A 288,358-nucleotide genomic window follows, 5' to 3' on the forward strand; every position below is an offset into this window, starting at 1 on the left:
CTAAGGGCAAAAACCTTTCATTCCACCCAAAGATTTTGGTGAGCATTCAATTATTAATTCTATCTTAACTTTCATAGACATTGATAAATGACTCCAACAAGCATTTGCTATTAATAAGTTGTGATGATTGGCACCAATAAGCATATAAGTTGGTAGACATAAAATGTTGACAAGTGGTTCAATATTTTTTAGATTTATCTCTGTCCCAGACACAAGTAAATATGCTTTTATGGATTGCAGAGGTCTCTCTCAACAAGCCCAGATATTGTCAGTCAAGATGCAGGCAGGCCTGGACTTTGGTCTTCTTGAAAAATTCAAAAATATGTAAAAGCATAAACTTAAGTTCTCACCTTTCTTTGCTTTGTATAGACAGACACATGCCACTTTGCTCCACATTATCCAAATGGCAATTGCCAGATGATGTATTTTTAACATGGACACAACTTGGCACTGGACTTTTCCACCTCTCCTGTTTCTAATCATCCACTGCCTGGGCATGTCAGGGTCAGGCTTAAAGACTTGCTAGAACTGGATTCAAGATTTACGAGAACGAGATGTAACCAGGCCTCTCCCAGAGGTTTGGGACGAACAGCTGGAGTCTGGCCCTTTGCATCATGACAAGGACTATTAAAAACTAAAGTCACTTATTTTGTAAAAGATGAGTGTAGAAAAGCAAAAAGTAATCCAAAGGAAAATCAAAGGAATCCTCACAGGGGCACCTTTAAAGCAAAAGTTGTAATGGCCCTGGCACCCTCCTCTACTCAAAGTTTAAACTCTGTAAACAAGAAGCAAAAAGTATTCAGTCTGAACTATGGATTTTCCCCCTTGACCCATTCCTGAATGGAGTTGAATCATTCCTGCTCACACCAGTGAGGGGCTGTTTTGTTCTCTAGGCCCCACCCTGTGCTGATGTAATGCACCCGGCTGTGTTTTCCTGATGAGTAGGCTAGGGAGGGTCCTCCCCAGGAGGAGGGAGGCTGTTGCCCTGGCGCTCCTGGAATAACAGGGAAAGGGGAGCCTGAAGCTCACAGACCTGCAGTGGAAGGAGCATGCTTCCGCTGACTACTGGAAAGTTCACCTTGTCCTTCCTTCTCTTAACTCACACCCCAACTGTCCTCTATCCCCACCCACCCTCTCCAAAATCCTTCACTGCCAGAGACCCATCACTCAGTCCCAGGGAGTTCTGGGTTCTATTGAACTGGTTTCTCTCATTCTATGTAGAACTAGAGGCTAACACCCAGCTTCATAGAGCACTCAGGCCCTCAGGGTTTAGATACACAGCAAAAGGAACAGGAAGCAGCTCCAGTACCTGAAATCGACACGCCCTCAGCCCCTCCCCCCCTTCCTAACCCCCCACCACCAATCTCTGACCTTCTCTCCCACTCCGGACAGCCCTGCTGTCTTCTGGGAAAGACTGAACTTTTAACAGCTGATTTACTTGTAATGTTCACATTTTTCAACATGTCACAAAGACCAGAAAAGTTGTAAATAAACTTTAAAAATATAAGGGCTGGAGAGATCATACAGAGATTACAGTGCTTGCTCTGCAAACCACCACCCCAGGTCTGAATCCCACATATGCCCATCCCAATACCGCCAGGGGTCACTCCTGAGCACAGACCCAGAAAGAGCCAAAATTAGCCACTGAGTACCACCAGGTGTGCCCCAAGCCCCACAATCAAAGCTAAATAAATCTATGTCTTCAATTCTTGCACTCCCACCACCCCCACATAATTCCTATCACTCTCAATGTTCCTCTTTAAAAGCCTTAACTTTTCCTGTTATGTTTACTACTACTTGAGAATCAGTAAACAATTAGGGTTTATTTAAAAATACATAAACTATTAGCATGTGATTTCTTAAACTTTCCAAGATACTTCATAAAATTAATAACAAGTTTAATATTTTAAGTGTTTTTATAAACATTCATATAAGAATGATAACCAAGCTCATTGAGGTTTCTTGGGAGTTCAGGATGCTGCTCTGTCTAATGTTCATTGATTTAAAGAAGGCCTTTGATTCTGTTGAGACAGGAGCAGTCATTGAAGCCCTCGCCAGTTAGGGCATTCAAACTCAATACATCAGGATACTCCATGAGCTGTATTATGGATTCACTACCAGGATCTCACTATTCTACAAAGAAGTGATCATCCACATCAAGAGAGGGGTTCGGCAGGGTGATACCATTTCACGAAAACTCTTCAGTGCCACCCTCAAAAATGTCATGCAATGACTGGAATGGGAAGGAACAGGAGTGAAGATAGGTGGTCGGCAACTACACCACCTCCGCTTTGCTGATGACATTGTTCTAATAACACCAAACATTAGCCAAGCAGCACAAATGCTGGCTAACTTTGACCATGAGTGTGGAAAGGCCGGACTACAGCGGAATCTCACAAAAAAAAAAATGTTTATGAGAAACAGTCTCGTTCCTGACGTGCCATTCGCTCTCAATGGAACGAACATCTCTGAATGCAACAGTTATGTGTACCTAGGTCAAGAAGTCAACATGACAAATGACCTGGCACCTGAATTGTACAGGAGGAAGAGAGTGACTTGGAACGCCCTCAAGAGCACCTAAGAAATAATGAAGAGGACAAAGAACCTCTGGCTCCGGGCACATTTCTTTGATTCCACTGTTCTTCCTGCATTAACATATGCCTCAGAGACCTGGGCCCTATGATGGCAGGATAAGAATGCTATTCGGGTCTCCCAAAGAGGAATGGAAAGAGCTATGCTTGGAGTATCACGTTTCACTCAAATGAGAGAAAGAATCCAGAGTTCCGACCTCTGTCAATGGTCAAGAATCAGGGACGCTATTTCGTTTGCCAAAGCATCGAAAATCAGATGGGCTGGACACTTAATGAGATTTGGAGACGACTGCTGGACTAGAGCTGTTACCTACTGGATTCCACAGTACATCAAAAGATTGCGTGGCCACCCACTTACAAGATTGTCACACTTCATCAAGACCCTGAATGGTTTGAGGTTCTTTGTGTTCTTAGAATGAGCAGACGCCATTAGGTCACACTAGCATGCAACAGGGATGAATGGAGATGTTACTGGAGCCTGCTCAAGCAAATCAATGACTAACAGGATGTCAAGTGATCAAGTGATCATAGAAGAACTATGTTAGTGAAGATTTTGTTAAACATTACATATTGCTAATAGATGGAAATTGTATATAATCCTTTAAAAATATGAAGTAAATTTACATTACTAAGAATATCTTTTTCTATATGAAATTTAACTGTATCCAGTGATAGTCAATTATTTCATCTTGTTCTCCTTTCGGTCTTTGACTTTAAAAATTTCCCCTGGAAAAGAGAGCTAAAGATGGAAGATGGAAGAAAGCAATGTTCTTTTAAGGATAATACCTGAATATATTGGGAAAAATAATTTTCTAGGATTGTGATTTCAGGCAAGTCCCCTAACTTTTTTGAACCTATGTTTTCAAAAAATTATGCTTATGGTTTACTTCTGACTCTATCTCAGGTATCACTTCTGGCAAAGCTCAGGGAACCACATGGGGTGCTAGAAATCCAGCCTGAGTCAGTTGCATGCAAGGCAAACATAACTATCCTTTATCTCTAGCCTATTTTCTTGTTTCTAAAATGTCAACAATTCTATTATCTCTTTTAAAAATTTTTTTCTATTGAATCACCATGAGATACACAGTTTTAAAGTTGCTTATGATTGAGTTTCAATCATGCAGTGTTCCAACACCCATCCCTTCACCAGTGCACATTTCCTGCCACCAATGTGCAGTTACCCTCCCACCCCCTCAGGTGAGAGGGAAGGTGGCAGCCACATTCCTTCTCTCTCTCTCTCTCTCTCTCTCTCTCTCTCTCCCCCTCCCTCCCTCCCTCTGTCTCTCTCCTCTCTCTCTCTCTCTCTCTCTCGCTCTCTCTTTGATTTTTAACTTAACTTCCCGTTAGTCATCGATTTGCTCGAGCGGGCACCAGTAACGTCTCCATTTGTCCCTGTAGGTGAATGAGATCAGTTGTAGTTACTGGTTTTGGCATATTGAATACACAACGGATAGCTTGCCAGGCTCTTCCGTGCAGGCGGAATACTCTCGGTAGCTTGCCAGTCTTTCCGAGAGGGAGGATTTTTCCTTTAGGCACTGTTTTTTGCACTACTGTTACTGAAAGGGTATCATGCATAACATTTTACAACCTTTCAGGACTTCGTGTCCAGAGTGATCATTTCCAACTATCATTGTCATATCGGTCCTTTCTCTGTTCTAACTGCACTCCTCCTCCCCCTTTGTGGCAAGTTTTCTGTCATGTGTCAGTCTTCCTGGACTTTGTTTCTACTGTTTTTGTGATAATACCTCTTCTATGATTATTGTGAGCAATAATTGAGTTATTTCGTGAAAGCAGTATAAATATTAATCATTTATTATTATATTTCTGAAAGTATTGGAGAATCTTAATTGCTTATAATTAAATTTGTAATATACCATGATTCTCATAGTATATGAATATGAATACATACATGAATAATTCACATATCTGTAGCTGATCTTCAATTCAAAGGCATAAGAAACTCTGATGTGGAAATTATAATAGGGAGTAGCACTGTAGCACTGTCCTCCCATTGTTCATCAATTTGTTCAAGCGGGCCCAGTAATGTCTCCATTGGTGAGACTTGTTACTGTGTTTGGCATATCGAAGACATCATGGGTAGCTTGCCAGGCTTTCCGAGAGGGGCGGAGGAATCCAACCCAGCTCAACCAGGCCAGCCGCCAGCCACATGCAAGGCAAACACACTACCACTGTGCTATCACATGACCACCCAATAGGGAGTAAAAATGTAATAATTCTGGAGTAAATATCATCAATATTATCTTTAGACTTATTTTATCACTATTTGTATATATGTGAAGATATTTTGGGACTTCAAAATTCTTGATTTAGCTCCCAGTTATGGGCAATGAAGACTATCCATATTAAAATGCATTATTTGAATAAATCTTAGAAGAGAGCCACAAGCTGCAGAGATGCTTTTGGATCCCAAAATCATCTACAGTTGTATCACCCTATTTAAATTTTAGAATCCCTGGAGCTTTCATACTGTACTCCACTCATGTACCAATAGTTGCACACCACATTTGAGTGGGGTTAAGATAGAAGGCAATCGATCTAGATCCAAAAATAAATAAGTATTAACACACAAAACTCAACATGTAACAACATGTTAGCAATCTCTTATACAAGGGCTTAATGACTGTAGGGTGAGATGCACAATCTTCCCATATTTTCCTCTAAGGAATCATTTTTTATTCCTTTTTTGGATTATTTTAACGCATTATTCATAACAAGCCATATAAATTAAATTATTTAGTACATCCTTTGGGGGCAGGTATGGGTGGTAGTGAGAAAATTTGAAATAATGGTGATGGGAAGGTGTTATGGTGATGGGATTGAATGTAATAAATTATTTGAATGTCATAAATCATTGTGAACAACTTTATAAAAGTAAAATAAAATTGGGGAAAATGCACAAATAAAGTTATTTAAAAAACTGGAAAAATGCATTATTTGAGTAGAAGCATGTGCAAGTAACAACTGCAAAAGTTCTTCCAGATGCAATTGAACCTTTTGGTTGTTGTGGTTACTGTTTGGGGGGCCACACCCAAGTACCAGGACCACACCTATTGTTGACAATGTGGTGCTGGGGATGAATGCAAGGCCTTATCCATGCAAGACATCTTCGTCCACTTGAACTATATCTGTAGGCCCTCAATTAAGCCTTTAAAACACAAAAATAGAAGAATCACAAATAATGAAAATAAACATCAATTTTCTATTCTTGTACCACCAACTAAATTAAATTTCAACTTAAAATTTTCTGTGTATGGGGCTGGAGAGGTAGCACAGCGGGTGTTTGCCTTGCACATGGTCAACCCGGGTTTGGTTCCCAGCATCCCATATGGTCCCCTGAGCACCACCAGGAGTAACTCCTGAGTGCAGAACCAGGAGTAACCCCTGTGCATCGCTGGGTATGACCCAAAAAGAAAAAAAAATTTTCTGTGTGTTTTTCCTCATACCCAAATGGCATTTTCAATGTATTTACTTTACAACATGGGTTGTTTTCCCTTTTTCCCCAAAAGTTTATTGAAAAGTAATTATTAAAAGATGAGATAGAGACAGAGTAATGTTATTTTATAGTAGTGGAGTGGATGAGGATTATAGAACAGAATTCAATTCAAGCTGTCCGTGCACTGTACATCTAGACAATTCGATTTTTCCTCTCCTTCAATGGTCCCAATTTCAAAGTAGGAGAAAACATATCTACACATATAAGATACAGGAAGAAGAGGTGTGATACACTGAAGATTTAGGGGCTAATGAGGAGCTTTGTAACAAAGTATGATTTTATCTTAGAATTAAAAAATTTCATAAATAAGATGCATTGTCTTTTTGTTTAAAATGTTCAGATTTGTTCATTTTGTACCAACATTTGCTTCATCTTATACTTTTTTTTTGAAGTAAAAAGAGCAGATTTTATTTGGAAGTTCTTGAGGAAAGGGAAGGAGGGAAATAAAGAGAGTAATGCACTCAAGGGGGAATGCAGACTTCTCCAAAGGCAGTGAGTTAGTGGCCCCAATACACATCTTGAGATCAAGAGGGGAGATGAGGAAGTAGATGCAAGAGATATATGGGCTGAGGCACTACATACATGTGTTTGGCCATGGGACACAAGCAGCACATGAGTTCCAGCAGCATATGCACCTATCTTACTCTTTCAAAGTGACAGAAAAAGTATAAAAACACTTGAAAAAAAGTTAAAAATTTACCTAATAAACCTTGTTTTAAAAAATGTTTGCTGTCTATCCTTAGGCTTAGAGAAAATGATTTCAAAATTCCCTAATTCGAAGTTTACATTTCATTTGATGTTTGACAGATAAAAAAAATGACAAAAACCTCTGAAACTCAGTTTCCTCATCTGTAATACAGAAATCATAATAGCCACTATATAGTATCACTGAAGTGATTAAATGTAATCTATCTATTCAAAGTCCTAAGCAGTGGACCTGACACAACAAATATATAATCTCCTGCTCCTATTCCTCTGCTATCATCTATCATAAAAGCCTGACTACATCATGTCTCTACTTAAAATATACAAATAGGTTTCCATTACGCTACACTACCTTACATGAGGTTTTGAATACTTACAATAATATTCAAGTGTCCTAAGAATTTCCAATCATGCCAGATGATACTATGTTCTCCTAACAGATATGTTTTTTGCTTTAGAACTCTGACAGAATATATAAAACACTAACTCAAGAAGATGTATTTGCAGCAGTATTTACAATTGCTGAGGTATAAAATCCAACCCAAGATGAGTAGAAAAAGATGTGATATGTATATATACCATGTAATATTACTAAATTATAAAAAAATGAAATATTTCCAGTTGTGAAAACATGAATGAAACATAAAGGGGTAATGCTAAGTAAATTAAGTGCAAAGAAGAAAGACAAAGACTGAATAGTTTTACTCATATGTATAAGAAATGGAAATAAACCAAAATAATAGCCTAGATCAATCGGAAACCATCCAGCGAGGGTTGGTCTTAGAGAATGGAATAAACAAACACATAAGGAGACAAGCAAACACAAATGGGGTATCCTTGTTTTAGGACTGCCTGGGAAATCAAGGGAGAGTTCACAGACTGGCCATTTATTCAAGACAATATTGCTCCCCCACTCTAGTTTCCAGCAAGTGAGTTATTGTTTGAGTTGACAGGGACATTAAGAACAGTTAGTATAAACTCATGAGAATTTAATGGGTACATTAAGAGAAGAGACTGGGGTAATTCACATCAGCAATCAGCAGGTACTCTAAAATATAAAGATATGACAGTTCCCTATTCTATTTTTGCCTACATCTAGAACTCTCTATATCTAGAAGATGTGTTTTATTCTGTTATTTCCTGGGTGCATTTTTTCTGAGATTTATATTGTAAGATCTATGTTATTTAGCCCAATACTGACATTAGGATTGGGATTTTGTTATGGTAGTGATTTTCCAGAAAGACCAAACCAAAACAAATTCTTGATTCTGCAGAACTGGGATGTTATCTGAGGGATGTGGTGTAGAGAGTCCAGAAGTCCATGGGGAAGAGTTACTGGTGCTTTGGGGATGAAATGGTGTGATAATATACATGTAAACGTGGGCAAACCTTTTCTACTAAAACATGTACTAAATATGCTGATTTTGCCTTTTCAGTTGTATGCATGGGGTGAAGAATTGTCCAGTTCTTCATAGTTTCTCCTGTTCAATAAAGGACTTAACTGTACTTCGCCAAATCATATCCTTTGTTTTACCTCTGAAAACTAAAAATTTGAATTTTCTAAGTGTCAACATAGAAGTCATTGAACATTAAAAAATAAATAAAAGAATGCACTCTTCACAATAAAAAAAAAACTTGGATGACATTAGCAAGTCACAACACAAAGGCTCTTGCTGCTATTTTGGTCTGTTTCATTGTTTCTCTTTGCCTACATCTCTGGCCAAGTTCTACTAGATGAACCAAATGTACTTAGGCTAAAGAGAGGAAAAGCTGCAAGTACTTAATGAAAGTTACTCAGAGAAACAGTAAGAGAAGGTGATAAGAGGACAAACTTATGTCAGGAACTCATACTATCTTTTGGTGTGGAGATGTTTTCAATGCCTTTTCAGTGTTTCCTCTGACATCAACTCTGGTGTCAGGGTAAGCATCTATCTTAGCACAGCAGATAGACTTTTCTAGTGTAGTTCTCTTATCCCACTTGTTAGAGCCCTGTACAACTTGACATAAAGAAGCACCAAAGAAAGTCTTTCTTATCTTTGACTTTCACGAATACAGAATGATCACCGAGTCATCATGGAGCACAATTTCTAAGCATAATTTCCCCCTCTTTATGGAGGAGGAAACCTTGCAGTATATTCTGTTGAAATAATTATCTCCGGCATATCCTAGGGTTTTTTTTCAGGGTCTCTCATTATGAAGGTTTTGCCCATTCACATGTGAACTGTAAACAGACTGACAGATGGAATTCTTTTGTATAAACAATTTCAGATACACTACTCCTCTGTGGCTGTGTCAGTTGTTTACAGTATCAAAAAGCCGCAGATACGCCTAAAAGTAAGGAAAGTCCATATTTCTGCCAAACATTTGCACGACATCCATCCATAGTTTGTACCCGGGTGCTCAAAGTGTTGCTGATGAAACACAGTTTCCCAAGTGTTTTTATGAGCATTGTGTCAACAAGATTCCCCAGGAATTTTTTTCAGAGCACTGACCCCAACACATAGCCAAAGTAACCCGTTTCTTTGGGAAGACACCAAAGAGATGGCAAGACCAACGGGAAGCAAGTTGAGAAACAAAGTGAACTAGATGAAATACAACAATTTACAAGCAGATGTTCTTCTCCGTTCACACATGTATGCATTCATTCTTAGCACACATTTTCCAGGGCAATGGATGCATTGCTCTTCTTTCCTGCAACCCTTTTTCAGCAATCACCAGAGACTTTAATATCATTTTAGATTTCCATAAATCATGCCCTTCAGTCATTTAAATACCTTACTTTTTAATCTCCTAACACAAACTTTATTCGTGGCGACTGGATCTCTTTGGAATAACTATTTTTGTTTGTTTTTCTTCTATGACCCACCCTCCTCTCCAAAGCTTGGCTTTTGTGAAGAAATGTTTAATTTCATAAATTCTACCTAATTTTCTTGAAATAGGTAGAATTAAGATTGTTCTGATCTATCTTTAAGAACCCTTTTACAGCTTCATTGAGATAAAATATATGCAATATAAATGCTTTCTAATATGCCATGACTTTACTGTAATCTTAGACTTATGCATTATCAACACAGCACAATATTTCAAAACATTCTTCATTTCCTAAATGAGACCTTGTATTCATTAACAGTTACTTCGATTTCTCACTCCACTACCAAAAGCTTCAGAACCTAGGCAATCATCTACTTTCTTTTTCTACAGATTTCCCTACTCTGAGAAGGTATTTTGTCAATTTATAGGATGTGGTATTTTGTGATCTATTTATTCCAGTTAATATAATTCTTGACATTCATTCATATTCTAACATGTGTTGGAATTTATTTCCTTTCTATTGTCAAATAATATTCCGTTTTATGGACATGTCATATTTTATTTATTCCTCTTTCAGCTGATGGATATTTGAGTTTTTTCCACTTTGGGTTGCTTTGAATAGTGCTGCTATAAACATTTTTGTATAAGTTTTTGTGTGGACATATGTTTTCATTTTGTCGGTACAGTTAGGAATAGAATTACTGGGTAGTGTAGTAATTCTAAGATTAATCTTTTAAGGAACTGCCAAAATTTCTAAATTGACTACACCATCTCATGTTCCCACTAACAATACATAAGAATTACAATTTCTCTGCATGCTGGCCAATGTATGCTATTATCTGAGTTTTTCTTATAGTCATTCTAGTGGGTATAAAGTGCATCTCAGTGCAGTTTCGATTTTTGTGTATGTATTATATACAAAGTCCTTTATAGTATCTATAATATGCAAATATTTTCTCACATCTTATGTTGTCTTTTTATTTTCTTGATGACACCATCTTCAACAGAAAAATCTTTTTTTAGTTTGACGGGATCTAATCACCCTTTTCCCTTTTAATTTGCTTTCTAGTGTCAGATAGAAGGTTCTACTAATAAAGATCCTAAAGGATTACTCCTATGTTTTACTCTAATAGCCTTTTAGCTTTAGTTTTACATTTATGTCTATGATACCTTCTGTATTAATTTTGGACAATAGTGTAAGAAAGGAGCACAACTTCATTCTTTTGCATGTAATTATTTAGTTTCCCCAGAAAAGTGAGATTATTCTTTGTCCTACTGAATAATCTTTGCCACTCTTACTAAAAACCATAAACATAAGTGTTTAGTTCTGGAATTTCTACTTTACTACATTAATCTATGTTAATCCTATGTTAATGCTATGTCATTGCCTTAATTCCTGTCACTTTGGAAGAAGTAAATGTATAATTATTTATTTTGGCTATTCAATTTTAGCGGTATTCTATTTAGATATTTTAATTTTAGCTAGGGCTGGAGCGATAGCACAGCGTAGGGTGTTTGCCTTGCGTGCAGTGAGCCTGGCCGCGCTGGGTTCGATTCCTTGATTCTCTAGGAGAGCCCGCAAGCTATCGAGAATATCTCGTCCCTACGGCAAAGCCTGGCAAGCTACCCATGACGTATTCAATATGCCAAAACACAGTAAAAACAAGTCTCAAAATGGAGATGTTACTGGGCTTGCTTGAGCAAATCGATGAACGAGAGGACAGTGACAGTGACAGTGAATTTTAGCTAGCTTGCTATTTATTTAGCTATTTTCATTTTATGTATTTGTATGTCTTTTATTATCATATATGAATTTTAGATTCAGTCTGTCAATTCCTGCACAACAATAAGCTGGATTTTTATAGCAATGAGTTGATCCTGGGATTTGGTTTGATTCAGAATTTCCATCTAATATTCTTACTTATTTAGAACTTTATTTATTTAGAAATACTCTGATTTTGTTTCATAAAGTTTGATATTTATTATAATATAAATTTTAATTTCTGTTGGGACTTGAGCAATAGCACAGTGGATAGGGCGTTTACCTTGCACACGGCTGACCTGGTTCGATTCCCAGCATCCCATGTGGTCCTCTGAGCATTGCCAGAAGTAATTCCTGAGTGCATGATCCAGGAGTAACCCCTGTGCATCGCTGGGTGTGACCCAAGAAGCAAAAATAATAATAATAATAATAACTTCTGTTATATTTCTAATTTAATATTTAATGCTCTTATAAATCAGTTTAATTTATTTATCTATTTTAAACTGATTTATAAGAGCATTAAACAATAAATAAAATTGGGATGGAGCGATAGCACAGTGGGTAGGGTGTTTGCCTTGCAGGCAGCCAATATGGCTGACTTGAGTTCGATTCCTCTGCCCTTCTTGGAGAGCCCAGCAAGCTACTGAGAGTATCTCACCAGCACGGCAAAGCCTGGCAAGCTACCCGTGACATATTCAATATGCCAAACACAGTAACAACAAAGTCTCCAATGGAGACGTTACTGGGCCTGCCCGAGAAAAATCAGTGAACAAGGGGAGTATAGTGATAGTGATCCAGCTCTTATAAATGGAATTTTTCAAGTATTATTTTTGAAATTTTTATTGCTAGTGTGTTGAAACTCAACTGATTTTTTGAATCATAATTGTTTTACATAAATTTATTGAGCTTATTTTGTGGGTCTTTTTGTTCACTTATGTATTTGATTCTTTAGAATTAGCTACATGAAAATTAGCGCTCTCTGCAAATACAGATAGTTCTATTTCTTCCTTTCTAATTTGCATTGTCTTTTTACTTCATTTCTTCCTCCCCTCCTCCTTCCCTTCCTTCCTTTCTCCTTCCCTCTTTCTTTCTTTCTTTCTTTCTTTCTTTCTTTCTTTCTCTTTCTTTCTCTCTTTCTTTCTCTTTCTTTCTTTCTTTCTTTCTTTCTTTCTTTCTTTCTTTCTTTCTTTCTTTCTCTTTATGAGATCTTCCAGTACATTACAAATGTAGTATCAAGAACATAGATTCTTAAATATTCTGTTAGGAGAGTTATATAATGCTTTTTTTTAGATTAAATCACCATGAGATACAGTTACAAAGTGTTCATGTTACAGTTTCAGTCATACAATGATCAAACACTCATCCCTCCACCAGTGCACTTTTCCACCAGCAATAATCCCAGTATCCCCTGGCCCCCAACAATCCCAACCCTCTTTCTGTCTCTATGGCAGACAATTTTTCCATATTCTCTCTCTACTTTTGGTCATTAATTATGGTTTGCAATAGAGATACTGAGAGGCTATCACATTTGGTCCTTTGTCTACTTTCAGCACACATCTCCCATCCCAAACAATCCTCCAATGATCATTGACTTAGTGATCCCTTCTCTACTCCAGCTGTCTTCTCCCCCAGCTCATGAGATAGGCTTCCAACAATGAAGCAATAATTTCTGCTGTCTGCTGTCTCTACTGTCCTTGAGTGTCAGTATCATGTTATTTTATATTCCACAAATGAGTCAATTATTCCATGTCTGTCTCTCTCTTTCTGACTTTTCACTTAGCATGATACACTCCATGACCATCTACTTATAAGCAAATTTCATGACTTCATCTTTTCTAACAGCTGCATAGCACTCCATTGTGTAGCTATACCAAGGTTTCTTAAACCAGTCACCTGTTTTTAAGAGGCAAAGAAAGTTTCCCGATATTTTATGTGTTTTTATCAGGGCTAGGACAAAGGAGACATTACTGGGGCCTGCTCGAGGCAATCAATGAATAACAGGATGGTCGTGATCGTGATCGTTTATCATGAAATAGTATTGCAAAAATTTCAACTGATTTTATTGATTTAATATAAGTAATATATTCATATATTATTATAATATATTAATTAATAATATGTCCCTTGATCTATTTTCATATACTAGAGTTGAATCTGAGTGGGTTGGACTACCTTCTGAGTTTGAGATTTACTCCTAGCTCTGTGCTCAGGAATCATTCTAGGCAGTGATCAGGGGACAATAATATGTGGTGCTGTAGGTCAAACTGAGGTCAGTCACATGCAAGGCAAGTACCTTAACCTTGTATTATCTCTCTGACTTTTGAAATACTGTTTAACTTAAAGTTGTAAAGAGACACTGAGATTTCATGACTTGCAGTTTGCAGTTTGCATGTATATAACAGCCTGTAGGTATGATCTTTTTAACATGAAATAATTTCTGAACAGTGAACTTAGTAAACCAAATTCCCATAGCAACAGTCAAAAAATCATTTGCACAAGTCATTTGCACAAAATAACTAGGAAAACTTTGAGTATGACAGGTGAGCGATAATTGAATATTGGCCTAATTTCAGACTGTGTATATGCAAAATATACATTATAAATAAGAGAAACTAAGAATGGCAGATTGAAAATGGAAATAGCCTAATAAACAAAACATACAAATTTCCAAAGAATAAAATATTAAAAAGGTAAAGGTAAAGGTAAAGGCCCTCCCGTTGATCGTCGATTTGCTCGAGCGGGCCCAGTAACGTCTCCATTGGAGACTTTGTTGTTACTGTGTTTGGCATATCGAATACTCTCGGTAGCTTGCCGGGCTCTCCGAAAAATATTAAAAAGTACTTTAAAATTCAATTCCAAGTTACTTGTATGGCCATGGGAGCTTAAAATTACTCTGTCACACATTAATGTGGAAGACAGAAACTATAGACAAAGAGAAACTGAGATTCAACAAAGATATGACTTTATCAAATTCAGACTGTTTGACTCCTGTTTATTTTCCTGGAGCGATAGCACAGCGGTAGGGCGTTCGCCTTACAAGCGGCCAACATGGCCGACCCGAGTTCGATTCCTCCGCCCCTCTCGGAGAGCCTGGCAAGCTCCCCGTGACGTATTCGATATGCCAAACACAGTAACAACAAAGTCTCAATGGAGACGTTACTGGGCCCGCTCGAGCAAATCGACAATCAACGGGAGGGCCTTATCCAGGCCACCTCACTTTTATAATGGTACTCAAATGTGTCTTCTCAGACTTCATAGTTTTTAAATCATTGTCCCATACATTATCCTGCTTTACACAGTTGCCTTTGCATAGTGCTACCTGCCTCACATGTCATAAAGAACAGAGGCTGAGTGAACTCTTGCCTCTTCAAGGATAACAATGGCAGAATTTGGTTTCAACCTTTTTTAAGAATTTTGTTCCATCTTTTACATGTAGGTCAAAATAACAGAAACTTAAATTTTAGAATGTAATTCACTAAAATAAAATGTAAATTACTACAGAGGGATAATCTATTAAGCAAAGATCTACATAAATCTTGATTGCTTGTAGACAGAACTACATATTACTAATATGAATATAAAGCAGTGTTTTCAATCTGATGCTAAATATAATGTAAGTATTCCCATACATTCGTTTTATTTTAATTGAATCACCCGAAGATACAGAGTTATAAAATTGTTCATGGTCGGGTTTCAGTCATACAGTGTCCCAAGACCCATTCTTTCACCAGTGCACATTTCCCACCACCAATGTCTGTTTCCCTCCTGCCACCCTCCACCCACCCCAGCCTGTCTCTATGGCAGGCACTTTCCTTCTCTCTCTTTCTCTCTCTTTCTCTCTTTCTCTCTCTCTCTCTCTCTCTCTCTCTCTCTCTCTCTCTCTCTCTCTTCTCTCTCTCTTCTCCTTCTCTCACTCTTACTCTCACTCTCACTCTTTTGCTCTCTCTCTCACTCTATCTCCTTTTGGCCATTATGGTTTGAGATACAGATACATGCTTATTCCTTTATGTATTTTTAGCACGCAGTTCTTATCCAGAGTAATCATTTCCAACTATCTTTGCCATAGTGGTCCCTTCTCTATCCAACTGCCTTCTCCCCAAGCACTGGAAGCAGGGTTCCAACAATGGACCAATCCTTCTGACCCTCATTTCCACTGTCCTTGGATATTAGTCTCATATTACATACATTCATTTTGAAGGAAAACAGAGAGAAAGCTTTTGGTAGACTAATTCCGTATAAATGAAATTTATCCATATCTATCAAAAAATGTATGCCTAGGTTACCACAGTTGATGGTCTATTCTATATTCATCAATTAGACTGACTGTGGGAGTTAAACTATAGAAATATAGGATAGGAATTCACTATCATTACAGGTTAGATAAGAATATAAGGTTGAGCAACAGTCATCTTAGACTCTTTGGAGAAAGATTACAGTTGAATGAGTAGATAAAAAGAAGTTTGTTATTGAAGGAACTGAGAATTGGGCTAAACTGGGAGGTGTGTTGGGTGGGGGTATGTGTCTCCAAAAAAGTGAATTCACTGCTTGGCTTTCATGATTTACTTGATAAATATAAATAGCTGCATCAAATCCCTCTGCCCCGCCCACACACACAGATACAGATGAATTTGAAATGATACCACGTCTTTAAGATGATTTAATAACAAAGAGGTATGAGATATAAAGTAGTGTTTTTGATAGGTGAAATGTTGATATTTTTAATGCCATCTTTACACTTTTCTATTTTTACAAAAATTTAGAAAGGGAAATCTAAGTGGGAAAAGTTGGGAGGGGGATAAAAATGTGTATGAAACTGATTCTTGAAAAAGTTGTGTATTCCAAACTTAAAGATATGGGAGTATTGAGACTCTAGCTAAAATAAACATCTTCCTGTTCAAATCCCACTTTAAAAGTTATGAACTCCTCTTGATATTGTCAACAACTCCAAAATGCATTCATAAAAACTTATGAACAAACTCAAACTATGCAACCTTCAGCCACCTCCCTCCACCTTATTTTTCTCTTCTTTTAGTAACCTGAGCTTTAATCAAAATAACCCTGTAGATATTTGAAAGCAAGTTTAAAAACTGAAACATGAGACAGGTGAATAAAATGTAGACTATGGGAACCATAAAACTATGAAGAAAACAAAAAAAAATATCAATTCAGAAAACTCGTGGGCATGTGCACACTTCTGTCAAGAGAAAAAAGGAACTGTGCCTGTTAGGAGCAGAGGAAAAGGTTTAAGGAAGGTCAGGAAGCTTCAAGAAAATGGATACATTTTCCTGCTCTTTGAATGGAGAAAAAGTCTTGTGAGAAAATGCTGCTGGTTAAATTTCAGGGATGATTTGTAACACCATTTTAGTTAACAGCACTTTAAATAACTTAAAATTGGTGTGCTTTTGGCACTGATAAACCCAAATTTATTAAGCCCCTCCAAAGTGTATTCTCAGCACAAATTTTCCAAACAGCTCCTTATTCCTATATGCGTATTTCAGGGTATACTTTTAATGCCATGAGAAATGCTCAAAACTTTAAATTATTTCTCTGCTAAAACATTGGTTTGAAGTAACATTTCTTGGCATGTTTGAGGATTATTTTTCTTTGATAATTATAATTCCTACAACACAGTTTGAATTATTGGGTGTGTGTGACAAAGATTAGCTAGACAACAGGATTTAGCATCCTTGCTCTAAGATATACAAATATTGGTAAAGCCTATGAGGTAACCCAGTTTATTCTGCAAGCTTTGTTATTCATCTATTTTTCTGTCCTTTCTACAAAAGGAAGAACAATTTTATTTCAGTTTAAAGCCATGATCTGGCAGCTATTTTCAAGTCTACGTGTACTATGTAAGTCTTTCATTTGATTTACAGGATCTTTTCATGATGCTACATTAATTTTGGAGTACTTAATGTAAGTGCATTTGAAAGTCAAACCACTGTATGCTAAAATATAAGAACTAGGACAAAAACCTTCAACAAAGTGGATGCCTCATCAAAATTCTAGTTGAAAACAAAACTAATACTCCCTTCCCACAAAAGTATTTATGTGATCAAAAATACAAAAGATAAGCTTCAGCTTGAGGTAATGGAAATTGGACTATATGTATATAATATATTTATTATATATATTGTGGAAGTATTAGAATTATTGCAAATTTAGAACGGCTCTGTCCAAAATGGTGGTGATTAGTCACACATTAAAAGTGAAAATAGGACTGGTGCTAGTACAATAAAGAAACTAAGTAACTTCTTTTGTTTGGTTTGGTTTTTAGGGCCGGACCTGACAGTTTTCAGAAATTACTCCTGGCTCTATGTTCAAGAATCACTTTTGGTGGTTCTAGTGGAAATATATGAGATGCAGGGGATCAAACCCAGGTTGGATGGGTGCAAGGCAAGAGCTCTATCCTCTGTACTATCTTTCAAGCCCCCTAAATAACTGAATTTTATATTTCTTTCATCTCAGTTGATTAAAATTTATTTTTAAACCTAAACATTTGCTATCAGAGAACTTCTAAGCATGTTTGAGATGCTTGGTATGTAAATCTAATTTTTTCAATATAGCTCATATTTTGTTTCTTTTGGACAGTGCTAATTTAAGAAGCAGTATATTCTCAGGCACAAATGAAGTCTCACAACTATATAAAGGGCTAGAGAAGTAGTAAAGCAGATAGGGTACTTACCTGTATATTGCTGATCCGAGTTTGATCCTCCACACCTCATTTGGTCCCCTGAACCCGTGAGGAGTGATCCCTAAAAGGAAAAAGTCTTCAGCACTGCCATCTGTGGTCCAAAAAACAACTAAGAATGATCTCACTAATTTTCAGGACACAAAAATTATAGAATAATACCCAAAGACTGGGTTGGAGCCATAGCACAGTGGGCAGGGCATTTGCCCTGCATGCGGACGACCTGATTGACCTAGGTTCGATTCCTCCACCCCTCTCAGAGAGCCCAGCAAACTACCAAGAGTATCTCATCCGCATGGCAAAGCCTGGCAAGTTACCCGTGACATATCTGATATGCCAAACGCAGTAACAAGTGTCACAATGGAGACGTTACTGGGCCCACTTGAGCAAATTGATGAACAATGGGAGGACAGTGACAGTTTCCCGAAGACAATAGAAATGAGAGCCAGAAGAAAGGCTTTTTCATGGTAAGAAGCTTGCCACAGAGGCTGGTGGTGGGGGGTAGTTAATGCAGTTAGGAGAGAAAAGAGACCACTATGACAATGATAATTGGAAATGATCACTCTGAAAAAAAAAACCTGCATGCTGAAAGGAGGTAAAGTGATATGCATGATATTCTTTCAGTAACAGTACTGCAAAATTCAGCATCTAAAAGGAAAAATGACAAGACAGAGAGAAAGAGAGAGAGAGTAAAAAAGTGTCATAGAGGCAAGCTGGGGGCAAAGGCGGGGGCGAGATGGGAAGAAAACTGGGACATTGGTGGTGGGAAATGTACACTGATAAAGACACAGGTTCTGGAACATTGTATGACTGCAACTCAATCATGAAAAACTTTGAACTGTGTGTCTATCCTGATTCAATTTTTAAAAAATAATTTTCTATGTAGGGACAGGGAGATAGTATAGGGTTAGGGAGCATGCATTTTATGGAATACACCCATGCACCCAATCCCTGTTCTATACCTTGCTCCTCATGCACTATCTCCCCAACCCCTAGCACAGGTTATTGCATTCCAAGTATTTCCCAGCATCACAGGGCCTGAGCAGCACTGCATCATCAGGCCCTCACATAAAACCACTAACTTGGCTGATGCATTTCCAAGAGTGCATCTCCACACCTCTAGTCCCCTCAAAAGAAAAAGAACACAGTCAGGCTTTTTAAAGCTAAAGGCAACCCTTATTAAGAGTCACCCTGACTAATTTACATAATTTTAGTGAGACCATACTGGAGAGGCTCCATTCAGGCTTTAGGAACTCACAGTGAGAAAGGTACCTGCTGTGTAGAGTTCAGTTAGTGAAAATGACTAACTGAATGGCCAGAGGGGTTGACTTCTGTGAAGGGAAAATAAAAGGATGAAATCCAAGGAAGGACTACAGATGATATAATCATCTACAAAGGGCAGAGGGGAATTACTCAGCCTGACAAAAGAAGTTGTAACTAGAAGTAATAGGATAAAGGTCAGAAAGAAATGTTAGGCTTGAGACAGTAAGTTGAGAAGGAAAGAAACACTAGAAAGGACTCAGGGGTTGCGACGTGTGACCCAGGCTCAACAAAAGAATGGAGGACTTGACCTATAGGTCTTTCCAGCTCTGGTTTCTTGACTGTGTATTAATTTGCCAATGGAAGCAGGTGTAGCAAGCCAAGGAGAACAAATTGAATGGCAATTGCAAACTGCAGAATACTGAAGTGGGAAGTGCCTGAACCACTGCTCATCTGACTTCCTGAAAGCATCACACGGTGATGTCAATGCTATCTCTTCTTAGGAAACACTACAGGGTTCCCCTGTTTATTCAGTGTGTCAGCACAAAAACTGCCTTGAAGAGTATGTCTCCAGACAGAACTTTTGACTGATTTTGGGGTTTCATATTTGGTACACCTGTTTGTAACTGATTGTTCATTTCCTACCATATTTCCTTTGTGAAGTAGAAGTAAAAAGAATTGAGGCTGAATCCAAAGATTGAAAACACATTGACATTCACACACACAAGCATCCAACCTTTCTTTCTCAGCTATGTGCAGGAGAAAGACTTCCTCACAATGGCCAACATGAGAAAAGTGTACAAAACAAGAAAAATGGTTAACATGTAAATAGGTTTTATACTTTGATTCTGGACATAGTATGGGAACATATAGTTTGAAGAGGCACAAAATTACACACCTAAAACATAAGCAATCTTACAAACTGTTGCCTGAATTAAATGTAGGGCTGGGCAGATAGTTAAAAGGCTAGGGTGCATGCCTTGTATGTGATAAGACTCATGTTCAATTCCCAGCACCACATTGCCTGCCAAGCACTGCTAGGGGTAGTCCCAGTTTCCCTGAGAACCACTGGAAGGCTCCCAGAGCTACTGGACCTGAGCACTAAACTTCCATCCCCCCTACAGTCAGGTCAAGTATCACCCGAAGTGGTCCACGTGTTTCTCCTTAGCACTGCTTGGGAGTCCCATTCTCTTCCCACACCACCCCACCAACACCCCAAAGTAAATAATTCTCATTAATCTGCAAATATCTCTCCAACAGTCTTCTTGATAATATCACCTTTGCTCCAATAAAAGGTTAGAGAAAAAAATCAGTGGTAAGTAAATTAACATTTAAGATGGCAGCTCGCCACAGAAATGACTCTGTACTCCTTGCTGAGCTGATTTCACGGAACCTCGGAGCAAGCGTTCTCTTTCTGCCTACTCCAAATGAACCCCAGTGGCCACAAACCTCCAGATGAAAAACCCAGGTACGTGGAAACAGTGATTGAAAATTCCAGGCCACATGGACGTGGGTACGGGCCGTCCCTTCCCATCTCCCCACCCATCCAGTGTCCTAGCTGTTATGGGTATCCAGGAGCATGTGGTCGCTTTTGCAGCCATGCACCCTCCTATACTATCCATAACAAGCAATACAAAATAAATTATTTAGTATCTGCAGGCTTTAGTGGTTGTGAGAAAATTCAAAATAATGTTGGAGGGAAAGTGCAATGATGGAGGGATTAGTGTTGAAATATTGAATGTAATAAATTACTGTGAACAACTTTATGAAAATAGAATTTTAAAAAAAGTAAATTAACATTGACTTTAAGTCATTCAAGTACATTACATTAATTCAAGCACATTATATTCTAAAGAAATTCTTCATGATCAGCATAGGTTTTTGGATTATGAAGACATCATATCCCTGTTTCCTCACTTTATTTTACTTCCTTGCTATTAACAGAAAAATTAATTATAGAAAAGAATGATACAGCAATCACATATACTAACTGGCTATTATGCTCGATTCTGGTAATTTATTACATGTAAACTGCAGGTAAGTGAGTGCTCATTTTCAAAATTCAGAACAGATGTTATTTTTTAAATAGTTTTCTAATTAAGAGCATGAATTTTAGAATCATAAGGTCAGGGTTTAAATTCAGGTTCTCTCCCTTATGAGGTATATGACTTTGGAGGTGATTTTTTTCCTGACTTCCACTCTGAGTCTCAGCTTTGTCATCATTAAACAGGGCTACTATATATCACTCTCATCAGGTTATTTAGATAAGTTTATGAGAATATAAAATTCACATGGACAAGATATTCTCTATTGTAATTGTCTATGTTGGTGTTATGTCTGTTATTATTAATATTGTAGTTATCACCAACATAGCACAATAGTTCTTGGAGAAACATGAACAATTAAGACAAGTGAAAGCAAAAATCTAAAGCAACCCAGTACTCCATGTTAGAGTAGCAGGTTGCCTTATGTGCCGAATACACACTAGAAAGTAGACTCCACTCTTTATTCAGGGAAATGGCTCTTGGATGTTAAGATCAAATGGCTTGGATGAGTGTATTTGAAATAGCCATTGCATAACTCTGTTAAGGCTAAACTGGGATAAATTATTAGCATGGTCCTGGAACTGTGCTTCATTGTGCAATCAAGAAATTCTGTATGGTTTTACTTTTCATTTGTAAAAAAAAAAAATCAAAAACTAGAACCAGAAAACATTTGGAATTTTTTTTAGTCCATAGCCAGATCTTACAACATCAGTGATTTAAACCAGGCATAGAATATGAACTCAACTAGGCCTCTAATATTTCTGCATTACTTGGTTACAGTGAACAATGCAGTCACCGGCTGTTGTTGAAACTCTGCAGCATACAAAGGCTAAAGGGCTCTGCTAGACAACTGGAATCTCACTTTCACAGAGTTACTCTCCTGGCATGCTGGAATAACTTACTACTACAATGCTTGAGTCTTCTACACCATAAGTAAGAAATAAAAATATTCAATTTAATAAGCTCAGAGACTAAAATCAAAGCCACATTTTGCTGCCAGGGAAACTAACAATGATGTGAAGCAAGGAGAAACAAATCTATATTTACCCTGGTTTAAATTTTCGAGAGAAAGATAGTAGAAAAAATAATTATGTATGCAACTCCAATTGAAGATGAGCTGTGACCTCCTTTCCAAAATTCTTCAAGAAGCTCACAGTATTCCATACGTCCCTTATGAAGTGATTTTCTAAATAGCTACAATCCTACCAGCCCTGCCTCCTGAAAGAGGAAGTTGTTTATTTGCATCTTCTATGCTGTCTATTTGAAAGAACCATTAAGTAAAGCTGCATAGCTGCAAACAAGTACCTGAAAAGAATGGGATCAAGGCAGTGGTACAAAGCTTTGTCCCAGCAATCTGAATGCAGGTGTGAGAGACACAAACCAGGTGGCTAAAAGGCTTCTTTGTTTGAAGCTGTCAGTAGGAGGACCTGATTAATCTCATGCCCCATCCCTAAACTGCCTTTTAACTATGTCAAGACATCGCCTCACATCAGGAAGTCTACAATGACATGGCTATGTGCTAAGCTCAGTTAATGTGGCCCTAGGTTTAAACACTTCAGGTTGAAAGTGGATAATTGGTGGTAGTGGATTTTAAAAGCTCACACAGGTGCCTTTGAAAAGAGGTCAAAAGTCAAGTGCATCTCTCCCAAGAGTACTGGGGAGCCCTTCCTAAGGAGATCAAAATTCTTTTACACAAACCCCCAGGGTCTTGTAAGAACTGGTATTAATTTAGTTCTGTATGTTCCAAATAATGGAAAAACGATACCACATGTGTATATTACCAGTAACCTGGGCATATTTGTTCCAGAGAGGTAGATGTTAGATAGATTTTCACCTGGCACTTCTGGATTGCTAATGAAGTAATCCACTTTCTACCAGGGCAAAACTGGGAGTTCAGGTCAGGGTAATGAACCTTGAAAGAAGAAAAAAGCCTGAGGCAAAAAAATAGTATAAACATAGGAATGTGTTGTCATATACTAAATGTATTTGTAAAACCAAAGCTATGGGGTTTTAACTATAACTCATAAAAATATGGTTGTATATATTCTGACTTCAAAAAATGTGTCGTTAAGCATTTTTCTCATTATTTAATATATTTCAAAGCTTCATCATCATAACGTACATTATGTGTTTTGAAAAGTACACAGACATTTGAACTATTAATTCATACATTTAAAATGTCATTCTAAAAATGTTTACTAGTCCCAATTTGGAGATCTTCCACAATTCGTCTTTCTTTCCTCCACTTTTTAGACATGTTTACTCAATGTGTCTACTATTTATTGTACTTAATGTTTGCTATTTATTAAAATGCCTTTACTTGATGTTTAAAACAAGGACACATAATTAAGAAATTCTGGTTTTGCATTATTTCACATTTAAATATTTTTATGGTCTGTGTCTGCTTATAAAAATCTATGATAGATAGCAATTTTTTAAATCTTGTACATATCATTTATAATCGTTCTTAAAAATATACAAATGATATTTGTGTGTTTGCAAGGATGAGAAAATCAAACCTTGGTGCACAGGTAGTTGTAATATTCAATAAGGCAAAACTTCAATGGCAAATAGTATAATGGTTCCTCAAAAACAAAAAAATTAAAGTAGCATTATCATATAATCTGATAATTCCACTCTGTGCATCTTCCCAAAGAACTGAAATCAGAGACTTAAACAGTATTTGTGTACCCAGGCAGAGAGAAAAATATTACTCACAGTAGTCAAAAATTAAAACAGGGGCTGGAGCCATAGCACAGCAGGTAGGTGCCTTACATGCCTTACATGCCGCCGACCCAGGTTCTATTCCCAGCATCCCATATGGTCCCTTGAACACCTCCAGGAGTAATTCTGAGTGAAGATCCAGGAGTAACCCCTGTGCGTCGCTAGGTATGACCCTCCCCCCAACCAAAAAAAGAAAAAATAATAAAATAAAATAAAACAAATCGCACACTCATCAACAAAATATGAATGGATCAATAAAAGGTGATTTGTATGTGTGTATGCATAAGCACCACACAGTGAAATATTATTCAGCCTTAAAACGAAAGATAATTCTGACACCTGCTACAACATGAATAAACACTGAAGATATGCTAATGAAACATATTAGACAAGCAAGGAATGATTTCACTTTACATGTGACATGTTGGGCATTCAAATTCATGGAGAGAAAAGTAGAGTGATGGCTTCCAGGGATTGAGTCTGGGCAAGAGGCTGGGGAAATGGAGGTCACTGTTTAATGGACAGAGTGTCAATGGAGGGAGATGAAAATGTCTGGAGATGGATGAGAGCAGTGGTTGCACAACCATAGGAATGTCCTGTATGCCAGTGAACTGCCTGCCTACAAATGATTAAAATGCCAAAGATAATGCTATGCATATTTTGCCACAATAAAATGTTTAATTGAAAAAACCCATTTTCATTACGTCAGTGCTCTGGAGTTATTGTGGATTGGGTGCACTTGTTTGATGAATACACTTAACAAGTCTGATGCACTGTTACTGATCAAAAAAAATGTGTTTCTCTTAAGATCTTAAAGATTCCAACTGGCTTGAGAAAACAGATAAAAACAAGGGTGTAGCTGACATTTTTAAATTGGTACACAAATTCTTGGACCCATTTACTCTATACTTATAATTAGGAAAGAATGTCACTAAAATCTTTAATGAAAATCACAGGTTTGTCATAGTAGTTTCACCACAGAATCATGGTTTCACTCAAGAAATGGGGAAAGAAGAGAGAAAAGCATGTTTCAGAAATAACACTTTAATTCTGATTTAATGTTACGCACACATGTTCATGGTATGTAACAAAATAAAGCGTAAAAAGTAATATGACATTTGATGAACTGGTGTTAAACTGAACGTGTTAATTGCAGAGAGGAAAGACTTGCCAAGGCATGTCAGGAACAGAGCTTCCAATTTGAACTCAGAAAACAAAGGAAATGGCTCTATGATCTAAGTAACTGCTTTAACATTTACACAAATCCAAGAAATTCCAAGCTCAAATCCCAGGAACATAAGTGTATTTATTCTACTTAAAGTGTTAACAGAGGACAGTTCAATTAACAGCATGTTACATTTTTGAGAAGACCTCAAACTCTCTTAACTTGCCAATAATAGTTTAAAGACTCCGCACTGTTTTAAAGTCTGAGAAAGAGTTTATTCTCTACCAGAAAGGAGCTTGCACTTGAAGAGCTTGCTAAAAATCCTGGTTAACCAAGAAGCTATAAAACCCCAATTTCTCATTATTACTCACTTATCTTTCACTATTGAAAGATCACAGGGACTCACTTGATCACTTATATTTAGCAGAGTCATCTGGTAGATCTTCACCAATAAGAAGAAAGTTTTAGAACCAAATCCTCTCAGTGTCCAGTTTCCCAGCCAATTCTCATTGATCACTAAAAAAGATAAAAATAAGGAACATTCACAAAAATGATGACAACCATAAAGACTAGTTTTCAAAAAGAGAAGTGATCACTCTCATTATTACTATTTATAACAACATGCACACAATCTCAATAAATCAAGTACCACAAGGGTTTAGTTTTTTTAGTAAAAATAAAACTTGGGTCATACTTTCATTATCGTTATTAAATATAATAGGTAAGTTTCTGACTGAGATACCAACAATTGTGTTTTCCTGGTTATGATATTGGAGGCAGAAAAATCTCTTATTCATGATTTAGAGACTGTGCATGCCTTGTATGAAGTTAAATTCTCAACTCATAGCACAGTGCTTTAACAAGTTAAGGACTTAAAACATGAAATGGTTATCATTTGGCTAAAGTCATGCTAAGTGTTTTAAATGAAATAATTCATTTAGTCCTCATAATTTCCCTATTAAGTGGTCTTACTATTATTCCCATTTTATAGTTCAGGAAACCAAGGCTTCAACTTAAAGTATATGGGTAGCAGTCAACTTGCAAAGCTTATACGGTACCATTATATTAAATTTTTTTTAAATGTAGGAATACTGCTATTTATTCAACCACTGATTAGGCTGATTGAATTGTGCATGAACTCCACCTTACATTTTTTTCCCATTTTTTATAATTTTATTTATTGAATCACCTTGAGAGCAGTTACAAAGCTTTTGGGTTTAAGTCTCAGTCATACAATGAAACACCCGTACCTCCACCAGTGCCCATTCTCCACCACCAAAATCCCCAGTATACTCCCATCCCACACCCTCCTCCTACCTGTAGGGCAGATGATTTCCAAATTATTCTATACTTTGATATAGCACTGGAGCGATAGCACAGCGGTAGGGTGTTTGCCTTGCACGCAGCCAACATGGCCGACCCGAGTTCGATTCCTCCGCCCCTCTCAGAGAGCCCGGCAAGCTGCCGAGAGTATCTCACCCGCACGGCAGGGCCTGGCAAGCTCCCTGTGACGTATTCGATATGCCAGACACAGTAACAACAAAATCTCCAATGGAGACGTTACTGGGCCCGCTCGAGCAAATCAACGGGAGGGCCTTTACCTTTACCTTACCTCTATACTTGGATTACATTCAACATTTTGACACCACATTCACCATTATTATTTGGGATTTTACCCCAACACTCAGATCTGCCAAAAAGGCAACAGTAGACAATTTGTTTTCTATTGCTGTGTATGAATAACATATGATTTTGTGTGGCTGCGCGATTTTGAAATTCCAAAATTTTAACAATTAAATCTGGAGGAATTTCTTGCCAAAACCTGCTGGGTTTCGAGACTTGTTCCTGAGTCTCTGGGATCATGGCCATTAAGCAGCTTGATCAGGAGCCAAAGAGGCTGTTCGTGGGTGGCAACTCAGGGTCTCGTTGGGGTGGGGAGGAAAGGGCCGGTTCCACCCCCATCCCATGAAGCTCCACGTGTTTCGTCACTGCAGGCCCAAACCTGACTATCCAGTGGACTCTGGCGGATGGCAGCCACCTAGCCGCCAAGGGGGAGTAGGCGGAGGGACAACACCCTTTCCCCCCTGGGGTGGCCTGACAACAGTAACATACTGTGTGGTCCAGACACCTTTCTGCCAAAAGCCGCTGGGTTTCAAGATTTATTTCTGAGTCTCTGGGATCATGGCCATTAAGCAGCTTGATAAAGAGCCAGAGAGGCCATTTGTGGGCGGCAACTTGGGGTCTCGTTGGGATGGGGAGGAAAGGGCCAGCACCACCACCATCCTGTGAGGCCACATGTGTCTCGTCACTGAGGGCCCAAACCTGACTGGCCTCTAGAGGATGGTAGCCACCGGGCAGCCAGGGGGAACAGGCCAAGGCACGAAACCTATTTCCACCCGGAGTGGCCCAGCACCGGTAACCTACTGCAGGGACCAAACACATTTCTGCCAAAAGCCGTTGGGTTTCGAGATTTGTTTCTGAGTCTCTGGGATCATGGCTGTTAAGTAGCTTGATAAGAAGCCAGAGAGGCCATTCGTAGGTGGCGACTTGGGGTCTCATTGGGACTGGGAGGAAAGGGCCAGCTCCACCCCCATCCCATGAGGCCCTGCTTGTCTCGTCACTGCGGGCCCAAACCTGACTGTCCAGTGACCTCTGAAGGATGACGGCCACCAGGCCACCAGGCCACCAGGGGGAACAGATCAAGGCACGAAACCTATTCCCACCTGGGATGACCCAGCGCTGGTAGCCTACTGCAGAAACCAGACGCATTTCTGCCAAAAGCCGTTGGGTTTCGAGATTTGTTTCTGAGTCTCTGGGATCATAGCCATTAAGCAGTTCAATCAGGAACCAGAGAGGCCATGCCTCCAATTATATAGCTGAGCTGGAGGTGGTTTGTGAGTGTGGCTCCCACATACCTAACTTTTGGCCATTTACTTTCTTGGTAAACTTTTCCCCAAGTTTTTGGGGTCTGGCCAAAGGCACAGCACCAATTTGGGGGTATCTGGAAGTATGAAGGCACCATGAGGCTGTTGATACACTCACCTCACATCAGATTGACCTGATGGCAGCACCATACCCCCACGATTATACTAAAATTTTAAACTAAAATTTATGGTGAAAAAAATTCTCCCCTTCCTTCCATAAAAGTAGTTTAATGTATAATATTTTTCAACAAAATAGTTTATTTCTATCAGAAGTCATCATCAGTTCTAAGCACAAAAATAGAGTGACTGGGGAGAATATGATTTTCCTACTGTGTCTGTCATATCAATTTTTGAAATCACTTCCATAAAACCACCAAATATTAAAAAGAAAAGCATAAAGTACCATCTATTCCTTCTTTTTAAAAACTATGACAGTACTTATTCTTTATTATTCAGTACCATAACTATGCCATTATTATATAAAGAAAGAAAACCTCTTAGATTTCAATTAGTTCTTAAAACACCATTGGCAACGAATGATTGGCTTTTTTATATACCATCAGTGATACAATGGACTATTTTATGTGAAACAGATTAAGGTAGACATTGTCTGACTTTTTATGAGAAACAGCCTCGTTCCTGACGCCCCATTCGCTCTCAACGGAACGACCATCTCCGAATGCAACAGCTATGTGTACCTAGGTCGAGAGGTCAACATGACAAATGACCTGGCACCCGAGCTGCGCAGGAGGAAGAGAGCGGCTTGGAACGCCTTCAAGAACGTCGAAGCAATAGCTAAGAGGACGAAGAACCTCCGGCTCTGGCCACATCTCTTTGATTCCACTGTTCTTCCTGCATTAACATATGCCTCAGAGACCTGGGCCCTATGCAAACAAGATGAGAACGCTATTCAGGTCTCCCAAAGAAGAATAGAAAGAGCTATGCTTGGAATATCATGTTTCACTCAAATGAGAGAAAGAATCCGGAGTTCTGACATCTGTCGACGATCAAGAATCAGGGACGCTGTCTCATTTGCCAAGGTGTCGAAAATCAGATGGGCTGGTCACGTAATGAGATTTAAAGACGACCGTTGGACTAGAGCTGTTACTGACTGGATTCCACGGGATATCAAGAGACCGCGTGGCCGCCCACCTACCAGATGGTCAGACTTCTTCGTCAAGATCATGAACGATCGGTTTGAGGCCCTTCATGTTCCCGGAGCGAACAGATGCCATTGTGCTACACTAGCACGCGACAGGGACAAATGGAGACGTTACTGGCACCCGCTCGAGCAAATCGCCGACTAACGGGAAGTTAAGTGATTAAGTGATTAAGTGATTGTCTGACTTGAATAGAAAACAAATGATTGATCAAATCAGTCCATACCTGTAATACATAGATGTTTTAAAACTTTATTCTATTTCCATGTAACTAGTATAAAACAAAACAAAATTAATATAGATACTTTACACACTTTATCACACGAACTTGGGGGATTATCACATGCATGTTACTCTTAGAGCACATCTCAATTTGGACCACGCACATTAATGTGTTTTAAGGCTCCTTATTGCCTACTGCACATTCACAGGATATTTTCCAGTGTCTTCTTCTCATGAATGTTCTTCTAAAAAAATTATATTTATTGGGATTTTTAATGGATAATACTGTTAATGGTAACTGTTTCTCACGTACATAATTTTAACACTACATCTATACCAGTATTCTTACCCTTTTTATACCATTTTTAGGTGTCTAGAACATTACCTGGCAGGGGTAAGGAGTATAAGAGTGTTGGAGTTATACAAATATAATATTTTTTAACATTTATCTGATCATATTTTTTCCCTTTTAGTTTTTTTTGTTTGGGGTCACACCTGATAGTGATGAAGACTGATACCTGGCTCCATGCTCTGGGATCACTCCCTGTGGGGCTCAGGGGACTATATAAGGTGGTGAGGATGGAATATAGGTTGGAATATAGCTTGCAAGGCAAGCTCCCTACCTGTTTTTTGTACAATCACCCTGACCTAGGCAGCTTTTAAAGGGATTATATTAGGCCCTCATTATCTGGGAACTATATCTATTAGTGTAGCCTACTCTTATATGAACCATTTCTATGTATCACATTGTTAAGTCATAATAAAATGAATATTAACTAAAGTCCCTGATTCATTAACATTTTTTATTTATTTAATTAGTTAATTATGATTTTAGGCAATACCTGATGGTGGTCAGGGTTTTCTCCTGGTAGGGCTCAGGGGTGATGCCAGGGACTGAACTGGGGTCAACTAACTGCTCACAAGGCAAATGACATAACCACTGTATCATCTCTCTTGCCCCCTGATTTTACTTTTATTAAACTAAATTTTATCTGTTTGTTGAGAAAGTGAGATTACTTTTCATTTTAATCCTGCTTTAGATATGAATTTACAATATACAGAGTAAAGTCATCTCATAGGGTTTCTCGCTTGCACAGACCCTTTCTATGACCCTGGGAGGTATCCTAACAGTGTGACATAAACTGTTGTATAATCAACACAAGACATTTTAAGTGCAACCTGTTTTTTTAGAAGGGTGGGGAGGACTGGGACCACACCTAATTGTACTCAAGGCCTACTCCTGGCTGAGCTCAGAAATCACTCTTAGCGATACTCAGGGAATCATATGTGGTGCCAGGGATTTAATAGTGATCGGTCACATCAAGGAAAGGCTTTAACCTCTAAACAATCTTTCTAACTTTGTAACTAGTTCTTGATTTTTCCACTTCATCTTTCACTCTGTCATACATATCCTGTGGCGCTCGGTACAGAGGTAAGTGAAAATGGATAAAAAGCAAGATGTGAAATAGAAAGAGTCAAAAGTTAACCTGTGAAAAAAATTCCAAATCTCACAACTCAACTCTGAATGAAATCAATTGAAGTTTGGGGGCAGAGAGATAGTAGGGTAGGGCATTTGCATTGCATGTTGCTGATGGAGGTTCGATCCTGGCTTGGTCTGCCAAGCACCAACACAAGTAATTTCTGAGCTGAGAACCAGGAGTAATGTGTGTCACCCCCCCTGAAAAAAAAAAAGATGAAAAGAAATTTAGTGATGTTCTTTCACATTTGACAACAGTTCTACACATTTGCATAAATTTCAGTTAACCATACTAGAGACAAGAAAATCATATTTACATTCTCTTGCAAAAAACACTACAAAACTATTCTCGCATGGAAAGAAAATCATGGAATAAGTGGCCAACACTTAGAGGGAAGGGATATTGTTGAGATTGTGTCCAAAAATTATCCTTCTAAATGATTATGCATTTTCTTATATACTGAAATATTTTATAATTGTGATTTTTTATTTTTCTAAATAAAATAGATAATAGACTTACAGACAAGTATTGACAAACGTTATAGTTATCAAGCCTTACCAAAATTCTGTACTAGGCAATATATATTTGCTAATAGTTAAAAAAAAAGAATGGAATAATTTCTGTAAGTCATGCTACAATGACTTCATTTTTCATTTTTATTTCTAGTGCCAGCTTGTATATTTACCTACCTCTATAGTGATATTAACAAGTGATACTAAATTTGACCAAAATTCCTATGATGCTCATAACTGCATGTGACAAATGTGTGGCATAGTACAATTATTTTCTGGTTATATTTATGTGGGACTCCAGAAGTGATGTTGCCTCAGCTTGAAATTAGCAGCAAAGTATTTAAACAAAATAAAAATTTAAAGAAGCGGTCATTGAAGCCCTAGCCAATCAGGGCATTCAAACTCAATACATCAAGATCCTCCATGAGCTGTATTACAGATTCACTACCAGGATCTCACCATTCTACAAAGAAGTAATCATTGATGTCAAGAAAGGGGTTCGGCAGGGTGATACCATTTCACCGAAACTCTTCAGTGCCACCCTGGAGAACATCATGTGACAACTGGAATGGGAAGGAATGGGAGTGAAGATAGATGGTCGGCAAATACACCACCTCCGCTTTGCTGATGACATTGTTTTAATAACACCAAACACTAGCCAAGTGACACAAATGCTGGCTGACTTTGACCGTGAGTGTGGAAAGGTCGGACTACAGCTGAATCTTACGAAGACAATGTTTATGAGAAACAGCCTCATTCCTGATGCCCCATTCGCTCGCAACGGAACCACCATCTCCAAATGCAACAGTTATGTGTACCTAGGCCGAGAAGTCAACATGACAAATGACCTGGCACCCGAGCTGTGCAGGAGGAAGAGAGCAGCTTGGAACGCCTTCAAGAACGTGGAAGAAATAGCTAAGAGGACGAAGAACCTCCAGCTCCGGGCACATCTCTTTGATTCCACTGTTCTTCCTGCATTAACATACGCCTCAGAGACCTGGACCCTACGTAAACAGGATGAGAACGCTATTCAGGTCTCCCAAAGAGGAATTGACAGAGCTATGCTTGGAATATCACGTTTCACTCAAATGAGAGAAAGAATTCGAAGTTCCGACCTCCTTCAACGATCAAGAATCAGGGACGCTGTCTCATTGACCAAGGCATCAAAAATCAGATAGGCTGGTCACGTAATGAGATTTAAAGATGACCGCTGGACTAGAGCTGTTACCGACTAGATTCCACGGGATGTCAAAAGACCGCGTGGCCGCCCACCTACCAGATGGTCAGACTTCTTCATTAAGATCATGAACGATCGGTTTGACGCTCTTCCTGTTCCTAGAGTGAACAGACGCCATTGGGCTACACTAGCACGCGACAGGGACAAATGGAGACGTTACTGGCGCCCACCCCCCCGAGCAAATCGCCGATTAATGGGAGGTCAAGTGATCAAGTGATCAAGTGAAAAATGTTTTTAGCTTATGGACCTTATTCACCCACTATGTGTGTTGAGGACAGGACTAAGAGACTAATGACTAAGTGAAACATTATTGCAGATACACTATCAGTTACAAATACATAAGTGAAAAATAACAATTTTTTTCTTAGCACAGGATGGAAGGGAACCCTCCAAGTGGTACTCAGGATATCTGGTATCTCCACCATGGTTCTTGGCCAACCATGTCAATGGTTGAATGTGAGGGTCCAAGTACATGAATCTGTTCAGGCTCTGCAGAGGATTACCCAGAATACAGCAGTTCTAGAGGCGTTTGGTGTTGTATCTGGTGATGCTCATGAATCAATATGATGCTGGGAAACAACTCTGGTGTCTAGCATGCACTCTGACCACTGTACTATATCCTGACCCCAAAAGGCTGATATACTCTGAGCATATTTTTATTAACTTGATAGTCTTTAGTACTATTTGGCTTAATTGTTGTTAAAGATAGGTTTATATTTTTATCTACTTCATAAAATCTTCAAATAAAAATGTACTGATTGATAAATATAACAAAATTTCAGCAACTAGAAAAATATGGCTTATGGAATTGTTTAAATTTCTAAATTTTAGGGCCAGAGAGATGGTATAGTGGGTAGGGTGCTTGCCTTGCACATGAACAAAATGGATTCAATCCCCCATACCCTATATGGTCCCTTGATCCCCATTAACAATGATCTTTGATCACAGATCCAGGAGCAAGCCCTGAGCACTGCTGGGTATAGTACAAAAACCAGAAAAGAATGCATAAATTTCAAAGTCAGGGCTAATTCATAAAGACATCATTTAAGGGCAAGTTTAAAAATAATGCAAACATTAAATTTCTTTAACATAAAAAGTCAATAATATGTAAACTAAGTTGTTTGACTAACTTTGATAAAGGAAGAAATTTTAGATTAAAATTACTTTTGAGTACTTTATTCAATAGTCATTTTATGATGGAAACTGTTAACGATAAAATGAATTACTGGTTTTAAAAGGGGAGTTTATTGCATATTAAGATGTACTTTGCAGATAGCAGATTTTTAAAAACTTAATGTATGATATCAGGATCTGATAGTTAATGGTAAACAATTTTTATCACATACGAATCAGTATAAAATTGCTTCATACAGTAAGCTAAAAGAAATCACATTATTTTAAAGTTGTATTTTTTATCCACATGATATTTATCAATTAACATGAATACTGTGGTACAGGGGCTGGAGTGATAGCACAGCGGGTAGGGCATTTGTCTTGCACGCGACCGATGTGACCCCAAACTGACTGACCTGAGTTCAATTCCTCCGCCCCTCTCCTAGAACCCAGCAAGATACCTGGAGTATCTCACCCACACGGCAAAGCCTGGCAAGCTACCCGTGATGTATTCGATAGGCCAAACACACTAATAAGTCTCACAATGGAGACGTGACTGGGCCTGCTCAAGTAAATCTATGCACAAAGGCGAGGACAGTGCTACAGTGCTACTGTGGTACAGAGCCAAAAGGTAGTATAGCACTTAAGATACTTGTGCTGCACATGGCTCATCTCTGTTCCACCACTGACACCACCTATGGTCTCCTGAGTGCAGAGTCAGAAATGAGTCCTGAACATTAGGGGTGTAGCCAAAAAAAAAAAAAAAAAAAAAAACAGATTCAGGTGTACTATATTCTGGAGTTACCCATATCCTAGCGTACTGTGAATAACTTTTCTTCCTTCACTTTATGGTTTCTCTCTGGTTCCCTCTGGACTTATCTGTCTCTGCCTGCATATCTCTCTCTCTCTCTCTCTCTCTCTCTCTCTCTCTCTCTCTCTCTCTCTCCCTCTCATCCCCCCCCCATTTTCTCTGTCTCTCTGTCTCTCATATTTTCTAAGTGAAACTAAGTGAAACTATTTACTGCACTAAAAAAATAAAGAAAACCTCAAAATTTGTAAGGAAAACTTAACATGATCTAAATTCAATTTTAAATATTTGGAGCAGTTGGAGCTAGAGTGATAGTGCAGAAGGTAGGGCGTTTGCCTTGCATGCAGCCCACCTGGGTTCGATTCCCAGCATCCCATATGGTTCCCTGAGCACTGCCAGAAGTAAAGTAATTCCTGAGTGCAGAGTCAGGACTAAACCCTGTGCATCACCGGGGTGTGACCCAAAAAGTAAAATAAATAAATAAATAAATAAATAACTATTTAAAGCTGCAAAAAAGTACTAAGTCAGAAATTTTTCACTGTATCACTGTCATCCTGTTGTTCATTGATTGCCTTGAACAGGCCCCAGAAACGTCTCCTTCGTTCTAGCCCTGAGATTTTAAAAAGTTCCACATTCAAGGCTCTTTCAAGGTCAGGAGAATGAGACCCATCATTGTTACTGGTTTCTGGCATATTGAATACGCCATGGGGAGTTTGCCAGACTCTGCCGTGTGGGCAGGATATTTTTGGTAGCCTGCCAGGTTCTCCAGAGTAAGAACTAGATAATAAGCTTCCGGGACCTGGGTTTTATAGTCTCTGGGTCTTAGCCATTGATGAGATTACACACGGCACCAGTGGCAGTTGGTGGGTGTAACACTGGAAGATGGAGGATCTGGGTGGAGGAGACTCCAGTCCCAATCCAAGCAGGCTTGGAGATCTACGCTCTGGGTCCCACACACCTGGGTTCCTCTGCGGGTTCCTTCATGTGTAAGACTCATCCGAACGTGTGGAGAGTGGTCTTAAGCATGGCTGTGGCTGGAACCGGAGGTCTTCAGCTGCCGGGGCTCTGCTCAGGGTGGGGAGGGAAACTTAACCCACCCTCCTTCAAGGGGCCCCAGTGAGGACAGCCAGACGCGGAGGCAGGAGACTCTGTGCTGTTCTCTTTTGGGAGCAGGGTATTATAGTCTCTGGGTCTTGGCCATTGATGGGATTACACGGCGCAGGGGGCAGTTGGTGGCTGTAACGCCTACACACTAGAAGATGGGGGATCTGGGTGGAGGAGGCCCCAGTCCCAATCCAAGCAGGCTTGGAGATCTATGCTCCAGGTCCTGCACACCTGGGTTCCTCTGCCAGTTCCTTCATGCGTGAGGCTTGTCCAAACATGTGGAGAGTGGTCTTAAACATGGCTGTGGCTGGAAACAGAGGTCTACAACTGCCGGGGCTCTGCTCGAGGCGGGGAGAGAAACTCAACCCACCCTCCTCCAAGGGGCCCCGGTGAGGACAGCCAGGCGTGGAAGCAGGAGACATGGGGATTTAACCCTAGCCATATATGAGTAGGGCAAGTGACCTGTTCTCTGTACCTTTGCTCTGGCCCCAGGCATTACTGCTTTCTTATGTGAAAACTGGGGCTGGAGTAATAGCACAGAAAATTTTAAATGCAATAAAATATTTGGAGTGCTGTCAATTTACAGAAAAAATTATATATAGTGACTCCATCTGCAAACTTTCTTCCTGGTGTGAATTTACACATTTGCTCACTGTATAAAAAGAGGGTCATGTTCAGAGAAAGCGAATAAATGTTTTCAACCGCAAGGGGTTCTTCCAATCAATGATACTCCCAAGGGCCTGGGCACAAGGCAAGGCTGCCACAGGACAGCAGGGTGAGGGCATCGACTGGAAAGAGTCCATCTGCTCACCAGCCTCTTCTTTGATCTGGCTATTTCTGGTGATAATTATGTTTTTTGTTTCACTTCTTCACATATTTGATTTTTTATTGTTTTGGTTCAGTAAATGACTTCATAAAATAAAATTGAGGTCTGGTGGGGAGGATTTAGGAGAACGTCAGGATGCATGCAGGGCTTGGGTTTGATCTCTGTCACCACGGAACTCCAAGAACAGCCAGGTATATCCCTGGGGAGCTCAGGTCAGGCTCAGAGGCCACATCAGCATCCCAACCTCAGCCCTCACATTGAACCTCTGCTTGGATTTCTCCAATGGCTGAGCATCACTGTCAATGAGCCTTGAATTACCAATGCAACACCTGGGAGGGTCCCAAAATAAAATAAGATCAAAATGTACAAAGCACCAACTAGACAGGCAGTTCTCAAACCCCACATGCATATTCTCAATACTAGGGAGAATTTTTATTAAACTGATGACTATACCCCATCAGAATCTCTAATGTTGGTTCCCAGCGTTGTAAAAAACCACCAGATGATTCAAACATCAATGCAGGATGGAGAAGCAGGCAACAGAATTTTGGCTGAGACTGAGGAGGTGATACAGGAATGGTGAGCAGCAGGAAAGGATATCACTTAAAGTGCAACTATAAAGGTTTGCCTGCAAACCCCAGTGACTCAGAAGAGAGTCTCAAACTCAACTCTAGAGGATCTTTCACAAACAAGAGAGAGTACAAGGACAGAAGAGAGAGAGTTGGTGCGATAGAACACAGCATGCGAGTCCGTATTGTTGCATATTTTAATATTTCAAGAGAACTCAGGTAAATGTTGATGTGTATGTGTGGTATTTTAAACAATAGCAAAAATTGTTTACAACAGTTGAAAAAATCTAGAAAACATAACTCGCAGTGCTCGAGAACTTTTCCATGTATAACTCAAAATCAGCTCTAAGTGCTAGAGATGGAAGACCCCTGGGGAATGCCCTGGGGGCAAGGGAGGTGGGTACAAGGTCCTGATCTTCTTGCCTGATTTACCAGCCCTGCACCCAGGACAAAAAAAAAGAACAAATTAGACACTGAATATATATATGTAAATACATATATATACAAGAGAAGTAAATATCTTTTGCAGATTCATTTATCACTTAAAAATATTACCTCACAAATCAAAAGATTCCTAGAAACGAATGAAAATGAGAACACGAGTTACCAAAACTTATGGGACACAGCAAAGGCTGTGTTAAGAGGAAAGTTTATAGCTCTACAAGCATTCCTCAGGAAGGAGGAGCGAGCACACATAAGTAACCTAACCTCACAGCTTAAGAGCTTGGAGAAGGACCAAAAAAAGGAGCACAACCCGAACAGGAGAAAGGAAATAATAAAACTCAGAGCAGAGATTAACGAGATGGAAACCCAAAAAACAATCCGAAAGATCAATGAAACCAAGAGCTGGTTCTTTGAGAAAATTAACAAGATCGATAAGCCTCTAGCAAAACTCACAAAGAAAGGGAGAGAGAAAACCCTAATAAACCGAATCAGAAATGAAAAGGGGGTCATTACAACAGAAACCACAGAAATTCAGAGGATCCTCAGGGAGTACTTTGAGAAGCTTTATGCCACGGAACATCAAAACCTCGAGGAAATGGATAAATTCCTAGACTCCTACAGACTCCCAAGGTTGAACCAAGAAGACCTGGAATACCTGAACAGACCTATCACCATCAAGGAAATTGAAATGGTAATAAAAAGTCTCCCCAAGCACAAAAGTCCTGGCCCGGATGGATTCACTAGTGAATTCTTCCAAATCTTTAAAGAGGATTTACTCCCAATACTCTTTAAGCTTTTCCACGAAATTGAAATATCAAAAACACTTCCAAACAGTTTCTACGAAGCAAATATCACACTGATACCAAAAGCAGACAGAGATACCACAAAGAAAGAGAATTACAGGCCGATATCCCTGATGAACACAGATGCAAAGATCCTCAACAAACTACTAGCAAATAGAATCCAACTACTCATCAAAAAGATCATACACCATGACCAAGTAGGATTCATCCCAGGGATGCAAGGATGGTTCAACATTCGGAAATCAATCAACATAATCCACCATATCAACAAAAGAAAAGATAAAAAGCATATGATCATATCAATAGATGCAGAGAAAGCATTTGATAAGATCCAGCACCCCTTTATGATGAAAACCCTAGCCAAAATGGGTATAGAGGGGACCTTCCTCAACATAATTAAAGCCATCTACCACAAGCCTACAGCAAGCATCATCCTCAATGGGGAAAAACTGAGAGCCTTCCCTCTAAGATCAGGGACGAGACAGGGATGCCCACTCTCTCCACTGCTGTTCAATATAGTACTGGAAGTACTTGCAATAGCGATTAGGCAGGAAAAAGATATTAAGGGCATTCAGGTAGGAAAGGAAGAAATCAAGCTCTCACTATTCGCAGATGATATGATACTCTACTTAGAGAACCCAATAACTTCCACCAAAAAACTCCTAGAAACCATAGACTCGTATAGTAAAGTTGCAGGTTATAAAATCAATACCCAAAAGTCCATGGCTTTCCTATACGCAAACAGTGAGAGAGAAGAAAGCAACATGAAAAAAACAATCCCATTCACAATTGTGCCCCAGAAAATCAAGTACCTAGGAATCAGCTTAACTAAGGAAGTAAAGGACCTGTACAAAGAAAACTACAAAACGCTACTTCAGGAAATAAAAGAGGACATGAGGAAATGGAAAGATATCCCCTGCTCATGGGTCGGGAGACTTAACATTGTCAAAATGGCAATACTACCGAAAGCATTGTATAAATTCAATGCAATCCCTATAAGGATACCCATGACATTCTTCAAAGAAATGGAGCAAACACTCTTGAAATTTATATGGAACAATAAGCCCCCACGAATAGCGAAAGCAATTCTTGGGAAAAAGAAAATGGGAGGAATCAACCTCCCGAACTTCAAACTGTACTACAAAGCAGTAATAATTAAAACAGCATGGTACTGGAACAAAGGCAGAACTGCAGACCAATGGAACAGGGTTGAATACACTGACATCTCTCCTCAATCATATGCTCATCTAATCTTTGATAAAGGTGCAAGAAATGTGAAGTGGAGTAAGGAAAGCCTCTTTAATAAATTGTGTTGGCATCACTGGACGGCTACATGCAAAAAAATAGGCTCAGAACTCTGCCTAACACCATGTACAAAAGTAAGATCAAAATGGATTAAAGACCTCAACATCAGACCAGAAACCATAAGGTACATTGAAGATAAAGTTGGCAAAACCCTCCATGACATTGAAGCTAATGGTATCTTCAAAGATGCCACGCCACTGGCCGAGCAAGTGAAAACAGAGATAGATAAATGGGACTATCTTAAACTAAGAAGCTTCTGCACCTCCAAAGAAACAGTGACCAAAATACAAAGACAGTCTACAGAATGGGAAAGGATATTCACCGAATACACATCTGACAAGGGGTTGATATCCAGGATATACAAAATACTGGTTAAACTCCACAAGAAGAAAACATCCAACCCCATCCAAAAATGGGGCAATGAAATGAACAGAAACTTTCTCAAAGAAGAAATCCGAATGGCAAAAAAGCACATGAGAAAATGCTCTACATCATTAATCATCAGGGAGATGCAGATCAAAACCACAATGAGATACCATCTCACACCTCAGAGACTGGCCCACATTCAAAAGAACAAAAGCAACCGATGCTGGCGTGGATGTGGCGAGAAAGGGACACTCCTTCACTGTTGGTGGGAATGTCCACTGGTTCAGCCCTTCTGGAAAACAGTATGGACGATTCTCAAAAAATTAGAAATTGAGCTCCCATTTGACCCAGCAATACCACTCTTGGGAATATATCCCAGAGAGGCAAAAATGTATAGTCGAAGTGACATCTGCACTTGTTTGTTCATTGCAGCCCTCTTTACAATAGCCAGAAACTGGAAGAAACCTGAATGCCCAAGAACAGATGACTGGTTAAAGAAACTTTGGTACATCTACACAATGGAGTACTATGTAGCTCTTAGAAAAGATGAAGTCATGAAATTTACATACAAGTGGTACAATATGGAAAGTATCATGCTAAGCGAAATGAGTCAGAAAGAGAGGGATAGACATAGAAAGATTGCATTCATCTGGGGGATATAAAGTAACAAAGTATGAGATTAATACCCAAGAATAGCTGAGATCAGCACCAGGAGGATTACTCCATAACTGAGAGGCCAGCCGGGTATCCTAGAGGAAAGGGCTATTCAGATAGAGAAGGGAGCACCAAATAAAGGATGTTTGGAGGATCCTCCCAGGAGGGGAGATGCATGTCGAAAGTAGACTATGGACTGAACATGTTTGCCACTCAATGCCTCTTTTGCAGACCACAACACCCAAAAGGAGAGAGAGAACACAGGGGATTGCCCTGCCACAGAGACGGGGGGATGGGGGGATGGGGGTGGGAGGGATATTATCCATGGTGGTGGAAAATGGGCACTGGTGGAGGGATGGGTATCTGATCATTGTATAATTGAAACCAAAGCACAAAAAATTGTAAATCTACAACTTTAAAAAAAATAAAATAAAATAAAGGGAAAAAAAAAAATATTACCTCACACTTCTATGAAAAGAGAAAATGAGTACTAACTTAAAAACCACATTAAAGTAATTTTGAGAGACGTGAGATCATAAAATTCTGTTCTAAAATGTACTCATCCATGGAACGCATATATCACAAAGGATATTTGTCCAGACTTGCCAAAGAAGACTGCTTATATGAAAGGTGCAGACTATTCTCTATTTTCTGTGATTATTATATTCAACATTTTTGTTATTTGGACATCTTAAATAAATGAACAGGTGAGTTCTAAGAAAGTAACCTGCCTATGAATCACAATAGGATTTTTGTTTGGATCTTTATACCATTAGCAATTAGCAATAAATACTATATAAATAATAAACTAAATATTATTTATCCCCGCCAGGTTGTTTTCACTCAGGGCATCCCAGAGTGGGACGGATGAGAGCCCTCCCTGCCCCAAGGCACCCAGCCACGGCAGGGCAGCCGACCTCCACTACCCAACCACCTCCGCACTCTAGGCCGCTTTCTGGATGCTTGGGAGGAGCTTCACGCATGAATGAAGTCCCACGGAACCCAGGTAATGCAGAACTATGTGACCTTGGAATCTGGACTCATTGGGACCTGGGAACAGAGATCCTCTGTCTGATTCCCCCAGTCTCCAGTGATCCAGGGGTCACACCCATAAACCACACCCTGCCGGCACCAGATAATCTTCTCATCCACCACGCTCCAGAACTCTTGGCTGCTCCTCCAAGATGGGAGTATAAAATGAGGCCCCCATGGTCATGCCACAGGCTGTTTTCACTCGGGGTTCCCCAGAGTGGGGCGAGTGAGAACCCTTCTCGTCTCAAGGGACCCAGCCCCTGCCAACCTCCACTACCCAACCACGGCCACACTCCAGGCCCCTTTCCATACTGTGCAGCCACTTCGTGGCCACGCGACACATTATAGGACACTTACCAACCATTTTCCATAATTGCCACACCATATTTGATACGGTTCAGACATAGTCAACAAATCATTGAGAGAAATATATAAATATATGCATATGCCTCTCAGAGAGCCCGGCAGGCTACTGAGAGTATCCTGACCGCTTGCAGAGTGATATGCCAAAACCAGTAACAAAAACAGGTCTCATTCCCCTGACCCTGAAAGAGCCTCCAATCGTTGGGAAAAGATGAATAAGAAGAGGCTGCTAAAATCTCAGGGCTGGGAGGAATAGAGATGTTACTGGCTTCCGCTCGAGTAAATGAATAGACAATGGGATGACAGTGATACAGTGAAATATTTATAAAGGTGGTCAGTGGTGAAAATGACCTCCTAGGAGCCACCACATCTAAACACTATCAGTTAGCTAATAGGGAGTATTAAAAGCAAGTATGAGATGCATAGCAAGCAGGGTGCTTGCTTTGCATGTAGGCAACCTGCATTCAATCCCTGGCATAACATATGGTCCCCCAACCCCAACCAAGAGGAATCCCTAGGTACAGAGCCAGGAGCAAGCCCTGGGCATCACCCAGTGTGACTACCCTCCCCCCCCAAAAAAATCATGGAAACTTAGACATTAAAAAGCAAGGAATTATACACAAATACAAGCCCCAAGACACCAAGAAGATACCTTTTAAAATCAGTATATTACCAAATTGCAGGTCATGGTTCATTAGTTAGTGATAATGTCAATACAAGGGGTTGCTGCTGACTTTTTTAATTTAAAAGAAAAAAGCAGATCAGAAATTATTGGAATCAAATGAACATAGTGAGGGTAAGAGTTATATTTAGCAAACACAGTGTTTTCATTTTTCATACATACACAGGCATTTATGTATTGATTATTATATGTGTTTCTTGCTATGGGTCACAATAAAAATAATTAGTTTAAATATTTTTTTGAGCTAATATTAAAGATCACTTTTCTTTCTACCCACTGATAGAAGGTCGGAGCTCATTCGGAAGACCCAGCCAGTCAGATAAGAACATAAATCTTATTATCTAAAGGGTCTTGAAAAGGTGCAAAGTATAGGATCCAGTTACCAGTGAATACCTCCAGGGAACATGGAAGATTATACAAAAGGAGAGGATTATTTTGTGTTTTATATACAATATGCTGTTACACTTTGACTATAAAAACCAGATCCCGGAAGAGAAGAGTGCAGTCTTCTGCCCCCGCGCCTGACTGTCCTCGCTTGCCAGGACCCCTTGGAGGGGAGTGGGTTGAGCTTTCCTCCCTGCCCCGACCAGGGCTCCAGCAGCCAAAGACCTCCAGGACCAGCCACCACCATGCTGAGACCACTCTCCGCACACATGAAGGTACTGGCAGAGGGACAAAGTCACGCGGGTTCCGGGGCCGAGATCTCCAAGCCTACTTGGATTTGGGCCGAGTAGATCCTCCAAATTCCAGTAGGCAGGGGTCACACCCACCAACTGGCCCCCTGGCACCATGTAATCCCATCAGCGGCCAAGACTCAGAGACTATAAAAATCAGATCCCGGACATCTTATTATGACATCTTATTATCTCATTCCTACTTTGGACAAACTGGCAGGTTACCGAATGTAGCCTGCCCACAGGGCAGAGTCTGGCAAACTCCCCTTGGCGTACCCAATATGCCAAATACCAGTAACAATGATGGGTCTCATTCTCCTAAAGAGCCTTGAATATAATCTCAGGGCTAGGATGAAGGAGACGTTACTGGGGCCTGCTCGAGGCAATCGACGAATAACAGGATGATATGTGATTTGTTTGTGATTTGACGCTGTTACACATTTATGAGTTGTAGTTTTCAAAAGTAAAGGAAAGGTGAATGTGTTAGAGCCCTAATTAGTGAAAATTGAGTTAATTGATACGAAGCAGGTCAACATCTTTCAACTACAAACCAGTGAGAAAGGAAAGTGAAGAAAGTCATGTTCCGACAATGGAAATTAGGTAGTAAATTGGCAGTAATGTGAGCAACAGAAGTCAATCTAATGGAGCCTATTGATCGTATCCCTTCTAATTTATAAATAAGGTACCTATGATTTGAGGCAGCTAGAAGACATGGCAAAAAAAATTCTAAAAGGAAAAAATATCTTAGAAGAAAAATGTGCTGAAAAGGAGATTTGAAAGTGGGAGGAAAGTGAAACTCTGGAAAATATATCACTCATGAAAAATAAGCCTCTGGCCTGCTCTTCAAGCCCATGTTCTCCCTTGAATATGTATCTCACTTGCTTGCCTGTCTCTTTTTCCACTCTGGAGAGGCCCATGTTCTTTCTTAAACACAAACTTCCTCTCATTCTCTCCTCTCCTATCTTTCTGAGTAAGTTTCAATCAAAACTTGTTGCACAGAAGAAGAAGAAGAAGAAGAAGAAGAAGAAGAAGAAGAAGAAGAAGAAGAAGAAGAAGAAGAAGGAGGAGGAGGAGGAGGAGGAGGAGGAGGAGGAGGAGGAGGAGGAGGAGGAGGAGGAGGAGGAGGGGGAGGGGGAGGGGGAGGGGGAGGGGGAGGGGGAGGGGGAGGGGGAGGGGGAGGGGGGAGGGGGAGGGGGAGGGGGAGGGGGAGGGGGAGGGGGAGGGGGAGGGGAGAGGGAAGGGAGGGGGAAGGGAAGGAGAAGGATGGATAAAGGGAGAAGGGAAGGAGGGGAAGGGGAAGGAGGAGAAGGAGGAAGCAAAAGAAGCCTCTAAGGAATGTTTACCTAATGACCAGAGAGCCCTGAACCATTAGGAAACTATGGAGACAGGAAGAAATGAGCTGCTCTTAGACCACCAGAATGATTAGGACCTCCTGTAGCCTCCTCTCTGCTCTGCATATTTCCTTCACACTGGGCTGAGGCAGCATCCTTCAGCACAGAACCCAAATTACTGCATTCAAGAATCTTACCAGGTTCATGGTCAGGCCTCTGGAGAGCTCTGGGAGCACTTGGATTTTACTTCTCTTTCTCTCCATTCTTCATAATTTTATGGTTTGAGCAACATCATTTCATCTAACAGACTTATCGACAGATAATTTCTTGTTTCCCCCAATTTTATTTTAATAAAACACTGTGAATTCCAGTGTTAATCAGGATTTTTGACATACAATGTTCCATTGCCCATCTCATAGTCAATGTTAACATCCCTCCACCGGTGTTCCCAGGTTCTGTCTTCTTCTCTCCCTCCCCCAGGTCTACCCTGCCATTTTGACAAGCACCTTTTAAGTTTGGGAAAAACTACTAAAGGTTGGGTCTCGTAACTTTAGTATAACAGATATTTTCACATTTCCAATTAGATTTTGTTGAAGAAGCAGTTTCGGTCATATAAACCACATATCACTGTATAGCTTTTGCTAACTGACCAGCTCTTATGCTTCATGTTAGTAGCATTAACTTCACATTACTTTGCTTTGTCCTGCTATCTCCAACAGGTTGTATGACTATTGTTGCAAAAGTGGTCATTCTATTTTATGCCCACTATCTTGGAGATGATGGCAAATGGTTTCTTTATATTGCCAATAACTATACTTGAATGGCAACTATATAACCTGAATAAAGCGAAATGAAACTAAGGGTTAGGATGCCATGATGTTCTAAGCAGCATTTTCAAAGGAAGCAGGCTTCTGAGCCCTGATTTCTAATAAAAATGTGCATAGTGCAAGACCCTGAGTAAATGCACCATTACCCACTTGAATAAACCAGGTCTTTGTAATTTTTTTTGCCAAAGTTAGAAAATATATTTGACAGTGACAAGAAATAAATTACTTTCATAACTAAATATAAGACCATGTCATCATCAGATTACTCTATATAAAGAATTACACATAAATAACACATATTTTGTTTTAGTTGAAGTTTTAATACTAAACAGAGGTGAGTAAAGAAAGCACTGAGTACTTATTTAATGTTTATTATATGCATTTTATGTCTATTCAGCATGTGCTTCATAAACTAAATAAGCAAGAGAATAATGAGCGAACTCATTAGATAAGATAGACAAAAGGTCTTTTACACTTGTCAGTGGATGTTGATCACCACAGAACTTCTAAGTCATTAAAGCAAACACTAAACCTATTTCTGAAATCTTACACTTACAAGTTTTCGCTTTTTAGGATTTCCTCAATTCTGGTTATCAAGAAAGCTGTGAAATACCTTGACCTCAGTTTTTATGGAAGTTAACTTATGGCAGTTAACATACATGAATTCTCTCCTGTCCTATTGTCAGGACTTGCTGCACTGTTCAATATTGAAAGTTTTACTCTTCTAAGTACCTCTTAATCATATTGATGATGACCTATTTTTAGTAGCTGTGAAATCTATTTTTATATTTTCTCTTGTTCTCTACTATTTTATTAAAAATGAAAGGCAATGTATTCCTTTTTAAGTAGCATACAACACATCCCCATACCCAAACATAATTCTTTTCCTTTTTCTGCCTACCTTTTCTTCTTTCACAACAGTTTGATTTAAAACCAAACACCCAGATTAAAGTCAGACTCTAAATGTTAAACGCAATTTTACAGAGACAAGTGTCTATGAAAGAAATTTTATGGGAACAAATGATCAATTGCTATTTTAAAAGCAACTCCTACACAGAGACTGGGTAAATTGTCAAAGGGTGCATTGTATTTCCCACACAAAGACCAATGGCTAAGAATGTTTAAGAGGTAGCCTAATTATTTTAGATGCCTGAGTTTCATATCTTAGAATTTCTTTGTTTTAGTAAAATTGAATGATATTGGCAATAGTAGTTTCAGATTAATTTCTTTTATTCAGATTCTCTCAATGTTTATTCAGACTATCAAACATTTACATTAACTTTATCTGATTAATTATGAAATAAATAGTTTCTAAATAATTTACTGAGCAACAGTAGTATCTTTTTCCATTATGGAAGAAAATTTTCAGTATTTATGAGAAATAAACAAAAGACCCACGCCTTCTAGAACAATTTTACACTCTTGAAACTAATTGAATACCTCATTTTTTGGAACTAATGGTGGTAGATGCTCTGTGACTAAAATTATTTTCTAATCACTGGATTCCTAGCTAGACCAATAGTAATATTAACAATAACTAATACAATGCTAGTTATAGACACACCTCTTCTTTGAATAACTTCATTTGGAATGAAGTAAATAACACTATATATGTGTACATATGCATTTATATATGTAATACTGTATACATATACATATACATTTACTTATATACTTAGGTTTCTTGTTAGGACAGAAGCTACTCTCACAAAACTATTTTTTACTACATAATATAGGATTAAGTACTAAATAAAATGACCCTAACTCTTCTGAAATGGTGGGCATAGCCTTACCAGCATGAGTGCTCTTTTGTGTTTGAATATCACAGTAAGGAGGAAAGAAAACAAGCCAGGAGACAGAAGTGCTTAGTTATTGTAGAATGATGAGTCATTTCTCAAGGAACTACTGTCTGTATCAAATAAATGAACTATAGAAATGGAATATGAAGAGATCTTCCCTGATATCTAATTATTATTATTAATACAAAGAAATAAAGTTATGTTTACTTCTAAGCACTCTTAGTAAGAAGAAAATAAATCTGTCTTCATTTAGAGCATTTACTCCATGCCCCTTGGTCAAAGAATATATGAGATGAATAAACAAAAACAAAAGGGCGAAAACTAAGGTATTATGTGCAGCTGTAATGCCCCAAATAAAGTACCCTGAGTCCTGTCCAATTATAATGTCTTCCTGATTAAAAAAAATTAAGAAAGAAAGAAAGAAAGAAAGAAAGAAAGAAAGAAAGAAAGAAAGACCTTATTCCCTTATTCTTTGCAAGAGAATTACATATGACAATCAAATGAGAGCACTATTTCTTCCCAACATGCCCAAACAATCACCAACCTTGATCCCTTTGATCATTCTTATCCCTTCAATAGCAAGCTTTATTTGAGAACCCAATCTTTCTAAATTTTAGTATTCCTTTACGTGCAACTACCCTTTGTTCCTTAAAAATTTTATTCTTGAATCCTTTATTTTCTTGTCACATTGTAAAGCTTAATAACATATAAATAAAGATGGAAAGTACATATACTTCGCAAACAAATATGACCTCCCTCAGTGTTCTCCATCAGCATGTTCAAAGACCATATGCTTCCAACTGGGCAAACAGAGAGGGTTCCAAGAAAACAGCTCAGCAAAATGAAAGGACAAGTGTTACTCAATGAAAATCAACTCTTCAGGGAAAGAACATCTTAAAGATAGTTCGGATTCTGTCCAGGAAGTTGAAGCAAATAAAAAGAAATTTGATCTAGTTTGTATTTCATTGAGTCTGTATTTTTACTTGCTTTTCTAACACACTACAGAACTCATCTGGAAAGGTACAAGACACACTTCTAAGAACTACATCTAAATAAGTGGTACAGAAGGTAGACCCAAGTTGGAACTTTAAGAATTCATTTTCAAATCTAAAACATTTCAAATCAACAAGGACAAAGTATTACTTGACTTAATGAGGTCAATAGAATATTTTTTCCAGTATCAGAGATTGCTGAATCTGCCCATATTCTAAGGACTTTTAGAACATAGCACAGCGGTAGGGCGTTTGCCTTGCACGCAGCCAACATGGCCAACCCGAGTTCAATTCCTCCGCCCCTCTCGGAGAGCGCGGGAAGCTACCGAGAGTATCTCGCCCTCACGGCAGAGCCTGGCAAGCTCCCCGTGACGTATTCGATATGCCAAACACAGTAACAACAAAGTCTCCAATGGAGATGTTACTGGGCCCGCTCGAGCAAGTCGATGATCAACGGGAGGGCCTTTACTTTACTTTAAGCAATTTTTTCAGGACCCAGAAATCAAGATGGTGTCCTTCTCAGACATGGATATGTGCTTTCTGGACAAGTAAACGTTTTTGTGTAGTTGGAAAGTAATACATTCTTCAAAAGAATCAAGATCACAAATTTAATGTGCAGTTAATAATAAAGGTCAAGTTCTTTTTATAGCTATATGTTTTTAAAATAAATCTTATAAAACTTTTACATTTATAACTTGGACTGGAGTGATAGCACAGCAGGTAAGGCGTTTGCCTTGCACGCAGTCAACATGGCCGACCTGAGTTCGATTCCTCCGCCCCTCTCGGAGAGCCCGGCAAGCTACCAAGAGTATCTCGCCCACACGGCAAAGCCTGGCAAGCTACCTGTGACGTATTTGATATGCCAAACACAGTAACAACAAAGTCTCACGATGGAGACGTTACTGGGCCCGCTCGAGAAAATCGATGAACGATGGGAGGACAGTGATCTTCTGATTTATAACTTATGTAGCACTGTCCTCCTGTCATTCAACGATTTACAAGAGTGGGCATCAGTAGCGTCTCACAACAAATTGTGAGACTTGTTGTTACTGTTTTTGGCATATCGAATACATCACGGGTAGTTTGCCAGGCTTTGCCATGCAGACGAGATACTCTCAGTAGCTTGCTGGGCTCTCGAAGAGGGGCAGAGGAATTGAACCAGGTCAGCCGCATGCAAGGCAAACACCCTACCCACTGTGCTATTGCTCCAGCCCACTTATAACTTATATATAAAATAAATAAAATACAACAATCTGCAATACTGCTTGGTCACTCCATTTTAATTGAATCATTTTGTATAAATAAAATAGTCCTTTATATCTCTAGTTCTGGAAATTGAATGATAGACTGAATTTTTTAATTGGAGGTAAGTGGGAACATAAGGATGAAAGTTGCTCTTGAAAGCAATAATGGATTGAAATATTTCAAAACTCTTTTTCCAGTCCCATCTTTCTCTATACTAGTTATTCCTTCCCTTGTTGTATGTTACCGATCTCTCTTTGAAAATTTCATCTTTCAGTTCAATAACTCCTTAACTCCTTCCAACTCCATCTCTAATCATCTTGTCTTACACATAATTAGCCCAACAAAAACCAAAAGTAAGATTTAGAAAATTCACACATTGCTTACATTTACAAAGTTTTACTACATATATTGTACTTATTTATTTAACTATTAAAATCCAGGACCAGAGATGTGACTCAGTGGCAGAAAACCAACCTTCACAAGTATTTGGCCCAAGACTTGACCTGGCACTACAGAAACGCAAAAAAGCACAAATAAATAGTGGATTCTATGAGCCATAGAGTCGTTTGGGGAGTTAATGTTTTTTGTTTTTGTAATCATTGTTTTGGTTTCAGGGGGTCACACATGGTAGTGGTCAGTAGTTACTCTTGACTCAGTGCTCAGGGGTTAATCCTGGTGGTTCTTGGGGTACCACATGTGGTAACAAGTGATAAGATTATATTGTAGACAACCATAGAATATTTTCACACTACCATACTGTCATATACCCAAGAATATAATTTACGCTTGCTTAAAAGTCAATTTGTATCTGTTATGTACACATTTTATGTAAAGCAGTGCCTAAAGACCAGAACTAAATGCTTAAGGAACCATATAAGGTCTTATAATCATTTTGTTGTTTTTGTTCAAACTAAAACTATTTAGCTTTAACTAGTATAACACATTTTGAAGGGAAGAGAAATATTTCTTACACAAAGATAAAAAGGACTAAGGGATTACAGAGTTATTCTGAAGAACAAATTAATAATAACAGTCATATAATCTAAACCACACTAATGATAGGTTGGACTTTTTATAGCACTTAATACTTTTCAAAGATCTTTCACCTACATCATCCCAGTTGATTGAAAAGGATGCGTAATTTTTCTCCCACACTAAGGACTATCCTATAAAAAATCTATTTAAAAATAATTCCTTTAGATTTTCTACGTATCTTAATGGAGATAAAAGATACAATCTAATGTGACATAAAGGAAAACCTCAAACTGTGAAAACTGCCTGATACTAAGACAGATGCCAAGAAATTTAGTCTAATTTCCTGAAGGCATTTTGGAATGTGACATATACTTTATTTCCTGGACTGGTTTAGGTGCAAGTCTATCAACGGAATGAGTTGACTATGCTAGCAAGTAAATATATGTCATTAGTATTCTATATTATTAATGTAGAGTAGCAACTCTCTCACCACTCAGAGGCCATTAATCTTACTCTGAAGCAGAATCGCAGTGTCCTGAACTAATGGTTCCATCCAGTGGTTGGCATGAGAATCATTATCAGACAACACAGTTTCTCCATTACTAGGTTTCTTTATACGTAGGATGATGCCTGTGTGTATTATCCTCTTCCCTCATCCCGTTTTTCTCCTTAGAGTTAGTATTCATTCTAATTTTATCTCTTGGTGTTTATGGAATGTTCTACTTCCTCTTGTACAGGAGCCTTTTATATCTATTCATCCTCTTGCATCTGAGTTCAATGTTGCCAATTTATAAAGAGAAAAGAAAACACTTCAGAATCTTGGTTTATCAACTTCGAGCACACTTTAGTTTATCCATGTCCCTTAGAAATGATGATTATAATATTCTAAGTATAGTTTTGCCAGAGCAAAGTACTCAGGAATGCCACTCTCTCAGGCTAGTAACAAGAGTCTAAAAAGATACTATGTTGGCAGCAACACCTTTCAGTTGTCACACTTTCTATGACAAAACCTCTTAATCTTCTAAATTATACAAATTAAGGGTTCAGTGCTAAGTCTTTGAAAGAACTCAAAATTCACTTTATAATCTCCATGCTTCCATTTATGTCCTTATTTTCACCTAATCAAATCTAATAGGCTTCAAGCACCAACACTAAAACTTAACACCACTATATGCTTGCTGACATTTTATAGTTTCTGTATTATTTAATTAGTGTTTTTACAACAGTAGTCTTTCTGGCATTTGTTTATGGTAATTTAGTTTTTAGCTGCATTTCAACTTAAATAGATTGGTATACACATATGTAGTGTGTTATATACATATGTGTGATAAACACGGAGTTCCATAAACACATCTTAAAATTTTATTTCTTTGGGAAATGTATTCCATCCTACTAACAATAAACTCAAAATGATTTTTGAACACACAACTTTATTTTTGAATTGATAATTTACTGCAGGCTTAAATGGACTGAAATATATTTATTTTCACAGCACTTGCATTTTAATTAGACTCACAACATGATGTCAATCTTAACTCAATTGTTTTGCCTCTACTCTCCATCCAAAATGATTTCCCTTGGTATTAACTAACATTTGCATTTATGTAAATTTAAATAATTTGCAGACAAGTACATTTTACAAATGATGTTTCATTATCCCCTTCCCAGTTTGGTGGTACACAGATAAGTTGTGTAATTGGGGTTTTCATAGTACAGCTAGTTAAAGTTCATTGGCTCATCACTAGGTTCTGTAAATTATCTCTTCTCATATATCCTCGTAGCTCTCACATCTACCTACTTCTTTTCTGTTCCTGTTACCATTACCCCACTGGAGGTCATCACTATCTCTCAAACGAGCTAGATAAACGAAATGAAGCAAAAAGAAATATCTTCAACAAACAGTGTTGGAAAAACTGCATGGCCACACATTTAAAAAAATATGAACTGTATTCACATTATTTACTTAAAGATGTGGACATTAGACTATAATCCATAAATTACATTGAAGAAAATGTCATCAGAACTTACCAGGAAATTAACCACAAAAGAATCTTCAATGGGATGACCACAGTGGTAAAGACAACAAAAACAAAAATAAATGGTACATCAAATCTAAAAGCCTCTGCACAGCAAAATAAACTCAAGCTATAATAAAACGATACCGTACTGAATGGGAGAAAACATTTATAAACAATGCATCAGATAAAGGATTGCTACCCAATATCTATAAAGCACTCAAAAAACTCAACAACAAAAAGTCAAATGACCTTATTCACAAGTGGAAGATATGAACTTTTTTTTCCAAAAAAAAGACATCTAGCATTCATGTGGAAAAGTGTTCATCATACTCATGATTAGGTAAATACAAATTAAAACAACAATGAGATATCATCAAGTGATATCTTGATGATATCAACAAGTGAGAATGGCACTTATCAAAAATTCTGAAACAGCCAGTGTTGGCTGGGTTGTGATAAGAGAGGAACCCTCATTATTGTGGGTGGGAATGTCATCTGGTTCAGCCTCTATGGGAAACTACATATAGAGCTTTCCAAAACACAGGAATAGAACTACCATATGATCATGATCTAGATATATCACTTCTTGGTATATATATATCCCCCAAAAATAAACATAATTCAAAAGGATATCTGCACCCCTAATTTTATCACAGCACTTATTATGGTAGTCAAGTTATGGAAACAACCCAAGTGACAAAATGGATGAATGGATGAAAAAGTTGCACATATACACAATGGAATACTATGGAGCTTCATCAAGGAAAAATTATGCCATTTGCAGCAACATAGATCAAACTAGAAGAGTATATCATGCTGGGTAAATTCAATCAGAAGGAAGTAGATAGATACAAAATTATCTCTCATAATTGAGACTTATAGAAACACAGAGAGTAGCAACAAAGGAGCGAAGGTAAAATAATGGGAGAACAGATCAACACAACTGAGTTGGTGAGGAGATGCGGATTTAAAGGAGGGAGCATTGGGGTACTTGGGGAAGGGAGGTAGGTATACTGTGAAGGGTGTGGTTTTGGAATTCTGTGCATGAGAAACCATTGCCAACAGTGCTGTAAACCACAGGATTTTGATCAATAAAAACTTAACAAATAATAGTTATTACCCAACATCACAAAATAAATATAATTGCTTTACCTTAATAAAAATTTCTTCCAATAGGGGCTGGAGTGATAGGGCGTTTGCCTTGCACGTAGTCGACCTGGGTTGGATTCCCAGCATCCTGTACGATCCCCCAAGCACCACCAGGAGTAATTCCTGAGTGCAAAGTAACCCCTGTGAATCACCAGGTATGACCCAAAAATCCAAAAAAAAATATCTTTTTTTGCCAATATATTCTTTCATTGTAGAGAAAGTGATCATTCCACATAAACTGAAGTATAGCAAATTCACTTTAAATTCTTGTGTATTTGCATTACATTCAGAATTATAGGACATTGCTCCTTATAGGTTTCAAAGGTAAAGAATAAATTGTGTACTTTCAAATTCCTGTAAAGTTCCTTGAGTGTTAGGAGATACAATATACATAATTCTATGTATATTTTCCTATTGAGTAGGAATTTACATAAATATTTATCTGAATATATATATATATAGCAATGTGTCACAACTATGAAAAATGCACAAAGCACAATTTTATAGTATATTTTAATTCATTGTTTTGGTTTATGGGCAAAGTTTACTTCTTAATGACAGGGACCTTAGTCAATGCCACCAAAAGTATACCAGTATTAGAATGTTTAATAAATTTTAATAAACAATAATTATTGTTTATTGCACATCTACCACATTCAAAAACTGTTCCAGGCAATGGGTTATATCAATGGTGGTATATATGGGGTTATATTCAGGAGGTTATATCAAAGATCAAAGATGACTGAATAGACTAAATAAGCGCCCTCATAAAGTATACATTGATCGACAAACAAATACATAGAAAGTCTAAATACTATTGGGAAAAAAGCAGATAAAGGGAATGGAGAGAGATGTTGAGGGCAAACAAAACTAGTGACAAGTCAGTAATTTTCAACAAAATGTTGAGGAGAAGCCTAGGGAGGTGCCCTTTGAACCAAGTCCTGAAGAAGGTGAGAAAATGAGTCAAGTCTGGAGAAGTGTGGTCCCAAAGAGAAGGAAGAGCCTCTGGGGGGTTGAATGACAAAGAACTGATAACTGCTAGGAAGGGGTAAGAGATCAGAGAGGTGGCAGGGAGCCAACTGTGTGGAGCCTTTTAGGTTTCCGCTCTTTGAGTGATGTGGGAAGCCACTTGAAGGTTTCATGCAGTTGTGTCATGGTCTGACTATGCACCTCAAAAGGACATCCAAGACTGTCACTATCTTTTGTTTTTTGCATTAACTTTCTATTACCCCTTGCTTGCACTGCAATAACTTGCATTTATTTCCCTGATTGCTCTTTTTCTTTCACATCCCTTCCTCAGGTACTTTGTATTCTGTTTGTCACTCAGTTCCATAACTTGCATAACTTGCTCTCGTACCTGCTCTTACGGTACAAGTGTTCCTCATCCAGAATGTCCTCCTTAATTATTCAACCCTGGGCTGGCAGAACCTTGTTCAGAGTCTCTGAGTGTTGACTGCAGAAACCACCTACACCCAGCTATAGATAGCACAACTACTCAGAGCCATTCCCAAATCTTTGTTATAAATGCGGCATGACACCAACATTGATATACTTAAAGCACCCAGTAAACATTTGTTAAACAAAAGCATAAATGACAGTGATCCAATAGAGAAGTGGGGAGGAAAACCTCTCATGTGAAGCTTTATTGATTATCTAGGATCTCTCTATATCGTTCTGGTATCCTTTTTGAAGAATTGTGTTTTCCGATATTTATTTTATAGTCACTCAGGTTTAATTCTGACTCCATTTGCCTGGACTTTAAACATATTGTGTGTTAAAAGAATAATAAAAAAAAGCTATGACATCTCTCCTTTGTCAAACTTAAAGCAAACTCAGAGGTAAAAGATGAGCTATTCTAATCCTATTGTTGGAGGGATACTGGGATCCATGGTGGTGGGAAATGGGCACTGGTGGAGGAATGGGTATTTGATCATTGTATAATTGAAACCCAAGCACAAAAATTTGTAAGTCTACAACTGTATCTCATGGTGTCTCACTAATAAAAATTTTTAAAAAATAAAATAAATAAAATGTAAATTTGAAAGTTTAAAAAAAATTTAAGCTATTATAAAATGTGTGAAAATTTTAAGTTATTATAAAAAGTGTGATGCTATTTCTAAATTATACTAAAATACGCAGCCCCAAATAAAACTTATTTTGGAGGGGAATATATGTTGGGGCCACAACTAGCAGTGTTCAGGTTTTACTCCTGGTTCTATGCTCAGGAAGCACTTAATGGTGATGATTCAGGAACCAAATGTGGTGCCATTGATTGAACCCGGGTCTGCCCCTTACAAAACAAGCACCTGATCCATTAAATTATCTCTCTGACCACACAACTTACTTTTGTATGGTTTTGTTTTTTCAAAATATGCCTCAAAACAACTTATGTTTCCAGGCATATTTTGAAATCTGCATTATAAGATGTGAAGATGGAAATCAGAGATCACCAGGCATGGTTTTTAGTTTCCTGTCTGGCAATATTCTACTCCTGCAGGTTACCTGTGCTCACAGTAATTTCTTTCACAGATGTCATTTGCGCTTTCTAAGTGGGAAAGAAAGAGGAACAGAGTGTGAGAAAGCAAGAGTATTTGGTGAGATATAACCTCATCTTAACGCTAACATGCAAGGGTGGCTACAAAATCCTTCATCATTTTTGGAGGGGAAGGCGGTTCTTTCTCCCTGCAGGAGAACGTTGTTTGGTGTCAGTTTCAAAAGGCATGCTCTGCCTTTCAACATACATTGGAGGCTCCCCTCTTATAAAAAGGTAAGATAATGTGCTCTATAAGTAAGAAGTCAAGTGCCCACTGCCTTTTGAAACTGCCTGATGAGAATTAACGGCCTTTGCCATCCTCTTTTAAACAACGTTGGCCAGGTTTTCTATAAGCACCTCGTTTATCTTGAGACTCTTTCATCTATTATCTGACTGGAAGCGTGTTCATAGTTCATCAGCTGAATTCACTCTGACAGAGAAGGCTCATGACGAGTAGCCAACAGCCTAATGTCAGATCTGTGAATGTCTCCGGAATTAAGGTGATGGGAAAAGGGTAACCTTCTGCTACTCCTAACAGCATTTACTGAACAACAAAAATAGAGTCTTAAATCATTCTCCGTTTACAAAAAGAAGGTTCCCCCTTGCTAATATTAGAGTTCAATGCTCAGATCAAAAAGCACCACTGCGGCGCTCTTCTGAATTCATGCTTGTGTGGGACTCAAGGAGAACCGAGTAAGAGTCTCCAAATGTTTTTAATTTGACCTCTAACTGATCCATTCACAGAAATTTTAACAATTACAAGTTTCTAAACAAAGTTTTTAGGTTAGTCACCTGGGCCCCAGAGGTTTATAATTGTCCCTTCTCTTCTTCCTGAAGAACTGAAAATAAAAATACCTGTGCTGTAAACATTAAATTCTTTTTAAACAGCTCCAGTTTGGTTTAAAATAACCTGAACCTGAATGTGCGTGATGCTTAAACCAAAGACTTCTGTTTACAATAACTTATAAGAATCATATTTCAAAACAAACTCAGAGCTGGCAATGCACATTCATAAATATTTTGAGTAACTGAAGTAGACTTTTGAGAAACCTTGCCACCACAAATTCAATGTTTATATTCTCTGTGGATAGAACAGGAGCTTTTGGAAATTACCATTTTAACTAAATTGGCAGGGAGGTGCCTGTTGTTCTAAATCCATCATTACCCACCCAGCATGGCCCACGTCTGCTTAGCTGACAAGTAAATCAACTCATTGGTATGTGTTTAACTTTCTTAATCGCCTGATGATTATTCAGAAACATGAAAAGGAGAACTTTTCAGTCCCCAAGGTAAAAGTATTCTATAAACAATAGCTTTCAATTGCTCAACACTTGGTCAACACTTTTGCTCTAACCCTGAGAATGCGAGCTCCATGAAGATGGAAAGAACAGAGTGGGCATTCCTCTAGTAAGTCAAATAAAAGAGCAGTTTGTAGTTTTTATGAAACATTTGTTTCAGTCTTCAAAGTCCTTTTTGTCAGAGCAATTGCCAAGAGCCATGGGAACTGAGATTAAATCAATATCTGGATATTATAGCCTCCATATACGGTCACAATTTTTCAGTCACTTTGAATTTTTTTATATAGAAACAGCAAAATCAAAGGTTACCCTTTCTTGACTGGTCACTGTTTCACTCTCGAGCACTTGAATGATAATACAGAAGTTGGCACTTCTCTTTAGCATGAGAGCAGATGGTCCAACAGAAGAATCTGTGGCTAGATGGCTTTCAGGTTAAGATTTTGTCAAAGATAGGTTTTCCTCTTATGAATTGTTAGTGAAAACGCAAGAATGTTAAGATACAGTGACAACAGTGATGATTCTCCAGATGTACACAAGAGAAAAGAAAATCACCTATTCAAATATGCCAGCAAACTGGATGTTTGGGCATGATTATTATTTTAGTCTCTGAAACAAAAGTGGACTCTGACAGAACATGGAACATCAATTTGAAAAGAGAATCCAGCCCCTTCACTTTCACCCCCTACAGTTACAGAAATGTATCTTCCACCAAAAGACCCTAGAAATCCATAGAAATAACTATACTAAATAACTATACTACTATATTCCTATTTTATATATACAACTGGAGCTGAAGCGATAGCACAGAGGGTAGGGCGTTTGCCTTGCACGTGGCCGACCTGACCGACCTGAGTTTGATTCCTCTGCCCCTTTCAGAGAGCCTGGCAAGCTACCGAGAGTATCTTGCCCACACGGCAAAGCCTGGCAAGCTACCTGTGACGTTTTCGATATGCCAAACACAGTAACAACAAGTCTCACAATGGAGACGTTACTGGGCCTGCTCAAGCAAATTGACAAACAACAGGACAGTGCTACAGTGCTACAATAGCACAGCGGTAGGGCGTTCGCCTTACAAGCGGCCAACATGGCCGACCTGAGTTCGATTCCTCCGCCCCTCTCGGAGAGCCCGGCAAGCTACCGAGAGTATTCGATATGCCAGACACAGTAACAACAAAGTCTCCAATGGAGACGTTACTGGGCCCGCTCGAGCAATATATATATATATATATATATTTTATTAATAACATACAAATAATAATTGTTATTATAGAATAATTATATAACTGTATATTATATTAATAATATATTACTATACAAAACTAATGTTGCTATAGGGATCATACATTCTCCCCACTTTAGTGTCTCCATAGCCTTTGAAGAAGCTTCCAGCACAAGTGCTCTTCCCCAGATTTCTGTAACTCCAGCCAAGCCAATCCAAATCTTCCACCAACTACCAGATCTTTTCACTTGGACAATTGACAATAATCATACCACCAAATGTAGAAATAAATTCATTTATGCACACATCACTCTTTCCTTCCAGCCCTCAAAAATACCACAGTGTACAATAATGAAATATCACCTCACTCTTGTTGAATAGTAATATCTATTAGCAAAAGTATATAGAAGGATCAGGGATGTGGATCAAAGGTAGAGCACTTGACTTGCATGCCTGAGACCAAGGGTTTGATTCTTGACATTGTATGGTCAACTAAGCATCATCAGGAATGATCCCACAAAGAAAAACAACAAAAACATAAGAAATAACAAGCAACAGTAAGGATGTGCCAAAAAAGGATCATGAATTGTTGGCAGTAATATAATCTGCATGACCACGGTGAAAAACAATTAAAAAGTTTAAAAATGCTTTAATACTATAGGATTTTAGAATTTTTATTTATTATTCTTCTAGGTACTTATCTGAAGAAAATTAAAATACTAACTGAAAGGATGATGTCTGCTTCCTCATGTTTGTTGCATTGTTTACAGAAGCCAACACATAGAAGCACCCTAAGTACCCATCAATGAATGACTGGTCAAAGACAACTGTATTATCTATACATGTAAAAATAATATATTATATTGGATAAAATATTAATTAATTATTTTTAAAAAGAAACCCTGCCAAAGAAAGATAAATGCTATATGATCTCTCTTATATGTCAAAGTCAAAAAATAACAACACCTTTATAAAAACAGGGAACAGATTGTTGATTGTCAGAGGCAAGGAATGAGTGAAACAGTTGAGGAAGTATCAAAAGGTACAAACTTCCAGCAAAAATAAATAAATAAATGATGACTATAGTTAATAACACTATACAGCATATTTGAAAGTCACTAAGAGAAAAAAATCTTAAAAGTTCTCAACCCAAGAAAAAATAATTGTGTAACTGTGATTGATGTTAGACATTAACTAAACTTATTGTGATTTCACAATACATATGAATGTCAAATCATTGCATTCTGTGCCAGACAGTAATATAATATTGAAGATCAATTATATTTCAATTTTTAAAAATGTTCATGATGTATCTTTCTCCTGAGGCTTTCCTGACTTTGTTGTGGATAATGTCCCAGTCACCCAGATTATAATTTTAAGATTATTAGATACCTTCTTCTCCTTTGTTTATTAGTGTATCTAGTCATTTCATGAGACATGTTAATGTTTCATGAAAATATCTAAGTTTCCTCTTTCTTCCTACTTCCCTCATCCTAGAAGACTACTTATCACTTTACCTCAGAGCTGAAACATTGGCCAAGCAAACTCCTTCATGATAAGTTTAACTGTGCTCCCAACACCACAGACCTTGGTCAAACACCTTATTTTGAAGCACTCTCAGTTACAATACGGTGCACCATACCCTCCACCAGAGTGTCTGCTTTCCTTTGTCTCAGGATCCCCTCCCAACTATCCATCCGCCCCACGCATTTTTAAATTAATTTTATTATAACTTTAGTCTCTATTTTTTTAGCCTCCATAATTTACAATACTATTAATGTTAGGGTTCCATATATACAGTGCTCCAATACCACACTCTACACCAGAACATTCAGTACTCTCCACTATTCCATACTTTCAGGATTCCAACTTCACATGAGAGCACCCTCTTTCCACCCTTGGTAAATTCAGTTATGTAGACTGATTCTCAGATTCTGTTACCTTTGGCCATTTTTTATTCCTTTATTATATTTCTTCAATTCCCACATCTGAGAAAGATAATTCTTTATCTTTCCTTCTGACTAGCTTCACTCAACATAATACTCTCCAGACCTATCTACTTAGCAAATTGCATGATTTCATTTTTTGCTTATAGTCAAGTAGTATTCCTTGGTTTCCTTACCTAGTCATCTGTTCTTGATCACTTGGGCAGTTTTCAGATTTTGGCTATTATAAAGAGAACTTAAAAAATAATATATGGACATTCCTTCAAAAAATACTAAGAATTGAGATTTCAAATGATTTAATAATTCTACTTCAGGGCATCTACCCCAAGGGTCCAAAATCTCTATTCCACACATTATAAAAGCTATTATCAACACACTTCTACTTGATAAGAAGATTTCATTGGAAATAAGTATCCATGCATACTACTTATAAAATATAAAAATTCCTGGGATCAGAGAAATAGTAAGCAGGTAGTACATTTGCCTTGCACTCAACCACTCTGGGTTCAATCCCTGGTTCCCTGAGCCTCGTCAAGAGTGATCCCTAAGCATAATGCCAGAAATAAGCCTAGAGCACAGCCAGATATGGCAAAAAAAAAAAAACAGGGAAAAAAAAGTTAAGACCTTTTCCAAGTCAAGTCAATTACATTATATACTGTTCACTATATAAAATATCCCTATAACTTCAATTTATTGGTTTTAGATAGACAAGAATTAATTATTTCTCCTACTAGACATTCCTTTAAATATTCAAAAATAACTCATGTTTTATTTAATATTCTTTTCTCCAACCTAATTCTACCTCTCTTTAGATTATTTATTTTTCAGGTCCTTGTTATCTTCTTTTATAACTATTGTCATACTTCCACTTATAATGTACAAAATTGGGCTGGAGCGATGGTACAGCAGATACGGCACTTGCTTTGCATACGACTGACCTGGGTTCAGTCCCTGGCACCCCATATCGTACCTCAAGCACTGCCATGAATGATTCCTAAGTGCAGAGCTTGGAGTAATCTCTGAGCATCACCATGTGTGGCCCCTAAACCAGAAATAAATAAACAAATAAAATATAATAAAATGAAATGTTCAGTACTCGAGTTGAATAATAATATTCACTTTTCCCTCTTTTCAAATTTTTCTATGACTATCTAGAGTAATGGAAAATCCTCTTATAAGACTTTTGATAATTGGTAACAGTATGAATGTATTTGAGAATTTTAATCGTCAGAAATTTTCTTGTTGTCTTATATTTTTATCTTCAGCATGGCACATTATTTGCTTTTAATAAATATTTAACAATTGACTAAATTCAATTAGCTATGAATAATGATGGCTGTTTAGATGTAGAGGGAAAAAATCTGAATATGGGCTCTTTGGATAGGATATAACTTAGGCAGAAAACCAAGAGAGCTCACTTTCCTGAGGCACCAGGTCCTTAGCAACCTGATATTTGAAAGGCAAAAAAAAAAAAATAGCTACTGTCAGACAAGAGTTAAGAGTCTTTAAACATACTTTACAGGAAACAGTCACTCCACTTTCATTCCCCAACTCTTAAGCCAGTGACCTCCCTTGATCTCTGAGATGACAGTTTGCCAAGTTCCATGAAGATGGCATTCACAAATGACCCCATTAGATTTCCTAAAGACCTTAATTGCCCAATTCCTTTCACCCAGGTTTCTGAGGTTCAAGGAATGCTATCCTTCAGTTACTCTCTTGCATAGGTTCTAGCTATTGTTACCTTAATCCTTTCTGAATCCCTGAGAATGCAAAGAACTGAAGCAGACTTTGATTCTCCTACTGAATTACAAGATACTTTACATACTTCTGTCACAAAGTCATCCCTTTGTGTTTACTGTTCAACAATACATTCACTTTCATGTTTAAACATAGAAGGGAAGCACCATCGCAATAAATATAATCTTAAGGAGTCAAAAGCTGATGCCCTTCAAAGGACTACATTAAATGCCTAAGATAAATTAATGACTTCCTGATGCTTTAACCACATAGATAAATTTTATCTGAACAAACACTAGAGGATGAGGACTGAGTATCAACACTGCATTTATGTAGAAAATATCTGGGCTTTTTCTTACAAGTCAAATCAATATCTATGTATTTAGTACTACCTGTTTGCATGGCACTTAAGTTGGGTAAGTACTGACAACAAGGCTATTTAATTTAAAATTGCTTTGTTTTAAGGGATTGTAATATCCTGAAAGAAAAAGTATTACAACGTACAATGCATATCTATAGCTCTACTTAATTGAACCAAAAAAGTATAAAATATAGCTGGGAGCACCCAAATAGTGAAAATAGATTAATAAAGTAATGCTCAAAACTTAGGACCCATTGGATATTTAAGTAAATAATTCAGGAATTCTAATGCTTAATTTTCTCATAAAGCTCATATCCCTGACCATTAGGCTATCTCCAAGGTCATGCTTTAATTTTCTTATAAAAACTTTATAGCAAAATTAAACTGAAACTGAATAAATAGCCTCTAAATTCCATGAAACTTTACTAGACTAGATGGAACACCTATAAGTGCTAATGTTTCCTTATTGCCAATGCAAAAAAAAAAAAATTCTGGGTTGGGAGGATGAGTAAAAATACATAAAGGGCAATAAAGATATTTTATATTTCTAACCCTCAAGCACACTCCACAAACACAGAGCATGCACACATGCATGCATACACACACATACATACACACACAGACTGAAGATTAAATACACCTCTGTAACTCTGTATGTGTACGAGGATGGGGTAGTGCAGCATGGGTGCACCACAATAAATCGCAGAGTCCCCACTTAGAGGGGAGCCCAAAGGAAATGTTTTCCACTAGAGATAGAGTAATGAGTTCTAGCACCTCCAAGAGACTGATACCATTATCATGAGATAATCACAAATATGCCATCAAATAAGTCAAGTGATCCATGAACTGAATCAAACATTTCCTTCATCAAAGGTTTAAAACTATAATTCTTTCTCTTGAAGAGAATTTGTAAAAAAATTTTCCATTTCCAGAGATATACAACAACTCTAAACTTCTGTGCTTCACAAATTTATTTTCCTGAAAAGGAGAAGGGTAAAAGCAGATAAAGTGAGGCCTTTTTCCACTCTGGAGAAGCCCATGTTCTTTTTAAACACCTCTCTTCACCCCCGGCTTTCTGTGTATGTGTCTTTCTCTCTCTCTCTCTCTCTCTCTCTCTCTCTCTCTCTCTCTCTCTCTCTCTCTCTCTCTCTGTCCCTCCCCTCACACTTCTCTAAGTAAATTTCTTTAAATAAAACTATTTTACCTCAAAATAAAAAGTAGATAAAAACTAAAACAGTATCTGTTGAGAAATAGAGTAATCATACTATCTCATAATGAATTGAGTAAATTTGAAAATATTGCATGAGCTCTTTCTCATTTATGTTTTATTTCAATAAAAAAAATCAGAAAAAAAAGTTTTTCAATAGGAATTTTGCCACTAGTGTGGTAAAGGAGGATGCAGAATTAGGACAGGGAAGGGAACACTAATGTGTTAGGCATGATGCTCTATTAGTAACAATATTGTAAACCACAGAGCCAAATAGAAAAGAAAAATAGTGCTTGCCTCAGAGGTAGGCAATGGGGAAGGAGGGAGACTAGGGGCATCAATGGAAGAAACTGGAAGGGATTAGTGTTGGAATACTGTATGCCTGAAATCAAATGAGGAATAGCTTTGTAATTTTTGGTGACTCAAACAAAAAATTAATTCAAAATTACAACATGGTAAGCTGTTACAACATGTACTATGGAGAACCTGGTATCGCAGAGGCAACAATATAGAAAAGGTAGTCTGCAAACCAGAAGAGGATAGTCAGAAAATAATATGGTGCCCAGTGAAAGATAAAAAATGACCAGATACATTTGTAAGGGAAAGAAAATGAAGTATTCAATGTCACCCTGAACTCAATAAAGAAAAGCTATCACACAGCTAAAAATATGCCTGAGATCCTGAAGTGACGTTTGATTTTTCAGAAAGGCAAGAGGTATTTCACTGAATTACAATCACGTTGGATTGACCTGTCAGGATTTGAATCTTGGGGGCATGTAGTAGGTCAGTTGAGCCTCAATCAGAAAATACTGCACATTTCCAGCAAAAATTAATAATAAACAGTGTAGAGTATCTAGGAAGCTGGAGGATAGATGGGTTGTCATATTTATCAGCTAGCAATATTCTGTTACATTGTTTTTCTGACTTAAAGTTCTTATATACTGTCACCAATAGAATTCAAAAGATCCGTAAGTAGAGAATGAGAAAATTTCACCTTTGGTCTGGTTAATATTTCCAAACTGAACAGATGCCAAAATGAGAGAACCCTCCTAAGTATCATTTTCTCAGACACTACTCTTTCAATAGGAAGAGGTTTCCAAGGAAGTCTTTCCTAATTCTGAAAATTGTAATGAAAACCTCATTTCTAAGCAACCTGACCCAAAGATATTTATTTCTTTCCTATGAAGTCTTAGAACCCACAGTTACAGTCCTCGGTACTTAAAAATCTCTATATTTGCTTTGTGCCAGTATATTATATGACCCTTACCCATAGCTGACATCATCTCATTGGATTCACTTCAATCAGTCTAAAAATTCCCTTGGTTCCCAAAGACAGATAAAGTAAAACAAGAATGCTCTTTCTTTGATGATTTTAGTATATTTGAAGAGTTTGACATTTTGCTACTTAGAAGATGAAATGAGATTTTACTTTTTAATAGTTGTTTCTTGTGAGAGACAACATAACAGCAGGGTTGAAACCGTTGGTACTAGGCTGAGTCCAAACTCAAGCTCCACTAGCTACTAGTAATATAATATTTCTCAGTTTCTGTTCCAAACTCTTAGAAACCTATCACAAATCTGACATACCTGGCTTTTATTCTTGAACCAAAAACTCATGGGCCTCCTGCATTCTCAATTCCATTCAATTTGCTGTATATTTGATTTTTCTCCCCTCCCCTAAAAAGGGGATTTTTGACTCATTCATTCCCTGACTCCCATATCCTTGTATTTTTCAATGTACTCCCATTTTATGGATCCACTAAAATAGCCAAATGCATCCCTCTGTTTCTATATTATGTACTCAACCCCTAATTCCTTTTCTGTCACTAAGCAAATTCCATAAGCAAGGAGTAAGCACCAGACCCAAATCACCCTCTCCAACTCCAGCTCCCATCCTGATCTAATGGTGAAGCTATCATTTGGCTTCTCCATCAATCTGACTGGTTTGCTACTCTAAACCTTCACCCAAGACCTCAAGTTCAGTCACAACTTCCTGCTTGATATATTAACTCAAATTGTCAGGTGTGAGAGCATGTTCTCCCTGCATACTGACATGGGAACAGCCAGTGTGTGTCTTAGAGCCATCAAAGATGCCTTGGTATCTCTAGAATACTCTACTGCCACCTGAATTTCTTACTGCTTTCCCAATTGAGTGAGATGCCATTGAAAGAGTTTCCATGTATGCAAGTAGATATCTGCTACAGACACGATACATGTGGAAATTCAAGTGCTATCCATATAAATCTCTCGTTAAGGGGAGAAAAACACAGAAAAATGGGAAAAGTATATTACATATTGTATATATATATATACAAAAGTATATATAACATATTGAAAAGGAGAGAAGAGGAAAAAGAAAACAAAAATTGATTCATATCCTTATATTGCCACTATCTCCAGCAAGTTACTAAGTAAATCTGACTTTCCATTCATTGATTGGTAAATAGAATGGTATACTATACAGTTACAATAAGAATTATGCTAATTAGGACCAGAGAGATAGTACAGAAAGTAAGGTGCTTTCCTTGCATGTGGTAGATTCTACTTATATCTCTAACACTGCATGTGGTCACCCAGACATTATCAGAGACCACTTCTGAGCACAGAGCCAGGAGTGGTCCATAAACACAAAACATGTGTCCCAAATCTCTCTCCCCAAAGAATTGCATGAATTAACATAGCTCTGAGTCATGAAAAGCACTTAGTAAATATTAGATCAATAATGTTTGCTTTCTCTGTTTTCCTGAGATACTACCAAGATTACTGTGACTTCAAGTATGGGTAGAGATTATTTCCTCTCATTCATCCCTTTACTTCTAACCCACTTCACTTTCCAAATCATTCTTACTCTTTTCTTTTACTAGTTTCCTTCTGTCTGATAATACTTGCCTCTATGAGGTTATCTAGATTTTCAAATTTAATTAATGTAATTAAAAGAGTCCTGGAAAATCAATGCTATATTAAATTATAAATCCAAAAATTAGAGGGAAAAAATTCATGCCTCAGAGCAAAAGTTTATACTTTTAATATGTAAGGAAGCCATTTGTCCTTGGCTCAAACCCAACCTTCTCTCTAAGCACCCATGTTCTACCTTACCCAGCCAATTAGTGTCATTATGAAAATATAGTTGCATTTTCCCCAAGGAATACCTAAACACTTTATTAACATTTGGGAGTTAAATACTAAACCTGGGAGGGCAGAGTTTTGATCCAGCATGTTATATTCTGCTTTAATGTTTGGGCAAGGGGTATAATTGCTGTCATTTTAGCCACCCTACACCACCTTAGTCAACACACCAAGTGGAGAACCTGAGGAAATGATCTTATCGTCTCTCCATTATGAATGTACATCTTGCCTAAAGGAATTGTCCAAGCTATTAGAGAGACATGATTCGTAGCTCTTTGTGACTATGAAATTCCTTCAGGACTACGAATTTAGTGAATCATCAGATTATCCTGGCATTATTAAGATATATCAGGGTATAAAATGTGGCTCCCTATTGACTTATGTCATGGAGAAAACTAAAACTAAGTATTTAAGACTATGTTTTCCATCCCATAACAACCCCATAGTCTTTTCTATCATTCCATTTTCTCAATAAATTTTAGCAAGACCATTGTCGTGGATGATGTCACTGGGCACTTACCCTCACAGACAGTATTTCTCAGTTTACATTGCTTAATGCTCAAGTTCTTGTCTAACGTCTATCCCCATGAGCCATGTTCTTTTGTCATGTCCACTTAACTGTAATTTTCAAAAACTGCCAATTATTATGACAATCCTTGTACTATAATATGGTATTTTAATGAGTCAGAACTTCTCATTTTTTACACTAAGAACACTAGTGAGCTTCATAAATTTCCCCAAATTGATACATATCATTTTCTAAGTAGACAAAGATATCATTGAGAAATAAGCCTCTCCCCAAATCATTCATCTTATTCCAATAGCTCTTTAGTTCATTGAGGTAAGTGGCCTCTGCATTTTGAACAGTGTTGGTTAAAATAATAATAACAACAACAGCAACAACAACAACAGCCATAATAATAGTGGAAACATACATTTGCATAATCATTCTTTACAGTTTTCTCAATTTCTATGAGCCTTTTTAACGTGTCTTCATCTATCTCATCTTTGTTCTAGGGTCCACGCACCACATTCTATAGGTATCTTTCTCTCTCATCATTTCTTTTCTGCTCCTCCAACTTTCTTCCCCTTCTTTCCTTCAGCAAGGCTGTCTGGGGCCGGAGGCTTTAATCCTTCACAGCGCACTTCTCTTGGAAGCTCCCTAGTCAGATGGCTTTAATTACCACCTGAATGCAGATGACTCTCAAATCTCCAGCCCCAGCCTTGACCTCTCACCCTTTCTTCAGTCCCATATTTCTTTCTGTCTACAGAATATCTCTACTTGGGTGTCCCACCACCTCTTAAAACTAAACATGTCAGAAACAGAGCTCATTATCTCTCCACACTCCCTCAGCTCTCCCTGTTTCTGCAGGGCTGTCAATAGCACGCCCTCCTCTGGCTCTAATCCTTGATGTTCCCAGATGGGCTCAGAGGAGTCCCTCACCCACATGCTTCAGAGAGGCAGAGTTTGGCCCCCACATTCCAGCACAGCTGAAAACTTTGCTCACCAGTTTCACTCAGAATCTCAGAAAGAGACTTGGATAGAAAAACTTTAGGCTTTCAATTGATTTTGTTTCCTTAAAAAAGGAAATAAAGAAAACACTTTCTTTTTTATCCCATTGTTGACAAATATTTAAGAACTCTGTTGCATTCCGTTCCTTAAAATACCTAGAAGTCTTGGAGCCCTCTGAAGTGACACACAAATCATGTACTTTCTTCTGATTCATAGCTCTAAATTATAGAATATATGAGACTGCATATTTATAAACCTTATTTCCTTACATAATTAATAGCTATGGTTTTGAATTATATAGTAAACTAATTAGTAATTAGCCTAAAAGATTGATAAAATGGAAGTTTTAAGTGATTGTTTCTATTCTTAATTCCTATTCTCTGCACCAAAATTTACCACCACCCTAGCCCTAGGGTTTAGTTACATGTCATTATCTATAGCACTCACCTCTCTTCCCCACCATGCAACTAAAATTGCATTGCTATGACAGATGTTGTTCTAGCACCTCACCAGCTACTCTGCAAAGTAATTTGCTCACATCCAACCACCCTATAAAAAAACATACAAATTGGATTAAATGGCGAATAATTCAATGCAAACTGGCTTAGCAAGTAAAGAAGATTTATTGCTCATATAACTGAAAAGTCCAGCAATGGTATAGTATTCTGGAATGGCTTGATCAGTGCCTTGTGTCTATTTCTCTGCAGTTTCTTCATTTCTTTTGTTCATGTGTGGAATTCAGGCATGGTTCGATCAATGCTTTGTGTCCATTTTTCTTAAGTTCCTTCACTTCTGTTCTCCATGATTTATCATCCTATTCATCCTTTTACAACCACAAGTTGTTTCTAGTAACAATCATACTTATATGCTTCCTTATTCACATTCAAGGGGATAGATATCATTCTATCACCAATGAACAAAAAAAACCATTTATACTGAGTGACTTACTGAAACATGAGTTTCTACAACAACTTTGGGATTGGAAAAAAAGAGTACAATCTTAGGTTAGACTAATTAAAACACTTTTAATACACCCACATTGACTCCCCAGCACCTCATATGGTCCCCAACACACTGCAAGTAGTGATCACTTTTCTCTTAAAGCAGTGAGGTCAGTAGCACCCAAAGCACACCTTTTGCAAAAAGAGAGACCTGAGAAAACTATTGGGAAGCAACTATGATGTCCCAAACACTCTTGTTTACATGAGAACAGTTGCAAACCAGTCAGTGATAATGTCTGAAGACTTGCTGACTTCACAGTCTGCTCTTAACCACTGCTCAGTGGTTTCACCTAGAAGGAGTTGGGGTGTGCAAAACAAGAATTAAACTCTAAAAATAAAAAAGAGAGAGAACTCAAAGTCTGTACCTCCTTACTCTTTGCCATATACATAGGAAGGCTCTTTGTTGCTGCCATTCATTTTTTTCTACTCTTAACATTTGAACTGCACTGAATTTATCTTCCTCTTAACTGTCCTGCTGATGTTCACAAGGGCTCCTCTTTTAAAGAAAAAAAATGTGTCACTGATATGTCATCTAAATATTTTATATTTGGAGCAACTAAACTTATAACGTAAGATTATAAAATCTTCAAGACTTGAAAAATGGTCAATACGTGTTCCAGGCCACTGAATTTTTAACAGATCATTGGAACATTAAAAAATGTCAGTGACAAGGCTGAAGAGATTGTACAGTGGGTAAGATAGATAGGACATTTGCCTTGCACAAGGATAACATGGGTTTGATCCCTGGCACCCCATATGGTGCCCCAGGTCTGCCAGGAATGATCCAAGGCACAGAGCCAGAAGTAAACCCTGAGTGCAGCCGGGTGTGGCCCCCCAAAAAAACAAAACTAAACTAAAAGTGGCAGAGGGAATATTTTCCCCTGTGTGACTGTATCTGTCTTAGGGAGAACAATCAATTCTCTCACTGTCAAACTCCTAATGAAGAGCCATTCAGAACACAAAAACTTCCGAAAGAAATCTAAGCAATGTTGAGAAGCTAGAAATTTTTGTCTTTCATGTCTCCCATTTCCATGTCCTTCTCCTTTTGATGTTGTTATCTAGCACCCAGTGCAGTGTAAAGGAAATGACCTGTGCTTTGGAGAGAAGTGGGGCAAATATTGGTTCTTTCCCTTCCAAGGATGTTATTTAACTTCTATGAACCCTAGTTTCCTCTCTGTAAATGTGGTTACTTTATGGTATTTACCTTATTTAACAAGTGCTTATAAAGTGAGCTTGCCTTTTGCCAGTCACTGATCCCAGCACTTTGTTGAAATAACAACCTTTGAGATAGATACTCTTATTATCTCCATTTTTATGGATGAGGACACTGAGGCATGAGAAATTAAGGAGTGGCCCAAAGCTACATGTATGCTAAATTGTATAGACAGAACTCAATTCCAGGCAGTCTAGCTCCAGAGTCTATATCCTTAACTACTCAACTATCTTGAATTGTGAAGAGTTGAAAAAGACAACTCACTTGACAATATTGTCTAGATTTCCAGTGTGCATTACGGCATCTCTCCTTTCTTGATGTTTAAAGTCCTTCCCATCTACAAAACACAAGGGATCAGATTCATAATGTGATGGGAAAGGGTTTTATTAGATTATTAGATTTTTCTAAACTCTTTTTCTTATTTATTTATTTATTTTTTGGTCTATATGTATGTGGGGGGAAGTGTTCAGGACCTTCTCTTACTCAGGATTATTCCTTGAAGTGCTCAGGGGATCATATGCCATGTTTATGACCGAGCTAGTGTTAGCTGTATGCGAAGCAAGCACTGTAACTCCTGTACTATCTCTCTGCCCCCACATAAGTTTTTCTAAATTGCATGTAGTATTTCATGTGCCATTGAAGCTACTTCAACAGTCAATGATCTAAATATATTTAGATATATTGTGGAGGATTTTGACCCCAGTAACCCTGGAAAGTTCACTATCCTACCCATATAGTTTTCAAGAAATGCCATTTGCTTATTCACATATCTGAGGCATGGTACATAGAATGTTTTTAGTTCTCCACTTTCTAGCTTTTCTACTGCTTGAAGAAAGACATAGTCATATGGTTTGCCAAAGACATGTGAATGAAGTGATTTATAGAATTTCTGGGTAGAACCTTTAAGAGTCAGTGTGATTTGCCTTCTCCTTTGCTTCAAAATCATTGATTTTCCCACATAGTAGAGACTCTGTTGGCATGCATGTTGAGTGGGGAGAGCATGCAGGAAAGTTTCCTGCTAGCCAAAGATGGACATAGAAAATAAGAGAGAATTTAATCTTTGTGTTGTTAATCCACTTAGAAAGCTCAGTGGTGTTTATTACAGCGACATCATTTAATCCATTCTGGCAGATTTACTAGAGACAGATTGGGAGTGCAATGCTTTTCAAGTACCCCTCCTCTGTAAGTTTTCAGTACTACTCAAGAACACAGGCAAGACACCACACTAAAGCTTCTTTTACTTGGAATCCATCCCATAGAGTTGTTGAATAAAGAATTTCTCTCTAGCTGGAAATAATCCTCCTCATGCTGCCCTCTTTCTTAGTCAGATCATTCCTCCTCCTTTCTTAGCCTGAGCACAGGCTCTTCCTCCTAAACTTTACTGTACCCTTTCCAAAGGCTGCCAGGGTTGTTAGAAGAAAAGTCTCTTCTTGTATTTTCTGTTTCTCCTCCTCCCAGGCAATCCATTCCATCACCTACCTGTGATTCCCCTGAAGATGATATTCTAATGTCACTAGCTTGAGTGTTGAGATCTTTACCATATCTGAAACTTAGAGAGGAAAATGCTGGCTGAGAACCCTTCAATGCCTGACAAAAGGCAGGAAGAAGGCAGACAGGGGGATTACTGATCTGTCTATTAAAGGAAAGGTCTCTAAGGCAGTCTTATGATTAATCATGGACAGCACAAAGGACAGAACACAGAACCATTTTGAGAAACCATGTGTGAATCAACATAGAATCTGTATATGTCAGAATCTAGAGTGCAAATAAAAAGATTTTAAAGATCAAAAATTCAAATTTATATACCCCAGAGTCCAGCATAATACTTGGAATATAATTAAAGCTCAATAAATATTTGGTAAATGGATTTTAATTAATGGCATGTGATACAAATGAATAATTATACATCCATTTTAGAAAATAACTAAGAAAGGAAAAGAGAAAGTTTAAAATGTTGATTTGACTTTCATCAATATGAATTCGCTTTTTACAAGAACAGCTTACCACCTGTACCTAATTAGAATGAAGCAGAACAATAACTGTGCATATTATTAAATACATGTCAGCTTAACTTGTTATGCATTTTATTTGATGACAACAAGCTTCATAGTCTGATGCTCATGTGAAGCAATTATTTATGTAGCTTGCTCATCGATTTCTGCCTTGAAAAATTAAAGACAGTATTGTTCATTGATGAACAATTGAATCAACCAGATGAGACATTTGTTTATGTGAATAAAAAAAGACTAATACCTTCTTCCAGTTGAGTAAAGGACCTATAGTTCTCTTTACTTTATCATGTGCATGGCACTTAAAAAGAAGTAATTCCTATTTGTTTGGGACAGGAAATTCAAGGTAGACTTTGTATTCAACTTCCTCTCCAAAGTCACCCAGACAGTCATATATGTAGCTCTAAACTTAGATCCTCAGGGAATTAAGTCACAGGCCCCATCCTCACATTCAGGCTTGGTTCATTCTCCATACAATATCTAGTTCTCACTTGAATTTCATTACATATTACCTAAATACCTTTAAAATATCTCTCTCTGCTCTCATTTATTTTCCCAACTTTCCCAGTTTTCTGTGGTATGATTACTCCCTCAATCACCAGGATAGAAACTTTGTCTAATCTACTGATTTTTTGCCTCGCTCCCCAGTTCTAATGATCTAGTCCTATTAGTTTCTTCCTACCTGTAGTTTGTCAAATGTACCTCTTCTCCATTCTCTCAGTTCTTCACCCCATTCCTGAGTGATACAGAAACTCATGACTTTTATTTATATTCCACCTTGTGTCAGTCAAGTCTCCATAAAGAAATAGAAATTATAATCTATAAAGAATTGCTGACAAAATATTGAAGAACGAGGAAACAATTAAGATATTACAGTGCAAAGTTTACAGGAAGCAGATGACATTCCTAAAGTCGGAAAAAGAAAGAGAGAGGCTGGAATTATTGAAACCTAGAAAGAAGGACTATGCAGGGCTAAACAACTCAGATTTCTGAGGAGAGATCCAGTTTAAATGGGATATGCTGTTTCTGAGCCCAGTGGCATTGAATTCCCACACCTCAGAGCATGATATGCTTTAAGGCTGCAGCGAGTGGTGTCAAGATAAGATATGAGGAAGCAGCTTCTACATGGAGAGAAAATCTCCTAAATGGATTCAACTACTGCCTTTAGAATTGACTGCCATGACCAAGGTTTGTGATGATACTGAAATTCCTTACAGTGACAGGAAGAAAATAGAAAGGTCAGCGGTAACAGGAAGAAGCATACTTCTATCCTCTACCTCATATCTCGATAGATTTCTACATCCTTACATCCCTGTAGGGAATTAGAGAGCAAAGTCAAGTTATCTGTTGTTGCAGCCTGGCATATAAAAGGACTATGGCAGGTAGACTAGATGCTGTAAAATCAGTGACATCATGAATGAAGGGCACTTTATTTTATGACAGTCGTCTTCATAATTTATTCTGACTCAGGTTCATATACCAAACTCTCCAACTAACCATACCTTCTGTTCCTTCTTCATGTTTGTCCTATTACTCAACACCATATATATTCTCTTTGGATCAATTTGTCCTTTGCTTCTACCTATTGTGCAAACTATCAATTTTCCACCAGTGCCACTTTGAGCTGCCTCTATTATCTTGACAACCAGGTTATATACACCTGACAACCAGGCAATTTCCCCCAACCATCAAAACTCTGTAGCAATTTTCAATTGAATTTATGAAGTTTGGGCAAAAGCTTACTCTGGGATTTCCTCCTCCATTTGAAGGAAATCCATCTCTTTCCTTAAAAAGAAGCTTCTTTTGAGGAAGACCTATAAATGCTCCAGCAGGAGGATAGCAGTACACTAGACAGGAAGTCCATTCACATGTAGAAAAGAATATAGTCCTAGTGAGTGCCCAGTGGAGAGACATCAATCAAACCAGCCATGAAAATGACTCAAGCCTTTCTCTAGTAAAGCCATGGAGACATTGGGCCAAGAAAACAAGCCAGGGACTCTGCTTTATATGGCTTTGCTCACAGAAACTCTTATTTGAAATTTCTTTTATTCCTTTCCATCAATAAGGAAAATCTAAGTTGTCCTCAGAGTCAAATTTCAGACTTAGTTCTTTACAGTAACATGTTTTCCAAGTGTCCCAAGATTTGCTAGTGAGAACAGGGAAGTGAGATTATAGAATTTAATTTAAACAAAACAATTTAAAAGCAGCCAATCCTCACTCAGATAAATACTGCATCTAGAAATAATAATTTTCATTCATTATTCTTGCCAGTTTTTTAAAGATTGGTTCTATATTATGCCATTTTAAGAAAAGGATGGTGGCGTAATAGCATTATAGTTATGGTAGCATTTATAATCAGACTAAAAATAACTCAATTTAAAAAGGCATGAACTTGTTGTTCCTGCAGGCAAAACACTCATGCCAGTCCTTTGAACCAACTCCCTGGCCCCATGTGGATGTGTTTTAATACAGCTAAGCTAGGATTTTATATATTTTATATTTAGATGGAAGTGTGATAGCTATATATATATTTGTTCAATAAAATGTATGCAATATTGTAATCTAAAGATGAATGATAGTTATTTTATTTGTGAATGATTATTAGTAGACTTATGATTTTCTTTTAACTTATTGGTACATCTCAATGCAAGTATTGCATTGTTTATATTTGTATGTATATGCATATATTGATGTATGTATAGCAATGTATGCTCATAAAATACATTTTTAAGCTTAGACATTAAAGACATCAAATTGTGCTGGGTGCAGAGCTACAGTAATAAACCCGTCACTGTTACTGTCCTCCCATTGTTCATCATTTTGCTCTAGCGGGCACTAGTAATGTCTCCATTGTGAGACTTGTTACTGTTTTTGGCATATTAAACACATCATGGGTAGCTTGCCAGGCTCTGCCAAATAAATAAATAAATAAATAAAATAATCATCTAAATGGTTAAATCAAACATATTAAAAAATAAAAAAAGATCTGGAAGGGTGTATGTCAAACTGTTAGTTCAGTTACCTATGAAGAGAGGAATTTGGGATAAAGGGAGGAGAGAAATATTTTCATTTTCTGTTGTATGTTTTCCATGGTATTGAATTTTTTAATGCTAATGTACACACTTAAAATTTTTTAAAAATTTTAACAGTAGATTCCAAGTTAAAAGTGATAAGGTTGTGAATATTGGAAAAGATATCAGGCAATGCCTGGTGATAATACCAGAAACTCCATTAGCTTTTAGAAATAGCCTGCTTACAAGAAAAGAAAACTTATGTTTTGTAGATCAGCGGCTGTACAAGTAGCCTTTTATCCAATTGTTCTTTATCTAATTACATATATCAAAGCATGTTCTTCTGTGGAAATATCAAAGGAGAGCTGTCATCATTAAAACTTTATTTTTGAGCTTTTCTGCAGTGAAAAATTGTGGATGTCTATACAATGCAGTCTTCAGTGTACATTTTGGCATACACAATTGAACATTTGAACAGAACAAAGATCAATGGGAAGGAAGCCCGTTATCCTTGGGTTTGGCAAAGTGTTTAAACCTGTTTGGGTTTAAGTATTCAAAATGATGAAATGTTAGCCCGTCTGAGACTACTTCAGCCTTTTTTCAGGTGCGATTTCGACAGCTGTGTAAAGGATTTATGCAAGTTTGGATGAATTCAAACACAGGTGTAAAAGATAAAAGACTAGTGGAACAAATGCTCCACCTATGATCATTTTTCCATGTTTAGCCATCTTATTTGTGCCTGTTGATTCCAGTACCCTTTCATGCAACATCTATCTTATGAGTCATCGAGAAACACCACCTTATTTTAATTTATTGCAAATAAAGAGTGAAATTTTCAACAAAATTATGCCTGGTTCTTCTCTCTAAGCTCAACTCTTTTATTCCCCTGGTGCTTCTTCTATCTTTTCTCTATAAACTTCAAGTGGATTACTCCACCCTACTCAATCTCTTTGACCTATAGATGTACTTAGCAGAACTTACAGCCAAGTCTCAAAGTAATGCAGCAAAGAAATCCATGCAATCATTTTCCTATATCCTAATTCAAGGTTTGATATTTAATGTCGCTAGTAGAATGTAAATTCTGGAAAGTTGTACAAAGTCTTATGGGATTTTGTTCTTTAATACACTAAACACAGTGTACACTACACATAGTGCTTACTGATGAATATTAGGCAAAGATAATCAGACAATTAAATCCACTTGTTTTGTTTTGCGGTCACACCCAGTAGTACTCAGAGGTTACTTCTAGCTCAGTGCTGGTGTTTTGAGGTTGTTTCTGGTGGTGCTTAAAGAACCCTGGGGTGCTAGAGATTAAACCTGGAGTTCCTGCCTGCAATGCATGTCCTCCTGTCCTTTAAGCCATATACCCAAGCACTTAAAATCAGATTTATAAATTTTTATGCTCCACTTCAAAATAATGTTCATTAACCAAAATTTGTCTTGGACCAAAGAGCACAAAGAGCTCATACTTAACGTTTTGCATGCAATAAGCAAGAGTTCAATTCCCAGCACTGCATAGTCTTCCAAGTAACTGAACCCCAAACACAGAGTCAAAAGTAGTTCCTGATTATTACCTGGGGTGATCCCCAAAATATAAATTTTTGACTCAATTTTACACCATATTATGTTCAAGTGAATTCAGAATGAGATGTATCATTCTTGCCCAGATTTTGTCTCACACAGAGAAACATCCTCTAAATAATCATGATATCAGCACTACAATAAACAAGAGTGACAAAACAAAAGTGACAGCTGTGCCTGACAGATACACAGGACACAAAGGAACAGACTCATAGCAGTAAAAGGGAAAAAAGCTGTTAGAGTAACAATTGCTGCCCAAAATTGTTCATGAACTTTAGTGCTACAGAAGAGCTCAAAATCTAGAAATTCTTTAAAGTTCTCAGGTGCTCTGCATAATTTTAAAATAAATATAGGAATTATAAAGTTGGACCAGTGACTAGAGTGCTTGTTTTGCATACAACTGACCTGGTTTCAATTCCCACCACCCTAAATGGTCCCCCAAGCCCACCAAGAATGATTCCCGATTGCAGAGCTAGAAGTAAGCCCTGAGCATAGCTGGGGGTGGCCCCAAAACAAAAATAGAGAAATAAAAATATTAAAACAAACATAATAAAGTCAAGTTAAATGCTGATCCATTTTTGAAAGATGAAACTCTAGACAGAACCCAGGTTTTTCTAATTCTTATTTAAATTATTATCTATGTATCTCCAGAAAAATTTCGACTCCTGTGTCTCTTTCTCCTTTTGAATGAAGTAGAACTAATAAATTCTATTTCATTCCAAAGTAGTTGTTAGACAAGATACATAAAAGTTTCAAAACTTGTTGAGTACTGAAACAATAATATTCAATGGACTTTGGTAAAGGGATATTGGTACTTTGGTCATTGTGTGGTTAAGTGCTTTGAGAAAGTGTGAAACTGTACTTCCACAACACACACTGTATGTAAACTAATATATCTAAATTAAAAATCAAGTTAAATGAGAGATGAAATTGTTAGTGCCATGTTCCTAGTTTATACAGCAAAAAATTTTGCACATTTCATTAGCTTATAAAATTGTGTTTGTATGGTGTTCTTGACAAGACATCATAGTTTACTAGTGAATAATCTGGGTCATTAGAGTATAAATTATTCCTTCTAAACTTATTTATTCACTTTTAGCAGTCCAATTTTTGTTAGAAGAGAAATTTTCAAGTAGCACTACTTAAGTGCCTTAGAAGGCACTGCATATTGATTCATTGCTGGTTATTTGCAAAGTATTTAAACAGTATAATAATAATAATTGTTTACTTGTCCGATTTTTTTAAAAACTGTAGGTTGAAAAGTCTGTGGTTACTTTTAGAACTCCCATCTTCTAAAAAAGCAATAGGAATGAAAAAGACTGATTTTAGAAATACTCACAATAGCTAACTGTTACACCCAGCCGGATACCTAATTATTCTAAATTTTTGAGCTACTTATATAAGAACCTTTTAAGTTTTAATACTTCTTTTTACTGTCTTTGTTTATTTCTGAAAGTCAATAATTTACAATAGTTGAATCATGCTTCCAGATTCTTTCTAGGAAACTAAGATATAAAGGAAAATATCAAATCCAGGCAAATATTGGGAGAATCACTAACAACAAGGCTCATGATAAGATCTTCAATTCTTTCCAGAACACCAGTTAGCCATTCTACTTTGTTGGTTCCAAACATAATTCACTTTTCTTTGTTTGCAGTAGATGATGGATAACTCCAAATTAGATTGCTTATAAATGGATAGACATGGAGAGTAACATGCTGAAATGAGTCAGAAGGAGAGGGTAAGATATAGACTGACTGCATTCACTTGTGGGTTTTATATCACTTGATCACTTGACTTCCTGTTACTCATAGATTTGCTCAAGAGAGAGAGAGAGAGGGTTATATATATATACAGAGAGAGAAATATGCAAGGAAAACAGGGCTAGAAGGACTGATCAATATAGTTGGAAGCTTGCCACAAGAGTGTCTGAGGGGGACCTAAAGGCAGTTAGTATAGAGAAAGGACCAGTATGACAATAATAGTTGGAAATGATCATTTTTGACAGAAAATGAGTGTTAAAAGTAGGTAAAGGGATATTATTGATAATCTTTCAGTATCTGTATTGCAAACCAAGACCTCAAAGAAGAGAGAGAATGTGTGTAAAAGAGAGAGAGAGAGAGAGAGAGAGAGAGAGAGAGAGAGAGAGAGAGAGATTGTGCCTTTCATAGAGACAAGTTCAGGGGGGAGGACATGAGGGAAAGGGGACATTAGTGGTAAGAAATGTATGCTCGTGAATGGACAGGTGTTGGAACATTTATATGAGTAAAACATAATCATGAACAACTTTGTAACTGTGTATAGTCACTGTGATTCAATTAAAACTAAATTTAAAAATTATTTTTTTAAAAAACTAAATTAGAAGTCAATTGATAAATATGCTAGAATATCCTCCAATATTAGAGGAATATACTAGAATGCCAACCTACAGCCCATACACTATGAAGTTTACATTAATAGAACAAAGTCATTTTCCAACACTGACCCACACCTTGCTTCCATTTTGTGGGAACATTTCAACTTGAATCTTCCTCCTGTGAAGTACTATCCCGTCATCCAAACTAGACATCATCTTTGTTCTCTGCATTTACCATTGTTTCTTTGTTTGTTCCTGTCTTCCCCGACTTTTGCTCATCAGTCATTCCCCAGAGTCTAGAACAATGCTCGACACTTAGAAAAATATGCTCCATATTTGTTGACTGAATGAGTATATATTCTGTTGCTCTATAACAAAATTGAGTGCATTAACAGTGCTATCATCTCTTCTATTTCTTCCTTAGCACTTTTTTTTGCTCCAGCAAATGTGAACAGCATGAATTAATCAAGTTCATACTATTTGTTTTCCTGTTACCTAGGTTGATAAATAAATAAAATACTTTATCTCACTTTTTTCTGGATTTATAAGAGAAAATATACTTCTACTCATGGGGAAAGAAATGTTACCCTTGTTCTTCATTTGACAAGTGTACTAATTGAATCAATTTTTCCAATTTCAGGGAGAAGAAAATATCTGTATGGTACTCGAAAGAAAGAAAGAAAGAAAGAAAGAAAGAAAGAAAGAAAGAAAGAAAGAAAGAATTTTCCCTTTCTCAAGGCCTTAATGTATCCAAACACTCTGTTGTCTGTTTGCCCAGAAGTCCTTTCTCAAAATATTCCTCTTTAAAAGCTTTCAAGAACACACCAACACTCTTTAGTGTATGTAGACCGCTAATTTGAAAAGAGTAGGAGGTAGTTAAGGTTTCCTTTAAGGAAACAAAAAGGAAAGATTGAAACCTCTTGTCTATTTGATTTGTCCACTTGTTGCTATAAAAACACAATGATTTTTGTCTCTCTCACTTACCCTGGGATGTATACCCTAAATGATCCCTACACACTTAATGCTCTTCATATGAAATTTTGAATTTCCTGCCAAGGTAACTTCACCCACTTCTATCACCTATGCAGAGCAGAGACCACTGAAACAAACTAGATGCTGCTTCTGCTTGTGGACTAAATCAGTGTGTGGGTTGGGATGCTTGTTTCGAACACTACACCATTACTAAAACCTGATCAAGGAGAGAACTTCCATTGGCACCTTTTCTTTTGAAGTCGCCCCATACCTTAAAGCCTGCATTTCATTTGGGAAAATCTTTTGCTAAAACCACTTCCCATATGCAACCCATCTGGAGGACTATAATCTAGTCTTGCCTGCAGCAAACAGACAATAATGATGCTTGCCTTTCATCACAGCTCCCCGGAGCACTAGACAAACATTAATTAATGCCCCCAACACACCTGTGAGGTAGGGAAGTATTATTATCCCTGGCTCACAGATGAGGAAATCCAGACACCAAGAGGTTAAATGGCTTGCCTTAGGCCACAGAGTGAGCTAACATCAACGGCAAAACTTTCCACTAACCCTCAATTCTTACTAGCTTGGACTCAGAGGAATCTGGCTATTTGTCCCCAATAGCAGAACCATTTTCAGAGGGGGTAGGCTGCCAACAACTTTATCTTTTTCATAGTCACTTTAGATTCCAAAACATATATCACTAATTTCACACCTGAAGTTCTTAATATAAACAGTAAAAGCATCTAGAGAATTTATTTATTTCAGTGCCCTTTCCAATTATCCTTTAGCCATTGTGTCAGATGCAAAAAGTCAGTTTGTTATAAATTCTATAGAGAACATTTATTGACCACCTACTATGTGCCAAGCACTGTGATTTCAGTACTGACCTTCCTCCCCTTTCCAGAAAACTCAAATGTCACTCCAGTAAAATATCTATGGCCACTCTTGGATGACAAGGAAATTAGAAACTACTCAAATCAGAGATGACTTTCTCCTAACCCCAGGTTGGAAAGAGAAATATAAAAATTACCAAAAAGATCCCAAATTTAAATAACAAAATGATCATTACGTACCAGGACAATTTTCCTAGCTCATAAAATCTTGCAGCTAAAATCTTGCAGCTTACCTTACTGTGAAGGAGCCAGCCAAAAGTTCTACCAATTTGTTTGATTCTACTTATACTAACTATCCAACAATAACAAACCAAAAATTAAATTAAATCCAGATATAAAATAATCACAATTAATAAATGCAATCACCTGTAAAAGAGTTGTTAGTATTAGCATTTTTTTTCAGTTTATAAATGAGTAAATAAGACTTAGCAAGTTAGACAACATGCTAGTAAGTGCAGATCCAGCATTAAAAATGGATCCGACAGTAGGACTAGATGTTAGAAAGAGATAAAGTGAAATGCATAATAATCCATCAATGACCATATGGTAAACCGCAATGCCTTAAAGGGGGGAGGGGAGGGAAGAATGAAAAAAAATAGTGTCTGCCATAGAGGCAGGCCAGGGGTTCAAGGAAAACTAGGTAGAAAACATTGGTAGAGGGAATTGGACACTGGCGAAGGGAATGGTGTTGGAACACTATATATCTGAAACACAATTATGAATAACTTTATATCTGTAATTCACAGTAATTTAGTTAAAAATCAACAAAACTTTAAAAATAAAAAATAAAAATAACATGTATCTGACCACAAAAATCTATGCTTTTAACCATAATATTTACAACTCCTTTTTTTCCCTTTTTTTGGAGGGGAGAAAACTCAGCTGTGTTCAGTAATTACTCTGGCAATGCTCAGGAAACCATATGCCATATGCAATGCTTAGAATTAAACCAGGGTCTGCTACATGCAAGGTATGCACCTTAATCCCTGTACTGTCACTCAAACCCACAACCTTTTTTGAGGAATTGAGGATCTTTGATCCTTCTTCCTTCCTTCCTTCCTTCCTTCCTTCCTTCCTTCCTTCCTTCCTTCTCTTTCTTCTTTTTTTTTGGGGGGGTGGGGAGGGTGGGATCTGTGATTGAGCCATTCCTGGATGTGCTCAGGACTTATTCCTTGCTCTGTGCCCAGGGATCAGTCCTGAAGGTGCTGGGGGATTGAACCATGCGTAGTGCCAGAGACTGAACTTGGATTGGCTATGTGTAAAGCAAGTACCCTACCAGCTGTACTATCTTTCCAGGCCCTTTAAAAATAATCCTTACTCTCTCAGTTTCTTCTAAGAAGGCTTTGAATAGCACCTATACTTAGCATGAGACTAAACCCAAATGCCTATGGAAATCCCTATTCCTTCTCAGTGCCCCACTCAGTTATTTACAATACACACACACACACACACACACACACACACACACACACACACTAATTGAGCTTACAGATCCTTGTCCACCAAAGTATAGGCTGTACTTATCACTGTATCACTGTCATTCCATTGGTCGTCAAATTACTCGTGCAGGCACCAGTAACGTCTCGATTCCTCTCGAGCCCTGAGATTTTAGCAGCCTCTCCTTACTCGTCTTTTCCCAACAATTGGAGGCTCTTTCAGGGTCAGGGGAATGAGACCTATTGTCGTTACTGTATTTGGCATATCAAATAAGCCATGGGAAGCTTGCCAGTCTCTGCTCGTGCAGGCGGAATACTCTCAGTAGCTTGCCGGGCTCTCCAAGAGCCATATATTTATATATGGGGAGTGCTCTCACCTGCCCCACAGTCTGGAATCCAGTGACTGAAGTTATATATTATTACATAAAATATTGCGGGTGGGAGTAGGATTTATTATTCAAGGAACTCTGGAATTATTTCTATATACCAGAACTCATATCTGTTGTGAATTCCTTGATTTCAACCTCACCATTTTTCTCTTCTGTCATTTTTTTCCTCTCTCTCTCTCTCTTTTTTTTTCTTTTTGGGTCACACCTGGTGATGCACAGGGGTTACTCCTGGCTCTGCACTCAGGAATTACCCCTGGCGGTGCTCAGGGTACCATATGGGATGCTGGGAATTGAACCTGGGTCTGCCACGTGCAAGGCAAATGCCCTACCCACTGTGCTATCACTCCAGCCCCTCTTTTTTGGTTTTTAAGCTTGGGATCACACCCAGCAATGCTCAGGGCTTATTCGTAGTTCTGTGTTCCAGGGTCACTCCTAGAAGGGCCCACTCCAAGCAATGTAGCTGAAACACCATGGCAAAGGGATAGTTTCCCACATGAAGAATGCAAAGAAGGAGAAAAGGAGTTCAGGGATAAGTAGACAACTAACGAATGTCCTCCACAACCCACCTCTTTGTTACCCAAATCCAAGCATATTTAATTCATCATACACGAACTTTCAAAATTGTCTATGCCCTTCTAAAATAACTCACTCAATGGGTATAAAACGAAGTATCATGTCATGACATCTAGCCCTAAGCCTAGGATCTGAAGTTTGCTGGACTCTTGACAAATCTTACACTGACCTTTCATGTTCCAGTGGCACATGGCAAGGTAGGGAAAAAACTTACATTGATGTCCTCATTATACAGTTGTAGAAAGAAAAAAATAGGACTGCAACTTTTACAAATCCATTTTGAAAGGAGAGAAAGGTAACAGTATATGTTTTCTCTACTTTCATAATAGGTATTATACTGTGCTAAGTAGAAATGTCAAGTATATAATATATGTACTGCATATTGTATAGGTATGCTATATAAGTATATCTTTAGTAAGCATAACATTATATATATATATATGTATGAATGTATAGCTGCCCTGACAATGGAAATATAGTTGGGCAGAAATTAGATTCTTTTTTAGGTAGAAAATGGTTAATACAAGTGCTTGAATGTTAGACTTTTCCACATTAGCCAATAAGATTCTATCACTAGAGATAGAAAGTATTGTTTTGTCTAAAACTCAAAGCTATAACACAATGCACAATAAAGGAGGGGTGGTTTCCTAAAGAAAAATCCAGATTCTGCTAGGATTTAGGTGAGAGCAAACAATGCTGGTAGAGGTTACTGCTTGCCTAACCTAACACTACTTCCTTAATGAAGGACTGTCTTGGCTTGTAACCTTTTCTCCCTCTCCACCATCTTGCTGTATGGAAAAGACTATGATTACTTCTCAAGTGCTATGTTTTAGCATGAGAATAAAAACTATTTTCTAAGGATGCTGGAGTAGTAAGCTGGAAAGAAACTGGTTTCCAGACATCATGAAGTCACTAAAGAAGCCATGAATTGCCTGCCTTGAGACTTCACTTACATTATTGGTAGGAGTGTGGTCACTTTGATTAATATTAATCTAGAAGTAAGGTAAAGGTAAAGGCCCTCCCGTTGTTCATCGATTTGCTCGAGCGGGCCCAGTAACGTCTCCATTGGAGACTTTGTTGTTACTGTGTCTGGCATATCCAATACGTCACGGGGAGCTCGCCAGGCTCTGCCGTGCGGGCGAGATACTCTCAGTAGCATGCTGGGCTCTCCGAGAGGGGCAGAGTAATCGAACTCGGGTCAGCCATGTTGGCTGCGTGCAAGGCAAATGCCCTACCCCTGTGCTATCGCTTCAGCAGTACTGGACAGGTACTTGTCTTGCTTGCAACCGGCCCAAGTCTTATCCCTGACACTCCAATCTAGAAGTAGGAAACCAATTTTTTTAAATTAAGTAACATTTGGAATCCTCCTGTGCTAATTCTTTGACATTCAGTTCCTTTAACTCATTCTATATCCACACTGACTTCTGACATTCCATGCTGATTTGTCTCTTAAACTCTCTAGATTTCAATTTAGTTTTGCTTCTACTACTCCCTAGTTTCCATGATCCAGTACAGCACAAATCTCACTTCTTGGAAGTTTTATTTTTCTTTTTTTCCCCTTTATATAGAATGTTCATGTCCTTTAGTTAAATTGGGTTCTATTTAATGCTACAGGACCAAATAAATAAGTGCATATTCCTTGTATGTTAAACACAATTCATTTGACCTTGGATATCCTTCTTTAACAGCAAAAGAACATTTCCTCGGGATCTTGAACCTTGACTTTCTCCTATGAAATTATTTTTCTCTGACCATTTCCCCACTTTCTAATTTAAAACACTGATTTGAATTATAGTGCAAAGTAATTCAGATATTTTTATTTTATGGGCCTATGTTGAGTTTCCCTCCCTGCCCCAAACCAAACCCCAGCACCAAAAACCTCCAGAAGCCAGCCACAGCCATACTCAATGCCACTCTCCACATGCTCATACAAGTTTCATGCATGAAGGAACTGGTAGAGGAACCCAGGTATGTGGGACATGTGGCTGAGATCTCCAAACTTGCTTGGATCAGGACTGGACCTCCTCCACTCAGATCCCCCATTTTCCAGTAGCTTGGCAGTCATACCCACAAACTGCCCCCAGTGCCATGTAATCTCATCAATGGCCAAGATCTAGAGACTATAAAACAAAGCTCCTGAAAGAGAGCAACACATTATTTCCTGGAGCTCAACCTCTTATAGTCTAGCCCACTGATTACCTAAAGCAGCACACATGTGTTTGGTTTTAACATACTTGCTTGTATTCCTCATCCCTCTCAGATAGCCCAGCAAGATACTGAGAATATCTTGCCTGCATGGCAGAGCTTGGCAAACTACCCATGGCATATTAGATATGCCAAAAACAGTAACAACAATAATGGGCCTTATTTTCCTGACCCTGAAAGAGCCTCCAATATGGCAGCTTTGAAAAAGACGAGTAAAGAGAGACTGCTAAAATCTCAGGGCTAGACAAATGAGATGTTACTGGCGCCCACTTGAGTAAATCAATAAACAATGGAATGACAGTGATCCAGTGACAGTGATCCAGTCATGGGTCTACATAAGTGCTATGTGTGCTTGGAATAAAATGTGGTAAATGGGCATTCTAATGTTTTCTGATGGAAAGAAGAATGATATGTTTGTTCACTAATTTGAAACAGCATATGATAATACCTATGCCATTTAATAAACACTTATTATGGTGCAGATACCATACTAACTACATTAAATCACATTATCACACACACATGAAGGAACCGGCAGAGAAATCCAGGTGTGCGGGACCTGGGGCGTAGAACTCCAAGCCTGCTCGGATTGGGACTAGGGCCTCCTCCACCCAGATCCCCCATCCTCCAGTATGTAAGCGTTGCACCCACCAACTGCCCCTGGCGCCATGTAATCCCAACAACGGCCAAGACCCAGAGACTATAAAACCCTGTTCCCAGAAGTGCACAGCTGCAAATGCGGTCGTGCGACATCTTATTATCTAGTTCTAACTCTGGAGAACCTGGCAGACTACCAAAAGTATCCTGCCCACAAGACAGAGTCTGGCAAACTCCCGTGGCATATTCAATATGCCAAAAACTAGTAACAATGATGGGTCTTATTCTCCTGACCCTGAAAGATCCTCAAATGTGGCACTTTTTAAAATCTCAGGGCTAGGACAAAGGAGACGTTACTGGGGCCTGCTTGAGGCAATTGATGAACAACAGGAGGTAGGAAATATATATATATATATATATATGTATATAGATATATATAAACTCCACAGTTTATAGACTACTAAACACAGAATGTAAACTATTGCAAAGATCACTCAGCTAGTAAGTGATGGCCTGAGGATTTGACTCTAAGATAGGATATCAAAATTTTCTGAGCTAGAAAGAAAGAAAGAAAGCATCCATATTTTATATTAAACATTAGTTTATAGAATCCAAGAAGAGAGTCAGAGATCCCTCCATAAACAATTTATGTTAGTATATATTTGCTCAGAAAATTAGAGTATATGTGTATACACATATTACAGATATATGTATTTATGTCTTTTATATAAATATAGTATATATGTAGTATGTATGATCTCTTAATAAAGATATTGGGCCTCTGTGGAACTCTAACATTGCTTTCTAAGTCTGGAAAAACTCTTCAAGGGTAGGATCCCTGAGAAAAACACAAAAGCCAAACACCTGGCTCCCCCAACTAGCTGTTGCAAGTTGAATGTAAAGTTTCAAAACAGAGTCCAGGGCTGGAGAGATAAAGCAGAGGTTAAGGTGCTTGCCTTGCATATGGCCAATCCTGATTTAATCCTCAGTACCCCATATGATATCCTGAGAACCTCCAGGAGTGGTCCCTGTGAACAGGGCCAGGAGTAAGTCCTGAGAACTTCTTGGTGTGGTACAAGACCCACTGTGTCCCCCCTCCACCCCTACACATACACACCCCAAATCTCTCTCTCTCTCTCTCTCTCTCTCTCTCTCTCTCACACACACACACACACACACACACACACACACACACACATACACACAAATATTTTTTAAAAGTAAATAGAGACTACCTTGCTGCTACTAGTTCCTGACTCAGGACTGCTGCTAGAACACATGGAAATCCAGCCATATGCAAAGGGCATTTGATTTCATCAATTATAATTTTACAACCGAACATAAGGAGTCTAGGAGAAAGGGGCTCCAGAAAGCACAGACGTGCTCACACTGTGCCACCTGTAGGCAGAGTCTGGTAATCCAGTGAACACCTGAGATGCAGGAAAGAGGCCTTGTTATTCACCAACAAAGAGAGCATAATTCTGGAAGCCAGTGAGACTTCTGAGTTAATAACACAAGGTTAATGGTCAGGCATATGAGCGTAGACAGGAACAAGTGTATCACATATTACCACTGACCTCTGAAGCTGTTAGCAAAAAACCTATGTGCATTTCAACTTTCAGTCATTTCACTGTATCACTGTCATCCCATTGTTTATCGATTTCCTTGAGCAGGCACCAGTAACATCTCCATTTGTCCTAGCCCTGAGATTTTTAGCAAGTGCCACATTGGAGGCTCTTTCCAGGTCAGGGAAATGAGACCCATCATTATTACTGGGTTTTGGCATATCGATTACGCCACAGGGAGCTTGCCAGACTCTGCCGAGTGGGCAGGATACTCTCAGTAGCCTGCTGGATTCTCTGAGAGCAAGAACTAGGCAATAAGAGATCTCTGGGTCTTGGCCACTGATGGGATTACAGGGTGCTGGGGGCAGTTGGTGGGTATAACACCTAGCTACTGGAAGATAAAGGTTCTAGGTGGAGAAGACCAGTCCTGATCTGAGCAGGCTTGGAGATCTCAGCCCTGGGTCCCGCAGACTGTGTTCCTTACCACAGATAAAAAAAAAATACAATAGGTATAGAGGAACAGCCCTGTTGGTTGCTAGGTTAGGTTCCTAATTTTGCATTATCTCCCAAGCATCACTAGGTGTAGCCCTGGAGGCCCCAGAGCCACAGTGGAGTGGTCCAGGTAATTTCAACACTCAAAGGTCTGAGTAGAACCACATCCTCTGAACCCTCACACTGAATCACCAACCCAGTTTGTTGATGAAATATTTAAAAGTATTGAATAAATGAAAATATCTTAGTTTGGATGATTGTTTTATGGTCTATATTTTCTTGGTAATCACCAAAGTTCTTAGAAATTCAATGTGCTATCCATTGAGAGCCCCAAGTTATGTTTTCTTAAATAACTCAGGACTAGAGGATACTTGGTTGGACATGAGAGTATACACTTCTGAGATGTTTCACAGAGTGAGGGTAGTTAAAGAACAGAATCTGATCACTGGAAATGTGGGATTATGAAAAGGGAAGGTCAAGAAGACAAAAGAGAGAATAAAAGTTACTCAAGTGGAAGTGAGAACTGGGAAGTCATCAAAGATGAATGAATTTTATTTTCAAGTCTTGTCAGGAGTTGATCACTATTGATACAATATCTTAGTGATTTCTTAGCAAAGTATTCAAGGATGTGACCTTTTGTTCCAATTAAGAAATTCAAAGGCACATAAGAGACTAAATTGCATTGTTCATTTATGTTCACACTATTTTATTTGTATTAAAGGCCAAAGAAATTATATTATCTGAGCAAAAATAACCTCACTTGTCGTCCTTTGGAAATGTGTTAATTCATTTTCTATTTTAATTTGGTCATTTGGGGGGAAAATTCTGCCACATAACAGTAACAATAACAGTGGTTGCATTTAACCAGAACTTTGATAAAGACACTATACTAAATGCTTAACCCTATTCCATCTTCCATCTTCCTTACAATGACCCTTTAAGGCAGATATGGTTATACCAACTGAACAGAGAAAGAAACCAAGTCTCAGAGAGATTAGGTGACTTGCCTAATATGACACAGCTAGTAGTGACGGAGTCAAGTACCAGATCTCTAAAGCCAAGATAAAGTTTCTGTGTTTTCACACATACACTTACATTGCCTTCTGACTTGGTATTCATCAAAAACGTCAGTGATTCACATTTTGATCACAAATGACCCTTCACCAAACCATATGCTGTACTTTTCCCAAATAAGGCACTTCACTTGAATCTGGCTGCTTCAGATGTCCATTATGGAGCTGAACTGTCACTTCCTCCACTTCTTTGGGTCCTACCACCCCCTCTTCTGCCTCCAATCTCCCACCACAGCCGCCATTCTCACCATCCCCTGAGGCAACCAAGGTGTTTTCTGTCAATGGTGTCACCTAGTGGTCAGAAAGAAGAACTTGTTTATTTAATCTCTTCTGTTGGATCCTTTTTTCCACAAGAATTTTTTCTATTCAGCATATCCATCTCTTTTTCAACTCATCACTGACAGTTCATCCAATTTTCCTTAAATAATATTTTGTATCATATATGTATATATGATTTATATATGCATATATATGAAAATATACATATATATCTATTTAACACCCTCTTTCTTTCTCCTCTTTCTCATTTTAATGGAAAATGCCCCACACATCCATGTTCACCACCACTACCCCATAAGTTCAAATACTTGCCTTGTTCCAGAGACTCACAAATAAATATGAAAAAAGATCAACTAGTCACAAAAATTTCTTGGATATGTGGTCCCAGGAATCAAGATCTGTTTTCAAATCTATATGATGGAGATGAATTGCCTATTTCAACAAGTCATTGTAGGATTGAGGTTCAAATAAGAAAAACAGGGCCAGGGGAGATTGTATAGGGCCACACTATTCAACCATGAATCTCTGGATCACTGCCAATCTGTAGGTATAGAAAGATTGAAAACCACTGGAAAGAAAGAAAGAAAGAAAGAAAGAAAGAAAGAAAGAAAGAAAGAAAGAAAGAAAGAAAGAAAGAAAGAGAAAAAGGAAGAAATATAAAACCTTGTAACTGCTGGTCTGTAGATCATCTGCAGTACAGGTGCTGGTCCATAGGTGTGTAAAGGTTGAAACTCTGGTTAAAAGGGATAAGGCACTTGCTGACATGCAGAAGCATTGCTTGATTCCTGGCACCAAGTGGTCCCACTAACCATATGCAGCCTTAGAGGGTCCTGAGAACGCTGGGGTGGTGGCCTGCAGGGCCCAAGGAGCACACATCCCCAGAACGTTGAATTGAACCACCTGCCTGGTTGACTGAAGATCATCAGAAGTGGCTCCCAGAACACCTGAGCACCACCTGAGTGGGGAATACCCCCAAAATAAAATAAATTAACAAAATAGAAAATACTAATTTCTGTGTGGATGTAATAGATATTTTTTTCCCTTTATTTTATTTTATTTTTTTTAAAGTTGTAGATTTACAATTTTTTGTGCTTTGGTTTCAATCATACAATGATCAGATACCCATCCCTCCACCAGTGCCCATCTTCCACCACCATGGATAATATCCCTCCCACCCCCATCCCCCCACCCCCCCTGTCTCTGTGGCAGGGCAATCCCCTGTGATCTCTCTCTCCTTTTGGGTGTTGTGGTCTGCAAAAGAGGCATTGAGTGGCAAACATGTTCAGTCCATAGTCTACTTTCGACATGCATCTCCCCTCCTGGGAGGATCCTCCAAACATCCTTTATTTGGTGCTCCCTTCTCTATCTGAACTGCCCTTTCCTCTAGGATACCCGGCTGGCCTCTAAGTTATGGAGTAATCCTCCTGGTGCTGATCTCAGCTATTCTTGGGTATTAATCTCATACTTTGTTACTTTATATCCCCCAGATGAATGCAATCTTTCTATGTCTATCCCTCTCTTTCTGACTCATTTCGCTTAGCATGATACTTTCCATATTGTACCACTTGTATGTAAATTTCATGACTTCATCTTTTCTAAGAGCTACATAGTACTCCATTGTGTAGATGTACCAAAGTTTCTTTAACCAGTCATCTGTTCTTGGGCATTCAGGTTTCTTCCAGTTTCTGGCTATTGTAAAGAGTGCTGCAATGAACAAACAAGTGCAGATGTCACTTCGACTATACATTTTTGCCTCTCTGGGATATATTCCCAGGAGTGGTATTGCTGGGTCAAATGGGAGCTCAATTTCTAATGTTTTGAGAATCGTCCATACTGTTTTCCAGAAGGGCTGAACCAGTGGACATTCCCACCAACAGTGAAGGAGTGTCCCTTTCTCGCCACATCCACGCCAGCAATGGTTGCTTTTGTTCTTTTGAATGTGGGCCAGTCTCTGAGGTGTGAGATGGTATCTCATTGTGGTTTTGATCTGCATCTCCCTGATGATTAATGATGTAGAGCATTTTCTCATGTGCTTTTTTGCCATTCGGATTTCTTCTTTGAGAAAGTTTCTGTTCATTTCATTGCCCCATTTTTGGATGGGGTTGGATGTTTTCTTCTTGTGGAGTTTAACCAGTATTTTGTATATCCTGGATAGATATTTATTTTTTAATTTTATTGAATTACCGTGAGATAGTTACAAGCTTTCATGTTTGGGTTACAATCACACAACGATCAAACACCCATCCCTCCACCAGTGCACATCCCCCACCACCAATATCCCCGGTATAACCTCCCCTTTTCAACCTTCCCCCTGCCTCCATGGCAGACATGATTCCCCATAATCTCTCTCTACTTTTGGGCATTATGGTTTGCACTGAGAGGTTATCATGTTTGGTCTTTTATCCACTTTCTTCACACATCTTCCATCCCAAAGAATTCCTTCAGCCATCTTTTTCTTAGCTATCCCTTCTCTATTCCAGCTGCCTTCTCCCCTTTGCTCATGAGGCAGGTTTCCAGCTATGGAGCAATCTATCTGTCCTGTGTATCTACTATTCTTAGGTGTCAGCCTCGTGTTATGTTGTTTTATACTCCACAAATGAGTGCAGTCCTTCTATGTCTGTCCCTCTCTTTCTGACTCATTTCACTTAGCATGATACTCTCCATGTCTATCCATTATAAGCAAAGTTCATGACTTCATCTGTCCTGACAGCTGCATAGTATTCCATTGTGTAGGAAAATGTAGGCAGAACTCTCCATGACATTGAAGCTAAAAACATCTTTAAGGATGAAACAGCACTGACCATGCAAGTGGAAGCAAACATAAACAAATGGGACTACATCAAACTAAGAAGCTTCTGCACTACAAAAGAAACAGTGACCAAAATAAAAAAAGAGGCCACAAATGGGAAAGAATATTTACCCAATACCCATCTGATAAGGGATTAATATCCAGGATATACAAGACACTAGTTGAATTGTGCAAGAAAAAAACTCCAACCCCATCAAAAAATGGGGAGAAGAAATGAACAGAAGTTTCCTCAAAAAAGAAATACAAATGGCTAAAAGGCACATGAAAAAATGCTCCACATGGCTAGCCATCAGGGAGATGCAAATCAAAACAAGAATGAATATCATCTCACACTACAGAGACTGGCACACATTCAAAAGAACAAAAGCAACCAGTGCTGGCGTGGATATGGGGGAAAAGGGACACTCACTGTTTGTGGGAATGCCCACTAGTCCAGCCTTTCTGGAAAACAATATGGACAGTCCTTCAAAAACTAGAAACTGAGCTTCCATTAAGCTTCCGCAACTACACCACCTCCACTTTGCTGATGACATCGTTCTAATAACACCAAATATTAACCAAACAACAAAAATGCTGGCCGACTTCGACAGTGAGTGGGGAAAGGTCAGACTCCAGCTGAATCTCACAAAGTTTATGAGAAACAGTCTCGTTTCTGACATTCCATTCTCTCGATGGAATGAACATTTCTGAATGCAACAGTTATATATACCTAGGTCAAGAAGTCAACATGACAAATGACCTGGCACCTGAGTTGTGCAGGAGGAAAAGAGCGGCTTGGAATGCCTTCAAGAACATCAAAGAAATAGTTAAGAGGACAAAGAACCTCCGGTTCTAGGCACATCTCTTTGATTCCACTGTTCTTCCTGCATTAACATACACCTCAAAGACCTGGGCCCTATGAAAATAGGATGAGAACGCTATTCGGGTCTCCCAAAGAGAAATCAAAAGAGCTATGCTTGGAGTACCACACTTCACTCAAATGAGAGAAATAATCTGGAGTTCCGACCTCCGTTGATGGTAAAGAATAAGGGATGCTGTCTCATTTACCAAGGCGTTGAAAATCAGATGGGCTGGACACGTAATGAGATTTGGAGATGACTACTGGACTAGAGCCATTACCAACTGGATTCGACAGGACGTCAAAAGACTGCATGGCCACCCACCTACAAGATGGTCAGACTTCTTCGTCAAGACCTTGAACGAGGGGGTATGGTGCCGCCAGCAGGTCAATCTATACCTGTGAGGAGAGTGCATCGGCAGCCTGATGGTGCCTTCAGACTTTCAGATACCCCCAAATTGCTGCTGTGCCTTTGGCCAGACTCCAAAAACTTGGGGCAAAGTTTACCAAGAAAGTAAATGGCCAAAAGTTAGGTATGTGGGAAACACACCCACAAACCACCTCTGGCTCAGCTATATAATTGGAGGCATGGCCTCTCTGGTTCCTAATTGAACTGCTTAATGGCCATGATCCCAGAGACTCAGAAACAAATCTTGAAACCCAGCGGCTTTCGGCAGAAATGCGTCTGGTCCCTGCAGTAGGTTACTGGTGCTGGGCCAATCCAGGTGGGAATAGGTTTCATGCCTTGGCCTGTTCCCCCCGACGGCCCAGTGGCCGCCATTCTCCAGAGGCCACTGGACAGTCAGGTTTGGGCCCCCGGTGATGAGACACGCAGGGCCTCATGGGATGGGGGTGGAGCCGGTCCTATCCTCCCCACCTCAACAAGACCCCAAGTCATCACCTACAAACGGCCTCTCTGGCTCCTGATCAAGCTGCTTAACGGCCATGATCCCAGAGACTCAGAAACAAATCTCGAAACCCAGCAGCTTTTGGCAGAAATGCGTCCAGACCCTGTAGTAGGTTACTGTCGCCAGGCCACCCCAGGGGGGAAAGGGTGTTGTCCCTCTGCCTGCTCCCCCTTGGCAGCTCGGTGACTGTCATCCTCCAGCGGCCATTGGACAGTCAGGTCTTGGCCCGCAGTGACGAAACTTGTTGGGCCTCACAGGATAGGGGTGGACCTGGTCCTGGTCTCCCCGTCCCAACGAGACCCCAAGTCATCACCCATGAACGGCCTCTCTGGCTCCTGATCAAGCTGCTCAATGGCCATGATCCCAGAGATTCAGGAGAAAATCTTGAAACCCAGTGGGTTTTGGCAGAAAGTCCTCCAGATTTAAGTGTTAAAATTTCGGAATTTCAAAATCACGTGGCCCTACTGCAGTCACGCGACATCATATGTTATTCATAACCAGCAATAGAACACAAATTTTCTACTGTTGCATTTTCAGCAGATCTGAGTGTTGGGGTAAAATCTCAAATAATAATGGTGGGTCTGGTTTCAAAATATTGAATGTGATTAAAGTAGAGAGAGAGAGTAATGTGGAAATCATCTGCCTCACAGGTAGTGGGAGGATGTGGGATGGGGGTATACTGGGGTTTTTGTGGTGGAGAATGGGCACTGGTGAAGGTACGGGTGTTTCATTGTATGACCTAGATTTAGACCCGAAAGCTTTATAACTGCTCTCACAGTGATTCAATAAATAAACTTATAAAAATGAAAAAAAAAGTAAGGTGGAGTTCATGCACAATTCAATCAGCTAATCAGTGGCTGAATAAATAGCAGAACTCCTATATAAAAAAAAAGTCACAGGATTTAAGCTGCAGAAGCCTTGCATCAGTTAGTATAAGCCAAAGAACTGGGGGCTAAAGCTGTGGCTTATTTAGGACAAACAGTCCCCAGGTGGGCAGTCACTATGCCCTTGTAATCACTGAAGGCAAGAAGATCTAGTTTTCATTCAGGTTATGTCAGCATAACCGTTTACCTTTTCACCAAGATGAAGGGTACATAAGAGTAGTTTATAGTATTTTAAATCCTTGTCCAAATCACTTTGTATCTTAAGTTTTAATTGTTTTCTCTTTTGCTTTCTCAAATAGAAATCCTGAGTAATCAATAAAACTTTTCCTGTTTAAAAAAAAAAGACCTTGAACAATTGGTTTGAGGCTCTTCATGTTCCTAGAACGAGCAGATGCCATTGGGCTACACTAGCACACAACAGGGACAAATGGAGACGTTACTGGCACCTGCTTGAGCAAATCGATGAGAAACGGGATGTCAAGTGATCAAGTGATCAAGTGAGCTTCCATATGACCCCACAATACCTCTTCTGGGAATATATCCCGAGGATGCAAAAAAGCACAGTAGAAATGACATCTGTACCTATATGTCATTGCAGCACTGTTCACAATAGACAAAATCTGGAAACAACCCAAATGCCCTAGAACAGATGACTGGTTAAAGAAACTTTGGTACATCTGCCCAATGGGATATTTTAATGACTATTTTTCATTCTGAAGACAGCATACATAATGCATTAATTTTTATTTTATTTTTATTTATAAAATAAAATAATAAAAATAATATATATACATATTTGTGTATTTATATGAGATTAGGACTTCTAAATGGGTCTGCCCATTAAGTAGAATGGAATATGTTGGCTGATATACTAGATAAAATTTTTAAAATTCAACCTAGTCTAAGAAGCATTGATCATCTTCATGTATAGTTTATCACTTCAGTTATACTTGTGATACCTAAAACAAATCCCATAGAAGGAGCCTGTGAACTAACATTTGGCGATATATAAGCATTGTTATCTCATGTTATTTGCCAAAAACAAAATTTTGCAAAGTTAACTCAATGAAGGAAGATGAATCATTTCAACAAATGATACTAGAATATTGGGCATCTATACATAAGAGAATAAATTGATCATTACTTCATATCATATATAAGACTAACCTAAAATGAATTTTAGAGATTATTGAAAAGACTAAAATTGTCAAAATCTGAAAGAAAATAGAAGATAAAATCTTGTGACTTCTATTTGGCAATGATATCTTAGATATGATTCAAAATATATTCACACAAAAGAAAATGAAAAACTAAGTTTCATCAACTCTGAAAACTTTTGTCAATCAAAACCTGTAGACCTTAAATATATAAATTAAAAGCAAGCCACATATAAAGAACTCTCAACATACAATAAGAAAACAAGTGGCTAAATTTAAAACTTGGGCATAATATTCGAACTTTTCACCAAAGAAAATTTTAAAATAATAAGCATATTCAAAGATTAGGTAGATGCAAATTAAACCACAATGAGATACCATTTATTAAAATAGCTAAGAAAATTAATTTGACAATGCCTGTCAAATGTTAATATAGATGAAGAGCAATTTGAACTATTATTCATTGCTGTTAGAAATTAAAAGGATTAGGTGTCAAAGCAATAGTACAGAGGTTAGAGCATTTGCCTTGCATGCAGCCATGTGAGTTCAATGCCAGCATCCCATATGGTCCCCTAAGCATAGCCAGGAGTAATTCCTGAGTATAGAACTAGAATTAACCTCTAAATATTGCCAGAAGTGACCAAAAAACAAAACAAAACAAAAACAAAGGATTCATCACTTTGGAAAACACTTTGGCAGTTTCCTTAAACATAAGTGGGCTATATTACACAATTATTATGTATTATTGTGCATATAGACATATTTATTATTTATTCATATTTATTATTTGACCCACCCATTCTGCCTTAGTTAAAAGAAAGGAAAACATATACAGAGAAAAACCTAAATGCCAATGTTTATGGTGACTTTACTCACAATTGCCAAAACTTAGAAATAAGTCATATACAATTTAATGTGCAAATAGATGAATTAGCCATGCTACATGAAAATAATGGAACAACATTCAGCATTAAAAAGAACCAAAGACTGTAACATAGAGTAATATGAGTCCCAAATACATTGCGGAGTGAAAGAAACCAAACTCCAAAGTCTGAATTTGGGATAGTGAACTCTTCAGGGACAGAAAAGAGATTTGTGTTTGCCAGGATCCACAGTCACATGTATGAATGAATTTTTAGAGCTGATCTTCATTTTGTGTGTGTTGCATGGGGATATTTTTAAAAAACTGTGCACTAAGAAGAACTTATTTTGCTGTCTCTAAACTATAACAGTATGTAATGAGTTCAGCTCATGTTTCCTTTCAGGAGGTAAATAAAATTAAAAACTTCCTTTTGAAATCCATGTGTAATGTAAAATGTCACAGTTACCAGAAACATTCACAATGGTTATCATTGAGTAGTTAGATTATAAATGCATTTTCATTTCTTTTCTCTGTGTTCTCATTTTCCTGAAATAAGCATATAACAACAAGATTTTGGCATCTTAATATGACTCTAGTACAAGGATAGATTATCTTCTCCAAACCAAAGATTCAACAAAGGATTGAAAAAGATGTTCATGAGACAATAACTTTATTCTAAAATTCAGAGGAAAGCAACTGGAATTATGAAAAGAGGATTTTTTTTAAACACAAAAACTTTTACATAATAACAACTAGAGTGAAACAAATAAACTGACAGGGGTTACTTTTTAAATTATGTCTGGAATTTTTTCCACCCTAATAATGAGGTTAAAGCCAAACCAGAAAAATCTACTTTCCCCTTCTAGCTCCCCTTCACTAAGATGCATATAAATATATCTATAAAGAAGAAAACCAACCCTTAATCCCACCATGCCAAAATAACCACAGTGCAATTTTGGTGTATTTCCTTCCAGACTTTTTTTTGCTTATTTATATGTATAAATTTCTATGTTAATTTGCAAACATTTACCATTTGAATAAATAGAAAATGAATACATAATCCTATTTTGCAATTATACTTTCAAAGTTAACCATACGATCACATAAAATCATCTTCGTGTTAATAAATACAGATTCACATGGTAGAGAAACTCAGGTGAGGATTATTAAAATTGATAACCAATTTTTATTAATCAAAACTATTACCTAATAAATTGCACCAGAGATTACTTTGCAATTGGTTGCTTTGTAAACGTATCTGAAGTGGATAGATCAAACACTTGTACTGTTTAAAGATGTTTTCCTTTATAGGAAAACTATCCTCTAAAAAGATTGTGTCAGCTTATATTGTCAGTATGTCAAACAGTAATTTTCCCTTTTCTCATCAAGAAAACATAGAATTTGGATATTTTCGTATAATTTGGGCTGGAGCGAAAGCACGGTGGGTAGGGCATTCACCTTGCACGCAGCCAACATAGCCGACCCTAGTTGATTCCTCCGCCCCTCTCGGAAAGCACGGCCAGCTACCAAGAGTATCTCGCCCGCCTGGCAAGCTATCCGTGTGGTATTCTATAAGCCAAACACAGTAACAAGTCTCACAATGTTACTGGGGCCTCTTGAGCAAATCCATGAAAAACGGGAGAACAGTGATACAGTGATACATATAATTTGTTTCTATTTCTTCAAACCACACCTAGCAGTGCTGTGGGATTACTTCAGGCATGGTGCTCAGGGTTCACTTGTGGCAGTGCTCAGGAAATCATGCAGTGCCAGAAATTGAACCTTGGTTATTTCAAAATAAATCTGTCACTGTCACTGTCCTCCCGTCATCGATTTGCTCGAGCGGGTCCAGTAACGTTTCCATTGTGACAGTTGTTACTGTGTTTGGTCACGGGTAGCTTGCCAGGCTTTGCCGGGCAGGTGAGATACTCTCGCCGGGCTCTCTGAGAGGGGCAGAGGAATCGAACTCGGGTCGGCCATGTTGGCTGTGTGCAAGGTGAATGCCCTACCCGCTGCGCTATTGCTCCAGCCCTCAAAATAAATAGTCCCAAGAAATTAAATTCTTATGCCCCACAAAGACATATTAACTAACCCTTGATGCTATCTACTGGATCTGATTATATAGATTTGGTGTTTAAGGTTTGTGTTTTGTTTGTTAGTTTGTTTGTGGACCACATTCTGTGTGCTCAGTGCTTACTTTTAGCTCAGGAATGATTCCTGGGAGTACTTGAAGTACCATATGGGATACCAGGGACTGAGCCTGGAGTCAGTTGCATACAGGGTTACCCACTCTACTTTCTCCCCAGCCCTTATTATTATTTTTAATTAAGCTTTTCTGTTTTGACAATAAACAAGTCATATTATTTGTCTTTTTAATTATAGTGAGATGATATATTTTCATCTATTTATTGGTCCAATTTTCTTTGTAATTTGGCTCCCATTTTTATCTGAGTCTTAGTATTATGTGTCTGAGAGCTTTTCACTCTAATAAATACAGAAACTGATTGACACCAGAATAAATGTTGAAATTTAATGTCTAAGTGTCTCAATTTAGGCAGCTGTCTATGCAGGCATCCAACAAAACCTTAAGATAAAAAAAAGGAGAAAAAAATAAACAAATATGATCCAGGAGACAGAGAATCTGCTTCCTTGTTTGTAAGCAAAGGAAGAAAACTAAATTTTACTACAGATAAAACTGGATTTCCCACTGTCACAATATAGAAAGTAGGAAGGGGGCAGATTTAAAATACTACATGAATAAAAATATTAGTGGAATATATATAAAAGTAACTCCCATAAAGAGAAAAACCCACCACTTGGCTATAAAATGGGAAACACAGGTATGAAGCTTAGTGCACCATAGCACCAGTTCCAAAGAATTCAGTGAAACTGGAGGTGGCAGTCATGGAAAACATTACTGGGAAAGAAGAAAAGGTAAGGAGGGAGTAAGCACCACTCAGATTTGGGGAAGCAAAGGATAAATAGAGGAGAAAAGTAATGATTCTGCCTAAATTAAAAAGAATCACAAGATATGCCCACATGCTACTTCCCAACCATCACATTATTGTTTAAAAGACTACACTTAACTAAACTCTGAGAAGTGATCTTGAGCTAGGTGCTTTCTACTGAAGTAGCTAAAAAAAAAGGGGGGGGGGAAGAATAGAAATTCGAGATCACATATAGCCATATATCCAAAACACAGATTCAATAGCACTGAAAACATAAAATCTAAGCTGCAACCACTGGAACTTTGTACTGTGATGGGGCAGGAGTTAGGGATGGGAATGGAATACAGGAACAATGATGGAGGGAAGTTAACACTGTTAGTGTGATTGGTTTTGAAATATTATATGCCTAAAATTCAATTATCAATAACTTTGTAAATCACAGTTCTTTAATTAAATTTAAAAAATTAAGAGTTCAAAAACCACAATAATAACAGAATGTGCAAATCAACATTGCATATAAAAATTCTCACACAACTAATATCAAATCCGGGTCTACCATGTGCAAGGCAAACGCCCTCCCTGTTGTACTATCACTCAGCTCCAAAGTGTACCACATATTTTGGGGTCTGATGTCAAAATATTAAATGTAATCAAAGTAGAGAGAGAGTAATGTGGAAATCATCTGCCCCACAGGTAGGGGGAGGGTGTGAGATGAGAGGTATACTGGGGTTTTTGGTGGTGGAAGATGAGCACTGGTGAAGGGATGGGTGTTTCGTTGTATGACCGAGACTTAAACCCAAAAGCTTTGTAACTACTCTCATGGTGAGTCAATAAATAAAATTATAAAAAAAAATTAAAAGTATGGTGAGTTCATGCCCAATTCAATCAGCCTAATCAATGGCTGAATAAATAGCAATACTCCTACCACCCCCCCCAAAAAAAAACTGTACCACATTTTTTTATCGGTAATGTCCTGAAAACCTAGTATCAAAAATTGAAAAGCAGTGATCAGAAGCACTCATAAAAGGAATGAGAACTGAAAGAGTTGACTGTGAGAAAAAAAAAAGTGAAAAGAGAAAAAACCCCTTGGGGAGAAAATTATCAGGTTTCTGTAGGGAAATATTTTCTCTTTTTTCCTCAGTTATTTTTTTAAGTTTTTTTTATTAGTGAAACAACTCCACATCCAGTTTGTAACAGTTACATACTTACAAACTTTCATACTTGTGTTTCAGTCATACAATGATAGAGTACCCATTCCTCCACCAGTGCCCATTCTTCACCATCAATGATCCCAGTCTCCCTCCCACCACCCCCCCTCCCCCCTCCCCCCCTCCCCCTGCCTCTGTGGCAGGGCATTCCCTTTTGTTCTCTCTTTTCTTTTGGGTGTTGTAGTTTGCAATAGAGGCATTGTGTGGCCATTGTATTCAATCGATAGTCTATATTCCGCATACTGGCAAAATAATTTTTTTGCTTTTGGTTTGGGGCCTCACCTGGTCATGCTCAGGGCTCTTTTCTGAACTCTGCACTCAAGAGTCACTCCTGGTGGTTCTCGCAGGACCCTAAGGGATGTTGAGATAGAACCTGGGTTGGTCATCTACAAGGCAAGCACCTTACCTGCTGTATTATCTCTCCAGCCCTGGCAAACATATTTTAGTTGATAATATGTATTTTTTTTTGTGGAGAAAGTGTGACATTTGCCTGTACAAAAGTACAGGACACAGCAACTCCAAGAAAAATGTTTGAACATATGCATCAGAAGGCATTAATCATCTGAGAAAAAAATATATTCAACATTAGTTCACCTTATTGAAAGATCACAAAATAAAAATTTATATAGGGATTTATAAAAATTTATAGGGATACATAGAGACGTGATCAAACAATAAAAAAAAGCAAAAGAATAGCACAAAGTAGAAGACAGTGGTTATCTCTTTATGAGAAAATGGAATAAATGTTTTTAGAAAGTGGGTAGGGCGCTTGCCTTGCATGCAACCAACCCGGTTTCGATTCCTCTGACCCTCTCATAGAGCCCAGCAAGCTACAGAGAGTATCCCACCTGCATAACAGAGCCTGGCAAGCTCCCCGTGGCATTTTCGATATGCCAGAAACAGTAACAACAAGTCTCATAATGGAGGCGTCACTGGTGCCCACTTGAGCAAATTGATGAACAATGGGAGGACAGTGCTACAGTAGTATAGTAAGTAAGCTTCTAGGTTATTGCTAATATTCTTTCTTGAACTAGATGTTGGGTAAATTGCACGTATGCATTTTATTAAACATTTGTATGAGTAATATCAGCTACAATTATAAATCAAGAGGAAAATATTATAATGGAGGCTTTATTTGGCTCTGCCTTCTTCTGGTATGTTCCAGATGAAATTTTTAACATTTTTAAACTTGTATCTCTTGGAAAATTAAAGCCAAAGCAGCAAGATTCTAAGTCTTAGATTTCAGACCAGCTGGATGAGTGATTCTGTATGTGTAATCTCCTTTGGTTATTTAGTGACATTTTTTTTATCTGCCATTATAAATTAATTTCTAAAGCCAGAAGGCACAAAGCTGCCTTTGACTGATAAAGTGCTTTATATTTGTCATCATGTCTTGCCTTGATTATTTGCTATAGTTGCACAATTCCTAAGAAGAGAATTTCCCATTAGAACCCATGTGCTTCATCTTAAGTTTCTAAGCAGTTCCTGAGTACCTCTACCAAGCAGAAGTATGTGTATATGCGCATGTGTGTGTGTGTTAATCACTCTCACACATTAGGAAAGCTGTAAATGGAAAAGTGTGAAGATTAATACTTTAACAAAAAGAAAGGGGGGAGAGAGAGGAACAAAAATGACAGTTTTGAGAGTATTTTAGATGTCTCTCCTCCTGTCTACTCTAAGTATATAAGAAACTACCTCAAAATTTAATGTGGTTTGAGTCCTTGGATTTTGCCATATCTGAAGTTATAATCTACCCCAGAATCATTTCATTATATGAATGAAAAAAGAAGTATTCCTGATAGTTGGAAATGATCACTCTGAACAAGAATTGAGTGCTGAAAGTAGGTAAAGCAACAAACACAATCATCTTTAGGTGCCTATTCTGCAAACCATAATGCTCAGAGAGAGAGAGAGAAAGAGAGAGGGGAGAGAGAGAGAGAGAGAGAGAGAGAGAGAGAGAGAGAGAGATGCCTGCCATAGACAGGCTGGAGAAGAAGGGGGAATCAGGAACATTGGTGGTGGGAAATGTACACTGTTGAAGGGACAGGTGATGACTGAAGCCCAATCAAAAATAATTTGTAACTGTGTCTCACTGTGATTCAATTTTTTAAAAAATAATTGAAAGGGGAAAAAGTGTTCCTTATTTTCCTGTGGTACCTAAAGCTATTTATGTTAATTAAAAGTCCTAACTGCAGGACAGTTGTCATTGAAGACCTTTTAGATGCAGTGTGATGTAGCGAAAGATTTATGGAATGAGACACACTAGCTTCAGAGGCTTGCAAGAGTTCCGAAGAACAACTGTATTTATTCAGAGGTAAAAAGTTGCATCTGTGATACTCTGGAGCAAAAAATTTGGGAAGGTGTGCAATATAAATCTAATGAGGAAAGAGAATGGAAAGACTAAAAATCACAATACTCAGGTCCTCAATTAGAGAATTCTTTCAATATTTGCATACATAATATCTCGCTGCTAAATCAATAAAATGTCATTTTGATTCGGACTTGTGCTGAGGATTTTCTATTTCTCATGTATCATTTGGATGGTTCAGCAGCTCCACCCTGAAAATGAGAAACCCAAATAGCAAATATGGACCTTCTTCCTTTCCTCCATGCTTCGTGAAGGGAACAGAAAACAGTTCCACCTCAGGAATGGAAACTTAAAGTGCCTCTTGAAACAAATTCACTGATATTAGGGATGAGAGAAGAGGGAACAATATTTGGTTTAGGCAAGACTTTCAATTAATAGCATCCAGATGTTGGTATAAAATCTAGAGAAGATTATCATGGAACCCCTAATCTCTCATTTTTTGAACAGTTCAATACTGTCCTCCAAATTTCTGTGAAATTCTGGCCTCCTTTGTTCTCAGCCCCAGCAGCAGCCCTGCTGGTCTGGGATCATCTTATCATCTCCTAGTTCAGAGAAGAACAGCAACCACCTTTCATGTTTTCAACAAACTCACAAAGGTTGTGTGAGTGTGGTCATTTGTAAGCATAAAAGACACATCATTGTTCTGTAAAACTCCATAACACCCCACCCAGGGGCAACTCTTTCTTCTCCCAGCTCCTACTCCCATCTCCCCAACAAAGGCCAGAAGTAGGAGCACAGAGCCCTCAAGGTGTCTCTATTGTTGCCATATTTCTGCAGATAACCTGCATTGCATAAATGTTTTCCTAGCCAAAGAAATCCAAAGGAATCTGGGTTTCAAGTGGGGATTAAAAAGTTAGTGAGCAAGATAATACAAAATAAATAAATAGATAAATAGAAATAAAAATCGTTCCAATCAATAGTATAAAATTAGGGGTTATTATTATTATTATTATTGAAAACTTTCTAGAGGCCTGTGGATATACAGTAAACAAAATTGTTTGGTTACTCTTCTTTCCAAGAGTTTACACTCAATTCAAGATGAGAGTTAAAGAGTACAAACAACAACAAACCTGGAAAGGCGTATAGAGAGAAGTATTTCTTGATCAAAGTGATCCTTTGATTACTGAGCAGTGATCAGGGCTTAGGCCTGACTCTGTGCTCAAGAATCACTTCTGGTGGTGTTTGGAGGTGGGGCATATGCAGTGCCAGGAATTCAACTGGGGTCAGCCATATGCACAATAAGTCCTATCTCTACAGACCTTGACAAAAATATATTTTAATCAGAGTGATATAATATACTGAAATTAAAGACTCCACAACTATTTCCAAGAAAATAATATTAATATAGATATAACTGGGGCTAGTCCATGCTTAGTGGTGCTGGGGGCCTTCAGGACTATATCCACCAGTACTGGTGGGAGAGACAGTGCCAGGGATCTAACTCAGATCCTTATGCATGCAAGGCATATGACCCTGACTGAACTATCTCTTCAGTCTTTCATTTTACTCTTATTTTGTATTATTCCAAGCTACTGGAAAATCATAGGAACAGGTAAGTATCTGAAATGATTGCTCCCTCTTATACCTTTTTAACCAATATTTAGGATAAATGAAATCCATAGTAACATAGGCATTCAAAATAGTTTTAAAAATAGAATAGTTAGAAAAAAAGATTCTAATCATAAGCACAAAGCGTAACAATGTCTTCCCTCATATTGTCCTTACTTGGAACATATCTCATAATTCAAGCTAGCAAGATATTTTGAAAGTTTACATATGTTGGAATTTGACTTAAAGTGACTGTCTTTCAGAGGTTATACTGACTACAAAAGGAGCTAACTGCTAAGACATACGTGTTTTTGGGTGCCCTCCTTGTACTTTTACAAGGAATTTTTTTCCCCCTTTGATGATATAAACCATATGTTGAGGTATTTAGAGGATTATTTTATCAGGGATCTTCCAGTTTGAAAGAAAATACTAATGCAGAGCCCACAAGTTTATACAAGATGTGCATGCACACATGCACATACACACACACGCACATACACACACGAGAGTTGGGTGTAAATCATCCTTTGTCTGCCAGTAATTGGTCTGCCATATTGATTAATAGAACCTGTCACATTAATTTAGTTCTGGATTCTTATGAAACATGGCTTTGATGCAAATATAAATTCTAAGGGTAATAGAATATGTTAAGCCCTTAACTAATGTTTAATGATTGTAAGAAAAAAAACATAAATAATGAGAAACAAAAACTACAGGATTTGGTACATTTATCCTGTAGTTTGCCAAGCTTGTAAAATATTTAAAGAAGCATTGTCATTTAATATGTCAAATAATATAATGCCCTTGAAAAATGTTTTCATGATAGGCTCTACCAAAGTCCTGATGGAGTCTTTAGTGGGGGGTGGGAGGGAGCACACCCAACAGTACTCAGGACTTATGTGCTCAAGGCTCTTCTGAAGTGCCAATATGAGGTTCTGGGAATAGAACCCGCGTCAGCCACTTGCAAGGCAACACCCAGCCTGCTGCACTTTCTCTCCAGCTCTTGGTGGTGGAGCTCTTTCTTCTGAATAAATGCAAAATACTCAGTGACTGAGCAATATGTGCACCCAAAGATGCCTCAGGAAGCACTGTTAGGTATTTAAATACGAACACTAGGTAACAATGTGATTTATCTTTTTTTTTTTTTTTTCAGTTCTGGTCAACATACAGTAAGTTGAAAAATGTTGGTCTTGAGGAGGTTCTGCAGCTACTTCTTGGATGGAATTGTGATCTGATTGATTGTTGATATCTGCCACAGGACAGGAAGAGGGCAGTGGCCACACATGTGCTACACAGCTCCCCACTCTCCACTGTTATCTATGCCCAGAACTTGTTCCTGATGCAGGAAGTACGGTCTTTTTCTATACCACTTATTTTTTTATGTCACTGAACACTACCAGAATTTAAAATCACTGTTGTTTAAAGTCTTACACTAATTACCAAAATCATTTCAAATAAACTGTCATTTCAAACTGACCTTTTACCATTTGCACCTTACAATTAGGTCCTCAATTTATTTTTATCTTGGGCTCTGCAATATGGCCTCTCCAGTAAAGTCATTAGGTCCTCTCATTTCCCTACTGTACTGAACCATTCCCACCTTCTGCTTTTACTCACACCATTTATTTTCCTTAGTCTAACTGCCAGACTGTCTTGACTAATCTCCTTCTCATGGGCATATTTCTTTTTATTTCTTGGAGGTTGGAGATCACATCCAGTGAAGCTCAGGGCTTACTCCTGGCTCTGTGTTCAGAGATGACTTCTGGTGGTGCTCGGGAACCAAATGCAGTGCTGGGATTGAATTTGACTTGGACACATGCAAGATCCTTACCTGTGTACTATCTCTCTATCCCAACAGAAAGATTTCACATACCTATTTTTTTTTTAATTTTTATTAGTGAAACACCTTGAGGTACAGTTGTAGACTTACAAATTTTTGTGCTTGGGTTTCAATTATACCACATAACTATTTTTAACCCATTTACTCTGTCTGATGTTATATTTCTGCGTAATTAATACCCATAATCTTATTTTGATTTATAATCATTTTCTCATTATTTCAATATTATTTTCCTTTTTAAAAAATATATAAATACAAGTGCTACATCTTCAAACTTTCCACATATAACCCACTAATGCATCTTATCTGAGTAAAATGCCATGTAATTTACTGGAGCGATAGCACAGCGGGTAGGGCGTTCGCCTTACAAGCGGCCAACATGGCCGACCCGAGTTCGATTCCTCCGCCCCTCTCGGAGAGCCCGGCAAGCTACCGAGAGTATTCGATATGCCAGACACAGTAAAAACAAAGTCTCCAATGGAGACGTTACTGGGCCCGCTCGAGCAAATCGACGATCAACGGGAGGGCCTTTACCTTACATTTACCTTATAATATGCCAACATGAGTCGTGTATCATTTTAAAATATCCTTCACAGGGCTGGAGAGATAGCACAGCAGGTAGGGCATTTGCCTTGCATGTAGCCGACCTGGTTTCGATTCCTAGTATCCCATATGGTCACCTGAGCACCGCCAGGAGTAACTCCTAAGTGCAGAGCCAGGATAAGCCCTGTGCATCACCAGGTGTGACCCAAAAAGAAAAAAAAAAAATAGCACAGCGGGTAGGGCGTTCGCCTTACAAGCGGCCAACATGGCCGACCTGAGTTCGATTCCTCCGCCCCTCTCGGAGAGCCTGGCAAGCTACCGAGAGTATTCGATATGCCAGACACAGTAACAACAAAGTCTCCAATGGAGACGTTACTGGGCCCGCTCGAGCAAATCGACGATCAACGGGAGGGCCTTATATATATACACACATATATATAAAACCTTCACTGGCCATGCAAGATAAGTAAAAGAAGGAAAGAATAGGGGATAAGATTTTCTCAGTTCTCACTATGCCCCCACACAAGGCTTTATTTGCATTATCTAATTCAATGCTTAATGATTGGATGATGAAGATATTTTTAAATTGCATTTTCCAGGTGAGGAACTTAAGACTCAAAGGAAATAGGACACATATTCAAAGTCATCCTCTAATAAAATTCTTCCTGCTGTAACTCACTGCCTAGCCTTTGGCAAGATTTAAAGAACGTAAATATCTCTTATTACAGAGAAAAGAAGTTAACCCAACTAGATAAGACCAGAATGTTGAAAAATTCAAATATTTTGGAATCCTCAGTTGATTAATAACACTCCCTTTTATGTCAATAAAAGAGATAAATATATCAAAATATTACTTTATTATAACATCAATAGGAAAAAGTGAATTTTATTGGGCAGACATTTCAAAAATTGGACATCCTCTACCTTTGATGACAAGTCTAACAAGACAGAATTTATTCCATTGACTCACTTATGCTCATATCATTCTTCTCAAATCCCATATAAACAACCTTTGAAAAAACCTCTTTTTCCTTGTCTTTCTTATCCTATCCTGGAAATCAAACCTATAATAAATTAATATAAACATAACACAGACAGAAGAAACAAAGTCTTGCATTAGTTTTTGTTTATGAAAACTAAAATGTTTCCCATATGGATCAGGAAGGTAGTTCAGCAGTTAGGAGCACATGCAAAATTAAAACTCCAGTTAAAAGCAATGCTCTGCATGGCTCTGAAGACCCTCTGAGCACCACTGGATGAACCCTGGGACTGCAAGGCCCAAGCAGTTCCTCAGCCTAGTTGGTTGATTATCACCAGGAATGGCCACCAAATTCCCTGAGCACTTTTGGGGAGCCCCACAATACTCCCATGGTGTATAATTTTATTTATATTAGAGGTATTTATTTTTTTATTTTGGGTGCCACACCCAACTATGCACAGGGTTTACTCCTGGCTCTGTGCTCAGGGATCACTCTTGGTGGTGCTCAGGGGATCATAGGCAGTGCTAGGAATTAAACTGAAATCTGCTATATGCAAAAGCCCTGTGTTTAACCCCTGTACTATCTCTCCAGACAAATATCTATATATTTTAGAAAAGGCTAGTGCTTAACCCCTGACCATCTCTCCAGGTAAAGATTTTTACATTTTATAAAAGGCCAGGTTTTATAAGAATTAGAGAAATAAAATCTAAGATTACCAGGGGCCAGGAGAAAATCGACTACAAAGAAACATTGAGAGAACTTTGTAGAGTGATGAAATGTTTTATATCATATGGTGGTGATAGAACAACTGTTTTCATTTGTAAAAACTTATTGAACTGTAAACTTAAAAGGGTAAATTTACCCCATGTAATTATGCCTCCTACAATTGATTTTAAATTAAATTAAAAGCCTTGAATAATTTGAAACATAACATTTTACAGTAGCAAGGGAATATAAATTGTGCCTACTATACCTTGACTGCAAGAATAATATACACTAGTTCAGATAGTATGGTGGTAGATAGAAGTTGTTTTCCCTCCTCAGATAATTTAAGAATGCCAAGAATATTTACACTAGAATGACCCAAGATTTCATAGAATTGAAAGGGTTACCCTAAAGAAGTCACAATTACACATCCAGAACCTTTGATTCTGCAAGGAAAACTACTAGTTAAAATGTTATTCAAATAATAGATTTAGAAAAATAGATTCTTCTAGGAAAGCTCTGTCAATACCTTGTCAACTGCAGTACATTTGTAATTAACAAAACAGTTACATCTTTCAACCTAGACTTCCAATTCCCAGGAGTATCATCCAAGAGTCCTTTATACTGCCTCCTTCAGAAAAATTACAAATAAACTAATCCATTCATTATAATTAAGTTTTGCATAGAGCTGAAAAGATAGCTCAACAGGCTGGAGGGCATGCTGCATGCAGGAGTCCTGAGTCCTGAGTTCACTCTGGAGTCCTGAGTTCACTCTAGTTCTGACAGGAGTGACCCTTGAGTAGTTCTCCAAAACAATAGATCATTAAATTTCTAATTGTTAAAATGAGGGATTAAATATTACAAATAATCATTTTCACATCAGAATCAAGTTCGGGAAGAAAACTTAGACCAAGACTTTAAATTTCTTCACTTCTAATGAGATTAAAAGTTGCTGATCGATTACATTTCTCATATATTAATAATAAAAATCTATTAATTAATCTTATGTCTTCCTAACTTCTCAGTATATATTTGGACAAAGTCTTCCTTTGAGTTTTCATTATCCTCTTTCTTATCATCTTAGTCATAATATTTATGTGTTTCATCACTATAAAACTGTGAAAGTTATATTAATCTAGCTAAATTTTATGGTACAAAAGTTTAAATGTTTCAGGCTATAAATTGATTCTGAAGAACAGAAAGAAATTGTAATCATTACCCAATAGCTCCCTGCCAAATGCAAAATGATCTGACTTTTTAAATGTGTTTTAAATTCTGCTATTTCAACAGAAAATAAAATATAAACAAAAATGCAACTACTTAACAACCTTATTACCTCACTTCTGAATCAATGTTTTCTTTTTACTTTTTGGGTCACACCCAGTGATGCACAGGGTTTACTCCTGGCTCTGCACTCAGGAGTTACTCCTGGCGGTGCTCAGGGCACCATATGGTATGCTGGGAATCGAACCCAGGTTGGCCACATGCAAGGCAAACACACTACCCACTGTGCTATCACTTCAGCTCCAGAATCAGTGTTTTTGTTTTTGTTTTAATTTTTAGTAGTGAGACATCATGAGGTACAGTTATAGACTTCAGTGTTTTTTTATGTAGCAAAAGAAGCAAATAAAATTGCTGGCCTATAGGCTTCAAATATAATTTGCTTACTATAGTAAGCACAAAAACTAAAGTTATTTTCAGCTTATAGCATCAGTAATCACCCTATCTGTAAGCTTTGAAAATTCTAAAAGATTCGTGAAAAGTTTCAAATGTTACTCATTTTTTATGACTATGACTAGCATATTTCCCAGAAAAATGGTTCACCAAAGGTTGCAACTGAAATTGAAGCATATCCACAAATACTCCAGTCCTATCAATGAGCATGCACTGAAACTTGATGGGCTGAACAAAGGGAAAGAACTGAAAGGGCCCAGCAATGCTCAGAGCTTACTGCTGGCCCACAACTGGAGTATCTCAAGGGATCATAAGTGGTGTAAGGGATTGAATCTAGGTCAGTCTCAAGGCAAGCACCTTACCCACTATACTATATTTTTCTGGTGCCCTTGTTTTTGTTTTTGGCTTTGGTGTTTGGTCCACACCTGGTGATGTTCAGACTTCTGGCTCTGTGTTCAAGGACCAGTCCTAACAGTGCAGGAGAATTAGTAAGGGGGTGTCATATGTGGTGCTAGATATAGAACTAGGATCAGCATGTCAAAACAAGTACCTTAATCCCTGCACTATCTCTCAGGACTTTAGGCAGTATTTTAAAATATGTTTAATTAAACTTCCCATAAAGCCCTTGTGAATCAGTATGGCAGAATGTATTTGATATCAAAGTTCATTATGAAACAAATAACTGAGAGACAAGTTAATAAGTTCTTTGAGCCATATTTCTACAATGAATTCAGTGAGTATCCCAAAAAGTTGTTGGGAGGTAACACATATAAAGCTCTTAGGACACTACTGAGAATATAGATGGCACTACTTAACTTTTAGGTACTATTGTTGCATACAGTTATTGTTGTTATAATAATAGTTACAGTTCTTGGAACATCTACTGTTTTTAAAATATTGTTGTGCTTCACTCTATCAAAATTCTGCAATGCAGTAGTTTGACTGTTCTCTTTTAAAACTAGAAAAACTGAGCTCAGAGAGTGTAAGTAATTTGTCCAAGGATAAATTATAGTCTACACAGTGGCTGAACTCAAAACAAAAAATCCATCAAAATCTTAGTCTAAACTTTCTCTAGCACTCCAGCAGCATACACTTCATCCTTAATCTTCTCACATTTTAGGGAAAATTCAAGATGGTATTTACTCAAATTGATACAACAAAGAATACCTTGAAAAAGACACCATTTAAAATCTCATAACATAAGTTTGTATTCCCATTAAGAATATTCCTATCTATTTTCTAAATCTGATCATCTTTAAGCATTTCAAATTAAGCATGTGTTTTCTTCAATGAAACATTATGTAATTTTAAGTACTTTAATGAAGTAAATGTAAAATTCTGTTAATAGTATATTCTAGTGAATTACAAAAATTATTAACAACAATCACTGTAACTCAGCATCTAATGTAACACATCTTATTCTAAAGAGGATACTTTGTTCCTTTCATTCTTTGCTCATCTTCATGGCAATTTACCATCAATCTTTTCCTTAAGTATCTCAGGAAAAATTTCAGTGTTTAGTACTTAAAACTTATTCTTGCTGTTATCATAGCATTTATTCCTATACCACTCAGAGTTACTCTTATCTATTTCTCAAGTTTTTGTTTACATATCTTAGTTTGTCGATGATTGAGACAACAGTCAGACTGCTGTTCTTGTTTTTTACTCCTAAAGTAGGTCTCAGTGATAGTAATCAAATTCTAACTAGAAGATGTTCCTTATTATCACATGGCTGTACTCATGACTATTAATCCAATCCACATCAACAGTGCTAATAAACGCACAGAAATTGTGTAAACCAATGGGAAGTGACCAATAAAGTATAAAAAAGTCATAGAAGCTGATGTTTAATATTCTATGATGGACTCATTGGCCAACTCTCAAAAGACACAAAGACATAGGGTCAAGTCATTCAGCACTGACCAAAAGGATTGGAATTCTTTTTCTGTTTGGCCAATATACCCCACAAGATTTTTTCAAAAAGAAGAAAACAGTGCTGTGGTAGTAAAAACAGCTTGTCTTCAGGACAGTCCTTAATTCTCAACTGATGTTTAATGAGTCAAATCAGCTAGAATAATTAAATGATTATAATTCAAGAGAAATAACCTAGGTAATTAATGATTTTTAGTTGAAGAATTCAAGGGGAATAGGTAATGAAATTAGACATCCCATATTAAATGGTATGGCGGGAGCTAAGAGGCTACAGGAGGCAGGAAACTGCATTAGTACAACTAGTACCCTGATATGCAAGATGTACTTTGCAGGTTTGTGTACAATGCCACAAGTGAAATTTTCTCACTGTAGACAATGTGAGAATTTGGGCTTAAATCTGACACATTCAAATATTGTTGGTGTAAATTCAATCTTTGTAGTTTCTTACCCTGACATCTCTCATTGCATTCATTAAGGAAGAAGAGTACATGTGTTTACCAGATTCATTTTTGTTTCTGAAAGAAAGCCGCATCCTTTAATTACCCCTTACCATCTTATTGCTCCAATTATTACTGCAACTTTGAAATAATTCTTATTTCACATAGGGTTTTTAATCATGAGCAAACAAGACCACACACTCTCCTGACTAATACATTAAAAACACATGTGTATTATGATTAAAGAAACAAGTTCTACTGAAAAGCCAAAAGTTATACCCACTGAGGAAATCACACTTACCTCCAGATAACTTACATTTTCTAAGACTGCCTCTATTCAGGATATCAAACTGTTAATGTGCTGAATGAAACATGATAGAGCTTTTGATCACAATATCTTTGTTTTGCTAGAAGGTACTATGTATAATACTGATCTAAGCTTTGCCATAATCTATGAGTAAGAAATAATAGAACTAAGAAAAGAAATTGAGTTGTGACATACAACTTGTAGAACTCTGGTTCAAAGGTTGAAGGTAGGTATCTTCAAGTTTTTTAATCTTCATATCAGAAATTTTCCAAATTGTTAACTGAGCTGTAATTTGGTTTAAAAAATAGATACTGAGTGAAAAAATTCAATATTTAATATTAAATCATCAACATGTGGTATATGTAAAAGTAATAGACTATAATATTTAGGACACAGTACACACAAATGGACAAAACCATATAGGGAGATAATTTTGAGATCCAACAGCACAATATAATTGCATGGAAGAATCTAAAACAAAATATGCAAGAAGCAATAAAAAGAGAAAGAAATAAAAGTTTGAAAAACACATGGCTAAAATCACTTAAGATATGAGGACATTAACAAAGCACAATGCTTGAAAATTATATTTTATTTTATGAATCACAAATCACAAATCATCCTGTTAATCGTCGATTGCCTCGAGCAGGCCCCAGTAACGTCTCCTTCATCCTAGCCCTGAGATTATATTCAAGGCTCTTTAGGAGAATGAGACCCATCATTGTTACTGGTATTTGGCATATTGGGTACGACACAGGGAGTTTGCCAGACTCTGCCGTGTGGGCAGGCTACATTCGGTAGCCTGCCAGTTTGTCCAAAGTAGGAATGAGATAATACGATGTCATAATAGGATGTCGCACAGCCGCGAATTCATAAAATTATATTTTATGAATATAACAAGATTATAATTGTTTAGTCATTATGGTTCATGATATGTATTTTGTATTAGTTTTTTCTGCAGCTATGATTGAAAACTTCTAAGTCCTGAAAACTGAAAATTTATTAGATCACTGATTGACAAACAAATAAACATTGTAAAAAGGTCAGTTAGAAGGGTAAGAAGAGCAGTGATCTCTCAAAGTGACTGTGGCTGGCAGCCATAGGGATTGGTCATTAGACTATATCAGAGTTGGAGGCATAATTTGGTGGTTGTCTTGGAGGATTACCTGAATTTAGGGAATTAATAATTATACCCAGTGGTCTATATTCAATAAATATTCATAAAAATTAAGGGAATTAATAAAAACAGAAAAGAGAAATGAGTTAAAAGCAGATCCTTAGGGGTTGGGAGATAGTATAGATGTTAGGGTATGTGCTAGGTCTTGCCGACCCAGCTTCAATTCCCAGTACCACATGGTTACCCAATACTGCCATTGTGGCTCACAAATATCCCTGATCCAGGGCGGCCCCGGTTTCTCTAGCATCACAGGGCGCAAGCAGCACATTCTCAAGCTAGTGCTTTGTACCACTATCCCTGTTGCCTGAGAATCTCCAGTAGGGACGTGGACCTCCTGAGTACTGGTTGGGAAACTTCCCCCAACAAAAATAACAGAGCCTAAGAAGATGTTCGTGTCATTAAAATAAGTCAACAACATACATTTTTAATGTATTATAGATGTACAAATATGTTTATAATACAAAATACTAAAAATTATAAATCAAAACCAAGGGAGAAATTATAAAGTAAAAGAGAATGCATGAAAGTGCCAATGAAGCCGAAACTAAGTAATATTTAAAAATAGATATGGTAACTAGTGTCAAATGAAAAAAAGTCATGTTTTAAAAGTGATCATGGTTGGGGGAAGGGGAAGAACAAGGAGAACTCGGTGGCAAATCATATGCCTGGCAAGTGTTGATTTTACATGTCCAAGTCTCATCACTACCAATGTTTCTTGGGCTCCCCAGAACGACTACAAAAGAGTAAGTGATCCCGGACAGCACAACAACCCAACAAGCATAGCATCTGGTCATCACAGCAGCAATGACAGAGGAAGAGAAGTGTGAACATTAGAAAGACAGATGAAAATATAAACAAAAAAATCTGTGTTGTATCTTTTGGTACAAAGTGTGTTTTTTAATGTTCTCTGCAGACTAAAGATGTGCTCCAAATGGGAGAGTACATGCCTTGCTTCTGTGAGGACATGGGTTCAGCATTGCCTAAGGAGGCCCATGAGCACCGCAACAAAATGAAAAGAAGAATCTGATCCTGAACATTTTCTGAAAACGCTGTAACTGAGATTTATACACTGTGGCAATTAATGGCAGTAGCAATCAACAACTTTGGAAATTAAGTTAAAGTCAATCTCAGCCAAGAAAACAAAAAATAAATCTGTTGAGAAAGGAGTTACAGAAAAAAAAAAAAGGAAAGGCAGAAAAAAAACTCTAATGGGAGTAAAACATCATTTGGGTTTTGATGAGCTTAACGACAGCATGCTACTACATAACATTGATTTCTTTCCATCTGCTCTCTCAGAAGAAAATTAGAGGCATTTCCTCTAAGTGCAGAGAAGCAAAGTTATTCCCTAGGAGTATTTGATAGTTACAGAAAAAAAGTTGGTGTAAAATAATAAGTCTAAATATTCATGAAAAATAAATATTCATGAGTGAATGCCCTTGCGTTATGATATTGTCACTATCTTCCTCCCTACTACTCATGTGTGGAAGACGGTCCTAATTTCTCTCGGATTCTCAGAAAATTTGTTATCCTTGCAAAGTGAAGAACCTCTGTCCTAAAAAAGTTATATTTGTAGCCAATGGAGGAGAACAGCTGATGGCATATTGGGCTGACATCTGTACATTCTTCCTCCTTACCACTTTCCTTTCTATTTAGGTGGAAGGATTGCTCTCTCCTGGACATTTCCCTGTGCTTTAAATCTCACCTTCTCCTTCTTTCTTTGTCTTCTTGGCACTGTACATAGTGGAATTCCCAAGGATCTGCAACACATCCTTTCCTTTTCTTACTGTATATATTCTTTCTGGCTGATCTTCCTTCTATCTGGCTCTAACAAATTTCCATAGGATGATCATAAAGTCTACAAATATAGAGGTGCGAGGGAAAAAAAGATTTATTGATAGTATATTAGAATTCAGGACAAAATATTAGTATCTGCATTTTCAGAATTTATGATCACATGTATAGAGAGTCTAAATGAAATCTCAAGCCAACAAGTCTTTCTTGAGCTGGATGTGATTTCAGACTATAGACTGTGGAACATCTCTACTTGGCATCCTCCAGATACTTCTCACATAACATGTCCAAATCATCTCCCTCTTCACTTCCCACCTTAGAAAATGATATCCCCACTTTTATACAACTCCCAAAGCACAAACATGGGAGTTACCCTCTTTAGTTCCCAGGTTTCTGGCAGTTTTTCTCAGCATCTTCTTCACCACTTTTTTTGCCAACTGAACACCCATCCTGTCTGTTCCATCTCATAAGCACTTCAAATCTCTCACCACACCCAGTTCCACTGGGTGAAACACTTATCATTTCTTGCCTCGACTACTGTGATATACCCTCTTTGTGCGTTTTCTTACACCCACTTCATTTGTCATCTTATCCCTACTTCTTGCACTATCACCTCTTTCCAGCCCATCTTTTCTCCAAAGAATCTCACATCTTTCTAAACCTAAGAGTTATCAGCAAGTAGGCTTGCTGATTATCAACATGATCAAATAAGGTGCCTTGCTAGTGGGAAATACATATTAGTTGTTTTAAATGGGTCATATTTCTGATCCTCTAATAAAAGCAGCTAACGACAAAAAGAGTTTGAACACAAAGTATTGTCCAGTCCAGGGAACATTAGGCAAGGAAAACTGGTGAGTCTCAGCAGACTTACAGTACTGAGAACCAGGCACAGGACTTAAGGTGGATTTTGTGCCTAAAATAAAGTCTAGCAATAAAGGGAACTTGGTTTGAAAAACTGGAAGCAAAGGCAGACATCAGCAACAATGAAATAAGGCCATCGTGGGACTACTGAGCTAGAGCTCAGAGTCCTACAAAAGATGGGATGTTTTCGAAGGAAAGCAGGATGAAGCTCAGTTGTGTTTGCCTAAGGGTGAGCTCTATGGCTAGGGAGTCAAAAGACTTGGCAGCATCAGTGAGATAGTGCACCGATGAAACTTTATCTTCTGTGGTATGCTGGCCTAATTTTATTTCTTTTGAAAAGAATTTTTTCTTTTGGCACTTTCTCTAGTAAAACCTTAGCTATTCCAAGGAAATAGTAGTTTATCTACTTAACAGTAAATAAACATAAGTAAAAGCAGTTGGAAATGTTTTCATTAAGATTAGAAATGGGATAAGTAATTAAGATAAATAATAAGCTAAAAAGCTTGTTTTTTAAAAAATCTTAGCTTAAAACATAAAAAGATTCTGATTAAATAGTATATTGGATTACTTCAAGAAGCCTAAAATCAAAGGCTGTTAAAATGGTCTCAGCAATTTTTTTATTTTTTATTTTAATGAATCATCATGAGATACATTTACAGACTTCCAGACTTTCATGATTGTGTTTCAGTCAGACAATATTCAGTACCCATCCATCCACCAGTGCCCATTCTCCACCCCCAAAGTTTCCGGTATCCCTTCCCCACCCCCACCCCTTCCCACCTCCTGCCTCTGCGGCAGGCACTATCCCCCTTTTCCTCTTACCCTCTCTGTCCTTTTGGGTATTATGGTTTGCAATACAGGTAACAAGCAGCTATCATGTTTGGTCCATAGTCTACTTTCAACATACATCTACTATCCTGAGCGATCCCTCCAGCCATCATTTATTTAGTCCTCCTCTCTCCATCCCAGCTACCTTTTTTCCCAGTGCATGAAATCGGCTATTAAGCCATGGGGCAGTCCTCCTGACCCTTACTTTAATGTCCTTAGGTGTTAGTCTTCCTATATGTGACTTTATATTCCACAAATCAGAATAGTCCTTTTATGTCTGTCCCTTTCTTTCTCACTCATTTCACTTAGCATGATACTCTCCATGTCGATCCACTTATATGCAAATTTCATGATTTCATTTTTTTCTTTTTTCTTTTTTTTAACTTTTTAAAAATTTTTTAGTGAATCACTGTGAGGTACAGTTACAGACTTACAAACTTTCGTGCTCACATTTGCACCATGCAATGACTGAGTACCCATCCATCCACCAGTCACCAGTGCCTATTCTCCACCACCAATGTTCCCAGTATCCTTCCACCACCACCACCCCATCCCACCCTTCGCCCCCGCACCTCTGTGGGAGGACATTCACTTTTGCTATCTCCTTTAGGGTGTTGTGGTTTGCCATGCAGGTATTAAGTGACCACATCATGTTCGGTCTATAGGCTACATTCAGCACGCATCTCCCATCCTGAGTAGACCCTCCAAGCATCCTTTACTTGGTGGTCCCTTCTCCATCTGAGCTGCCTTTTCCTCCAGCATGTGAGGCCGGCTTCCAAGCTGTGGAGCAATCCTCCTGGTCTTTACCTCTACTATTCTTGGGTATTAATCTGCGATTCTGTTACTTTATATTCCACAAATGAGTGCAATCCTTCTTTGACTGTCCCTCTCTTTCTGACTCATTTCACTTAACATGATACTCTCGATGTTGATCCATTTATATGCAAATTTCTTGACTTCACCTTTTCTAACAGCTGCATAGTATTACATTGTGTAGATGTACCAAAGTTTCTTTAACCAGTCATCCGTTCTCAGGCACTGGGGTTTTTTCCAGACTCTGGTTATTATAAACAGTGCTGCAATGAACATACAAGAGCAGATGTCGTTTCAACTATACTTTTTTTGCATCTCCAGGATATATTCCCAGAAGTGGCATTTTTGGGTCAAATGGGAGCTCAATTTCTAAGTTTTTGAGAAATGTCCATAGTTTTCCAATAGGGCTGAACTAGTCAGAATTCCCACCAGCAGTGAAGGAGAGTCCATTTCACCCCACATCCACATCAACACCAGTGTTTTTTTTTTGGGGGGGGATGTGGGCCAGTCTCTGTAGTGTGAGATCTCATTACTGTTCTGATCTGAATCTCCCTGATGATTAGTGATGAAGAGCATTTTTTTCATGTGTCTTTTGGCCATTCGTCTATCTTCGTGGAGAAAGTTTCTGTTCATTTCATCCCCCATTTTCTGATGGGGCTGGATGTTTTTTTCTGGTAGAGTTCAACCAGTGCCTTGTATATCCTTTATATTAACCCCTTATTGGAGGGGCATTGGGTGAATATATTTTCCATTCTGGTCACTGTTTCTTTTGACGTACAGAAACTTTTTAGATTAAGATAGTCCCATTTATTTATCTCTTTCCAATTTTTTGGTCAATGGTATTTCATCCCTGAAGATACCTTTAGCTTCAATGTCATGGAGGGTTTTGCTGACCTTTTCTTCAATGTATCTTATGAATTCTGGTCTGCTGTCTTTAATCCATTTTCATCTGACTTTGTGCATGGTGATGGGTAAAGGTCTGAGCCCATTTCTTTGCATGTAGCAGTCCAGTTTTGCCAGCACCATTTGTTAAAGAGGCTTTCCTTGTTCCATTTTGCATCTCTTGCTCCCTTATCAAAGATTATATGCTCATGTATTTGAGGGTATGTGTAAGGATATTCAGTCCTATTCCATTGATCTGTGGGTCTGTTTTTGTTCTAATATCATGCCATTTTAATTATTACTACTTTGTAGAACAGTTTGATGTTGGGGAAGGTGATGCCCCCATCTTTTATTCCTGAGAATTGCTTTAGCTATTCGTGTGCGCTTGTTGTTCCATATGAATTTCAGGAGTGATTGATCTATTTCTTTGAAGAATGTCCTGGGTACCCTTATAGTGATCGCATTGAATCTATATAATGCTCTGGGGAGTATTGTCATTTTTACAATGTTAATTTTCCCAGTCCACGAGAAGGGAATTTGTTTCCATTTCCTCATGTCCTCTTTTATTATGTGAAGTAGGGTTTTGTAGTTTTCTTAGCACAGGTCCTTTACCTCCTTAGTTAAGCTGATTCTGAAGTGCTTGATTTTTTTGAGGCATGATTGTAAACGTGATTGACTTTTTCTTATTACTTTCTTCTTTCTCCTTATTTGTGTATAGGAAAGCCATGAACTTTTCAGTATTGATTTTATAGCCCGTGACTTTACAAGTTTACTGTTTCTAGGAGTTTCTTGGTAGAGGCTTTGGAGTTCTCTAAATATAGTATCAAATCAGTAATCTGAAAATCAGTCTCAGTAATTTTTATTCAGTCCTTTCATACTCTTGGCTAAGAGCAATTAATACTGATTTTAGGTGACAAAGGGACGTCAACTAAAGACCAGGAAGGTGGTTTTAGTATCTCCTAGTAATATATTGAGACTCAAGTCACATGTACTTGAAAAAGCAAAGAGTAGTTTTAAAGCTAAAGTAATTTTTAATTACTCAGAAAATACATTATTCTTTTTGCATTCATAAAGAAACTATGAATTCAACCAGAAAAGTTAAATGAAATTTTAAAAACCTAGTTATGGTAGTTATTCAGTGACATAGGAGACTTAATAATAAACTATTCACACATTCTGCAGAAGCTTTCTATGTACAACAAAGCATCCAATAGACAAGGAAAGAGAAAAAAAAACAAAGTTGAAGCAGCAAATAGTGAAAATTCTTCCAAGATGAACAAACACAAAAGGATACTATTGCTCCTTAGATTAAAAATGTGAATAGGACAAGCTAATGCTCCCAGAGTCTATGCAGTGAGCTCTGGGTCAGGAGGTTTCTGGGAGGGGCAGGTCTATGGAGGGAGAAACTGCCAAATGGGGCCTAAATCCTGGAGAAGCATCACTAACTATTCCTTCTCAACCACTACCAACACTTCTTTCAAGGCAAGAAAAAAATTAAGTTAAATTAGGTCGTGCCTCTTCCCCACAACACTGGCTCTCTCTCTTTCTGGTTTCTTGCTTGCAATCTGATTCATCTTCATCCCAAGAGGCACCTCTGTAAAGAGAGTTTTTCCAACCCATTCTCCAAAGGAAGGAAGCAGTACAACAACCCTGATCTGAGCCAACTGCCCATATCCTGAGGGGTTAGGAATAACAGAATGAAGAGTGAGTCATCACAAGACAAGAAACCCAAAGAAGTATATTTCCTGAGAATAGTGAAAACACCAAGGTTATTATGATGACTAACTGCAATCAAATCACCTTCCAAGTTCTACTTCGCTTGATTAATCCTTTTCTTCACTCTCTGACATATAGTGGACTCTTAAAGGAACATTTTAAACCTACATAATCAATTGCCTCCTTCAAATCAGCAAAAATACAGTTCAGAAAGATAGGAGACAGAGAAGTCAACTCTACTTCCAGCAAGATGTTCCTGGAAACTGGTTAATATTCAATTCTATTTTCTTGAGAACTGAAATGATAGCACATAGGGTCTTTGGCCTTGAGTTAATTATTTGGAGGAAATATACAACGAGGACATGTGGATTCCCATTTTCAAGGTCACTCTGACATGTGGAAATTGTCCAGCATTTATAAACCTGACTCATTCCAACACATTGCTCTGTTATAATGTCAGCTGTCAATGGGCCAGGTTACAGGAGCCACCTCGAAGTAGCCAAGTCTAAAGACACAGCATATATTAAAATTCTACATTTCATTTCTCCTTTTCCACGTCTAGTTCACATTTTTACGTGAGCACCCAGGCCTAATCTATCTTTTATTCATTCATTTATTCATGAACTAAATCATTTTATAAGCAGTTTTGACTACTTATGTGTGCTAAAAGCTGAGGGTAAAAATCAGAAGAAGCAAAATTTTTTTTTCTTGTGGAGTTTAGTTTCTTCTTATTATTATTTTTTAATTTTTATTTGTGAGACACCATGAGGTACAGTTGTAGACTTACAATTGTTTTTTGTTTGGGTTTCAATTATACAATGATCTAGTACCCATCCCTCCATCAGTGCCCATTTTCCACCACCACTGATCACAGTATCCCTCCCACCCTCCACCACCCCCATCCCACCCTCCCTCTGCGGCAGGGCATTCCCTTTTGTTCTCTCTCTCCTTTTGGGTGCTGTGGTTTGCAAAAGAGGCATTGAGTAGAGATCATGTGCAGTCCATAGTCCTTTCAGCATGCATCTCCCATCCTGGGAGAATCCTCCCAACATCCTTTATTTGCTGCTCCCTTCTCTATCTGTCTATCTGAGCTGCCTTTTCCCCCAGCATGTGCGGCTGGCTTCCAAGCCATGGAATAAACCTCCTGGTATTTATCTCCGCTATTCTTGGGTGTTAATCTGCTATTTTATTACTTTATGTTCCCCAGATGAATGCAATCTTTCTATTTCTGTCCCTCTCTTTCTGACTCATTTCACTTAGCATTTAGTACCACTTGAACGTAAATTTCATGACTTCATCTTTTCTAACATCTACATAGTACTCAATTGTGTAGATGTACCAAAGTTTCTTTAACCAGTCATCTGTTCTTGGGCACTCAGGCTTTTTCCAGATTCTGGCTATTGTAAACAGTGCTGCAATGAACAAATAAGTGCAGATTCACTTCGACTATACTTTTTTGCCTCTCTGGGATATATTCCCAGGAGTGGTATTGCTGGGTCAAATGGGAGCTCAATTTTTAATTTTTGAAGAATTGTTCATACTGTTTTTCCAATAGGGCTGAACCAGTCGGCATTCCCACCAACAGTGAAGGAGGGTCCCTCTCTCACCAAATACTTGCCAGCACAGGATGCTTTTGTTCTTTTGGATAGGTGCCAGTCTCTGTGGTGTAAAATGACATCTCATTATTGTTTTGATCTGCATCTCCCTGATGATAGCACAGCAGGTAGGGTGTTTGCCTTACACGCAGCCAACATGGCCGACCCGAGTTCGATTCCTCCACCCCTCTCGGAGAGCCCGGCAAGCTACCGAGAGTATCTCGCCCACACGGCAGAGCCTGGCAAGCTCCCCGTGACGTATTCGATATGCCAAACACAGTAACAACAAAATCTCCAATGGAGACGTTACTGGGCCCGCTCGAGCAAATCAATGATAAATGGGAGGGCCTTTACTTTACTTTTACTTTACTTACTCCCTGATGATTAGTGATGTAAAGCGTTTTCTCATGTGCCTTTTTGCCATTTGGATTTCTTCTTTGAGAAAGTTTCTGTTCATTTCATCGCCCCATTTTTTGATGGGGTCGGATGTTTTCTTTTTGTGGAGTTCAACCAGTACTTTGTATATCTTTGATATCAACCTCTTGTCAGATGGGTATTGAGTGAATATCTTTTCCCATTCTGTAGACAGTCTTTGTATTTTGGTCATTGTTTCTTTAGATGTGCAGAAGCTTCCCAGTTTAAGATAATCCCATTTATCTATCTCTGTTTTCACTTGCTTGGCCAGTGGCATGACATCTTTGAAGATACCATTAGCTTCAATGTCATGGAGGGTTTTGCCAACTTTGTCTTCAATGTACTTATGGATTCCGGTCTGATGTTGAGGTCTTTAGTCCATTTTGATCTTACTTGTGTACACAGTGTTAGGCAGAGATCTGAGCCCATTTTTTGCATGTAGCTGTCCAGTTTTGCCAACACAATTTGTAAAGAGGCTTTCCTTGCTCCACATCACATTTCTTGCTCCCTTATCAAAGACTAGATGATCATATTCTTGGGGGGAGATGTCAGTATATTCAACCCTGTTACATTGATCTACAGCTCTGCCTTTGTTCCAGTACCATGCTGTTTTAATTATTACTGTTTTATAGTAGAATTTGAAGTTAGGGAGGTTGATTCCTCCCATTTTGTTTTTTTCCCAAAATTGCTTTAGCTATTCGTGGGTGTTTATTGTTCCATATGAATTTCAGGAGTGTTTGCTCCATTTTTTTTGAAGAATGTCATGGATATCGTTATGGGGATCACATTGAATTTGTACGATGCTTTGGGAAGTATTGCCATTTTGACAATGTTAATTCTCCCAATTCAAGAGCAGAAGATATCTTTCCATTTCCTGGTGTCCTATTTTATTTCCTGAAGTAGCGTTTTGTAGTTTTCTTTGTACAGGTCCTTTACTTCCTTAGTTAAGCTGATTCCTAAGTACTTGATTTTCTGGGGCAAAATTGTGAATTGGATTTTTTTTCATGTCACTTTCTTCTCTCTCACTATTTGTGTATAGGAAAGCCATGGACTTTTGGGTATTGATTTTTATTGCCTGCAACTTTACTATGCAAGTCTATTGTTTCTAGGAGTTTCTTGGTAAAGGTTTTAGGGTTCTCTAAGTATAGTATCATATCATCTGTGAATAGTGAGAGCTTGATTTCTTCCTTTCCTACCTGGATTCCCTTAATATCTTTTTCTTGCCTAATTGCTATTGCAAGTACTTCCAGTACTGTACTGAACAGTAGTGGAGAGAGTGGGCATCTTTGTCTCGTCCCTGATCTTAGAGGGAAGGCTCTCAGTTTTTCCCCATTGAGGATGATGCTTGTTGTAGGCTTGTGGTAGATGACCTTAACTATATTGAGGAAAGTCCCCTCTATCCCCATTTCGGCAAGGGTTTTATTCATAAACGGGTGCTGGATCTTGTCAAATGCTTTCTGTGCATCTATTGATGTGATCATATGGTTTTTATCTTTTCTTTTGTTGATATGATAGATTATGTTGATTGATTTCCGAATGTTAAACCATCCTTGCATCCCCGGGATTAATCCCACTTGGTCATGGTGTATGATCTTTTTGATGACTTGTTGAATTCTATTTGCTAATTAATACTTTGTTGAGGATCTTTGCATCTGTGTTCATAAGGGATATTGGCTTGTAATTCTCTTTCTTGGTGGTATCTCTGTCTACTTTTGGTATCAGGGTGATAGTTGCTTCATAGAAACTGTTCGGAAGTGTTTTTGTATTTCAATTTCTTGGAAAAGCTTAAAGAGGATTGTCAGTAAGTCCTCTGTAAAGATTTGGAAGAATTCACTAATGAATCCATCTGGGCAAGGACTTTTGTGCTTTTTATTACCATTTCAATTTCCTTGATGGTCATAGGTCTGTTCAGGTATTCCAGATCTTCTTGGTTCAGCCTAGGGAGGCTATAGGAACCTAGGAATTTATCCATTTCCTCGATGTTTTCATGTTCCGTGGCAAAAAGCTTCTCTAAGTATGAATCCCTGAGGATCCTTTGAGTTTCTGTAGTTTCTTTTGTAATGACTCCCTTTTTATTTCTGATTCGGTTTATTAGTTTTTTCTCTCTTCCTTTCTTTGTGAACTTTGCTAGAGGCTTATCAATCTTGTTTATTTTCTCAAAGAACCAGCTCTTGTTTTCAGTGATCTTTTGGATTGTTATTTGGGTTTCCATCTCGTCAATCTCTGCTCTGAGTTTTATTATTTCCTTCCTCCTGTTCAGATTGGGCTCCTTTTGTTGGTCATTCTCCAAGCTCTTAAACTATGAGGATAGGTTACTTAGTGGGCTCACTCCTCCTTCCTGAGGAATGCTTGTAGAGCTATAAACTTTCCTCTTAACACAGCTCTTGCTGTGTCCCATAAGTTTTAGTAACTCGTGTCCTCATTTTCATTCGTTTCCAAGAATCTTTTAATTTCCTCTTTGATTTCCTTTCTAAGCCACTCATTGTCCAATAGTGAACTGTTTAATTTCCAGGTGTTTGATTTAGTTTTTTGTTTTTGTGTGTGATTTACTTCTAATTTCAGAGCATTATGGTCTGAGAAGATTGTTGATAGAATCCCTATCTTCTTAATTTTATGGAGGTATGTTTTGTGGCTCAGCATGTGGTCTATCTTGGAGAATGTTCCATGCACGCTTGAGAAGAATGTGTATTCAACTTTTTGAGGATGAAGTGTCATATATATATATATATATATATACTAAGTCCCTTTCTTCCATTTTTTCCCTTAGATGTAGTATGTTCTTGCTAAACTTGAGTCTGGTTGATCTATCAAGAGGTGATAAAGTAGTGTTGAAGTCTCCCACTGGTATTGTGTTGCTATCAATGTCTTTCTCCAAGTCTATGAGTAGTTATTTTAAGCACTTTTCTGGTCTGAATATACATTTAGTATTGTAAGTTCTTCCTGTGTAAAGATACCTTGATCAATAAGAAATGGCCTTCACTGTCTCTTGTGACCTTCTACAGTCTGAAATCAATGTGGTCTGATACTAGGATGGCTACCCCAGCTTTTTTATTAGAGTTGTTTGCCTGTAGGACTGTTTTCCAGCCTTTGACTCTGAGCATGTGTTTTCTTTGACTATTGATATGTGTTTCTTGCAGGCAGCAGAATGTTGGGTTCAATTTTCTAATCCATCCTGCCACTCTGTGTCTTTTAATTGGTGCGTTTAGCCCATTGACGTTGAGAGAGGTTATTATTATGGGGTTTTGTCCCATTCTTCTGTTGAAATTTGGTGTATTTGAGGGGCCTGTCTTGTCTTAAAGTAGCCCATTTATTTGTTCTTATAACCATGGTTTTGAGCCTATGAAGTCCCTAAGCTGTTGTTTGTCTGTGAAACTGTGTTTTGTTCCTTTGTTATGAATGAGAGTCTCACTGGGTAAAGTACTTATGGTGGGGCATTTATTTCATTGAGTTTTTTCACTATATCCCACCACAGTTTTTGGGCTGTGAGGGTTTCATCAGAAAAATCAGCTGTGAATCTTAAGGATGCTCCTTTATCGGAAATTTCTTTCTTTGATTCTGCTTTCAGAATTTTATCTCTATCTAAGTTTTTGGTCATTTTGATCAGGATGTATCTTGGGGTATTTTTATTTGGATTTCTTCTAGCTGGTACCCGTCGGGCCTCCTGAATGTGGTCACATGTTTTCTTCAGCTCTTGGAACGTCATAACAATGATGTCTTTGGTGGTTTCTTCTTCATCGGGGTTTTCTTCCTTTCCCTCTGGGACTTCATTAATTCTTATGTTACTCCTCTTGTCTTCATCATGATATTCTCTTGCCATCTGTTCCCCGATTGTGAGTCTCTTTTCCATTTTCTGCTCTTTTCTCTAGAGTTTCTGGACCTCATCTTCGCGCTCACTGATTCTGTCCTCAGCAGCTGTTATTCTGCTGCTGAGGCCTTCCACTGAGTTTTTCAATTTGCCTACCAGGTTTTTCAGGTCTGAAATTTCTGTTTGCATTTTCCTCACTTCTACCTTTCAATCCTCTTGTCTTTAATTGGCATTGCTTTCCATTATTTCTTTAGCTCCCTAGGCAAACTCAGTAACTCCCTTCTAAATTCTTTGTCAGAGAGGTTGTCTAGAACTTCATTGCTATTAGTGTCTTCTTGGCTAACCACTTCAATAAGTAAGCCTGGTGGGCTTCTGCGTTGCTTCACCATTGTGACCTATGTGGTTTGGACCTTCACGCTCACTGTTACTATTCTGCTTAAGATGCAGAATAAATTGGGATGGGCTTAATGAACTATTGGCTAATATGTTTCTGGTAATTAAGCTATCCTAGTGAAAGTTCCATCTAAGAGGGTAACTTATGGTTTTTATGGGATATGTAGAGGGAGAATAACTCATGCTCACGTTAGCGGCCACAGCTCCAGAAAGAGGCCCTGCTGCCAGTCGGGTACCTGGATGAATGAGCTCAGCTTTGGGCTCATGCAGTGTGCCTCAATTCCTGTATCAGGCTGACCAAGGATGAAAACCAGCAGTTCTCGATGGGATCTAGTTAGACACGCTGCCCCGGGAAAGGGCCCTGCTGCTGGGTGGGTAACTGGATCAATAAGCAGAGGGTGGCGGAATGGCTCAGCTTTGGGCTCTCACGGTGTGCCTTAATTCCCATCCCCTGCAGACTAAGGACAAAAACTAGCAGTTCTCAGGGGGATCTAGTTAGACACGCTGCCCCAGGAAGGAGCCCTGCCACCGGGCGGCTACCTGGATGAATTGTGGAGCTTAGATTCTTATTTGGGATAATACATAAGTAAATGATGCACTTTGTCCACTAGTATCATGGGATTATAGAAAAGAAAATAGGGAAGAGTAGATTGTCTTTCTAGGGTTCAAGCATTGAATGTTTTAAGGGATTATACATGTATATGAACGACAAAGGATAACATATTTGAGAAATATTATTTAGTTTAATCTACCTATATTGGAGTGAATATAGGAATAAAGTGGTAGAAATAAATATGTTCAAATGTGTGAGAGAGGCGAACCTTTGTAGGACTTTTATGGTCTCTTTAAGAATGCTAACATTTGTTCTAAGTAAAATGAAGAATCAATAAAGAAGGCTGGTAGGCTCTGACTTGTATTTGAGGAATCCCTCTATTTAGATGGAGATTACAATGTAGAGGACATAAAAGAAAAATCAAGGTTGCCAGTTGTAATAATATAAGAAAGAGTCAGTAGCATTTGGATTTGGAATAGAATATGCATATTTTAAGGTGCTCCAAAATTTGTGCTGTCACACTCTCTTTCTCTTTCCATGAGTTTTTTAAGTAAATCTATGATTTACATTAATCTAGGGCATAGAAACCTGGAGAAGTGAGGCACTCAGTTACTAAATCTTGGATTCGTGTTTTTTTTTTCATTGATTCATTAAGTGGGGAATAAGCATAATGAAGAGAAAGGATATCAGAAGTTCACACTGGTCACAACATCAATGTCTATATTTTGTTTTTCTAGTATAACTAAGAATTCCCACAGGACTTTAGCTCACAAGTCACGCTCTTTGTCAGTCACATCTTTCCTACCCTAAATGCTGTTTGTCTTTGGTGTGCATGTTGGCACTGCCTCCTCAGGGGAACCTTGAAAGACACATTGGAAGTCTCTGTTCTATATGCAGAACCATGCTCAGAGGTACAGGGGAGGGAGGGCATGCGGCCCTATCCCATTAGTGTGTGCACCGGCTCCTTTCAAAACCATTGAGGGTCTGCTATGGTCATTGGCTATTCAGGCCTGTGGAAATGTAAAATTTGATGTAAATGTGTTGTTGCAGGGTAAGGGAATGGAGTTTTCTGTCAGAATTAATATCTGTGAACTGAATGACTAGAAGGGTGTTTCACAAAGCAAGTTGGTCTATTCTCTTCTGTTTTCCAAGGGACCGCAGTCCCCTAAATGTGTAGGTTTTTGAAAATCCATCTTCCTTTGTGAATAAGGTCTCTTTAAGGACAGACCACTACTCTTAAGTAGTGGTCTGTCTTGGCCTTTCTGTAGTATCATGTGCTTTCCTTAGAATTCAGCTTCTGTTGCACACAGCCAACATGGCCAACCCGAGTTCGATTCCTCTGCCCCTCTCAGAGAGCCCGGCAAACTACCGAGGGTATCTCGCCCTCACGGCAAGCCTGGCAAGCTACCCGTGACGTACTCGATATGCCAAACACAGTAACAACGAAGTCTCCAATGGAGACGTTACTGGGCCCGCTCGAGCAAATCAATGAACAACGGGAGGATAGTGACAGTGACAGTGACAGTATAACTAAATCCCTATATTAATATATTTATATATGCTATCTCACTTGGTCCTTAGATAATTTGAATATAGAACTTTTACCCCCTAATGAAGAAACAATTGCTCAGGAAGGCTTAATAATTTGGCCTAAGTCAAATCCAAAGTCATCTGGAGTCCAGCTTGCTTTCTCTAAAATCTGTGGTAGTTCCTCTAAACTACAGTTATTTATCTGTAGCACTATAGCACTGTCCTCTCATTGTTCATCAATTTGCTCGAGAGGGCACCAATAACGTCTTCATTGTGAAACTTCTTTTTGGCATCTTGAATACACCATGAGGGACTTGCCAGGCTCTGCCGTGTGGGCCAGATACTCTCGGTAGCTTGCTGGGCTCTCCGAGAGGGATGGAGGAATCAAACCCAGGTCAACCACGTGTACGGCAAATGACTGACCCTCTGTGCTATCACTCCAGTCCAATTACTCATCTACTCAACAAAATGTTTATCAAATGATTAGTGAACTCCTTGAAGTACTGAGATGAACAAGGTTCCTGACCTCAATAAACTTCTAGTTGGAAAAATGGCATTATGCTTAGAAAATAAATTGTTGTTGGCAAGTATGGTGTTTTCTCATTCATTCTACAAATCTTTACTGAGTGCCTACTGAATACTGATATTTGAGGGGATTTTGGAGTCTCACCTGGAAACGTTCAGGGTTTACTCCTGGCTCTGTGCTCAGGGATCACCTTTGACAGGACTTGGGGACTATATGTGGTCCTGGAAACTGAACAAAGGCTGTGTGTGCCCAACTGCTGAACTACTGCTCTGGCCCTTCAATGTTTATATTTTAAGTGATTTTCTATGCCAAGTAAGGGGCCAGGGGTGGCAGGGTATGATAAGGTGGACTGGTATTAAGTTAAGGTCACTGGTAGAAGGTCTTGGCCACACTGCTCTGGATGACATGAAAGAACTTTGTTTATCAAAACCAGAAGCATTAACACATTTTAAGTTTTGATCCAAACTATAATAATCATTTTTTAAAAAATGATTATTTACTAAAAGGGTGTGGGAATGGGGGGAGTCTTAGTGTGATGATACTGATACTGGTGGTAGTATGAATTTGGAACACTGTTATGTGAAACTTTATTATTAACAATATTATGATCATGCTGCTTAAAATATATAAATATTTAAATTTTAAGTTATTTTCTTCTAAAGCTTACGTTTCAGATGGGAAGATCCAGATAACAAATAAATAAATAATGCAAAAACTCTTAGGTAAGGCTGGCCTCTATGGAGGAAAAAAATAGGTTACAGAACTTTTGTATCCTGTGTGGATTTGTCATGATATTTTCTCTGCTAGATCACACTCAAGCAAGACCTAAAGGAAGTGAGAATGAAGAACGCAAATATTTCATCAGGGCAGCTTCCAGTCAGAAGGACTCACTGGATTGAAAGTCATACTGTTCTTGCCATACAGCAAGAGCAGACAATCAATATGAATATTGCCATAATCTACTTGAAAAATATGGTGATTTAGACCATAGTGAACAGTAACTTGAAAGTTGTAGAGTTTCTGGCAGATTTCAAGTAATTTGTCAAGAGAGAAAGGTTTTTTATCTAACTACTCAAAGCAGGTAGATACATTTTCTGAGGGGGGAAGAATATGTAAAAACAGATTTGGAAGGGAATCAAGACGCAGTAACGTTGAGATGTTGTATAGGAGGTTGGATTATGTGTATGTCCAGAATTCATGGGGAGAAAAACTGGTTAGTGATCAAAATATAAAGATAGAAATAAGAGTTCGTGTTCATGTGTTGTTTAAATCTGAATGTAGATCAAGTCTCTACATTCCCTAATGAGCACTGTTGAGAAGAGAAGACATTGGACCCTGGGAAAATCCAGTCCTTAGAAGTCAGAAAAAAACTTTGAAAATTAATTTCTGCATTCCCAAATTCAAAGTCTTGAAATTTTGAATATTAAAATCTATAGACAAATTTATATATACAATTCCCTAAAGCTTATAGGTCACCAAACAGATTCAATCCAAAAATATCTTCTATAAAATATATTATCATAAAAATTTAAAAGCAAAACCAGCAAATTTTAAATCTCTCTAAAACCCAATTAAGATGTCAAATGTTTAAAAAAAAAATGCAAGACGAGTAAACCTTCACATTATTAGGTTATCCATGAATTTCTCAGTTTCCTTGCAAACCCAGTGAGAATAAGAGATAAGTTCAAAGAGTTATAAGTCAAAATGCTCTCTTCCAGGAATGGTTGCAGCACTGTAGCACTGTCCTCCCGTTGTTCATTGATTTGCTCAAGAGGGCACCAGTAATGTCTCCACTGTGAGACTTATTGTTACTGTTTTCAGCATATCAAATACACCATAGGGAGATTCCTAGACCTAACAAAATAATCATTCAGAAGTGAAAAAGAGAAAAAATCTTTTTTTCAGAAAACAAAAGTTATGAAGAAAGTCGTTCAACCTATAATTAAACATAATTAGCAATACGAAAATTACCCGCTCGAGCAAATCGATGAACAATGGGACGACAGTGCTACAGTGCAACATGAAAATATATCAATATACTGGCATTGTCAAGTTACTCATAATAGTGAACAAAGGATCACTTACATAATAGTGTGGTCCTCATATATAGTTTTGGGTGTGTTGATTATTAGCATCTAAGTCTGTATTAGTATATCCTATTATGTTTGAACAGTGAAAGCACCAAAGAATGCATTTCTCAGAAAGTATTCTTATAGCTAAAGTACAATTATAAAGGTCTCATTATGTAAGTATAATTTTATAGTCACAGTAGGAATACTCTAATACTATAACATGAAACTGCATTAAGTTAATCACTTAACACAAGTATAAACGTTGATTATTTGATCACTTGAAATCCTGTTACTCATCGATTTGCACGAGAGGGCACCAGTATGTTTCCATTCCTCCCTGTTGCATGCTAGTGTAGCTCAATGGCACCTGCTCGCTCCAGAAGCACTAAGAGCTTCAAACAGATCATTCAGGGTCTTGACGAAGAAGTCTGACTATCTCGTAGGTGAGTGGCCATGCAATCTTTTGATATCCCATGGAATCCAGTCACTAATGGCTCTAGCCCAGCAGTCATCTCCAAAATCTCATTATGTGTCCAGCTCATCTGATTTTCAACACCTTGGCAAATGAGACAGACTCCCTGATTCTCAATTATCGACCAAGGTCGGAACTCCGGATTTCTTCTCTCACTTGAGTGAAGTGTGATACTCCAAGCATAGCTCTTTCGATTCCTCTTTGGGAAACCAAATAGCGTTCTCATCCTGTTTTCATAGGGCACAGGTCTCTGAGAAATATGTTAATGCAGGAAGAACAGTGGAGTCGAAGAGATGTGCCCAGAGATGGAGGTTCTTCATTCTCTTAACTATTTCTTTGATGCTCTTGAAGGTGTTCCAAGCTGCTCTCTTCCTCCTGGCACTCAGGTGCCAGGTCATTTGTCATGTTGAGTTCTCAACCTAGGTACTCATAACTGTTGCACTCGAAGATGTTCGTTCCATTGAAAGAGAATGGTACTGCAGGAATGAGTCCATTTCTCATGAACATTACCTTCGTGAGATTCAGCTGCAGTCCGACCTTGCCACACTCATGGTTGAAGTCGGCCAGCATTTGTGCCACTTGGCTAATGTTTGGTGTTATTAGAAGTGAAGTGGAGCTGGTGTAGTTGACAACCATCTATCTTCACTCCCATTTCTTTCCATTCCAGTCATCGCATGATGTTCTCAAGGGTGGCACAAAAGAGTTTTGGTGAAATGGTATCACCCTGCTGAACCCCTCTTGACATTGATGATCACTTCCTTGTAGAATGGTGAGATTCCGGTGTGAATCCATAATACAGCTCATGGAGGATACTGATGTATTGAGTTTAAACTGCCTAGTTGGCTAGGACTTTGATGACTGCTTCTGTCTGAACAGAAACAAAGACCTTCTTTAAATCAATGAACATTAGACAGAGCGGCATCTTGAACTCCCAAGAAACCTCAATGAGCTTGGTTACAATGTGGATATGGTCAATCATGCTGAATCCTTTTCAGAACCTGGCTTGCTCACATGATTGTCCTTCATCTAGTTTTCTGCCAATCCTATTCAGGATGACTCGAGTGAACAGCTTGTAGATGACAGACAACAGGCAAATCGGGCAATAGTTGCCAATGTCATGGACGTCTCCCTTCTTGCACAGTAGAACAGTCCTGCTGGTTTTCCACTAGGATGGAACCTTGCATTAAGAAAGGTAACATGTGAAGAGCCGAGCCAGTGTATTGATAAGTACTGATGACAGATTCCTCAGGTGTTCGGGTATGACCTTGTCTGTGCCAGGTGCTATTCATTTCATTGCCGACAAAATGGTGTGTCAGATACTGGAAAGGAGAACATTGGGAACAACATATCCATCCTGTGGAAATTGGTATGTGGGCAGGTGCATGTAGCTATCAAAGACATCCGAGTAGAAGTCATGGATAATCTTTTCCATTGTCCTTCTGGAAGATGTGCTAGATCCATCAGGATGTCAGAGGGCAGTCAACTTGATCTTGTAGTTGGTCACGTATAGGCAGGTGTTGCAAATGCTTTTCCTAGCTTCTGCCGCATCTGCCAGTACTGCTGCTCTTCTCTCTTTGAGGTCTTCCTTTATGGCTTCTCTGCATTAAATAAAAGAATTATTTAAAATAACTACAATTACAATAATTTGTTAATGGATAATATAAAATGTAAATTATGACAAAAATATATAACAGAGGAGTAACAGGTTGAGTTCTTATTATAAAAGCTAAGTTGTTATCTGTTCTGGAAAGACAGTACAGGGGTTAAGGTATTTGCCTTGTACATGGCAGACATCAAAGATGGTCCACCTAGTACTACCAGGGGTGATCCCTGAGCAACATTATGTGCTGCAAAAAAATAAATAAAATGTCATAAATAACACACAAAACCTTATTGTAATACACTAAAATTTTAAGGTCCAAAAATAATAACATTATATTTTTAACAATCTCAATGTTACTTTTTTATAACATAACATTCATAGAGGCCAGAAAAGAGATGGGATACCTCCCTCCACTTCCCAATACACATGGAAGCACTGGCAGTAACCCCCATGAACCAACTCCAGCACCATCCTGTAAATTCTACTACCGGCCTTGCTTCAGAGACCCCTAAATAAATCTTGAAAGAGATCAAAAGCTGCAGTTAAGCTCAGATCCATGCATGACTGAACATACCAAAGTAAATTGGAGGGGGGGTTGGTCTGTGCCCACCCAAGCAGAGTCCCCAGCAGCCACTTGCTTCCACAATCCAAAATCAACTCCATATCCCCAGCCTGACTCCACCATCTCTAGGATGGATCTCACCAAGACATAATCTAAAAATTTTGTAATGTGGATCTTAGCGCACCAACAGCCCTGGCTCAGAGACGCAGAGGCAAGTCCTAGAAGACACCACAGTGCCAGAGATCTCTCCAGGCCCCATACCAAACCAATAACACCTGGGCACCACAGATGGAGCAGGTGCAGTCCCCCTGCCTACTCCGGATGGAATCCCCGTGACCAAGAGTTTCCACAAGCAAGGCCCAGGTATGCAGGTTATAGGACTAAATCTCCTGGCCGCATGGCAGTGGAGGACCCAGGCTGTCCTTCCCCGAGTCTACACCTGCCCAGAAGACTGGCAGTCATGCCCACAATTTGCCTCTGGATGCCATCTTAGCACACCAACATCCCTGGTCCAGAGACACAGCAGAGAATCCCAGAAGACACCACAGCGATGGAAATCTCTCCAGGCCCCATACCAAGCCAATATCACCTGGGCACCCCAGACGGACCAGGTACAGTCTCCCTGCCTACTCCAGATGGAATCTTAGTGATCAAGAGCTTCCAAAAGCAAGGCCCTCGGTGTGGGTTCAGGACTAAATCTCTAGGCCGCATGGCAGCAGAGGACCTGGGATGTCCCTCCCCACATCCCCGCTCTCCCAGAAGACTGTCACATTCACAATTTGTCTCCAGGTGCCATCTTAGCACACCAACAGCCCTGGCCCAGAGACTCCCATTGAATCCCAAAATGGATTAGTACCATACAGAGATGTCTCTGGAATCCAACCATTTCTAATTTAAAAATTTATATTTACAATCGCGGCCAGGAGAGTTCTCATGATATTTAAATTGAGCAACGGGAAATAAATTATCTAGCATCTGCCCCTGGCAGGTAGGCTTGAATAGTGGTGGGAAAATTTGAACAAAACATAATGCCCAAAATTAGAGAGAGATTCTACTCAAATCTCTTCGATAGCCATGTCCACTTGCCGACATACCAAATTCCACAGGATGGATATGTCGTTCCCGACGTTCTCCCTTCCGAAATCCGACACGCCATTTCGTCGGTAAAGAAACAAACAGCACACGGCCCAGACAAGGTCAGACCTGAACACCTGAAGAACCTGCCGTCAGTACTCATCAATACACTGGCTCGGCTCTTCACTCGCTACCTGTCTGAATGCAAGGTTCCGTCCCAATGGAAAACCAGCAGGACCATACTACTGTTCAAGAAGGGAGACATCCATGACATTGGCAACTATCGCCCGATCTGCCTATTGTCTGTCATCTACAAGTTGTTCACTCGAGTCATCCTAAATAGGATTGGCAGAACACTAGATGAAGGACAACCATGCGAGCAAGCCGGGTTCCGCAAAGGATTCAGCACCATCGACCATATCCACACGGTAACCAAGCTCATTGAGGTTTCTCGGGAGTTCAAGATGCCGCTCTGTTTAACGTTCATTGATTTAAAGAAGGCCTTTGATTCTGTTGAGATGGAAGCGGTCATTGAAGCCCTAGCCAATCAGGGCATTCAAGCCCAATACATCAGGATCCTCCATGAGCTGTATTGCGGATTCACTACCAGGATCTCACCATTCTACAAAGAAGTGATCGTTGATGTCAAGAGAGGGGTGCGGCAGGGTGATACCATTTCACCGAAACTCTTCAGTGCCACCCTCGAGAACATAATGCGACGACTGGAATGGGAAGGAATGGGAGTGAAGATAGATGGTCGGCAACTACACCATCTCCGCTTTGCTGATGACATTGTTTTAATAACACCAAACATCAGCCAAGCGGCACAAATGCTGGTCGACTTTGATCGTGAGTGTGGAAAGGTAGGACTACAACTGAATCTTACGAAGACAATGTTTATGAGAAACAGCCTTGTTCCTGACGCCCCATTCACTCTCAATGGAACGACCATCTCCGAATGCAACAGCTATGTGTACCTAGGTCGAGAGGTCAACATGACAAATGACCTGGCACCCGAGCTGCGCAGGAGGAAGAGAGCGGCTTGGAATGCCTTCAAGAACGTCGAAGCAGTAGCTAAGAGGACTAAGAACCTCTGGCTCTGGGCACATCTCTTTGATTCCACTGTTCTTCCTGCATTAACATATGCCTCAGAGACCTGGGCCCTATGCAAACAAGATGAGAACGCTATTCAGGTCTCCCAAAGAAGAATAGAAAGAGCTATGCTTGGAATATCACGTTTCACTCAAATGAGAGAAAGAATCCGGAGTTCTGACATCTGTCGACGATCAAGAATCAGGGACGCTGTCTCATTTGCCAAGGTGTCAAAAATCAGATGGGCTGGTCATGTAATGAGATTTAAAGATGACCGCTGGAATAGAGCTGTTACCGACTGGATTCCATGGGATGTCAAAAGACCGCGTGGCCGCCCACCTTCCAGATGGTCAGACTTCTTCGTGAAGATCATGAACGATCGGTTTGAGGCCCTTCATGTTCCCGGAGCGAACAGATGCCATTGGGCTACACTAGCATGCGACAGGGACAAATGGAGACGTTACTGGCGCCCGCTCGAGCAAATCGACAACTAATGGGAAGTTAAGTGATTAAGTGATTAGAGAAAGAGTATTGGGGAAATTGTCTGCCATAGAGGCAGGGTGAGGATTGGGATGGGAGGAGGGGGGATACTGGGGACATCGGTGGTGGAAAATGCACACTAGTGGAGGGATAGGTGTTCCATCATTGTACAGCTGAATCTCATGCATGAAAGCTTTGTAACTGTATCTCACGGTGATACAATAAAATAAAAAAAATAATGTGGCATTCATGCCCAATTCAGTTAGCATAAACAATGGCTAAACAAATGCAGTACTCCTACATTATTTAAAAAAAATTTAGTATCAGAGTAGAGCACTTGCATGTGACCAATGGGGGTTTGATATCCAACATCCCATATGCTTCCCTGAGTACCACCAGGAGTAATTCCTGATTACAGAGCTAGTAGCAACCCCTGAGCATCACCAAGTGCATTACCCAAAAAACTAAATTAAAAAATAAATAAATTAAATGCTAGCATGAAAAACAAGAATCTATTTAGGAATAAATTAAACCAACTTGGGAAAAAAATTGCCTACTGAGCAGTATATATGTTACACTGAGCACTATATGTTGGAAAACAATTGAAGACAAAAATACATGAAAATATAACCAAAAATCATTAATTGAAAGAATTGCTATTGTCAAAATGTTCAGTTACCTAATATCCTCTCTATATTCAGTATAATCCAAATAAAAATTCCAATAGTATTTTTCACAAAAATAGGATAATAATCTCAAATTTTATATGTAACTACCATAGAAACTGGCTTGCCAAGGTAATCCAATAAAGAACAACAAAGTCAGAGAAATCACACTTCCTGGTTTCTAACTGTAAAACAAAACTATAACAATCAAAACAGTATGGTCCTGGCATAAAACAGGGGCCAGGAGGACTGATCAATATTTGGAAGCTTTCCAAAATGTGTGGCACTGTGTGGCAATTAGGATAGAGAAGGGACCAGTATGACAATAATAGTTGGAAATGATCACTCTGGAAAAGAACTGAATGTGGAAAGTAAAAAAGGATATATTGATAACCTTTCATTATCTATTTCAAACCATAATGCCTAGAGGGAAAGAGAAAAAGAAATAGAGAAGAAGAAAAGTGCCTGCCATGTTGGGGTGGAATAGAGAAGGAAAGAAACTAAGGACATTGGTGGTGGGAAATGTACACTGGTGAAGGGATGGGTGTCAGAACATTATGTAATTGAAACTCAATCATAAAGCAAGGGGAAAGAAAACTAAAGGTACTGACACATAAACCATTGAAATAGAGTTGAAAGCTCAGAAATCAACCCCCCCCACACACACACATATTGTCAACTAATATTTGATAAAAGAATATTAAATGAGAAAAAAAGATTATTTCTTCAATAAATGTAGAAAACTGAATTTTCACATGCAAAAAGAATGAATTTGGACCCTTATCTTGCATCACCTAAAAATTTTAGCTCAACATACATTAAAGACTTAAGTATAAATTCTAAAAACAAAACATTCCTAGAAAACGTAGGGTTTTTCTTTGATATTGATCTAAGATATTGATTTTTGGATAGAATACCCCAAGCACAGATAGCTACAAAAGTAAATGAATGTGAAGCTAAAACCAAAAGGCTTCTGGACAGAATTGAAACAATTAACAATGGAAGGAAATCTTATGAAAAACAGGAAAATTTTAAACGATATAGCTAATAAGGAACGAGTCTGTTTCTCATGAACATTGTCTTTGTGAGATTCAGCTGCAGTCCAACCTTTCCACACTCATGGTCAAAGTCAGCCAGCATTCTTCCCACTAGGCTAAAGTTTGGTGTTATTAGTATGATGTCGTCAGTGAAGCGGAGGTGGTGTAGTTGCTGACCATCCATCTTCACTCCCATTCCTTCCCATTCCAGTCTTCACATTCTTGAGGGTGGCACTGAAGAGTTTCAGTGAAATGCTATTGCCCTGCCGAACCTTTCTCTTAGCATCAGTGATCATTTCCTTGTGGGATGGTGAGATCCTGTTGGTGAATCTGTAATACAGCTCACGGAGGATCCTGATGCACTGAGTTTGAATGCCCTAGTTCTCATGAACTAGTCCGTTCATGAGAAACGAACTAGTTCCTGACATTCCATTTGCTTTCAACAGAATGAACATCTCTGAATGCAGCAGTTATGTGTACCTAGGTCGAGAAATCAACATGACAAACGACCTAGCACCTGAGCTGTGCAGGAGGGAGAGAGCAGCATGGACCACCTTCAAGAGCATTGAAGAAATAGCTAAGAGGATGAAGAATCTCTGGCCCCAGGCATATCTCTGTGACTCCACTATTCTCTCTGCCCTAACATATGCTTCAGAGACCTGAGCCCTATGAAAACAGGATGAGAATGCTATTCAGATCTCCCAAAGATGAATCAAAAGAGCTATGCTTGGAGTATCATGCTTCACTCAAGTGAGAGAAGGAATCTGGAGTTCCGACTTCCACCGATGATCAAGAATCAGGGACGCTGTCTCATTTGCCAAGGCATTGAAAATCAGATGGGCTGGACACATAATGCGATTTAGAGATGGCCACTAGAGCCATTACTGACTGGATTCCATGAGACGTCAAAAGAACACCTGGCCACCCACCTATGAGATGGTCAAGACTTCTTCATCAAGACCCTGAACAAATGGTTTGAGGCTCTTCATGTTCCTGGAGTGAGCAGACACCATTGGGCTACACTAGCACGTGACAGGGACAAATGGAGACGTTACTGGTACCCATTCAAGCAACGGGATGACAAGTGATACAAGAGATAGCTGATAAGGAATTAATATCTAAAATATGTCACTAGTATTAATAAAAATCATCACCATCTAACTGAAATTTTAGAGAGAGTATAGAATGGACATTTCTCAAGGAAAACACATAATTGACCAACAGAAACATGAAAAGATATTCAGTATCACTATCCCTGGGGAAATATAAACCAAAATCACAGTAAGATGTCTCCTCACCCCTTAAGACTATCTACTATCAGGGCCACAGAGATAGTACCATGGGTAAGTTGGTTATCTTGGACGTGCCTGATGCTGTTTCAATCCCCAGAGCCATATAAGTTTCCCTGAGCACAGAACCAAGAGTAATCCCTGAACACCATTGGGTGTGATCTGAAAGAAAAAATAAAATAAAACAAAACAAAAACCAAAAACAACCCCCCCAAAAAAGTGGTCTATTATCTAGAAAAGAAAAAGATTGAGATGTGGAGAATGACACCATTATACATTGTTAGCGGGAATAAATATTGGTGTACTCATTATGGAAAAGAGATGGAGGTTTCGAAAATAATTTCACTTTTATCTTTGGAGTGAGGAAATTTCAGGAATCAAATATATCCATGAATGTCACTTACTCTGCCACTGAGCAACATCCCCAGCATTTCCTCAAAGAATTTTAAAGACAACTACCATATGATCCAACAATTCTAATTCTGGATATATGTGTATGTTTTTGTGGTATATATATATATATATATATATATATATATATATATGTGTGTGTGTGTGTGTGTATATGTGTGTGTACATATATATATTAAAGAAATTAAATCACTACCCTAAGGACATGTTCATGTTAATTTCAGCATTTTTCACAATATTCAAGACAAGCAATCTAAGTGCCTATAAACTGATTTTTTAAAAAGATGAAAGAGAGGTGTGTGACCCTGTGGCCAGCTCCCACCACCGCACTTGCAGCCCAGCCCATCACCGGTACCTGAACCCTCCCAGCATCCGAGGACCTGAGACCTACATGCTGTCCCTAGTGCTACCCATACAGCACTGCTGCTTGCTCTCTCTCTCTCTCTCTCTCTCTCTCTCTCTCTCTCTGCTCCTTGCTCTTTCTTGATCACCTGGCCAGTGCCTCACCTACAGTAGGAAAGGGGGTGTGGCCTCTGAGGTAGGGGGCGTGGCCTGGGGTGGCCCACAGTTATTTTCCACTTTCGTAGCACTCTGGACTCACATCTCAATCTCCATTACCTAATTCTGTGGAGAACATCCTGGCTATCTCAAACACAATAGGCCAATAGTCCTCTATTCTAATTCAGTTTCACGAAAATACTGGTGAACACAGGAAGCTGTACAAGCCCAGTATCAAAAATCACATCCTCCAAAGCTTCACTAGAGGCCCTACATAAATCACAGAGGAGCACCTGAGAGGAAGGTGGTATTCTAGAAGGGGGAAAAGGCCTCCACCATCGACTAAGCTCGTTCAGAATCCTTTCTCAAAGCAAGAGGGGAATACTGATAGTGAACTGGAAGGTCCCACCTCCATACTATTACAACAACATGAAGAAAAAGCACAAATCCACAGCACAAGGAGAGGATGAAGAAAAGAGTCCAGAAGTCTCAACACAGGTTACCCACAAATATGATATTTCTGACAAATAATTCAGAGATGAAATGTTGAAGATTTCCAATGAACTCAAAGAAATGGTAGAACATGCATCCAGTAAATTGAAAGAGTAAATGAAAGAAACAGTGGAATGGACAGTCAAAAACATAAAAGAAGAAATGAGAGCAGAAATAAGAAAGCTACGAACAGAAGTGTCACTAATAAAGGATTCGGTAGATGAAGTAAAAAACTCAGAGGGTGCCCAAACAGCTAAAGACAGAATCAGTGAGCTTCAAGATGAGCTGCACAAAGCTTACAGGCAACAAGAAACAATGGGAAAAGACATCAAAATAGCTCTAGGGCAAATCAGAGACCTAGGGGATGAATCCAAGAGGAACAACATAAGAATCATCGTAGTACCAGAAGGACAGGGAGATAACCCCAGTGAAAAAGCCACAGTTAAAAATAACATTGCTGAAAAGTTCTCAGAGCTGGAGAATGCAGGGTTCTAGATCCAAGGAGCCCAAAGGATGCCAGCTAAAAGAGATACTAATAAAGAGACTCCAAGACATATCATAATCAGAATGATGGATGCCACGGATAGAGACAGAATACTAAAAGCAGCAAGGTCAAAGAAGAAAATCACATACAAAGGAGCACCCCTTAGATTTACAGCAGACTTATCAGAGGAAACCTTCCAAGTTTGAAGACAGTGGTGGAATATAGTGAAACAACTTAATGAAATGAATGCCTCACCAAGAATACTTTATCTGGCTAAACTCACTCAAACTCGAAGGAACAATACACTATTTCATGGATAAACAACAGCTCAGGAACTTCATAAACCTAAAAGAAGGACTAAGGGGGGCTATTGTAAGACAAGAAAAACTCCTACAAGCACAGCAAACCTCTACAGAAAGATGACACAAAACCCCAGTATAATAATCTCTCAATGTCAATGGTCTAAATGCACCAATTAAGAGACACAGAGTGGCAAAATGGACTCAGAAACTGAACCCAACATTTTGCTGCCTACCAGAAACAAATCTGAATAGTCTGAGCAGACACAGACTCAAAGTCAAAGGATGGAAAACTATCCTGCAAGCAAACAACTCCCTCAAAAAAAGCTAGGGTGGCCATATTAGTATTCGACAACATAAAATTCGGGTTGAAAAATATTGGAAGGGACAGCAAAGGCCATTCTTTAATAATAAAGGGAAATGTACAGCATGAAGCAATCAACTCTTAAATATATACACACCCAATGAGGGACCAGCTAAATTCTTAAACCAACTTCTAACAGATTTTAAAGAGGACATTGATAGCAACACAATAGTAGTTGGAGACTTCAATACTGCCTGATCATATCTGGATAGATGAACAAGATTGAAACTCAGAAAGGAAACACTGGCTTTGAAGGAAGAAACAGGCGAGGGCTAATAGATCTATACAGGGCTTTACATCCACCCCCCAAAAAGAATACACATTCTTTTCCAGTGCACATGGACCATTTTCCAAAATAGACCACATGCTGGGTCACAAAACATACCTCAATAGAATCAGGAAGATAGAAATTGTATCAAATATCTTTTCAAACCATGATGCACTGAAGAAAAAAGTTAATCACACACAGATGCAGATAACAAAAATCAAACACCTGGAAATTAAACAACTCAATGTTGAACAAAGAGTGGGTCAGGAAGGAAATTGAGGAAGAAATCAGAAGATAACTGGAAATGAATGAGAATGAAGATATGAACTACCAGAACCTGTGGGACTCAGCTAAAGCCATGTTAAGGGAAAATGTATAGCTCTTCAAACATTTCTCAAGAAGGAAGAAAGGGCCCACATAAATAACTTGACTTCACAGTTCAAGATCTTAGAAAAGGACCAACAAAAGGATCCCAAACCAGACAGAAGGAAAGACATATTAAAACTTAGAGCAGAAATTAATGACAAGGAAACCTAAAATATAATCCTAAAGATCAATGAAACCAAAAGCTGGTTCTTTGAGAAAATAAACAAGATTGATAAACCACTAGCAAGACTCACAACGAAAGAGAGAGAAAGAGAGAACCCTAAAAAAACGAATCAGAAATGAAAAGAAGGACATCACAGAAGAAACCAAAGAAATTCAAAAGATTATCAGAGACTACTTTGTAAGTTTGTATGCCATGAAACAAGAGAACCTAGAAGAAATGGGTAAATTTCTGGAACATATAATCTCCCAAGGCTGAACCAAGAAGATTTGAAATATCTGAATAGACCTAGTACTATCAAGGAAATTGAAACTGTAATCCAAAGTCTTCCCTAAAACAAAAGTCCAGGTCCACAGAGATTCACGAACGAATACTTCAAAACATTTAAAGAGGATCTATTGCCAGTTCTTCTCAAGATTTTCCAGGAAATTGAAGAAACAGAAACTCTCCCAAACAGTTTCTATGAGGCACATATCTCTGTAATAACAAAAGCAAAAAGAGACATCACAAAAAAGGAAAACTACAGGCTGATATCCCTGATGATCACAGATGCGAAGATCTTCAACTAAATATTAGCAAATAGAATTCAACAACTCATCATAAAGATCATACACCATGACCAAGTGTGATTCATCCTGGGGATGCAAGAATGGCTTAACACTTGGAAATCGATCAACATAATCCATTATATCAACAAAAAAAGTAAAAACCATATGATCATATCAATAGATGCAGAGAAAGCATTTAACAAGATTCAGCACCTATTTATGATGAAAACTCTCACCAAAATGGGTATTGAAGAAACTTTCCTCAATATAGTCAAAGACATCTACCACAAGCCTATTGGGAAGCATTATCCTCAATGGGGAAAAACTGAGAGTCTTCCCTCCAAGATCACGGACAAGACAAGGATGCCCACTATCACCACTCTGTTCAATATAGTACTGGAAGTACTTGTAATAGCGTTTAGGCAATAAAAAGATATCAAAGGCATCCAGATAGAAAAGGAAGAAACCAACCTCTCACTATTTGCAGATGATATGATACTATATTTAGAGAACTCTAAAGCTTCTACCAAAAAGCTCCTAGAAACAATAGACTTGTATAGTAAAGTCGCAGGCTATAAAATCAATACCCAAAAGTTCGTGACTTTCCTCTGTGCAAATAATGAGAGAGAAGAAAGTGATAGGGAAAAAGCAATCCTATTCACAATCATGCCTCAGAAAATAAAGTACCTCGGAATCAGCTTAACTAAGAAGGTGGAGAATGAGCACTGGTGGAGGATGGGTATTCAATCATTGAATGACTGAAACATAAGCACAAAAGTTTGTAAGTCTGTAACTGCACCTCATGGTGATATGTTAAAAAAATTTTTTGAATATAAGTGAATAAGAAAAAAAAGAAAACTCAAATTTCAGATAATTTACACTGTAAAGCAGCAATGATAAATTTATATCTGTTGTGAAATACAAATTTATAGAGATCCCTTTCATAAAAGAAAAATTGAGATCAGATAATTTAATGAAAGACTTTGAAATTAATAAAATTCTAGATTTAATTATAAAAATAAATAAATAAATAAATAAATAAATAAAAAGATGAAAGGGCAAGAATGTAATATTCAGTAAAAAGAAATTCTGCCATTTGCAACATGGATGGGGATTGAGTGAACTATGCTAAGTAAATTAGAAAAAAAAGCATGTATGTTCTCATTTACATGTAATATCTACAAGGGCAAAACCATGGAAATAAAGAGTATAATGGTTTTCAGGGACAGTGAAAAAAGAATAGAAGAGTAAATGGGAAGATATTAATCAAAGGTATAAATTTCTGGCTTTAAATTCAATTTATCTCATACAAGGCATGTCAACTATAATCAACAATATGATTATAAGAGCTGGAGCGACAGCACAGTGGGTAGGGCATTTGCCTTGCAGGCAGCCAACATGGCCAACCCGAGTTCAGTTCCTCCACCCCTTTTAGAGAGCCCGGCAGGCTACCAAGAGTATCTCGCCCACATGGCTAAGCCTGGCAAGTTTCCTGTGATGTATTCGATATGCCAAACACAGTAACAAGTGTCACAATGGATACATTACTGAGCCCACTCCAGCAAAACTATGAACAATGGGAGGACAGTGACAGTGACTTGAAGGATACCAGAAGAATAGATATAAATATTCTCACAAGGAAACCAAACAGAAAAGATCATTATGTGCAGTGAGGGGTGTATAATCTTATTGTGATAGTAATCTTAAATTATAGTATATACATGTAACAAATAATTACATCAGATAAATCTTAAACACAATCTTGTTGCTCAATTACGTATCAGTATAGTATAGTGATTCTAGTACTCTATTGATCTTGAGAACTGTGTGAAAAACAAACCTATAACTAAATCTTTAGTGTCATCACTCAGTAAACTATTTTTAGTTATTTGAATTATTAATTATAAAATGATAATAAAGTACTTATGAAGTGAGAATTATGACTAGACAATCAAAAAGGTAGGAAAAAGTAGAATGGTCAATGTTTAGGAGTGATAGCACAGCAGCCTTGCATGCAGTCGACCTGGCTGATCCAAGTTTGATTCCCCCACCCTTCTCGGAGAACCTGACAAGCTACCGAGAGTATCTTGCCCGCATGGCAAAGCCTGGAAAGCTACCCATGACGTAGTCGATAAGCCAAATGCAGTTATAAGTCTCACAATGGAGACGTTACTGGACCCGCTCGAATAAATCAATAAACAATGGGAGGACAGTGCTACAGTGCTAGGCTTCTAATATTTGATGTTTGAAAAACTTCCTGCCACTTCATTCAACTCCAAAGAAATTTCCATCTCCCCTGGGTTCTGTAATGTCTTTCTAGTTTTCAAAAGTAGGAGATGAAGAAGGTCACTTTAAAGCATGTTGATTTGTTTTTATGTTTGTTGTTGCATTGCCCAAGGCAATCAGAGAAATCTTACGTGCTCTGTGTAAAGAATGGAGCAGATGGAGCAGATGGAGGGGATTTCAGGAATGATTTTTCATATATTATAGTTATTTGTGAAAGTGCAAATAACTGACATTATCAAATATGACTCTGATAGTTGCTATATTTTATTAGGTTTGACAAAGTCAGAAATCTGATGATGAACTCAAAAGAGAACTCAAAATAGAAAGGCCATAGGAAGCAAAATGACCCCAAGAGAGTCACTGCAACTGATTTCCCATTTGTGTTGATGTACATACTACTTCCTAGAGCAACAGCTACATATGCAACAATTGAAATACTAACTGGCGGGGGTGCTGGAGTGATAGCACAGCAGGTAGGGCGTTTGCCTTGCTGTGGCCAACCTGGGTTCAATTCCCAGCATCCCATATGGTCCCCCGAGCACCGTCAGGAGTAATTCCTGAGTGCATGAGCCAAGAGTAACCACTGTGCATCGCTGGGTATGACCCAAAAAGAAAAAAAAGAGATAACTGGATGATAAATATCAACATCACTTGATCATTTGACATCCTGATACTCATCAATTTGCTTGAGCGGGCACCAATAACATCTCAATTCGTCCCTGTCACGTGGTAGTGTTGCCCAATGGCGTCTGCTTGTTCTAGGAACACAAAGAGCCTCAAACTGATCGTTCATGGTCTTGATGAAGAACCCTGACCATCTCATAGGTGGGTGGCCACGCGATCTTTTGACATCCTGTGGAATCCAGTCGATAATGGCTCTAGTTCAGCAGTCGTCTCTAAATCACATTACGTGTCCAGCCCATCTGATTTTCGATGCCTTGGCAAACGAAGCAGCGTCCCTGATTCGTGATCATTGACAGAGGTCAGAACTCCGAATTCTTTCTCTCATTTGAGTGAAGTATGATACTCCAAGCATAGCTCTTTCTATTCCTCTTTGGGAGACCCGAATAGTGTTCTCATCCTATTTCCATAGGGCCCAGGTCTCAAAGGCATATGTTAATGCAGGAAGAACAGTGGAATAGAAGAGATGTGCCAGGAGCTGGAGGTACTTCATCCTCTTAGCTATTTCTTCAATGCTCTTGAAGACGTTCCAAGCCGCTCTCTCCCTCCTGCACAACTCAGGTGCCAGGTCATTCGTCATGTTGAGTTCTTGACCTAAGTACACTTAACTGCATTCGGAAATGTTTGCTCCATTGAGAGTGAATGGAATGTCAGGAACGAGACCATGTCTCATAAACATTGTCTTCATGAGATTCAGCTGTAGTCCAACCTTTCCACACACATGGTAGATGTCTGCCAGCATTTGTTCCGCTTGGCAAATGTTTGGTGTTATTACAAAGATGTCATCAGTGAAGCAGAGGTGGCATAGTTACCGACCATCTATCTTCAGTCCCATTTCTTCCCATTCCAGTCATTGCATGATGTTCTTGAGGGTGGCACTGAAGAGTTTCGGTGAAATGGTATCACTCTGCCGAACCCCTCTCTTGACATTGATGATCACTTCCTTGTACAATGGTGAGATCCTGGTAGTGAATACGTAATACAGCTCAAGGAGGATCCTGATGTATTGAGTTTGAATGCCTTGTTTGGCTAGGACTTCGATGACTGCTTCCGTCTCAACAGAATCAAAGGCTTTCTTTAAATCAATGAATGTTAGACAGAGTGGCATCTTGAACTCTTGAGAAACCTCAATGAGCTTGGTTACCATGTGGATATGGTTGATTGTGCTGAATCCTTTTCAGAATCCAGCTTGCTCACATGGTTGTACTTCATCTAGTGTTCTGCCAATTCAATTCAGTATGACTTGAGTGAACAGCTTGTAGATGACAGACAAGAGGCAGATTGGGCAATGTTGCCAATGTCATAGATGTCTCCCTTCTTGTACAGTAGAACAGTCCTGCTGGTTTTCCATTGGGATGGAACTTTGCATTCAGACAGGGAGCGTGTGAAGAGCCAAGCCAGTGTGTTGATGAGTACTGATGGCAGATTCTTCAGGTGTTCGGGTCTGACCTTGTCTAGGCCAATGCTGTTCGCTTCTTTACCAACAAAATGGCACATCAGATTTAAGAAGGGAGAATGTTGGGGACAACATATCCATCCTGCAGAATTTGGTATGTGGGCAGGTGGACGTGGTTATTGAAAAGATCCAAGTAGAAGTCATGGATAATCTTCTCCATTGCCCTTCTGGAAGATGTGATAGATCAATCCTTCAGAACGTTGGAGGGCAGTCATCTTGGTCTTGTAGTTGGCAAAGGATAGGCGGGTGTTGCGAATGCTTTTCCCAGCTTCTGCCACATCTGCTAGCACTGCTTCTCTTCTCTCTTTGAGGTCTTCCTTGATCGCTTCTCTGCATTGTTTTGCGAGCTTGGACATTCACTTGCAGTTGCCTGAGGCTTGCATCAAGCCACATTGGCGAATAAGCTCAAGAATTTTCAAAGACAGGTGTCTTTTTGTGGCTATCTGTCTCTCAGCATTCCTCACACAATCATGAAGGTGCTGAACCAGTCAATTGTATTCTTCATCAATGTTGTCAAAGACGTCATCTTCCCATGTTGCCGCAAGAGTGTCAAAGAGCTCCCAGTTGGCGAACATTCTGGGAGTTCTCTTCTTAAACTTTGCAACCCTTTCTCCCTGCTCCATGAAGTAGAATTTTGCACGAAAGAGATGGTGGTCTGATTTCATTTGGAATTTTGGAACAACAGCGACATTGGTCAGGCAAAACTGTCAATCGAATATTATGGGGTCAATGTCATTGTGGGACTGTCTACTGAAGGACTCCCATGTCCAACGTTTAGATTTGGCCTTCTGGAACTATGAGTTACCATGGATGGTCTTGGTAGACATGATGAACTCAGACAATATCTCACCCTGTTCGTTCCATTCTAGGTCATTAGTCCCATTGTGGAGTTTTTGGCCTTAAAATCATCGACCATGTTCTTGTAGAAGGTGTGGTCTTCTTTATAGAACCTCTTCAGCTCCATTTAGAACTTCTCAATTTCTCCTTCATCATAATTGCATGTTGGTGCGTAGACAATGAAAATAGAAACTGCCAGCAGTGAGCCACATATATTCAAGTGTATTCTTCCAATTTGGATTGTTAGGCATTCAAATAAATCAATGCTCATGGCCAAGTTTGTGTTGACAAGGACACCGACACCACCTATGCCTCTTTTGTCTCATGTTCCAAGGAACAGTTCTTCTCCAGTGTCAAACACAGCATGATGTGATTGATTCCTTCTCATCTTGGTCAGACCAATAATGTTGTACTTGATCTTTCACACGTATACCATCAGGTCCTCAATGAATGCATCCAATGCCAGTGTATGTGCAGACAGTCATTTTTGTCCTTCTTCATTTTGGCAGCCTAGTTCGGCCTTGAGATTTTATCAGCCTCTCCTTCCTCATCCTTCTTAACGCTGCTGTATTAGTGGCTCTTTCAGGGTCAGGTGAATGAGACCCATTGCATTTACTGGTTTTGGCATATCAAATACGCCACAGATAGCTTGCCAGGCTCTGCCATGTGGGTGGGATATTCTCAGTAGTTTGCCGGGCTCTCTGAGAGGGATAGAGACTTTTAGGTGAAAAAAGACTATGATTTAGTGATGTAGTATGCCAACCACTAAATTCTATCCTTGGATTTTAAGAAAAAGGACGTTTTTTGTTTGTTTGATATGTGAAGATAGATGAGAGAAAAATTTGAAAGGAGCAGCCTCAAGGTAGCATTGCCACACTAAAGGAATGGAAATTTTACTCAGAATAGTGATGGGAGAGGTGTTGGAATTATGTGCATGAGAAACCATCACTGTCACTGTGTCCTCCCGTTGTTCATCGATTTGCTCGAGCGGGCCCAGTAACGTCTCCATTGGAGACTTTGTCGTTACTGTGTTTGGCATATTGAATACATCACGGGTAGCTTGCCAGGCTCTGCCATGCGAGCGAGATACTCTCGGTAGCTTGCTGGGCTCTCAGAGAGGGGCGGAGGAATGAACTCGGGTCGGCCATGTTGGCTGCGTGCAAGGCAAACGCCCTACTGCTGTGCTATCACTCCAGCCCATGAGAAACCATATTGACAGTATTATAAATCACAGAATCTTAATAATTTTTTTAAAATCAACCAAAAAAATCTACAATTTAGGAGCCAGAGAGATATTACTGTGTATGATATGCTTGCCTTAAACAGTGTTGACCCAGATCTGATCCCTGGCACCACACATGGTCCCCCTGAGCCCTTGCAGGAGTGATCCCTGAGCAGAGAACCAGGAATAAGCCCTGAGCCCATGTGGGCATGGCCCTCCTCTCTACCCTCTCGCAAAATGGTAGATAATTCAATTTGAGGATATTTCCATAAAACTATTAGTGGACATGAATTGCACTGCATAGCACTGAATTCTGGGCTGGAGCCATAGCACAGCAGGTAGGGCTTTTGCCTTGCACGTGGCTCGACCCGGGTTGGATTCCTCCATCCCTCTTGGAGAGCCCAGCAAGCTACCGAGAGTATCTCGCCCGCATTGCAGAGCCTGGTAAGCTCCACATGGCACATTCGATATGCCAAAAACAATAACGACAAGTCACAATGGAGATGTTATTGGTGCCTGCTCGAGCAAATTGATGAACAATGGGAGGACAGTGCTACAGTGCTACAGACTGAATTCTATCTAGTTCTGATAGTGAACCTCATCCACACAGTTCTAACCAAGGCCACCAGCAGCTGAATCCAAGAACTATGTGTTCTAAGACAAACCAACACATGTGCTATTGCCTTTCTGAAGTATTCTCTGGAGAGGCCTTTTTTCTAAGCCACAGTGTTGAGCAAGGGTTGGGGAAATTCTCATCACTATCGCATATATTCTTTTCATCCAACCACAATTACAGATGGGGCTTGTGGCATGTTACACAAACCTGTCATCAAGGTCAAAATTGAACATTTTAAGCTATGCAACAGTAAAATGGGCCTTTGCAGCCACTCAAGCAAGGGATTAAACCTCAAACCAATTCACTTAAGGCACTATTGCTGTCCATACTAACTACCAGTAACAGAAGAATCCATACACAGCTGAGCAGATGTCTTTTCAAAGAACAAATATATATATATATATATATTTGTATATATAATTAAAAATTATATATAATTTAATTATATTTTTTTGGTACACAATACTATTCAAAAGCATGATTTTATACCTCTCATATAAGCCTTAACATACCCATCACCAATTCTAGTGGCATTCCCAGATTGGCCCCCTCTACTTTTGTCTCCCACCTCCTCCTATGTCAGTAGCCATCAGATTGTTCACAGTTTCAGTATATTTTTCTGTTGTTTTGCTTTGGTAATTTATACTTCTCACATATGAAAGAAACCACCCAGAACTAGTTCCACTTTCTGAGTTATTTTATTTAGCATAACTACCTTAAGTTCCATCCAGGTTGAAATGGCAATATTTCATCTTTTTAAACATTTGAGTAATATTCCATGGAATACATACACACATATTATATCTTTATCCAGTCATTGTGGATGGGCACTTATGGCGTTTGCATGCCTTGAATAATGTTGCTCTGAACATAAGGGTGCATCCTTCTTTTTGAACTAGAGTTTTCACAACGTTCTTCAGATAAATACCTAGGAGTGTTATTGCTAAATCATGTGATATTTTAAGTCTTTCAAATATTCTCCATACATCTTTCCACAAAGGTTGCACCAATCTACATTCACAAAGTGCAATTCTCAATCTCCTTGCTATAGACCATTCACACAAGTGTGAGGTAGCATCTCCTTATGATCGTGCACTTCCTAATGCATGAAGTTGAACACCTTCATATGTTGGAATTAGGTTATCAAAAACATCTATGTGATTTGTGTCCATTATATATCCCTCATCCTCTATGCATTCTGTGATTTTGAGTCTTACATCCATTTTTGAGTCAACTTTTGTGTGTGGTGTTAAACAAAGAAATAGTTTCATGTTTTACATATGATAATCCAGATTTCCTAATACAATTTGTTGAAAGGCTTTCATTTCTCCATTATGTGGTCTTGAATTCTGTTTTGTTAATTAATTGTCCACTTAAGTGGTGTTTTATTTAAAATTCTATAACAGTGGTCTATGTGTCTATATGTCTATGTGTCTGGTGGTTTTTTAAGAACCATACTATTTCTAGTACTGTTGTTTTACAGTATAGTTTGAAGACAATGGGTAAGAATACCTCCATTTTTCTTCATTTTCAGAATTGCTTTATTACTGGGTCTTATGTGGTTCTATACAAATTTTCTATTTCCATGAAAGTGTCATGGGGATTTTGACAATAATTACAATAAATATACAAACTACCTTATTAAGATATAGCACTTTAACAATGTTTATTCTTTAGGTATGTTGTTTGTTAGTTCTTTGGAATAAAAAATATATCTCCAATAAGTGAAAACTGCAGCTTTACCTACTTTACCTTTCCAGGTTTCTCTGGAAACAAAATATTAAAGAATAAAAAAGGGGCGATCTACAGTAAAGTTTGGAGGTTAGGGATTGGTTACCTCTCTTTCACTGACCATAATGAAGAGTCACGTTCTTTATTATACCAGTTTCTATTCTTATGATTCATGAAAACAGGATATCTTTCCACATGTTGGAGTTTCCTTTATTTCTTTTAACAATATTTTAGTGTTCTCAATAGATAAGTCTCTAACATTTTTGTTAAGTTTATTCCCAGATATTATATTTTAAAGCATTGAATAGTATACTTTGGTCACATGCTATATTAGGTGGATTTCATACATTGTTGCATTTGTTCTTTTAATATAGTTACTCTAAAATTTGGACTGGAGTGATAGCAGTGGGTAGAGCATTTGCTTTGAATGTGGCCGACCCAGGTTCAATTCCTCCGTCCCTCTTGGAGAGCTCGGCAAGCTACCGAGAGTATCCTGCCCTCACGGCAAAGCCTGGCAAGCTACCCATATCGTATTTGATATGCCAAAAACAGTAACAAGTCTTGCAATAAAGATGTTACCAGTTCCTGCTCGAGCAAATCGATGAACAAGAGAAGATAGTGCTACAATGCTATGCTAAAATTTATGACTATTTTGTCTTCTATTATAAATATCTATGCTATTTCAGAAAATATAAATATAGTGCTTAGATTCACTTATTTGGCACAAGAACTGGATTTTGTATATCTACTCAGTTTCCCAGCACCATGTGTAAGAATGGTAGAATTTATGAAACAGTTCTTTTATCATCTACTTAAAAAACACACTTCTTGTCTAGACAAGTGTCTACTCAAAAATAAACTCAAGAAGTATACTAAGCATGGGAATTATTGTAATAGAGGTAAAAAAGTTTTATGCTTATCTGACCTTGAGGGAAGCTGGTTTATACCTTTTAATACATTCTGTACCAAAACCTAATAAATTCATCTGCCTTCTCAAAGCCACTGACTAGTAGAGGCAGGTGCAAATCAGTCCTATCATAAGCCAAAGAAATATGTGTCACTCTGATTTGGAGAATGCTTCTACATTAGATTGGTCAGTCATCAAGAAAAGAATCTGAGTTGACACAGAAGCTACATGCAAATCAACATGCATTCAGTCCTAAGAAAGTAACTTAAATCTACGAAAAGAGATATCTGCCTCACAGTTTCTAGGGAAGAGTCAGAGGTATCCACTCCCTTCCTTGGAGGTGGATGGCTATGATCCAGCCTATTCCAGACTCCTAAGGGAATTCCAAAGAGCAGTGACAGATTTATGTCAGCTGGAAGCCAGCTTGCCACCCAGATGCTCTTATTGGAACAGAGTAGAACTTGGCATCTTGTTTATAGAACTGCCAAACATAACCTGCTAGTGACTGTAGGTGCTGGTCCTTCACTTAATTCTCTCCATCACTCTCTGGGGAATAGGATGGTGAAAAAACATAATCTGGATATAGTTTCAATCTGGGGGAGCAATTATGCCAATGTACTGGTGTGCCTTGTTATTGTGCTGCTCTATGGATGAACTGGAGCATGAAGATATTACAAGGTTAATTGAAGCCAAGACATAAAATCAGGGTATGGAGGAGGCTTTTCTCAAAATGGTTCTCAGTCAAAAGAACTTCATCCCATATGACACATATACCTAGTAAATAAATATATTAAACCCAGAAGATTTTAAAACTCAGCTCTGTGAGTATGAGAAGGTTAAACATGCAGGGAAGAGAGAAAGTATTAGGCAATTGTGGAAAGAAAATAAACAAGATATCCAAACATTGAAATGAAAGAGCACTTCCCTTGAGACTTGGAATTCACAGTTTTATAAGAAACGGTGTATGGCAGGAGTAAAGATCAGGACTGAAGCAGGAGTATAAATAAAGAACAGCGTGGGTTTTGGATTCCCTAGGACAAAGAAACTTTACTGGAAAACTATTATTAAAAAGAACATAGGATGTGTACACGGAGGCTATTTTTTATAGTCAAAGGAAAGAAGGTAAAAGGTAAAAGAAAAACTTTTCAATCCAGAAAATGGAAAATAAAGATCAAAGCCAAATTTCGTGTAAAAAAATACTCATGCATTACAGAGCTAGCTACTTGTAATCACTTCCAAGAAGTCATCTATTTGGTCAAGAAGGTTTCTGGCCCCATCGTGTCATGGAACCCAGGTGTAGTCTCATGCCCTCTTTGAACTGTAGAGGTTCCACCTACTCAGAGAAGCTAATTATGTTTTCAGATCCAACACTGCCCATGCCTGAAAACATCACATCTTCCATGAGAAGTGCCTAAGACTCTCCAGGACATGATTAGGCACCAATCACCAAAAAATAATAATAGGTAAGAGGTGTTAGGAGACAACTTCACTGCATTAATTCACCAGTGTTAGGAGACGTCATTGCATGCTAACCAGCTAATCAACTAACCAGGAACAAACCAGTGCCATCAGTTCACTTATTCATTTCTCAAATACTTATTAAAATGTTGAAAATGGTATCTGTCCTTTGTTTTTATTTTTCCACCAAGTTGTTTTTCTATTAAGGTATGGAAAATTAATGAGATTCAGAAGAACTCAGCCCTTCAATCTTGGTCATGCCTTCCTCATTTTGTTGAGGTTCCGAGGACTGCCAAGACATCCATACTAGTTAACAAATGGCTGATAATTACCAATCTGTTGATGTTATTTTGGCTGTTTGCACACAGAGTCCATGATCATTAGACTTTGTTTCTCCTCACGGGGGAAAGCTGTGACATACTGATTACTTGACAGTGTTAGAAATCTTTATGACTTATTGTTTGTAAAGATTACACATGCCTTTCTGTGGGTCAGTGTTTCTGTCCCCTATATAATTTCTAATCCACATGGTTTAATTACTTTCAAAATAGCAGATATTTCAGCATTTAGGGTGGCTCTAAAAAAAGATGGGAGGAGGGTATCTGTCCATATACTCAAGATGCTTTCTATCCAGTAGGGAATCTAAAGAAATCTACACAAGTCACCATGAGTCACAGCAGACTATGAGAAGCACCTAAAGTCATTAGATGAATTTGTTGACCACTAACTTTATAAAGACATTATTCTCCTAAAAATATTGCCAGTTAAAAGTCTCAAGATTTTTAAGAGTAGTTGGCTGGGCAGATTTGGAAATTAGTTTTGTGTAGATCCTATCATTTAGAAACCAAGGATGAGGACTGATGTAGGAAATGGGTAAAAGGAGTGCAAATTCTAAAATAAGGTTTTGGACTCTTAGCTGGAAATTACTCTCTTTATTCTTGGGCTAGAAATAAAATTCACTGTGAATTTTGAAGAGTTCTTACACAAATTGTATGATAATACTTAGTTGCATAAACACTAGTTTTATTATTTGTCTTAATTGTTCAGCCTTTACCTTTATATACAAATTATATTTCAGTTGTATCCTTAAAAAATTGAGGTAAGATAGCATTACCAAAAATTTCCAACTCTACGTGCAAATAAGACCAAGTTCTTTCCTGCAGAATATATTATTAACCTGCCAACATCTGGACTAGGAGGTGTGTGATGTTTTGAATCAAACTTCAAAGGTCCAGGGTAAGCGAGGACCTAGAATTACTATTGCATCTAAAATTATTTTACAGCCTTTCAAAAGAACATGGAAAAAATGATTGCAATTCTCAAAATTATATGCTGCCTTTGGGGAAAACATACATCTGAGTCTTTGGGAGAGTACATAGGGAATGTAAGCAGGGGCGGGCCATTTTCCACGTTGTAGTCAGTGCCAGACAGGAGGCATGGAAAGCTGGGCACCGCCTTAGTGTCCCCACCTGTTGTCTGAAATTAGTGTGTGGGTGTTCATCATTTTCTTCCACAAATAGGAACACCTTCCCATTTTTTCCATTACCTTCTTGTTTCCTCATTTGAAGTCTTGAGTCTTTTTTTTATACTTGCCATTCTCACATTATTTATTCATTTGTGAGACAATTACTAATGACTATCTATACTATATCAAACCTTCACTGGTATGGGGATTATAATGGTCTCTTTCCTAATGCTAGAGATACAGTCAGAGATTCTGATAAGTAAACATCCACTTAAAACAGTAAATCTGTAAGTGTGGGCTCAACTAAGCCTACTAAATAAGAGCTTTTAGTCTGGAACCCAGAAGTTTCCATTTAGGATGTGATTTCTGCACCACGATTTGGAGAGACAATCAGAACAATGCAGTTAGGTAGGATTTTGATCACACCATCTTTCCTGATTTTGTCTCTTTCCTTTCACATCTGCAGATACACCCTATGGTAATATTTTAACCCCCTCCTGTCTGGATTATGGCAGCTTCTTCAAGATGGTTCCCTGGTAGATTTGTCCAAGCTTTTTCACTAACAATATGATTTCCACCATCATGTCACTATCCTACTAGAGAATTTTCCTTTTTTTTTTTTTTAAATATAAGTGACTGAATTTATTGTCCTAACACTACAAGGCCTACTACCCTCTTCTTTTTCCATCTCTGGCCACCTCAATGGTTAGTTTTCATGTGCCTGAACCATTCAGTTACAGCATGGGAAGAATACTGCCATGTGGCACCCCTTGATGAAAACACTTATTCTTGAGGATTAGCTTTCAAAGAAATTACACATTCAAGCCTATTAGCTTAAATTATAAAAAGACCCTATATCTTACCAAAGGAATATCAGGCAAAGTAGGAAGGAAAGATTTTGTAAGAACAAAGCTGTTCTCTGACATCCTATTCTCTGACCTCAAATGTGGTAATTTAAAAAATTGCCTTGTAAAGCACTATCTGAGACATAATGATAGGAAGTGCTATTATATTAAATTTTTAGTCTTCCTTCTCCCCACCCCATTTCACTCTGCATTTCTTTTTTTTTCCCCTTTATTGTATTTTATTTTTTTTAAAGTTGTAGATTTACAATTTTTTGTGTTTTGGTTTCAATTATACAATGATCAGATACCCTTCCCTCCACCAGTGCCCATTTTCCACCACCATGGATAATATCCCTCCCACCCCCATCCCCCCATCCCCCCTGTCTCTGTGGCAGGGCAATCCCCTGTGTTCTCTCTCTCCTTTTGGGTGTCGTGGTCTGCAAAAGAGGCATTGAGTGGCAAACATGTTCAGCCCATAGTCTACTTTCGACATGCATCTCCCCTCCTGGGAGGATCCTCCAAACATCCTTTATTTGGTGCTCCCTTCTCTATCTGAACTGCCCTTTCCTCTAGGATACCCGGCTGGCCTCTAAGTTATGGAGCAATCCTCCTGGTGCTGATCTCAGCTATTCTTGAGTATTAATCTCATACTTTTTTACTTTATATCCCCCAGATGAATGCAATCCTTCTATGTCTATCCCTCTCTTTCTGACTCATTTCGCTTAGCATGATACTTTCCATATTGTACCACTTGTATGTAAATTTCATGACTTCATCTTTTCTAAGAGCTACATAGTACTCCATTGTGTAGATGTACCAAAGTTTCTTTAACCAGTCATCTGTTCTTGGGCACTCAGGTTTCTTCCAGTTTCTGGCTATTGTAAAGAGTGCTGCAATGAACAAACAAGTGCAGATGTCACTTCGACTATATATTTTTGCCTCTCTGGGATATATTCCCAGGAGTGGTATTGCTGGGTCAAATGGGAGCTCAATTTCTAATATTTTGAGAATCGTCCATACTGTTTTCCAGAAGGGCTGAACCAGTGGACATTCCCACCAACAGTGAAGGAGTGTCCCTTTCTCGCCACATCCACGCCAGCATCGGTTGCTTTTGTTCTTTTGAATGTGGGCTAGTCTCTGAGGTGTGAGATGGTATCTCATTGTGGTTTTGATCTGCATCTCCCTGATGATTAATGATGTAGAGCATTTTCTCATGTGCTTTTTTGCCATTCGGATTTCTTCTTTGAGAAAGTTTCTGTTCATTTCATTGCCCCATTTTTGGATGGGGTTGGATGTTTTCTTCTTGTGGAGTTTAACCAGTATTTTGTATATCCTGGATATCAACCCCTTGTCAGATGTGTATTCGGTGAATATCCTTTCCCATTCTGTAGACTGTCTTTGTATTTTGGTCACTATTTCTTTGGAGGTGCAGAAGCTTCTTAGTTTAAGATAGTCCCATTTATCTATCTCTGTTTTCACTTGCTCGGCCAGTGGCGTGGCATCTTTGAAGATACCATTAGCTTCAATGTCATGGAGGGTTTTGCCAATTTTATCTTCAATGTACCTTATGGTTTCTGGTCTGATGTTGAGGTCTTTAATCCATTTTGATCTTACTTTTGTACATGGTGTTAGGCAGAGTTCTGAGCCTATTTTTTTTGCATGTAGCCGTCCAGTGATGCCAACACAATTTATTAAAGAGGCTTTCCTTACTCCACTTCACATTACTTGCACCTTTATCAAAGATTAGATGAGCATATGATTGAGGAGAGATGTCAGTGTATTCAACCCTGTTCCATTGGTCTGCAGTTCTGCCTTTGTTCCAGTACCATGCTGTTTTAATTATTACTGCTTTGTAGTACAGTTTGAAGTTCGGGAGGTTGATTCCTCCCATTTTCTTTTTCCCAAGAATTGCTTTAGCTATTCGTGGGGGCTTATTGTTCCATATAAATTTCAGGAGTGTTTGCTCCATTTCTTTGAAGAATGTCATGGGTATCCTTATAGGGATTGCATTGAATTTATACAATGCTTTTGGTAGTATTGCCATTTTGACAATGTTAAGTCTCCCGACCCATGAGCAGGGGATATCTTTCCATTTCCTCATGTCCTCTTTTATTTCCTGAAGTAGCGTTTTGTAGTTTTCTTTGTACAGGTCCTTTACTTCCTTAGTTAAGCTGATTCCTAGGTACTTGATTTTCTGGGGCACAATTGTGAACGGGATTGTTTTTTTCGTGTTGCTTTCTTCTCTCTCACTGTTTACGTATAGGAAAGCCATGGACTTTTGGGTATTGATTTTATAACCTGCAACTTTACTATACGAGTCTATTGTTTCTAGGAGTTTTTTGGTGGAAGTTATTGGGTTCTCTAAGTAGAGTATCATATCATCTGCGAATAGTGAGAGCTTGATTTCTTCCTTTCCTACCTGAATGCCCTTAATATCTTTTTCCTGCCTAATCGCTATTGCAAGTACTTCCAGTACTATATTGAACAGCAGTGGAGAGAGTGGGCATCCCTGTCTCGCCCCTGATCTTAGAGGGAAGGCTCTCAGTTTTTCCCCATTGAGGATGATGCTTGCTGTAGGCTTGTGGTAGATGGCTTTAATTATGTTGAGGAAGGTCCCCTCTATACCCATTTTGGCTAGGGTTTTCATCATAAAGGGGTGCTGGATCTTATCAAATGCTTTCTCTGCATCTATTGATATGATCATATGCTTTTTATCTTTTCTTTTGTTGATATGGTGGATTATGTTGATTGATTTCCGAATGTTAAACCATCCTTGCATCCCTGGGATGAATCCTACTTGGTCATGGTGTATGATCTTTTTGATGAGTAGTTGGATTCTATTTGCTAGTAGTTTGTTGAGGATCTTTGCATCTGTGTTCATCAGGGATATCGGCCTGTAATTCTCTTTCTTTGTGGTATCTCTGTCTGCTTTTGCTATCAGTGTGATATTTGCTTCGTAGAAACTGTTCGGAAGTGTTTTTGATATTTCAATTTCGTGGAAAAGCTTAAAGAGCATCGGGAGTAAGTCCTCTTTAAAGATTTGGAAGAATTCACTAGTGAATCCATCCGGGCCAGGGCTTTTGTGCTTGGGGAGACTTTTTATTACCATTTCAATTTCCTTGATGGTGATAGGTCTGTTCAGGTATTCCAGGTCTTCTTGGTTCAGCCTTGGGAGTCTGTAGGAGTCTAGGAATTTATCCATTTCCTCGAGGTTTTGATGTTCCGTGGCATAAAGCTTTTCAAAGTACTCCCTGAGGATCCTCTGAATTTCTGTGGTTTCTGTTGTAATGACCCCCTTTTCATTTCTGATTCGGTTTATTAGGGTTTTCTCTCTCCCTTTCTTTGTGAGTTTTGCTAGAGGCTTATCGATCTTGTTAATTTTCTCGAAGAACCAGCTTTTGGTTTCATTGATCTTTCGGATTGTTTTTTGGGTTTCCATCTCGTTAATCTCTGCTCTGAGTTTTATTATTTCCTTTCTCCTGTTCGGGTTGTGCTCCTTTTTTTGGTCCTTCTCCAAGCTCTTAAGCTGTGAGGTTAGGTTACTTATGTGTGCTCGCTCCTCCTTCCTGAGGAATGCTTGTAGAGCTATAAACTTTCCTCTTAACACAGCCTTTGCTGTGTCCCATAAGTTTTGGTAACTCGTGTTCTCATTTTCATTCGTTTCTAGGAATCTTTTGATTTCCTCTTTGATTTCCTGTCTAATCCACTCGTTGTTCAATAGTGCACTGTTTAATTTCCAGGTGTTTGATTTAGTTTTCTGTTTTTGTGTGTGATTTACTTCTAATTTCAGCGCATTATGGTCTGAGAAGATTGTTGATACAATCTCTACCTTCTTAATTTTATGGAGGCATGTTTTGTGGCTCAGCATGTGGTCTATCTTGGAGAATGTTCCATGTACGCTTGAGAAGAATGTGTATTCAGCTTTTTGTGGATGAAGTGTCCTGTATATATCTACTAAGTCCCTTTCTTCCATTGTTTCCCTCAAATGAAGTATGTCCTTGCTAAGCTTGAGTCTGGTTGATCTATCAAGAGGTGACAAAGCAGTGTTGAAGTCTCCCACTAGTATTGTGTTGCTATTGATGTCTTTTTCCAAATCTATGAGTAGTTGTTTTAAGTACTTTGCTGGTCTCTCATTAGGTGCATATACATTTATTATTGTAAGTTCTTCCTGTTGTACAGATCCTTTGATCAATAAGAAATGGTCTTCACTGTCTCTTATGACCTTCCTCACTCTGAAATCGATGTGGTCTGATATAAAGATGGCTACCCCAGCTTTTTTATGGGAGCTGTTTGCCTGTAGGATTGTTTTCCAGCCTTTGACTCTGAGTCTGTGTTTGCTTTGACTATTGAGATGCGTTTCTTGCAGGCAACAGAATGTTGGGTTCAATTTTCTAATCCATCCTGCCACTCTATGTCTTTTAATTGGTGCGTTCAGCCCATTGACATTGAGAGAGATTATTGTTATGGGATTTTGTCCCATTGTTCTGTTACAATTTGGTGTATTTGAGGGGCCTTTCTTGCCTTAAAGTAGCCCATTTAGTTGTTCTTGTAACCATGGTTTTGAGTCTATGAAGTTCCTGAGCTGTTGTTTGTCTGTGAAACTGTGTGTTGTTCCTTCTATTATGAATGAGAGTCTTGCTGGGAAAAGTATTTTTGGGGAGGCATTTATTTCATTGAGTTTTTTTACTATGTCCCATCACTGTTTTCGGGCCATGAGGGTTTCATCAGAAAAATCAGCTGTGAATTTTAAGGATGCTCCTTTGTAAGAGATTTCTTTCTTCGATCTTGCTGCTTTCAGAATTTTGTCTCTGTCTAAGGTTTTGGTCATTTTGATCAGAATGTGTCTTGGGGTATGTTTATTGGGATTTCCTCTAGCTGGTACCCTTCGGGCCTCCTGAATGTGGTCACAAGTTTTCTTCAGCTCTGGAAATGTTGTAGCAATGATTTCTTTGACAGTTTCTTCTTCATCGAGGTTTTCTTCCTGTCCCTCTGGGACTCCAATAATTCTTATGTTACCCCTCTTGGCTTCATCACGATCTTCTCTTGCCATCTGTTCCCGAATTGTGAGTCTCTTTTCCATTTTCTGCTCTTTTCTGGAGAGTCTCTGAACTTCATCTTCGAGCTCACTGATTCTGTTCTCAGCAGCTGTTACTCTGCTGCTGAGGCCTTCCACTGAGCTTTTCAATTCGCCTACGAGATTTTTCAGGTCTGACATTTCTGATTGCATTTTCCTCATTTCTGCCTTCAGATCCTCTTGTCTTCTATTGGCATTGGTTTCCATTGTTTCTTTTAATTCCCTAAGCATCCTAAGTAGCTCCCTTCTGAATTCCTTGTCAGAGAGGTTGTCTAACACTACAGTACTGTTGGTGTCATCTGGGCTAGACTCTTCAATATGAAAGTTTGGTGGGCTTTTGCGTTGCTTTACCATTGTGAGAGGTGTGGTTTAGTCCTTCACGTTCACTGTTACTATTCTGCTTTGATATGCAGTGTGAGTTAAGATAGGCTTATGAGTTATTGGCTACTGTGTTTCCAGTGGCTGAGCTAAAATAGAGAAGTTTCCATCTAAGAAGTTAGCTTATGGTTCCTATGGCATATGTAGTGGGGAAATATTTCGCGGCCGCATTAGCGGCCGCGGCTCCGGAAAGAGTCCCTGGCACTGGGCGAGGAGTTGGGAATGTCTCCTGTTTGGAATTGGAGCCGTTCAGCTTTGTTGCCCAGAGCTGGGCCTCTGTGCCCGTCCCACGCAGATCAGGGGTTGAAAACCGGCTGTCTAGGGGCTGTTTCTAGCTGCGCGTGCCCAGAGAGGGACCCGAGCCCTTGGGGGCGGGCTGTACCTGTTGGAATTGGAGCCGTTCAGCTTTGTTGCCCAGAGCTGGGCCTCTGTGCCCGTCCCACGCAGATCAGGGGTTGAAAACCGGCTGTCTAGGGGCTGTTTCTAGCTGCGCGTGCCCAGAGAGGGACCCGAGCCCTTGGGGGCGGGCTGTACCCACTCTGCATTTCTTAATTTACAGGGGGATCTTTTATCATGAACTATCAGGCTTTATGCTCTATATCAGGTATTTAAAAAAAAAAAGATTACCCTTATTTTTGAAATATCAGGACATCCTTTGAAATGTTTCATTGCAATATTGGAAATTGAGATTTCACTATACTAAATCCCACACCCATCCCAGGCCCACCCCCTTTCCTTGCAGGAAGGAATTCAGAACCTAATCTTGAGAACAGCAACAATATCTCATGCACAACCTCTGAGTCAATCTGAGTTTACTTCAAGATTATAGATCCTGTTTTCACTTCTCCCCATACCAACCAGCAGAATAGGTGAGGAGCTGAATACAGTTCAGCTTCAAAAAAAGTCAGGTATCAAGTCCACTCTTGGAACATTTGTGGAACTTGTGTAAGAAATATTTTTTCTTGATTTCTAGGCTGAATTTTCATTTTTTCAGTTTATCAAGCCAATCATCTAAAGGTCAAAATGATTTAAAGACATAAATTTTTCTTATGTGAAATTAGTCATAAAAAAGTCTAAAAAAGAGAGAGGATGAAAGTAAAGTACTGATGCCCTTAGCTTTGGCTTTAGCTTTAGCGGTGTCCAATGGGGTCTTTCCCCCTTCTAGAAACAACTTTATTGAGGTATAATCCCCATAGCATGTAATCTATCACGTAAAGTATACAGTTCAATAGTGTATATATTCACAGGGTTGTAAAACCACAATCTAATTTTATAACATTTCCATTCTCCCAATCCCCAACTCTTTGGCAACCGCCAATTTACTTTTGTCTCTATGGTTTTGTCTTTTTAGAATCTTTCATATAAATGGAATTATACAATACGTGGTTCTCATAAGATGTTTATTTTTTCACTTTGCATAATACTTTCACTTCTCATTCATTATTATAGTAATATCAGTATTTTGGGTTTTTATTAACAAATAATATTTTACTGCATGTGTGTATAAGTGCATAAATTATATTTTATTTATTCATTAGTCATAATCATTTAGGTATATTACACTTTGGCCTATCATAAACTATGCTGCTATGAATATTTATGTACAAGAGCTTGTGTGGATGTGTTTTTAATTTTCTAGAATATAAACTTATGCTCTAAGGTGGAATTATTGAATCACATACCCCCTCTGTTTTTAACATTTAGAAAACTGCCCATTTCCATAGCAGCTGCTCCATTTTACTTTCCTGTGAACAATGTAAAGGTGAAATTTCTCTACATCCTCAGCAGTTATTGTCTGTGTTTTTCTATTCCTGTCACTTAAGTGAGATATAAAGATACCTAGTTTTGATTTTGATTTTTATCTCCTAGATAATTAATAATACTAAACATCTTTTCAGGTGCTTATTAACCATTCTTCTTAAAAATATCTATAGGGATTTTTTTGCTTTTGAATATTTTAATTGAATTTTTTGTTTTTTTATTGAGTTCTAAGAATGACTTAGCATCTAGATCTATCACCAGAAATGTTAAAAAATTTTATCCCATCAGTGGGCTGTCTTTCATTTTTCTTAACAGTGTTGTTTTTAACACAGTTTCTCATCTAATTATAGTATAATTTAACTACTGTTTTTGAATTATTGTGTGTTTTTGTGTCATTTTTTTAAAAAATTGTCTAATTTGGAATCAAAAAGGGTTACTTCTATTTTTCCTTTTAAATAGTTAGCTCATAAATATTTGTATATAACTTATTTTTTAATGTTTTTATTATTATGGTTTATGTCAAGCATACAGCATCACTCTTTTGTGTGTGAATATCCAATACCATATCTAGTGTCTACTCTTTGGCACCTTGTTAAATACAAACTAAAATAAATGTAGCACTGTAGCACTGTCCTCCCGTTGTTCATCAATTTGCTCAAGCAGGCCCAGTAATGTCTCCATTATAAGACTTGTTATTGTTTTTGGCATATCAAATAAGCCACAGGGAGCTTGCCATGCTACTCTCGGTAGCTTGCTGGGCTGTCGGAGAGGTACGGAGAAATCGAACCCGGGGTCGACTGCGTGCAAGGCAAATGCCCTACTCACTGTGCTATCGCTCCTGCCCAAACATAAATGCAAGGAATTATTTCTGAATTCTCAATTCTATTCTATTGATCTATAGGTCTTTAGTTATTCTGTACTTTTTAGTAAGTTTTGAAATTGGGACAAGTGAGGTTTACAAGATTGGATATTCTGATCTTTCTTATTTCCATATAAATTTTAAGGTCAGATTAAAAATTTTCCCCAACAAAAAAGCACCTCAAATTTTTATATGGATTGCACTAAAAGAATAGACCAATTTGGGAAGCACTGTTCTAACAATATTAGGTATTCCAATCCATGATATGGAATGCCTTTTCATTTATTTAGAACTTTAATTTCTTTCAACATATTTTATAACTTTAAATGCATAAATATAGCATTCTTGGTTAAACTTATACCTGCATATTTTATCCTCTTGATATTATTATGACTGAAACTGTTTCCTTAATCTCAGTTTTGGAAAGTTTATTGCCAGAATATAGAAATACAATTAACTGTCATATTGACTTTATATCCTATAAACATGTTTAATTTGTTTATTGTTTTTTATTTTTAATAGTATTTTTTTAATTTAAAGGCTTCCTTAGGATTTTCTATATACAAAATTGTATTAGCATCTATATTCATAAGTGGTTTTCTTTTTTTTTAGGATATTATCTTTGTGTTGTCTGTAATGACCATGTCCTAGAATGAGTTAGGAAAAGCTTCTTTCTCTTCTCTTTTTTTGCAAGTGTTTGTGAAGGATTGGTGCTAATAGTTCACTGATTGATAGAATGCACCAGTGAGGCTATCTGGTTCCAGGATTATCTTTGCAGGAAGTAGGGGGTTTTGCTTTGTTTGTTTGTTTGTTTGTTTTATGCAAATTCAATCTTCTTTCTTATGATAGGTTTATTGACATTTTGATTACTCCTTGAGGCACATTACGTAATCTTTCTAGATATTTGTCCTTTTTATTCAAATAGGCTAGCATTTAGTTGTTCTTCGTAGTATTCCTTCTAGATGTTTCTAATAGTCCCTCTAATCCTCTCATTTTTTGAGGTCAGAAATGATTTTCCTCTTCACTTCTGATTTTAGTGACAATTTCTTTCACTTGCTTTAGAGTAATTTTGCTCTTCTTTTTTCTAGTTTCTTAAGAAAGAAGCTACGTTTTTGATGAGATTGTTCATCTTTAATGCAGGCATTTTTAAAAAATTTTTATTATTGAAACACCATGAGGTACAGTTGTAGACTTACAAATTTTTGTGCTTGGGTTTCAGTTATACAATGATCCAGTACCCATCCCTCCACCAGTGCCCATTCTCCATCATTTACAATTTTTTTTTTAAATTTTTGTTAGTGAAACAGCACGAGGTACAGTTGTAGATTTACAAATTTTTGTGCTTGGGTTTCAATTGTACAATGATCAAACACCCATCCCTCCACCAGTGCCCATTTTCCACCACCCCGGATCCCAGTATCCCTCCCACCCCCCATCCCACCATCCCACCCTACCTCTGTGGCAGGGTATTCCCTTTTGTTCTCTCTCTCCTTTTGGGTATTGTGGTTTGCAAAAGAGGCATTGAGTGGCAATCATCTTTGGTGTATAGTCTACTTTCAGCATGCTTCTCCCATCCTGGGAGGATTCTCCCAACACCCTTTATTTGGTGCTCCTTTCTCTATCTGAGCTCCCTTTTCCCCTAGAATGTGTGGTCGGCCTCCAAGCTATGGAACAAAACTCCTGGTATTTATCTCGGCTATTCTTGGGTGTTAGTCTCCTATTCTGTTACTTTATGTTCCCCAGATGAATGCAATCTTTCTATGTCTATCCCTCTCTTTCTGACTCATTTCGCTTAACATGATACTTTCCATGTAGTACCACTTGTATGTAAATTTCATGACTTCATCTTTTCTAACAGCTACATAGTACTCTATTGTGTAGATGTACCAAAGTTTCTTTAGCCAGTCATCTGTTTTTAGGCACTCAGGTTTTTTCCAGATTCTGGCTATTGTAAAGAGTGCTGCAATGAACAAAAAAGTGCAGATGTCACTTCGACTATACTTTTTTGCCTCTCTGGGATATATTCCCAGGAGTGGTATTGCTGAGTCAAATGGAAGCTCGATTTCTAATTTTTTAAGAATCGTCCATACTGTTTTCCAGAAGGGCTGAACCAGTTGGCATTCCCACCAGCAGTGAAGGAGGGTCCCTTTCTCACCAAGTCCACGCCAGCACAGGGTGCTTTTGTTCTTTTGGATGGGGGCCAGTCTCTGTGGTGTGAAATGATATCTCATTACTGTTTTGATCTGCATCTCCCTGATGATTAGTTATGCAGAGTATTTTCTCATGTGCCTTTTTGCCATTTGGATTTCTTCTTTGAGAAAGTTTCTGTTCATTTCATCACCCCACTTTTTATGGGGTTGGATGTTTTCTTCTTGTGAAGTTCAACCAGTACTTTGTATATCCTTGATATCAACCCCTTGTCGGAGATCCTTTCCCATTCTGTAGACTGTCTTTGTATTTTGGTCACTGTTTCTTTTGAGGTGCAGAAGCTTCTTAGTTTAAGATAGTCCCATTCATCTATTTCTGTTTCCACTTACTTGGCCAGTGGCGTGACATCTTTGAAGATACCATTAGCTTCAACATCATGGAGGGTTTTGCCAATTTTGTCTTCAATATACCTTATGGATTCCGATCTGATGTTGAGGTCTTTAATCCATTTTGATCTTACTTTTGTACATGGTGTTAGGCAGAGATCTGAGCCCACTGTTTTGCATGTAGCTGTCCAGTTTTGTCAGCACAATTTGTTAAAGAGGCTTTCCTTGCTCCACTTCACTTTTCTTGCCCCCTTATCAAAGATTAGATGATCATATGCTTGAGAGGAGATGTCAGTATATTCAACCCTGTTCCATTATTGGTCTACAGCTCTGCCTTTGTTCCAGTACCATGCTGTTTTATTATTACTGCTTTGTAGTAAAGTTTGAACTTAGGGAGGGTGATTCCTCCCATTTTCTTTTTCCCAAGGATTGCTTTAGTTATTTGTAGGAACTTATTGTTCCATATAAATTTCAGGAGTGTTTGCTCGATTTCTTTGAATAATGTCATGGGTATCCTAATAGGGATCACATTGAATTTGTACAGTGCTTTGGGAAGTATTGCCATTTTGACAATGTTAATTCTCCCGATCCATGAACAGGGGATATTTTTCCATTTCCTCATGTCTCTTTTATTTCCTGAAGTAGCATTTTGTAGTTTTCTTTGACAGGTCCTTTACTTCCTTAGTTAAGTTGATTCCTAGGTATTTGATTTTCTGGGGCACAATTGTGAACAGGATTGTTTTCTTCATGTCACTTTCTTCTCTTTCACTATTTGTGTATAGGAAACCCCATGGACTTTTGGGTATTGATTTTATAGCCTGCAACTTTGCTATACCAGTCTATTGTTTCTAGGAGTTTCTTGGTAGAAGTTTTAGGGTTCTCTAAGTATAGTATCATATCATCTGCGAATAGTGAGAGTTTGATTTCTTCCTTTCCTACCTGGATGCCCTTAACATCCTTTTCTTGCCTAATTGCTATAGTGCAGGCATTTAAAGACACACATTTTCAATATTTTTTGTTGTGTTTTCACTTTCATTCAACTCAAAGTATTTTCTGCTATCTCTTGATTTCTTTTCTGACACGTGAATAATTTTAAAATGTGCCACTTAAATTTCACACATTGGTGACTTTTCCAAGTTCCCTTCTGCTATTGATTCCTGAGTAGTTTTGGTTTTGGTTTTGTTTGGGGGGGGCACACCTGGTAATGCCTAGGGGTTACTCCTGCCTTTACTCTCAGGAATCACTCCTGGAAGTGCTCAGGGGACCAAAAGGGATGCCAGATTCTAAAAATAGGTCAGCCACATGAAAAGCAAACACTCTACCCACTATACTATGGCTCCAGCTCCTGATTCCTGTTTGAATTTTGTAAAAAATCCTTTCAGTTTTAAGTGTTTGGCAGTATTTTTTAAATTTTATTTTGTTGCAACTCCATTCTACATGTAAAAAACAATTACTAAGTCCTGTACCCAAACAAGCTTGAACAAAGCAATCTGAGAAATTAAGTACAGAAGACAGAAATACATTATAACCATCTTGATGATTTTCTCCAAAGAATATTTTTTATTAATTTGAAATTTTTTAAATAGATTTAAAAAAAAACCTTTGAAATTGTCACAGGTAACACAATTTAATGATTTGGCAAACACCAGTGGGGAAAAAATGAATAACAGAATTTTAGACAGAGAAATGGTGAGATAGGGGAAGGGCTAAAATACATGAGTGATTAGTCCTATCTAGTTTTAAGTACTTTTAAATAACAAAACTTATCCCACTTCCCTTGGCAAATCTATGGAACTTTCATAAGAAATATTTTCCTGACATTCAGGCTGAGTTTTCCTTTTCTCAGTTTCATCATGTTAGACATAGTTGTGCCTCTGTACACTACCCCAAACAATTTCTTTATTTAGTTTGAGTTGCAGCTCCTCAAGGACCTGCAGAAGGCTATTATTCCCTCCCCCCCTTTTTCATTCTTCATCCAAGTCAAACATATTCAGGCTTCTTAATCTGTCTTCCTAAGTAAGCTATTATACTTTTGATTTTCTGTTCTTTGAATTGAATCCAATACATCCCCTCTTGCTAATTCATGGGGACCCTGAACTTTGTAAGAGTTACAAGGGCCCCTTGGATGTCACATCCACAAGTGTCCCCCTCTGTTTCTGGCATTTTACTTTGGGTCTGAAACCCAGAATAGAACTTAAAAATAAAATAAATAAATAAATAAATAAAGACATTTTCTTTCCATTACCAACCACAGGTGGTTTTCAGTCTCACTGCTTTCCAAGTACTGAACCACAGTCCTGCTGGATGTCTGTCATATGGATTATTTTTTCCCTCTCTCAGGCAGCAGAAATAAGCAAGTTATTTCTCTGGCACTTTCAACATTCCCAACAGTTCATCTGGTCTGGTTCAACCATTCACAAATAGAGCCTGCCAAGTTTACAAGTGCATAAGTTCTTTTAGAGTCCCGCTAGCATCGCCTAACAATTTCTAAAATCCTGAGTCTCATCTGTAGCTACACGCCATCCAAAAACACAGCCCAATCCCAGCCACTAACCTAAATTCAATTATTCTGTATGCTTTTTAAAATCCAGTTAAATGAATTCTCTATATAGTTTTTAGTGTCCTCTCAAAAATTCAATGGATTTTAGAGTCCAAAGATGTGACAGGATCTACTGATAATGGAGTGTTTCTACCTAGTGATTTTTTATGAGTGAAGCTCACTGAAATCTCATTTTGCTAATTGAGAATTCAGTGTTCCCTGGACTGGAAATTATCTTTGACTTGCAAATGAATATTCCCTGAGCAAATAAATTTTAAGTGTATTCGAATAGTACCTTTGGCACACCTATATTAATTATGATGCCTGAGAATTACAACACACAAATCATTGGATATTTTTCCATGTATGTCTTAGGTATTCATTCAAGCAAGTTTGGTGGTATTTCTGCTTGAAAGTATCTTTAAAAATAAAATTTAAATACACATGGAATAGAGAAAATTGTATTTCTTTTTAAGTAGTAAGTCAGCTTCTTTTCTTTTAACTCCCACATCATTGGGAAAATATTGCTTAGTTTCCAGCCAGACATGCAAAACCAGAATAGCAAAATGGGATCCATCACCTACCACCACATTGGCTTATTTTCATTGAACATTTTGCCAAGTGGTCATTTTTCTACTAAAAAACATTCAGTCATCATCAAGTGGATCCTTCTAGATAATGTATTTGTCATAACATATGCCCCTAAGAGCAGAGATTGGGTCTATATTTCCTAGCATAGTACACTTTATATAGTACAGTCTAGGATACATAAATTACTAAACTTGCAAAAATGGAATATCTTAAACCAAAGGAAAAAACAATAGAAATTTTAAGCATTCTGGATAATGTTTTGAAATAAGTAGAACTTGTCATTTCATTTTAAATTATTGCAAAAAGACATCTTATTTGCTCTCTCAATAAGAGTATTTCAGAAGAGTATTTTGGAGAATCTGAAGTAAGACAAGTGGCTCAAATAACTGGGCCTAAACCATATCTCTACTGGTATCAAGAGCAAGTACAGTCAGCAGCATCTCTAGATAATCAATGAGCGCAGGACAGTAGGATGTTCAGGTCAGAAAGATGACAAACTAGGTCAGAAAGATAGTACAGTGGATAAGGTGATTGGTTTGCACGTGACTAATAAGGATTTTTACCTTGCACAAAAGGAAGGAAGGATGGGTGGGAGGGAGGGAGGGAGGGAGGGAGGGAGGGGTAAATCCTAAGCACAGCCAGAGGAAGAAAAGGAAGGAGGGAGGGGGAGGGAGGGAGGGAGGGAGGGAGGAAGGAAGGAAGGAAGGAAGGAAGGAAGGAAGGAAGGAAGGAAGGAAGGAAGGAGAATGGAAGGGGAGAAGAGAGAGAAGAGGGGAGGGGAGAAGAGGATGGGGAGGGGAGGGGAGGGGAGGGGAGGGGAGGAGAAGGGAGAGGGGAGAGGGAAGGAGAGGATGGGAGAGGGGAGGAGAGGGGAGGGGAAGAGAGGAGAAGGAAGGAGAGGGGAGAGGAGAAGAGGATGGGGGTGGGGAGGGGAGGGGAGGGGACAGTAGGAGAGGAGAGGGAAGGAGAGGGGAGAGGAAAGTATGGGAGTGGAGGAGAGGGGAGAGCAGGAGAGGGGAGGAGAGGGAAGTAGAGGACGGGGAGGAGAGGGGAGTAGAGGACGGGGAGGAGAGGGGAGTAGAGGACGGGGAGGAGAGGGGAGTAGAGGACGGGGAGGAGAGGGAAGAGGAGGGAGGAGAGGAGGAGAGAAGAGGAGGGAAGAAGAGGAGGGGAGAGGGGAGGAGAGAGGGAGAGGGGAGGGGAGGAGAGGGGAGTAGAGGACGGGGAGGAGAGGGGAGAGGAGGGAGGAGAGGAGGAGAGAAGAGGAGGGAAGGAGAGGAGGGGAGAGGGGAGGAGAGAGAAACAAAGAGAAGGAGGTTAGAAAGGGAATGAAAGGAAAGGGAGGGAAGGAAGGAAGGAAGGAAGGAAGGAAGGAAGGAAGGAAGGAAGGATAACCAAAAGGTATATTAGAGTATTTTGCTTAAAACCTTTATTTCCAGATATTGTGACCAATATAGTAAAGGACTTGCCCAAGAATCAAAAAAGTAGACTGATTTTTAAAATTTTTAATAGGAAAATCACTTGATATTTATGTAAATCTCAAAGGAAACCTAAAATATATTCTTACATAGCATTATTTGTTTCTTCCTTTATTAGGTGTCATAATTTATTACTCTTTAGCTAGTCCCTGATTTTTTTAATTTGTTTTGGGGTCACAGCAGATCTTGGGGCTGACTCCTGACTCTGCTTTCAGGTATCACACCTCTGGGGACTATAAGGACCATAGGAGGTTCTAGGGATCAAATCCTAGTCAATCCCATGCAAGACAGCACACTGCCCACTACGCTATCTCTGTATAGCATGCACTTAAGATCTTTTTGCTCTAAAGTGATCATTACGTGGGGCTGAGGAGAACATGTCAAGGGCTGAAGAGATAGTATAGCAGTAGGTAAGGACCTTGCCTTATACATAGCTGAGCACCACTGGGTGTGGTCCCAAAACAAAAAATAAATAAACAGTGAAATAACTACCCTAACCAGGGGACCACCACAACATGGAAGAACCCCAGTACCCAGGAAACTTTATTCATCCATCAACATAAAGAGTTATCTTGGATCACTGAGTTGTATTCTCTCACAATGTGCTGTACTACTTGTCATCCTGGTTTGCTCGAGCGGGCACAGTAACAACAAAGTCTCTAATGGAGACGTTACTGGGCCCGCTCAAGCAAACCATGATGACAAGTAGTACAGCACATTGTGAGAGAATACAACTCAGTGATCCAAGATAACTCTTTATGTTGATGGATGAATAAAGTTTCCTGGGTACTGGGGTTCTTCCATGTTGTGGTGGTCCCAAAGAACCAAAGTACAGCACATTGTGAGAGAATACAACTCAGTGATCCAAGATAACTCTTTATGTTGATGGATGAATAAAGTTTCCTGGGTACTGGGGTTCTTCCATGTTGTGGTGGTCCCAAAGAACCAAAGTACAGCACATTGTGAGAGAATACAACTCAGTGATCCAAGATAACTCTTTATGTTGATGGATGAATAAAGTTTCCTGGGTACTGGGGTTCTTCCATGTTGTGGTGGTCCCAAAGAACCTGAAAGATGAGAGTTACTATTGTTCATAGTCAGAGCTTCATTTAGAAGTTATATCTGTTCAGCAGGCTGGAGCAGAAAAGAACATCAGACCTTAACTCCATAAAACCTCACATTTGCAATGAGCAATATTAGATTTTTTTACTCTTTTTTTCTTCAACACTAAAGTACAAACTAAAACATTACCAACCTATGGATCTACACATTGGTGTCAAGAATCAAGATCATGTACTAGAAACCAACATGGTGGGACCCAAATGGGACTCATCTATGAGCACCTCACACATGACAAGTGTGAAATCAATGAGAAAGTTTTAACCTCACTACCACCCTATATACCCAAGTGTGAACCAAACAGCTCTGTTGTTTGGAATCCCTGATTCCACAACCAAGTGTGTGACCCCAGTGAGTAATGCAACCAAAAATAGGTATATGAGCACAACCACCACAGGGGTCATTGAGATATTACAGCAAGAAGGGTGCTTACCTTGCAGACAATCAACCTGGGTTCAATCCCTGGTACCAAAAATGGTCCCCTGAACATCACCAGAAGAGATCCCTGAGCACAGAGCCTGGAGTAAACCCTGGATACTGTTAGGTATGGGCAAAAAAATAACAGTTTGCATAAATTTTCTGATGATTCTAAAGATCTAGGATTCGCATACTGAGAGCTCCTGCTATATGCTATGATTTTAGGGATTCTGCCTATACCTACCCTTAACACAGCTCCCCTAGCATTACATTCTTAGAATCACAGAGGTCTTCACAGCAATGGTTTCTCTCCATCTTTAATCTTACTGGTCTCTCAGCACTACTCTGTTTTGATACCCATTCTCTTAGAAGCCATAATGCTGAACTACACGGAGTTTCCTTTTACATACACTATAGCACTGTAGCACTGTCCTGCCATTGTTCATCAATTTGCTCAAGAGGGCCCAGTAACACCTCCATCATAAGACTTGTTGTTACTGTGTTTGGCATATTGAATACATCCTGGGTAGCATGCCGGGCTTTGCCATGCAGGCAAGATACTCTCGGTAGCTTTCCGGGCTCTCCGAGAGGGTGGAGGAATTGAACTGGGGTCAGCCATGTTAGCTGCATGCAAGGCAAATGCCCTACTGCTGTGCTATCGCTCCAGCCCATTGAATAAATTTTCAGTATCTTCTTATGCCATTAGAAATTTAACATCTGGCTTTTAGTTCTTTTTCTCTGAGTATGCCCCCTCTTCTATTTCCACGACTGAAACATATCAATTCCAATTGAATCTGTATGTTACATGCATTTTCCTATTCCTGACTTTTTAATCTTTATTTTCCTGACACAAGGTACAGGGCTAAATATGTCAACCAACAAATTACAAACAATAGAATCTACCTATCCATTCTTATTCCATTTTCTCAAATAAATTATGTGCTGATGGTTGCATATTTTCTATATGATTTTCTCCCCAACTTGTAGGTTCATTTATCCTATTTCTCTTTCTGAAAGGGTTTAAAATTATAGCTCCTTCTTTAAGTTACATGTGACTATAAAAATCCACAATTAAGTGCTTCCACCATTATGAAGTTCTCCTGGATTATCTCTGGCATTACCTATCACAGGCAGCCACTATGACTCTTCTATGTTTTCATTCAGTTCCCCCCAAATGCAAGGCATATCTCGTTGACCACATGATCTTATTTTCCAAAGTAGTCCTGATTTCACATATGAATTTATGCTCATATTTGTCATATCATGTGATATTAGTGTTTTTTATTCAGGGTATACATAACAAAAACAAATAAGCCATGATTTATGCTGAGATATTTTCATAGTTCTTTTACTACAAGAAACACCCAGGAACATCACAACTATGCCCTTGATAATAGCCTAGTTCTTCCTGCACTAGCACTAGTTGTTCTGTGTCATGAAGACCTTTTATTACCTCCAAGGGAGAGCATCTGTCCCAACTCCTTCCAGTTAAACATGTGAAAACTTAATGTGCACATTTAGCCCAGGAAGACCCGAGTCAGTGTGACTACCCTAGCATGGTAGCAGCCCCAATCCCACCAATAAGTAGGGCCTGGGATTAGATTTGCTGTTGCCAGGATGATAAATCCTTTAAAGGGCACACAAGTTCAGTAACTGCAACCTCCTTAAAGGGTCCTGCTGGCAGCTGACTCAACCCGTATGAAGTTTTTTTCTTCCCTAGTTCTAATTTGCAGTCTGTGTTTTCTTGCATAGCCACATTTTTTATTGAGACCTCGAGCTCACCAAGCCCTTCCAGGGATCCTCTTCATAGATCCCGAGACCCCTATTTCCTGTCATTATTCTTCTAGACCCCCAGTTAGGCCCTCCTTGAGTAGGATTTTAGCTTGAGAATTTCTGATTCCCAGGTATCTGGTTTGTTGGCCTCTACTTTCCAAAATAGAGTCTATCTAGGCCTTTTTTTTTTTTTTGCTTTTTGGGTTACACCCAAAGATGCTCAGGAGTTGCTCCTGGCTCTGTACTCAGGAATTATACCTGGCATTGCTTAGGGGACCATACAAGATGCTGGGGATATAACCGTGGCTGGCCGTGTGCAAGGCAAATACCCTACCCTCTGTACTATCTCTTCAGCACCACTGCTTAGGGTTTCCAAGGACTTTTTGGATGCAGTTATTTGAACAGGCTGAGAATCACACCATTATGTTGTTTTTTTTTGCAGGGGGAAGGGTTGTCATTGTTTGTGATTTGGGGTCCGCACCAAGTGGCCTTCAGGCCTTATTTCTGGTTTTGCTCTTGGAGCAAACATATGTGGTGCCCGGCATCAAATTAGGGTCATGACAGAAGTGACTGCATTCAAGCGAAATGCCTTACCTCCTATACTCTCTCTATGGCCCCCACACTACTATGACTAATGATAGCAATACACGTGACACCACTTTGATATGGATTCTTTCCATGAAGTTCTTGGCCCTGGGGCCAATATCTTCATGAGTCTCTTTCTATGAGGGGTTGGGAAAGGTCTTACTAGTGATAGTGGTGGACCAAATTTCTACATCAGTGCAGGTAAGATGGTTTGGTTTTCAGCTCAGATTTCTCATATTTATACTGGATTGGTATGATTTTCTGATTCCCCTAGAGGCACATTTAGTAACTCTTCAAAATTTGGAACTCCTAAAGCAAGTTTAGCACACATAAGAAACAAAGACACGCTCACCCTATAATCACCAGGAGTAGCATTTAAATTCAACACCTAGCAATCATTCATTAATTGACCAGTTGCCAGCATTCTTAAAAATAAAACTCCAGGACCATGTTGCTGGAATTCACTATTCTTATATCTAACAAAACATTTTCCATGCTGTTACCAAAGAAATTAAGTCATCTGCTGACCCAGCACAACTAACAGGAAAGTTTTATATGGAGACCATTAGTTGTCAACCTTTTCTGCCTTTAGTGGGTATTTATGACAGCTGTTGTTCAACTAACTCTTTGATTGGATTTTATATAGCCAGGTAGACATTGATTTGAGGTTTCAAATCACAATCACAAATCATTCTGTTAATTGTCGATTGCCTCGAGCAGGCCCCAGTAACGTCTCCTTCATCCTAGCCCTGAGATTATATTCAAGGATCTTTAGGAGAATGAGACCCATCATTGTTACTTGTATTTGGCATATTGGGTACGCCACAGGGAGTTTGCCAGACTCTGCTGTGTGGGCAGGCTACATTCGGTAGCCTGCGAATGTAGCCTGCCAGTTTGTCCAAAGTAGGAATGAGATAATAAGGTGTCATAATAGGATGTCGCGTGGCCGCAAATGCGGCCGCGCAGTTCCAAGAGCTGGTTTTTGAGGTTTACTGTACAATAATGGGTATTTGTATACTATAGCAATCAATGATAAAATATGATCTGAATACTTATAAAGCACTTTCCCCAAAATTAATCTCATTTAATTATATATATCCACATATGGCAGGTCTGTAAAAAAAAATTAAAAATAGGGAGCTGGAGGGATAATGAAGCAGGCAGGGCACTTGCCATGCACACAGCCAATCTGTAGGTTTGATTCCTGAATGCTATATAGTCCTCTGAGTACCAGCAGGAGTAGTCCCTGAGAACAGAGTCAGGATTATCCCTGAACACTATAAGATGTGGCAAAAAAAATTGTGCTGCTTCTTACAGCAAACTATTGCAGATACCTCAAGTCAGTTCTCTATCAAAAATAAGAATTAATAAAATTCAGTGACCTGTGGAGTTATGACAGGGTTTAAATCATCAGTTTCTCTTCTCTCTTTATCCCACTGCAGGTTTCCAAAACATCTACTATCATCCCAAAATCTCCCAATGCAAATGAATTTGTTAAAACCTCTCCCAAATAGATATGTATTCTATCATGATCCTCAGTAAATTTTAAGACTAGCTTTAATGTTGATATTAAACTAAGTAGAGTAGAATTTTATTTCTATACTCTCATGGGTTAGTCTATTAGTCATGAACAATTGAGACAAACATTTCAAATTTACCTTTTCCTAGTCCTGCCACTTCCATGTCAGTCAACCTTGACTACCAGCCATCCCACATACTTGGTCCTGACAAACATTTAATTTGCAAATGGAGATGGAATGACTTAGGTAATTTTTCATTTAAGCAGTATTATTTTTGTAAGTCCTGTCTGTCTGAGTGAGCAACCAAAGTTAAATCCACGGGGTATAAAAAGAGCTTTGTTTACAAAAGAAGGAGAAAAAAAAGGAAAATTTTGTCTACATCATTCTTCTACAATGCATCTGAATAATAGCTGGGCTATAAATAGAAGATGCAAGAATGACTAATTCTGTTTTGATTCCATCTCTTCGATGACAAAGGAAATCCCTCTGTACAAACATTGAGCTAAATCATAACAGCTGGACTTGAGGAATTTTATCTAGAAAATATACATCAAACAAATAAGAGTGCAACCTTGAAGATAAACAAGTAACTCCCAAAGGAACCCAGTTTTATAACTACCAACTCGGGGAATGTGTGATATTAAGGAAATATTCAAATGTACCTTTTTAAGAGAATACTTAATTAGAATCATCACTATTAATAAAGCAAGAGAAAAATTTATCCCAATTACTTTATCCAGGAAAAAAAATCTGTCTTTTGTGACTGAGAACAAGCATATGTGTTGTTAGTAGTTAGAACATTTCTTTGAGAAACTAAGTTGCATTTTTGGAAATTTTCAGCCAAATCAAGCCCCTAGCCATATAGAGCAATGGTTCTGGCACTGCATTAGGAAGAGAATGAATGAAAGACTGGATTGAATTTTCCATGGAAGCCGACAATTAAAATTGTTTTCTTTAGTATATCCTTTTCTGTCAGTTGTTTTTCAAGTTCTCCAAGAGAATAAAAAAGTTAAGAAGCCTGATTCAGTCTTTTCCAAATCTCACTTCCAGTTTCCATCTTATTAAAGACATGACTTAACTTTAATGTGTGTAACATAAACAGAATCATAAAAGGGAAAGAATTAGAACAGTCTGGAAGAGTCAGTATCCAAAGCAGGAAAATGCCACAGCTGATTTGCTCTTTTAATTGTTGTGGTCCTTTTGTATTGTTTACTGCAAGGAGAAATTCCTCATTCTTCTGCTGCTGATTCCTCACCCTCCATTACAATCGTTGGGAATTCCAATTTCACAAAGTTATTACAATATGGCCACAAATAATCCATCTTGTCAAGTCCATCTTCGGGACTGAAGATAAAGTTGGAGCTGAGTTGCTACACACATCTGGAGAAGGTTCGTTACTTGTAATCGTGAGCCGCTCTGTTAATGCACCCATGAGAAAGGGGCTGACAGGCTGCATATTTCTGCAAACTGTTCCCAGAAAGAACCAATTTCCTGACTTCCATGTGGTGTCAATAATGGAGGCATGAGATGGAGCAGTGCTTATGAAATATTGAATCTGCTTACAGGACCAGCTAGAAGCAAATTCAGACCACCTGTGAGAGGGAGCAGAGCAGTGGGTACTCTGCTCTGCTTTGGCACACACGTGGCACATGTGAATGATATGCTCTAATCTATGTATTTGAGCTTATTTGCCACAAAACTTCCTGACAGTAGTAGTGAGGGGTTGATGGGGGAGGGCAGTAAAACATATTTCTGCACATTTAGAATTTAAACAGTTCAGATCACTGACATTATTAAATTTACTATCATAAGCAGCCAAAGTTCATCTTATTCATCAGGAAAGAAAGTGACTGATGTTTCATGGCATTAGTATTAGATCATTTTGGTTCTTGCCAATAAAAACAAAGCATTAGTGTTTCAATGTTTTAATATCATGATTTAATTCTCTCAATGATATTAGGACTAAGAAGCTCAACCAATGTGAAGACCCCATCAAAATTCTTGAGTCAAAACTATGGTTCTAAAATGAGTTCACCATCCTGACCTCCTATTTCACAGCATATATTTTATGCTTGTGACTTTCCAAATATGGGTTCTTAACATTGCAAATGTAAAGTTTTATATCACTAACTTGTGTGTCAAGGGTTTGCCTAAGTAAATAGAAAAACATCTGGGCTCTCTTTACTGGCAAAAGCAAGAGGTATTTGACCTAAGATCAGATTCTAAGACTTGAACGTTAACTTGGTCTTTCCACAGAACATCTCTAATTTTCCACAACTCTCTGCTGAGAGGGTTCAGCCCAGAGTGTTTAGGGGAAGGATACAACTAAGCACGTGTCCCAATAAGGCACTTGTCCCAGTGGCTTTCCTTTTCCCCAAAACTTACCCCCAGGCCTCACCATTCTTGTCTAAACAAAAGAATCTAATTCCAAGGCCAGACTGAATCTTCAAGGTCTAGCCTGGTATCTTGAAAGCATTGAGATGCTAAAGTTCTATTTTTATTGGCAAAGGCCTGGGAAACTTTTTAATTAGAAAAAGAAAAAGGTTAATTTTAATAAAATGCTTAGTTAAAAGTTGATCAGGGACTAAGTTTGTTATTCTTGAATTTTAATTAAAATTTCAAGAACAGTCAGACCAGAGTCCAAGTGCATCTGGCCTAAGACCTTTTAGCTCAAGATCTCTGTGGATGTGCAGGACATAAAGGACTTAAAATACAAGAACCAATGCCAGCACAGATCCTGGCAGCTCCATTCCTATTACACCCCTGTGAATAACTCACTCAGACACCCAGCTCCAGTTAGATAATGCCCCTGAAGTGGGCAGCCTGGCAGCCCTGGCAGGGTAATTTAAGTCTTCTGTAATTCTTCTTATTATTCACAAATAGCAAACTTGTGGCCAGATCGGTAGTACAGTGGGTAGTGCGTTTGCCTTGCACATGACCAACCCAGATTCTATCCCCAGCACCTCATATGATCTCCCAATTCCCCACCATGGGTGATCCCTATTCTCAGGCAGGAGTAAGCACTGAGCACTGCCTACAATGGCTCAAACCACAAACACCTTTCAACTATTTTATAAAAATTAATTTCTTTTTCTATGGAAAAGTTAAATTTCCATGTTAGATATAAATAACTTAATTTCATGAAGGTCTTCTGGGAAAACAGTGGTTTCCCAAAATCATCTTTGGGAAATATTTCTTCAAATTTTAGATTTTTAGTATAATAAAAATTATATATAAATATATCTGCACAAATATTTTACACAAAAGTTCACAGATATGACATTCATAATTATAATTATAATTTTAAAAATGTGGAAACAATCCAAGTGTCTCTCAACTAGTGAATAAATATGGGAATGTGATATGTTCATACAGTGGAGTACTACTAGATAAAAGGACAATAGTGAATGCTTTTATTCACATAAATTAGTTGTAAAAGATAAATTGTAGAAATAAATTATATTTATTGTTACTGGGACTTGAGTGGGTACAAAATATGATTACAAATAGGTATATATTTTGGTGGTAAAAAAAATACGTGTGTGTGTGTGATGATCCCTGCCCAATTCTGTAAATTCACTTTTAAAACCATTGAATATATATTATAAAGAAAATATTGGATCAGAGAGATAGTATAGGAGCTAACTTCCTTGCCTTGTATGCAACCAACCTAGTTTCTACTGCTGACACTGCAAATGGTCCCCTGACCACCAAGAGGAGTTATCCCTGAGTGCAAAGCCAGAGATAAGCCCTGAGCATAGCTGGGTGTGGCCCCAATTAACCGCCCGAAAAATTTGTATTTATCAGAACAATGATGTTTAACATGTATTTTGAATTTCCCTGGAGTAAGGATCGCTAATAAAGTATTTCTATATATTTATTTTATTTAACTTTTATGACAACCCTATTCATGAGAAAACTGAACTTAAATCAGTAAATTATTTTCTCTGTCCTGATTAGTAGAAAGTAAATAAGGACCTAGTCCAGGCACTGTCTTGCTTTCCAAAAGGTGTTCTTCAGCTTTTGAAACATAACAGATGAGGATTCTCTTTTTTTCTCTTGCATAACCGAGTAGGACCCAACACAGGCAGAACCCCAGGCCACAGTTCTTAGGCCAAGAATAGCCTCTCCTGTTTATCTTCTGTTTGTTTGGCATAAATGTCATACCTCAAAGCCCCTCCCTGCATTATGACAACATTCCTTTATGTTGCAGCTGTTCCCAGTGCAAGGAGATAAAATGACTGAAATACTCTTGGGTTTGTGATAGACCCTGCTTCCAGACAACTACTCATTCCATCGGGACATTGTGCCACTGTGTCATGATAGAATATTTTACTACACGACATGACAGAAATTGCCCTTAAAGGCAAAATAACTATAGATAAATTTTATTTTCAATAGTCTGGAGATAAATTTGCTCGAGCGGGCCCAGTAACGTCTCCATTGGAGACTTTGTTGTTACTGGGTCTGGCATATCGAATACGTCACGGGGAGCTTGTCAGGCTCTGCTGTGCGGGCGAGATACTCTTGGTAGCTTGCTGGGCTCTCCGAGAGGGGCAGAGGAATCGAACTCGAGTCAGCCATGTTGGCTGCGTGCAAGGTAAACACCCTACCGCTGTTGTCTTTATCCTCCTGTACACCTGATGTGTAATTAAACTTCAGCCCTCTGTCTTCTAAATATTTTTTGATTCCATCCATTTCTATCTGTGTGCCTTTACTTGTCATGAGGTCACAACTTTATGACCTCAATTGTGACATACTAGTTTTTAGTCTACATAATTAGTCTCACCTTCATTATTGATTCTCTACACTGTAGTCCAGTGGTTTCTCCAAAAGTATAGATCATGATGTATCTTTCCTCTCTTAAAACGTTCCAATGGCTCCACACTAACCGCAGAGTAAAATTCTTTCACCTTTATACTCTTTCTGCAACCAAAATTATCTGGATTTAACTGCCCCTGCTTCCCAAAACCACAGTAGAGACAATAGGTTTTGCACATGCTGTTCCCATGGTTTTATCATAGGTTCACAGGTTTGCCAAACAAAATAGAAAAATATCTGGATTCCCTTTCTTAATTTATTTTTCCTGCTTCCAGAAGATTTTAACTACCTTTTCTCTTTTCACCTTCCCAACTCCTAATGCTCCTTCAGAGCATTTAAAATAAGCATTTAAAATCAGTTTAAAATAAGTCTCCAGAAAGTGTTCCCTACCTCCTTCCATCCCCAGTTCCAAGACTCAGTTTAAATGTTCCACCCTATCAGGGCTCCTTATCATCTCTCACGTCTTAGTCTGAAACTCTGGGAGAGCAGATGTATGGTCTGTTTTGTGCTCAGATATATCCCATATATGGCACTTAGCACAGTGAAGAAACTGTACTTGACAGAACAGGAAATGAAGATGAAAGAATGAGGGGCTGGAGTGATAGCACAGTGGATAGAGCGATTGCCTTGCACACGGCCAACCGGGGTTCGATTCCCAGCATCCCATATGGTCTCCCGAGCACCTCCAGGAGTAATTCCTGGGTGCATGAGTCAGGACTAACCCCTTTGCATCGCCAGGTGTGATCCAAAAAGCTAAAAAATTTAAAAAATAAAAAAATAAAAAGATGAAAGAATGAGGAAAAACAATGGAGATACAAAACTGAATGAACTTTTTCTCATATTAAAATACCATACCTAAAACACAGTTATGAGTTTTATCTTTTAACTGCCCTTTTTAATAGGAATACAATAAGATACAATACATCTAGATAGTCTGTCTCACAAGCTAGTACAGCAAATATACTTTAGAGATTCACACTATGGTAGAATGAAAGACAATAAATGTATTTTTTAACAATTATTCAGGGGGCCCCTCCAGCAGCTTGAGCCGCTTTGGCAGGGAGCACAGGTCCATGTAATTGCCAACCCCCCCCCCCACAACAGGTCTGTGGACTAGCATCTGGACTGGCTGGGGGCATGGTCATTACTATAGGGAACGTGGTCTCCATTGCAAGTGGGGGTGGCCTCCCCCAAAGTGGGCGTGGCTTACTCCTGATCAGCACCTGCTCATGCAGCCGCAGTTATATTTCTCACCCCCAGCACTCTAGACCCTCACCCCAGCCCTTGCCATCTAATTCTGTGGGAAAAAATTCCGGCCACCTACACTACAATACAATAATAACCCACTGGCCTACTCCAAGTCTAACAAAAGACCAATACGCAATAGAAGCTGTATAGAACACCTACAAACCTTCACTAGATGACTGTCATAAGCCAGAGAAAAAATGCCAGAAAAGATGCTCAGACCCTAGAAAGAAAGAAGGGTGTCCACCAGCGACCAGCCTTATCCAAAACCCTTTCCCACAATAAGAGTGAACAGTGCTGGTGAGTTCCAGGGTTTTACCACTAGACAAACAAAACAACATGAAGAAACAACGCAAATCTCCACTACAAGGTGAAGACGAAAAAAAGATTCCCAAACCCTCAACCGGGGTCACATACAAATATGCTCTCTCCGATAAAGAACTCCGAGACAAAATGCAGAGGATGTTCAAGGACCTACTCAAAGAATCAATGGAAGAGATAGCCAGAAAACTAAAAGAAGAAGTGAAAGAAACAATAGAAAGTTTAGTCGAGAAAATACAAGATGAAATGAGAGCAGAAACAAAAAAGCTACAGAAAGAAGTGTCACAGATAAAGGACTTGGTAGATGTAATTAAAAACTCAGTAAGTGCCCTTAGCAATAGGATAAGTGCAGCTGAAGAGAGGATCAGTGACCTTGAAGATGAGCAGCAGAAATCCCATAGGGAAAAACAAGCAATGGAAAAAGATCTCAAAATGACTCTTAGGAGAATCAGAGACCTAGGGGATGACGCCAAGAGGAACAACATTAGAATCACTGGAGTACCAGAAGGGCAGGGAGGCAATCCCAATGAAAAAGCCATAGTCAAAGAAATCATTGCCAAAAAGTTCCCAGAGTTAAAGAATGCAGACATACAGATCCAAAGAGCCAGAAGGATGCCAACAAAAAAGAGACCCTAAGAAAAACACTCCAAGGCATATCATAGTCAGAACGATGGATGCTGTGGACAGAGACACAATACTAAAAGCAGCAAGGTCAAAGAAAGAAATCATGTTCAAAGGAGCACCCCTTAGATTTACAGCAGACTTATCAGAGGAAACCCTCCAAGCCCGAAGGCAATGGTGGGATATAGTGAAAAAACTCAATGAAATGAATGCCTCACCAAGAATACTTTATCCAGCTAAACTCTCACTCAAACTCGATGGAACAATACACCATTTTGTAGATAAACAACAGCTCAGGAACTTCATAGACTCAAAACCAGAACTAAAAGAAGGGTTAAAGAAGCTGCTGTAGGATAAGAAGGAAAACACTTAGAAACACAACTAGCCCCTACAAAAACATGGCACAAAATCCCATGACAATAATCTCCCTTAATGTCAATGGCCTAAATGCACCAATCAAGAGACACAGATTGGCAAAATGGATCCAGAAACAGAAACCAACATTCTGCTGTCTACTAGAAACTCATCTCAACAATCAGAGCAAAAACAGACTCAAAGTAAAAGGATGGAAAACAATCCTGAAAGCAAACAACTCCCTCAAAAAAGCTGGGGTGGCCATACTAGTATCTGACAACATTAATTTCACGTTGAAAAAGATTAGAAGGGACAGCGAAGGCCACTTTCTCTTCATCAAGGGATATGTACAACAGGAAGAAATCACACTCTTAAATGTATACACACCTAACGAGGGAACAGCTAAATACTTGAAACAATTGCTAAAAGATTTCAAGGAAGATTGCTAGCAACACAATAGTAGCTGGAGACTTCAACATTGCCCTATCACCTCTGGATAGATCAACAAGAACAAAACTCAGCAAGGAAAAATTGGCTTTGAAAGAAGAAATAGAAGAGAAAGGACTTACAGACCTGTACAGGGCTTTACACCCCAAAAAGAAAGAATACACATTCTTCTCCAGTGTGCATGGAACATTTTCCAAAATAGACCATGTTCTAGGCCACAAAACATACCTCAGTAGAATCAGGAAGATAGAAATACTACCAACAATCTTTTCAGACCACGATGCACCGAGAATAAAAATGGATCACACACAGACACGGAGAATCAAATCAAATACCTGGAAACTAAACAGCTCAATGCTGAGCAAATAATGGATCAGGAAGGAAGTCAAGGAAATGAAATCAAAAGATACCTGGAAACAAATGAGAATGAAGACACGAGCTACCAGAACTTATGGGATGCAGCGAAAGCTGTATTAAGGGGAAAATTTATGGCTCTGCAAGCATACCTCAAGATGGAAGAAAGGATGCACATAAACAACTTGACTTCACAGCTCAAGATCCTAGAATAGGATCAACAGAAGGAGCCCAAAGTAGGCAGAAGGAAAGAGATCATAAAACTTAGAGCAGAAATCAATGACATGGAAACCAAAGAAACAATCTGAAAGATCAATGAAACTAAGACTTGGTTCTTCAAGAAAATATATAAGATAGATAAACCACTAGCAACACTGACAAAGAAACAGAGAGAGACAAACCTAATGAATAAGAAATGAGAATGGGGATATCACAACAGAAACCAAAGAAATTCAAAAGATCATCAGAGGCTACTTTGAAAGTCTGTATGCCACGAAACAAGAGAACCTAGAAGAAATGGATAAATTCCTGGATTCCAATAATCTCCCGAAGCTGAATCAAGAAGATATAGAGTACCTGAATAGACCTATTCACATCAAGGAAAATGAAACTGTAATCAAAAGTCTTCCCCCAAAAAAAGCCCAGGTCCAGATGGATTCACTAGCGAATTTTTCCAAACATTTAAAGAAGATCTATTACTCGTTCTTCTCAAGCTTTTCAAGGAAATTGAAAAAACAGAAATCCTCCCAAACAGTTTCTATGAAGCCCATATCTCCCTAATACCAAAAGGAAATAAAGACACCACAAAAAAAAGAAAACTACAGGCCTATATCCCTGATGAACACGGATGCAAAGATTCTCAACAAAATACTAGCAAATAGAATTCAACAACTCATCAAAAAGATCATACACCATGACCAAGTGGGATTAATCCCGGGGATGCAAGGATGGTTTAACATTCGGAAATCAATCAACATAATCTATCATATCAACAAAAGAAAAGATAAAAACCATATGATCATATCAATAGATGTAGGGAAAGCATTTGACAAGATCCAGCACCCATTTATGAATAAAATCCTTGCCAAACTGGGGATAGAGGGGACTTTCCTCAATATAGTTAAAGCCATCTACCACAAGTCTACAGCAAGCATCATCCTCAATGGGGAAAAACTAAAAGCCTTCCCCTTAAGATCAGGGATGAGACAAGGATGCCCACTCTCTCCACTGCTGTTCAATATAGTACTGGAAGTATTTGCAATAGCGATTAGGCAAGAAAAAGAGATTAAGGGCATCCAAGTAGGAAAGGAAGAAATCAAGCTCTCACTATTCGCAGATGATATGATACTATACTTAGAGAACCCTAAAACCTCTACCAAGAAACTCCTAGAAACAATAGATCTGTATAGTAAAGTTGCAGGCTATAAAATCAACACCCAAAAGTCCATGGCTTTCTTATACACAAATAGTGAGAGAGAAGAAAATGACATGAAGAAATCAATCCCGTTCACAACTGTGCCCCAGAAACTCAACTACTTAGAAATTAGCTTAACTAAAGAAGTAAAGGACCTGTACAAAGAAAACTACAAAACACTGCTTCAGGAAATAAGAGAAGACACAAGGAAATGGAAGAATATCCCCTATTCATGGATCAGGAGGATTAACATTGTCAAAATGGCAATACTTCCCAAAGCACTGTACAAATTCAATGTGATCCCTATTAGGATACCCATGACATTCTTCAAAGAAATAGAGCAAACACTCTATTTATATGGAACAATAAGCACTCACGTATACTAAAGCAATTCTTGGGAAAAAGAAAATGGGAGGAATCACCCTCCCTAACTTCAAACTCTACTACAAAGCAGTAATAATTAAAACAGCATGGTACTGGAACAAAGGCAGAGCTGCAGACCAATGGAACAGGGTTGAATATACTGACATCTCCCCCCAAACATATGATCACTTAATCTTTCATAAAGGAGCAAGAAATGTGAAGTGGAGTAAGGAAATCCTTTTTAACAAATTGTGCTGGCAAAACTGGACAGCTGCATGCAAAACAGTGGGCTCAGATCTCTGCCTAACACCTTGTACAAAAGTAAGATCAAAATGGATTAAAGACCTCAACATCAGACCGGAATCCATAAGGTACATTGAGGAAAAAGTTGGCAAAACCCTCCATGATGTTGAAGCTAATGGCATCTTCAAAGATGGCACACCACTGGCCAAGCAAGTGGAAACAGAGATAGATGAATGGGACTATCTTAAACTAAGAAACTTCTGCACCTCAAAAGAAACAGTGACCAAAATACAAAGACAGTCCACAGAATGGGAAAGGATACTCACCGAATACACATCCGACAAGGGGTTAATATCAAGGATATACAAAGTACTGGTTGAACTCCACAAGAAGAAAACATCCAACCCCATCAGAAAATGGGGCAACGAAATGAACAGAAACTTCATCAAAGATGAAATCCGAATGGCTAAATGACACATGAGAAAATGATCTACATCATTAATCATCAGGGAGATGCAAATCAAAACAGTAATGAGATATCATTTCACACCACAGAGACTGGCCCCCATCCAAAAGAACAAAAGCAACAAGTGCTGGCGCGGATGTGGCGAGAAAGGGACCCTCCTTCACTGCTGGTAGGAATGTTGTCTGGTTCAGCCCTTCTGGAAAACAGTATGGATGATTCTCAAAAAGCTAGAAATTGAGCTCCCATTTGACTCAGCAATTCCACTCCTGGGAATATACCCCGAAGAGACAAAAAAGTATAGTCAAAGCGACATCTGCAGTTGTCTGTTCATTGCAGCACTCTTTACAATACCTAGAATCTGGAAAAAACCTGAGTACCCAAGAACAGATGACTGGTTAAAGAAGCTTTGGTACATCTACACAATACTATGGAATACTATGTAGCTGTCAGAAAGGATGAAGTCATGAATTTACATACAAGTGGTACTACATGGAAAGTATCATGCCAAGTGAAATGAGTCAGAAAGATAGGGATAGACATAGAAAGACTGCATTCATCTGGGGAACATAAAGTAACAAAATAGGAGACTAACACCCAAGAATATCCGAGATAAATACCAGAAGGATTACTCCATGACTTTGAGGACAGCCGCACACGCTAGGGGAAAAGGCAGTTCAGAAAGAGAAGGGAGCACCAAATAAAGGGTGTTGGGAGGTTCCTCTCAGGTGGGAAATGCGTGATGAGAGTAGACTATAGTCCGAACAAGATTGCCACTCAATGTCTCTTTTGCAAACCACAGCACTCAAAAGGAGAGAGATAATGGAGGGGAATGCCCTGCCACAGTGGTAGGTGGGATGGGGGGGTTGGGGTGGGAAGGATACTGGGACTGGTGGTGGTGGATAATGGGCACTGGTGGAGGGATGGGTATTCGATCATTGTATAACTGAAACCTAAGCACAAAAATTTGTAAGTCTACAACTGTACCTTATGGTGTTTCACTAATAAAAATTAAAAATAATAATGAAAAAATTAAAATAAAGAAAAAATTTTAAAAACTTTAAAAAAAGAAAAAACAATTATTCAATTGATTTCTCAGGTTTTATATGATAACATCTTGTTGTTCTCATTGAAAAGTAGCAAAATGTAAACATTGTTTCTCCCTAAGTAAAGTTTTATAAATAATATACGTATGCATACTTATGCATAGACAGGGCAGACATAGATTAATGAACAAATGAATATAGTTGCTTTGTCAGGATGATAGAGTCATAGATTATTTTTCATTATTTTGTTATTTTACCTCTTTTGTTATGCTATTGCTTATGTTAATGTAAAAATACACATATTTATTTATACATTATACATTTATTATATATGTTAGTATGCATTGTTACATATTACATATTTTTTATTTAATATTTACTAATAATTATACATTTAGATATGTATTGTTCATTTGGGGGTGCTATACCAGTCAATGTTCTGTGCTTAAGAATCTGGCTACTGGCTCTGTGCTTAAGGATCATTTCTGGTGGTTCTCAGAGAATCATTTACGATATTAGGGATCAAATTCAGGTTAGTTGTGTAACTAACACAAGTTAGTAGTATAACTACCCAACTACTAACTTTCCATCCCATGAATGTATGCTTTTTAACATTAAGCACTCAGTGTATATGATAGCAAATGACCTAAGAGAAAATCAGTAAGCATAGTAAATAGAACTGATTGCTCCATTTGTTTCCTAATACGTAAAGCCCCAATGAGACATGGCACAATTTACTTGAGAATTTTCAACAAACATAATACCATAATCAACATGTATTAACAATGTGTGAAGGTGGAGAGATAGATGCCTTGCACAGATTTGAACCCCAGAACCCCGTATGGTCTCCCAAGTGCCTCTACAAGTAAAACTAGAACCACCTGAACCAGGAGTAACCTGAGCACCACTGGGTGTGGCAAAAAAAAAAAACACAAAATTTTGTCTGTCTTTTATGTGGGACACAGAGCTGTTTTACCTTATCATCTCCATGTTACAAGAAAAATATTTATTTAAAAAGGCTAACTGATTTACTAGTATCTTAGAAAGGTAGAGTGGTGATTGATTTAACAGATAAATATAACTACATCAGAGTGACCAGCTTTTTAGTCAAATGCTAGTTTGACTATTTCTTAAAATTAACTTTAAGCAGATTACCACTTCATAATATAATCCAATCAGTTGAAGATCATAAGTCAAGACTGAGGTTTTGGGGGACCGAAGACATAGTCCAGTGGGTAAGGCACTTTTCTTAAGTATGGCTGACCTGGGCTCCATTCCTGGCCCTGAATATGGTTGCCTGAGCACTGGTAGGAGTGATCTCAAGTGTAGAGTTAGGAGTAAGCCTAAGCACAGGTAGATGTGACCCCAAAAGAAAATAAACCCCAAAACATATGAGGGTTTTTTGAAGGAATTCTTCTGCTCATAGAAATTTTGTCTAGCCCCACAGCCAGTCCTAGGGACCCACATTAAGGTCATCTCTAAATCCAATCAAGTGCATAGTAGAGAACTGAAATCCTGGCAACATTAATTATCCCCAGGACAAACACAGTCTTTAATCTGTGAGGAGCCCTAGCAACCCACTTTACAGACCATAGCCAGCTTTAGGCACCACACATGTTAAGGTCATCTCTAAATCCAACTAGGTGTGCTAAGAGATCCCTATGGCCACACTGATATCCAGAACCACCTAGACATGTTAGCTTTGGCACAACTTGTCTATTCTACCCACTCCCCACACTCTTAAGGGCTGATAGAAAGCTGAATCCTGTTGTCTAAACAAGAGGAACTAGACTTACACATGCCTGTCCTACTGAAAATGAGTTATAAATAGATAACAGATCATAAACACTACAAGGTCATGGACTAGATAACAGATCATGAACACTAGCTACTTAGTGGAAAATAACAAATCAGATCAGTACTCAAAAGACAGGACTCTAAAGCTCAACTGCTTAACGACCATGATCCCAGAGATTCAGAAACAAATCTCGGAACCCAAAGGCTTTTGGCAGAAATGCATCCTGTTCCTGCAGTAGGTTACTGGCGCTGGGTCACTCCAGGTGTGAATAGGTTTCGTGCCTAGGCCTGTTCCCCTTGGCGGCCTGGTGACCACCATCCTCCAGAGGAAACTGGACAATCAGGTTTGGGCCTGCAGTGATGAGACACGCGGGGTCTCACCAGATGGGAGTGTAACCAGCCCTTTCCTCCCCATCCCGGTGAGACCCCGAGTTGCTGCCTACAAATGGCCTCTCTGGCTCCTGATCAAGCTGCTTAACAGCCATGATCCCAGAGACTCAGAAACAAATCTTGAAACCCAGCGGCTTTTGGCAGAAATCTGGACCACATACAAGGTGGACGCCACCTCAGAGCTTATAGGAAAGCCAGGTATGAGCCAGCTGTGACGGGGCAACTGCAGTCTCATGGGAAGGGGGGGGTGGTACCGGCTTGTCCTTCATGCCCTACTGAGGTCACGAGTTGCCTCCCATGAGTGGCTCTCCGGCACAGCCATAACACCAGACACAAGAAACTAATCTTGTAATTATCTGGCTCTTTGCAGAAATCCAAAATCAAGAGGCCGCAATATGATTCTCATAACCAGCTATAGAAAACAAAGTATTTCACAATGCCTTTTCAGCAATTCTGATTGTTGGGAGGTAAATTCTAAACAATAATGGTGCATCTTTTGTCGAAACAATGAATGTTATTAATGTAGAGAAAACTTAAGTGGAAATCATCTGCCTCACAGGCATTGAGTGAGGTTGGAGGGGGGTATATTAGGGTTCTTGGTGGTGAAAAATGAGTACTGGTAAAGGGAGAGGTGTTTGATCAATGTATGACCGAGACTTAAACCTGGTAGCTTAGTAACTTTTCCCACAGTGATTCAATAAATAAACATAAGAAGAAAAAAAAAGAAATACTAAAAGCATTCTCTCTAAAAGCAAGACTGTATTTTATTCAATATAATAATATAAGTTTTACATATAAAAATTAGGCATTAAAAAGAAATCAAAAGAATCCATATTAGAAAAAAAGAAGTCAAAATATCTCTATTTGGAGATGACATGATATTATACATGAGACCTTAGAGAATCCATCAAAAAGCTTTTTGTATTATAAACCAATACAGCAAAGTGGCCAACAACAAAATAAATATACAAAAGTCTGTCACATCAATATACAAATATAAAATTATTTAAGAGTATATCCCATTCAAAATAGTATTCAAAAACATCATGTATCTAAGGGGTATGGTGCCGCCACCAGGTCAATCTGTACCTGTGAGGCGAATGTATCAAAAGCCTGATGGTGCCTTCAGACTTCCAGATACCCCAAAATTGCTGCTTCGCCTTTGGCCAGACCCCAAAAACTTGGGGCAAAGCTTACCAAGAAAGTAAAAGGCCAAAAGTTCGGTAAGTGGGAGTCACACCCACAAACCATCTCCGGCTTAGCTATAAAACTGGAGGCATGGCCTCTCTGGTTCCTGATTGAACTGTTTAACAGCCATGATCCCAGAGATTCAGAGACAAATCTCGGAACCCAGCAGCTTTTGGCAGAGATGCATCCGGTCCCCACAATGGGTTATTGTAGCCAGGCCACCCCAGGGCGAAAAAGTTGTCCCTCTGCCTGCTCCCCCTTGGAGGCTCAGTGGCCACCATCTTCCAGAGGCCATTGGACAGTCAGGTTTGGGCCCACAGTGACGAGACACATGGGGCCTCACAGGATGGGTGTGGAGCCTGCCCTTTCCTCCGCACCCCAATGAGATCCCAAGTCACTGCTCACAAATGGCCTCTCTGGCTCCTGATAAAGCTGTTTAATGGCCATGATCCAAGAGACTCAGGAACAAGCCTCAGAACCCATCAGGTTTTGGCAGAAATCCCTCCAGATTTAATTGTTAAAATTTTGAAATTCCAAAATAATCATATGTTATTCATAACCAGCAATAGAAAACAAATTGCTACTGTTGGTTTTTTTGGCAGATCTGAGTGTTGGGGTAAAATCCCAAATATGGGATTTTAATGGTGGGCCTGGTGTCGAAATATTGAATGTAATCAAAGTAGAGGGAGAGTAATTTGGAAATCATCTGCCCCACAGGTAGGGGTGGGTGTGGGATGGGGGATATACTGGGGTTTTTGGTGGTGGAAAATGGGCACTGGTGAATGGACGGGTGTTTCATTGTATGACCGAGACTTAAACTTGAAAGCTTTGTAACTGCTCTCATGGTGATTCAATAGATAAAATTATATTTTAAAAAACCATCATGTATATAGAAATCAATTTAACAAAGAAAGATGAGAAATCTATACCATTAAAACTACAGGTCGTTTAAAAGGAGATAGAAGACTTAGAAAATAGAAAAATATCCCATGTTCACAGATTTTGAAAATCAATATTGTCAAAATGACCATGTTACCTAAATTATTATGAGAGTGCAATCCCCATTCAAATTCAGATGATATTCTTCAAGGTCTTAGAAGTCACTAATAAAGTTTATATGCATTCATAAAACATCCCAAATAGTCAAAGTCTTCAAAGTCTTACTGAGAAATAAGAAACTGAGAGATACCATATTACCTAACTTTGAAACTTTACTATAAAACTATAGTGATCAAAATAGTATGGTACTAGAATAAAGATAGGCACTTTGATCAATGGTTTAAAATTGAGTCACTGTCACTGTCACTGTCATCTTGTTGTTGATCAATTTGCTCCAGCGGGCACCAATAACATCTCTATTCATCCTAGCCCTGAGATTTTAGCAGCCTCTCTTTACTTGTCCTTCCCAATGGTGCCACATTGAAGGCTCTTTCAGGGTCAGGGGAATGAGAACCATTATTGTTATGTTTTTGGCAAATCGAATCTGTTTTTGGCAATATCAAATATGACACGGCGAGCTTGCCAGGCTCTGCTGTGCAGGCAGGATACTCTCGGTAGTTTGTTGGGTTCTCCAAGAGGGAGAACTAGACTATAAGAGATCGGCACAACCACAAATGCAGTTCATGCTTCAGAGATCTTTGGTTTATAGTCTCTGGATCTTGGCGTTGTTGGGATTGCATGGCGCTGGGGGAAGTGTGTGGGTGTAACTGCCAAGCTACTGGAAAATGGGGAATCTGGGTGGAGGAAGCCCAGTTCCAATCCGCGCACACTTAGAGATCTCAGCCCCGGGTCCTGCACACCTGGGTTCCTCTTCTGGTTCCTTCATGCTTGAGGTTGGTCTAAGTGTGTGGAGAGTGGCCTTGAGTATGGCAGTGGCTGGGTTCCGGAGGTATTTGGCTGCAGGGGCTCTACTCAGGGCGGGAGGGAAACTCAACCCACCCCTTCCGAGGGGCCCCGGTGAAGATAGCCAGGCATGGGGGCAGGAGACTCTGAATTGAGTACCAAAGACAAATCCCCAGATCCATGGTCAACTAATTTTCAACAAAGGAGCTAGATACATGAAATGGAATAAAGATAGCCTCTTCAACAAATGGCGCTGGGAAAACTGGATAACCACATGTAAAAAACGAAGCTGAATCCACATCTCACACCTTTCAAAAAATATCAGTCCAAAGGAAAATCAAAAGCCTTGAGAATAGACCAAAATACATTAAATAAATTGAGGAAAAATATAGACATAGTGCTCAAAGATTTTTAATTCCAAGGTATTTTCAAAGATATATTCCTAAGGCAAAGGTAACAGAATCAAAAATAAACAAATGGGACCATATCACATTAAAGAGTCTCTAGATGGCAACAGGCATGCAGGCTAAAATTAAAGGATACAGGGGTTGGAGCAATAGCACAGCGGGTAGGACATTTGCCTTGCACGTGGCCAAACCGGGTTCGATTCCCAGCATCCCATATGGTCCCCTAAGCACCGCCAGGGGTAATTCCTGAGCGCAGAGCCAGGAGGAACCCCTGTGCATTGCCGGGTGTGACCCAAAAAGAAAAAAAAATTAAAGGATACACAAATGAATAGGAGAAAATATTTGCACTCAACACATCAGATAATTTAATATTATAACGATAGCACAGCAGTAGGGCATTTGCCTTACATGCAGCCAATATGGCTGACCCGAATTCGATTCCTCTGCCCCTCTCAGAGAACCCGGCAAGCTACCGAGAGTATCTTGCCTGCACGGCAGAGCCTGGCAAGCTACCCGTGAGGTATTCGATATGCCAAACACAGTAACAACAATTCTCACGATGGAGACGTTACTGGGCCCGCTCAAGCAAATCGATGAACAACGGGAGCACCGTGACCGTGACATCAGATAAAGGATTGATATCCAAGATATATAAAAATACTCATGAAGCTCCCAAGAACAACCAAATATGCCCAAAAGCCTTATCAAAAAATGAAGAGAGGACATGAGTAGACACTTATCTAAAGAAGATGGATGGGTGCATATGCTACCCAAGCCCATGTGCTGCTTGCACCTGCTGGCTGAGCACATGTGTCACCTGCATCTCCCCTCTTGAGATGGGTACTTTCATGCTTTCATGTCTAATGCTAGAATATGTGTAGGGGCTCTCTCTGCCCTGGGAGAAGCCCGCGTTCTCTCTTGAGCACATTACTCTGTCTCTCTTACTCTCCACTGTCTCCCACTTTTCTCTTCCTCCTTCTCTCCAAAAACCCTCCAAATAAAATCTGTTTTATTTAAAAAAAAAAAAAGATGGATGAATAGCCAACAGGTACTTGAAAAATTGCTCACCCATCACTTATTATCAGAGAAATCCAAATTAAGATTACAATGAAATATAATCTCACATCAGTGAAAATGGAACATATTTTAAAAAATAAAATAAAATAACAAAACCTGGGAACAATCTGTGTTGGTGGCAATGTGGTGAAAGAGAAAATCTCATACACTACTAGGAGAAATGTTGTCTGGTTCAACCCTATAGAAAACAGTGTGGAGATTTCTCAGAAAAACAAGCATTGAGCTGCCATATGACCCAAATATACCATTTCTTGGTAGCTAAGGACACAAAAGGACATATGCACACCACTAATCATTGTAGTCTTTAGCACAACAGTTAGGATACAGAGTTAACCTAGGTGTCCAAGGACAGCTGAGTATATTATGAAGGTGTGGCATGCATATCCAATGAAATACCATGGAATTGTAAGGAAAGATGAGATATCATACAATTTGCTGCAACTTGGATAGAACTAGAAGATAAAATGTTAAATTAAGTTAGAAGAAGGACAAGTACAGGATTATCTCAAGGGAATACAAGATATTCAAGGGGGCAATATATAAATCGCTCTTGATCCTAGAACATAGGAACAAGAAGGATAGGGAAGGAAAGAAATTGATGGGGGAAATAAGAAGAGGTGTACAGGAAGTAACAGGGGCAAAGGGACAGGGACCTCATGCTCATTAGTATGATATAGGTGTGGTAGGACTATATGAATAAACCACAGAGCCAACAACAATGAAAGCAGCTGATCCAAACTATAAGAACAAAGGTTAAAAATGTGCCTGTCAAGGAGGCAGGTTGAAGGTTGGGAGGGAACCTAGGGACACTGGTAGAGAGAAGTTGGCACTGATGGTAGAATTGGTATTAGAACATTGTATGCCTGAAACTCAAATATAAATAACTTTTATTATGCCTTAATAAAAATAAACAATACTTTAAAAATAGAATATGAACATGTTCTTTCTGGGGGAAAAAAATTGCTGAAATTTCCAGCCTGGTCTTCCCTCACATTAGATCTGGAGCAGGAGAGGGAAAGGAAACAGAGAGAGAGAGAGAGAGAGAGAGAGAGAGAGAGAGAGAGAGAGAGAGAGAGAGAGAGAGAGAATGAGCAAGAGAAGTGATAGACCTAGAAATCTAAACTGGAATTCTGTTTGGATATAGGTAAAGCTATTGATGTGGCTCAGGATATGAATATGGATGGGAATGGATTTAGAAAGATATAGGCTGTCTTTCTTGTTCTGTTCCTCTGACAAATCACATCACATCTAGCAGTTTATTAGTACCATGATTTGAATTTAGAAAGCCTCTCTATATAACTTAAAAACGTAAGGTAAATTATAGAGTGCATCTAAGAATTCATCTCGCAAGAGGATGTGTGTGAGAAGTTACAGGAATTGTTGATCAGGAGAAATTTCAGTATGACTTTCTCTAGCATCCTCAGCTGTGCTTCCTTGTGGCTTTACCCAGACCTCTCCAGTGCCCTTCTTAACAGCAGACATGAACTATGGTACACTTCAGGTCGCCTGCCATAGACATTGGTCAAGCGTGTCTGGCCCTCTCAATCATTCTTTCTCTTACTCAAAAGTCTGAGGTCTCCATTATAGCAGTCAGACAAAAATACTACTCAGAAAATGCCATTAAGAAAAACAGGGAGGAGTATAAAGTCGGAACTGAAAAGATTTAGACTCTTCTCGTTTAAAAAGTTTTGTTGAAAAGTATAAATTTAAATAAACCTTGTAGAATTGGTATTAGAGGGTTTTATAATCAGATAAATAGTATATATAAAAATATTTTTGGGAAAGAAAAGTGTTTCCGAGTAAAATCATAACACTCCTATTCTTTAAAAAAATTGTTAAGAACAGAGCGTGTGTGTGTGTGTGTGTGTGTGTGTGTGTGTGTGTGTGTGTTTAATGGCTGTTCTGGACATTTTAGGCAGGGTTCACCAGGACAGCACAAAGATGTAGTTCATGTTTTCACAAGGTTCATTTTGGCCTAATCCCTGCTACCAGAGCACAAGCCACAGTGGAATCCAGCCTCTGCTGCCTTGTCCCCGTTTAAATGGGCACTGGCAGCCCGGCAGGGAGCACAAGCTAGGCTGAGAGTATCTCCTCCCATATTTTCTGAGAGTGCTCACAGTTTAAGAATCCTGGCTCTTAGTAAGCTTCCTGCTGAGTTGTAAAGTCATTCCAGACAAATCCCTGTGTTTACAGAGATTCCAGAGCAGCAGGGAACATCTCAGAATACCAGTCTGGACATATCAGTGCTAAGCTGCTCTCCACACCTGCCCAATCCTCAACTCCCCCTCCCTTTCACACCCCCTCCTCCACTTCCTTCCCTGCATCTGCTGTGCTTTCCTTCACATTGAGTCATTCTGGGATGTTAACAGGAACTCCTTCAAAATCAAGTTAAACCAAGGAGAATCAAGTGGGGAAAATGCTATTATTTGAGGGATAAAGGAAAGAGAGAAAGTATTGGAGATGTAGTACAGAGGGTAGGGTACTTGCCTTGAACATGGCCGACCCAGGTTCCATTTCCAGGTCCATTTCATATGGTCCCTGAGGCTGCCAGGAGTGATCCCTGAGTTCAGAGCCAGGAGTAAGTCCTGAAACACCACCCTGTGGCCCAAAAACAAACAAACAAGCAAAAAGGAGAGGAGAAAGAAAAGAAAGAGCAAGTGGAAAAAGTTTATACAGAAACTCTGGTCTGTTTTTTTTATGAATTTTCTCAGTTTTATGAAGATGGATTATCAGAAATGATGTATTAAAAGACAACGGGCATTTCAACAAACACTGCAAACAGCTCAGGTGCATTTATCGATCATATATAGCCTACACTATTATATTGGACTAAAGTGCATTTTTGTTTGGGGGCCACACCAGGCAGTGCTCAGGGCTCATTCCTGGCTCTAAACTCAGGGATCATTCCTGGCAGGGATCACACAGGGCCACTCAAAGGACCATATAGACTGTCAGATATTAAACCTAAGTTGGTGCGTACAAGCAAGCACACTGTCCAAAGTACTATCTCTCTGGCACTTATACCTTTTTAAAATCAGAGATAAAGAAATAAAATTAGTCCTTTTGACTAACTAGATTTTTAATGTAAAAACTAAATTCTTTTGACATCTCAAAAGACAAGTTTGAGACTTCAATAATTTCCAAGTACTTTAATTGCTCTTATTTTTCAAATTCTTAAAGTGGGGCTAATAATACATATACTATAATTCCAGGATTCTTATAAGATAATGGCACAGTGTTTGCAAAAGTGACTTTTGGCTTTTATAAATGCAAAATTTAGCTTCTAGAGATGCAAAATTTTATTAAATTTAACAAACTATTTCTTATTCATTGTTCTGATTTCTGACCCCTAGAAAATCTTTCACAGAAAAACCTTATTTAGTCAGCAAAACTGAATTCTTTTCTTTCTTTTTTTTTTGGGGGGGGGGTTGATTTGTGTACCATACACAACAATGCTCAGGGCTCACTCCTGGCTCTGCACTCAGGAATCACTCCTGGCAGTGCTCCTGGGACCACACGGGATACCACAAACCAAACCTACTTTGGCCAAATGCAAGGAAAATGCCCTATCCATTGTACATCTTTCCAGCCCCAATGTATTATTTCTTAACTCCTATAGAAACTCTAAAATAATAAAGAAAAGTTTAAAATTGCCATTAAGTAGGGTCTCCTACATGGTGTTCAGTAATTCAAAGTCATTCTGGAACTTCATTTCAAATATCCAATCTCTTTAAAGTCAGGGTAAATGGAATTTAAAAATGAAAGCTAATCTCTCTTTTACTTTCTAATACTTAAATGTGATTTACCTGGGGCTGGAGTGATAGCACAGTGGTAGGGCGTTTGCCTTTCATGCGGCCAACATGGCCAACCTGAGTTCGATTCCTCTGCCCCTCTCGGAGAGCCCGGCAAGCTACCGAGAGTATCTCGCCCGCACGGCAGAGCCTGGCAAGCTACCCGTGAGGTATTCGATATGCCAAATACAGTAACAACAAGTCTCATGATGGAGATGTTACTTGGCCCGCTCGAGCAAATCAATGAACAACGGAAGGACCGTGACTGTGACCGTGATTTACCTGACTTTGATCCCTAACACCTCATCATCATGCCAAAAATTGTTTAAAGTGATCAGAAGAGGGGCTGGAGCGATATCACAGTGGGTAGGGTGTTTGCCTTGCACATGACTGACCCAGGTTTGATTCCTAGCATCCCATGTGGTCCCCCAAGCACCTCCAGGAGTAATTCCTGAGTGCAGACCAAGAGTAACCCCTGTGCTTCACCGGGCATGACCAAAAATAAATAAAATTAAGTCATCAGAGGAAAAGTACAGTATGAATGTCTGTCTCAGCCAGGTCCCCATTGATCACAACTTTTCCTCCTTAGATTTCTTTGTGACTATATCAAGCAGTTTAAACAGCACATCAAATGAAACTTTATGTAACTAGGCAAATGATGAGGCTAGATTCTCAAATTTTGTTACCTTAGTGAAAAAACAAACAATATAAAGAAAGTTTCCCAGGCTGGTCTATTCCAAATGTGGTGTTATTTAAAATTTTAAATCACCTCAGTTTAGGGAAATGCACTTGTTCAAACTTTATATGTTAGCCTGCATCTCCATGGATGAGGGGAATATTCCCTGAAGGGAATGGGTGCACCAACAGTCAATTATTCTGAGAAAAGTTGGTACTAGGTCAGGAAATTTGGTCTGTAATAAGTCGACCTAAAAATAAGTCAACTTAGAAGAAAGATAGATAAGACCATGAATAACATGTTTGCCTTAAATGTGACTGACCTGACTTTGATCCCTAACACCTCATCATCATGCCATATGTCAGGAGTGATCCCTTAGCCTAAAGCCAAGAGTAAATCCTGAGCACCACTAAATGTGTCCCCAAAACAAAACAAGGGGGGGAAATGTCAGCTTTCTTCCCTCACTCTGCATCTAGGAATTCATTCGATCAGGATTCTGGGGCAAGAGCTACCTAGAGCCATTCGAATGGTAAGCATTGAGCCATCCCAGAACATATCAGACCAAGAAAGAGACAGACTAAAAAAGGGAGGTGGGCAGAAAGCCATCCATCTACTGAGCTATACTTCACCTACAGAAGAAGTGTGCTGAGTTTTAGTTAGTCATTAGTTGGAGAGAGTGGTGCAGCCATTTGATCTCTGCACAATCATCGAGATGACAGAGGCAGGAAAATCTCTCTTAGACCTTCTGAACCAACCAGCAATCAGGCTTGGACTTGACATAAAATTCACCTGGGAAGTTTGTTAAATGCAAGATTTTGATTGAGTAGGTCTAGGGTAGCAGCCAAGATTCTGCATTTCCAGCAAATTCCTAAGTGACAAAAAGAGCTAATATCCAGCTCACACCAGTAAGAAATGCCTCATACAGAGATTCTAGACTCATTTAGGATAAAATCTCCCTTATGGGGGGGGGGGGGATAAACCACTCAGTGCTTTCCTTCCCCCATCCTAATTGCACTCAAAAATACTACTGCCCTAACCCTGAGGAACAAATTTGAGAATCTGCTCCATTAGGAATCAGAAAGAACCATCAAGACTAAAGGTAGGACACCAGTAAGCATGCCCAAAGCTCTAATTCAGATCTAGAGGATTCCCCAGAGGGAGAATGACTACAGTCCTTATTGATTAGGGAAACTTTAACTCTTGTATTTTGAAGAATGAAGCTTAGCATGAAGCGTTTACAAGCCCTACCTAGTAAACAATGACTAAAACTACACTTACAAATATATAATCATTTTTAAATTTTAAAAGATTAAAAATAAACATCTTTAAATGTTTAAATTGTTATAAAAGTTCAGGAAAATCTCAATGAGTTTTCCTTTATGTTCATACTATACCACACATTCACACTTCTCCCACCAGATAGATATGTGGGTTTCTACACTAAGCAATTCTGGTACTAACTGTATGAATTTAGAACTTAATCTATAGATTAAACATTCAGTCACACAAGAATAAAACTTCAAAGACATTCTAGACAAAGGAGTCTCAAAGGTGTAGAACTTTCAAGAGAGAACAGCAAGAGTGGTTAGAGTAGTATAAATACAAATCACTATGACAGTTAGCAAATTACTTCTGAAAAAGACTGAGACAAAATGAAGGGTATTATCTAGGTATTTATATAATAAGAAACAAGACAGTTCCACAAAACTTTTACTGGTAAAATTCAAAATATAATAACAAAATTGATAATATATTGTGTAATATTGGTTTGTTTACTAAAAGAATAGAATTACTTGGAGAGCTAATGACAGAGACAAAAGGAGATCAGCCAGGACAGGATTAGGGATATGGCTCTTACAAAAAGGATTCACCTGGGGCCAGAGCAATAGTGCAGTAGGTAGGGTACTTGCCTTGCATGTGGTCTCTCTTGGCTCAATTTCTCAACACCACTTATGGTCCCTTGAGCCATACCAGCAGTGATCCCTGAGGACTGTCAGGTATGACCAAAAACAAAGAAATGTCTTCATATGAAAGGTCACAAAAGAGGCCTAGGTGGTGCCTGATAACCTGGATGACCTAGGTCCTGTAGGATGCAGACACCAGAAAATAATCAACTTAGCATCTTCTTTCCTGTTTTAATGGCACACATTCTTAGAGCATAATAAAGAACTGCTCACTAACCCATCTTTGTTTAAAAAAAATAAACGGTATAAAAGGGGAAGGGCTTCAGTCTTTCTTCAAAATCCTGCTTTAGGAGCCCTCTCCCATAATCTGGAAGCTTCCCTGCCTTACTCTCCCTTCCTTTCTGTTTCCCCAAATAAAGTCTTTTACTGAATTCAGCCATTTGCACGCCTGTCCCTTGCTTTCAATTTTGACTGCTTGAAGACAGAACCTGAATATCTGCATCTGCTCCAACACATTAGTGTTGCTTGATTTTGCTTGATCATGATCACGATCACATTTTGCTTGATCACAATCATGATCACGACCATCCTGTTATTCGTCGATTGCCTCGAGCAGGACCCAGTAACGTCTCCTTTGTCCTAGCCCTGAGATTTTTTAAAAAGTGCCATATTCAAGGCTCTTTCAGAGTTAGGAGAATGAGACCCTTCATTGTTACTGGTATTTGGCATATTGGGTATGCCATGGGGAGTTTGCCAGACTCTGCCGTGTGGGCAGGTTACATTCAGTAGCTTGCCAGTTTGTCCAAAGTAGGAATGAGATGATAAGATGTCGCGTGGCCACAAACATGGCCACGCGCTTCCAGAAGCTGGGTTTTATAGTTTCTGAGTCTTGGCCGTTGATGGGATTACACGGCGCCAGGGTGCCAGTTGGTGGGTGTGACCCCCGCCTACTGGAATTTGGAGGATCTGGATGGAAGGTGCTCAGCCCTGATCCGAGTAGGCTTGGAGATCTCAGCCCCGGGATCCGCGTGCCTTTGTTCCCCTGCCGGGAACATTTTGCTTGATGAAGTTCAAAGTTTGTCTTCTTGGGCCAGAGAAAGAGTATAGGGGTAAATATATGCCCCAACCCTGGTTTGATACCCAGTACCCCACCCCAACAAAGATCACCAGATAATGGAGTCCTGGAGGCCTCTGAGCACAATTGACTGTTTACAATTTGTATACAAATATAGATCTTGCAGTTTGCTTTAACACTCCCTTGATTGTCTTTTCGGCAACACCTAGGTTTTCTAAAGTCTTATACCTGACTCTATGTTTAGGTATCATTCCTGGCAGTGCTGGATGGTTGGACCATAGGCAGTGGCGGGGATCAAACTGGGATCAGCCACATGCAAGGCAAATGTCTTAACCCCTGTACTATCTCTTCGACCTTTGTTTTAACTTTTGACAACATTAAAATTGTTTGACATTACTCGTGGTTCAAACTTTGTCATGGAAATAATTTTTATGGGCAAATTTCATGTTTTGCATTACCATTTTAGAGTTAATTAAGTAATACTATCTTTTCAGTATAAGATTATCCAAAGCCATTCATTATTTGTTTATAGTGGTTTAGAAATTTTTCAATGTGATTTGAAAAAAAAAATTGCAATGAAACTGTGCCATTGCCAAGCTGCCAAAACTGTTTGTGGTAGAAATGAAGATACTCAGCTTCTCTTTCTAACAGAAATCCACAGAGTGATATTCCAAAGGTCTGCAACTTTTAATTACAGAGTTAAGATGGATAAGGCAATAAAAAAGACTTAAAGGAGGGACCCAATGGTGAGAGGACAACAGAAGAGAGAAGAGAGATGAAGCTAAAATTGATAAAAAAAAAAAAAAAGTCTGCGGAACTGACAAAAAAATAGACACTGGTTTGGAGGTCATTAGTAATGACCTTGAAGAGTAATTTTAACCTTACTGTAGGAAAGGACCCATATAAAAGTGACTGAAGCAGGTGCATTTCCCACATTTAAATCCAAAATATGTATGTCCTTTCTTTAACTTTGTTGTGTAACTCACTCTCGACTCTCTTCCCTCTAGAGAAGCCCACATTTTCAAGCCCACATGTTCAAGCCCACTTGGACATTTCTCTGTCTCTGTCTCTGCCTCTGACTTTCTCTCGTCTCTTCCCTCACATTTCTCTTTCTTAAAAAGACTACTTAACTTCTCAAAAAACTAATAATAAATTTAAGTGAGTGAAACCATGAGTGGAAAATAAGGAGGTAGAAATCTTAGAGAAGGGTTTGGAGGAGGTACTCCAACCCAAACCCCATTGGGTTCAAGCCATGGAGTATTAAAAGAATTTTTCAAAAGTCAGATGGTTTAAGCAAGAGCAAAGCAAGTTTATTGAAGGAACATGATACACAGTTTCAAGTGGCACCATGGAGGACTCCAAAGAAAGAGTCTATCTGGCATTCTCAGGGGATAATATTTACTACATAATTTTTAGGCACTTTTAATGAAAAACTTCTGCTTTCTATAGATTAGATAGTACTAAAAGGAGATCAACAGGAGACATGTATTCAATTTTGGAGAAACAGTAAATCGTACATAAAACATTGTAAGTTGATCACATAAGATGAACAAAAATTACATGTAGTAATTTGGATCAACTGTGAAATGTTCTGAACCAATCATAGAGATAATAAAATAATTCTAGTCTATCCTGAGAAGGGAGTAGTGTGATTAATTCTAGGAATTTGGGTGGTAGTGGTATAGTATGTATATCTTGCTGGGCCAGACTGACAAAGCAGGAGTGCCTAAGCCAGTTCTAGAAACTGTGGGGCAGGACAGAGCAATGGGGCGGGGGGTGGGAGGGTGTCTAGAGTCTTCTGGGCACATTTGATTATCTTAGCAAGGAGCATCTCAGCCTGCCAGACCTTTGAAATGAGAACTTAAGCTGAGCATCCTTTTAGGGGACTTTTATTAGACCCATTCATGTGTTTTCTGTGAAGGGTTAGAGAAATGGAGCCACAGAAAAAAAATTTATAGTGGCAAGAGAGTAGATTTTGTTTCTTTGATTTGCTTTCTTTCTAAATCTCTGTCCTTTAATAAGAAATCAACAAAGCCTCATAACAAACCAAACTACTTAAAATTTGGGAAGTGGTCACAATAATGCTCCATGACCAAGCATCCATGAAGCAAAAAGTATTTCATGTACAAAGCTTTGCCAAACAACTAATTTATCCTATTAAGTATCAAATATTTTTCAAATTTTGTACACATTTTTGTGTAAATCTTACTAAAATATGTTAACTAGCTTTCTATTTGCTGACTCATAGTATGGACAACAATTACCTTATAAACTAGAGTCCCATTATATTCTCCCAAGGAATACTCACATGAGTGTTAATATTCACTACTAAAAAGATGATAATATTCACTACTAAAAAGTTGAATGACTAGAGCTTTTGAATTTCATTCTTCATTATGTTAAGATGATCAGATATTCTTCATAGTTATAGATGTTTTAAAAAATCTAGTCTAGCGTATCTCAACATAGTTATATACAAAATTTCAGTCATGGAGAAGCTTTTAAAAATACTAGTGTTCAATCACCTGGATCTGATCCAGTCAGTACAAAGTCAGTCCAGGAATTAGAAATTTTTAAGTTCTAAAAATGAGCATCTGCCTGCTCCCACCAATCTTCGGAGATCAAGGGATTAAAACCAAAAGCCCCACCCTACCCTGCCCTGTCTGCTTCTGCCAACCTCCAGCAACTCAGGGATTACACAGAGAAGACCCCACCCTACCAGTCATGATCAGGATCAGACCAACCTGTTGTTCGTCAATTGCCTGGAGCAGGCCCCAGTAAGTCTCCTTCATCCTAGCCCTGAGATTTTTTAAAATGTGCCATATCCAAGGCTCTTTCAGGGTTAGGAGAATGAGACCCATCATTGTTACTGGTATTTGGCATATTGGGTACGCCACGGGGAGTTTGCCAGACTCTGCCGTGTGAGCAGGTTACATTTGGTAGCCTGCCAGTTTGTCCAAAGTAAGAATAAGATGTCGTGCGGCCGCAAATGCAGCCGCGTGCTTCTGGGAACTGGGTTTTATAGTCTCTGGCTCTTGGCCATTGATGGGATTACACGGGCGGAAGGGGGCCAGTTGGTGGGTGTGACCCCTGCCTACTGAAACATGAAGTATCTGGGTGGAGGATGTTCAGCCCTGATCCAAGCAGGCTTGGAGATCTCAGGCCCAGGACCCGCATGCCTTTGTGCCTCTGCCGGTACCTTCATGCGTGTGGAAAGTGGTCTCAGCATGGTGGTGTCTGATTCTGGAGGTCTTTGGCTGCTGGAGCCCTGGTCAGGGCGGGGAGGGAAACTCAACCTGCTCCCCTCCAAGGGGCCCCGGCGAGGACAGCCAGGCGCGGAGGCAGGAGACTCTGTGCTGTTCTCTTCCAGAAGCTGGGTTTTATCTGGTATCCTAATGGTAGCAGATAAATATCTCATCGGCTGACCTCCACTACCTACACTACCTCCACTACCCAGCCACCACCATGCTCCAGGATGCTCTCCAGACACTCGGGCCAAGACTCATGCACAACTGAAGCTCCACAGAACCAGGTAAGCAGAAATCTGTGACCTTGGACTCCAGTCTCAACAGGACCCAGGAAAAGAGATCCTCTGCTGGCTTCCACCAATCTCTGTAGACCAAGAAATAAAAAATCAGAAGCCCCACCCTCCCCTGCCCTGTTGCTTCCACCAACCTCCAGCGAACCAGGGATTACACACATAAGACCCACTCTACCGATACCAGATAAATACCTCACCAGCAGACCTCCACTACCTCCACTACTTACACTACCCAGCCACTGTCACACTCCAAAATGCTCTCCGGACACTTAATAGGACACTTAATACCCATCTCCCAAGATTATCACACTATATTTGATAGGGTTCAAATATGGCTTGAAGCATGGGAACACCTGCAAGGGCAATAAGAGGCTGCCTTAAAAGCCTTTATCCCTCTCAGAGAGTCTGGCAAGCTACTGAAAATATTCCGCCTGCACGGCAGAGCATGGCAAGCTATCTGTGGCGTATCCAATATGCCAAAACCAGTAAATACAATGGGTCTCATTTCCCTAATCCTGAAAGAGCCACCAGTATGGCAGCGTTAAGAAGGATGAGGAAGGAGAGGCCGATAAAATCTCAAGGCCAAACTAGGCTGCCAAAACGAAGAAGAACAAAAATGACTGTCTGTACTTTCAATGCACGTACACTGGCATCGAGGACCTGATGGTACAAGTGTGAAAGATCAAGTACGACATCATTGGTCTGACCGAGACGAGAAGGCATCAATCACATCACACCATTTTCGACACTGGAGAAGAACTGTTCCTTGGAACATGCGACAAAAGAGGCATCAGTGGTGTTGGTGTCCTTGTCAACAAAAACTTGGCCATGAGCATTGATTCATTCGAATGCCAAACAACCCGAATCGGATGATTACCCTTAACTAGATGTGGCTCACTGCGGGCAGTTTCTATTCTCTTTGTCTACGGACCAACATGCAATTATGATGGAGAAATTGGGAAGTTCTACATGGAGCTCGAGAAGTTCTATAAAGAAGACCATGGGGGTATGGTGCTGCCAGCAGGTCAATCTGTACCTGTGACACGAGTGCATCAGCAGCCTGATGGCACCGTCAGTCTTTCAGATACACCAAAATCGCTGCTGTGTCTTTGGCCAGACCCCAAAAACTTGGGGCAAAGTTTACCAAGAAAGTAAACGGCCAAAAGTTAGGTATGTGGGAGACACACCCACAAACCATCTCCGGCTCAGCTATAGAATTGGAGGCATGGCCTCTCTGGTTCCTGATCAAACTGCTTAATGGCCATGATCCCAGAGACTCAGAAACGAATCTCAGAACCCAAAGGCTTTTGGCAGAAATGCACCTTGTTCCTGCAGTAGGTTACTGGCACTGGGCCACTCCAGGTGGGAATAGGTTTTGTGCCTTGGCCTGTTCCCCCTGGCGGCCCGGTGACCACCATCCTCCAGAGGCCACTGGACAGTCAGGTTTGGGCCTGTAGTGATGAGACATGCAGGGCCTCACCACATGGGAATAGAACCACCCCTTTCCTCTCCATCCCAATGAGACCCTGAGTTGCCACCTACAAACGGCCTCTCTGGCTCCTGATCAAGCTGATTAATGGCCATGATCCCAGAGACTCAGAAACAAATCTTGAAACCCAGCGACTTTTGGCAGAAATGCATCTGGACTACATACAAGGTGGCCGCTGCCTCAGAGCTTATTGGAAAGCCAGGTATGAGCCGGTAGTGCCGGGGCAACTACAGTCTCATGGGAAGAGGGGCGGTACTAGTCACGAATAGCAGCCCTCAAGCAGCTCTCTGGCACGGCCATGGCTCCAGAGGCAAAAGGACTTAATCCAGAGCCTGGAAGCTTGTGGCAGAAAAGTGAATGGACCATGCGTTAAACTATGGTGTTATGCCTCCCCAGGAGAGAAAGGGTATTCCTCCCTTCCACCCCACCCCACCCCCCGGAAGCAAGGTGGCCACTGACTCAGAGCTTATAGGAAAGCCAGGTATGAGCAAGCAGTGACGGGGCAACTGCAGTCTCGTGGAAAGGGGGGAGGTACCGACTCGTCCTTCACACCCTACCAAGGTTACGAGTTGCCCCCGACGAGCGGCTCTCCAGCATGGCCATAACACCAGACACACAGAAACCAATGTCGTAATTATCTGGCTCTTCGCAGAAATCCAAAATCATGCAGCCGCTATTACGGCCGCTCAACATTATATGATTCTCATTACCAGCTATAGAAAACAAAGTATTTCTCAATGCCCTTTCAGCAATTCTGATTGTTGGGGGGAAATTCTAAACAATAATGGTGCATCTTTTTCGAAATAATGAATGTAATCAATGTAGAGAAGAGTTAAGTAGTAATCATCTGCCTCACAAGCATTGGGAGGGGTGGGGGGGCATATTGGGGTTCTTGGTGGTGAAAAATGAGTGCTGGTGAAGGGAAAGGTGTTTTAGCATTGTATGACTGAGACTTAAACCTGAAAGCTTTGTAACTTTTCCCACAGTGATTCAATAAATAAATATAAGAAGAAATAAATAAATAAATAAGATTATGAAAAAAAAGTAAGACGGAGTTCATGCCCAATTCAATCTAATCTGGCTAAATAAATAGCAGTACTCCTACTAAAAATAAATAAATAAATAAATAAATAAGACCACACCTTCTACAAGATCATTGTCAGTGATTTCAATGCCAAGATAGGGCCGAGAAGATCAGCCAAAGAACTCCACATTGGGACCCATGGCCTAGAATGGAACCAACAGTGTGAGAAACTGTCTGAGTTCATCATGTCATCCAAACTATCCATGGTAACTCACGGTTCCAGAAGGCTGAATCTAAACGTTGGACATCGGAGTCTCCCGGTGGACAGTTCCACAATGAAATTGACAACATCATATTCAATCAACAGTTTTGCCATTTAACTAATGTCACTGTTGTCCCAAAATTCCAAACAGGATCAGACCACTGTCTACTTCATGCAAAATTCTACTTCACAGAGCAGGAAGAAAGGGCTGCAAAGTTTAAGAAGAGAACTCCCAGAACCAACTGGGAACTCTTTGGCACGATTGCCGCAACATGGGAAAATGCCGTCATTGACAACATTGACAAGGAATACGATAGACTGGTTCAGCACCTGCATGACTGTGCAAGGAACGCTGAGAGCCAGATAGCCACAAAAAGACGCCTGTCTTCGAAAACTCTGGAGCTCATTCGCCAACATGGCTTGGCGCAAGCTTCAGGCAACCGCAAGCTTCGTGCAAGTTCGCAAAGCAGTGCAGAGAAGTGATCAAAGAAGACCTCAAAGAGAGAAGAGCAACAGTGCTGGCAGATGCAGCAGAAGCTGAGAAAAGTATTTTCAATGCCCGCCTGTCCTTCGCCAATTACAAGACCAAGATGACTGCCCTCTGATGTCCTGATAGATCCATCTATCACATCTTCCAGAAGGGCAATGGAGAAGATTATCAATGACTTCTACTCAGATCTCTTCAATACCACATCCACCAGCCCACATAACAAATTCCGCAGTATGAATATGTCATTCCCAATGTTTTCCCTTCCGAAATCCGACATGCCATTGTGTTGGTAAAGAAGCGAACAGCACCCAGCCCAGACAAGGTCAGACCCAAACACCTGAAGAACCTGCCATCAGTTCTCATCAATACACTGACTCAGCTTTTCACACGCTACCTTCTGAATGCAAGTTTCCGTCCCACTGGAAAACCAGCAGGACTGTACTACTGTACAAGAAGAGAGACATCCACGACATTGGTAACTATCGCCCGATCTGCCTTTTGTCTGTCGTCTACAAGCTGTTCACTCAAATCATCCTGAATAGGATTGGTAGAACACTAGATGAAGGACAACCATGCGAGCAAGTCGGGTTCTGAAAAGGATTCAGCACCATCGACCAGATCCACACAATAACCAAGCTCATTGAGGTTTCTTGGGAGTTCAAGATGCTGCTCTGCCTAACATTCATTGATTTAAAGTAGGCCTTTGATTCTGTTGAGACAGAAGTGGTCATCGAAGCCCTAATAAACAGGGCATTCAAACTCAATACATTAGGATCCTCCTTGAGCTGTATTACGGATTCACTACCAGGATCTCACCATTCTACAAGAAAGTTTTCATCCATGTCAAGAGAGGGGTTCGGCATTTCACCGAAACTCTTCAGTGCCACCCTCAAAAACATCATGTGACAACTGGAATGCGAAGGAATGAAAGTGAAGATAGACGGTCGGCAATTACACCACCTCCACTTTAATGATGACATTGTTCTAATAACATCAAGCAGCACAAATTCTGACTGACTTTAACCATGAGTGTGGAAAGGTCGTACTACAGCTGAATCTCACGAATACAAAGTTTATGAGAAATGGCCTCGTTCCTGACGTTCCATTCACTCTCAACAGAACAAACATCTCCAAATGCAACAGTTATGTGTACCTAGGTTGAAAAGTCAACATGATGAATCACCAGGCACCTGAATTGCACAGGAGGAAGAGAGTGGCTTGGAACACTTTCAAGAGCACTGAAGAAATAGCAAAGAGGACGAAAAATCTCCGGCTCCAGGCACATCTCTTCAATTCCACTGTTCTTCCTGCATTAACATATGCCTCAGAGACCTGGGCCCTACAAAAACAAGATGAGAACGCTACTCGGGTCTTCCAAAGAGGAAAGGAAAGAGCTATGCTTGGAGTAACGTGCTCCACTCAAATGAGAGAAAGAGTCTGGAGTTCTGACCTCCGTCGACAGTCAAGAATCAGGGATGCTGTCTCGTTTCCCAAGACGTCAAAAATCAGATGAACTGGACACACAATGTGATTTAGAGACGACCGCTGGACTAGAGCCATTACTGACTGTTCCGCGGGACGTCAAAAGATCTCGTGGCCGCTTGTATAAAATCTTTGAGGGCGTCCAGGGGGGCCCCCCAACGGCTCTCTCCCTTGCTGCCCGCATTCGGGGTGGGCCTGAGCCACTCCTGCAGCCAAGGCAGCCCGAGGCCGTGGGGCAGCCAGTGGATGAGACAAGGGTCAAGCCAGTTGATTAGTCAAATGCCGTTTATTCCATTCTCCCCGCGCGCCTGCCTCAGTCTTCTGAGCCTCCAATTTTAGTCTCACACTGCTCCTCATTCCCATCTCCTTCTGTCTTTCCCACTCATCTCTGCACTCCATCTCACAGCCTGGGCTCTCTCTCTCCACGTGCCTGCTCCTGTATTATTCTACATTCTTCTCTCTCTGTACCCTTGCTAGTCTCTCTGTGGTCCATCTTGTTGCCCTGTGCTCTCTCCATCCAGCTCTCTTCTCTCCAACTCCCCTGCACTCTGGGCTGACACTGCACCCAGTCAGGTAGCAAAATCAACATAGGAAAGCCCTTCCTGAAGGCCCACCAAGTTCAAAGGGAACACCACCTAAAAGGCATTCAAAAGCCCTTCTGACTGCCCAATGAAAAACACCTCCTAAGGTGTTTTTCTCCTTTCCTCAGTCCAATAACTATCAACATATCAATACTAGCTATTTTTGTATGGACACAGTAAGAGATAACATTGAGACTTGTAGGGCAGCTCTCCTGGGAACATCTTGCCACAGACTCAGACTACAGCAGTCAGGCCAGATTAATCATTCTTAACTCTATCAGGGTGTAAATCTAGTTATTACTTTTGGATCGTGACAGCATTTGTCCATGACCGAGCTCTTAATTTATAGTTAATCATTATGGCACTTTGACCAGGCCCATCTCGATGCCAGGGTAGCACATAGCTTACCACTTGACCTGGTTCCATCCAGTCCCTTGTTGGGACCCTGCTTTTGGGGGCGCTAGGAAGAAAGGGCAACTGAGGGCTAGGAAGAAAGGTCAGCTTAGGCTTAGGTGAGAGAACAGATTCCCAGGAGGAAAATATCACTGAGAGTCACATAACAAAAGCATATTGTCTTCTTGTGTTCATACAAAAAGGACATTGCTCTGAATAAACTATGCAAAGGACTTAGGGAGAAGAGAAAAACAATATTTACAAGTCAACAGAGCACAAAGAAAAATGTTACAAATAAACACAGAGGAATGGGAGCACTTTGATGGGAGCAACCCAAACAAAACTGTCAAACAACTGTCCTCCCGTTGTTCTTCAATTTGCTCGAGCGGGCCCAGTAACATCTCCATTTTGAGACTTGTTGTTGCTGTGTTTGGCATATCAAATACGTCACAGGTAGCTTTCCAGGCTCTGGCCTGGCATCTCTGCCACGCGGGCAAGATACTCTCAGTAGCTTTCCGGGTTCTCCGAGAGGGACGGAGGAATCGAACCTGACTTGGCCAGGCCCGCTGCGTGCAAGGCAAATGCCCTACCTCTGTGCTATTGCTCCAGCCCAGGAGCAACCCAATATACCTAAACTACCTGAGGCTGTGTAGGAAGGACAAAACAGTGTTATCCTACAGCCTCCCACCTACGAGATGGTCAGAATTCTTCATCAAGAGACTGAATGATCGACTTGAGGCTCTTTGTGTTCCTAGAACAAGCAGACTGGGCTAGTGTTGCCCATTCCATTGGGCAACACTAGCATGCGACAGGGACGAATGGAGACATTACTGGTGCCTGCTTGAGCAAATCAATGAGTAACAGAATGTCAAGTGATCAAGTGATCAAGTGGAGAATGAGTCTAATGTACAATTCCAATTGAAAACCATTGTTATAGCCCAAAACTCTTACTTTAAAGAGAAGGCAATAGATATGCACAGATGAAATGAAATAATTTTATTTCTTGTAGTCAGAATATTGTGCCTCTTTAAAAAAAAAAAACCCTTTCTGGGAGCTCAGATAGAGAAGGGAACACCAAATAAATGATGTTGGGAGGCTCTTCCCAGGATGGGAGAAGCATGCTGAAAGTAGACTATAGACCAAACATGATTGTCACCCATTGCCTCTTTTGCAAACCACAACACCCAATAAGAGAGAGAGAACAAAAGGGAATGCCCTGCCACAGAGGCAGGGTGGAATGGGGGTCATGGGGGGTGGGAGGGATACTGGGATCTGTGGTGGTGGAAAATGGGCAATGGTGGAGGGATGGGTATTTGATCATTGTATAATTGAAACCCAAGCACAAAAATTTGTAAGTCTACAACTGTACCTCATGATGTCTCACTAATAAAAATTTTTAAAAAATAAAAACAAAAAAAAACCTCTTTCCACAACTTCTGTATTGGTTAGGAAATTACATCATTCTCTAGAACATTTTTTAAGTTCTCAGCATGTTTTAGAACCAGGTAGCTCACCACATTGGGTGGAATGCAAAGCAGAAGGCTACCAAAATCAATTAACAAAGTATAAATACACAAGACCCTATAACAGCATGTTAGTAATCTCTTATACAAACGCTTAAAGGCTCCATGGTGAAATACAACAATCTTCACACACTTTCTTCTAAGAAAACATTTTTGGTCATTTTTAATGAATTATATATAACAAGCAGTATAAAATAAATTATTCAGAGGCTGCGATAAGGGTAGGCTTGAGGGGTGGTTGAGAAAATTGGAAATAATGGTGGTGGGAAGGTGCAGCACAGCGGTAGAACGTTTGCCTTGCATGCAGCCAACATGGCTGACCCGAGTTCGATTCCTCCGCCCCTCTCGGAGAGCCCGGCAAGCTACCGAGAGTATTCGATATGCCAAACACAGTAACAACAAAGTCTCCAATGGAGACATTACTGGGCCTGCTCGAGCAAATCGATGATCAACGGGAGAGCCTTTACTTACTTACTTACTTATTGAATGTAACAAATCAACTTAAACAACTTTATTGAAACATAAAATAAATAACATTTCCATAAAAACTAAAAACAGAATCTGGTAGAGGCACCTTGAGATAAAAGTGAATACATCACAATGTGTAGTCGCAAGTAACTCAGAGTCTATTGTGTTAAAGCTGAAAAAATAAAATTATAGCTAAATATAATAAATGATCATTTATACAATGCAGTAGAAACTAGCAAGTGGCTAAAGAATGCAGAAAGAAGAGAAAATTAGTTCTGGGTGAGAGCCTGAATAAAGAGAATGATCTTTAGTGGGAACACATAATTCCTAGAAAAACCACAGTATAATAAGCAATAATCAGCATGTTCCATTGCATATTAACCATTCCTGAACTAGACTTGCCTAAATCAACTGATCCTTTTATTCTTGTGAAATTCAGAGGATTAATCTTGTTATGAATCCTCTTTCTCATTGTGTGAGACAGCCTTCACAGAGGCCTCATTCAGAAAATCCTCATCATTTTAAAGGAGTCTCTCTGATTATCTTTGACTCTTTTCATTCTTTTGCTTGTGTTTCTCATTTCAAGGTTTTCACTTATGGTTGCTGCATTTATGGTCACTGCACAAGTAACTACTGAATTAAAGAGTTACAATTGTGGAAAAAACAGTCAACCTAAAATTTATTATGCCCTAAATATGCATGTAAAATGTCAACTCTTTGCAAGCACTAATTTATTTCTTAAGCAACCCCTTTAATATAAAAGTCAACATACTAAAATTATTTGAGTAGAAAAGTTATTAAAAAAAAAGATAATCCATTGCATTATAGGGCTTAAGCAGCACCATATCCTTGGACCCTTGCACTGAACTACTCACCCAGATGGCTGTGATACTCCAGGAAAAACCCTTAGTGTAATAACAACTGCTGGGAGATTCCCCAGAAATAATAGGAGGAAAAAAGTGATTTGATGAGATTTCACTAATCTGATGAGGCATAAACCAAAATTCCTAAGAGCAGCTTAAAAGCTGTTAAAATGCTTTGTTTTTTTAGGATATCATATTTGAATATTAAATATACTTGCTCAATAGAAATTATATTTGTTCATAGTAGAAATCAATCAGATAAAACAACAAAATTTTAAAAACCCTCAAGAAAAAATATTTCAAATATTTAAGATCTTCAATATCACAAGGAATAATACCAACCACTATGTACTGATCATCTATTAGATGCCAGGTTCCTTGCATGGATTGCATCACTTAATCACCATGATAATCCCATTATACTATTCTTATTACCACTAAAGTGTGGAACTTTTTAGTTTGATTGTCCCATTCGACATTCCACATTATGAAAACACTAAAAGGCTACTGTTTCCCCTCAAAGGATTTCTGCATACATAACAAAAGACTGAAATTTATACTTAAATTTCTTCTGAAATTAATAAATGTATACAAAACCAACAAAGACTAAGTAAATTAAATTTAATTTGAGTAAATTTTAAAAAATGTACTAAGCTGTTACATAACTTTTAAGATAGACTCTTTCATAAAATTTGTAAAATTTTATAGCACAGTGGAATTTGATTTCTTAAAAATAAGAATACCTTTGCTGGTATTGGGGGCTCCTCCCAGGATGGGAGATGTATGCTGAAAGTAGACTATAGACCAAACATGATTGCCACTCAATGCCTCTTTTGCAAACCACAGCACCCAAAAGGAGAGAACAAAAGGGAATGCCCTGCCACAGAGGCAGGGTGGGATGGGGGGAATGGGGGGTGGGAGGGATACTGGGATCCATGGTGGTGGAAAATGCACACTGGTGGAGGGATGGGTATTTGATCATTATATAATTGAAACCCAAGCACAAAAATTTGTAAGTCTACAACTGTACCTCATGGTGTTTCACTAATAAAAATTTTTTAAAAAAGAATACTTTGCAGGAGAAATGCACATATTATTAAAAAGTGCCCAACTTCCTCTTCTAAGCTCATATTCCTTTTCCTTTTACTTGAACTTAGGGAAATAAGAAGATGGTGAGGAAAGAGCAAAGGGAAGGTAGAAGTCCATAGCCAGGTGATACTGGTAGCTAGGACAACTAATCCATGGGGAGTTAATAAATGTTCTCTCACAGTTTGGTGCACAAAAATGAGCCAAGTTCCCTTTTTAAATTTTGAGATTATTTTAGGACTGAAATATTAAGGCTATTAATGAGAGAAGACGAAGCTACATTAATTCACAAATAACAGAAAGTCTAAATGGAAGACAGATGGGTCAAGACAAAAGTTTAAGAAAGTAGTCCCTAAAGCATTATGAGGATTCAAGGCAATCCCCATCAAAATCCCAGGAACATTCTTCAAGAATTTAGAATAAAATCTGCTAAAATTTATATGGAGTTATAAAGCTCCTGAAATAATTCTGAGGGAAAAAAGATGGTGTGTATTGCATTTCCTACTTTAAATCATATATTAAAACTATTGTAATTGGGACTGTGTGGTACTGGAATAAAGATAGACTCTCAGACCAAAGGAACAGAATTAAGAACCTATAACTAAACTCTTAGAGTTATTTTCAATTAATGTATTACAAAAGGCCTGGGTGCATAGATTGGGGCAAGAAATGTCTCCTCAAGAACTGGTATTGGTGACAGAGATGCTTCCAAAACCATGCCAGGCTGAGTTTCATACAGGGCATTCCAATGAGGTGCAGGTGAGCCCAGCACCTTCCCAAACAGAGACCAGCAGCCAAAAACCTCCACATTTTAATTGCTGCCATGCTTACTCGTGACTCCACAAGCTTGAGATGAGCCTCATCCAGAAATGAATTGTTGAAAAACTCAAGTATATGGGTTTTGTGACCGAAATCTCTGCTCTCACAGAGTTGGACTGGGCTATCTTCCCCGATCTCTCTGTTTTTCCAGAAGCCTGGCAGTTATGTCAACAAACTGCCTCTGGCACCATAAACCAGTTAATCTGGCTCATTAACTGGCCATGATCCAGAGACTCACAAATAAATCTTTAAAAAGATCAACAAGGATCAGAGATGCTTCTGAACCCCAAAGTTACCATCCAGTTAAAAATTTAACTCAAGCTGGATCACCCCATTTAACATTTTAGAATTCCTGGAGTGCATGTCCATTTCAAATTCTATGCCACCAATTACTAGGAGTAGCACGCCACATTGGATGGAATCTAAAACAGAAGTAGAAGGTAATCAATCTCAGGCTGGATCAACAGTACAGTGGATAGGGTATTTGCCTTGCATGCAGCCAACCCAGGTTCAATCCCCAGCATCTCATATGGTCCCCCAAGCACCACCAGGAGTAATTCCTGAGTGCAGAGTCAGGAGTAAACCCTGAGCATCGCTTGGTGTGACCAAAAAAAGCCAAAAGAGAAAAAAAAAAAAGAAGGTAACCAATCTCAATTAAGAAAATATTAACACATAAGATTTAACCTGTAACATGTCATTAATCTCTTACACAAGGGCTTAATGGCTCCAGGGTGGGATCCAACAATCTTCACAAACTTTTTTCTAAGGAAAACTTTTATCATTTTTAGTGAATTATTCATAACAAGTAGTAGCACTGTCCTCCGTTGTTCATCGATTTGCTCAAGCAGGCACCAGTAATGGCTCACAACAAATTGTGAGACTTGTTGTTACTTTTTTTTGGCATATTGAATACATCCCGGGTAGCTTGCCAGGCTTTGCCATGCGGGCAAGATACTCTCGGTAGCTTGTTGGGCTCTCTGAGAGGGGCAGAGGAATCAAATCCAGGTCGGCCGTGTAGGTTGCGTGCAAGGCAAATGCCTCATCCGCTGTGCTATTCATAACAAGTAATATAAAATAAATTACTTAGGGCCTGCTATTGGGGCAGGATTGGGTGATGGTTGGGAAAATTGGAAACAATGGTGATAGAAAGGTACAATGATGGTGGGATTGGTGTTGGAATATTGAATGTAATATATCATCATGAACAACTTTATAAAAAGAAAAGAAAAAAGAAGAAATAGTATTGGTAAAACTGGATGGATAGTCACATACCCAAAAAAAATGAAACTGGAACTTTGTCTTATATCATTCACAAAATTTAATTGAAAGTAGATTAAAGACCTGATATTAGAACAAAATTGATCAAATAAATTGAAGAAAACACGGACAAAACTCTCTAAAAAATGAACTACAAAGGTGCTTTCAATGATTTCATTCCAGGAGTAAAGGTAATAAATAATAATTACCATAATAATTATCATAATAATATAAAGGACCATCAGATCGGGTGCTAACATCCCCGCACATAGTAAACCTGATTTGCAACAACATATGGTCACCAAAATCTGCCAGGAATGATCTTTGGGCATAGAGCCAGGAGTAAGAACTTAGCATAGTCAAATATGGCCCCCCCAAATAAAAGCATAAAAGAAATTAACAAATGGGGACCACTACAACAATCAAAATGCTTTTGCAAGGCCAAAAAAAAAAAAAAGAAGAAGAAGAAAAGAAAAACCTATGACTAAATTAAAACACCCTGCTTGAACAGGATAAATATTTGTACCAAATTTATAATGCAGATAAAGGAACTAATATGTAAGATATATAAGAAGTAAAAATGCTCAGCAACAACAACAAAAAGTAATAACCCCATCAGAAAAAAAAATGGAGAGAGATAAACAAACACTTTCCTGGGATAGCCAGTAAGCATACAGAAATTTATTCATCATTACTTATTATCACGAAAATGCAAACCAAAGCAATGAGATCATCTCCCATCAGTGAAAATGGCAAGTAGTAAAAGTACTAAAAAGCAACCAATGTTGGTGGAGATTTGATGGAAAAAGGAACCTTCATTCACTACTGGCGAAAACATTATCTTATTAACCTTCTATGGAAAACATAATGGAGATTCCTCAGAAAAGTAAGACTAGAGATACCAAACTATCCAGTATTTCCAGTTTTTTTAAAAACCCTGAAATACAAAAACATTAATTCAAAAAGTTACTCACACACACACACACACACACACACACACACACACACTTCTCCATTTGCAAAAAAATAATTTCCTTTTGTGAAGAGGTTGCCTCCACCTTATTTTGGACTATAGACTCTTAGTCCAGAAACTGCAGGGGAATATTTACAAAACAAACCATACTCATACAAACATCTTCCATTACTTTCTCCTTCTATTAGCCTTCTCAGTTTGCTGTTCCTGAAAATCTAAACCACTTTTCCTTTAACTGGCCATATCTCCCCACTTTGTTGCTCTTTGTTAAAATAGTACTTGTTAAAATCCCAGGTCTAACTGACTTACTGACTTACTGCTCATCACTGGGCTCTTTCCAATTTTATGTCTGTAAATAAAGACTTCCGTTTTTATAAGTTTAATTTGCACGATTCCCATCACTGAACCTGACATGGTAGAGAAAACTTTTTTCCCTCCCTCATAGCTGCTCTCCATGCCTTCCTGGACCTCAGCACTGGATAGAGGTAATGAAATAACTAACTGAATTCTGTGAGAGGTCCCAACCACAGAGACCAGATTGAACAAGCACTAGCAGAGACCTCTTGCTTCAATCAGCTTCATCACATGTACTAACAAGCAATTCACTGAGCTCAGGCAGCAAGAGGCATAAATAAAGTTCTATGTATTTATATAACTATTTGAAAAATCTAGATGTGACTATTGAACCAATGTGCCCGACACTATCAGTAAATAAAATTGCAGGCTGAAGAAGAGTTAGCCAAATATGATCCACTTTTAAATGATTTTCTCTAAGTACCCAATGAACCTTTGGGTTATATCAACAAATATTTCTACATTATCACCTTCCCACTTTACTACATCTGAACCTCTGGAGATTCTTTACCTCAAACATTTAAAAAATATACTACCACAGGCAAGTGGCAAACTTCTACATAACTTCACCATCTTTTTTCTTTTTAATCTCTTGAGTGTTTACTCAGTAAACGTGTAGATGCTTTAACTTTGTAGTCTGAGTTTCAGCATTTCCATTGACATACACAAATATTCGACCTATAGTATAAAAGAACAGCAGAACTGGGCAGGGGAAGGAATCACACCGTGATACAGTCAAAGTAGCAGTTTCAGCTCTCATACAGACAGCTCCAGTGCTGAAATGGCTCTAAACTGAAGAAACCAGACATTTGTGCCCTGCCATAAAGCCATTGTAGTATTCGAACTACCTCTGGAGAGGGATTTAATCTTGGTTAAAGTGGTACACCTCTCCACCTGATCCCTATTGAGATTGTGAGCTGAATAATTCTTTATTATAGGATGCTGTCCTGTGTCATATAGGATATTTAGCATTATCCTTGGGTAATAGCCACTAGATGCAAAATACAACTCAGTTACAACAATCAAAAAGTCTTCAGACATTTTCAAACATCCTTGGAGATGGGGGACAATATCGCCCTCATTTTGTCTGGTAAATTTGACTGAAAATCATCATTATTCAATACTCCCAATTGTTGGGACTCTCTGACTTCAATAATAGAAGGATCTGGTGATATACCCCACAGTTTCCAAGACAGAGATAATAAGATGACACATTCAGAACATCACAGTTTGGCCTCCCAGTCCAGGCTTTGGTCAGAAAGTTTACAATGGACCCCCTTGAAAAGCAAAAAAGAACTGGTATTGATTTCATCAGCCTAGGAAGGAGCCAAAGAAGAGGACTCAGACTCAGAAATGTACTTAAAACTTCATTAGTTATGGTGAAATACAAAGAGAAATTTGGACATGAATATGGGAAGAGAATAAGGACTAAGAGAAGATCTTTTGGAATTTAGTGACATTCCTACAGGGTTGGCTCCTGGGCCGGCTTCCTCCCACACATGATTCTTGCCCAACCTTTCCCTGAAGTAGATCTTCAAGGCCTAAGACTGGCCTTAAATTTCACCAGCTTCTCAGACAAAAGCCCTCATTATCCTCCAGGCTGCTACTCACATCAGTCTCTCAGCCCCTCCATCCCATGCTCTAGGCTGGACCTGCTGGGATTCTGCCTTTAGTTTCTCTGGTGCCCAATTTCCTGGAAGCTCTGGTAGCTTGAAGTCACATTCCTCTTGTGCAGCTCTGAGGGCTGAGAGAGAGCACATGATTGGGAGGAAGGAGAGACAAGGGTAAAGTCAAGTGCTTCCCTCTCTCTGCCTTTAAAAGAAGCTGGTTTCTCATCACTAACTAGATACTGAATGTACTTTAAAAAGAAAAAAAAATTTGGTGAAGTCAAAATTATCATAGTGGGACTTTAAAAAAAAATAACGCTAAGTAGAAAATTTTAAGGAAAACAGGTTGTTGTGAAATATTCCCCAAGAGCCACCAATTGGCTTCTTCCAAGAATAATGAGGGATGATCATAAGCTGCTTTTAATGAGCTGTCTCATGCAAGAATCCTGCTGCTTTCCTGGAATTCTAAAGTTAAATTGTGCATCTTAAGCTCAATCTTATTTGGGGGGCTGGGGCTGGTGGGGGTGGGGAGTGAGCTTTGAACATTGCTTAGGAAGTCTAGAGTCTCTTTCCACTGATTCTTGGCCAACCAGGTCAAAGGATGAGGTGCTCCTTGGTGCTCTGGTGCTGAGATTACTAAATCCACCCAGCAGTGCTCAATGGCCAAGACTATTCCTTGAATCAGATACATAGACCTGTTTCTTTAAAACCTTATTGTTAATTGGTTTCTTCAAGCCACTGTTGCTAGGCCAAATTCAATGATAGCCAGCATTGGTGAAAATATGAGCTAGACCAATACACATCAAACAAGACCGTGTTTCTCTTCCTTAATCAGGGACCATTCCTTCAGAGACTTTCTTTAATAACTATAGCTAAATCCTACTGAGTGTTTCTTGTGAATCATCTCTTAGGCTAAGCCCTTGACATGCATTATCTTGTCATCACATAAAGCAAAACCCTTATTCCCCAATACAATAAAATAGATGTTAGATATCCTCTCAAATTTTATATATTAAAATCATAACCTCAGATGTGCTTGTGTTGAAAAGTGGGGATTTGTAAAACTGATTAGGTCATGAGGGTGGAGTCTCCTTGAATGAGATCAGTGTACTTATAAGAGGGATTCCCTAGGGGCCAGAAAGATAGTAAAGAGCTTAAGGTACTTGCTTTGCATGTAGCCAACCCAGATTTGATTCCCAGCTCCACATTGTCTCCATACCTCACCAGTCAACACTGGCACCACAGGATTCCAGCAGCATTCTCAGATCTTCCCATTGAGCAGCTCACAGATTAGCAGGGAATCACTGGGAAGGGACCTGCAGGCCTCCCGAACACCTCATGGGAGATCCAGAAGCATAATTAAAGTTAAGAGAGACCCCTAAAAGCACTCTCACTCTTTTCACTGTGTGAGAAAACAAGAAGATGATGATAGTCTGTATCCCAAAAGAGAGCCTTCACAGAGCCAGGCCATGCTGATGCCTAAGCATAGATGTATCCAGCCCCCATAACTGTGAGAAATTAAGTTTTGTCATTTGTAAACCCTCCAGTCTTACGATTCTGTGTTACAGCTCCCCCAAACATCCACTATAATGATGAAAACACTGAGGCAAAGAGTCTCTTACCAGAACATGGTGGAGATGAACAATGAACTTGGAAAGAGAACCCTGGAGCTCCTCTAACCATTGTATGGTCCAGCCTCACTTTGCTCCTCTCCTGGCTGAACTTCCTGACACGCCAACGAGAGTGGAGGTGGATAGGTCTGAGGGCAATGACATGAAAACTAGCCTTATCCGCCCAGCAAGAGCCAGGCGCAAAGGCTAACCACACAGATGCTTTCTTGCCAGTCAAATCTTGCCAAACACCAAGCAATTTTGTGCTTCAGACTCAGAAGGCAACAAGCCCAATGAGATAATCTACAAATTTTGCTTTTAAAAGGACTGGATCAGGAGCAGAAGGAGTTTGCTCTAAATATCCCACAGAGTGATCCAACCTCATGGGAATTTTCCCAATTTGAATGATTCTTTTTGAAATAGGAATGTAAAACTACCTTCAGTTTGCTCGTTTGCCAGGCCAAAATTACTTCCTTTCTATAAACACTCTAAAAATATTGACTGTCTGACCCATAACCAAGTTAGTGTTTGCTTTAATTTATGATATTCCAAGTTGAAAGAATACTGAAGTCACAGTCAGAAAATCTGACTTTGACAAATCCTGGCAGTTTGGACTTGAGTTACTCATTTCAACTGGCCAGGCCTTAGCAGTTCTGTCTGCAAGTAGTAAAGATGGTACCCAATTACACAAAACAAAAGAAAGTGTGGCAAGACTGTGAAGAACAGGATTCAGGGTTAGCCTTGGGTTTGGTTCTGAACTTTACATATACTAGGATGTGATGCTTAATTATTCTTTAACATCTATTCATCTCAATACTCATTTTAAAAGTAAGGATAATAAGGGACAGAGGGGTTAATGTGCTTGATCCCAAAGGCCTCAGTTCAAATCCAAGCACTGCACATTGCCCTCCCCCCCAATCCCCACCAGGGGTTACTCCTGAGCACAAAGCCAGGAATGGTGCCTGAACTCCTTAAGAACAACTCAACCTGCACCGGACCCCCCAAATAAATAAAAGTATGCAATCAATATCTGGGAGCAGCCATATTAAATAGGATGTTTATGTAAAGATCTTAGAGTCTGAGACTAAGAGCTCAAAAACCTTTGCTATTCAGAGATGGTAAGGACAGAAACAAAATATGGACAATGATGGAGAGTTTTGGGCACTTTGGTAGTGTTGAGAAAGATGCAGTAACTGGGGCTGGAGAGATAGTAGAACAGGTAAGGTGCTTGTCTTGCATGTGGCCAACCCCAGTTAGACCCCTGCGATCCCATTTAGTCCCCTAATTGAAGACCCAGGAGTAACCACAGAGCAACACTGGGTGTTGCCCAAAACAAACAAACAAAAAGATGCAGTAACTATGTTCAATAAACGATAAATATTAATTAACTCTGTCATAATCAATACACCTAAGCTTCCTAAAAAATTTAAATGTGATAAAAAAAAACAAAATATTTTCCTTATGACTTCTTTGGGTTTTGTTTTAAGTTGGGGGCCACACCTGGCTGTACTTGGGGTTTAGTTCTGGCTTTGTGATCAGAGGTCACTTCTGACAAGCTGAGATCAGAGATCATTCCATGGGGTTCCAGGAACTGAACCTGATTCAGCTGTGTACATGGCAAGCACCTTACCCTCTATATTATCTCTCCAACCCTTATGACATTTTATAAACATTATTTTTTCCAGAATTATTGTGACTATCCAATAAATTGATGAATAAAAAGATGACTTAAAGATTGCAAAGCACTATATAAATATTACTTTTCTGCTTATTAATTTTCATTTTTAAGTTCTACAACTCAATATTACACTAACATTATTGGAAATTATAAATATTTACTTTATCTCTAATCACAAAAGTAAGGTTACTCTTGTTTTCCTTTGTTACAATTTCTGGAATTTGCCCAATACTATTCTTTAAAAGGATTATATTTAGTTCTTTAATTTAATTCCTTCCCTGCTCCTTCTTCCATTCTTTGTCATTGCAATGACCAGAGCAATAGCCCAATATCTTACTTATGCAAAGCACTTAGGCAAATGGTCAAAATGGGCTGGTCAATAGCAGTTTTCATTTTTCTGCTAGTCACCAGAGACAATAACAGATCAAAGAGACTCCATAAGTGTGAAAAGAGGGAGCCAACAGAGCCATAACCTCTAGAACCACATTGTTTCAAATCCCTAATTCTCCTGGTAACTGAATCTAATACCTTTAAGTAGATATCAATGACCTTGTCTTGATTAATGAACAAATTCTGTCCATTTCTCATAGACCCAGATGACGAAACACATAAAACGACTTTTTCTTTTCTCTCCTCCACAGAACACTGTTGTGAATTTCAAGGTATACAAAAAAATTTCAGAATTTTTTTTCATGCCTTCTGTATTTTTCCATTGAATTACATAATAGATTCTGACCTTATTCCCTCTGTCTCTTAAGTTTTTCCAAGGGAAAATTTGGTTGATTATTTTTTCTTTTATGGTTTAATACATGACTACATGGAATAGCCTTTGGGGCACAAATCATTATTTGTCTTATTGCCATAGTGTTTATCATTCCTTTATAAACACTCCAGATAACATTGTCAGTGCCAGGAAAACTCAGTGTTTCTTCCTCTGTCTTGGAGCTTTCACTATATTTCTTGTAAAGTAATTTCTACAGGTTTTTAATTGAATGTATTAGTTTCTATCAATGTATATTTTGTATGTATACATACATATACATATACATATACATATACATATACATATACATATACTTCAGGAGGTTTTGTCCACATCTCTTCAAAAGTAAGTTGTCACACTAGAACCCACTGCTGCATTTTTCTATCACCACCAACAGTGGACCTTCCACCCACTAGGTGGCCCACTCATCCCTCTCTCTCTGGCAACCTCAGTTCTGTAATCTGAATCCAGTTATTGGTTTGAGATTTATTTTGTCTGTTCCCTGGGTTTGTTTCTTTATATCCTACATATGAGCATAATCATCCAGTGTTTGCCTTTTTCTGAGTTACTTCATGATGCTCTCTAGTTCCATCTGTGTTTTAGTCAAAAAAAAAAGGAAGATTTTATCATTCCTAATTTTCTTTTTTGTTGTTTTGGGGTTTTTGGGTTTTGTTTTGGAGTTATACCAATGATAGGGTAAACTCCTGCCTCTGGGCTCAGGAATCACTACTGGCAGTTCCTGTGGTCCCATATGGGATGCCAGGGATTGAACCTGAGCCAGCAACGTGCAAGGCAAGCACCCTACCTACAGTACTACCTCTCTGTCCCTATCATTCCTAATTTTCTAATAACTGGTGACCTGAATAGTATTCCACTGGACATGTGTACAGTTTCTTTTTCTGTTTGTTTATTTGGTGGGGGGTGGGGGGAAGTTGTTTGTTTTATTTGTTTGTTTTTGGGTTTTGAGTCACACTCAGCAATACTCAGGGGTTACTCCTGGCTCTACACTCAGGAATTACTTCTAGCAGTGCTCAAGGGACCATATGGGATGCCAAGGATTGAACCTGGGTTGTCTGCATGAAAGGTGAGAGCCCTACCTGCTGTACTCTCACTCAGGGCCCTATAGCACAATTTTTTTTTTATTCACTCCTCTGTCTTTGGGCACTTAGGTTACTTCCAGGTAAGTGATCCAATAGCATAATATCTTTCATCATTTTTAATTATTGAATCACAGTGAGATACACAATTTACAAAGTTGTTCATTATTTATCATATTTTTAAAAACATTTTTAATATTTTCTTTAATATAATCAAGATAAAATGAAGTCAGCTATTAAAATTAAAGCCTTTAAGAAAAATAGCAAAAACTAACAATGAGCTAACATTCAGTAAACAGGATTGGGAAGATAGTTTGGACTTGCCAAGAAAACACATGACACAAATTAATGAAACCATTTACCACTTTTATTTTTATTCTCATCATTACAACCTAAGTTTCAAATAATTCAGTTGTTAAGACCTCCTGCACTAAGTGTCTGTTTTATCAAGAGATTAAATCTACATTATTTTTGTGGTTAATTCAACAACAAATTAAACAACAACTTCCTAGGAAGTGTTTTAATTATGGACTTAGGAAAATAATCCATAAAAAACTTACCCTACATCTTCTATTTAATCTTAGGCAGACAATTTGATAGGATAGTAGAATAAAGTTTTCATATATACAAAGAAATAGTCACATCTTTCAATGTTTTTGCTTATTATTTCGAATGTGCTTAGGCTTTTCTGATGACCTATGTGCTCTGAAAGTTTTGGAATGATAAGAAAATGTCTATAGAATTAATATCAATACCCATAGTAATGAATAGTTTTTCACAAATCACCACTCAATATATGGACAGAGGCTTGAAGCATCACCCCTAGAAGGCTGATTTTTGCCTTAGTATGTGGAAGTTGTAGGAATAGTTGTAGGGCCCAAAAGGAAGTAACCAACATTTTTGCCTTTATTAGAAAAACTGCTTTGGTATGTAAAGCAGTTTTACTAGTAATCCTCAAATGTCAAGTTCACCTTGAAAATTGTAAAGCAATACAGCCACCAGTGCCAGAGGAATATGCCGCATACTGTTAGAATTATATCCAGTCATTTGGATGTCAAGAACCACACATCATTATCACAGAGAACTGCAAGAAATTTTCTTAAATTGGAAAAAGATACAGAATCCTCATTACCACAGGTACCGCAACAATCTGCAAATTGAGGGCTATGTTTGCCAGACATGCATTCCCTGCGAGAATCATCTCTCTCTGACAATACATCGTCTTCTCCAAAGCAATCTGCTGAATCAACAAAACGTGGGCCAAAAGAATTCCATTGGTGCACTGAAGTGTGTGGTTCCAGCTCAAAACAACATGATGTACATATGACAGCTGTTAGCCAAGGCAACTGGTTTGGGTCCTGGATTGGGGCTATTTGGTTGGGATCCAAGTGCATACATTACAACTGAAGCATAGCTGCCTTCATTTTCTCTCACCAATATCAAACTGCTGCTGAAGTTCCATTGCCTGATTCCTTAGGGATGGAAATGAAGTGGTGAATGTCAGAGGGAAAGAAGATGGCAAAGGGAGGATTTTGAAATGACCCTTTAAGAGTGAGTTAATCTTTTCTCATTTAAGAGACATTGTGGAGGCTGGAGAGATAATTCAGGAAGAATTATACTATGATACACTTGTATGGAGTTGTAGCAGGCTAACTGATTCTCTAGAACCACATTCTCTGGTTCATAATTCCCTGAACATCACCAGCAGTCACTTCTGAGCATGGAGCCAGGAATAACCCAAGCACTGATAGATGTGACCCAACTCTCTCTCTCTCTGTAACCCCCCACTTAAGAATCTGTGATCTATTCCATCTTCTTTGACTGAACAGAATTTTTAAGTCAAATGCCCCCTAACATAGTGCATTTCCTGTGCTGAAAGCGAATTTGCCTCTCCCTGTTCTATCCACATTGAGAGAGTACCGTGGTGCAAGGCTACACATACATTTCCTCCCTGGTCTCATGCTGCCCTCTGCTCACAGTGTCTGGGCCTGAATGTCTCTGGGTCTCGGTCTCTGCCCTCTTGCTGCCATGCTGGTAGCTTCAGCGGGTGTGCCAGACCTGAACTCTCAGCGTGGCAAACTCTGCTGCTCCTCTATCCATGGGTTTCCTAAGCTGTGATTGCTGCTCGCTCTCATTTCCCACCCCGGGAAGTACACCTGATATCTTCACCCATAAAGTCTCTTCTGCAATGTGAAGAGAGAGTACAGGGGGTCAGGTGCTTGCCTTGCAAATATGAGTCAAGCTCCTAGTCATTGACTTAAACTTCAAGGGATATGAAAGCCTGACTTATTCAGCTAGAAGGCTCTATAAACAGGGTTTGGGCTATTACTAAATAAACGAAGCCAGTGGAGAAAGTTCATTATGATGTGCACCCTACTAAATGATATCTAAAAAAAGGCAAGACCAGAGACAGTAAAAATAAATAAATAAATAAATAGCTGTGGTTGACAGAGGTAGGAGAAAATTTGGAGGGAGAACAAGGAGGAGTTTTAACACAGTGATGTTATTCTGAACAACACTACAGTATTGGATACATGTCTTCATACTTGAACAAACCCACAGGATGTACAACAGTTAGAGGGAAACAATGTCGACTAAGGACTTCCAGAGATAATGATGTGTGAATATACGTCCATCAGTTGTAACAAATGAACCTCTCAGAGCAAAATATTGATAATAAAAAACATGTGTGGGAACAGGGTTTATCTCAGAACTCTGCAAGTTCTGCTCAATTTGCTGCAAACGTCTATAGAATATCTTTTAAAATAATTTTTTAGGGACTAGAGAGATAGTACTACAGGTAAGATACGTTGCAAGTGGCCCACTCTAGTTCATTTGCTAAAACTACAAACAATCCCCTGAGCTCCATCAGTAATGATCCTTGAACACAGAGCCAGGAGTAAGCCTGAGTACTTCTGGGTATGTCTCCCAAACCATATCTATATTTAAATATATTATTCAAAAAATAAGGTTAGTACTACCTACCCTTATCTAAACTGCATCTGGTCTGTATATTTACATACACACAAGGAGCATACACATTTATTCCATGTATTCCAAATTATCTTTGTACTAAGTAATTAAATGAGTAAAGCAGAATTCTGATGAGTTTCTCAAAGATGAATAGCATCTTCTATTTTATTAATAATTTTTCTTTATGTCATATAGTATAGTACTGACAATGAAATGACTTATAGCCTTACATAAATCAAATGCTGGTTTTCCAGAATTAAAGAAAAGTTATAATGGTAGCTTAGTGGAGTCATTTTCCCTTGCTGGGCAGAAAGCAACACAAACACATTGGTTGGCTTAAAATTCTCTGGCTAGAAAGATAGTTCTGGAGTTAAGCATTTGCCTTGCAACAAGTCTGATCTGGGTTCAATCCCTGGCACCATCTGCTATACCAGGTATGGTCCAAAGACTAAAACCAAAATAAAAAATGAAACACATTTATTCCCTCTCTGTTTCGACATGTCAGAAGTCTGTACAATGTAACTGGCTTCTCAACTTAGGATTTCACAAGGCTGGATTCAAGGGGTGACTTTGTTTTCTCTTCTGGGCTTAGTGTCTTCTAAACTAAGCAAGGTTGTGGGCAGAAAGTACCCCACTTTCTTGCCATTTAATTTTGGCTTTTTGTTTTAGGGGCACACATACTGTGCTCAGGGCTTACTTCTGGATCTGGACTCAGAGATCAATGGAGGAAGTGTTCAGGAGACTATATGGGGTGCTGGCCACGTTCAAGACAAATGCCCTCCCTCCCCACTGTACTATCTCTCCGACCAACCTCTCTTGCCAGCTACCAAGCAGGGATCCTGCTCAGTTCCTCCGGTGCTCTCTAGAATTTCTTCTAGATTCTAAGCATGTGATGCTCCAGAAGCACTTCATAGCTTCTTCTTCCTGACTGTCAGGACAGATTCAAATCCTGATTTCATCCTCATTAAAGGCTGCACCTTTAAAAATATGACCTCATAAAAGTATGGGGCTGGAGCAATAGCACAGCGGTAGGGCGTTCGCCTTACAAGCGGCCAACATGGCCGACCCGAGTTCGATTCCTCCACCCCTCTCAGAGAGCCCGGCAAGCTACCGAGAGTATTCGATATGCCAAACACAGTAACAACAAAGTCTCCAATGGAGACGTTACTGGGCCCGCTCGAGCAAATCGACGATCAACGGGAGGGCCTTTACCTTTACCTTTACCATAAAAGTATGAGGTCAAATCCACACGTGGCTATCTCTGTTTCAAACAGCTCAAAACCAGCAGACTGGGAACCTAATCACAGGAGTTCCAGCTCAGCCTATTTACAGGTCTTTTCCACACTCCAGAGGAGAGCAATGGCAAGGCTGTGGGGTATCCGGTGCCCTCTTTGATATCTGCCTTGCAGACAGAAACAGCGGCCTGCCTAGACTGCTTGGTTCTGCCAGGCTGTGAGCCTCAGAGTGAGTCACTAGGACTGATCAGAGAGAAGAAATCCAGTGCAGAACCATTTCTATTGTTATTCGATGATGGGACACCATAGCCTTCAAGAGTCTTGTCATTCTGGTTGATTCCTAAAGAGCTCCATGTCCTTTTAAACTTCTTCTCAGTTATGTAAATCAAAGGGGCCGGCAATAATTGGTTTTCTAAAAGGACTAAAGGGTGTTTTAAGGAGCTTAGAGTTCTCTCTCATCTACCAGACATCTAAAAATTGCTGACTCCCAACTCCCAGCCCAGTAAAAGGTTAGGGTTCTGGTTAAGAGTGTGGTGCAGGACTCGCAGCTGTGAAAATAACACTTGCTTCTGGGTTGGATTAAATAATAGAGCTGGCTCTTCTGATGTTCAAGTCTTAAGAGTATTGAGTTGGGACATCACAAACCCACTTCCTGATTCTTCTTCCAAGACCCTGACCGCTGCTTTTGGGACACTCTGCTCTCCACTAATAGACTGAGATGTGACCCAGCCAGCGGCAGCCAGACTCAGAGTTCCTGTGACATGGCTTCCCTCCCATCCCTTCCCTCAATGGCATTACAATGGCATTATACATTAAACAACATTACAAAGCTGGGGGGGGGGGGGACGAGGGGGGAGACCAAAAAGACAGAGACTTGGGAACGAGGGGTAGAAAGATGTGGAACTAGTAACAGTGGAGTCTGGGAACACTGCAGTCCTCCTAGTCATGCCACAATTCTTTGGCACGGTTTCAGGCATTTCTTTTTACCACTCATTCCCCACATCCTCGCCGCCATTCCCCAAATGAAGGCTCGGGAATGCCACCCACTCCCACCGAGAGAACAATTTCAGTTTGTTCTGCTACATAGATCAGACTGTCCAAGAGGATAATTGGGTACTTGACTCTATGAAGTGGCCTGCACTTTTGGTGTTTGGGTTTTTTCCTCAGAAAGTAATGAGGAGAGAACAGCTGTTACAAATAACAAGAGAGGGAAACGCAATACATTACATTAAAGGCCGTAGTCTTTCCAACCACTGTTTTCCTTGACATAACATAACCTGGCGGGATCCTAGATCTGGAATCTGCATACTCAACAACATTTAAAATTGCTTAATTGTTTTGTTTGGGGTTTTGGGGGTCTTTTTCTTTCCTTTTCTTTTCTTTTGCATTTCTTTCCTTTTCTTATTGTAGCAATGTTGACTTATAATGCATATGTTTTAGGAATACAGGTTCTCACCTCTTTAAAAGTATGTTACCACACCTCACCCATCACTGAAGTACCAACACCCCTTTATCACAACCCATATCCCTCTTGATCTTTTAACTCTACCTCCAACCCCTGTAACCTCAGTTCTGTGCTCAAAAATAAAGGGTTTGCTTCTCTTTGATTTCTCTATATCCTTGCTTTGTTTATGTCCTACAGATCAGTGAAATCATTTGACCTTTGTCTCTCCTTCTGACCTGACTTCACCATGACCCCCTCCAGTTCTAGCCAGGTAGTTACAAGCTTTTTATTTCACATTTATATCACAATTTCTTTATTCACTCACCTGTCATTGGGCACTTAGGTTGCTTCTAAATCTTGGTTGGCTTACTCTTTAAGCACTGTGTTCTCTCGAACACCTATTTCTCTTGCTTGACTCTATGTCTCTCTGCTTGGTATTTTTTCCACTCTGAAGAAGCCTGCATTCAAACAGATACTTCTCTTTCTCTCCGCTCACATCTTTCTAAATAAGTATCAATTAATGCTATATTGCTTCAGAGCCCAGCAGCTTGTGGCAGAAAAGTGAACGGACTATGCATTAATCCACGGTACCATGCCTGCCCAGGAGGGAAGGGCTGTCGCTCCCTTCCGCCTTTTTCCCCCTGGGCAGCAAGATGGCGGCCTCCTCAGAGCTTTTTGGAAAGCCAGGTATGAGCCAGCAGTGACGGGGCAACTGAAACCTCATGGGAAGGGGGGGGGGGGGGGCGTTCCCGGCTCGTCCTTCACTCCCTACCTAGGTCACGAGTTGCCCCCCACGAGCAGCTCTCCGGCACGCTCCAGAGCCACAGAAAACCAATCTCGTAATTATCTGGCTCTTGGCAGAAATACCTCCAGGCTTAATAAGTAAAATATCAGAAATCCAAAATCGCGCAGCTGCTATTGCGGCTGCGTGACATCATATGGTTCTCATAACTAGCTGTAGAAAACAAATTCTTTCACAATGCCTTTTCAGCAGTTCTGATTGTTGGGTGTAAACTCTAAACAATAATACTGCTCTTTCGTTGAAATAATGAATGTAATCAAAGTAGATAGAGTGTTAAGTAGAATTCATCTGCCTCACAGGCATTGGGAGGGGCAGGAGGGGAGTATATTGGGGTTTTTGGTGGTGAAAAATAAGTACTGGTGAAGGGAAATGTGTTTGATTGTTGCATGACCGAGACTTAAACCTGAAAGCTTTGTAACTTTTCCCACAGTGATTCAATAAATAAATATAAAAAAAATAAAGCTATATTTCTTCACCATCTTACCTCCTCCTAAAATTCTCTTCTGTGAAGGAAAGATGACAGACCCACAGTGCCTGTGCTGAGGTTAAGACGGATTGATTGAGGCCAGGAACTTCCCCAAGCACTTGTTCAAGCAGAGAGGTTGAAGCACTTATTTCTTAAGTCCCCCTCCGTCACTCCCCACTTTACAGAGACACCGGCAACAGCTGTCTTCCCTAAATTTTTTTTAAAAACTCTAAATTTTGACAATTTTACATAGAGTTGTTAGAGCATAGGAGCACATCCGTGAGTCTATTAAAATTAGTGTTTTTGTATTCTTCAGATAGCTACATAGGAATAGAATCAGTAGGTCATAGAATAAATCTATTATTTAATAGTTTGAGAAATATGGTTACTGCTTTCCATGGAAGCTGCACTAGTTTATGTTCCCAACAATGTACAAGGGTTCTTCTCCAGACCCTTGTCAGCCCTTGTGGATTGTCCTCTTTCTGGTCTTTTTATTTTGTTCTGTTTTTGTGCACACAGCAGTGCTCCAGGCTACTGCAGGTTTTGTCCTGGGGGCTGTTCCCTACTGTGCCCAGGGAACCATTTGGTGCTGCCGATCAAACCCAGGCCTCCTGCAAATAAAGCATGTATTCCGTCCTCAGTGCTAACTCTCTGGCCCATCTTCTGGTCTTTTTGATATAGGCTATTCTCACAGAGCTGAAGTCATAATTCACTAGAATTTTGAATTGTAGTTCTCTCAGAAAAGGAATTTTTTAAATGTTGCTTAATTTTAAAAGAAAATGAACTCTCAACACAGCTACAGTAAAACTTGCAGCACTTTGAGATTAAACCCAGAGAAGGGCAAGCCTAGAAACCAGTTTCCCTGGCATGAGTCATTAGCAAAGACTTCAATGCCCAAGGAAATTGTACTTTCTCCTGCAAAGAGCAGGACCTTTACCTCTTCACTATCCTCTGTTGGGCTTTGTCTGTAATGACAGTTGCACAAGGCAAATATCTAGTCAGCTGTTTCAGACAAAACGTAAAGAAATTCCATGATGAAACACTGTAATTAAGCATATAAATTAGTTAGAGTACATCTTCTGTCCTGAGTCACTGTCTTTTTGCCATCCTAGTCAATGCTGCAAGTCTTCTTGGCTTATTTCTCCTAAGCATTGCGTGTGTGTGTGTGTGTGTGTGTGTGTGTGTGTGTGTGTTTGTATGCATGTACTCACATATATGAGCTTACGTGTTAAGGGCTACTACTCCCGGCTCACTGCTGCAATATGGGGGTGTGTATGCACGTACATTTGAGCATGCATATCAGGGGCCACTACTCCCAGCTCACTGCCAGAAGATGGGGGGTGACAGGGAACCATGCAGGGTTGGGATAGAATCCAGGTCTCAAGCAAGTGGAGCATACACACTATCACTTTGAGCTCTCCCAGCTCTCTGAGACTTTTTTTCTGGGGACTATATGCAGTGCCAGGGGTAGAACCCAGGCTGACCACATGCAAGGCCAGAACCTTACCCACTATACTATCTTCAATCCCATCAAAGTTTATTCTGAGCTGACTGAAGTTATTATGCTGCTCTCTAAAGTCATGATAATGCGAATTGTGTTGTTAAAGTAACAGCGGTATTTCAGGTAACCCTGAAATTTCTATTCCATGAAGTCATGCAGGAATAGACTAACTGAAACTCTGCCATCTCAAGACATAGTTTCCAAGGTCACCATGACCTCTGATGTGCAGTTATTAGAGTAGGAAAATTCAACAACCGATCATCTAGAAACTGTTATAGACTAGGTCTGAAAGGGATGTGCATGACCCATCTAGCATTCTATAGGCTTAGTCACATGGTCCTATGAAACGAAGGGTGTTGGAAAATGTTGTTTCTATTTGGACAACTACTTTCCAGAAGCAATTCTCTAAGGGAAAAGGACCATGAATTATTTGAGGACAATAAGTCAGCTCTGCTATGTTAAAGATTGATGTGGGGTAGGTAGTGTTGACTAGGAAGGTACCTGCCAAGGTACATAGAACCTTGCTAAAAGCTTGAATAGTTTCTTATTGAATCTTCAGAATAACCCTAATTATACATTTATTAACCTCCTTTAAAATATAAAAAAGGCCATCTTTGCAGCGTTCAGCCGAAGAGAAGGACAACATGGAGGGCGGAATCCACAGATCCTGAAGGAAAAAAAAAAAACAGGTTCCAAAAAGAGCCGAGATCATCGGGAAGTCCCAGATGGGGTAGGTACCGCATCCCGCCTCCCCCAGATGGAACCCCGGTGACCAGAAGCCTCTACAAGCACAGCTCGAGTATGCGGGAGCTAGGACATTTCCTCAAATCTGCCGGGACTACAACTCCCAGGTAAACTCAGATTCCGGAAGTCACGCCCACAGCCCGCCCCCCAGCACCATCTTTGCAGCATTCAGCCGAAGAGAAGGACAACATGGAGGGCGGAATCCACAGATCCCGAAGGAAAAAAAAAAACAGGTTCCAAAAAGAGCCGAGATCATCGGGAAGTCCCAGATGGGGTAAGTACCGCATCCCACCTCCCCCAGATGGAACCCCGGTGACCAGAAGCCTCTACAAGCACAGCTTGAGTATGCGGGAACTAGGACTTTTCCTCAAAACTGCGTGGCCGCTTATGCGGCCACGCGACTTCTCTCTATATACAAACTGATCCATGGGAAGTAAACCACCCAACCTTTCTCCCTGAAAATCAGAGTTAAGTTTGGAGCATGGCCACAGCCCCAGAAACACAAGGACTTAATGCATAACCCAGCAGCTTGGAGCAGAAAAGTGAATGGGCTATGCGTTAATCCAGGCCATCATGTCTGTCCGGAGGGGAAAGGGTGTTGCCCCATTTGCCCTCTCTTCTCTGGAAAGAAGGATGGCGGCCGCATGGGGGCCTTGTGGACAGCAGGTATGAGCCGGGGGTGTGGGGGCGACTAAAACCTCATGGGAAGGGGGTCGTTCCAGTCCGTCCTTCACGCCCTACCGAGGCCACCAGTTGCCCCCCATGAGCGGCTCTCCAGCACGGCCACAGCCCCAGAAACACAAGAATTTAATGCAGAATCCAGCAGCTTGGAGCAGAAAAGTGAATGGACTAAGCGTTAATCCAGGCCATCAAGTCTGCCAGAGGGGAAAGGGTGTTGCCCCATTTGCCCTCTCTTCTCTGGAAAGAAGGATGGTGGCCGCATGGGAGCCTTGTGGACAGCAGGTATGAGCCGGGGGAGTGGGGGTGACTAAAACCTCATGGGAAGGAGGGCGTTTCGGTTCGCCCTTCACGCCCTACCGAGGCCACCAGTTGCCCCCCACTAGCGGCTCTCCAGCACGGCCACGACTCCAGAACACAGAAACCAATTTCTTAACTATCTGACTTTCAGTAGAAATACTTCCAGGGTCAATAAGTAAAATAGCAGAAATCCAAAACCAACATTTAATTCTTGAACCCAGCTGTAGAAAGCAAATCACTTCACAATGCTTTTTCAGCATGTCTGATTTGGGGGGGGGGGGGGCGGTAAACTCTAAATAATAGTGGTGAATCTTTTATTGAAACAATGAATCTAATCAAAGCAGATAGAGTGTTAACTAGAATTCATCTGCCCCACAGGGACTGGGAGGGGTGGGGGGTGGGGTTTTATTGGGGTTCTTCATGGTAAAAAATAAGTATTGGTAAAGGGAAATGTGTTTGATATTTGCATGACTGAGACCTAAACCTGAAAGCTTTGTAACCTTTCCCACGGTGATTCAATAAAGAAATAAATAAAAAATAAAAAAAATAAAATATAAGAATGTGGAAGTTCAGAGAAAAGAATAAAAGACACTAGCCCCTAAGCAAATAACTAAGTCAGTGGTGAAATATGGATACTGTGCCCAGTCATCTGGCCCAAAAGTCCCTGTTCTTGATCGCTGCTCCATACTCCTTATTTTAGGTTTTCCAATAACTATTTTATTGGACTTTAATTCCTTGAATCATTTATCATCTTGCAATAAAATTTCTACTAACCAACAGAACTCAAGGGAATTATTTAGGCTCCATAAGAGTCCCTTGTACTTTGGTGTTAGTTCTTTCTTTCCCTGGATCTCTCACTCACCAAAATCTCCTTGAGCTGTACTCTCCTGTTTCTAGGATGCAGTCAGCACGGGTTAGCCCTCTGGGGCTATTCCTCACACCCAAGTCTTTTCAAATGAACTAGCCTGGAGTCACTGAATAAACATCTTGTTGCCCTTGGAGCTCCTCCAGTAAGGGTTCTCCAAAAATGTTCTGTCGCTTTTCATACTTCTCTCCCCATCTCTCAGATGTCACAAATCTCTCCCACTCACTGTCTCCCTGAATCACTGTTTTCATGCTTTGTTTTTCAATCTATTGGTTTTGTTTCTCTATAGAGTAATGATACCTTCAAGACCTAACATTTATATTTAAAATTAATCTGGTCCCAATTAAAGAAAAATAACTTTCCTACTGGAGAAACAACTGAGTCAAATCACGGAGAAAAGACAATAATAATAATAATAATAATAATAATAATAATAATAATAATAATGTGACTGCAATATCTTTATTTGGGGGTAATTCACCGAGCCAATGGTAAGTATTTGCTAACATTAATGTAATAAAAAAAATTCAGTCTCTCTCTCTCTCTCTCTCTCTCCCTCTCTCTTTCTCTCTCTTTTTCAAGTGTGAAAAAAGACAAGCTTCAGATATTTAACTGTCTTTTATAATAACAGAACCTTGATTTTTTTCTTTTCTCTCTTAGATCTGTAACTCATACTGTCATAGAAATTTCTAAATGCCGATGCTCCTTTGGAAAGATAGAACCAATTTTCCAGGTGACAGAGCTTTCATTTTAAGCTTTTCCTATGACCTACAAAATCCCATTTACTTGGGTTCTCTTTTCCCCCCTCTTTGAATTTAGCATGATTTTTCTTCTTTTCTGCTGAAATATTCTATATGCCATATCTTCCCTTTAGTGAGAACATTTGAATGGTAAGCAATTTTTTTTACAAAAATATTGACAATTGAGTTTTATTTTTTATTTTTTTATTTTTATTAGTGAGACATCATGAGGTACAGTTGTATACTTACAAATTTTTGTGCTTGGGTTTCAATTATACAATGATCAAATACCCATCCCTCCACCAGTGCCCATTTCCCACCACCACTGATCCCAGTATCCCTCCCACCCCCCATCCCCCCCATTCCACCCTGCCTCTGTGGCAGGGCATTCCCTTTTGTTCTCTCTCTCTTATTGGGTGTTGTGGTTTGCAAAAGAGGCAATGGGTGACAATCATGTTTGGTCTATAGTCTACTTTCAGCATGCTTCTCCCATCCTGGAAGGATCCTCCCAACACCTTTATTTGGTGTTCCCTTCTCTATCTGAGCTCCCTTTTCCCCTAGCATGTGTGGTTGGCCTCCAAGCCATGGAATAAAACTCCTGATACTAATCTCCACCATTCTTGGGTGTTAGTCTCCTATTTTGTTACTTTATGTTCCCCAGATGAATGCAATCTTTCTATGTCTATCCCTCTCTTTCTGACTCATTTCGCTTAACATGATACTTTCCATGTAGTACCACTTGTATGTAAATTTCATGACTTTGTCTTTTCTAACAGCTACATAGTTCTCCATTGTGTAAATGTACCAAAGTTTCTTAAAGTTTAATAGTAATAGTGTAGGTCTGCTTACATTTTAAGTTTAGTGCTTATTTGAAAGGAAGAGTTTAATTAATGTTGAGACATTCTGATTTTTTTTCTATGTAGTTGTTAATATGGTAACTATTGGGTATTTTTGAGTAAATAAGGCCATTTCAATAAACGTTGAGCAAATTGTAAAAAAAAAAAAATATGTACCAAAGTTTCTTTAACCAGTCATCTGTTCTCAGGCACTCAGGTTTTTTCCAGATTCTGGCTATTGTAAAGAGTGCTGCAATGAACAAACAAATGCAGATGTCACTTCGACTATACATTTTTGCCTCTCTGGGATATATTCCCAGTAGTGGTATTGCTGGGTCAAATGGGAGCTCAATTTCTAATTTTTTGAGAATCGTCCATACTGTTTTCCAAAAGAGCTGAACCAGTTGGCATTCCTACCAACAGTGAAGGAGGGTACCTTTCTCGCCATATCTGCGCCAGCACCGGTTGCTTTTGTTCTTGTGGATATGGGCCAGTCTTTGTGGTGTGAAATGATATCTCATTGTGGTTTTGATTTGCATCTCCCTTATGATTAATGATGTGGAGCATTTTCTCATGTGCCTTTTAGCCATTCAGATTTCTTCTTTGTGAAAGTTTCTATTCATTTCATCTCCCCATTTTTTGATGGGGTCGGATGTTTTCTTTTTGTGGAGTTCAACCAGTACTTTGTATATCCTTGATATCAACCCCTTGTAGGATGTGTATTTGGTGAATATCCTTTCCCATTCTGTAGACTGTCTTTGTATTTTGGTCATTGTTTCTTTTGAGGTGCAGAAGCTTCTTAGTTTAAGATAGTCCCACTTGTCTATCTCTGTTTTCACTTGCTTGGCCAGCGGCGTGACATCTTTGAAGATACCATTAGCTTCTATGTCATGGAGGGTTTTGCCAGCTTTTTCCTCAATGTACCTTATGGATTCCGGTCTGATGTTGAGGTCTTTAATCCACTTTGATCTTACTTTTGTACATGGAGTTAGGCAGAGATCTGAGCCCACTTTTTTGCATGTAGCCGTCCAGTTTTGCCAGCACAATTTGTTAAAGAGGCTTTCCTTGCTCCACTTCACTTTTCTTGCCCCCTTATCGAAGATTAGATGCTCATATGCTTGGGGAAAGATGTCAGTACATACAACCCTGTTCCATTGGTCTACTGCCTTCGTTCCAGTTGAATGGTAAGCAATCTTGAAAGTACAAAGTTGCACCAAATTATTTTCTTTTCTAAGCATTTCCATGAACTTTCCCCACTGCAGGCACTTGATGTTGTGTATGTGTGTGTGTGTATGTGTGTAAGTGTATGCATATTTGCATGTGCAGTGGCTTTTCTTCCTGAAAGACAACCAAAAGTCAATTCCTCAGAGCCAGTCATTGTATCTCATGTTTTAGTCCTTGTATCCCATCTCTTCTGTTTCATGAGTTTTAAGGGAAGAACTCTGGGTCAATAAGACTCATAAACATTAGTGTTTCTTTGTGTCCAAAGCTCATGATCACCTTTGCCATTCTGAGTCTATAAAACTCATAGGTGACTTTCCATCAAACAGGGCATGTTTAATGTGTTAAATTTATGTCTACCATATGCCAAATGCTAAAATAATAGTAAGGTAAGAATAAAATATACAAGCCTACACATCAAGAGAAATTATTTACATTTAAGAGGCAACGAAAAACAGACTAGAAATGATAGCTGGTAACCTGAGCTGTCAGTGGAAAAAGCAGAAACCAAAGGGGGTATGGTGCCACCAGCAGGTCAGTCTGTACCTGTGAGGCGAGTGCATCAAAAGCCTGATGGCACCTTCAGACTTCCAGTACCCCAAAATTGCTGCTGTGCCTTTGGCCAGACCCAAAAAACTTGGGGCAAAGTTTACCAAGAAAGTAAACGGCCAAAAGTTAGGTATGTGGGAAACACACCCACAAAACACCTCTGGCTCAGCTATATAATTGGAGGCATGGCCTCTCTGGTTCCTCATTGAACTGCTTAATGGCCATGATCCCAGAGACTCAAACAAATCTCGAAACCCAGCGGCTTTTGACAGAAATGTGTTCGGTCCCTGCAGTAGGTTACTGGTGCTGGGCCAACCCAGGTGGGTATAGGTTTCGTGTCTTGGCCTGTTCCCCCTGGCGGCCCAGTGGCCGCCATCCTTCAGAGGACACTGGACAATCAGGTTTGGGCCTCCAGTGACAAGACATGCAGGGCCTCACGGAATGGGGGTGGAGCCGGTCCTGTCCTCCCCACCTCAACGAGACCCCAAGTCATCACCCACAAATGGCCTCTCTGGCTCCTGATCAAGCTGCTTAACGGCCATGATCCCAGAGATTCAGAAACAAATCTCGAAACCCAGCGGCTTTTGGCAGAAATGCGTCTGGACCCCGCAGTAGGTTACTGTCTCCGGGCCACCCCAGGGGGGAAAGGGTGTTGTCCCTCCACCTGCTCCCCTTTGCGGCTTGGTGGCCATCATCCTCCAAAGGCCATTGGACAGTCAGGTCTGGGCCCACAGTGACAAAACTTGTTGGGCCTCAACGGCCATGATCCCAGAGACTAGGGAGCAGATCTCGAAACCCAGTGGCTTTTGGCAGAAATCCCTCCAGATTTAAGTGTTAAAATTTCGGAATTTCAAAACCACATGGCCCTACTGCAGCCACACGACATCATATGTTATTCATAACCAGCAATAGAACACAAATTGTCTATTGTTGCCTTTTCAGCAGATCTGAGTCTTGGGGTAAAATCTCAAATAAAATAATGGTGGGTCTAGTGTCAAAATATTGAATGTGATCAAAGTAGAGAGAGAGTAATGTGGAAATCATCTGCCCAACAGGTCGGGGGAGGGTGTGGGATGGGGGTATACTGGGGTTTTTGGTGGTGGAGAATGGGCACTGGTGAAGGTACGGGTGTTTCATTGTATGACCATGACTTAGACCCGAAAGCTTTGTAACTGCTTTCACAGTGATTCAATAAATAAAATTATAAAAAAATGGGGGAAAAAAAGTAAGGTGGAGTTCATGCACAATTCAATCAACTAATCAGTGGCTGAATAAATAGCAGTACTCATACATTAAAAAAAGCATATTCCAAGCCAGTCTATATTGCAGAGGACCCCCAAACACAAAGCATCAGTTAAGAAGAGGAAAGACAAACCTAGAATAAAAGGATGTTTTCCAAGTATATTTAATACAGTTTTGATCATCTAAAGCTGTGCTAAAAACCAATCTCAGAACTTAATGGCTTCAAGCAATCATTTTGTTTTGCTCACAATTTTATGCAAGGGAGATTAAGGCAAACCTTGGTTGACCATATCATCTCTGACCCTAGGGAAGTTCTGTGGAAGCAAAAAAAAAAAAATCAACGTGCAAGACATGTTCATTGCTCAAAGTAAAAACGACACTGACCCTTACCAAGTTAATCCTCAAAATAAAAAAAGTGTAAGTCAGAGAGTTGAAAAGTTCCTGACATAGAGGCAGGTTGGAGGGACCAGAGTTGGGGGAGTGGTGGAAGGGAAACTAGGGACATTGGTGATGAAAAATGTACACTAGTGAAGGGATGGGTGTTGGAACACTGTAGGATAACAGTGGCTTATCCTTTCTGCCTTGCCACAGGGAGCTTAAGTTTATTGGGTTACTCCCATCACAGTGCTTTCATTCTTCTATGTTTACTTATAACCTCTTTCTTTGTGCTCTGCTTCCCCAACTGGTGAATCACCTTTATCTCCTAATCAGACTCTGTTAACTTGTAAATATTGCTTTTCTATTCTCCTTAATTCCTTTGCATTGTTAATTGAGAGCAATGTCCTTTCTGTATAGACACAGGAAGATAGTTAATGCTATGCTTTTGTAACTTGGGAGTTAATTGACTCTGAATGATATTCACTCCTGGGCATCTGTTCTCTCAATTTAAGCCTCAGTTGCCCTTACTTCCTAGCACCCCAAAAGCAGAGTCCTTACAAGGGACTGGATGGACCCAGGGCAAGCTGTGAGCTATCCTGGCATCAAAATAGTCAAGGCCAAAACACTATAATACTTAACTGTAAGTTAAGAGCATGGTCATGGATAAATTCTGTCATGAATCAAAAAGTAACAGCTGAATTAGGACCCTGCTAGGGTTCGGAAAAATTTATCTGGCCTGAGCACTGTAGTATGAGATCTATAGCGAGATTTCCCCAGGAGATCCACCCTACAAACTTAATGTATCTCTTACTATGTCCATACAAAATAACTAATATTAAGAAGTAGAATTAAGGGGGCTGGAGCGATAGCACAGCAGGTAGGGCATTTGTCTTGCACGCAGCCAACCCGGGTTCGATTCCCAGAATCCCATATGGTCCCCTGAGTACCACCAGGAGTAATTCCTGAGTGCAGAGCCAGGAGTAACCCCTGTTCATTGCCAGGTGTGACCCTCTCCCCCAAAAAAGAAGTAGAATTAAAAAGTTAATTAAGTTATTGGACTAAGGAGAGGAGAAACACTCCTAAGTGGTCTCTTGCCCTTGAGGGGAAGAAGGGCTTTCATCTGTTGATTTTGCTACCAGATGGGGTGTGGTGACTACCCCCACTGTGGAGAGATGGAGAGAGACTAGAGAAAGACAGGCCTGTGAGAGAGAGAGCATGGAGACATAAGCGGGAGAGACAGGAGGAGACAGGAATGAGGGGCAGTGTGAGACTAGAATGAGGGGTTTAGTGAGACTGGAACAGGCACGTGGGGAGAATGGAGTAAATGGCAACTGATCACCAATCAGCCTGGCCCTCATCTCCTCCTTCATCTGCCCATGGCATTGGCTGTCCAGGGTGGGGGAGCGGTGGGAGACCACTGAATGCAGTCACGCGAGAGAGCCGCCAGGCCTTTGCCTAGCCGCTTGGAGATTACACAGAACACTTGTATGACTGAAACCCAATTATAAACAGTTTTGTAATGGCCTATCTCATGGTGATTCAATTAAAAAAAATTAAGTGTAAGTCTCGAGCATAAGACCATTCCACAACAATGGTTCAAACCTTCTAAGTCATTTTAGGTATCTATTTTATAATAGTTAATCTCCACATTTCTAGTGGTTATATAAGCATCTCTTGATATTGCCATTTTATACATCACTTACTGACCACCATATTACAAGAGGATTTTTAGCTCTTTTTGTGAGTCTTGCTTAGCATGTGTGTGCCTGGAAACCCTATTGATTATTTATAATAATGAAAGACATTGTTGTAACAGGACTTTGGGGGCCCCACTTAGAGTATGGCTGCTTTGGAGGGAGCCTCCCAGATGCTTCCTATCTAAATGCCCACTCCCACCCAAGAACTATTGTGGAAATAGAGAGATCATTCAAAAAAAAAAACATACAGATTCTAATTTCACCTGGAGGCTTGAAATTGTTTAAAATTTCTCTGAAGGACTAGGGTGCCCTCTTACTCAAGCAATAACAAGCTTCAATAACAAGTTGCCTGCTCATAAAGAAATCTTTTTTGAGAAGAGGAGGTTTAACCAGATTGGAAAAAAAAGACATTAAAACAACATAGGGAATCAGAAAGCTCCCTCTGTATGTAGGATAGTGCACTGTATCTGAGGGCCGACTTCTGCCTGGGCTCAGTGGATTCTTCCTGTCCTTGAACTCCACACGAACTGAGGAAGATTTGAGGAAAGGGAGAATATATGCATGGAAGAGGGAGAAGTAAGGAGCAAAGTTGCTCAAAGGAAGAATATTGCATTTTTACCCAGAAGCAGTTATCTTTTGGGGGGGGGGGGGGTGAGAGTTTGGGCATCACCTGGCAGTGATCAGGGCTTACTCCTAGCTCAGGGATCTGTGCTCAGGGATCACTCCTGAGCACACTTGGAGGACAATATATGATGCTGGGAATTGAAACCAGGAAGGGTGCAGACAGGCACTTTAATCTCCATACTCTCCTTGGGCCCCAGAAATTCTTTCTGATCCCGAAATTCAAGGGGTGAAATAAATGGTCTTCCCAAGTATTCTGAAAACAGAAAGTACAAAAATCATTGATATCTTTGATCAGGAAATTCATGAGGAGACCAATGAGAGGTAAAGACCAAGATCAACATTAAACTATGCCTCTAACCACAAGAAGTCTTCTGTCTGTATGGAATGTGGCTGGGGATAGATAATTAAATAAATATCCATAACTCTGTTATTACTGTACTCCTACTTCAATTAAGCATATAGTTCCTGCATGAGTTTGGTTTTCTTTCAGTAAACCGGAATGTTTCACAATATCTTTTAAAACACTCCACTCAAATGTTGCTAAAATGCTAACTGCTAAGGATAGGCAGCCTGAGCTGACCTAAGGAACCAGTTTTCTGCGGATGTGTGGAAATAACTGCATGTCCCTTCTAATCACCACTCCCCAAACACCAAGTGTCTGAGTGGATCCTTGAATATTGTCACAGGTATAAGCTGAGGACACTTTATTATAAGCAACAGAAACCTGGTCCCGCTGATTTCAGACCAAAAGGCACTTGTGGAGAGAATGTGTCAGGAGTTGAAAGATCAGAAAGAACATCTAAATAGAGGTCAGAGGGATAGTAGTGGAATTAAGGTGCTTGCCTTGCATCCCTCATCTCCCGAACCCCATTTTGGCCCCCTGTACCGCCTATGGCCTCCTAAACATGGCCAGAGCACAGAGTAGAAGCAGCCCCTGAGAACCTTTAAGTGTGGACCAAACCATCCCTCAAACTTTCATCAAAGGAAAAAAAAAAAAACATATGAGTACGAGTGGGTAACTGGAGAAGAAAAAAATTTTTTAAAAAGAGACATAAATAAAAGTATATTTTAACTGCTAACATCTTATTTCAAGGCCTATTTAAATATAGGTACAATGTTAACCTGTTAGACTGCTATTTATATGCTCTAATTGTCTTTAAAGGGCTCACCTTTGTCTGAGGACAGATTTTAGAATTCAAAGGCAGGAAGAGATTATTGAACCAACCCCATTTTGCAGTCAAATGTTCTACCACTGAGCTGTACCCTCTCTGCCACCAAACTCTTTTTGGATGAGGAATTGTCAGCACAAGAGATTCCTGAACCAGGCCCATGCAGTTTAGAGCAGCTGAAAAGAAAAAAAAAGTCCACAAAGGTCATGACATCCAATAAAGCACTTATCCACAATTCAATTCTCCTTCTTTTGAATATTGTCACAAGTATAAGCTGAGGCCGATAGCACAGCCGTAGGGCGTTTGTCTTGCGTGTGGCCAACCCAACTGACCCAGGTTCAATTCCTCTGCCTCTCTCTGAGAGCCCAGCAAGTTACTGAGAGTATCTTGCCCGCATGGCAAAGCCTGGCAAGCTACCTGTGACGTATTCGATATGCCAAACACAGTAACAACAAGCCTCACAATGGAGACATTACTGGGCCCGAGCAAATAGATGAACAATGGGAGGACAGTGACAGTGACAGTGTCAGTGATAAACTGAGGCCACTTTGTTATAAGCAACAGAAACCGAGTCCAACAAAATCTTCACAAATGGTGAAAAGATAAACTTCCTCTCATCTGCCCAAGTCAATAATCACGATGTTGCTATTAGTCAAGCCCAGGTGTCAGGCATCATCATCCCTTCAAGACGTCCCATGTAGTAGTGTTCATGTCAAATTCAATCAGCTTAATCAGTGGTTGAATAAACAGCAGTACTCCTACATAGAAAGAAAGAAAGAAAGAAAGAAAGAAAGAAAGAAAGAAAGAAAGAAAGAAAGGTAACAACCAAAAACAACAACAAAAAAAATGTCCCATGTACTACAGTTAACTTGTAAGAAATTTTTAATTAATACAAGTTTTCTGGGTCTGATAAACCTACCTGGTAAGAGGTGCTGTTATTGGGCCTTGAGAGATAGTACAGAGGTCAAGGTACTTGCCGTGCATGCTGTACCCTGGTTCAATCCCCGATAAAACATACAGTTCCCTGAGCACAACCAGGAGAAACTCCAGAGCACAGAGTCAGGAATAACTATTGAACATCTCAGGATGTGGCCCAAACTTCCCCACCGCCCCGAGGGAAAAAAAGAGGTGGAACTTACTATTGTTGCTTGTCTAAAAAAATGAGAAATGGCATGTTCATCAGCAAAGAAATATATTATGGCTATTATCTCTTCTTCCTCTAAAAGGGAGTTAGTGTATAAATCATGTTTACAAAAACCACTTTTCTCACATCACAGCTTGGAAGCCAGCCTCACCTGCTGTGGGAGAAGGCAGCTGGGATAGAGAAGGGACCACTAAGCAAACGATGGTTGGAGGGATCGCCCAGGATGGGAGATGTGTGCTGAAAGTAGACTATGGGCCAAACATGATGGTGTGTTAGTACCTGCATGGCAAACCATAACACCAAAAAGGAGAGAGAGAGTAAGAGGAAATGTGCCTGCCACAGAGGTAGGGGATGGGAAGTGGTGGGGGTGGCAGTAGGGATAGGGGGAACCTTGGTGGTGAAGAATGGGCACTGGTGGAGAGATGGGTACTGGAACACTATGTGACTAAAATGTAATCATGAAAGTTTGTAACTCTGTAACTCATGGTGATTCAATTAAAAAAAAATTACCACTTTTCACAGTTCTACTCACCTTTCCAGGGAAGGGCCCAGCTTTAAAATAACTCTGCAAAGAAAGGCTGCTCTAGGTATGAAACATTCCATGGAACAAACCCAACAGCCAACTGTCCCTCCACATGGACTAGTCTCACATCTGGAACTAGCTTTTGAAAAACTGGACCAGGTGCAGAAACGAGTCAAAGAAAACAAGAGTCGAGGATAAAATTTGGAAAAGCCCATCAGAGAGGTTTTAGCTTCCAAGCACACCACCAAAACTTTAATGTTCAACAACCCACGGAAAACTTTTCAAAAACTAAAACTGATGTTAACGAGTTCTGTTTCAGCAGACTTGCCAAACAGTACCCCAAGGAGGGGAGGGACCCCATAGGAAAGAACCTCTTCAGCAGCCACACCCAACCAGCTTAGGCCTTAGAGTCTGATCTCTACAAAGCTTTAGAACAAGAAAAAAGAATCCATGTGCTTCTAAAGCTGGTATCTGACCCCCACCCACCACCACCACCCCCGGATGGAATGTTTGCCTCCTACCCAAGTAAAGCGGCAGACTCCACCGAATGTTGCTTTCTTCCTACTTACCATCACCCTGGCCTGTAATGGACCGGTTAACCCCACCGCGTCCCCCGCCCCCCGCCCCCCCACCACCACTTTCTTTTTTTTTTTTGGCTACAAGACAGATACTGAATGACTGCAATTATGCTCTCTGATCTCGTGGGCCCATGGTACGATAATCAGAATGTCAAACTGGATCTGAAAAGAGCTTTGTGTGGGATAAGAAAAAAATTTTCTAAAGATAGCAGGGCTGCCCCATGCATTTGGCTCTGCACTGAAGTTGCTGGGGGCGCGGGGGGAGGGGGGGTGGGGGTGGAGGGCGGAAGGGGGAAAGAAGAGAGCTGGTTCCAGGAGACCCTGGAAAAAAATCTCTCTGCTAACTGGGGCAGGTGGGAGGGACTTTGCGTTTGACCACCCTGTCTTTGACACAGACATCAGGAAGTCCCAGGGAAGAACACCAAGTGGTAAAGCCTAATGAATCCAATGCTCAATTTGCTGATTTCATCAAAGCGTGGTATCATCCGTCAAGGGGTCCTTTTCCTTCGGAACAGGTGCACTGCCATTTTTCTTTCTAAATATTACATCTTCGGAGAGTTACACCAGCTATGGCAGCCTGGAAATACACGAGCATGTTCTGGCAGAATTTCAGACGTCATGATATTTTTTTCCCCTTTGCAAAACTTCCATCAGTGGGAAGGTAAAGCCCTGCCAAAACGAAGGAACCCAAGCTGGAGGCACCGACTCCACCGCTCGGAGCACGGCGCCACGCCAAGACTTCAAGGCCAAATCGGAAACGACCACGTTGAGTTCACGGAGACACTGAAGGATCAAAGGCGCGCGAGCTTTCACAAAGGCAAAAACTAATCTGTTTAATACTTGGCTAAGTTCTCAACTGTTGAAGTACGTTTGAAACGAAATTCATCAAACTTCCCCCTTTTCCTGTGGAAAAATCCTCTGAGTTCCTCCGATTGTCCACCAGGTGGCAGAAGAGATCTTTGTTTCAAGCGAGCAGCGCCACAAATTAAATATGAACTTGAATGCACATTCATTCCAGTTATCAGGAATTATATTCAAGCATAGTAAGGCTGAAGCTTGCTTGACAGTCTTATTATGAGGAAGGCAATTTACCCAGGAAATTATAAGACGGATCTTCAGAAGCAAACAGAAGTGAACTTAATGTCTTATGTACAGACATTGGTTTATAATGACCAAGGCCTGCATGTTAAATCATGCTATCAGACGACGTTACCTCAATCAAAATATTATTTAAGAAATTAATCATAAATAGTAGGATATTTGCCTTGCATGCGGCCCACCCAGGTTTGATTCTCGGCATCCCATAAGGTCCCTGAGCACCGCCAAGAGTAATTCCTGAGAGCATGAGCCAGGAGTAACTCCTGTGCATCACCGGGTATGACCCCAAAGGGTAAAGGTAAAGGCCCTCCCATTGATCATCGATTTGCTCGAGCGGGCCCAGTAACATCTCCATTGGAGACTTTGTTGTTACTGTGTCTGGCATATCAAATACTCTCGGTAGCTTGCCGGGCTCTCCGAGAGGGGCGGAGGAATCGAACTCGGGTCGGCCATGTCGGCCGCTTGTAAGGCAAACGCCCTACCGCTGAATAATAATGATAATAATAATAATAATAGTAATAAGCATATATTGAGTTATGTAGCTTAGTGGAAGAGCATTTGCCTTTCATTTGAGAAGCCCGGGATTCGATTCCTGCACTACCATTCAAAAAAGAACACGAAGAATTGTGGCCATCAGTGAAAATACCAATTAAAGTCCTGTATCCCAATGATTCTGATCCTGTTTATATGGCTCTCCTGGCTGCCATGAGCCTCCATTCTTCAACCATACCTCCCTCCCTCATCCTTCCCTTTATCACTTCTTAAAGACAGTCGTTCATTTCTGAATCATCAGAATCCCGTGGCCTCACTCCTACACTGAAGAAGCAAGGAGCTGGAGAGATAGTACAGGGGATTAGGAGCTTGCCTTGTGTGCCACCAACATTGCAGCCTCAGCACCACACAGATCCCTGCGCACTGCCAAGAGTGATCCTCAGGCACATAACATGGAGTAGGCACTGCTGGATGTGACCCCAAATCCTCCAAATAAAATAAAGTAAATAAAGAGAAGACAGTAGAAGATTGTACAGAGAAACCTGGGACAACTCCCAATCTCTCCTTATCCTCCCTCCTCTGCAAGGTCAATCTGCATAACTGAAGTTTATTCCCTCTCCCAGCCCTAATGAATACTGATTCCTAGTGGACAAACTGAAGCTAGTGTAGGATCTCAGACTTAGCCATTTCCTGAGAGGATGAATGTGAAATATGAATACAGTTCATCTTCGGGAACTAAACCCATTAAACATACATTGAAATTCAGGAAAAGTCTTCCACTGTTTATTTCACAAAGTGAAAACATTTATTCCATCCAGATCATGTGAGGGAAAAAATAATGTTTTCTATAGCTCTAATTTCACACACTCTCGTAAGAAAAGAATCAATAGTAGCTAGGAGGAGTAAAATCAAAGATTTCCTTTTTCAACAGTAATAAATCCGGTCAAACCCTATTTGATATGGCACTTGACATGGCTTGTAAAATATGAAGTTACTAAATTATGTATTTCAATAGTAATCCCTTTACCAAGTGAATAGGAAGTGCTAAATTAGGACAAACGACCTCCAATGGAATCCAGATGCTTAACCAGAGACTGAAGGTAGAAGGTGTGAAAAATTAAGAACTGTACTTATTTTTCCCCAAAATTTCTTGAAGGAGTCAGAGGTCTTCAAGTGTGGAATGTAAACAGTTGGGAAGGTAGCTGAAGAGAGGCGTGTGTTCCGAAGCAGCCGGAGGCCCAGCTGTGTTTATACTAGGATTCCAGAGGCTCTGGGCCTGGAAGGAGAAATGGCCGTGTAAAAGGAGAGGCCATTAGGAGGAGAGGCCTGGAAGGAGAAATGGCCAGGGGAGCCTGCTGGGACAGAGTGGGATACTGACCCAGGGACAGAGAGGAGCTGATTCAGAGAAATGAGACTGGTGCTTGATGACAGGACACAGTGCCCAACTCTCGGCCTCTGTGGCCCCCTTCCCGGAATCCTATCTGTCCCCAAGGGGAATGGAGCTGAGGCTGACATCCTTGGCTCCCTCCACAGGCCTGTGTTGATGGTGGTGACAGCAAGAACAGCAGTGGCCTTGGTCAGTATCAGGACTCACACTATCACCCTCAGTCTAGGGGGACGGACAGTCGCCCACAAGGACCCAGGGCCTCTGGGAAGTAGAAAAGGCACTAGGGGGCCACTTGAGCTATTCATGACCAAAAAGGCATCAAGCAGCAAGTAAAGGTACATTCCAGTGACCTCACAGAGGAAGGAAGAGACCAAAGGCCTCCCGCTGCCCAGGAATACCGCTTCTCAGACACCTGGGTATGAGAACGACAGCAGGGACCCACTGACTGCCTCCATGTCTCTTCCCCAGGACCGGTGGCTCTAGGACTTTACCTGGTCAAAGGGACTTTGAAGATGGGCTGAACCAGATAGAAAGAAGATCCTGGGTCATCTGGGAGGCCATAGCATGATCACACATGGCCATAGTAGAGGAAGGCAGGAGCATCAGTAGACAGAGAACATGGGCCAGCAGGTGCAGGGGGGCAGGGAGACAGGCCATGATGGATTTGCTGGAACCGAATAAAGCCAACAAGTCAAAGGAAGAGGGTGGCCTTTGCAGGCTTGAAAAGGGCAAGGAAACAGGTTCAACTCCAGATTCCTCTGGTCTCCTGAAGGGAAAATGGGGTTCAGTGCCCACCCATGTCAGACTTCCAACTTCTTGCCCTCTAAGGGAGTGACTCCATGTGGTAATTAGCTAGAGCAGGGAGAGGTGAAAAGAAGGACAGTGGCACAGTGCACAGGAGTACTCAAAGTCATTTGTAGAGATTAGGACATCCAAATCCCCATAGAAAAGGAGAAACAGAGTCAGGTATAATGGAAGCTGTTCTTCTTGGTTTGTGTGGTGCAGGAGGGTGTAGGCTAGAGCAGGGCATACTAGGAACAAAAGTCTAGCATACATTCTCACTTTATTCTGAGAATATACACGAATTCTAGGGTTCCTGCCCCAAACAAGCATTACTCGCCTCTTCCCTTCCCTATTTTTTAGAGACAAGCTATTTTTTAGAGACAAGCTATACCATGAATACTATAAAAGACACTACAGGTTCATGCCATTAAAACCCCAAGATCAAAGCCTATTCTCATCCCATGGACACCAATCATATGGTGTTTCTGAACCCTAGATTCTAGTTTCACCTTAAAAAAGAATTCTAATGAGGCATTCTAGAAAAGTCTTCGAAAATGTGTCTTAAGACTACAAAAGAAACCCAGTGTACCCATCTAAGGTTAAAAGTCATTACGCCCGGTCATCACTGAAGGTGGAGGGTGTCTTGCAGGGTCCAAAGACATATATGACTCGGCTCTGCTCACCATACTTTCTTCCACATGAACCAGTTATTCCTCTCCCCAAATCAAATGTGACCTATAGTTGAATAATTTATATATATTATTAGTACCCATGGTAGTATATTTTACCTGCAATCAATACTATTATCTAAGATAGCATCAGAGATCAGAGAAAACACAAAGAATTGCAATCAGTGATTTTTAAACTTTATTTTTAGCTTTGATATAATTTTACACGAGCTATCATTAGGAAGGGAAAACCTTGTGAGTTTGTTCATATTTCTCTTGTTATTTTTCTCTGGTTGCCTTTTGGGAGAAGAATCAGATAATTTAAAAGTAAATAATAGTAGAGCAGAAGCAGACACTTGAGGACTGGAGAGATAGTACAACAGATAGAGCACTTGCCTTACATGCAGCCAACCTAGGTTTGATACATGGCATCCAATATGGTCCCCCAAGCACCACCAGAAGGAATTCCTATGTGCAGAGCAAGGAGTGACCCCTGAGCGTTGCCAACCGTGGCTCAAAAAACCAAACGCAGACACTTAAACAGAATACTAAATGGGTGAAAACATGGCCAGAGAGAAAGCTCAGTGGCTGGAGCACGTGTTCGCATGCAGGGACCCGGGGTGCCATCCGTGGCATCACATATGGATTTTCTCCAAGCATTGCCAACAGTGATCCCTGAGCACCAGCCACAAGTTGCCCTATGCAACTTCCAGGTGTGTGCTCCAAACAAAACAAAAGATAAGACAAGATTCTGGAAACAACCAGCTCCATGGCCCATTTCAGCTACAGTTGTCCTTTGAACAAATTACACAACCATGGGTGCTCCTGTGTGTCTAGTTCTTCTTTATTGCTTTAGTGCTTTCATTTACTTTGTTTTTCTTTCTTTATTTTTCTTATTGTTTCATTGGTTCAAACCCAGGGCATATGCAAGGTAAGTGTTTTGCCACTGAGCTACACTCCTGACCACTGGTCCACTTAAATTTTTATCTTTGATTTCCTTTACCATTAAACGTCCTTCTCTACCAATGTTCTGACCTTTTAAGACTAAAGTCCATCTGACCTTCTTCATGAAGCCTACCTTGTTCATGTCCAAAGAAATCTCTCTCTCACTCAAATTCACAGCACTCTTCCCGTAGAGTGTTCAGCTGAAAAAGAATGACATCCTCATGATGATGTTTCATATTTATATTTTATTTATAAATAAATTAAAAATTATTTTTATTGAATCACAGTGAGATACACAGTTACAATGTTGTTTGTGATTGGGTTTCAGTCATACAGTGCTCCTACACCCATCCTCTCACCAGTGTACATTTCTGACCACCAATCATCAGTTTCCCTCCCACCATCATCACCAGCCTGCCTCTACAGCAGACACTTTCTCTCTCTCTCTCTCTCTCTCTCTGTCTCTCTCTCTCATCTCTTTCTCTCTGACCTTTTGTGCATTATGGTTTGCAATACAGATACTGAAAGGTTATCATGTATATTCCTTTACCTACTTTCAACACACAGTTCTTCTCTAGAGTGATGTAATGATGCTTTTTACACTGACTTACTCTATCTTATTTCACTGGTGCATATGGTCATACAGCCACATCATAAACTTAGAAATCAGAAGCCAAGGATGCCATTGTTTGCTGTTCCTCAGATCATCTAAAATTGTGCCTTGTTCATGAGAAACTCTCACTCATTATTTATCTGTTGGACATTATTTATCCATTATAATATAACACTAATTCATAATCTTTGAATAACTAAGAAAATAATCATACAAAGAGCTGGATAATTTTATTCTCAATAACAGAATTTGTTTCATTCATTTCAGACATGAGGAATGAAAATAACTCTTTGTTAACATTCTAAGGCAATTTTTCCATTGGCAAGTCTACACTGCAAATATTTGGGACACGTTTCAATTAGCTGTGCATGTATTTTTAATTATATTTGACAAGAAGTGCTACCAGTTAGTTAAAATGCCTAGAATAATAAATTCTTAGACTTATAAACTACAGAAATTACCAAGACTGACAAGTGAAAATAAGTGATCAATTGGTAGACTTCTCATTAAGTGACAACTAACAGGTTTCTGTGTCACCACATTGTCTTTCCCCCACCTTCAACTCACCCCCACTCTATGCTTTTATGGAACGTGTGTATGTGCTTGTTCAATTCCATCAGGATCAATAAAGGGCCCTCGTTCTGCTTTAGGACCAGAATTAATGGCAAACTGCCATTAAGACCATAATTCTCAAGTTTCAAATATTAAAACTAAGTACATGAAAATCATATCAAACTTAACATTAGCATCAAAATTATTAAACCACATGATATTTTAATACATATCAAAGTGGATTAGATTTATTAAAGTGTGTGTCTAAGAAAAGAGGTACCTAAACAGGAATTTTATAGGGTTATTCCCATTTTCCTCCACAGACTACATAAAATAGTCTTCATTTCTTAAATAAATACATTTATCAGGTTTATAAACTTCTGCCTTTTGCTATGTCACCGATTTGGAACCTGGCAGTTTATTTCATTTTCTGAATCTGGCAATAAGAATGAAGCACGTAGTATTATTGGAGAACCTTGAACAAGCGCCACCTGGTGGTCGGATAAAGATTTTTTGTTTTCCTGTGATGCTAGAATATTCCTAGTGGTGATTAAAGGTAAAGGTAAAAGGTAAAGGCCCTCCCGTTAATCGTCGATTTCCTCGAGCGGGCCCAGTAACGTCTCCATTGGAGACTTTTTTGTTACTGTGTCTGGCATATCGAATACTCTCGGTAGCTTGCCGGGCTCTCAAAATAAAATATCGTAATCTATAATACTTCATCAATATTTAATCATATGGATTAATTAGACACTTTATAAGATGTTTGAAATAAATTCAATTAAATCGGTTCAAATTTCATCTCTAGGTTGTTCAGTTACTACTTTCCTTACCTGGAGTTTCAGGCATGGAATGTCCCAGCACAATCCCACCACCAGTGTCAGCTTCCCTTCATCAATGTCCCCAGATTTCCTCCCATTCCCAAATTCCTCCTTGACAGGCACATTTTTAATTTCGGTCGTTGTAGTTTGGATCTCTTGCTTTCACTGTTCTTGACTCTGTGGTTTGGATATATAACTACTCCACTCCTCTCTATCACCTCTACATCATCTGAGGCCCTTGATATCTGCCCCTCCCAAACTTCCAATAACCTCTCTTACATTCCCCCCTGAATTTTTTCACTTACCCATCATTATGTTTCCTATACTCTGGAGTAAGAGAGGTTTCAAGGTATACCACTTTAATACCCCACTTTACCTCATCCAGTTATGCTATATGCCACAGATCACTATATCACTGTCATCCCGTTGTTCATAGATTTCCTTAAGCAGGCACCAATAACATCTCCATTCGTCCTAGCCCTGAGATTTTAGCAAGTGCCACATTGGAGGCTCTTTCAGGGTCAGGGGAATGAGACCCATCATTGTTACTGGGTTTGGACATATCAAATACGCCACGGGGAGCTTGCCAGACTCTGCCATGTGGACAGGATACTCTCGGTAGCCTGCCAGGTTCTCCGAGAGCGAGAACTAGACAATAAGAGGTCTCTGGGTCTTAGCCATTGATGGGATTATACAGCGTCAGGGGCAGTTGGTGGGTATAATGCCTGGAAGATGGGGTATATACTGGAAGATGGGGTATCTGGGTGGAGAAGGCCAGTCCCAATCCAAGCAGGTGTGGAGATCTCAGCCCCGGGTTCCACAGACCTGGGTTCCTTACCATAGATAAATGAGATTATTATCCTGTGTCTGTCCTTCTTATGACTTCACTTAACATGACCTTCTCCAGTACCATACAAGTTTCAGAGAAGTGCATGATTTAATCATTCCTTGCAGCTGTGTAATATTCTGTTGTATATATACACCACACCTTCATAATCCACTGATCTGACAAGGGACCCATAGGTTGATTCCATATCTTAGTCACTGTACTAAGTAATGCAATAAATAATGGTGTGCATATGTCCTTTCAAATTAATATGTTATTAGATATAACATAGATTTAAAACTGTTTTAAATCTAAATTTTTATTCATTTCTTTGTGGCTACACTCAGCTATGCTCAAGGCTCACCCCTTGCTATGTGCTCAGTGATCACTCCAGGTAGTGCTCAGAGCATCATATGCAGTGCTGGGATTGAGCCAGATCACCTGCAAGACAAGAACCTTACCCCCTGTGTTATCTCTTCAGCCCCTTAACTCTAAATTTTATTGGAATTGATAAGAACATGCTTTGCCATATTTTGGTGCCAACCAATCTCCGTCTTGCCAATCTTAAAGCCATTAATTTTTGTCAATGTAAGAGCTTAAAGACTCTCCAAGAATTAGAAACTGAATATGTGGATATAGACTGAAAGTTTGTGAATCCATATTCAACTTTGCTCAACTACATATCTGTAAACTACAAACTACCTTGTCTTTAAAACATAACTTTAGTTCATCAAGTAGTTACTCATTCAATTAAAATAAAAGTTTACCATAAATTATGAACAAGGTTTGTGCCAGGTCAGTCGTGGGCACAAATATCAATGAGATAAATCACTGAAGATGTGTTAGGAAGCCAGGTGCTATGCAGAACACTATATGAATTGTAAAGATTTGCTGTCAGTAGTTGAGGCTGAAATATATACCTATATCTACTGTATTCTTCCTTTTCTCTGGAGTCTTAGAAGCTTCTTATGGGGAGTTAGAAACAACAATGGGATTGTAAAATATATAGAAACCAAGAATTGAGGTAGGGAGATCGAACAGAATCCAACTGAAAAGAGTTTTAAATTTGAAAGAAATTCATCCTAAAGGAAACCAACTCTACCAGAGAACAAAGAGAAGGTCCCAAGATAGAGAAACGGCACTGCTTGTTCTGGACCTGGAGATTTCAGTCACAAGTCCCCCACACCTGGATTTTTCAGTGGATTCATTCTCATGTGTGGGAGGGGGGCTCTGGACGAACCTGTGAAGGTTGGCCGTGAGCATGGCAGCAATAGAATTCTGGGGGTTTGGGGCTGCCAGAGTTCTTTGGGGGCAATTGGAAGCTGCAGATATTTTCAACTGATACTTAATCCCTTTCAGCAGACCTAACAGCTGGCTAGTTAGAAGCAGAAAGGAATGTATTCACATGGATCTGAGCTCCATGGCAGGATTGGGGTGGTCTTGAAGTAGGAAGACTGCAAAGCACTCATTAAACTCTGCAACACAAGGGACCAGCAACCTTACTACAAGACCCAAACAACAGAGCAAGACCTTCAGGAAAGACAGAATGTGTCTGTGTGCTCAGAGCAGAGTTAGGGTCGGGTTAACATGAACAACTGAGCAACACTGAGCTTCATAGCTGTCATCACTGCTACAGATCTAACTGTTCCCAGAGTTAACTGTACCCCCAAAGCCCCACTCCAGAGTACCAGTTCCAGGAGTTGTGTGGCAGCACTTACCTCAGCTAGGAGAAGCAAAATGACCACCATTTGTGAATGTACATTACGGTCCAGGAGGACTAAAGAAAACAGAGAGCCGACAAGTCTGTAGGAAGAACCTAATGAGCTTCTCACATGTTGCAAACTCAAATGCCTATGGGCTAAATGAGTGCCCTGAATAAAGCAATCTGGACTGAGTGATTTGGCTACCTTAAGCCCTGCTCCAGCCAGGGTCTGCCTCTCCTCAGCCCCTGGTACTAGCAGCCTTGTGACCCAAGAGGCACCAGTTGTTTCAGTAACAATATCAGCATAAGAAGAACTTAAGGCCAGGCTGAGAGAAGAGATGTGATTATCCAGGGGCAATGTGCCAGGCTGGTGGACCACAATCTAGCATAATGAGCCAAAACCACTGCTGAGAAAATAGTGAAGCATCAACTTTCAATGAAGATTCAAAAATAACAAATGAGCATGGCTGATATGTTTGATGTTATGAAACACTCACCAATGTCTTTTTCTATACTTCTTTATGGTCTTGTGACCCTGTCCATAAGGGTCACAGTTTGAGAGCACTCCATGAGATTTATAGAAAGAATAATGTCAAACTCTTTGAATACAAAACACTTGATCAAGTTGCCAAGGAGGAAGGTAGAAACAAGTGTTGAGTCCCTGAACTGTTGGGGACTGAATCTGAAGCCACAGCCACCACTAGAAAGGAGAGATGCGCTTAAGGCACAAAAGGTGCAATATGACCTTCACAGGATATGAAATAAAGAAATAACTAGACACCTACACTCAAGATTCCTCTCTGATGAGTCAGATATTGAGCCTAAATCCCAAGCTTCCAAATCACTGATTAACTGTTTGATTTTGCTGTCTCTAAACAAAGAAATACGTCATGGGGAAAGGACTTTCCCACTGTAACCAGGAGTTGCCTCTCAAGATCCTGGGACAAAGGGTTGTGTACTGAGAGATAGAAATACTGCAGACTAAGCCAGGGCTGGAGTGTCAGGAGACAGCTCACCTTGGGATGCTACATCTGTGCTATGGGCTGCAGGGCTGCAGAGCGGCATGCTCAGACTCAGGGAGCAAAAATGTCTAGTGGGGTTGGGACTTGTAGTTAAAACCAGAAAAGATCTGAATACCTGTGACCTGCCTTACAACTAACAGCATTGTAAGTCACCCAAACTCTTCTAGAATCAATTTAGCAAGTGATAAATACTCTCCTCTTTCTAGCCCTCAGGACCATTAGGTCAACACTCAGCAGTTCAGTGGGGCAGCCCAATTGCATCAAGAACACAAACAGGGCATGTTTCTTCCCTTTGTCCTAGTATCTGTGTCCTATTTTTCTGCCAGTTGATCCAGTTTTGTCATCTAAGGTTTCTGATTCCTAACCGTTGATTGCTTTCTAGAGGAATACACAAACATGTGACAATTTCAGTGGCTGAAGAGCACACTGAGCAGTCGAGAAGCTCGAGGATAAGGAAGAAGAGCATGTATCAAGAAGCATAAATCACATTTGCATGTGGCGTCATGCATCAGGCCTAACCACATTGACCAAGACAACAACCACAAAGAATGCCAAAAAGTTAGGACATTAGCAAATAAGCCTCCTTGTAACATCAACTGTTGTACAGTAAACTGATAAGCCATAAGCTATTTCCATAAAGACAGTACTCTGATAACCTCATAAGGCTCTGATCCATTCAGCCCTGCATTTTTAAGCATGCATCTAAAATAAGCAGCATCAGAAATCACAAAAACATTCTGTCCACTGGCTTAGTAATTTCCCCCGAAGGAATTTATCTGCAGAATACCGGAATGAAAAACTAATAATATGCATATAAATGTTCTTTGAAATAAATGTTTCTTGAGAGGGTAAGTAAATTATCATACATTTAGTGAAATTATTATTATTATGAGGACTTTATAGTATTGAGAACTACTGATGATAAAATGCTAATTTTAAGAAGCAAAGGTTTTTTTATGTATACTAAGGCTGAAAGATGTAAAAGTGAAAAAAAAAGGCCTGTAAGAACAAAGATAGGATGAGGAAAAGAGCATGTTTCTATATATTCTGAAGAATATTTCCATACTAATGATTTTCTAAAAGATGTGCGGAGGCACCAGGAAGATAGCTCAATGGCTGGGTGTGTGTCTTTTGTAAACAGGGACATGGGTTCTGTCTTTGGAACTAGAGCTCCACCTCTCACCCCTACTGTCAAGTACTATCAAATATGACTCCTGGTGGCCCACAGATCCACTGAGCCCAACAGCACTATGTAGGCAGCCTGGCCTCCTACCACTACTGAGCACTGCTTGGGAGGCCCCAGAGAATAAATGAACACTCTGTCTTGAGTCAAAGTGATCACATGATGGTTAAAAGCTGGAAGAGGGGTTGTAATTTCCTGCATTTCTATCATGACTATTTAATCGCTTTACCACTAACTTAATTTTTTAAATACTTGATTGCTTACGTAATTGTTTTAGCTTTGGTTTTCTAAAATATAAAATGGAAATAAATAATTTATACTATCTATTCCATGAGATTGTATGAGGAATAAGTCTAACAATGTACAAAGTATGCCACATAGAGCCTGGAAAATTCTAAGGGTTAGTAAAGATGAGGTGAAATGATGCTGATAACTTTTTTTAAAATCCTCATTTAATTTTTTTTAATTCTTGTTCTATGCATAATTTAGCACAGATAAGATGATGTTTTATATTCTAATTTTAAGTACTAGTAACCCAAGAAGAGTGGTTCACAAGTCCTCATTGGAAGATGTTAACAAGATTAAATCTACCACTGGTAGCTTATTCATTTTTCATACATACCTCCCAAAGAGTAGATGCTGAGATCATTCAATGAATTCTAAATAGCAGAAAATTACTGCTCAAGTTTATATAATGTTACTATAATGCTGATATAAATCATTTTCCTTGGAAAGAGGGGGAAATGCTTTCTGGGTTTAGTGACTTGATTATTAATGAATGAAAGAGTTCAATCCCACAAAACACAACTGCTCCCAGCTAGGAAACATGTTTGATGGTCTATGAATGTGGGTCTTCTCCCACATATCTAAATCTTCTGGAATAGATTATGGTTCTCATCCTAAGGAGATAGTCCCATCTGAGAGACTCCTACAGATTCTGGTAATGGCTTTCTAATTAAATATATGCATAATTTTTAACATGCAGTTCCTCTTCTTTCTCTGTACCCTAATGAGAAACATCCACACATTAAATACAAGAGTGTTGTTTGTAGCAAACATCATATACAAAACACAAACATTGTACTCTTTGTAGCAACCAAAATAAAATTTTAAAGAACAACCTACATATCTCAACAAGGGAATCTGTGGTATAGTTAAGCAATGAAATATTGAATATCAGTGAAATTTAGTGAAACAGAGCTACTTGTATCAATATGGATAAATATTATAAATATACATTTAAGTTGTAAATAAATTGCAGAGACATTTGAACATTACAATACAAATTAATTACACTTTTTGTTCTTGTTGCTTTGTTTTGTTTAAGAGTGGAGCCTTTCACGCAGTGTTCAGGGTTTCTGTTTACTGTTCCCATCAAATCTGGGTTGATTGGGTCAGATTGCTCAATGCAATCATCAGAGTGCCAGGGACCTGCAGGGTCACACTCCACCATGTTTGAGGCCACCAGGGCTACACTGTCAGCAATGTTTGGATCAGGGTGGGGGACCATGTGGTGCCAGAGATCAAACCAGAGTCCCATACAATCACAGCATGCACACCTATCTCCTGTGCTATCTCACTGGTACTTCATAGGGTTTTCAAGCATCCAAAAACAATGCTATCCAACTTACAATCTGCCTAAGTCACAGTGTGGGTGCACAAGTATGGAATAAAGATTTTATGCTTAGAGAAAAAACTAGGCATTGTCATAGTCACTATATCTAGGAAAACAGTGAGGAAATGGAATATACTCAAGGCTTCAATTATATCTGTAATGTGGTACTTCCTCATCATAAAACCAATCTGAAGAAAATACAAAGTACTTAGTTTTGACAAAGTTGAATGACAGGGTAAGGAGACAGATATTATTATTCTTCCTACTGTAACCCAGTAAACTATGAGACATTGGGAGTGTACTGTGAAGAGTTTGGGTCAAAATACAAATTTGACAAAAGAAAAATAATAATAAGTCATATTCAGAATTATTATTTTTTAATATTCTCTTGACTTGGCAATTCTAATAATACCAGTGATAAAAGATTTTGCTAGTCAAGCAAAATCCTACCACCAATCTCTTCCTTGGTAAAACACTGGGAATATCCTTGAAATATTTCCTAATATGTGGAGTTTAGTCCATAACTACATATCCTTGCTCAATTATAGTATACAATGATATCCATTATGATCACCTCAAAACTTAAATCTCTTCAATCAGAATAAGAAATGACTCCATGCAAATGACTAAAGGATTTGAGTATATACATATGTTCTCTGATTTTATTAAATTATAACTCAACAAAAAGATATTTAGAAATGCCCCAAATTCAGAAATTAGGTAACAGACTTCTAAATGTACCAGGAGTTAAATATGAAATGATGAATATAAACAGAAACATTTTGATGAGAGAACAATTAAAACATGACACATCAAAATTTATGGAGCACAGGTAATCCAGATACTGGAGGAAAGACTATGACTCAAAACATTTATGAGGGAGAAAATCATGAAAATTTGTTTTAGAACTCCAAAATCAAAAAAATAATAGTGAATTAACCCACAGTAGAAAAGAAAATAACTAAAGAAAAACTCCGTGAGAAAAGATACATATAATTGAAGCAACCAACTGAAAAAAGATGATTCTTTAAAAAGAGTAATCATAATCAGTGGCTGAATAAATAGCAGTACTCCTACATAAAAAAAAGAGTAATCAAATTGATAGACTTCTAGGTAAACTTAATGGTCATGGTCCCAGTCCTCCCATTGTTCATCGATTTGCTCGAGCGGGCCCAGTAACGTCTCCATCATGAGACTTGTTGTTACTGTGTTTGGCATATTGAATTTGTCATGGGTAGCTTGCCAGGCTTTGCCATGTGGGCGAGATACTCTTGGTAGCTTGCCGGGCTCTCTGAGAGGGGTGGAAGAATCAAACTCGGGTCGGCCATGTTGGCTGCTTGTAAGGCAAATGCCCTACCGCTGTGCTATCGTTCCAGCCCGGGTAAACTTAATAAGTAAACTTAATAAGTAAATGAAAAAGCATAGATTAAAAATAAAAGAAATAAAAATAAATACATAACTAATAAATCCAAGACATTACCAAAAAGGTTATTATTTGTGTCAGTAATCAAATGATAGTGATTAATGATTCATTCTCAAGAATTAGATGAAAGGGCTGAATAAATAGTACAGTGGGTAGAGTGATTGCCTTGCACACGGCTGACTCAGGTTCAACTTATGGCATCCTATATGGTTCTCTGAGCTTGCCAGAAGTGATCCCTGAGTATTGTCAGGTGTGTTCCAAAAACCGATTAATTTTAAAAGATAATTAGATGAATTGGAAACATTCCTTGAAAAGAACAACGTCCTTTTTACTTCTTTTTTGGTAGCAAGATTGGCACCAAAAAAGAAAGGAAAAAAGTAAGGAATAAAGGAAAGTCCTGTATCAATTAAATAAATTTATTCATAATTCAAAACATTCTGATAAAACTCAAAGATTCTAAATAATCTCATTGCCGAGCTGCTCTAATTAAAACTGACTCTTTCCTTGCCAGAGAGATAGTACAGTCAGAAGGATGCTTGCCTTGCAGGTGGCAGACTCAAGTTTGATCCCTGGCATCTGACATGGTCCTCAGAGTACCACCAGGAATAACTGCTGAGCAGTGCCATGCCAAGAGTAATTCCTGAGCATCATTGCTGTAGTCCAGACACAAACAAACAAAAATAAATAAATAAATAAATAAATAAATGTGCTCACAGATCCTGGAAAGCCTATCCATAGGACTATATGTGCCCCAGACCTGGGTTTCTGCAATGTTTTCAATAAGACACATTCCACAGGAATTCAGAATAATTGCATTATCCTGAAATCCATTGATAACATCAAATGGAAATGATTGGATATGTGCATTGCTTGGAGATGATCATCATAAAATAATTTCTGTTAATAGATCTATAGTAACATAAATTATGGATCATTCCAATGATGCGTTTGTGGGCTTCTTTTCTTCCTGGTGCATATTGATTTTTAATCTCAACTATTTTAATGATTTTTCTTTTAAATTGTTTCCTTTCTGTTATTTTTATTCTGAGACGCATACTCCAAAAGTAAATTAATAAGTATAAATATAAATAAAAGTAGATCCACACCATTTATTGTAGTAGCAACCATTATAAGGTACCTAATTTTGTCTTCCTGGTGGCAAAATTTATACTGGTTCGACAGGTTAGAATTTGTTTCTCACTCAACTCAATTCTAAGTGGGAGTGTGGGAGGGATGGGGAGGTTTTGTTCCATGTAATCATTCTATAGCCAAGGTCATGGAGTTCTGCCTTCAAAGTCATCTGGAACAGAGACAGGGCCTACAAGGTCATGTGGAACAGACACCTGGGACAAGAGGAAGAAGTTTTCAGAGATTTCTTTTGGCACAAGCCCAAAATTGTGAATACTTATATGTGCCCTCATTTCACTGGCAAGAATTCAATCACTGGTCACAGCTCAGTCTATAAGACATTGAGAAATAAATGTAGTTACCTGTGAGCCCAGGAGGAAAAACAAATGGTTTTGGTAAATAGCTAACCAACCTCTGCCTCTTCTTTCCCTTTGATTTATTAATGTCTCTCTTGGAATTCATGCAAAATAATCTACAAGTCACAGAAAGTTTAATACAGAGACGTCTTATAAGGCTGAAAGGAAAAAACTGTCTCTATAGGTCAAGTAATTAAAATCTACTGCAGTCATTTGATCTGGATTCAATACACTAAGGAGCGATGCTATTGAGACTATGAGGTAACATTGGAAAACATACTGTAAATGTAATGAAATTAAAGGAGTGTCCAAAGTTCAGTTGCTGATTAAGTTCTATTTAAATGGTCATAGGAATATAAAATATTTTTGGAAAAAGATAATAATTGTAAGGTGAGAATATTCATAGTCATTTAATGTGCATCTCAAATGGGCTAGACCATGAGAAGCTGCCTTCATATTATTTCTTTTTTTTTAATTCATATTATTTCTAAAGTGTCCCACCACTCTGTAAGATGCATATTACCTGAAACAAACATACTTATTTGCTAATACATCTTAGTAGAGAAAACAAACTCAACTCCCACACCAATTCAGTGGTTAATTGCAGAGGGAAGGTGCTATCAGATCTGACCCAGATCTAATCATTGTAATATAAAGGGAAATCAACCAGAGAACTTTTAGGAAAGAGTTTCTTACCATATAAAAGAGTCTATGACCTTGCTCTGGATATGATGATGTATTTCATTATTTTTAGCTAAGGTAGTTTACAGCCATAACTTGACTAGTTTAATAATGAGAAGCCAAGAGGGCAAAAACAATAAAAATGAACGGTAAAATGAGCATGAATTCCTGTGACATTATCAAGTTGCTGCCTCAAACCTGCAGAACTTAGCCTTCAGGTCCCTTTGTAAGTAATAAAATCAGATGCTCTTATTATTTAAACCTATTAGATACTCATTTTTAGTTGGAGGTATTTTCTTGCTTCAAATTTTATTTTCATAAAGATGTTCACAATAATTTATTATATTCAATAATACAACACCATCCTACCACCATTACACCTTCCCACCACCATTATTTTGAATTTTACCACCACCACCCAAGCCACCCCAAAGGCAGATGCTATATAATTTATTTTGTATTGCTTGTAATGAATAATTGACTAAAAATGATCTAAAAAGCTTCCCTTAGAGAAAAGTGTGTGAAAATTGTTGTATCACACCCTGGAGCCATTAAGCCCTGTATAAGAGATCACTAACATCTTGTTACAGTTTGAGCCTTGTGTGCTAATGGCATAAAGTATGAGACGTCACATCAGAAATTCTAAAATTTTAAATAGGTTGGGAGTATGTTGCCACCAGCAGGTCAATCCGTACCTGTGAGGCAGTACATCAGCAGTCTGATGAAGCTTCAGACTTCCAGATACCCCAAAATTGCTGCTGTGCCTTTGGCCAGACCCCAAAAACTTGGGGCAAAGTTTACCAAGAAAGTAAACAGCCAAAAGTTAGGTATGTGGGAAACACACCCACAAAACATCTCTGGCTCAGCTATATAATTGGAGGCATGGCCTCTCTGGTTCCTGATTGAACTGCTTAATGGCCATGATCCCAGAGACTCAGAAACAAATCTCGAAACCCAGCGGCTTTTGACAGAAATGCGTCCGGAGCCCGCAGTAGGTTACTGTCAGCGGGCCACCCCAGGGGGGGAAGGGTGTTGTCCCTCTGCCTGCTTCCCCCTGGCGGTTCGGTGGCTGTCATCCTCCAGAGTCCATTGGACAGTCAGGCTTGGGCTCGCAGTGACGAGACGAGACATTTTGGGCCTCACGGGATGGGGGTGGAGCCAGTTCTGTCCTCCCCACCCCAACGAGACCCCAAGTCATCACCCACAAACGGCCTTTCTAGCTCCTGATCTAGCTGCTTAACGGCCATGATCCCAGAGACTCAGGAGCAAATCTCGGAACTTAGCAGGTTTTGGCAGAAATCCCTCCAGATTTAAGTGTTAAAATTTCGAAATTTCAAAATTGCACAGCCACTACTGCAGCCATGCGACATAATATGTTATTCATAACCAGCAATAGAAAACAAATTGTCTACTGTTGCCGTTTCAGCAGATCTGAGTGTTGGGGTAAAATCTCAAATAATAATGGTGGGTCTGGTGTCAAAATATTGAATGTGATCAAAGTAGAGAAAGAGTAATGTAGAAATCATCTGCCCCACAGGTAGGGGGAGGGTGTGGGATAGGGGTATACTGGGGTTGTTGGGGGTGGAGAATGGGCACTGGTGAAGGTACAGGTGTTTCATTGTATGATCGTGACTTAGACCCGAAAGCTTTGTAACTGCTCTCATGGTGATTCAATAAATAAAATTATAAAAACTGAAAAAAAAAGTAAGGTGATGTTCATGCACAATTCAATCAGCTAATCAGTGACTGAATAAATAGCAGTACTCCTACATAAAAAAAAAATAAAATAAAATAAAATTTTAAATAGGGTGCTAGAGCTGGAGTTAAGTTTTTAACTGGATGGTGATTTTGGAATCTGGAGGCATCTCTGCAGCTCTTCTGAGATTTATTTGTGAGTCTCTGGATCAAGGCCATTAATGAGCTTATATGCACCCACGGGTAGTTCATGGGCATGACTTCTAGGGACCCATAAGTATAAGGAGATGAAAAGAGGGGTCCATGTCTGACTTTGTGCAAGTCTGGAGATTTCAGCCACATGTCCCACATACCTTGGTTCTTCAATGGATTCATTCTCATGTGTGGAGGGGGGCTTCGGGACGAGCCTGTGAAGGTTGGCCGTGAGCATGGCAGCAATAGGACTGGGGGTGTGAGGGTGCCGGGGTTCTTTTGGGGCAAGTGGAAGCTGGAGATATTTTCAATTGATGCTTTATCCCTTTCAGCAGTCCTCACAGATGGCTAGTTAGAAGTAGAAAGGATTATATGGACTCTGACTACTCTAACCATAATCTTAGTGTAAGGTCCAATGGATTCTCTCTCTTTCTCTCTCTATCTCTCTGTCTCTCTTTTTCTCTCTCTCCATAGCCAACAACAATTTCCCTTTCACTGCTACTTAAATGATTATTGATTTCTCTCTCACTAATGTGGTAGAAGTTGTTTTCTGCTGCACACATTTCTAAAATGTCTATAAATATTATCCTTTTGTGGCATGTCTCTTGATAAAACAGTCATAGGTAAAATTTTTAGAAAGAAATTTTATTCCCCCAAACACATCTTTTTTCTGGTTTTATTTCTGGCTGGGGTAAAAATTCTTGATTTTGTCAGGTTCAATAAATTATACTTGAACTGTCACTATAGACCTTTGGTTCCGAAATTATACTTTCTCCAATGATGTCCTTTACCTCCCATTTAATAGTTTAAAACTATTTTCTTGGGAGGTGGGGAAGGAAGCAATCTAACAGAAATCCAGAATGGTACATTTACGTAGTGAAAATATCTGTCCTGCCCACTTGGTGTCTCTGTAACACATTTTTTCATCTTTCTCTCTTCTGGCCTTATGATTGCATGAGTTTGCTATGATTTTAGTCTTCTCTAAAATAGGTTCTCACTTGTTCATGTTAATTTCTACTCCCAACTAATTTTCAACTCCCTGTTCCAGAGGAGATGAGAACGCTGTAGAGATGGCATTCTCATGTCAGTTAATGTGGGGGGAAAGTGACACTGTTATTTAAATCTAGTATCTTACCCTCAAAGAGAACCTCAAAGGTCATCATGTGATGATCTTTCAGACTAAAAATTAAGTTGGTTAATTTGAGTGTGTGTAAAAAATAATAATATGGCAAGCTTCTACACATTTTTTGCTACCTCCTGTTGTAGTAGAGAAGCCATGGGAAAGATGAATTCCCAGGTTATAAAAATACGTCCCCATCCTCATAAGGTTAATCAAGCTCCTGTAACCCCAATACCTGCAAACAGAAACAAGACACATAACTTCTTCTACTATGCACCTCAAATCTAAATTCTGGTTTTGTTTTGATTTTGTGGCTTTTTATATGATTTGCTAAGAGCCACTGAGTACCATTGTTGTGGCTAAGATAATTCTCATTTCTGCAAGGATGGAGCCTCAAGCGTTTACAAAGAACCACAGGCCCAGGTAGCCAAGGATTGCCAAAAGAGTCTCTTGCACCTCCTGAGCACCACTTAGGGAGCAACCTCGTCCCACATCTACACACAAACATACACACACACAAAAAAAAATTGGTTAAGATGGTAGATTTTATATTACATGTAATTTACTACAATTTCATTGATTGATTGACTGATTGATTTGGGTGTTATACCCAGTGATGCTCAGGGCTAATTTCAGGCTCTTCACTCAGGGATCACTTCTAGTGGGTTTTAAGAAACCAAATGGGGTGCCAGGAATTAAGCCCGAATTTGCCTCATGCAAGGCAAGTGCCTTACCCACTGCACCACAATTTAAATTATTTTTGAAATATTAGCCATAGTTCAAAAATGATTTTTATAAACAGAATAAAACAACTCTGATTAAGTAACAATCCCAGGATCACAAAATAAACCAACCAAAAGGCACTGCCACCTGAAAATCTATCTTGTCATACATACATTACTCCAATATTTATAACTTGTATCGCTTGTATCACTTGTCATCCCTTTGCTCATCTATTTGCTCAAGCGGGCACCAGTAATGTCTCCATTCGTCCCTGTCGCACAAATATTTATAACAGCTTGCAAAATAAGAAATATCCTCTTTACCCATGAGAAAAGTGTTTAAAAGTTCTTAAATAACATATGAAATCATATAGGCAAAACCAGAATTCAAACCAATATGGCTGACTCTACTGTCTTTTTTTGTAATCATTTCTATATTTCTATTAGCTTATTTGGTCCTAAATTGATCATCACTGTTTTATAAGAAAGTAAAATGACCAGAATTTACTCAATATAGAGTTATTGCACACCTAATTGCACCAGACACCACTTGAGATTCCAAGAATAAAACTGTGAGTTAAGATGGGAGGTTATGAAGAAAGAAAAAGAAGGAGGAAGATAAATGGTCATGGGGTGGCTTGAGTTGGGAGTCTTGCGAAATGGCCCATTGTGTGACTTCTGAGATGCTTTAAAGAAATCTTTCTGCCAACAACTTCTTAACTTGGACACCTTCACCAACTTGTGAACCCTTTCTGCCCTCTCTCCATAAGCAAACCACCCTTTCTTTCCATCTTTTAGGACAAAAATTTTAAATGATCCTTTAAGTCCCTGATTTATACAAGCCTGAGTTCTGGTCAAAAGAACTGTGATCTAAAGCTTCTAGGAGAGTTGGGTGGAATGGGAGGTGGTAGAGAAATCCTGGCACTCTGGTGTCAGGCATAGGTAGCAGAAGCATAATTTTTTTTTCACACTCAGCGATGCTCAGGGATTACTCCTGCCTCTACATTCAGAAATTACTCCTGGTGGTGCTGGGGAAACCATATGGGATGCCTGGGAGCAAACCCGGGTCAGCTGCCTGCAAGGCAAGCTCCCTACCTGCTATACTATCGCTCCGGCCCCATCAGAAGCACAAATCTAAAAAATAAATATGGGCAATGGTGGAGAGTTTTGGGTACATTTGTGCTGATAAAGAAGCAGTAAATTTATACATTAAATCATAAATGTTATCTAAACTATGATAAAATAAATGGAATTAAATATGATAGCTTCTTATAAATAAATATAATTAAATATATAAATATTAAATATAAATTTAGTTGTTATATTGATCTTATATATTTTGAATATTCTATGACCCAGAAATTATAATTCTAGCATTTTACACAAAAGAATTGAGACTTTATAGCCACAGAGAGGATTTAAGACTAATTATAGTAGCTCTGTTCATTAAGGGACAACCTATCTTTATCAGACAGTAAATATAAAATATTTATATTGATTTCTTGAGACAATTAAGATTTGTGCCTTCCAGTAAATGTAAAATATATCTGACTTTTTTGTTTTGGAGTCACACCTATAGATGCTCAAACGCCACTCCCAAATTTGTGCTCATGGGACACATTTCTTGCAGTGCTGTGGGTTCCATGTGGTGTGAACCTGGCTTCCCACATAACAAAATGGAACACTACTCAGCTATAAGAAAGGATGGTCACGGTCACGGTCCTCCCATTGTTTATCGATTTGCTCCAGCAGGCCCAGTAACATTGTGAGAGTTGTTACTTTGTTTGGCATATCGAATATATCACGGGGAGTTTGCCAGGCTTTGCTGTACAGGCAAGATACCCTCCGTAGCTTCACGAGCTCTCCGAGAGGGGCGGAGGAATCAAACTCAGGTTGGCCATGTTGGCTGCGTGCAAGGCAAATGCCCTACCTGCTGTGCTATCGCTCCAGCCCAAGAAAGGATGAAATAATGCAATTCATTATAAGACATATCAAGCCAGAGGGTATCATACTAAGTGAATTTTATCAGAGGAAGAGGGACAAATGCACAATTATCTCTCTGATATGTGGACTATAAGGGAATAACAAATGGGTAATGGCAACAGACCCTGAAAATCAGTCTGCAGAACTGAGTTTGCCAAGTAGGTGGGAGGAGGCCTTAGAACACTAGTGGAGAGACACTGACACTCTGGTTGAGGGAATGGAGTTTGACCCCTGTATTCCTGAAACTCTATTATTAATGTATTGTAAATCATGATTCCTAAATAAAAATTTGGAGGGAGATAAATTAACATTCAGGGGAGCAGAATAAAAGGCATTTTATTCCAGCAATAGAATAGAGTGGACATATGTCAGAGACGATGTTATCAGGGCCCAAGGGAAAACTTCCATACTCATTTGGTTAATTAGGTTATTTTGATGCTACAAGAACAAATTTACAGCGGACAAATAACAGAGTGGGGGGAAACCAAAATTAATAACATTGACATGGAGTGTTTCCATGGCAGCATATTCTAAAGGATATAGAAATAATGGGTGGTTTCTTGTTTCTGGTTTTCTTTTTCCTTTCTTTCTTTTCCTTTTCTTTCTTTCTTTTTTTTTCTTATTTGCTGGATCACACCCAGCAGTGCTTAGGGGTTACTCCTGGCTCTGCACTCAGTATTTATTCCTGGCAGTGCTTAGGATCCAACCCAGTCAGTCATGTGCAAGAGAAACAGCCTAGTCACTGTACTATCACTCTGGTCCTGGATGGTTTCTTTATATCATATATTAAAGGGCCTTAGGATCAAGGAGACAGAAGGTACTTTTACATGACAAAGGGACTTTAACATGATCTTTTCTCTAGGTTAAATTCTTCCTTAAGAAGTTTCTCCAAGCAAAAGGTTATTTTGGCAATAGATCTAAATTAAATTATCTTCATCCTTTCATCTTTCTTTAAGTCATTGTCCATTCTCCTCAGGTTTACAGTACCTTATCACCCTAGTTTCATAAACCAAAGTGACCTGTTTTAAAAGAAGCCTGGAGACTCAGCACTGAATCCCAGAAGACAGCAGCTCCTTGAAGATCTCTCCAGACCCCATATCAAGCCAATTCCACCAAGACACTTCAGATGGAGCAGGTGTTCCCTCTCCGCCACTCCAGATGAAATCCTGGTGGCCACACGGAGGCCCAGCTCTGGGCAACAAAGCTGAACGGCTCCAATTCCAAACAGGTACAGCCCGCCCCCAAGGGCCTGGGACCCTCTCTGGGCATGCGCAGCTTGATCCAGCCCCTAGAAAGCCGGTTTTCAACCCCTGATCTGCGCGGGACGGGCACGGAGGCCCAGCTCTGGGCAACAAAGCTGAACGGCTCCAATTCCAAACAGGAGATGTTCCCAACTCCTCGCCCAGTGCCAGGGACTCGTTCCGGAGCCGCTAACACGGCCACGAATTATTTTCCCACTACGTATGCCATAGGAACCATAAGCTACCTTCTTAGATGGAAACTTCTCTATTTTATCTCAGTCACTAGAAACACAGTAGCCAATAACTCATAAGCCTATCTTAACTCACACTGCATATCAAGCAGAATAGTAACAGTGAACGTGAAGGACCAAACCACACCTCTCACAATGGTAAAGCAACGCAAAAGCCCACCAAACTTTCATATTGAAGAGTCTAGCCCAGATGACACCAATAGTACTGTAGTGTTAGACAACCTCTCTGACATGGAATTCAGAAGGGAGCTACTTAGGATGCTTAGGGAATTAAAAGAAACAATGGAAAGCAATGCCAATAGAAGACAAGAGGATCTGAAGGCAGAAATGAGGAAAATGCAATCAGAAATGTCAGACCTGAAAAATCTCGTAGGCGAATTGAAAAGCTCAGTGGAAGGCCTCAGCAGCAGAGTAAGAGCGGCTGAGAACAGAATCAGTGAGCTCGAAGATGAAGTTCAGAGACTCTCCAGAAAAGAGCAGAAAATGGAAAAGAGACTCACAATTTGGGAACAGATGGCAAGAGAAGATCGTGATGAAGCCAAGAGGGGTAACATAAGAATTATTGGAGTCCCAGAGGTACAGGAAGAAAACCTTGATGAAGAAGAAACTGTCAAAGACATCATTGCTACAACGTTTCCAGAGCTGAAGAAAACTTGTGACCACATTCAGGAGGCCCGAAGGGTACCAGCTAGAAGAAATCCGAATAAAAATACCCCAAGACACATTCTGATCAAAATGACCAAAACCTTAGACAGAGACAAAATTCTGAAAGCAGCAAGATCGAAGAAAGAAATCTCTTACAAAGGAGCATCCTTAAAATTTACAGCTGATTTTTCTGATGAAACCCTCATGGCCCGAAAACAGTGGTGGGACATAGTGAAAAAACTCAATGAAATAAATGCCTCCCCAAAAATACTTTTCCCACCAAGACTCTAATTCATAATAGAAGGAACAACACACAGTTTCACAGACAAACAACAGCTCAGGAACTTCATAGACTCAAAACCATGGTTACAATAACAACTAAATGGGCTACTTTAAGGCAAGAAAGGCCCCTCAAATACACCAAATTTTAACAGAACAATGGGACAAAATCCCATAACAATAATCTCTCTCAATGTCAATGGGCTAAACGCACCAATTAAAAGACATAGAGTGGCAGGATGGATTAGAAAATTGAACCCAACATTCTGCTGCCTGCAAGAAACGCATCTCAATAGTCAAAGCAAACACAGACTCAGAGTCAAAGGCTGGAAAACAATCCTACAGGCAAACAGCTCCCATAAAAAAGCTGCGGTAGCCATCCTTATATCAAACCACATCGATTTCAGAGTGAGGAAGGTCATAAGAGACAGTGAAGGCCATTTCTTATTGATCAAAGGATCTGTACAACAGGAAGAACTTACAATAATAAATGTATATGCACCTAATGAGAGACCAGCAAAGTACTTAAAACAACTACTCATAGATTTGGAAAAAGACATAAATAGCAACACAATACTAGTGGGAGACTTCAACACTGCTTTTTCACCTCTTGATAGATCAACCAGACCCAAGCTTAGCAAGGACATACTTCATTTGAGGGAAACAATGGAAGAAAGGGACTTAGTAGATATATACAGGACACTTCATCCACAAAAAGCTGAATACACATTCTTCTCAAGCGTACATGGAACATTCTCCAAGATAGACCACATGCTGAGCCACAAAACATGCCTCCATAAAATTAAGAAGATAGAGATTGTATCAACAATCTTCTCAGACCATAATGCGCTGAAATTAGAAGTAAATCACACACAAAAACAGAAAACTAAATCAAACACCTGGAAATTAAACAGTACACTATTGAACAACTAGTGGATTAGACAGGAAATCAAAGAGGAAATCAAAAGATTCCTAGAAACGAATGAAAATGAGAACACGAGTTACCAAAACTTATGGGACACAGCAAAGGCTGTGTTAAGAGGAAAGTTTATAGCTCTACAAGCATTCCTCAGGAAGGAGGAGCGAGCACACATAAGTAACCTAACCTCACAGCTTAAGAGCTTGGAGAAGGACCAAAAAAAGGAGCACAACCCGAACAGGAGAAAGGAAATAATAAAACTCAGAGCAGAGATTAACGAGATGGAAACCCAAAAAAACAATCCGAAAGATCAATGAAACCAAGAGCTGGTTCTTCGAGAAAATTAACAAGATCCATAAGCCTCTAGCAAAACTCACAAAGAAAGGGAGAGAGAAAACCCTAATAAACCGAATCAGAAATGAAAAGGGGGTCATTACAACAGAAACCACAGAAATTCAGAGGATCCTCAGGGAGTACTTTGAGAAGCTTTATGCCACGGAACATCAAAACCTCGAGGAAATGGATAAATTCCTAGACTTCTACAGACTCCCAAGGCTGAACCAAGAAGACCTGGAATACCTGAACAGACCTATCACCATCAAGGAAATTGAAATGGTAATAAAAAGTCTCCCCAAGCACAAAAGTCCTGGCCCGGATGGATTCACTAGTGAATTCTTCCAAATCTTTAAAGAGGACTTACTCCCAATGCTCTTTAAGCTTTTCCACAAAATTGAAATATCAAAAACACTTCCGAACAGTTTCTACAAAGCAAATATCACACTGATACCAAAAGCAGACAGAGATACCACAAAGAAAGAGAATTACAGGCCGATATCCCTGATGAACACAGATGCAAAGATCCTCAACAAACTACTAGCAAATAGAATCCAACTACTCATCAAAAAGATCATACACCATGACCAAGTAGGATTCATCCCAGGGATGCAAGGATGGTTTAACATTCGAAAATCAATCAACATAATCCATCATATCAACAAAATAAAAGATAAAAAGCATATGATTATATCAATAGATGCAGAGAAAGCATTTGACAAGATCCAGCATCCCTTTATGATGAAAACCCTAGCCAAAATGGGTATAGAGGGGACCTTCCTCAACATAATTAAAGCCATCTACCACAACCCTACAGCAAGCATCATCCTCAATGGGGAAAAACTGAGAGCCTTCCCTCTAAGATCAGGGATGAGACAGGGATGCCCACTCTCTCCACTGCTGTTCAATATAGTACTGGAAGTACTTGCAATAGCGATTAGGCAAGAAAAAGATATTAAGGGCATTCAGGTAGGAAAGGAAGAAATCAAGCTCTCACTATTCGCAGATGATATGATACTCTACTTAGAGAACCCAATAACCTCCACCAAAAAACTCCTAGAAACAATAGACTCATATAGTAAAGTTGCAGGCTATAAAATCAATACCCAAAAGTCCATGGCTTTCCTATACGCAAACAGTGAGAGAGAAGAAAGCAACATGAAAAAAACAATCACGTTCACAATTGTGCCCCAGAAAATCAAGTACCTAGGAATCAGCTTAACTAAGGAAGTAAAGGACCTGTACAAAGAAAACTACAAAACGCTACTTCAGGAAATAAAAGAGGACATGAGGAAATGGAAAGATATCCCCTGCTCATGGGTCGGGAGACTTAACATTGTCAAAATGGCAATACTACCGAAAGCATTGTATAAATTCAATGCAATCCCTATAAGGATACCCATGACATTCTTCAAAGAAATGGAGCAAACACTCCTGAAATTTATATGGAACAATAAGCCCCCACGAATAGCTAAAGCAATTCTTGGGAAAAAGAAAATGGGAGGAATCAACCTCCCTAACTTCAAGCTCTACTACAAAGCAGTAATAATTAAAACAGCATGGTACTGGAACAAAGGCAGAACTGCAGACCAATGGAACAGGGTTGAAAACACTGACATCTCCCCTCAATCATATGATCATCTAATCTTTGATAAAGGTGCAAGTAATGTGAAGTTGAGTAAGGAAAACCTCTTTAATAAATTGTGTTGGCATCACTGGACGGCTACATGCAAAAAAATAGGCTCAGAACTCTGCCTAACACCATGTACAAAAGTAAGATCAAAATGGATTCAAGACCTCAACATCAGACCAGAAACCATAAGGTACATTGAAGATAAAGTTGGCAAAACCCTCCATGACATTGAAGCTAATGGTATCTTCAAAGATGCCACGCCACTGGCCGAGCAAGTGAAAACAGAGATAGATAAATGGAACTATCTTAAACTAAGAAGCTTCTGCACCTCCAAAGAAACAGTGACCAAAATACAAAGACAGTCTACAGAATGGGAAAGGATATTCGCCGAATACACATCTGACAAGGGGTTGATATCCAGGATATACAAAATACTGGTTAAACTCCACAAGAAGAAAACATCCAACCCCATCCAAAAATGGGGCAATGAAATGAACAGAAACTTTCTCAAAGAAGAAATCCGAATGGCAAAAAAGCACATGAGAAAATGCTCTACATCATTAATCATCAGGGAGATGCAGATCAAAATCACAATGAGATACCATCTCACACCTCAGAGACTGGCCCACATTCAAAAGAACAAAAGCAACCGATGCTGGCGTGGATGTGGCGAGAAAGGGACACTCCTTCACTGTTGGTGGGAATGTCCACTGGTTCAGCCCTTCTGGAAAACAGTATGGACGATTCTCAAAAAATTAGAAATTGAGCTCCCATTCGACCCAGCAATACCACCCCTGGGAATATATCCCAGAGAGGCAAAAATGTATAGTCGAAGTGACATCTGCACTTGTTTGTTCATTGCAGCACTCTTTACAATAGCCAGAAACTGGAAGAAACCTGAATGCCCAAGAACAGATGACTGGTTAAAGAAACTTTGGTACATCTACACAATGGAGTACTATGTAGCTGTTAGAAATGATGAAGTCATGAAATTTACATACAAGTGGTACAATATGGAAAGTATCATGCTAAGCGAAATGAGTCAGAAAGAGAGGGATAGACATAGAAAGATTGCATTCATCTGGGGGATATAAAGTAACAAAGTATGAGATTAATACTCAAGAATAGCTGAGATCAGCACCAGGAGGATTACTCCATAACTTAGAGGCCAGCCGGGTATCCTAGAGGAAAGGGCAGCTCAGATAGAGAAGGGAGCACCAAATAAAGGATGTTTGGAGGATGTTTTCTTCTTGTGGAGTTTAACCAGTATTTTGTATATCCTGGATATCAACCCCTTGTCAGATGTGTATTCGGCGAATATCCTTTCCCATTCTGTAGACTGTCTTTGTATTTTGGTCACTGTTTCTTTGGAGGTGCAGAAGCTTCTTAGTTTAAGATAGTTCCATTTATCTATCTCTGTTTTCACTTGCTCGGCCAGTGGCGTGGCATCTTTGAAGATACCATTAGCTTCAATGTCATGGAGGGTTTTGCCAACTTTATCTTCAATGTACCTTATGGTTTCTGGTCTGATGTTGAGGTCTTGAATCCCAGGAGGGGAGATGCATGTCGAAAGTAGACTATGGACTGAACATGTTTGCCACCCAATGCCTCTTTTGCAGACCACAACACCCAAAAGGAGAGAGAGAACACAGGGGATTGCCCTGCCACAGAGACAGGGGGGGATGGGGGGATGGGGGTGGGGGGATATTATCCATGGTGGTGGAAAATGGGCACTGGTGGAGGGATGGGTATCTGATCATTGTATAATCGAAACCCAAGCACAAAAAATTGTAAATCTACAACTGTAAAAAAATTTTTAAAAAAATCCTGGTGGCCACGAGCTTCCCAGATATGTGGGTTCAGGGACTAAGAGTCCAGGCAATTAGCTGCAGCAGAGACAGGCCAGCCCTTCCCATCTCCCTGCCTTCTTGGGGTCCTGGCTGCCATACCCACAAACTGCCTCTGGGCACCATGTCAATGTATCAGTGTCCTTGATCCAGAGACTCACAAATGAATCTCAAAATAGAATATCTCTTTACAGAGATGTCTCTGGACTCTAATCATTTACAGTTTTAGAATTCCAAAAGTGCACGACCACTTTCACAGCGACCCGACCTCTCATGATATTCATAATAAGCAGTAAAAACTAAATTATTTAGCATCTGCCCCTGGCAGGCAGGCTTGAATGGTTGTGGGAAGATGTAATGGTGGTGGGATTGGTGTTGAAATATTGAATGTAATCAATTAATGTGAACAACCTTTTGAAAATAAAATTTTTTTTTTAAAAAAAGAAGCCTTCTCTGGACTTCTTGTGAAAATCCTGACCTTTTATAGGGAAACCAGTCCTACAATGTCAATCGGAATATGATGGCTGATTGAAAGGAATTTCATCAAGCAATTGAAGAAGCTGATAAATAGCATGCTTGGCTGATCCAAAGTAGTCTGAAACTGCAAGAGCTAGAACACAGAGATGAAGGGGAGAGTGGCCAGAAATAGGAATAAAGTGGACAGCAGAGGGCACAGTACAGTCAGAAACTTATATGTACCAAATTAAGTTTTTATCCAATTAAGGAGGAAAGATTCTTGCAGATTTTAAACATGAGTTGCATATGATGCAGCTTTCACTTCATAAATAGTATGAGATAAATCTACCACTGCAAGACTAGGGTCAGGACACCAGGATGAAGACTGCTACAATAGCTAGATATGGAAGGAGTATGATCTGAATTAAACAGTGGAAGGACTCATGGTTCTGGAGCATTGCACAAGAAATATTTTGACAGGAGATAAAGTTAATAGTTAGTGATTGAATGGACATGTTCAGTAAATTAGAGAAGAGTTAAAGATGTTCCCAAAATTTGTTTGGTGTTAGGAGAGACCATACATATAAAGACTATACATGGAGAACTTTTTAAAAAAAAAATTTTAGTGCAACTATTAAATGTCCAAATGGACCTGTTCAGGAGTAACATCAAACTTATACCTCACAAAGAAAATCAATGTTTAATTGATTCATTTACTTATTCATTTTTCATCATCACTCATACCCTAATTCTTTCCAGATAGGATTAAAACCATCAAGGTGGATGTGACCTGGTAAGTTCTTAGCAACTGAGGGGTAAAAATGTTTGTTTCATTATATAATCTTTCACAGAGACTTTGTGCCTCCATGTCTGCTGTGTGTCTGTAATAAAAAAGACTTTGTACAAGGACCCTAAAACCATGGTCTCAAGTTGCATCTTCTTCATTAGCAGTCACACTTCAGTGTGACTCTGAGTAACTCAGAAGCTCTCAGAGATCTCTGATGTAAGAAAGTGGAACCATTTGATCTTTCTGATCTTTCTAGCTCTCTGGTGGGAATTTCCTTTGCACTCTACTTCATGGTTCATTACCCAGGAACTTTTCAGTGACCTTCACTCGGTTTCCAAGATACTAACTAATAAGCACTTCAGCTTGAGAAAGAGAAAAGGCAAGATTTTTTTAAAATGTACTCTTTTCTAGATACTTTGATAAGAAAAGAGAAAAGCTGATTATCACTAAAATTAAAGCTTGGTCCCAATATTTTTGGTTTATACACACCGACACTATCCTGTAAGGTCTCAGACTATATAAATCCAGCTACACATCAAGAAAAGTATGTAAATCAGGTTCATTTAAAGATGAATGAGCCCTCTCCTCTCTGGAAAGAAAGATGGCGGCCGCCTGGGAGCCTTGTGGAGAGCAGGTATGAGCTGGGGGTAGGGCGCGACTGAAACCTCATGGGACGGGGGGCGTTCCGGCCAGTCCTTCACGCCCTACCGAGGTCACCAGTTGCCCCCCACAAGCGGCTCTCCGGCATGGCCATGACTCCAGAGCACAGAAACCAATCTCTTAATTACCTGACTCTCAGTAGAAATACTTCCAGGGTTAATAAGTAAAATAGCAAAAATCCAAAACCGCACGGCCACAATAGTCGCTGTGTGACATCATTTAATTCTTGAACCCAGCTGTAGAAAGCAAATCATTTCACAATGCTTTTCAGCACGGCTGATTTGGGCGGGGGGGGGGGGGGGGAAAGTCTAAATAATAATGGTGCAACTTTTATCGAAACAATGAAGCTAGCCAAAGTAAATAGTGTATTAACTAGAATTTATCTGCCCCACAGGCATTGAGGGGGGGTTTATTGGGGTTCTTCGTGGTGAAAAATAAGTATTGGTAAAGGGGAAATGTGATTGATATTTGCATGACCGAGACCTAAACCTGAAAGCTTTGTAACTTTTCCCACAGCGTTTCAATAAATTAATTAATTAATTAATTAAATAAAGATGAATGAGAATATCCTTATAGTGTGGTTTTCCCACATACATTTTTTTAAGTGAATCAACATGAGACACACAGTTACAAAGTTGTTCATGATTGGGTTTCAGTCATACAGTGTTCCAATACCCATCCCTTTACCAGTGTAATTTCCCACCACCAATGTCCCCAGTTTTCCTCCCACCAACCACCACAGCCTGACTCTATGGCAAGTACTTTTCTTCTCTCTCTCTCATTTGTTTGCTGTCTCTTTTTCCTTTTGGGCATTATGGTTTGCAATATAGTTACTGAAAGGTTATCATAGCCACATTCATTTTAATTAAAATGAAAAATTAAAATCATGAAACTTTCTAACATTACAAAAAGAGTTTTCTACACTGTCAACTGGAGAGTTTGTTAATTTCAAAAGAAAACAAACAGTCATTTAACCAAACACAAAGTTCTCATTAAATGTGATTAATAGCTTGACTTGTGACCAAATGATCTGAGCTTTACAGACTAATAAAGACGAACAGAACAAAATGTTGAACAAAATTGTTGGCAAATTCTTAGTACAGTCAGCACATTATGTTCAAACCATGGCAGAGTTCACAGTACATTGTGCATGAGCTTTATTCACACTTGGGGCCCACTTTTTCAATAATCCACAACACTCTTTCTTCTCTATTTTGTAGAGAAAATGATTATACTCACTGTTCTCAAACTTGGTGTATCAAATCCCATTAGAAGCTGATTCAAAAGCAAAGTGCTCCTCCCTACTCTCAGAATTCATGAGTCAGTAAGTCTAGATATTCCAAAGAAATGACGTTTCTAACAAGGTCCCAGGTGACACCGATACTGATGCTACCTGTTCAGAAAAAATACTAAATATATATATTTAAAGTCTCCTGCCCCCATGCCTGGCTGTCCTTACCAGGGCCCGGGTGAAGATGGAGTAATGAGGAGTTCTTTATTCATTTTTCCCTTATCCTCCGAAAAGGTCACAGATAGTTTTATATGCCAACTATATTACAGCACTGAATTTACTAACCGTGTCAGTCTTTACCCACCAACCCTACTCTTTTGTAAGTTTCTTTAAAAGAAGGCCCAAGTCTTATTTATGCTTCATGTTTCATGTATCCAGAGAAGTGACTTTCCTCACCAGATCTTCACTTATTAAGTGACTACAAAAAAGAATATTGAATACTTTTAAAGTCAAAGTTCTATGAAAATCATCCTGCAAATTAATCTCAGGTTCTAGTTAAAATTGCAAATTCTAATTCAAGGTGTCTGGGGTGGAGTCTAAATCTGAATTTTTAACCAGTTCCTGGGTAAAGCAAATGTCCTAATACCAGTAGGCTACAAAACTTTATAACATTGGTTTCCAGCTTTTACTGCATATTAGGATCCCTGTGGACTTTTGACAATATTGTCTGATTTATTCCCCAGATCAATTAAATCAGAATCTGTGTGTGTGAGACCCAGGCAACAGGGTCTTTTAAAAGCTCTTCAGCAAACCACAACACCCAATAGGAGAGAGAGAACAAAAGGGAATGCCCTGCCACAGAGGCAGGGTGGGATGGGGGGTATGGGAGGTGGGAGGGATACTGAGATCCGTAGTGGTGGGAAATGGGCACTGGTGGAGGGATGGGTATTTGATCATTGTATAATTGAAACCCAAGCACAAAAATTTGTAAGTCTACAACTGTATCTCATGGTGTCTCACTAATAAAAATTTAAAAAAAAAAGCTCTTCAGTAATTCTAATGTACATCCAGAGCAGAAAACATTGAATTCTAACTGCACATGACAGTCACATTATCTCACGTTTAAATTTGTGTGCTTCAAAGTATTTTGAATACTTTTGAATAATATTGTATATTACTTACATTGCACTGATGTAATATCCAAAATTCAATTTTAATTTTCTTTAAATCATTTACTTAACACTCAATCATATTCCTATCCAGCAAATATCATCTTAATAAAAGAGAAATCTCTAGTAGCTTTTAAAATGTTAGTTAATGTTAATCTTAAAGTTTACTTAATATTTCTCAAACTACCATAGTACAATAATCAATAACTATTTTAAATAATCACAATTAATTATAGATATGTATATATTCTTAGTGATGGGGCAATACACCTCCCATAAAAGTAAGTGCCTTCAACATTAGTGGATGCCAGATATCAGGTTCAGGACATCTGGCTTAAAATGTTGCTTCCCATAGAGGATCACTGTTTTATTATTTTCACCATCTTCATAAAAGCAGAGTCAGGTTTTTAATCCTTCTTTTAAGAAGTATCAAGTTTTTAAAAAAATCTTTATTTTTCACAAACACATTTGTGCCATATGCCAATATATCTGAATTTGATATTGGTGTTTACAAAAGCAACCCAGCAAATTCCTTGCACACACAAGGACCCAAGTGCCAACTCTGATACTGCATGGCTCTCTCTGCACAGCCAGGGTAGCTGTGGTGTGCTCAGCACTGCTGGGCTGAGCAGGATTGCATCACTGGGCCTGAGCATTGAACAGATGACCCAGCTGACCAAGTTTCATCAGCAGTGACACACAGACCCTGAGCCCAGCTTGGGAGTCCCCAAATAAATTATTAATTAAAATGTTGATAATAGTACAATAGACAACAGTTCAGTTTAGCCAGATTACCAAACCCTCCTGATCTATTTTAATATTGTTCTAGAAATAGTGCCTTAATGTGTTACATAAAAGCAGAGTCAGGTTTTTAATCCTTTTTTTTTTTTTCTTTTTGGGTCACACCTGGCGATGCACAGGGGTTACTCTTGGTTCATACACTCAGGTATTACTCCTGGTGGTGCTCAGGGAACCATATGGGATGCTGGGAATTGAACCCAGGTTGGCCGCGTGCAAGGCAAACGCCCTACCTATTGTGCTATCACTCCAGCCCCAATCCTTCTTAAGAAAAATATCAAATTTTTTAAAAATTTTTATTTTTCACAAACACATCAGGCTGAAATACTTGGATAGCACTACAGAGTCCAGTGTTCTGTAACTAATTCTCAATATGATAAAGGGATCAGTTATCGTGTTAGCCAAACCAAAGCTAGGTACAGGGAATTAAGCCTTTTACTCTTTAAGAAAAAAAAATCCAATAAAAAGCTTTAAAAGTTTATAACACTCAAAACTCTTACTCAGTACTACTCCTCGTAGGATGTTCTTTTTCTAATAATCTTAAATATTTAGGCCACTGGAATCATCAAAGCATAATGAAACATATTTGAAATAGCATGTCTTACATATAAGAAAGGGAAAGAATGGTGTGAAGTTCAATAAATTACACTGTTATGAAATAACCACCTGAAAGAAAGGAAAAGTGCCAGGAGTAAACCAAAGGACTATCCACACATACATTTCCTAATGAACTAAAATAACTGTTCTTGGGGCTAAACTCAAAACCAAAAGTTACTTTTGATGTGTTAAGGAAAATTATTATGAAATCTAATATCTTTAATTCCCCTCTAATTAATATGTTAAATAAAATTCCAACAATGTAATTTAAAAGATCTTCCTGGCTTTAATAAATGACTTATAAATAGAAAGGTGCTCCAAAAATGCTATCCAAGAGAAACCTTTTTTCTAGACAGAAAAAGACCATGATAAGGAGAGAAGAAATTAATGCATACTTAAGTAATCTACCAATGGGGATAGATAGCAGTTTCATGAAAAATTGCATCATTATCCTTAGGGAAATTGAAATATTAAAAAAAATTGCCTTCTCCAGATGGAACTCCAGTGACCATGAGCTTCTACAAGCATAGCTCTGGCATGCGGGTACCAGGACATTTTTTCCTAATTGCAATGGGGCCACCCCGACTCTGAGGCAACCTCTGATTCCGGTAGTCACGCCCACAACTCGCCCTCCAGCGCCATCTTACAGCACACAGCAACAAAGAAGAAAACCAGATGGAGGGCCCCACAGCTTCCAGAGAATGCTCCAGGTCCCAAACAGAGCCAATATCACCAGGAGTTCTCAGGTAATATAGGTGCTGCCATCCCACCTTCTCCAGCTGGAACCCCAGTGACCATGAGCTTCTACAAGCATAACTCTGGCATGCGGGTACCAGGACATTTTTTCCAAACTGCGCAGCCGCATAAGCGACATCTCCTTATATACAAAGTTAACAATGGAAAGTAAATCATCCAACATTTCTCCCTGAAAATCAGGCTTAACTCTTGCAAACCACAACACCCAAAAGGAGAGAGAGAACAAAAGGGAATGCCCTGCCACAGAAGCAGGGTGGGATGGGGGGGATGGGGGGTGGGAGAAATACTGGGATCCATGGTGATGGGAAATGGGCAGTGGTGGAGGGATGAGTATTTGAAATAAATAAATAAATAAATAAATAAAATTAAAATGTTATCTCATTGATACTGATGAGAAAATTTTGGTGACCAATTAGTACCACATTCTTAGGAAAGCTGAAATATACAAAGGAGGTGGGTAGAAAGAGCAGTTTGAATTGGTATGAAGTCTCGCTGGGTTTAGCACAAGTGCCTCCATGTTGGGCCCGTTAGTTTCCTTTGAAAAACTCAACACCTAAGAAAATCAAAGAAAGAGAAGCCTCAATGTTTTGTGGTGGAGAGATGCTTTGGTAGTAAGTGTGGTTGGGGTGGGGGTGTGTGTATATTATAAAGAGATGTGTATCTGTACCCCAAAAACATGTATACTCTTATAAACCAACTTTACCTTTATCAAAATTAATTAATTAAAACATAAAAATCCAGCATCAGCCTGGAGAGACAGTACAGCAGGTAAGGAATTTGCCTTACATGTGTCCAACCAGAGTTTGATCCCCAGCACCACAGATAGTTCCCCAAGCATGACCAGGAATAACCACTGAGAACAGAGCAAGGAATAACAACAGACCAGTGTGACCTCCCCGAAAAAAACAAAAAATAAAAAAAAATTTTCATGGTGTTAAAATTATATGCATGAGAAACCATTATTAACAGCATGTAAGTCACAAAATCTCAATCTATAATAAAAAAAATTAAAACAAAAAAATCAGCACCTTAAAACTTGGTTTCCATTATCATTCCTTTTGGTGAAATGTTTTAAGATTAACAGGATCCCAGAGAGAGGTGCCAGGAATTTGGAGAATATCCATTTTTCCCTTGATTTTCAATGAAAGGAATATA

This window comes from Sorex fumeus, unplaced genomic scaffold (genome assembly GCF_029834395.1).
Source record: "Sorex fumeus unplaced genomic scaffold, SorFum_2.1 ptg000098l, whole genome shotgun sequence".
Classification (NCBI taxonomy): Eukaryota; Metazoa; Chordata; class Mammalia; order Eulipotyphla; family Soricidae; genus Sorex; species Sorex fumeus.